Below are 288,358 nucleotides of genomic sequence, written 5' to 3' on the forward strand. Positions count from 1 at the left end.
AGTGAAGTGGAAAAAAATGGATATATTTTGGACATGGGGTCCATAGTGTTGCTCATGGATTGAATGTGGGAGAAGATGGAAAGAGAGGAACCAGCAAAAAATCTAACATTCTGGCTTGAGTAACAACTGGGTGGGTGCTAGCTAAGATGGAGAAGATAGACTATTTGCGGAGGGGGACTGTAGATACAGGGTATGGAAATCAAGAGTTCTGTTTTAGCTTATAAATATGTGACGTTAAGCATTAGACATTAAGCGTCTATGTGCAAATATCATATAGGCAGTTGGATATAGGATTTGGAGCTCAGTGAAGACATCAAGTCTGATGATAGACATTTGGGCGTCATTGGTATGTACATGGCACTTAATTAAAGCCTCAGGAAAGGATGTGATCTTACAGGGAACTGGTGTAGAGGGAGAAGAAAAGAGGGTTGAGATGTGAGCTCCAGCATGTAGAAGTCAAGAAGAAGAGAAGAAAACTGAGAGCACTAAACCAGAGAGGTCAACCAAGTTCTTGATCTAGAGCTTGGCATGTAACAGGGGACTGTCACAACCACTACTGTTGCCACTGTTTTATAAAGGAGCTAAAATATGTAAAATCCCTAATTTCACTTTTTCTTGTAGACATTATTTTTGATTATAGTGCCAGCATTTCATGCATGTTCTTTAGTTTTCCTGTTTGCCTTCACAGTTGAAGACACAGGCACTGGTTGACTTGAATGAGCTTCTAATTGAGCCTAAAGATTCGCTGTTTTCAGCACACCTAGTGATTTCCAAGTGTGTACCAATTATATTAACTTTATGAGAATTGTATTTCCTATCACTTGTATCAACACTTTCATATTTACATTTTCCACTCATTTTATAAACAAATAAGGACAAAATGCAGTAAAGTATTCAGGTAATTGCACAAATTGCTGTACAAAGGTGGTGGCTGCCAAAGTGGAACTAGTTGCAAGCAGCCAGTACCATAGTGTGATAGATTTAAATGTTTACTACTCAGCTGAGATACGAAAATGTGCATATAAAGGCAATTTTGCAGGGGCTTATGTATTACCTACAAATACATTTTTCTTCCAGAAGTCAAATATATGAAAGACAAGACCCACTTGTATTTGTTCACTACCAGGCAGACCAACTTTCTTTCACCTACCTCTCTAACCTCTTTCTTCACAGAAGCCAAGGATCAAGAAATATGACCCCCATTTGTAGCACTGGTGCTTTACTCTGTAATCAATAGCTCAAAATATCATTTAGTTGAATAGTCCTCTTGCTTAATAAGGAATTAGAGACTGGCTAACAAAAGACACCACAGATGGTAGGCAACAGACTCAAAGGGAGCCATGCCAGGCACTAATTACCAAGATGTATTTGGAGAGCGTTGGTACTTGCCTTAACCCACAAGAGAAAACTGCCGTTGCTTCAGGCTTCCTTCCATTTCCACATGGTTTGAGGTATGGTTTAAGATCAAATGCTTTCGCAATTGGCTTGGCTTTCCAAATATGAGGCCCATTTTAATTCTACAGAAGAATCCTTCTTATTACATAAGAGATTAAAGAATTTTAATTTCTCTAAGAACTCAATTCTCTCCTCCTTGACTTACTTGCCCTCCGCCCCCATCCAATAGATGTCCCCAAGCAGTGACTGCTTACTCATTAATCGTGTTCAGTCCATGCAGACTCTCTTTCGGAATATTTACGTGGGGGAAAAGAAGCCCACAAATTTACATCAGTGACCACGTTGTGTAGGCTGCTCACTCATTATGGTTATTCCATTTTGCAGATTTTGCTGGGTATTGCCATATTTATTGATGGATAGCTGGGGTGGGGAGATGATATCTTAATGGTTCAAAAACTTTTTAAAACTTTAAAATATGTTTCACATAAGTACATTATAAAGCATAATAATAAAGTGAGTATTTATGAACCACTCTCTGTTTAAGGAGAACTTTACCCGTGCTACTGAAGTTTCTTGAAATTTCCACTTATTCTTCCCCCTTCCTCCTATTTTCGTTAGCTGTATCCTTTTTACACTGTCAAAGAATATAATACTTTCATACTATTTTTTGCCCTATCCTCATCTTTTAACCTTAGTTCCACAGTTAAACATATTCAATGCTCAATCTACTTTTTATGCTGAAGCTTTCCCAATAATTTCTTATTTGTCTGAAGTTTATTTTCCAGCAGAATACTCAGGAAAGGTTCATGGAATCAATATCCCCGAATTCTTGCATATTCATAATTGTTTGGTGAGGCATTTATTCTGGAAAGATGGATATAAAATCCTTGGCTTATATTTTCTTCCTTGAACTACCTTTTAAACTGATCCATTGCTTTTTCCATAGGATGTTACTGTGGAGAAGTCTGATGTCAGTTTTATTTTCTGCCCTTCGTGTGTGACCTGGTCTTTTTGTTTGGATGTCCTAATAATTTTTCTCCTTTTTTTGGGAGCCTAGTAGTTTCATAGAACATATCTTGGTGTTAACTATCACGAGATAATTTTCTTGGGTACATGGTATGCCCTTTTTATACGAAAATTTAAGTTTTTTATTTCAGGCATGTTTTCTTAAATAATTATTAATTTTTTTCTGTTTTATTTGCTTTAGTTTTCTTTTTTGGGGGATTCAAATTATATGCATGTTTGAGATTTTTTTTGCCTGGCTTTTCTTTTTCTTAGATCTTTTTTATTACTTTCTCTATTTCCAAATGATTTTCTTCATATTTTCGTTTCTATTGTATATTTAGCTTTACAAGTTTCCATGAGGGTCTATCTTCTCTTGTCTTCCTTTCAGTTAATTTTTTCTAATTCTATCTGATATCCTATAATGTTTACATTTTATTCTCTTCTTGTCTAGCCATTTTATTTCTGACCTTATTTATTTCTATGTGTGCTCTTTTTTAAAAAAACCATGTTTTCTTGATTTCTTTTGGCTCACTTTGAAATATTAGATTATATTTTGCATCTGTTTTGAGCTAACATTTTGCGAGTTCTCGTTGTCTGTTGGGCTATGCCACAGTCCATTTTCATGTTTTTCTGGCAATCATTTGGTATGGAATTAGAGAGCATTTTCCTTTCATATTTAAGTGAGACAGGTTTTCTTGGGCTGTGAGGAGGTTTCTGAGGGCCGTGAGGATTATCCAAAGTAGCTTTCACAGCTTCATAGCTTTAAAGGCTCCCTCTTCTATTGTACCTGTGGGAGCTTTCTGTAAAGCAATTTCTCTGTCTCTTGGAGCAAAATCTTGTTCAAGAAGGCTTTCTGCCTCCAGCCTTCTTTTTTCTAGAGCTGTAAAGACCTTGTCTTCAAAAGAAGTGTTCTTCTCCATTGATACAGTATTTTGCTGCTCAGTACTGCCCGGGCTCTGCTTCCTCTGGGCTCTTCCTCACCATGCAGTATTGGGAACTTTTTTCACCATGACACCCAGGGGCCTGTCTTGCTCATATCATTTTTCTTTTTACTTCCAGCAAGTTTTCCTTGGGTGAGGCTCTGTCTTTCTAGGAGAGAACTTCTAGAAGAAGGTACATATAATAACTTTTGTCTTAAAGTCTCTCTCCCTTTTAAACTAATATTAATATAGCTAATAAACTAATATTAATACAGCTTTCTCTTGGTTAGTACTCACATGACATATATTATTCCATACTTTTATTTGAGCCTTTCTGTAGCCTTCTCTTTAGGTATTTATCTTGTGAATAGGATATTGTTTAATTTATTTTTTTGCAATCAGACACCTTCCGTTTGAAACTGGCATTTAACTTTATTCGCATCATTTTATTACTGATAATATCTAGACCTGTTTCAACTCCCTTACATAGAGTTTATGCATGTCCAGTTTCCACCTGGCCGTGCTGTTTCCCCCTCATTCCTCTCTCTCTGTTTTATTTTCCTTTTACAATATTCCCCCCTCCACAGGTTTGAACATATATACTATATTCTATTCTGTTTTTCTTGAAATATTTCCCTGCATATTTAACAATCCAACAAAGTCTAAAGTTCATTCGTACATCAAGCCTGCTCCAAAAATCAAGAAACCACACTCGCACACAGGACGCACCTGAGAACACGCCCAGTCTGGTTACTCATCTCCTGTCACATGCTAACATTGCCCACTATTCTTTTATTTTTGCTGTTAAAGTTGGACTTTATCTTCATATGTTTTTGTTACTATTATACCTGTTGAGATTTACATTTAAGTTTCCACTTTCTTCATTTCCCCTCCTTCTGGTAGACCTCCCTTCTCAGATCATTTTTGTTATGCAGCAACAGATAACTTATACAATGTTTTTGATCAGTTATGGAAATTATCGACCATTATTTCTTTAAAAATTTCTTCTACATTCTATCTGTCCTCTTTCTTTGGGACTCCAATTAAACATATCTTATACAGTCTTGATGTGTCCATTATGCCTGCTTTATATTTTTGATCATTGTATATCCAAACTGTACTCTGTAATGTCTACTTATCATCTATAATTTTCTCTCTTCAGCTGTATCTTATCTACTATATGACAAGAGATTTTCTCGTATTGAGGTACATGGGGCAACTACTCAGGTTCAAAACTGATTCCCCTTGAATTAAAGAAGCCTGACTTATGGCCTATCAAACACACGTTGTGCATTAACCGTTGAAGTAGAGCATGCACTCTCTGAAGATAAGAACGCAGAGTTCCTCTCCTACGCCCTATCTGTAATGGCCTGTATTAGTCCCTTTCCTGACAGCAGGGTCATGTTGACATGCTAATTTGCAACTGAATACTTTTTGAAACTTTGATGAATATGTATCCTGGGGTGTTTAACGTATGTTCTTTGTTCTAAAAAGATCTAAGACTGTACTGAAACCCACGCTTCTCCAGAACACTTTCTTCTTTTCTGGAAAAGGCTTTCCCAGATTATAATCTTCACTCTGGCTCAAGTAAAACTCACCTTATCTCTCTCATCTATAGAATGGTTACTGGTTATTTTGTGTTGACATATATAACTCATCTGTTAAGTTTTTAACTTCAGAAGTATACTATTTATCACTCAAAATTTTTTGTTTGTTTGTTTTTCAAATTTCCTAGGTCATTTTTGGTAGTCTCTTGTTCCTTGTTCATTTTTCATTCTAAATCTTAAAGCATTTTATACTCAGGTATTTATTTTATATTTACTATCTGATAATTCCAACTTCAGAAGTTCTTGGAGGTCTATTTTTTTCAATCTATTGACTCTTGCTCATAAAGGCTTGTTTCCTTGTGTGTTTGGTGGGTTTTGATTGTGAGCTCCTATGTGACTGAAATTACCCTGTGGAAATTCTGAGGGCCTAAGTTTTAGTTATTTTTTCTGCAGAGAAGACTTGAGTTTGTGTCTGCTGAAATCCAGGTGTTGCCAATCTTGGAAAGCTTTATCCCTTTAAGAGTCCTTGCTTAAAGTGAGAGTATCAGGTTTAGCTCCTTCACCTCGCCAAGGGCAAGATGCCAGATACCTTATCAGCATTGGTACAAGGAAAGTCCTCTTCCTCAGTGTGTGCTGCCTGGCATGCAAGAGTCAGCTCATCACTTTCCTTTTTTCCCTCCTCGTTCTTAAGGATGTCTTCTAAGCCTCGAAATGCTTTATAAAATATGCTTAAGTTAACCTATGATTTTGTTGCATTTCTTCAGAGTGCCTAATTCTGGTCCATCATACTGCTAGAAGTGGATGTTAGGATCACTCACTTTTCCCCAAAGAAAATAATTGTACATAGTGTCCAATAGAACATTGTACATAGTGTACACTCCTGCACATAGTGAAGCTGGGTACCTGGGGGTTACTGTAAATATTCAATAAGAACATGAGTATCCTTCAACTTTGTTGCAGAGACACAGATGAAAAGAAATTAATCTTGCTAATTTGCTGTTTTCTTGTTTAACCTGAGGGGTGACTCAAGGGTCACAAGGATTTATGAGCTTGTTTTACAGATGAAAAAGAGTGCCTTTAAAGAAATTATGGTCACCAGATAACCAGCCCCCAGCTGCCACCGGGCTCCAGAAGTCTGATTGCCCAAGCGCTTATCTGGAGTGAAAGAAACACAGATTTACCCTTTGTTTTTCTGAAACGCCTCCTCTGAAGCCCCTTAGCTCTGTAAAGACCCTGCTCTTCTTTCCCTAGGGCAAATTTGAGAGAACCTATCCTCCTGCCTTCTCACTTTGGCCAATTTGAATAAATCTTTCTCCATCTCCAAGCACCATGTCTCAGCGACTGACTTCTTGTGCATTGGGCACAGGAACTGGAGATTAAGAGGTTCAGTATTAACAGTACTTGAAATATGTAAAATTCATAGGGCAAAGCTATGATCTTTTCCATTAATAAACAAAGACCTTAATGTTAGGTCTTCAAAAAAAAAAAAAACCAACACATAAAACAGCTCATAACATTCTTTTATTTGTTCATCTCTTCTAGCATTCCTCCAGGGAGTTAATTTAAATTATAGTTTCAGTGTAGTTTATTTATTAAGTAAACTTTTTTTTGCTATTACATCTGAGCATAGTTCTTGAAAATCATCTATTTTTAAAATTCTTTTTGAAAATGCATTTTTAAATTCGTGAAGCAATAAAATATGACAGAAAATTTGGGAAAGACTACCTGTCACTCTGCCTCCTTAACTTTAAGCAGAGACACCACAGAGCGCAGGAGAGATGAGGTGTGTGCCCTAACGCAAGGACCACTAATCCCTGAACAGTTGCCACAGCAAGTGCAGGAGAGGACCCTTGAAGCCTGGCAGCAGAGAAACCTAGAAGGAAGCAGAGGAAAACCTTTTTATTTGATCCACAAGGACGAAAAATTTCTGTTTAAGAATGTCCATTACTGAACCCTGCCCCAGACCCACCAATCAGGACCCAAATTTTTGACACACTCTCTGAGTGACAAGTTCAAGAGAAGTTTTAGAACCTCTGGCCTGAGGGTTCCTACCAGTTTCCTAGCTGGGAGAAGAAGCTAGGCGTTGACCTCAGACTCCTGAGTGCTCCTGTTTGTTCTGATGAACTGTGCTCAAGTTAGTGGGGAGATGTTATGCAGTTCTCATCCCAAATTATGGGTTCAGTCATCCGCTTTTTTTTTTTTTGAGGAAGATTAGCCCTGAGCTAACATCCACTGCCAATCCTCTTCTTTTTGCTGAGGAAGACTGGCCCTGAGCTAACATCCGCGCCCATCTTCCTCTACTTTATATGTGGAATGCCTGCCACAGCGTGGCTTGAGCAGCAAAGCCTAGGTCCACACCCGGGATCCAAACCAGCAAACCCCGGGCTGCTGAAGCAGAGTGTGCAAACTTAACCGCTGCGCCACCGGGCCAGCCCCTCAGTCATCCTTAAAAACAGTGTGTGATACGTTATTAAGTAATATATGTTCCATGGAATCTTCATGTAACTGTCACTTTTAATTACAATATGCTAGTCTAACACGGGGAATAAATCATCATTTCTGCAGCCGTTTCTGAAGTTTTCTACATTTAAGCTATTTCCAGCTTTTGGCTATAATACATGATACTGTAATAAACCTTGGTGTGTGTAACATTTTTTTTCAGTTTTAGCACTATTTTTTTGCACTTAGATGCTTAGATTTGGAATAACTGGAAGGAAAGACATGAACACATTTAAGACTTGATGTGGATTGCCAAATTGCCTTCCAAAAGGTTACAACAGTTTAAGCTGCTGCCAGCAATGTGAGAATGTATTTCAGGGCACCCCAGCCAGCACTGGGCATTATCATTTATCTGCTGGGCAGTTAGTGTTCTTATTGGTGTTTAATTTTCAGTGGTTAGGTTCCACTGAGTCTGCTTAACTGTTCCTCACGGGGCTGAGCTGGTGAACAGGGAAGAGGTAGCACAGGGGGCCTCCTGCTCCTTTGGACGTCCTTCACAGAGTCTGACCAGCATCTGCTTCCTCCTGATCTCCCAAAGTGCCGGCCACTTCTCTTCTTTCGTCCTCTGCTTCCTCATTCGTAACATGAAAGGGTAGGGCCAACTGCCCCCAGGTCCCCTTTGGCTTCCATGTTTTGATTCACATCCTTTGGTGTGAATGTCACATTTCAAATCTGAGCCAAGGTCCTTGTTGGTCTGTCGGCAGCTTCAGGGCTCTGTCTGGCTACTATGCACATTATTTTCCTTTCTTTGGTATCCTTGGTAGAATGCATTTTAGATTTTCTTCCTCGTCTGCTCCCCCTCCCACGTTTGAAAATTCTTATTTAAAAAGAATGCAAATATGGTATATGAATATTTAAAATGAGATTTGCATTCAACAAATTACACATGATCACATAATTCCCAATGCGATTTTGCATCAGGGAAAAAGTGAGAATATGTATTTTATATTAAATGCATAGCATTTAAATACTTTAATACAAACAAACTGCTTTTGAATATTAATCTCTCCCCAAAAGACCTTGCCACGCACATTAAATATTTAAAACTTTTCAACATTACAAAGTTCTTGAACCCCTTGAACACTTCTACTTTTCTCTGTTATTTGTAAGCTTGGAAAATCTTGTTATTTTTCTATTCATTTACTGTGAACTTTGAATCTCTACTTGTGAGGTTTTCTCTGAACAGGAACAGCAGTGAATTAATAGGCCAAGAATCCCCGAGGGTGGAGAGTGTGGAACCCGTCATGCTAAATGCGGCAGTGAAGAGAGCTGGGTGTGTGTGAGGGGAAGGAAATTGTTTGGTGTAAGATATCCTGCCCAAGAGAGATAGAAACATAGACTCTTAGTGCTAGACATGACCTTGGAAGTCATCAGCCTGGACTGTCTGTCTAACGCAGGGTTCAGGTACCACATCTCCAGGTGGTTGGTCAGCCAGTCACTTCTTGAATACTTTCAGTGTTTCGGAGCACACTACCTTACAAACCAATCCTGTCTATTCTATAATTGGACAGCATTTGTTTTGGGAAAGTTTTTATTAACTCGAGTTCAATTCTACCTCTAAATGAGCCACTAATTTTAATTTATTCTCCTGGAGCAATTATGTGGAATTAGGTGATTCTCAAATTGATTTTGCATAAAATAATATTCTACAGGCATGTTTGCTGTTCTTAATTATGATTAAAAATAAGTTCCACAAAAAGGAATGACTTTCTAAGTATGTGTTGAGGGAATAGAACTCAAGAACAAGTTAGATGATTTTTTGGATTTGACACCAAAAGCAAAGATAACAAAAGCAAAAATAAACAAACAGGATTACGTCAAACTAAAAAGCTTCTGCATAGCAAAGGAAACCATCAACAAAATGAAAAGAAAGCATATAGAATGTGAGAAAATAGTTGCAAATCACATATCTGATAATGGGTTAATATCCAAAATATATAAAGAACTTTTACAAATTAATAGCAAAAATCCAACAATCCAATTAAAAAATAAGCAGAAGAACAGAATAGACATTTTTCCAGAGAAGACATACAAATGGCCAACAGGTACACAAAAAGATGCTTGACATCATTAATCATCAGGAAAATGCAAAACCACAATGATATATTACCTCACACCTGTTAGAATGGCTATCACCAGAAAGATAAGAGAGAAGTATTGGAGAGGATGTGGAGGAAAGGGAACCCTTGTGCACGGTTGTTGGAAATGTAAATTGGTGGAGCCACTATGGAAAACAGTATGAAGCTTCCTCAAAAAATTAAAGATAGGACTAGTATATGATCCGGCCACCCCACTACTGGGCATAAATCCAAAGGAAACGAAGGCACTATCTTGAAGAGATGTCTGCACCCCATGTTCATTGCAGCATTATTTATCACAATAGCCAACACATGGAAACAACCTAAGTGTCCTTGTACAGATAAATGGATAAAGAAAATGTGATATACACACACAGACACGCACACACTGGAATACTATTCAGCCATAAAAAAGAAGGAAAGCCTCCCATTTGTGACAACATGGATGGACATTGAAAGCATTGCCTTAAGTGAAATGTCAGACAATATTGTATGATCTCACTTATATGTGGACTCTAAAAAAAACAAACATATAGCTACAGAGAACAGAGATCGGTGGTTGCCAGAGGCAGGGGAATGGGAGGTGGGGGTAATGGGTCAAAAGGTACAAACTTCCAGTTCTAAGATACATAAGTCCCGGGGATGTAATGCTCAGCATGATTATAATTAACAATACTATATCGTGTCTTTGAAACTTGCTGAGAGAGTGGATCTTAAAAGTTCTCATCACAAGAAAAAAAAGTTGTAACCATGTGAGGTGATGGATGTTAACTAAACTTACTGTGGTGATTATCTCACAATGCAAACACACCAAATCGTGTTGTGCACCTTACACTAATACAACATTAAATGTCAATTACATCTCAAAAAACTGGGGAAAAAGCCATCAGAAGTCAATAAAGATATCTTTAAATCAGTGACCGCAATATACTAATAACCACCAATAGAACGTTAGCTATTTCCGGGCACAGTACTGTCTCATAAATAAATACCTAATTGGCTTATTTTTTTAAAAAAAAGAACAAATGAAAACTAATAATGATGATAACAACATGTGGGCTCTTGTCATCCGTACAACCATCTCTGAGGTATGTGTTATTATCCTAATTTTACATACGAGGAAACTGAGGCACAAAGAAGTTAAATAACTTTCCCAAGTCATTTCCACATAGCGAGTAAATGACAGAGATGATTTTAAACCCAATGCTTTGTGTTTTGATTTACTATGCTGTACTTAAGAGTGACCACATCATTGATCCTTCAAACCAAGACACTTCTGAGAGTGGAAGGGGGCGCAAATAATAGCTGCCTTGGACCACACCCCAGCTGTACTGCTCAGATTGACAGGCTGATAAGAGCATGTCGAAAGGTCTCAAGATCACCAGAGGGGCAGACCCACTTTTTCTGGGACCTGAATGTTCTGCAATTTTGAGGGCCCTTTTTCAGAAAAAGAACATGAAGCTAAGAAGGCATTAGTTATCCAAGTGAGCTTTTCTTTGTTTTGAATGAGAAAGAAATCATAACGATAGTGGAGCCTTGGGGATTCAGGTTCCTTTCTTCTGAGATCTATTTGCGAAATTAACCAGAAACCTTTAATCGCAACTTGGCATTCCCTCACCCTTGGAACATTCTTCAGCTTCCAGATTTCATAGGGATGGTGCAAATCAGGGGTCTTGGAGCTTAAGCTTCGTTAGGTTCATGGTAGGTCTGCCTCTGCTCACCATTTTAGGTCATAAGTCGAGTGCCTAGAATGTTTGTGGTGCTTACCATTTGCTAGGATAAAGCAGCATTTAAAATACACGTCAAAGGCCCACCACAAACATGTTAGAATGGCCACTTTAAGGTTCCCTGATCAGTAAGGCACATTCAGATCCTGGAGAACCTACAAGAACAGTTCCTGCTCAGGCAGGTGGTGGGGTGACTTGCTGTGAACGGGTTGGGCTACTGGTTCTCAGTGTTGGTATGGGTTCAGCACTAGCCAGTGTATTATTTTGACATGACCCTCTCTCTCCCGCTCCCTATTGATCTCTTTGACTCCCTCTCTTAGGTCAGAGATGGCTCCATAATCTTTGGTTCCCAGCCTTAGAGTACCTGTTTCTGTACAGAAAATGTTTGTGATTCTGCCAGTTCTGGTACCCCTCACGTCTAGGAATCTCATGGTGCCATATGCATCGGCTACATTCAATTACGACTAGTAGAGGATAAGAAAGGCAAGAGCTCCTTGTGAAATGGTCATTTATTTGTGGTTATGTCTGGATTTGATGCTTTCAGAGATGTAAATGATCTAATTGCAAATGTTCTCCTACTGTGCAATGCCAGCTCCATTCGCATTCCCTTCCTCTTCTGTGCTCTAGTCCACCCCCCCATCCCGTCCCACCCCCCCCACTGCCCCTTCATCTTCTAAGACAGCCAGTGCAAGTGTTTGGGTTAGGAAAGGGTTAAAACTCATTTCAGGTTTCTTTCTTTTTTAAATGTTTTTGGCGGTGAGGGCAGCGATGATGGCTACCCTGTCCTTCATGAATTTTTTCTCTGATCACCCCCGCCGGCCTCCTTGCAAAAATAAGTGTTAGAAACAGGAATCGAAAATGTTCCTCCTTGCTGTCCTAATTAAGGAGAGGAAGTCTGAAATCTGAAGCTAGTTACTGCCTGTCAGCCCAAGTGGCTCACTGTGTTCCTATTCGTCTTGTTTACATTTTACGTCCCCTGGGCAGAGGCCGGGTGGCCTTTATTACAGTACCCATCGTTCTGTCAGCGCCATCTAAATTAAGGCAAACGCTCTTCCCCAACGGTGCTTTGTGACCATGTCTGCCACGCCCAGACTGCTTAGCACTGACAGGCTTCAGTTAGCTGTGACACCACTAAGGTGGCCTGAACCCCAAATGACTGGGATGTGCTTGAGAAAATTCATTTTCTCATCCTGACATGGGCTGCAGAAGACACATGGAAGCTGTAAAATACAGCTTGGAAACGACTAGACTAATTTTAGAACCGTTTACACAGCTGCTCCCCTGAAAGGCTGACTTTCATTGTAATTCTTCCTCTAGGAGGGCCTGCCTTTTATTTAATTAAAAATGATTGGCAAGGCAGGCTTTGATACAGCAACGTCCGCAGCGAGACTGCAAGGCGAGCGGGGTTGCAGCAGCTCTCTGACATTCTGCCTTGTTGGGTGTCAGCTTATAATTAAAAGTTTGAGTGGCAGAACTCTGAGTACCCAGCAAAATGGTTTCGAGGCTCTTAATCATTTCCAGCCATCATCCTAGCAGATATGTGAGGCTGTGAGATTCGCCATGGAGGGAGACACTTGGCACTGCCTAAATGTTCCCTTTGAAAAATGCAGAAATAGGCAGCGCTCTGGGGTTTAGAACCCGGGAGAGGGAAATTCATGTCTGGAAACGCAATTGAAATCACCCCCGCTGGGTGGGGAGTTACATGCTGGAAGCAAGAGACAGAAGAAAAACACGGAGCCACGTATCCTGCGGAAAGACATCAGTCTTAGTTATGAAGTTAATTAGAAAAATAAAAGTGTTTTTCCCGTCTTGTTATTACTTATGCCATGATATTCATTTTATGGGAATGCTCTTTAGAAATATCTAGATTTTATTGAAAAAATGTTTTGAGATTTTTTCCATTTGTGCAAACTGATACAACAGTTCACTGAACTTTGGGAGTCATCAAATGCTCTTTTATTTTTTGACACCTGGGTGTCCAGAACTGAATTAATCACAATCATCACGTTTTTCTTTTTTGTTGCTGTTTTTTAAAGATTGGCACCTGAGCTAACATCTATTGCCAATCTTCCTTTTTTTTTTCTTTCTTTCTTCTCCGCAAAGCCCCCCAGTACATAGTTGTATATTCTAGCTGTGAGTGCTTCTGGTTGTGCTATGTGGGATGCCACCTCAGCATGGCCTGATGAGCGGTCCCATGTCCAAGCTCAGGATCCAAATGGGCAAAACCCCAGGCTACCGAAGCAGAGCGTGCGAACTTAACCACTCGGCCACGGGGCCGGCCCCCCAAATGGTTTTCTTATAAAGGCTATTTGTATGTCTGAAACTTCACACTTTGGAAGTGAGCGAGTTAGGAATTTCTGGGAAACTAACTAACTTAATTGTTAATCTTATTAGCAAATTACATAATTTGATAGTCACAAGTACTTTACATTAATAGACTCAAGGCTACTTGCAACTTACTTAAGATTGCTACGTTCAATACTACCATGCTTTAAAGATCAAGTCAAGGTTAACAATACAACTATCAACAAGGTTACAGTTAAATGTATGTGAAGTCTGTTTTAATGGATCAAAGTTAGGTTTGTGGACTTCGTTCCTCCTTGCTACCTATTATTGTTTAATACAGAGACTGATTAATTGATAAGGCTGAAACAATATAAACAGAGATTACATGTTCCAAGCGACAGTAGACCTATTGATGGTTTGGAGTCTTTGCATCCTTGTTTTCTAGGAGGAAATAGTGGCAAGCAAAGAGAAAACTGCCATTGTCTATTGCCATCACATTAACAAGTGGCTGAAATTTCGGCAAACTAAATTTGAAAGCCAAGTTCAGAAAATATTAAGCCATACTAATTTCCAACAACCTCAAATTGGCACATTTTTGAAACTGTCTGGTAATTCAAGCATGAGAGATAAAGGACAGATTTAAATGGAGTGCGTGTGGTATCTGGAGATGACTTTTTAACCCGCAAGTTCTCCGTTAATTAGCTCCCAGGAGGTGAATGGAGTTTTGTTCTTCTTCTAGGTTCAGCTTTAAGCAAAGTGAACCAGCAAAGTTAGCCACCCATGGGTGTTGAGACAGAGTGTTGCTTAAAATACCACTCCACCCCTCAAAAAAAAGAGAGAATATGTTACATGGGAGATAAACTAACTTTAGTTTATAGAATATACTTTAAAGATATTGTTTCTTATCATCTCCTTCTTAGAATCATCATTTGCTTTTTAGAATCATAAAGTTAAATAAAATATTTTCTTCTTAAGAAAAGACTGATGTGGCCTTTCAAAATACTGTTAAACTGGGGCTGGCCCCGTGGCCGAGTGGTTAAGTTCGCGCGCTCCGCTGCAGGCGGCCCAGTGTTTCCTTAGTTCGAATCCTGGGCGCGGACATGGCACTGCTCGTCAGACCACGCTGAGGCAGCGTCCCACATGCCACAACTAGAAGAACCCACAACGAAGAATACACAACTATGTACCGGGGGGGCTTTGGGGAGAAAAAGGAAAAAATAAAATCTTAAAAAAAAAAAATATACTGTTAAACTGAGAGTAAGGCCGAGTGACCAAGGCTGAAGAGATCGCTGGCGCGTTGACGGAGAGCCTCTCTGGGCTGTTGAACGACGTCCTTCCTCGTGTCCTTGTGCACGTCTGCGCTGTGCTGGCCGACCTCTCGCTGGGTGAGTTAGAAATGCTGGGAAAATAAAAAGCTGTTGAAGAAATTGCTCATCTTCTGCAGCGTGTGTATGAAAGAACAGATTGGGCTATAAAATGCTTGGCACAAAGTGATAAGGCTCTGTGCAGTCCCCCACTTTCTGCTTTCATTTTTTTCTTGACGCACAGTATGTGTTTTCAATTTAAGTTTTCTTTAATTCCATAAAAATAACACTCAAACTCTACTGGCACGAGTTAAGCCTGTTTTCTTCTTTCGGTTTTAATGACTCCACGCGTTAGGGTGTCCTCTTAAAGGAGGAGGGCTGTGGGCTCTAAGATCATTGTGGTAGCCTTGGTCTGTCAAGGAATTTATTCAAGAAGAATTTGTTAAGGTCTGACTATGTGCTATGGATCGTTTGCGGTTCTGGAACTAGGAGCGAATGAAGCGCGCTTCCTGCCTTGTTAGGGAACAGTGAGGCAGGGTGAGGCCTGCACATAGAGACAATGCTACAACGACAGACAGCAGAGGACAGTGCTAGGCCGAGGGGACCACTGAGGGCCCTGCATTCATGCCAGTGTCATCCCCGGAGAAGCCCCGTGAGGTAGGGACTATTTTTAGCTCCATTTTACAGCTGAGGAACCTGGAGCGCAGGAGGTTAAGCAACGTGTCCAGTGTCACACAACCAGCAAGCAGCTGACCCAGGCAGCCTGGCTCCGAGTTACTTCACTGCTGCTCAGGACGGTAACGCCTTCCCTTTGAAGGCCGTGATTCGCGGCGCCCCGACTGTGTCCCTGCTCCCCACCCGACCCGCGAGGAGCCTCCCTCCGCAAGGCCCGCAGAGGGGGCGGTTCCTGTACCGCCACGACTTCTCTCGTCTGGCCTGGCTTTTGGCAGGCCCCATCCCTGTTCCTTTCTCCTGATTTTGTGCCACAAGAACTGGTCTGGCAGATTCTAAGTACGGGCATTCACCTTCTTACAGCTTCCCTGTCGGGCAAAGGTAGATAACGCAGCCAGTAGTAAAAACCTCTCTTTGAGTGACAGGTTTGAGATTTCAGATCGTGTTGGAGCGCGTCGTTTTGGAGCGACTTGCAGATCCCAGACAATGACTGAAGTGAGTTATGTTTCTAACACGCCCGAGGGTATATAAACTATAAAAGGGAAACAATATGGTTATGCGGACTTAGATGTGGTTTTAAATCTAGGACTCTTTTTGGGTCTAGAAACATCCTTATATAAGAGAAGCAAAGATCCATTTATTCATTCAATATATATTAACGAGACACACATGTTGTTTCTCCTGGCTTTGAGCAATTTACTAGTTATTTTGGGGGAAATAAGACATGTATATATTAATTCAATAATAGAACAATTTAAAGAATTATCTTAGCAACTAAATGGAATAGACAGTGTTTCAAAAAGTTGCCTTGATACTGGTGGTAAGGTTTCTGATCATTGGCTTATAGAATGTTACAATGGAAAGGATCCTAGAAATAATTCTATTCACCATTTGTCAAACTTCAAGTCAGTTGGCTGCCACTTTTTCAAGATTCTTTTTTTAAAATATCTATGTAATTGGCACCTGTATATTATTTAGTTCATATTTTTCTTTAAAGCGACTTTCTGCTTTTATTTAAATAAATTACATTATACCAAAGATGAAAAACCAGTTTTATATGCCATAAATAAAAATGTATAAAATTGAACATAATAAAAACAAAACAATATTTTAATTCTAGCTAAAGATTTTGCCTTTGAAAGGCTCTGAACTGAAGGCCTGACCTCTCTTTGTTAGAAGAGGAGATTTACTGATGTTAGGGACGTGTCAAAAGCCATTGCAGCACCAAGCTGAGGCTTTCTCCTCGATCTTCTTAGAAAAGTTAAAAAGAGCACGGAAAAGGAAATAGCTTTCTTACTTTGCGATTCAGTATTATTTAATACTTTTTACCAACTCCTCTGCTGCTTCCACTAATATAGATCCCAAACTTTGGGACATTAACTTAGTTTAATCTGCTTAGATTTCAAAGTGGAAAACTTAGATTCAAAAGGATCAGTTATTGGGCAAGTCAGCTGGCCCCTGGGTCTCCTGACCCCCATCTCTTCCCTGCGCCCCCTGCAGGTGGGGTGCCTTTGGAAGGTAGCCTGTAGGGCGGGGCCCCCTGAGGCTCCTCTGTCTGGTTATGCTGATGCCTTTGGTAAAGGAGCAGTCCCTGAGCAGATTTGCTGTCCCCTTTACATACCTGTGTGCTTATTTCTGTATACTGATTTGTATTTAAACATAGTATACGTGGAATTTGCATTTTGAAGGTTCTTGAAATTAAGAGACTGAATTCAACTCAACTTCAGTAACTCAGTAATAATGGGAGTAGGAGGCCCTCATCCCAACTCCACTGCCCGCCATGAAGCGAAAGATGGCTGGAGTTTGCTACAACTCTGGGGACGATTTATTCAACCTTGTCACAGTCTACCTGCCTACACTTCCTAGCACAGTACCTCTTCTCGTGAGAGAACTTGAAGCAAATATTATGTTATGCTCTTTAAATTAAAGCTGAAGTAGGGTTTAACACCAAAGCGATACACCGGGGGAGGGGCTAAGGCGTGTTACCATTTGCTCTGAGACAAACTTCATAGCGTGTTTCTTAAGGTATTTTACACTTTACCCCTCACTATGGAAGAAAAGAAGCTACACAGGAGGCAGATTTAAAATCACATAAATGCTTTTGTTTTAGTTTGTTTTTCTGGAAATAAATATTATCCTGTTTGTGTCTTCTTGTTATTGCGACTTTTATTGTTCTTGCATTTGGTTCACTTATTCTGTTGATTCTGCAAACTAACTTTTAAAAGCATACATTTTATTTCTGTCCTTTTTTTTAGTGAATTTGAGGTTAATGTCAAATAAATAGTAGTCTGAAGGCTTTGAAAATGTTTGGCCTTTGTGTTAGTTTTATATTACTGCTATAAAATGTTAGCACAAACTTAGTGTGTTAAAACACCACAAATGTATTCTCTTCCATTTCAGAACTCAGGTCACACTGGCTAAAGCCAAGATGTCAGTGGGGCTGTCGTTCTTCGCGAGGCTGTTGGGGAGGCTGTTTCCTTGCTTTTACAGCTTCTGGAGACCACCTACATTCTTTGGCTCGTGGCCCTCCTCCATCTTCAAAGCTGGCCGTGGCTGGTCAAGTCTTTCCAATATCGCATTCCTCCAACGCTAATTCTTAGCCCTCTTCTTCTAGCTTTAAGGACCCTTGTGATTACATCGGGCCTGTCTGGATGATCCAGGACAATCGCTCTATCTTAAGGTCACTTGATTAGCAAAATTAATCGCATCTGTAACCTTAATTCACCTGTGCCATTTAATGTAGCATAGTTACAGTTTCAAGGATGTGGACATCTTTGAGGGGCCATTATTCGGCCTACTACTGTCTTTTCTTCAAAGCTCTGTCTTTACACTTTTAAAAATAAAAATAGATCTTGGACAAAATATTAATTGATTTTAAGACGATTATCAATTAATTCATTTTAAAATCAAATATACATCATTATATAAATTAACGTTTTCTGGATACAGTATATTTGCATTTTAAAGGTTTGATTCAATATGAAATCTTTGATCTTTCACAGTTAAGATGGTGTCATTAAGAATCTTTTCTGACTGATATTTGCTCTTAATCTTTTGTATGTTTTTGGTATTTGCTTGTGAAGTTGGAGAGAGATCGGTCAACTCTTTGGTAGATGGATTTTGTGAAGTGTGTTTGTGATGTGCTTTTCAATCCATTGGTCTTTCCTTCTCTCCCCTAGTCCATTCTCTCCACATCGTCCCTCTATTTCCTTTTACTTAAAGCTTTTCCTATAATTACTGACACAAATCAACCCCAACATTTCCAATAAAGGCCTCGGATCTTCATTTATGGAGGGAAGACTACATTCTACTTTGGATTAACTTTACATCTGGTCTGGCTTAATCTCAAAAGAGTCCCGGATTCTGAGATCATTCATTACCTCAACAGATATTACAATTTGGCATCTACTGTGTGTCAAAGTGCTTTCAAAGAAGCCAAAACCTGTTATGTATGGCCTCTGTTCTCAGTATTTTAGAGGCAAGATGAAGAAATTAAATCAGCATAAGAATAATGTATTAATACAGATTGATAAGACAGGAAATGTCACAGGCAGCACACGATCCATGATTAATTAGCAAATCAGTGGAACAGGAAATAAGTATAATGAGTTCTGAGAAGGGAGGACTCTCTTTGTGTTGTGTGTAGTCCACGCCCATATATTATGCATCACCATTTAATTAACTCCATCCAGCGTGCCCCCAAAGCCACGGCAATTCCCTACAGCATTGTTAACCTCTCGATGTAAAAAGAAAAATCTTGGTACCAGAAGCAAGTAAGGTTATAAAGCTCACGCTCCGATTTAGAAGAATTCTGACTATTTTCATGTATGTGGCGTTAATGGGATCATTTGCAGGAGGTGGTCAGCGTAAAGTACTCATAGTGAGTACTCAGCAAATATTTATTAAAATGAAACAATATTGACTCAGCTCTTATTTTTTCCAAGTTTATAAGTACTTTCCTAATTTTTGCTATATATTATTTTAATCTTTTCATGACTTCCATGTATTTATTTTGGGGGGATTTTCAAATTGTATGCATTACTCAATCTAAGGTCAGTGGTGGATTTAATTTACACAGTATTTTCTGCTCATTAATGAGTATTACAGAAAATTGAGCCTGATAGCATTTTAAGTAATATTTTCTGTTAAAGAATTACTTGGACCACTTTCATGCATCCCAAACCTTGATTTATATTTATCCATGGTATTGATATTGTTATGTCTGTATGGGATGGGTTCATTTGACTTTAATTACGTAAGTTTAGCACCACCCTAAGATATTTAAAATTATAGAAGACTACTTTGTAAAAAGGCTTTTTTGCCTTGGTAGTTCAGGATGAAGGGGCAGAGTTTTCAAACCATAAACTTTGTTCACTAGTGATTGTTTGCATCCAGACCTACTCTCCGGTAATCATGTTTTTCTTAGATGTGTATTGCTTTTGGAAGTTTTAATTGGACAGTTTTTGATATTGAAAAAGACTTTCTGTAGAGTAATCCAATCTCATTGTATGACACTAATTTCTTGCCTTCCTCACGCTGATATTTTCTTTCCATTATTTATAATTGCATTTTATAACAATGACACCTCAATTTTATTTTTGCATATGTAATCTCCGCATGATCCTCACAAGAATCTCGCTGAGATGCTGAAGTGAGAAAATTCAGAGAGCAACTTGTTGACTTACAGCCAGATCTTGTCAACAAGTGGGGGCCGATGAAATGGGGTTACAATCCCATTTTCTGTCTATTCAATGTTCCCTCCTTATCACAACATATCTCTGTTTGATCCTTCACTCCATTAGAGGAAACTCTTTTTCTCCATTATTCCCATCTCAGTAAGATTAAACTGCTTGGCCAACAGAATATGTTTTGGCTGGCAGCAGATAACTAGGAATTCTTCTGTCTTCCATCTCATATTATTATTAGCACCAAGTATCACTAAGTTAGAGACCACTTTATAGAGAGCATTTTCTCACATGCTTACGTGTATTGCAAAGGAAGAAAGCACAGGGCTAGGAGGAAGGTGAGTTGGCTGGTAGAGACTGGCTAGCTGCCCACCAAATTCCTTTTCCTCTTCCTGCTGGACTACACTTCCCAGGCTCCTTTGTGGTAGTTGGTGGTCAGGTGACTCAATGATAGCCAATGAGTGTGAATGGAATTGATGTGTGCCACTTCCAGGCTCGGCCGATTATAAACCTCCTACGTGTGTTCTTCCATAATCTCTCTCTTTCAGGCACAGGAGGTTGGCACCCAAAGTGAGTCTGGAAGCCATGGGTTGCTGATGGCAGAGACACAGTATGGAAGGAGCCTGGGTCCCTGCATCACTGCTTGGAAGAGAGTCCCCTACTGCTCTGGAACACTGGTATTGTAATTCACGCAAACAAGACATATTCTTTTCTTACATTGGAGTATTTGTTCATTTTGTTACAGCAGCTGAAATTAACTTGACTGATACACTTGGGTCTGCAAAGTTATTTCTCTGGGCCTCAGTTTCCTCCTTTATCAAATGAAGGAATCTGCTATACTGGCCCACATGCTCTCCCCTAAACACAGGGGTCGCTTGGGACTTCTGCACTTGGTGTCTCCTCTGCCTGAAGATTCTTTTCTCAGAAACTCATGTGACTGGCACCCCCCATCCTTGGTTCAGCCTAAATGAGACCTTATCAGTGAGGCCTCCTCACTGATAACACTGCCATTCTAAGTCTAACAACACTGCCCCTCCCCTCACTCTCTTCCTCTTGTCTTGCTCTAGTTTGCCTTCTAATACAAACACCAAACAATTGATCCATCTATTTATTTGGCACTTAGTAAAATATCTGTTGAAGAATTGTGTGAATAAATTGCTCTCCAAGGTACCAAACAGCTATAAAAGGTTATGTTCCCTAAATTTGAGAATTTATGATCTATGGGGAAAAATAAAACAGATTACAAAATAAATCTTAAATACACAAAAGACGGATAAACTTTGTCAACATTATACTGCCAAATATGTAAGGGAAGATAAGGATTCTGATAATTGTTGAGTACTTATTAAGTATCGTATACTAAAATTTTCAAAACATTATTTCATTTGATGACTCTACAAAGTGCGAGTTATTTTACCCTATTTGTAGAGGAGGAAACAGGTGAAGAGGGCTGGAGTAGAAGCTTCAGGACAGTAGAGTCACCTCCAGCGTACTGAGCACTGGATCTCTGGCATCTAGCAAAGCTTCTGACAAATAGCAAGAAGTAAAATTTTTTTGAAAAAATAGAAAATAGGCTAAATAACTTTTTCCACGGTGGGACAGTTGGGATTAGAACACATCCTCACCTGAACACAAAGTCTGTGCTTTTTCACTCTCTGAGCACAGCAGATATGTGGCACTCTGACCCCTTCCTGATTCTGGGCGGTTGCTTTTTCTGTTCCCTCTGGTGAAAGGCTGTTCCCTCAGTAATAACGTCTCTGAGTTTCTTCCACTTTGCAGGCCTCCGCCCAGCCATTACCCCAGCGGGAGGCTTTTCCTGCCGCTCCCTTGAAAGTAGCCTTCTCCAGCTGCTCTGTGTGCCACCTATTTGTTGCCTTCATTGCCTTTGTAGCACCTACCACTATGTAAAATTATCTTGTTTATTTGTTTGCTTTTTCACTATCTCTATCCTACTAGAATGTGAGCTCTGTGAACATAGTGCTTTCTCTGTCTCTACTCTGTCCACAGCGCCTGACACATAGTTGATGCTTGATAAATATTTGTTGAATAAATCAGTGAATTATTAGCAATTTTATCCATGTCGCCATTCTTTCTTCCCATGCTCACGGCAGACATTACTAATCAATCATGTCACTCTTTCCTGCTAAATCCAAACTTATACTCAGAAAATTTTGCAAAACAGCCTTCTAGGCACTTGGTACTCAAAATGTGACCTACTGACCAACAGCATCAAATCATCTGAGAACTTGTTAGGAATGCAAATCGTCAGGCCTTATCCAGAACTGCTGTCTCAGCATCTGCATTTTAACAAGATCCACACATGCTTCTTGTGCATTTCAAAGTGTGAGAAACATGACTCTAGGAATAGGATTGTACCAACCAATTAGTCTAGGCGAATACAGGGAGCCTCTTTACCACCTCTGTGTGTGCCTCTGCAGTCCTCACGCAGACCCAGAGCCCCAGCATTAGTATTATTACGTATTATCCAGAGTAATTAGGTCTGAGTGGAGTTAATGTGGAAATATCTCATAGAAAAGATGAGCTTCAAGTGTTTAAAAACAAAAAAAGGGATTTGGTTTGCTGAAAAGGTGGGGAGAAGTGTTCTGGGTCAAAGAAAACGGAGTAAGTACTTTTGGGATCAGCTAACCTTGGGGATAGATGAACTTCTGAGTGTAGAGTTGGAAGGATACTTGGTCCAGAGCAGTATCACCCCCAGTGAATGAAAGTGGGACGCAGAGAAATGAAAGCAGTGGCCGAGGAAATGGTGGAAGCGGCGCTGAAGCGGCACATGCGCAGAACAAGGCAAACAGGGTCCAGGTGCAAAATGAAGCTAGCAGCCAAAAGCGGGGGAAAAGACTTGCCAGGGGCGGTTGAATTTTGTAAGAAAATTATCAGTGTTCTTAGAGAAAATAGTTGTACTAGGTAGTGAGGACACAGGTCATAATGTGAGAAGTTGCAAAATTAAAGGCTTTAACAAAGAAGCAGCTGATGAAGAAATGCACCGTGGCCGCAGACGACTTACTCATCACGTTTACCGTTAAAGGAATCAGAGAAAGAAGAGCGTTTAGCCAGAAGGGTGATGGGTTCCAGAATCACCTCCTCAGACCTGGGCAACCAGAAACCCCACCCCAAGCCCTGTGTCTTAGAGGACCTGCCTGTGGCCTTCTTTAGTCAGGCCCTTCCCTGTTAGGGGGAGGATCCAGGAACCAAGGGGACATGCCCACCTGGAGTCTCTGGCCCTTTTTTAGAACATAGTCCCATAAGCCAGACTCCAGAAGTCCCTACCTAAATGACCCCAAGGTCACTTCCAGGGCCTGTGAAGTCCTCTTCCTCTGGTCCAAACTCTTGAGGGCAGGACTGCACCCCTAGTGTGCACGGCTCTAAGCCTGAGGGGTGTACAGTGGGGTGTTTTTGGCCTTGGGGTGGGGGTGGTCTGGACAGAGCTTGCAGTTGTCTTCTGGGTGTCGTCACACATGCCTGTGGGGCATATGGATAGAGGCGAGGATGAGAAGAGAGAGGCTAGGTCAAGGGGCAGGGGTGGCAGTTCCAACTGCATCATTGCCCGAGAGCTGGTGGTGGACTTAGGTGATATTGTCACCCAATTCTGTACTCCATGAATCCTTTTGTCCCCTTAGGGCAAAAGATGTCTTCATAACTTATGAATTTAATTAATTTTGCTTGAATCTTCAGTTAAGCAAGTTGAATAATACACAGCTGAATGCAATATATTTATTGATTCTTTGAACATTCAGAAGGCACCAATCTGGTACTTTCAATAAATATTTGCATTCCCAGTGCAGATGTGGGACTAATCGGAGTGCTATAGGGAAAATATAGATTAAACTCAGCCCCTATTTTTAATACCCTTCCAGTTGTAGAAGAGATCTTCTATTATGAGAGCCATTTCTAGTGTACTAAAATTAACCACCATGTGATTGTAGCATTTCCAGTGACAGACTTGTGTCTGGCGTCTGTTTGTCTTCTTGTTAATTCCACAACCTTTCCAATTGTTTGTCACGTTCACAAAGTTTAGTTGACGGTAACTATTGTTTGGATGAGGAATTCCTGGTGAGTCGTAACGGAGGCCACTTAGCAAGGTTTCAGTTCCATTGAGCAAGAACTTTGATAGTCAATCCACAAGGGTCTCTGGAGGCCAGAACTTGTTTCCTGAAGTGCTTTAGCCCTGACTGAGCTGGATTGTCAGGCAAGGGGGAATTTTGAGCTTCCTGCCTTGTTCTTTCCTGCGGCTCGCTCCGCCCCACACTGACTCCCTCTTAGGGCTCTTCTAGGCACTTTTTCGCGTTGCTGAGACCATTTGTTGACAAAAGAGTCATGATTTACTGGTGATACTCTGAGGCCTTGGGCTGAGGTAGGGCAGTAAGACCACAATTCATTCGTGTACTGTTTTTTGATTGGCATACAAATTAGTACCCATGGTGTTGTTTTCCATGTATCAACACTCTGAAGGGGGCGGGGCAGACATGATCCCCACCTCACTGATGGCACCTGAGGTCACAGTGTTAGGTGACGAGCAGCAGCTGAAATGCAGGATCTTCTAACTCCTGCTCCCGCACTTGTCCCCTGCACAGGTGGCACTTGGGCCCATTGCCTTGGCGTGAGGATAGGGAGAGCCTGCTGTGGAGGTCCCCCATGCTCTGTGCACCTTGAGAATCAGTGACTCTCACAGGCGTCCCTTCTTCATTCTGAGTTGTGATTTGGACCCCTGGTCACTCACTCTCCTGGCATTTCTGTGGGTGGTGCTTGCACATCATTCTCATTTTCTTTCACTGGCCAGCCTTTCAGGACTTGAGAGTATTGTCACTTGCTATTGTCCCTTGAAGAATACTTATATTTATATTACAGCAAAATATATAACAATAAATATAGAATTAATGTCGAGTGTGTGTGTGTGTGTGTGTGTGTGTGTGTTATAATATCTCGTGACTTGACATCTACTATCACCAGCTAGAATCCACATAAAAAGCTAGGTTGGGGTGATTTAGCCTAATTGTTTGATGGTTTACCAGAGTAGAGCAAATTGTATCAGTTTTTCCTTAGGTAAATAAATGGTTAGGGTTGAGGTGTTTGTCCAGCATGGTGCCTCTCATAAAATTGCCTCCTTACCCTTTGCCCTTTGGATTCAGGGCAATAACGTCCACGATGCCTGGGAAATGGGCCTGACACCACCACCACGGCTCCTGCTGCAGGTCCACAGGCCCAGTGACGGCTCCCGGCCAGCACCTGGGCTGAGGCCACACGCAGACCCCGGCGGCCTGCCCCTCAGCTGTCTCTCAGGGAACCATCTGTGGTTGTTGGCCCTGTGGCAATGCCACGGCATCTGGGGACACGTAGACACCAGAAGCTTCCAAGCCTCCGGCCCTTCTGCCTGAGGTGGGCTGCCAGCTCTCTGCGGGTCTTCCACTAATGCCTCCCTTCACAGCGTCTGAGGACCTCCTGTGGCCTGGACTTCACGCGAGGGTGCCCCTGCCCACACTGGAGTGGGCGCGGCTTCTCAGTTTCGTGGAGGAAGCTGGGCGGCCTTGAAGCTTGCTTTCAATAGCCCTGACTGGCTTGATGAGTGGGGATTATTAGGGATTTTCCAAGCAGCAAGCGTGAATTTACAAAAAACAAACCTCATAGATGGAATAATCTTGCCAAACTGCCTATGCTATGACATTGGGGCCTTGCTTTATTTTAAATTCCTTTACCACTGAGTGTGAGGGGCCTGGAATCACAGCGTCCCACGGGTCCCTCCCCGGACTAGGTGTGTGGTAGACTCTGCTGACCAGGACTTGCAGACGTTGAATTCTTCTCTAAAGCTGTTTGCGGGGTCTTGCAGCCAGAGTCAAGTCAAAGGGCATCTCAGGGAGAACAAAGTGATCTCCTGCCCTTCAGAGACGCGGCCTCTAGTTGTCTGCCCGAGCCGTCCAAGGGCTCTCAGCGACCTGAGGGCATTTGTCTCCCCAGCTCTGTCCTCGTTAGGCAGATGAGCATCAAACACGCACAGTGTGAGCACACGCACAGGTATACACACAGCCACCCTGCAGGCAGGCTCTTGTGAGGGTACAGCCCAGGTTGCTATTTATCATTCATCACAATGTATGAACTCTTTGTTATGAAATGCTCTGTCTCCAAAAACAGAAATTGCTTCTCTTTTAGAAAAACATCCTTGGCTGGATCCCTGGAAATTTAATTAAAATCCTGGTTGCTCTTTAAAAAAGTGTTATTGTGTTTCAGACAGCTTGGATGTACAACAGTGAGGCCAGGAACCAGAACGCCTTGCCGGTGGGAGGGGAAGGGCCTGTGAGGACAGATCTCAGGGCTGCCTGGCCAGCTAGCCTGACAGGTCTCAGGGGACAGCGCCTGGGAAGAAATCTGCCACTTAATGAGGGCCAGCCCCTCAACCTGAGTCCCCAGGTTTGAAGATAATTATTGGAAGCAGTCACAAAGTTTCTTCCATTTGTGCCCTTCACATTGTCTGGGCTGTTATAAACAAAAAGCTAAAAAGATTACCATTAACAAATTAGTTGATTCGTTTATATATTGTTATGGACTCAATGTCCCTTGAAAATCCATATGCTGAAGCCCTAATGCATAGCATGACGGTGTCTGGAGGTGGGACTTTTGGGAGGTGATTAGGCTCAGAGGCGGTCATGAGGGTGGGGCCCCCATAATAAGATTAGTGTCCTTGGAAGAAAAGGAAGAGACGCCAGAGCTTCCTGTCTCTGCCATGTGAGGACACAGCGAGCAGGAGGCCGTCTGCAAGCCAGGAGGAGAGCCCTCCCCAGGAGCCCACCCCGCTACGCCTTGGCCTCTGCCTTCCAGCCTCCAGCACTGAGAGAAATAAACGTCTGTTACTTAAGCCACTCAGTCTGTGGCGTTTGTGTGGTGTTTGCCTGATCTAAGAAAAATATTTCAGTTATTCATGACACTTATTTTATTTTTGTCTTCCTCACGGAAGTGTGAGCCACATGCGGGCAGGAGCCACCTCTGTCTTGCCCACCGCTGTGTCCCTGGTACCGAGTAGGGATGTGTGACTGGGAGGTGCGCAACAGAAACTTGTGGGATGGGTGTGGAGGCACATGGCATACTGGGCACGAAGGACATGAAAATGACTAATACGTACTATGTCCTCCCTGTTCTCATAGGCTGAAGGGGTGCTGAAGGCATTTGGACACTTTTGATTATTATAATACGAATTGCTATTTCTTGAGGAACATTATGTGCCAGGCACTTTTCAGATTTTAACTTTCAAAATAACTTGATAAGGGAGGTATTTTTCTTTTACAGACGAGGAAGCAGTATGAGGGAATTCCAATGGCTCATCCAAAGACACTTGGCCACTAGGTAGAGGTTCTTGTCTTTACGCTCGGTCTGCCTGTCTCCACTGTCTCTGCAGTGCCACCAGCTGTGAACGTTTGTGCTTTACTTTCTCTTTGTACTTCAAGGTCAAGCTTTTCTGATTTTCTTGATTGAGAACTAGAGGATATAGAAAAAATTTATATTTTAGTAGAGTTATTACATGAAAAGGTTTATATTTTAGTTGGTCACATGAGCTTTGTCTTCAAAATGCCTGCCAATGCTGGATTCTTCCTGAGTGACTGACAGAGGTGCTGAGTGTGGAGCAGTCCATGGTGGGGTCTGAGTGAGCCCCTCCCTCTGAGCTATTCTTGTCATCATGGGTGGGCTTGCAGGACATAGAGTGAGCCTGTGCTGACAGTACAGGAGGGGTGGGGTGGGCAGGCAGGCTGGCCATCTGAGGGTGGTGTGGCCATAGTGTCCTCTGATGCCTCTGAGGAGTGGCATGGGACAGCCCTCCACCACCTGGAATCAGGAGCCAAGCGTGGAGGAGCTGCTCCTGTGAGCCCCACACCTACCGTCTCAGGCCCTCACATTCATCTGAAGGGCACTGGTCATAGGAGGAGGGGGCCGGGCGGCAGCCTGGCTTCTGGCTGTGTGACCCTCTGCTAGACGATTCCAGGATCTGTCCCTCACTAAGAGGTCCTCTGGGACTGGAGTTGAGGCAGTTGCTGAAGCAAAGGATGGAGGGAGTTGGCAGATGACATGCTTGTTTACATGCCCTGAATTCCTGAGTGGTTCCCCGTGGAGAAGTGGAGAAGGAGAAGCCCATGATGCTGGGCTTCCAGTTCCTCGGGCTGATGGCTCACCCTCATGAGATTTGATTTGCTGACCAGGTACCGTTAAGCAGTAAGGTAGTGGAAGTTGGGAATTATGAGTTCTGACTTTAGGCTTGCTCCTGCGTAGGTGTCAGTGTGGCATAGAACTGGCTTCCTCAGAGAAGGTGTTCATGCATTTTGGCAGAGAAATCATAGACTGAAAGCTGGCCCTGCCTTCTCATTCTACAGACAAGAAAACAGAGGCCCAGAGAGGTTATGCGTATGTACCAAGGATTTCGGCTTTCTTTTGCCTTCAGCTTCAGCTTCCAAATCCATTCAGAACCATACAGATCCAGGCTTTGCGTCACACTGGTTAAATAGGGCCTTCCTCACGGCAGAGTGCAGCAAAGACACAGAGGCGCAGGTCAGCTTGAGCAGCCGTGTAGCTGGAGTCTGTATGCGGTGGTGCGTGGGATGCCTTCTCAGTTACTAGGGAGCTTAAAACAATTGCCTTGAACTGCAGTTACTCCTATGGGGTGGTGGGGGGGACTTGATCAGAATCACCCGAGGAGATTTTTCAAAACACTTGTGCAAACTCTGCTTCCTCACCCCACCAAAAGTGAATCCAAAATGGAAGAAGAGATGGCGGCGAGCATGGGTGTTTGTAATTCTGACGTGCCCACGCCTGACCCCTTGTGGTTCTATCTGACAATGGTATGCTCCTCGAGGGAGGATCTTGTCTTAAGTGTCATTGTGTTCTCCACAGCATCAGGTAGAGCGTCTAATTCACTAGATATTTGTTGAATGGATGGATGAAGCAGACAGCAGTGGAGAGACAAGAGAAAAATCTGGATAAAAAGGATTGGGTGTTGGGTTAGCAGGAGGCCTGGAGGCTGCTCCGTCGATCCCCGTTTGCTGAGTGTGCTTAAAGGTGCGCCCGGCTATCTTTGGCAATCTTGCCATTGACCTTCTGTCAATAAACATAAACACTGTTCTGCCCTTGACCTCAAGAGTTAAAACAATAAATAGCTTAATTGGCCGTCATTAAGTCCACTTTGAATTTATTATAGATAAATGTGGCCTTGGAAAGAATCACTCCCACGCTCAGCCCATGCGTTTTATCCCTGAGCCTCCCAATGGTGCGTGTGCAGTAAAACAAATAACCTCAGCCTCCCACCTCCACCCTCCCATCGAGAGCTCGTGTGCTACTGGGTCCAGGCAAACGGCCGTTTGCAAGGTTGGATGAGTAGTTCAGCCACACAGGCCCCATGTCATATGACAACATTCTTCATGGTAATATCATCCTTCTCATTACATTTGAATATAGATTGCCAGGGTGCAATGCTTCCAACCCCACACTCTATTCGTGAGCTGAGGGGTTCTTCAGACAAGGTGAAGTCCACTCGTGATCCCTAGAAATTATTGCCTATTTGTAAGACCAAACAAAGTCACAGCCATTGTCTCTAAGAACTTAATTTGCCAAAGCTCTTTTCTTCCTGTCCTTAATTACGTATGTATTTATAGACCTGAGCCGCCTGCCTGCTCAGTGCTCGTGTATGACTGTCTCTCTTATGTGCCACTTAATGGCTCAGGGCTCTTTTAGACTCTCTTTGCTTCAAACTTAACATTTAAATATCCGTACTCAGCTCAGCTTCTGAGTATTAAAACATTTTTTCTGCACTTCCTTGAAAAGCTGTGAACAAGCCTTTTATCTGGACCAAACAGTAGGGGTTTTACACAAGAACCGAGAACTCTGTGAGTAAATGTATGTATTTATGTGACTAAAGTGCATTATAAAAAGAAGCAATAAATCCAGTTTTCTATATAAAGGGAATCACATTTTCCATTTACCTCTGCACTGGGATTAATAACACGTGCAACAAACAGCTGATGGAATGATCCATTTGAAGTTTGTAAAGGCATCTTGGGAAGCTGGCTGGAGTAGCCTTTTTATTTACGCAAAAAGGGGTGCCTGTTAATTTTTTGATTCCGACCTGCTCTTGAGTGACTGTTTTAAAATGAGCCGAGAGCCTGCTACCTGCCCATTTCTGCATGGCTGAGCAAATTCACCCGTGAATCCAAGTTTCTCTTCATTTCCATCTCTATACGTCTTCAAATTACAAAGAATTCATTCCTGAGCTGGAGAGGTGCCAGAAGTTTCTCATCTAGCTGTCTGTGTGCTGCTTTTTCTTTCGCTTCTTTGAGGCTTTCTGATGCCTAGAGTGAGCTCCACGCAAAGGTTCCCAGCCTCACACTCGCCTGCCAGTCCCTACGGTCACAGAGAGCTCAGTGATTCCGAGGAACACCGTGTGCCGGCAGCCGAGTCACGGTCTCCCATCCCCTGCAGGTGTTCCAGAAACTTCAAAATGCGTCTGGTAATGTATTTGCTCCTCTGAATATGCCACTTTGGTGTGCATTTAATGCAATTGCTTATTATTTTTTTAAAAAAATGTCTCCTGAATAACATGCATGCTAAAAAAATGTAAAAGGGGGCTTGTAGAGCAGTATAAGCTTAATTATAGGTCTAGGTATGCGTGTGTGTGTTTTGTTAACATAGGCGTGTTTGCACAAATACGTATTATTTATGTACACATATGTCTGCACAGGCAGATTGCAATAAAGGAATCTCATAGAAAGCACTACTTTTTATGTACATCCAGGTTTTCTAATAGGATCTGTAAACACGTCACACAGCAGCAAGTAGAGGAAAAATACATTTTTCATTCGCATGCAAATGGCATGTTTTAGGCAGCTGTTTGAAAAACCCTCCTTTCTTGTTTAAAAAAGGTGCTTATGTGCATGTGCCTGGGGAGGGGATGTTGCGTTTGAAAATTTGGAGAGAAGAGTCATCTTGCTGCTGCTGCACAAGAATTTCTACCCCATGTTGTTACCTGCCTTCTTCAAACTCAGTAATCCCTGCGGGGAGAGACGCGGTTCTCCTCCAGGGACCGGGCCTCGGGCCGCGGTGTGCAGCAGCATCTTTGGTGTTCTGAGTCCTAGTGCTTGAATAGTAAGCGGAGGGGATACACCTGCTCTCTCCGGGTCCTGCTGGCTTTCCTGGCTTGCCCAGATCACAGTCACACTGTGCATTTAGGATGTGCCAGTGTTTGTTGAACTCTAGTAAAGCAGCGTGAGAGTCCGGGCTCATAAATCACATTATTTATTTGCCAGTGTTGGGTGCTAGATTCTAAAATTAAGAAATCACTTAGCAATTAATAATACATTCAGCATCCCTTGTCTCATTGGGTAAGATTTACAGTCTTGGGACCTGCTCTGCTAGTTATAGAGACGAATGATTTAAGGTTCAAACTTAATTGTTATTTCAAATCCTTAAGCTAGAAAGATGCTTGCAGTACTTTATTCGAAAGACTTATTTTGAAAAATGTGTATGAATATTTCTAACTGTGGTAATGAGCTAATTATAACTATAATGTGTTGTTTGTTTAAGATAAACAACTTGTTTTGAGTGTTGCTCATTTGTATAATAGAAATTTGCTTTATTGTCTTTATATTATAATAATTCTTCACTTTGCGTTATGTTCTCGTTTTGGAGAGAGCAATAATTACTAATTGTGAAGATGAGAAAATAACATAGCAACTCAGAATTCACAAAGAAAACGGGATGAACTGGCAGTTTTCTGAGAAATTGAATAAAATAGATTTTCACAAGTGGGTTTTCTAAGTGTCCAGTGGGTAATGACATTTGAAAATGGAACCTCTGAAATACAAAGTTGTTAGGTGTAACAGATAGGGTAGTTTTAATACCGTCACTATATTTAAGATGAGGTAGTAGATAGGTTGATTATTTTGTATCAGTTATTAATTGCTTTTGCTTCATGATATCGATTATAAAACAAACAGTTGATTTTGATTTTCTTTGAATTGGAGATGATTGAAACTTTGGTAAAATAGTTTACTGACTTGTAACAATAAAAATGTATATTCTTGAAAATCAGTGTGAAAACTACATTTACTTTTTAGCATTTGAGATCTAATATTTTATCACATATAGAGCTGTGTACTTACGGAAGATTATGTGTATTTTTAAAAATTACATAACTTTTACTGCTGGTTTTATCAACCATGTTCAATTCATAATTACTCAAAGTAGTATGGTAAAAATGCGTTTCAACATATATGAATGTTCCTTGAGGCGGCATGTTATATTAGGAGCCATTAAAAACCTGTGTATGCTATTAATGTTATACTCATGTACAGCTCTGTGTGTCAAGGATTTTAATTTTAGGTACTATTCATTTCCAATACTTAAATACACCTAAGATTGTGACCTATTTGAGCCGGAAGTTGGCCTTGAATGTGACTATCTTGATGAAAGTTTCAAATTGAATGTGTAGGATGCCGAAGATTTAGCAGGCCCTTGTTTTGGTGAGGAAGAGTGGCCCTGAGCTCACATCTGTTGCCAATCTTCCTCTTTTTTTTCTTTTTCTCCTAAAAGCCCCAGTAAATAGTCACATATTCTAGTTGCCATTTATTCTAGTTCTTCTTTGTGGAATGCCGCCACGGCATGGCTTGATGAGCGTTGTGTAGGTCTGTGCCCAGGATCCGAACAGGGGAACCCCAGGGCTGCCAAAACAGAAAGCGTGAACTTACCCCCTTGGCCACAGGGCCGGCCCCCAGCAGCACTTTTTTTGTATGAATTGCGGTAGGCGCTAATGCAAATATACAAATGTTAAGCTATGTAAAAACATTCATTGCATTCGACCACATTACAAAACACTTTCATCTTACTTTTGAAGTTGGTTATTTTCTTTGATGTCAGTTTCACAGGCATGAAAAGAGGTTTGATTTTTCTGAGCGTATATGGCATTGTGTGGTGGCAGGAAAACATTTAGTGCCATTTTGTAGGGAATATCATATGTACTAAATAGTGAGAGGAAAGAATGCCACATTGCCATCTGCCTCTAATTATGACTTCCTCTGGCTTGCAGATGTATTACAGACCAGGCTTTTACTTTGTGAAACGGCTTTATATTACCTGCAAAACCGAAAAGGATTGCAAAACACTTCCTCCACACAATAGTTTCCTCATTAAATGACTGAGATTTTCTTATGAAACTTCATTTTTTAAGGCTGACATGTAGAAAGAGGATATTAAAAATATAATTTGTAGACTGACCATGTGTCCACAGCTGAAAACGTTCATCCTGTAAGTAATCATGAACTGAGTATCGCTTTGCCAAGCCACCTCCCAGCCTCGAGCAAAAGGGCAGGTGAGGAGGGGAGGACTTGTCTGAAGAAGGAGATGTTGTTCCCACTATTTCATCATTAAAATTGTTTACCGAGGCACAGACACCTTCAAAATGATTTGAGAATTAGCTATTTTTTGTTCTACTTAGTTTCTAAATGACGCAATTCTTAGGGTTCGCCAGTGGAGAGGAGTGATCATTCTGGGAGGGAGCAGGGTGGGCTGGTCAAGGAAACTGGAGAAGGCGAGTTTTCAACCAAGTTCTGAAGAAGATGATTAGCAGGAACTGGTGGAAAGGAGAGGAGTAGGTGTTTTGGATAGATGGAAAACAGATGGAGAGAAGCATAACACAACAAGAGACAATAAGGCGAGGACGGTGCACGGGGAGGAGGAGCCGCACTGGGGTAACAGGAAGTGAAATTGAAAAAGATCACAGGGTTGGGTTTGAAATGTTTTTAATTAATCTTCATTAGCTTTATTACATCATGTGGAAAATTCTTGAGAAAGAGAACATTTCTTCTATTTTATTATACCCAACAACCTCTGTAGGCAGCATTTCAAACTCTAACCAATAACGTTAATATTTCTTGAGCATTTACTACTTACTATTATAATGATTCTTTCACTTTGCATTATATTCTTGCTTTTTGAGAGATCAAAAATTACCAATTGTTGTGAAGATGAGAAAATAACATGGCAACTCAGAATTCACGAAGAAAAGTAGGTTGAAGACCAGCCCTGAAGGCCTAGTGGTTAAGTTGGGTGTGCTCCACTTCAGCACCCTGGGTCAGTTCCCAGCATGGACCTGTCAGTGGCCGTGGTGTGGTGGCAGCTCACATTCACAACAAGGAAGATTGCCAGTTGTTGTTGGCTCAGGGCAAATCTTCCTCGGGGGGAAAAAAGTAGGTTGAACCAGCAGTTTTCTGAGAAATTAAATGAAATAGGTTTTCACAAGTGGGTTTTCTAAATGTACACTGGGCATTGATAGTTGCACAGGCACTGTGCTAGACACTTTGTGTGTTATCTCATTTAGACCTCACTTACTGTTAAAATCCTCATTCTACAGATGAAGACACTGAGGTACCAAGAAGTTACATGACTCGTGTAAGGTTGTACAAGGTCGGAAGTGGTGGAGCTGGGATTTCAACACAGAGTCTGGAGCCCAGCCTTCTAACCATTACATGACAAGGCCGCTTCAGCTTATCACTTCATGTCTAGCTGCAGGTCCAGGCTGGTATGACTAATTCTGGACTAGAAGTGTCATTTAGGTCTTCTGGGAATGGAAAAAGGATTGGACAGAAAAAGCCTTCAGACCACAGTGCAGATCTGACAATCTCATCCAATTCATGGCGACCTCCAGAGGGAAGGTTGCCTCGTATTGAAGGAGCCCCGCGACGGACAGAAATATCCAGGCCTAGCAGCCCTAACGTGCTCAGTCACTGACTGAGGTTTCCCAGGAAGGGCATGGCTGCGTCTTAAAGGTTGAGGCAGATCCTGAATGTTCTGGAGCTGGAGGTTGTCAGCTAATCGTGCTTTTTGCAGCTGAACAGCAAGTTCTTTCTTGAAGGGAGATGGCCTACCTCCTTGGCTGCCAAGGTGATATCTCTAATGTAACAGAGCAACTGAGGGTGAGGCAAACGAGGCCCCCAGGGTGAACAGTTGAAGGAGACACTCATTCTCAAGGTCCCGTGAGTGCAGGCTGGGCACCTGGGTGAGTGCCTCCTTCATGTTGCACCACAGGTGTTTGGCCCCTCTTTTCCTATTCCTCAGAATATCAAATTCAACACACTTAGAACTTTTCTCATCATCTTCTGCCCCCAAAATGCCCTTCTTTCAGTCTTCTCTCTCAGGAAGATCCAATAATTGCTTAATGGGTCCTTCCATTTCTAGCTTCTTTGCTCCCATCCAAGTTAGCCTCTTCACCGCCACAGCATCATCTGAGTTCAATGCCACTCTGATTTATAATTCCCCTGCTTAAAACTCTTCGTGGTTCCCTATAGCCTAGAAAATAAATTCCAAACTACTTTCTATGGCATAGAAAGACCTGTATGATCTGATTGTGCGGACAGTCTGAACCCAGGGCCGGAGGAATTTCAATACTACAGCCGAGGGATATAGGAAGTGTTGATTTTTGTGTAGAGCATAGGTTGCATTTAATTTTGGGATTGAGGGATTGGTAGGAATTTGTAGAGTGGAGAAGAAGTTACTCTGTGAGGAGGAAGCAGAATGAGGTGATTTGGGGATGATTAGACGGAATGCGCAATTTAGCTGAAATTTGGATAATATGTAGGAAGGTAACGGGAAAAATGCCTGGAAAAGTAAAGCAGAGTTGGTCAAAGAGCTGTAGCTATGGTGTCGGAGTTTTCCCCTGAAAGTTTTGGAGAGAGAAGTGGCATGATTGAAATGACCTCGTGTGGAGGGGGATGTGGCCACGGTGCAGAGCTGCGCTGCGCGGAGAGCGGCCACAGGGAGCTCAGTCAGAAGCCTGTGTTGCTACCACAGGAGGAGGAAACGAGACCTTGAATTAGGTGTGTAAAGAATGGAAAAGATAGGAGATTATATGAGGTAGGGGTGAATAGGATTTCAAGATTGACTAAAGGAAGGGGGTAGAAGGAAGAGAGTACTTAAAGGGGCTTAAACGTTTGAACTGGCTGCGAGAGGCTGGCCATGGGAACCGGAAATGGACAGGAGGAGGCGCTTCTTAAGGGCTCCTCGCGAGAGTCCAAGAACTGTCTGCACGTGAACCATCTATTTCCCCAAACGAGCGACATCCAAATCTTTCATTTTTCTCTCGTCTCACGCACGGCTTATTCAGCTCCTCAAGTTTTGCCTGATTTTTAATCCACTCTCATAATTCCTTGGACAAAAGATTGAGGCATGGAAGACAAAAGTTATGTTTATAGACACCAACCATTCTGACAGAATTTAGGTTCCTTTTTCTAAATTCAACTGTAAAAATACCTTTTTTGGATCCACACAATTTCTAACGGCTAGTCTGAGTGAATTATTATTATTATTATCGTATGATTATATTATCATACTTCATTTTTCAAGAAGATGTCTTGGCTTCATACAGACCCGGTCCCGGCCAGCAGCGCCTGGCGGGCCTGAGCCATCACACTGACGTTCTTTGCTCCTGGAGGAGATAAAAGAGCAAACGCTGTTATCAGAGATGCAGACATCTTCTCATAGAGAAGACCTGAAGCTCTGCCTTCCACTGCCCGACTAACAAGGACAGAGGTACTGGTTCAACATAAACAGAAAAGACACTAAATTTCTTTGCAAATAAAGATCCCTATAATATCGGGTTGTGATGTATAATCGAAAACCCAACTTCCACTGAAAGGGAAATAATGGCAGGGGCTTAATGCTAAATAAACTTTAGGTCTAGAAATGAATAGTAAGTTTTTTATGGATTTGCAATGCAATGTGAGGAGCCCAAAGCAAATGTTTCATCGCCCTTAAAACTGAACAACATAATGGTAAAATTTGCATATACTTCCAGGCTGACTTGTTTTACCGTATAGTCAGGACAATACTTGTAGTAATATTATGTTAGCATCCATGATGTACAAAGAAGTCACCTTTTAAGAGATGATCACATTAACCCTCACAGCCTATGAAGCAACTGCACACAGACTTGTGCCTGATGAGCCGTGAGCACCAAAGATAAGCTCTGGTAACGTGTTTGTTTTGCGACGATGATGCCGTGGATCTCATGCGCCATTTGTAACTAGGGCTGCCAGACACAGAAAGACAGGATTTGCGCCCTCTGACATCCAGAGTTTACAGCTGTCATGAGAAGATGAGTAGGAGGCTCCTTCCCAGCCCCAGACGGAGAAACAGGACAGTATGCTTTCCTGATCGCATTAAAACAAAGAAGCAAGAAGACGCTGAAACGTGAAGCAGAGGGGTCTGTCCATGTGGACTTGGGCGATTCTGTGCTTTGCCCTCAACCTCAGGGCAGCGATCTGTACTAGACAATATTAGATCTTCTTGACAGACCAATCGGGTTGGTGCTGTGGGTTATTACTAATTCTATAGATGAGAAAACTGTGGCTAGAGAGGCTCAGTAACTTGTCCAAAGTCACACAGCAGGAAAGTAGCAGAGGGGATTTGAACCCAGGGCCTGAACTCTTATATGCTGTGCTGGGTGCGACGGTGTGAGCAGAGCAGCGACTGGAGGGCTTTCCTACCCAGAAGGCTCTTCTCTCATGTTCTTCTTCCTATCTGCCTTGGGTCCTAGATATTTTCTGTATGCAGCAAGGAAATATAGCTGTAAACTCAGGAACCAGCACCAAACCTACTTTTTTGGCGGACTGATAATGCGTTGCTCACTGAGATTGAAGCTCCGTTGCTAACATGGTCTAGTGATGAATGTCTCTGCAGTGTGAGTCCACCTGCTCATCCTCACCGGACTCTGTCACCCTCAATGCGGTCAGTTGATATTTGGAATTGGGAGACTTTAGTTCTGCCTTCGATTTTGGTCCACATTGGACAATTCGAGCTGGCACTATATGGGAGAGAGCAAACTGCCACTGTGTGCTGCTGTATGACCACCCGCATGTCACGAACAGTACGTGGGCGTTCCAACTGTCCAGAGCTCGGGTGAAGGAGGAGTTAGGCTGAGAGGCCCCAGTAAGCTCTGTTTGTTAAGGGGACAGCTCCTCCTTAGCCTCCTTATTCGCCTCACTCTGAAGGCCTGATTTCCTCCGCTGTAAACTGGGTATTATGACAGCCAGTGCCTATAAAGAAGCATGGTGCAGTAGAATGAATAAAGCTTCAGAATCAGACACGCCTGGGTACAGATCCTCCCTCTGTCACTCTGGCAAGCCACTTTGCTATCTCTGAGGAATAGGGATAACGCTTTGTGTTGCTGTCAGGGTAAGGTGGTTCATGTGTCCTTCCTGGCATGGAACAATGTTGAATAATTGCATTTAGCACGTCCGGGGGAAGACAGAGGCAGATGTCTAAGTGCTTGAAGCACCTGACTCTGGACTCGAATCTGAGCTCTGTCGCTTATCAGCTGAGTGACTTTGGGAAGTTTAACTTCTTTGTGCTTAGTTTTCTTGTCTGTAAAATGGGAATGATAAAAGTTCCCTCCTCACCGTGTTGCGGGGGGACAGGACTCACCGTAAGGAGAGCGCGTAGTGCAGTGCCTGGCACGCAGCCAGCACGCTGGGAGGCGCAGCCCCGCCTCAGGAGATTCACTTCACTTCAGTCTTGTTTCTTTGCAGAGTGAGGAGCCGGGCAATTTACAGTACACATAAAGGCAGAGATTCCCAGTTTCTTAGTATCCAAGACCTTAAAATACTTATTTTAATCCAGTGTCCACTTAACCATTGATACTATGCCCCTGGTCTAATAGCTTCTCGTATAGTCTCTACTGACTGTGCATGAGGGTCGGGCTCCTTCACACCAGCTGTAGGGGGAGAGTCAGTTAGCACAGCCGCTTTCAGATGGCGGTTTGCAACACCCATCACCATTTTAAATGCATATCTCCTTTGACCTATTGATTTTACTTAAGAATTTTCCTACAGATGTATTCACATAATTGAGCAAAGACATGATGGACTTGTTGATTGCACCATTGTTTGTGATATTAGAAATCTATTAACAACTAAATGTACATCCAGAGAAAAATTCTTAAATGGTTTATGGCATATCCATGCAATGGAATACTGCACAGGAGATTTTAAACCTGTGAGAGTCACACAAGTGGATATGAAAAACTGTACAAAAGTACTTTTAGTTGAAAAAAAGCATTTTTCACAACAACCTCCATAGTATGAATGATTCTGTTTGTTAAAAAATAGATATGTATTTACATCTGTTTGCTTGTTTAATCATAGAAAAATTCTCAAAATATGTATAAGAAACTGTCAGCAGTGTTTACTGACGGGGCGTGGAGACGCGCACTGAGTGGCTTCCTTCAGCACCCACTGCACACGGGCTGTTGAAATTGCTTCACATGGTCACGGATTGCTTTTACAACTTAAAAAATGGTCAAGAAAAATTCCTTTCCTGCCCCTACCCCCAGATATTAGTTTTTAAACAGATTAGCCCTTGTGCAAATATAATCCTAAGATTTGGTGTGTATTTTTGAATTATTGAGCCAAGTGCCATCCTGAGTTAAAACGGAATGCGTGTCACCTCACTGCCGAAGCTTCAATTTGCTCCCAGGGAGCAGAAACCAAAATGACCGAGGAGACCTCCTAACATCAAGTCACAGGAGAGTCTTCAATCCTGTGGCAAAAACTGCTGTCGTCCCGAAGCTCACGCACTTCGAGCGGAAGCGTTGAATCCAGGTGCGCGAACGCGGGGCGGGACATTGAGTCGAGGCCTTCCCTCAGGACGCGGTGAACCGACCCCCGAGCGGGAACGTCACGCGGGGGCTTCTTTGACGTTAGGGTTCCCTGCATTTCTCCAGCCCCTTGCTCAGCCTTTGGCACAATGCCGTGTAAAAGTTACATTGCTTTTGAGTTTTGAGGGCAGAAGTAATTTGCATGTAGGGTTAATGGATTTCTTGCCCTTTGTGCTTTCAAAAGTGCTTACACACATGTTGTCTCATTTGATACTCACAAATGAGGTACTTAGCACAAGTTTTATAAAGCTCATTTTCGTGTAAGGACCTGAGATTTGGAGAGGGTAAGTGACACACTTAAGCAAGTCAGTGTGGAGCTGAACCCACGAGGAGCCTTGGTGACTGCTTGGCTGTCCTTGCCACTGGCAGCCAAGGGCACAGCCTCGTAGCAGAATCACTCCTACAGTTGTGAAGTGGTTTAATGTTTTCTTGGAATCACTTTTATTCTGGTTCAGGAAGACCCAGGAATGGCCAATTGGACTTTCTGCCCAGTGTGAACTATAAACATGCTCATTTAAATGGTTAAAATCCAGATAGACCCAGGGTCCCATCTTCCTTCACTCTACTCTTTACCAGCTACGTAGTCTTGGGCAAACTGCCCTCTCATCTCTAAAATGGGGATAATGATAGTGTTAATCTTCCAGGGCTCTTTTAAGAGTTTAAATAAAATAATTGATGAAAAGTGCTTGACAGAGCGCATGGAACCTATTTGTCGTTAGAGTCCTCAAGTCGGTTCTGGCGCCTGGCGCCCCTGTGCACAGTAGAGCAGAACGCTGCTCAGTCTTCTGCGCCGTCCTCTCGTCTTTCAAGCTCTATCAGACAACCCTCCGTTATTGTTCACAGGATTGTCATGGCTGATTTTTTCAGAAGCGGGTGGCCAGGTCCTTCTTCCTAGTCTGTCTCAGTCTGGAAGCTCCACTGAAACCTGTCCACCAGGAGCGATCCTGCTGGTGTTTGAAAAACCAGTGGCAGAGCTCTCAGCATCACAGCAACATGCAGCCACCACAGTATGACAACCGACAGAGGGTGCTGAGGTTCCCTGACTGGGAAATGAACCAAGACTGCAGTGGTGAGAGCGCCGGATCTTAATCACCAGACAGCTGGCCATGGAACATATAGCAAGGGTCAACAAACACCAGCTACAATAATAATTATTGATAATATTGTACACAAGGGGAGGCCAGGTCACTGCAGCAGGCATAGCTCTAAGAGAAGCCAGAGCTTTTGTCCACTTAGAGGTGACAGCCGGGACCTGCATCCCAGAGCGGCCACCAGTTTCTTTCTCTTTAAAGGAAACTTCCCTGGAACCACAAAGAACTAACTAAACGCAGGCAGAACAGTTGCTTGAAGGGTCACTGAGCCTCAGTGCAGGGGCTTGGGAACCTTTGACTCAAGAGACTGCCCCAGCGAGAGACAGGGCTCTCCAGTTTCCCAGGCTATGGTGAACAGGAAGGCGGGGGAGGAGAGAAGGGCTGCCCCCAGGGCTCGAAGCCTGGGCAGTCGCCTCCCGAAGAGTCCCCTGCCCAGGGAGCTTGTCTTCTGTCTCCTAAATTCCAGCTTCCCACCTTGGGTTTCGGGCGAAATCTGAAAAGCCAGTGCTCAGAATCCACCTAACGAGTGGTGAAGGGATCTGTTTACTATTTAGCTTAAAAGTGCTTTACTAATCCTTCTTTTGCATTTTTAAAATGTCTTTTTCTTTACTAAACAATTAATTCATGCATGCTGCAGAAAATATACAGACTCAAAACAGAGGAAATAAAAGTCCTTAGAAAGCAGCATTGTTCAACTTTACTTTGGTATGTAGTTTTTAATACTTTTATGAATAAATATATTTATTTTTATACAAACTGTGAAGCACTTACATACAGTTTATGACCTTTCAAATTCTAACAGTACATCATGTACATCTTTCCATGTCAGCAAATGTTTTTCTGTAACTTCATTTTTAATCGTTGCATAGTGTTCCCTAGGGGTGGACGTTTCATCATTTAACCAATCTTCTAATGTCGAACGCTTAGGGTGTTTTCTTCTTGCAAGAAAAACTCTCCTTGGGAAATCATTGTACAAATCCTAATTCTTTCTTTAAAATAAACTCTTAGAAGTGGAATTTCTAGATTAAAATGTAAATGCGCTTTTAAGGATTTGGTGTGAAATTGTCCTCCAGTTAAATTTTACCAATTTTATCCTTACTATTAGTAGAAGAGGGCAACTAGATCAATGAAAATTTAAGTACACATGACTGCTGTTCATTTACTGTAAAGGTGATACCTTTACAATAGCCAGTATTGCTACGCCAAGAATAAAGAGTACTTCTTGTTAATGCCAACTTCTATTTTTGTTTTCATACTCCAAACACAATATATCCACAAGATAGTGTGTTAATAGTACTTGAGAGGTTTGTAATAATATCGGTATAATATGATTAGCTTTTGATGGAATGTAATGGAAACTGTGGAAATACTTTGGAGCAGAAGTTACTGTGAGCACGCTTTCCCTGCAGCCTGCTATTCCCTCCACACACCCTGTTTAAGGTGTGACTATAGAACAGTCAAGGGCATGTACCCTCCCACAGTGTTATCGTCATGCCCGTTTTCTCTAGGGTGGAGAGTACCACTGTGTGTTCCCTTCTGCAGCATGCTAGGCTTCGCAGTAGAAACATTAACATTGGAAACTTTTCAGGAGAAATTACTCTTGATATCTGAATTAATGGTCTAATAAACTGAGTTAGTGTTTCATCTTGGCAAAGGATTAATTAGGGGAAGAGAAACTGACATTTATTTGGCTTCTTATTTGACAGACCTTGTATTATTACATTATTGCATTTAATACTCCCTATAAACCTATGCGCAGGTGTCATCGTGGTCATTTTGCAATGAAGGAACTGAAGGTCAGTCAAATAAAGCATCTTGCCTGAGGCCACACAGCTGCAAGCTGCGAAGGTGGGATCTGAACCTGGGTTCCTGCTGGAGGAGCCTGTGCTCTTTATACTGCTCCTCCTCAACAGTCATACAGCAAGGCTGGCTGTTTCTCTTCTACAATATTCCTTGTATGTATGAACACATTTTTACCCAGCTAAAGTGTAGGTTCCCTCGTAAAAATCAGTGTGTCAGGCAGACATAGAGACTGGATCCACTTTTTTTTTCTTTTTAAAGATTGGCACCTCAGCTAACATTTGTTGCCAATCTTCCTTTTTTCTTCTTCTTCCTCTCCCCAAAGCCATCCAGGACACAGTTGTATATTCCAGTTGCAGATCTTCTAGTTCTTGGATGTGGGACACCGCCCCAGCATGGCTTGATGAGCAGTGCCATGTCAGCACCCAGGATCCAAACCGGCAAAACCGTGTGCTGCCGAAGCGGAGCGCACGAACTTAACCACTCGGCCACAGGGCCGCCCCCTGGATCCACTTTTAAATGCTTTGTCAGTTAGGGTACTTTGTAGGCCAGAAACAGAATATCCACTATCTTGCTTGACCTTTTCTGAGACAGAGGGGTTCTGAGCTTTTTCAGAGGCTCAGAGACTCATTAGGGACCCAGGTTCTTTCCATCTTGCTGCTCTGCCATGTTCAGTGGTGGCTTATATTTGTCTTTTATAGTTGTGTGGTGACTTCAGGAGCTGCTAGGAGACCTTCATAAAATAATATCCCAAGGCAGGAAAATGGAGTGGCTCCTTCTCCCCCCTTTTTTTTAAGAGCAAGACAAATCATCCAGCCCCTTTACTCTTGTGCCTCATACCTCAGAATGGTGTCATGGGCTCTTCCTGAACCAAGCATGAGCATGGAGAATGGCTTAGGCCAATCGATTTAGCCCCCGGCTGCGGAGGATGAACCCTAAAACCAGAGTCAGGCTCTGTGGCAGGAGGAAGCAACCGAAAATGCTACCAACGCTGCTGTGGAGACATTGTGAGATTTTTTTTCCCTAAGTAATTGTATATATACTCTGAGATTCTTCATTGGGAGAAAAGTATACTGCTGCTTTTCTAGAAAGTTTTATTTTCGTATTAACACCATCCACAAATGAGCATATCATTTTTTCGGTGTGGTCCACCAAATCCTTCCCATTTGCATTCCTTTTCTCTAATAGAATTCTGAATTTTTATTCTTTACCCAAATGTTCAACTATTCTAACTCTTCTGCACTGAATCCTTCTTCATACAACTTCTAAGAACGAGGGAAAAGTAAAGTTTTAATGGAAAGTGAAGATGACTCCAATAGTACCTGTCTACTAGAGCTAACACAGTTTTCTTCTTCTTCTTTTTTTTTTTTAACAAAAAAAGAATGTTGTCTTATTGGTGAGCATTAAGTAGAAGAAACCTACATTTTCTATCATGAATAAATTCTCGGATTGTCTTTTATTTCAGCAAGTCATTATACCATCATGCTTGTATTAGCACAATTACAACAAAAAATGAAGTGAAGGGATGTCCACCAATTGCCAAAATAATTAGTTTAATAAAACAATTTGTTGATTCAAGGGGGAAAATTAAACATTTTTTTTTTTGATGAGGAAGATTGGCCTTGAGCTAACGTCTGTTGCCAATCCTCCTCTTTTTGCTTGAGAAAGATTGTTACTGAGCTAATATCTGTGCCAGGCTTCCTCCATTTTGTATATGGGATGCCACCACAACATGGCTTAATGAGTGGTGTGTAGGTCGGCATCCGGGATCCAAACCTGCAAACCCCAGGCTACTGAATTGGAGCGTGTGAACTTAATCACTACTCCACTGGGCTGGCCCCAGTTAGATAACTTTTTAAATTGAATTGGCTTATTAATTGAATTGAAACAATCAAGTCAACAAATGTTTATAAAGAACCTGCAATGTACTAATGTAGAATAAGTAATATATGCATAGAAAATCTTACAACTTAGTGGAGAAAAGAAGTAAATAACCAATAGAAAAAAAGCATCTATGATGAACTACTACATAAGATACAGCAAAGGTACATATAATTATAACAACAACACCAATAATGACTAATGCATTGAGCACTTATTATGGTCTAAAGTATGCTTTTACTATGCTTTATGTGTATTAGTTCATATAATTTTCACAACAACCTTACAAGATAAGTTTTTTTGATTAGCCCCATTTTACACATGAAAAAAAGGAGGTACTATGGAGAGATAAAGAGAGTCTCATGGGGCTGCAATTAGTTCTGCCTGAGCATGTGGGGGGTATGTGTTTAGGGGAAAAGATATGGAGAAAAGGTGATCTTCCAACTAGGGTTGAGGGACGTGGGTCAGAAAAAAGGCTTAGCAGTGGGAAAAAATGGCATCTGCTATGCATCTCTGAAAGACCTGTGCACGTCTGGTGTGGCTGAAATAGTGTGAGATGGGGAACAGGTGGAGGTGAAGACAAGGAAACTGTGGCCGGGTTGTCTGGGCTGTGTGTGTCCAGCTAAGGAGCCAGGGCTCTGTCTGCTGTTGTTCCACACTATTTAAGGTGTTTAAGAAGGCAAGTGACATCTTCATCATAAGAAGATGATTCTGCGACAGAACGGAGTAAAATAGATTGAGGTTAGAGAGGCAAAACAGAGAAGGAATGTAGAAAATTCTTGCAGTGATCTGAGACAGACAGTGAGCCCTGGACTGGGGAAGTGGGGAGGAGACGATGAGCAAGAAAGAGACCCACAGAGCTGGTGACTTCTCCATGAACAGCGATGCCGCTGATCAAAGTGTGAGAGAAATTGGAGGTTCCCAGGCAAAAACGTGAACCTTGACCAAAACAAATACCTTACACAAAATTTACCTCATATGGATCATAGATTTAAATGTACAATGCAAAACTATAAAAATTTTAGAGCAAAATATAGGAAAAAGTCTTTGAGACCCATAGCTAGGTGAAGAGTTCATCGACTTGACACCAAAAGCATGGTTCTTAAAAGAAAAAAGAGAGTAGATCCTAACATTCTTACCAAAATAAAAGGTAACTGTGAGGTGATGGATGTATTAATTAATTTGATTGTGGGAATCGTTTTACAATTTATACGTATATGAAACCATCACATTGTACACTTTAAATATATCACAATTTTATTTGTCAATTAACCTCAATAAAGCAGGAAAGAAAAGATATCATGGCAGTTCTCAAAACCTAAAGGTGTCATTAAACACACACACACACACATACGCACACCCAATAACTTGAAGGGGCTCCCTTTGGCAAAATTTGGGGCAATTCAAACATCAAAATAACATTAACGCTAAAGGATTATAACTCAAACAAAATTTTCAAAAGCCCATGGGTTCATAGTGATACTAAAAAGGAAGAGAGAGAAAGGAGGAAAGAGGGGTGAGGAAAGCTGTTATTCATAGAAGAATGCCAGCTAATCAAATGAAGAAGAAATGGTGGAATTAGATAATCACTATTTAAAAATTTCTGATAGATTAAGCAAAGATTATCAGTGGATGCTAAAATCATTTGGGGATTCAGGGCATTCTCTTAATCTTAATGTATCACCCCTCAAATGACTGAAATTCTTACAAAGGGGAAATGTACCTCTACCGTGGAGAGATCTGGAAGGCGCTCAACTTACACAATGTAGCACGGCTGATAGTGGGACAACCTGACATAATCTGTTTCCTCATGTGTAAATGGAATTCAACATCACCTACATAGTACTGTTGATGAGGATGTTAAATCAGAATACAATCAGAAGGAAATAATCCAGCAAGTCCAGAATCCATCCAAGTGTCTGGTATCTTTATAAAAGTCAATGTCATGAAAAACAGACAAACAAAAGGCAGTGGGACTGCTCTGGTTGTAAAGAGACTAAAGAGAAACAGCATCCAAATACATTATGTGAACGTGATTGAACTGATTCTCCTCCCCAGCCCTCACACAGTGCAAAGGCTGTAGAAGACATTTTATTATATTATTGAGGTAACATTGGTTTATAACATTATATAAATTTCAGGTGTACATCATTATATTTTGACTTCTGATTAGACTACATTGTGTTCACCACCAATAGTCTGGTTTTTATACACCACCATACATGTGTTGCTTTCCCTCTTTTACCCCCACCTACTCCCTTCCCTGTGGTAACCACCAATCTGTTCTCTGTATCTATGTGTGTGTTTATCTTCCACATACAAGTGAAGTCTTATGGTTTTAGGCTTTCTCTGTCTGACTTCTCTCACTTAGCACAATACCTTCAAGATCCATCCATGTTATCAGCAAATGGCAAGATTTCATCATTTTCATGGCTGAGTAGTATTCCATCATACATATACCACATCTTCTTTATGCAGTCATCCATTGATGGGCACTTAGGTTGCTTCCAGGTCTTGACTATTGTGAATAATGCTGCAATGAACACAGGGGAGCATATACCTTTTTGAATTAGTGTTTTCATGTTCTGTGGATAAATACCCAGAAGTGAAATAGCTGGATCATATGGTAGCTCTATTTTTCATTTTTTGAGGAATCACTATGCTGCACCAGTTTGCATTCCCACCAGCAGTGTACAAGGGTTCCCTTTCCTCCACATGCTCTTCAACACTTGTTTCTTGTCTTTTTAATTATAGCCATTCTGACATTGTGAGGTGATATTTCATCGTAGTTCTGATTTGCATTTCCCTAATAATCGGTGATGTTGAACATCTTTTCTTGTGCCTTTTGGTCATCTGTATATCTTCTTGGGAAAAATGTCTCTTCAGATCCTCCGTCCATTTTTTGATCAGGTAGTTTGTATTTTTTGCTGTTGAGTTGTATAAGTTCTTTATATAGTTTGGAGATTAACGCATTATTGGAGATACGATTTGCAAGTATCTTCTCTCAGTTGATAGGTTGTCTTTTTGTTTTGTTGATGGTTTCCTTTGCTGTGCAGAAGCTTTTTAGTCTGATGTAGTCCTGCTTGTTTATTTTTCCTTTTGTTTCCCTTGCCTGAGGAAACATATTCAAAAAGATATTGATAAGACTGATGTCAAAGAGTGAACTACCTATGTTTTCTTCTAGGAGTTCTATGATTTCAGGTCTTACATTCAAGGCTTTAATCCATTTTGAGTTCATGTAGGAGTTCTGTGATTTCAGGTCTTATATTCAAGGCTTTAATCCATTTTGAGTTCATGTTTGTGTATGGTGTAAGATAATGGCCTACTTTCATTCTGTTGCATGAGGCTGTCCAGTTTTCTCAACATCATTATTGAAGAGACTCTCCTTGCTCCATCGAATATCCTTCACTGCTTTGTCAAAAATTAGCTGTCCATAAATGTGAGGGTTTATTTCTGGGCTCTCAATTCTGTTCCATTGACCTTTGTGTCTGTTTTTGTGCCAGTACCATGCTGTTTTGATTATTATAGCTTTGTAGTATAATTTGAAGTCAGGGATTGTGATGCCTCCAGCTTTGTTCTTTTTTCTCAGGATTGCTTTGGCTATTCAAGGTCTTTTGTTGTTCCATACAAATTTGAGGATTCTTTGTTCTTTTTCCATGAAATATGCCATTGGGATTTTGATTGGATTGCCGTGAATCTGTAGATTGCTTTAGGAAGTATGGACATTTTAACTATGTTAATTCTTCCAATCCAAGATCATGGAATGTCTTTGCATTTCTTTGTGTCTTCTTTAATTCTTTCAATGTCTTGTAGTTTTTAGCGCATAGGTCTTTTACCTCCTCTGTCAAATTTACTCCTAGATATTTTATTCTTTTTGTTGCAATTGTATTTTTGATTGATTTCTCTTTCTTCTAGTTCATTGTTAGTGTATAGAAATGCAACTGATTTTTACAAGTTGATTTTGTATCCTGCAACTTTACTGTATTTATTTATTATTTATAATCATTTTTTGGTGGATTCTTTAGGGTTTTCTATATATAAAATTATGCCAATTGCACTATTAGTGACAGTTTTACTTCTTCCTTTCCAATTTGTGTTCCTTTTATTTTATTTATTTATTTATTTTTTTGCCTAATTGCTTTGGCTAGGACCTCCAATACTATGTTGAATAAAAATGGCCGGAGGGGGCCCGTTCTTAGAGGGATAGCTTTCAGTTTTTCACCATTGAGTGTGATGTTAACTGTGGGTGTGTTGTATATGGCCTTGATTATGTTGAAGTACTTTCCTTCTATATCCATTTTATTGAGAATTTTTATTATAAATGGATGCTGAATCTTAGCAAATGCTTTCTCGGCAGCTATTGGAATGATCATGTGATTTTTATTCTTCATTTTGTTAACGTGATGTATCACATTGGTTGATTTGTGGATGCTGAACCATCCTTGAGTTCTTGGAATAAATTCCACTTGATCATGGTGTATGATCCTTTTAATGAATCATTGTATTCAATTTGCTAATATTTTATTGAGGACTTTTGCCTCTATATTTATCACCAATATTGGCCTGTAATTTTCCTTTTTTGTGTTGTCCCTGTTTAGTTTTGGTATCAGGGTAATGTTTGCTTCATATAAGGAGTTAGAAAGTATCCCATCCTCTTCAATTTTTTGGGAGAGTTTGAGAAGGATAGGTATTAAATCTTCTTCGAATGTTTGGTAGAATTTTCCAGAGAAGCCCTCTGGTGCTGAACTTTTGTGTTTTGGGGAGGTTTGTGATTAGGTTTTGAAAGAGATTGTTTCAATCTCTTTACTTGTGATTGGTCTTTTCAGATTCTCTACTTCTTCTTCATTCAGTTTTGGGAGGTTGTGTGATTCTAAGAATTTATCCATTTCTTCTAGGTTATCCAATTTGTTGGCATATAGCCTTTCACAGTATTCTCTTATAATAATCCTTTGTATTTTTGTGCTATCCATTGTAATTTCTCCTTTTCCATTTCTAATTTTATTTATTTGAGCCTTATCTCTTTTTTTCTGAATGAGTCTAGCTAAGGGTTTGCCAATTTTATCTTTTCAAAGAACCAGCTCTTCATTTAGTTGATTTTTTCTATTGTTTTTTTCAGCTCTATTTCATTAGATACATGAAATACTGCTCTTATTTTTATTATTTCCTTCCTTCTACCGACTTTTAGCTTCACTTGTTTTTCTTTTTCTAGTTCCTTTAGGTGTAATGTTAGATTGTTTATTTCAAAGTTTTCTTGTTTCTTGAGGTAGGCCTGTGTTGCTATATACTTCCTTCTTAGTACCGATTTTGCTGCATCCCATAGATTTTGGTATGTTGTGTTTTCATTTTCATTTGTCTCCAGGTGTTTTTTGATTTCTCCTTTGATTTTTTCATTGATCTGATAGTTGTTTAGTAACATGTTGTCCAGTCTCCACATATTTGTGACTTTTCCAGCTCTCTTCTCATAGTTGATCTGGTTTTATACCATTGTGGTCAGAAAAGATGCTTGATATGATTTCAGTCTTCTTAAATTTATTAAGACTTGTTTCATTTCCCAAGATATGGTCTATCTTTGAGAATGTTTCATGTGCACTTGAGAAGAAGGTGTATTTTGCTGCTTTTGAATGGAATGTTCTATATATACCTATTAAATCCATTTGGTCTAGTATTTCACTTAAGGCCAATGTTTCTGTATTGACTCTCTGTCTGATCTGTCCGATGATGTAAGTGGGGTATTCAATCCTCTACTATTATTATGCTGCTGTCAATTTCTCCCTTTAGGTCTGTTAATAGTTGCTTTATATACTATGGTGGTCTTATGTTAGGTGCATATGTATTAATAAATGTTATGTCTTCTCAGTGGATTGTCCCCTTTATATTTATATAATTTCCACCTTTACCTCTTGTTATCCTTTTTGGTTTGAAGTCTATTCTGTGTGTTATAAGTATGACTATATCCACTTTCTTTTGGTTGCCATTTGCTTGGAGTATCATCTTCTATCTCTTCACTTTGAACCTGTGTTTGTCTTTAGAGCTGGGATGGGTCTCCTGGAGACAGCATTTTGTTGGTTCATGTTTCTTAATCTATTCAGCCACTCTATGACTTTTGATTGGTAAATTCAATCCATTTACATTTATGTTGATTATTGATATATGAAGGCTTGACACTCCCATTTTATTTTTTGTTTTCTGTTTGCTCTATATTTCCATTGTTTCTGTCTGCAATTTCAGTTTGGTGGTTTTTTGTGATGTGTTTCTCAGTTTCTTCTTTTTTTATGTTTTGTGACTCTGCTCAGAATTTTTGTTTTGTGGTTACCATGAGGTTTGTACAAAAGATCTCATAGATGAGCTAGTCCTTTTTCCTGCTGATAGCATCTTATCTTGATTTGCCTATGCAGTTTCCATCCTTTCTCTCGTATCCTTCTATATTTTTGTTGTAACAAATTACACCTTTTTGTATTGTGAGTTTTGTTACCAATTTGAAGTAGTCATAGTTATTTTTAATACTTTCTTTTCCTTAGCTTTTATAATTGTTTACTAACTTATTCTGATACAGAGTTGCAATTTTCTGATTCTGTCTGTCTATCATCTTGCTTAAATCCTTGTATATCTTCACCTTTTCAGGTAGAAGAGTTCTTTTCAAGATTCCTTGCAAGGTAGGTCTAGTGGTGATGAACTTCCTCAATTTTGTTTGGGAAAGACTTTATTTTTCCTTTGTATTTGAATGATAACTTTTCTGGATAGAGTATTCTTGGCTGACAGTTTTTATCTTTCAATATTTGAACATATCATTCTATTGTTTCCTAGCCTTTAGTTTCTGCTGAGAAATCCACTGATAGCTTAATGGGGATTCCTTTGTAGGTTATTGGGTTTTTTTTTTTTTTTTGTCTCTGGTCACCCTTAATATTTGTTCTTTGTCATTGACTTTTGATAGTTTTAACATGATGTGTCCTAGAGAAAGTCTTTTTGCATTGAGCTAATTAGGTGTTCAATTAGCTTCATGTACTTGTATATTCAATTCCTTCTCCAGGTTTGGGAATTTCTCAGTTATTATTTCTTTAAATAAGCTGTTTGCTCCCTTCTCTCTCTCTTCTCCTTTTGGCGTACCCATTATCCTTATGTTGCTTTTCTTAGTTGAGTTAGATATTTCTCATATAACTTCTCTCTTTTTAAAAAAAATCTTAATTCTCTCTCCTCTTCCACCTGAATCACTTCTAGATTTCTATCTTTGAGCTCACTAATTCTCTCTTCCATATGGTCTGCTCTATTTCCAATGCTTTCTACTTTATTCTTCATCTCATTTACTGAGTTTTTCAGCTTCAGAATTTCTATTTGACTCTTTTTTAGAGTTTTAATCTCTTTGGTGAAGTGCTCTTTCTGTTAATAATTTTATTCCTGAGCAATTTGAGCTATCCTTCTGAGTTTTCTTGTAGCTTGTTGAATTTCTTCATGACAGCTATTTTGAATTGTCTGTCAGTTAGATTGCAATCTTCCATGACTTCCTTTCTGGAGAATTGTCATTTTCTTTCTGTGATTCTGTGTTACTGTAGTTTTTCATGGCGCTTGTTGAGTTGTTACTCTGCTGGCATTTGTGGTAGCAAACACGTTTCTTATTTGGATAAGGTTTTGTGTACACTGATTCTGAGCTGCTTCTGGTTGTATTTGAGAGCCTGTTCTTTCCACCTTCCACTGTGTCTGCCAGTGGTGTCATCAGTGCCCTCCTTGTGCTGCTTGTGCCTCTGAGGTTTCTGGTACCTTGCTGCTTATGGTGTTGCTGCAGTCTTGGGCATTGTCACTAGGGTCAATGGGCTGCTGAGCACCCCTGCTGCTTCCAGAGTCACCTGGGTCACAGGTTCTTTTGCTGTGGCAGGGGAGAGGGAGAGTAAGATGGGAGCCCAGTCACAGACCCCTCCTTTGTGTCCATGTTTGTTGGGTCTTCAGGCACTGCTGTCACAGGTGGGAGGGACAATGTTGCGGGTATCACTGCAGCTGAGGGTAACCCGGGTCATGGGCTCTGCTGTTGCTGTTACCAGGCTCTCCATGGGCTTCCCATGGCCTCAGGTACTGCTGCAAGCTGCACTGCCTCTGCTGCTGATTTTCTGGGCATGCTGACACTACCACTCCCAGGAGCACTGGGTTTGTGGGTGTTACCACTGCTGATGGGTGGGACAGGGTTGTGGGTGACACTGCCACTGCCATGGGGGGAGGGTTGCCCTGGGTTGCAGCACTGCCAGGTTTTCTGGAGCCCCTGTTCTCAGGCACCACAGCAGTTCCTAGAACCTCAGGTCACAGGCCCTGACACTGCTGCTGGAGGCCCGGCGTCTTGGATGCAGCCTTCACTGATGAAATGGCTAGTATCAGAGGTTCCACCAATGGGAAGGAGAGGGGCTAGGCTGTGGGCTCTGCTGTGGTTCTTGGAGTCTCTGGTCTTGGGCACCACAATGATTCCTGGAGCCTCAGGTTGTGGAGCCACCCACCACTGCTGGCGGAGGGGAGGAGCTGAGTCAGGAGTGCTTGCCGTTCCTAGAGCCTCTCGTCTCAGGTGCCAGTGCAATTCCTGGAACCTTGGGTCATAGGCATTGCCACTGCTGCTGGGGCTACTGGGGTCTTGGATGCAGCCCCCACTGATAGGAGGGTCGAGGTTGAAGGTACCATCCCCAAGGAAGGGAGAGGGGTTTGAGTCGCAGATCCTGTTGTGGTTCCTGGAGCCTCCTGTTGCAAGTGCCATGGCAGTTCTTGATGCCTCCAGGATCATTTGCTGCCTGCGTTCCTTGGACCTCAGTTTGCAATGTCACTGCAGTGCCTGGGGCCTCTGGTCTTGGGAGCTGCAACTGCTGCTCCCTGGGTTCCACCATCTCCATGAAGTCCAGTCTGCCCACTTCAAATGTACGGATGCACGGACCTCTCCGGTGTGCTGTGTATGGAGTTCTTTGTTGATCTATGGCTGTCCCACTGGTTGTAACTTAGAGGAGAGGGAAAAAGGGAACGACTCACTCTGCCATTATGCTGACCTAACCTCACTGTAGAAGACATTTTAGAGAAAACGGGAAATTTAAATATGGACTGTATATACATATAATGTTATTGAATTAATGTGATTTTTCTGAGCTGGGATATTGTATGAGGCAATGTAAGAGAGCACTCTTATTCTTAGGAGATACATGCTGAAGCATTCAAGGGGACAGAGTCTAATATCTACAATGTACTCTCAAATAACTAAATTTTTTATGGACTTACAATCTGATACAATTGGTTTAGATATTTAATTTATGGGTTACTAATTTGGACTTTTTTCATTTCTCAAAGTTATGACAGCTCATTTAAAATCCCTTTATGATATTTCTAACTCTGTCTCCCATTTCATCAGCTTTTTGGTTTCCTTTCACCTTCATACCTTCTCAGCAAGGATGAAGCAAATGCCTGGATTTGTATTTCTCCTGTGTCCTTCAGATTTCTCTCCCCACATTGCAGTCAGCAAGTGTAGGTTAGCTTATAAGCCTGCACGATCCTTACCATTTTATTAGATTCTAGGGACAATTTTGCAAGAGGCATTTAGGTCTTTTCCTGGTTTCCAGCCAGCCTTTGTTTGAAAATGAATCTGGCTCATTAGTTTCCTAGAGAATAATCATTTTGAAAAGAGAAAAGTCAGCGACTTTTATGTCACCACTTCCAACCACTTTTGCTAAATTCTTTGATAATAGAAGATATATGTGAAGAATTGACATGTTTTTTTAATCAAGATTTGGCTCCCCCATTTTCCGTAAAACGCCTTGCTTTTGTATGGCAGCTGGCGTCAGCTGCATTGTGTAGTGTCTTCCAGACAGACCTTCACCAAATCCTGATGAGGTTGGCAGGACAGGGGCTGCGGTCCTTTTCCTGATGGGGAGGTGGTGGCTGGAGAGAAGCTGTGTCACACAGGTAATTCACGCATGAGTGATGGGAACAGGGTCTGGGCCTCCTGGTTCTTTGACTGGGGTTTTTTCTCGTTTATACGCTTCTTCTTGGCAATGTCCAAAACCTGTGCTCCTAGCCACTCCTGCAGTGGGATTTCCTTCAGTCAAAATTGTTGACTGAGAATCTGCTGTATGCCCAGGCCAGGACTGGGTGTCAGGGACAGAGACAAATAGTTTATGATCTCTGGCCTCAAAGTGCTATTGTGTGGCAAAAAGAACTAGACATTAGATATAACATATATTATAGAAATTAGATATTTTATTAGATATAGGAGATTAGATATTATAGAAAAGGAGGATAGAGAAGGCACCTTTGTGGTCTCCAGGATACTATTTTTGTAATTCTCTGGAGTTTTCTAGAGAGGATCTGCTATTTCTTTGAACACGGAGTGTTTCTGCTACTACTGGAAATTGTGGAGAACCATGCATTCCTCTGATTCTAGAATCAAGCACAGGCCTGGAGAAGTGCCAAAAGAACAGATATCACATTATATCTCACACTAACTTCTCCTTCGCTGTTGTCTTTCTTTGCACATCTACAAAATGGAGGGAGCCAAATGTGTCACCAGTGGACGGGGTCCCTGAGGAGCAGAGAGTGGCAGAGGAGCCTCCCTGTAAATCCTTAGAGTAGGAGGATGAGATTAGACCTGCTGAAAGAAACTTGATCCTTATCAGGTCTCAGGTACGTGGAATTGTGTTTTAGGTAGTAGGATTTGATCCTGGATGAGTCAAATCATGAATGATATTTTAAAGGCATCTTCCTTACTATCAACTGTTGGTTGATGTAAATTCATTTTCATCATAACTGGGTTGATGTTTGTCTAGCATGTACCTGTCCAGCAGGACCAGTTGTTACAATATTGAAATACTTCCATATCACATGGTAATAACCACTGCTCCATGAGAACCCTCACCTCCACTCTCCCAGCATCTTCTTCAGGACTGGCTCTACCATCCCCGCCTCCGACATCTGGCAATCAAAGGATTAATGCTTGGCACAGCAAGGAAACTGGTTGTTATATATTTTGAATATCTTCCTTTCCTTAATTATTATCGTAGTTCTTAATTTCATGCCAATCAATCACACAATTCTTCCTCTAAAATGTTCCTATACCTTAGAACTTGGCAAACTGCCTATTAAAACTATTTCAAAATCATGACATCAAGTGAAAACTCACAGTTTTAGTAGTTTTCTAGTTAAAATAGTAAAAGTAAATGTGTACAGATAGTGTTCATATTCCTGAATGCTTGATGGAGAAGCTGACTCTCTTTGGAGTATAGAGACCGTCAGTCAAGAGGAAAATTAAGATGGAATTAAGCACGATGTAGCCTTGCATACTAGAGGTGCTCCATATACGTTGGTAAATCATCCTGTAGGGAATGAGGCTGTTCCACGTGGAGGAGAGAGTTGGTCAGCGGGCATAGGCATGGTGCCAAAGTGTTTTGTTATAATGTCAGCCTTCCCTTGTTACTGATTTCTCTTGGCTCCGTCTTTGCCAACAGAACTCCATGTAGTGACCTCCCAGGAGTTGGCCTTAGCTATTCCCAGTGATGCTCTCTCTTAGACCATGGCCTGAAACCCATTTAATGTCTTCCAGACCTAGACTTTCCCTGTCTTCTGGTTTCATCAAATACAGCCCCAAGTCTTTCTGAGATCAACACTTTCCTAATGCCAGTTCCCCCGGTTCCTAGCTCATGTTCAGTTAAACATGTTTTTTCTTAAGTGTAGGTAAGGTTAAACTCATTAAATTATTTTATAGTCCAAGTGAAAATATTTCTATCCAAGTCACCATGAGAATATATTTCTGTATACGATTTCATTTATCTACTATTTACACATAGCAGCTGCACATTTTTAGTGCTAGGATGTTAGATTGCCTTTCAGAGTCAGGAAAATGAAATCACAGCTGGCATGAGCTGTGCAGAATGGCTGTCTTGACTGTATTTTCTCTTTCTCTTTCACTATGATGAATGTCATACCAGTAGCCAGTCAAAAGCATGTTCACCTGAAATGGTTCTTTTTCCAAACAAGAAACGTGACTCTGAGTGCTGTACATCAGTTGCCAAGCTAATAAGATAATCCTCTTTTCATTTCAGAGTCTATCATCTTAAAACTCAAGTCTTCTTTTCTCTTTGCAACAGTTGCTGGATAAAGATTCTCTTATTGTAATCCTATCAAAACGTATTTGCTTTTGCAGTTCACCTTGATAATAGTATTTATCTTTCTAAGCACCTAGAAAGAAGAGTGATAAAAGACAGATCTATTTAAAATTTCAGGAAAAAACAGGCACAGAGAAAGAGTAGATATGTTAAATGAGTAGCAACTTATAGCTTAAAAATGAATAGCTTAGAAAATGGAATCGCTTGGAAATGAATAGCAACTAAAATCCATAGCAGGAAAGAACAATCATTAATTCATGAATTAGGCTTCTATTAGCCTTGGATGGGGAAAGATAGTAATTTTCCAGTTGAAACGCTCTGTATTGATCACGTGTCAACACAGAAAATGTTGACTAAGTTGAATTTCCTGATGCTGAGCGGGTTACCAACCGTCCCCCGTGGCATTCTAACACGTCACCCTTTATTGGCACTAATGGTTTTGAAGTTGCTAACACTCTTTCAAAAAATAAACAAATAACTCACTCCGACAGGAGTGTGCAAGCAGAGCCATAATTAATGGATCGACCGTGCTCAGAACAGTTGCTGGTACTCAGTCTTTTAGTTGATAGAGATACTGTGCTTTCTTCTCTTCGTTTTGTATGGGAGCAATGAAAACTCCTGCTGACTTCTGACACTCTTGCTTTGAGTGAGGGGACCTTTCTCTCTTGTTTTAGAAGAGCCAAATAGTAGCAAAGTTTAGTTCTCTATTACTGAAATGATCATCCTGTATTGATCCAATCAATTGCTTCTTTATAGACAATTGCTTCTTTATTGGTAAATTGACTTCACTTCTGTTTCCCACTCTTAGGCACTGACATGTGACTTGACAGGCATGTAGAGAGATTCCTGAAATGTGTCATGTTCTGCTCTTGAGGTTTTTGGTGACTAAATTAAACAGAGAATGGCATTGCAAGAGCTTATGGCTTGATTTAAGGGTGTTTAGGATCTAGATTCCCTTGACTAAAAAGTAAATACATTTTATAGGGCAATTTAGGGCAAAATGTCCAAGTTAAGCTCACCATTTTGAAATAAAATATTTATGAAACAAGTTTTATATATTCCTTTTCTGAGCTGAGCCTAAAATTCCGTAACGCTGGTGTTTCTTATAGAAGTTTGTGAGGGCTCTTTCCAGAGCTGACATTGAATCGCTCACCTGCAGTGTTTCACACTAAGTTGTTGGCTGTTGGGACAGAGGCACTCTCATTTCTCTTTACATCACACAGGGACACTTTCGATCCTAGCAACTGCTGAGGCTTAAATGTGGAAGAGATGTGATTTTTCTTTTGAGAAGGAATGATGCTGGGTAGCTGTAGTTTCCCGTTTTTGAAATGGAAACCCTGCAGAGATTTGATCTAATGCGTATTAAAATTGCACACGTGGGTTTCTTTATCCCACTTGGACGCCATGCTAGTGTGGCAGCGAGAGCCCCCGTGCAGTCTCTGTGCTTCTTGGCCTGCAGGCCTCAGCAGAGCTGGCTGCTGGAGAGTCGACAGCTCAGAAATGAGTAAAGCAAGTGGGCCTGCGATGTCAGTGGCATATGAAGCCACACAGGACCATTTGCTCCTCCCCAGGTGCTCTCTTCTTGGCCTCCTGGTGATCTCATCTCCGGCCTTGTCCAATTCCTCCTCTCCATTGGCTACTTCCCTTTGGATGGGGCTTCAGAATTGAGTTAATCCCACTCCTCGGTTCACTGGACACTCTCAACAATCCATGCAGGTCCCTTCCTTGTTGTATGAGTTTGTTTCCTCTTAATCTGTCATCACCACACTCATCCTCCCTCTCCAAGACATATGCTCAAATGTGTCTGGTGTGAGGACAATGAGTGTGGTCCATTATGGAATATGCAGTCTGTGTGCATGTTTAACTTCGCATGTGTTGTAGTGCTGTAGCTCTCATTCTTTCTTGCCTTCTCCCCTCAATACGTTTGGAATGCCTATCCATGTGTGTGCAGCTACTTCATTGCTTCTAACTCGGCATAGGTTTTATGGTACGGATCCACCACACTTTACTTATCCATTCTCCTGGAGCTCCTACTCACCTCAGCGGCCTCCACCATTTCTCCACACCCTGAATCCTAGTCACGTTGACCTCTTCACACTCCTCTAAAGCGGCAGAAGTCTTTGCATCTCTTGTTTGACCCCCATGCTCACCACCTAGATAGCACCTATTATTGTACATCCTTTATATTTCTCCTTAAATGTAATTTAATTCAAGAAGTTTTCCTGATCGCCCCTCCAGAGTATGCTTGGGCTCCTGTTCTATGCTCACTGTATTCAGTTCTTCCAAAATTGAAACAAGATGGCACTTTATCATAATGCTCTACTAGCTGATAAGCTCCCAAGGGCCTAGATCATGTCTGCTTTGCTCACTTGAATGCTTAACTTCTCAGTAACTAGTTCAATGTCTAGAACATGTTAGATACTCTATAAAAATGTTGTGGATTGAATGAATAAATGCATGCATGAAATCAAGACATGACCACTGAATCCAAGAATCTTAATGCTCCCAATGACACAACCAGTTATGAATAGCATCCTCATTTTATTGGCAACCGAAGCTCAGAAAGATAAAACAAATTGTTGAAGTTACATGCATATGAGTCACGTAGACAGGTTTCAAACACATATATCTTTGACTGTATATGGTGGTATTTTAGATTCAGAAGTCTTTTGGGACCAGTCCATGACTTTTTCTCACTGACGGTTTTGCTATTATCAATACTCTCCTAACTCCTGATATCTAGCCCACTTTTTCTGGAACTTCTGGGAAGATGGCACATTAGTTCATCAGGACATCTCTATTGAGCTCTTATCGCTTTCCAAGTACTGTCCTACAAGCTGAGAAGACAGTGATGGAGGTAACAAGCAAAATCTCTGTCACAGTGGAGCTTACATTCTCGTGGGAGAGATAATGAACAAGCAGACATATAGCTTCAGGTGGTGTCAAGGGGCTTGAGAGAGATCTTGTGGTGGTAGTGGATAATTTAGACTGGTTGTTCAGAACATCTGAATGGACAAGAATGAGAAGGAGCCAGTCACAGAAAAATCCAGGGCAACAAAGTTCCGGGCAGAAGGCAGAGCGAGTATGAGAGCTGAGAGGGGAGAACAAGCTTGGTGTTTTGAGGAACGAGTAGGAGACCCCTGAGGTGGCAGCTTGGTGAAGGAGGAGATGGGGTAGATGGTGTCTTAGTCCATCCAGGCTGCCATAAATAAATACCACAGACTAAGTAGCTTATAAATAGCAGAAATTTGTTGCTTACGGTTCTGCAGGCTAGAAGTCCAAGATCAGGGTGCCAGCATGGTTGGGTTCTGGTGAGGACCCTCTTCCAGGTTGCAGACTGCCAACTTCTCAATGCATCCTCACAAGACAGAAGGGGTGAGAGAGCTCTTTTAGGCCTCTTATATAAGGGCACTAATCCCATTCATGAGGGCAGAGCCCTCATGACCTAATTACCTCCCAAAGGTCTCAATTCCTTACACCATCACCTTGGGGGTTAAGATTTCAATGTATGAATTTTGAGGGGGACACAAACATTCGAACTATGGCAGATAGATAGGCAGATGACACATCACGTGGGGCCTTATAGGCCATGACGGGAACATTGTGAGTGTGTCAGGAAGTCACTGGAAGGTTTTGAGCCAGGGAGTTATGTGTTCTGACTTATGTTGTAAAAAAATCACTTTGACTGATTACAGGGGCAAAAAGAGTGGAAGAAGAGAGACCAGTTAGGAGCCTATTGCTCTAGCCCAAGGTGGAGGCTGCAGGGATGGTGAGAAGCAGCCAGATCTGAAGTATATTTCAGAGTATATGAAATAAGATTTGCTAATGCGTTGAACGTGTGTACGGAGGAAGAGGGGAGACTGAGGCGGGGGATGTGAGAGAAAAGAAGGAATCAAGATGGGTTGACTACAGGTAACGATGGAGCCATTGACTGAGATGGGAAAGACTCAGAATGGAGCAGGTTTCAAAAAGCCAGGAGCTCTATCTTGGACATGCTTGGTTTCAGATATCTGCTAGACGTCAGGGGCCTTGTTAAGTGGGATGCAACCCAGGGCTTGGAGGAAAGGCTAGCCTTGAGATATAAACGTGAGAGCTGTATATAGATAGTTCTAAAGCCCGGCCCCAGGGAGTAAGGGGAGCCAGAGAGGGAAGAGAAGAGGGCGAAGGATGGGACTCCAGAGGAGGAGCAGCCAGCAAGGACTGAGAAGAAGTGGCCAGTGAGGCAGGAGGGGAACGAGAGAGAGAAAGTGCTCAAGGAGAGTGGTCAGCTGTGCTGGAAGCTGCTGAAGGGACGCTGGTCACTGGATTTGGCAAAAACCCGGCTCATCAGCGACTTTCCCAAGTCATCTCTCCCAGTGTGGCTCCAAAGAAAAGGCACATGCCTTTTGTTCATTGTCTGCATTTTTATGAATCCAGGTCTGCTTTACAGCCATCAGAGGATCCTATTACTTAAAGCGACTTTCCAGCAGGGCGTCCTTTTACAAGTCGAATATTCTGTGGTATGTAAATTATCACCTCCCTAATTTCTGTAAGAGTCGTGATTCATGAAGAGGTGTTTTTTCTTTCTTTTCTTTTTTCTTTCTCAAGTGAAATTCTCATTCCTTTACCTGATCCGCTTAACCGCTTGAAGTGCTTAAAGTCTTTAACGTTGGTTTCTGAAAAATGACCATCTACTCAGCTAATGAAGCTTCTGTCCAGTTTGTTTAAGGACAGTGCTACTGAGTCTGATATGATATTAGTAAGCTAATGAGTCTGACAGTAATATGAGCAATAACTTACTGAGCATTCGCCATATGCCAGGCATTGTTCTAACTGCTTCACATTTATTTACGCATTCACACCTCACAGCAGCCTAAGTGTTGTCATTGCTCCACTTTAGGGATGAGGAAACTGAGGTACAGAGAGGACACGCAAATGCCAAAGTTCGGGCTTCTAGTAAGTGGAGGGCCTGCACCCCAGAGCCCGAGCTTTCTGACCACCAACATAGACTGTCTTCCCTGGTCACTCTTCACCGAGTGTTCTCCAGGGGTGGGCACTGGTGACAGGCAGGGGTGACAGGCTTTGGCACCCTAAGAACTTTCTATTGTCCCCAGCTTCTGCTTACCAGGGCTTTCCCAGATAGCTTTGTGAACTGAGAATGTGCATATTGCATCTATGGATTTCCAAAAAGCTTTTCTAAAGACAATTGATAGGTGTGAAAAGAACTTTAATATCAGGTTGGCGGAGACAACATTAATCTCTAGTTCAAGTTAATGAGATGAGAACTTGCATAATGTAAGTGCCTGCCAGGGGCCCTGAGAAGCTGCCATTGTGATTGCTGTTTTATTTAGAGATTGTAAATATTGACAAATTGAGATTAAATTTCCCAGCTTCCCTTTTCTGTCAGCAATAAGGGCACTGAAGATCTGGTTAAAATTAATTATTTGATTTGCATGCATTTTGTTAATCACTCATTCCCTACAAACTTGAATATTTTCTCATCTTGTAGAATAAAATAAAAAAATTTGAAGATGATAGGACTAGAAGAGATAAAGTTATAATAGTGTTTGCGTATTCAAAAGTAAAAGCAATGCTTTGGCCTCTTCGGTGTTTAATTTTGGAAATTGAAGAGAAATGTCTTCTTCCCTACATAAAATAGGTGATGAAGAAGGAAAACAAAGAAGAGGTTTTTTGGTTTGTTTGTAAAAATACCTTCTATTCTATTTTGCTACTTACTCTGAGTCTTTCTAAAAAAGAAGAGTCTCAGTGGTTGGCATGGCTATATTCGCTGTGAAACTCTGCGCAATAATTCAGTGCTGAATCTCATGCCCCAAGACAGAGGTCCGCAGTAAATCCACATCATCTGATATCCTCACACGCCTACCACTTAGTCAGTGGAGCAACTCTTTGAAGTCATAAAAACATCAAACAACTATGCTATGAACTTCTTGTGTTTTATTGCTTTTTTATTTTTGTCTTCAGATTTCTGGGAAACTATAGCGAAAAATGCTATTGCTTTGCAGTTTCCACAAGATAGTAGTGAGGGAGTGGGGTTTGTGTGGGAAAGGGGATGGGATCAACCCATATTGGATGCCTCCCAGGTTCCAGGACTGCTACACACTTTAAATATATCATCTAATTTAATCCCCCCAACAACCCTGCAAGGTGGGTATAATCATTCCTAGTTTACCAGTAACGTAACGAGCACTGAACTCAACCAGAAAGCTTCGGACGTGCATTTCTGCTGATCTCCAGTCTTACAGCAGCCTGGAGCTTAGTGGGACCTGGGAAGAATGGCTTGTGCACCTGGCTCTTACTGAGTGTGTTGCTGAAAAGTTTCTTTTATGCCTGCTGTTTTTGTTATGATTTTTCCTTTTTGTAGGGTAGAAGAGATTAGCTCCGCCACAAGACCCTTCTCCAATTGTGGTAATTTGAATATGCAAATCCACCCTTTCTGTCAGGCGTCCTTGAGGAGAACAGGACATTTAGGAGAAAATGATCACACAGCACAGGAGAGCTCACTCTTGTTTACTCAGGAGCCTTACGTTCAAGATGCCACATTCTCTCAACCAGGAGACAAGTGCACTTGAACCCTGAAATAGCCAAGTTTAAAAAACGGCAAGTAAAATTTCTCAAAGGCTAAGAGAGCACGTAGTTCATAGACTATTTCTAATTGTGTTAACCAAAACACATGCCAGTTTTTGTTGTTGTCAGCCAATTAAAAGTTCTAGTCTTCCAGGAAGAATGTGTGTGTTGATTTCTGAACATGGAAATGGGACATGCGGACTAACGAAGGATTTTGTCTAGTTTGTGACAGTCATCATATGCACTTTAGTATCTAAAATAATAAGTAAACAGAAAAACCTTCACCTTTCCTGAGAGAACAGACCTCAGAGATTGTTGGAACAGGGATCAGTAGCGCACGTCAATAGTAGTAACATGGTCACTGTGGGAAGTAGCCCTCCTCGCCTTCACAACATCATTTGAGAGGGTCTTACTATATTTCATGGTCGTAAGTGCCGGTAGAAATGTGGTATTCTAGTAAGCAAATGTGTTCCTCTCTCTGCCTTCTATTTCGTGCTTTAACAAAACCACACTTTTTATAGACATCTGACTGGTAGAGCGGGAAGGCAGACACACTAGGCTGCAAAGACCTTGTTCCTGGTTTGGCCTGAACTTCACTACTTACCAGCTGCAGGATCTTGGACAGTCGAATCTCTGCAAGGCTTAAATTTCTCATCAATAGAACGGAGACAAGACTGTTGTGAAGGTTAAATGAAACGGTGCACCTCCAGCGTCGGCACACAGAACCCCTCAGCGAAGGTTAGCTATCTGGTTATCAACGTGGTCATCACATTGTTCTGTTTCATCCTCACGCGTCTTTGCATCTGTGTTTCCTCTGCATCTTCTCCCACTTGGTCTCCTCTCTGGGGAACTCCTTTCCACTTTCCCAAACCCTGGCTGGAATGTCAGTTCCTCTAGGAAGCCTTTTCTCACCTCTAGCCCAGAGACAAGCATGTGCTCCTCTTCAGTGCTCCTTCTTGACTTTGTGCTTGATTTTGCTGTGGCATCGTCCTGCCATGAAGGCTGTTCATGGAGTCCATCTCCTCTCCTCGTCTTGACTGTGATCACTATGAGGAACGGTTCTTTCTCACTCATCCTTGCGTTGCCAGCGCCCCAGTGCTTTACCTGGTAGACAGTGGGTGATCGTGGACAATTACTCAGCTGAATTTCTAACAGACACAGCCTGTGCAGCACCTGGTGTAAAGGAGTCCGGGGACTGTGACTCTGAGAATCGAGGCTGGTTCACAACAGGCATTCCTCTCTCAACCTGCTGCATCAAATTGAGCTCTGTTTCCATAGTCCAAAAAAAACCATCCAATCTGAAATTGTAGTTCAAGTCATGTTAGTGTGACATCGTACAAAGTGCAGCTTAAAAAAATGACCTGCACAAGAGGCTGACTAGGTCCTCTGTGATAACAGAAGAGGCTTACAGCAAACCTTATTGATGTGGTTTTGCAAGTCCTAGTTCAAGTGTTGGCCTCCATGCTGCCCATATTCCTAGCTGTGGTTTAACCCTCACCAGGGGCTTACATGCAACTGCCTCACAGCTTTGATTTGCACTTATGATTTTTATATTCCCAGTAAGCTCTAGGACAAACTTTTATGAATACAGAGAGTGTCCTCTTATCTCTTACCAGCAGATGGATGGAGTACATTTGTGGTTGGGTTGGAGTTCAAGTATTAAAATGATGCTCTAATTTGAAATGATATAAAACTATCCAGTAAAACTCTTTTGTCTTAATCTTATCATATTGAACATATTTATATTTGAGCCAGCTTTCTACTCTTTGATTATATGATTTTAAATGGAAAACAACAACAAAAAAAACCCTTAAAATAATAAATTGACCAGCTCTCTCGAATCGGTCTGGGGCTGTATTCTTGAGGCTGCAATGCGTGTTCCACGAGAAACTTTAAAATTAGGGCTTTTGTTGTGATGATAGTTTGACAATGAACTTAAGTATCTTCTGGACCATCCTCTAAGTGAACTCAGGGCTTACATTCCTGCTCGTTTTGGTGCCAAATGACGCCAACTTTTCCTCCGGGCTGCGGAGGAAGACCAGAAGCTGGCCACATGACATCCCCACACACGGAGGAACGGGCCGGCTCAGCCCAAGGAACGTGGGCCTTAGCAGTCAGCACCACATGCACAAATCACCAAAGGGGATTTGGCTTTGCAAAAGCACATAAATTAGTCACATTAAAGTAATGCTACTAATTGGATTTTATTGGTTTTGTAGTTTTATTTGCATTTAATTTGAAAATTTGTTCTGGTTTGATAGTTGCTTGAAAGAACAATAAGGGTAAGGGGTTTAGTTTTGCATTTATACATATTTAAACAACATTATAATTTTTAAAACTAATGCAATATTGTGTCTTGAGGGTTTTTTCCTTTCAATTCTTTGAAAGCAAACCATATAATTAGTCCATTTTGAGAAATGTTACCATGGGTCCTGTTTGTGGTGGTGATTTTTCTGGGAGAGTTTGTCGATGACCTAAGAGCCCCTTGTATGGCATACTGCCTGTCATGGGTGCTCAACAAACCCTTGCCAGCCTGAGGAGAGCCCTGGGCTCCCTGCCATTCTGCCATCTGTTCATTGGGCAACTGGGAGCAAGTCTGTGACTCGGTTTCCTTATCTAACCGAATTGGTGCTTGGATTTAAGGATCTCTTTTGCTCCTTTTATCTCTGAAATTTGAGTCTACAAATCCGGCAGATTTTTTGCCATTTATTTGCCTTTCCTCTAGGCCCCTCAGCCTGACCCATAAAATTGGATTTTTCTTCAACCCTTAGACATCACTGACAACACTGCCATGTTTGAGTTTATTCAATTAATTTTCTTGAAACATGAACTCACCTTTCTTATTGGAAGTTGTAAAGTCTCCTTTTTTTTCCTCGAAAGAAAAGAAATATACAAAGACAGCACTTAACCCAGACCTTTGGGCATATAGACCAGTATATCCCTTTTGAAAGGACTTTATTTTTTATTTATTTATTTTTTTGAGGAAGATCAGCCCTGAGCTAACCTGCCAATCCTCCTCTTTTTGCTGAGGAAGAGTGGCCCTGAGCTAACATCAGTGCCCATCTTCCTGTACTTTATATGTGGGACGCCTGCCACAGCATGGCGTGCCAAGCGGTGCCATGTCTGCATCTGGGATCCAAACTGGTGAACCCCGGACCGAAGTGGAACGTGAGCACTTAACCGCTGCGCCACCAGGCCAGCCCCTTGAGAGGACTTTAAAATCTCCAACAAAGGCTGTTGGACAGAATGCCAGGTAGTGTTAACTCTGTGCTCCCTCCCTCTGGTCCCAGCCCATTGGTTCTCATCATTGGTGTGGAATCTCTGCAGCACCATGACAGACCTGTGGCCTGGCCCACAGCCCTGCACACCTCGCGCTGGGCTTTGGGAGCTGGGACGACTCAGCGATGGGCGGCACAGCTGTGGCGCATTAGGATAGACCTTGCACTTGGTGAATGGGGAGCCAGTTTGAGCAATCTTAATGCAGCCTCAGATTATTAGCTTCCTTATTCTTTCTGGGGAGGGACTGCAGAGCCGAGGGAAAACAAGAAGGAGAAAGAAGGATCACTTTCCTCACGGAGCGGAGCGGGCTGCCTCCGAAGTGGTCCACCAGCCCAAGTCAGAGGCCCAGCTCAGCTGTCAGGAGTTCCAAAGAAGTGGCCCATTTAAGAAAATTCATCTCTAATGTAGGATGAATTCAGGCTATTGTGTGCTGGGTGGCAGATTGGAAAAGGGAAATGTAATCTTATAATAACTTTTTGGTTGATGGACTGCAGGTGAACTCAGGTTTGATTTGAAGCAAAAAACCATGCCATGAAGAAAAATGTTTATAGTTGCCATTTGGTTTAAAGAGCCCTGGAGCTCCCATCTTTATTATGAAATATAGTCTTAGACAAAAATATTTAGCTGCGCTTCTGTAAATTAAAATCTAGTTTCTCCTTAGGCTTATGATTTGAAGTCAAGTTTCTGAGTCAGGTGAGATAATTAAAAGGAAACTAGAAGCAGAGGATGATAGATGTGGCCCGCGGCCTTGGCAGACAGAGGAGCCCCAGAGATTGTTCTGCTGAGCACAGACTGTAGATCCATCATCAGGACAGCAAACACGTTCCTTGAAGAAAGAGGAAGAAAAGAAAGAGAAGTGACACAGAAGCCTCGTGTCACAGGGAAGCAAAGGAAGATTCTTATAGGGACGTTCCGCTTAAAGAGCTGCCTCTTATTGTCCTTAGAGTTGCTTGAGTTCATTTAATAAGCAACACTGAGTTCAAAGATAGCTCTGCCCTCCAACGCTCACAGCACGCGGTGCTGCTCTTGGCGCCACGAGACAGCCGGCTGTGATGGGAATGACGTCATCAGCGCCTGGCAGAAGCTGGGCAGCGCGCGGAGGGACTGGGTGGGAAAGAACCTAGAGCTGGGAGAGTCAAACTCTAGGTAACTACTGCTCGCTCAGTGCTCTCTGATGGTATAAATTGTACTGACGTGGTGGAGCCTGAAGTAGTGTGTAAGATGGATGGTGCCATAATAAGGGGAAAAGTTGAAAAACATCTATTTTTATACATTGAAAAATTGAGGCAGTGATAGTTTAAGAATAAATGTAAATATTTTACAGCACAACCCTGCTAGAAGCAATAGAAAGTCAGATAATAGTTCTAGCTGATTATTCCTATCAGCTTGTACATGGCTGCCAAGGGTAATTTTGTTCTTATTTCCTTCTTCTCTCCACCCTGCAGAAAAAGAAGAAATTAGTCAGATTCATGTACTTAAAATTGATGCTTGTTAATTTGCTGACCTCAATTTTATGAGTTGAAGAGCTGTTGAAGCAGGCCCCACATTCCCTGAACGCATTGGGTTTCCGGGTAGTCTTTCCATACAAATGGTACTCTGTATTTTCTGGGGTTCTTCCGTGTGGGAGTAATTCTTTTCTATTTCACATGTATTAGTAATATAGGTTTAATTTCACGCAGGCTTTCTTGTTTCTAAATGGTTTTTCATAACTTCCTTGGGCTGAATTCTGAGCTCCTTTGCACCCTCAACCTAGTAAGAGAGGAGCTGGGGTATTGCCCGCAGCCTCTGCTTGGCCTCTTTGTGTGTCTGCAAGGGGCCTGAGAGCTGCGCCTGGTCTCTTGAGCTGCCCAGGAAACACACCCTTTGTTCTTAGTTTTGGCAGTTCCTCTTTTCCCCCTCCGGCTCTGTTCCTGAAGCTTAGATGAGGATGAAGACATTGGTGGTAGAATCCAGCAAAGCTAAGTGAGCAGGTCTCCCAGCCCTTCTCACCCCAAGTAAGAGCCAGTGTAGGAAGTGAGAGTTCAACCAGCAGCCCGGTCACACCAATTCAAACCAAGGACACAGAGACCAGGGATCTGACGGCCATCAAGGGCTCTAGAATGTGGTCAATAGTGCTTTGCTCTCGATAGTCTGTAGAGCATGACGGTTATAAAAATTAATCAATATGATCCTCTTTCTAACTAAAATCTTATGCAAAACCTCAACCCGAGCCTTCTGTCCCCTCCCCTATGTAGTCTCATTCCTTCGGGGGTGGGTAAGAGACGTTCTCACGTGCAAGTGCTCATTTAAAGAATGAATTTTGTGGCTTAAATTTTTTTTAAATCACTGTGCTAGAACAATAATATTCCAGAAGTCTTAGAATTGTGCACCCCATTTAGTAAAAATGTTTTTGAGTATACTTACGCTATAAGTATATTTGTTTGTTTTATACATATAGCACTTTGCCAATATATTATGTGCATTTAAAAGTGGACAAAAACTGGTTAAATTATTTAAAAATCCGTTAAGTAGAAGCTGTAATATTTTCTCCCTGTACGCCAGTGGGTTATATTGCGTACCCGCTATGGTGCGTGCCCCGCAGTTTGGAGACCGTTCCTAGAGTCACATTGATGGTGGCTGAAACGAATGTAATGGCAGCCTCAAAATCTTGGCAACTTAACATCATAAACGTTTCTTCCTGAGAGTGTTCCTGTCCAGCGTCAGTGGGTGCAGGGCCCCGGCCCCGGGGTCAGAGACCTGGTCTCTTCATTCGTGTGGTTCTGTCATTTCCCAGGAGCTGGTCTTCCTTCACACGCTGCTGGAGGCTGGGAAACCAGCCAGCGCAGTGAATCCGGGAGAGGGTTTTATGTCACTTCCTCCCCTGTTTCATGGTGGGAACTCAGCCACGTGCCACACCTTGGGAAAGCTGTGACAGGCACTCAGCTGTGAGGTCAGGAGGAAAACAGGGTTTGGTGACTGTCTACAACGCTTCTGCCATCAGAACGACTGCTACAAGGGTCGGCCCGTGGCCGAGTGGTTAAGTTTTCACACTCTGCTTTGGCGGCCCAGGGTTTCTACGGTTCGGGTCCTGGATGAGGAAATGGCACTGCTCATCAAGCCATGCTGAGGCGGTGTCCCACATAGTAAAACCAGAGGGACATACAACTAGAATATACAACTATGTACTGGGGGGCTTTGGGGAGAAGAAGAAGAAGAAAAAAAGATTGGCAACAGTTGTTAGCTCAGGGCCAATCTTTGGGGAAAAAAAAAAAAGAATGAATGCGCCATTGAAGGGGGGATTTTCTTCTGCTCCCTGGACTTGAAGTCTTAGCTTTACTTTGTTGAATGAGGCATTTAGAAAGGCAGGTGTGCACCTGTTTTTCAGTTAGAGATTATGTTCGGCTCATTGTAACAAAACCCCCTCTAGAGCGGCTAAGTAAGAAGGGTTTTACCTTTCTCACGCCATGAGAAGTGTGGGGTAGGCAGCTGTCAAGCGCCCAGGCTCTGTCCAGCTCCCTTCTCAGTGCTCTCATCTCCGGATTGATGCTCATTGTCCCCAGGTGTCTGGTCTTTCTCTAGGCATCTTGTTTATTTTCAAACAAAACAAAGGATGGAAAGCAAAAAATCAAGATGCAAATGCCAGTTGAGTCTGTCCCATTTAGCAAGTCCCCCAGGGACCCCTTCTGGGAGACTCTGCTCATATTTCCTTGGCCATATCTGTATCCCAAGACCATCCTACTCAACCATTGCTGCAAGGGAGTCTGGGAAGCTGATTATTTTAAGCTGGGCATATTGCCAACCCTGAACAAATTAGGGGTTCTATTACTTAGAAAGAAGAGAAAAATTACTACCTGCAGCCATCTGATAATTCAAATATCTCAGTCTCTGCATAAGTCCAGCGTGGTGAAAGGAGGCTGGTTTGCTATCAAGCTGAGTATATACCAAGGCATACGTTATGCTTTTCCAATTCTTTGAGCTCAAATTGGCTGCTGAGATCTCTTATAAGTGGTGCTATAAATTAAGCCATGTGTTCTTTGAGGTTAAAATTCTTTACATGTGTATTTCCTCTTAGTTAATTATAATATAAACGTTTTGAAACGCATTTTCTGGTAAACAGGAGTGCAGCATTTAAAGCTCAGTCTTGTATTGTTTACCAGATGCTCCTGGGGTGACTGACATGACGGAGAGCATCAGGGACACACGAGCTATTCATTTCTGGATTTCCTGGTGTCGATCCCTGCACCAATCCAGTTCTTCAGGAAGCGTGTGCTTGGCATTAGCTTATTTCCCACAGACGTGTCTTCTTTTTTCACATTTAAATAATACACAAGAGTGAAGACGAAATGAAGACACTTGCACAAACCTGTGACCTTGTTGCTGGGAGGCATTGTTTGATGCGACTTGGTGGCGGGGGACGTGCGTCTCTCCTGAAAAGCTGAGAACGCACTCCTTTGGGAGCTACGTGACCTTCCTCCCAGTTTTTTTCTTTGTCTTGGCTGCTAGGAAACTCAGAGCCAATTTTAGTGCTCATATGAATAATGTCTTATTTCACATTCCTGATAAAATTATTCCCTTTTTGCTCTAAACAGCTTCTGATATCTTTTTCTTAATCTCACTTTTAACTGTGTGCTGTTGTATATGGATTTTTATCATAAGCTGCCTTTTGAAATATAGAGTAGAAATGACAAATAAATAAATTAATGAGGAAAATAAATGAGGAAAATCCAAATTGTTTATTAATATCTCATTCCATCAAAACCATTTCCTTGGGAAGGGAGTAATTTAGGCTGTCAGATTTATCTTAAAGTCTTTGGATTGTGGAATGGCATTTTCACTTTGGAAGTACATAAATGAGCTACATTCTTCAATCTGTTCATCTTTTTGCATTTTAATTAGAGTTCCAGTCTTGATAGGGGTTGGCATGAATGGGCAATTACCACCAAGACGAATGGTGATGATGTTTATTATTATGATGTTTTTTCTTTTATTTGAACTTCCGGAGGGAAGCAGCATTTATCTCAGTCATTGAATTTGGAAAATTTAAATTGTTAATAATAAAATTAAAATTTAATAATTTAAATTTAAGTTTTCCCCTTCTTTCAAAATAGTAAATTTTAAATGTGACAGGCAGTAAGTAAGTTATGCTTGAGGTGATACAACACTGGCGTTAATGGGGAACATAACTGGAAAAAAATAAGCACCACGTAGGAGAAGAGCTCATGCCGCTCTCCTGGAATACACGTCCCTCTTATAGATGTCACTGGAGATGACACTCCTGCCCAGTTGGCTTCCAGGATCTGTGTGGGGGTGGCCCAGGCCCAGCTTGGGGTGGTTTGGAGCTTCATTGAGTGGGCTGGATTGTCCGTAGACTTGCACTTGAGGTCCTTCATTGGAACAGGGTGGGTTTGGGGATGGGAACAGAAGGGGCAGGGAGGCCAGGGGCTGGGGTCTGGAGCTAGGACTCTCCTCACGTCTCTATGTTCAAGCACCAAAGACTCCAGGAAGTTGAGAAGTCTACATTTTAACCTTCTAGCCTCAGGTTCTCTCAAAGAACCTAAAGGGCAAAGCTGACAGGGATTGTGAGCTGGGAACCTCTTGAGGGTAGATGGTGATGGGCTGAGGAAGAGCTCTAGGAACTCCATCTAGACTCTTGCCTTGGGCCATGAGAATTTTAGGGGCAGGCCTACCTAACATCTTCCTACTCTTCCTAGGTTCTACTGTACAAAGTTCAAACTCCTTCATGTGGTCTTCAAGGTCCTACACCATCTGGCCCCCAACCTCTTTGACACTCTTGCTTCATCTTTTGATGTACCCTGTGTCTCATACTTGTCTTCTTTCAATGTGCTACTTTCCCTAAATAGCACTGCCTGCCATCTATTCCCCAAGACAGAAAGGTAGAGTCATGCTTCCCAGTTCTGGCTCCCGCACCTCTCATTTCCGGTCCTTCCTCTTCTCACTTCTTCATGGCCACCCGTTTGGTGCAGGTTACCATCATTTCCATGTGAATTACTGCAGTAGCTTGGCCTCCCCACGTCTACTCTGACCCCATCCAATACCTACTCTACTCTGTGGCCAGAGTAATCTCTTTGAAACTGACGTTGAATCAGGTCACTCCTTGCTTGAAAGTCTGCAATGGCTACTATGGATAAATACCAAAGTGTGGCCCTCAGGCTCCATCTGGTCTGACCCTGCCTACCAGTCCAGTCTCCCATTATTCCACTCTGCTCCTCACTCTCTACACCCCAGCCACCCTGTCCTTCTCACAGTTGCTTGCCCAGGGCTCCACCCTTCAGCTGCCTGTTCAACTGTCACTTCTTCAGAGAAGAAATAAGTAGGTTCCCTTGGCACATGCCCTCAGAGCGCATGTTGCACTTCTCACTATTTGGGAGTGTGTGCCCATTTGTGTGAGTACTTCATGGATCTCCCTCTCTGGCTAGACTGCACTGCGTCCGATAGGTCAAGGGCTGCACTTGTCAGCATTTACTCACCATTGTAACCCCGGGGCCTGGCACATCGTACATGCTCAAACATGTTTGTTGAATGGATGAATGAATAAATGGGTGAATGACTATCTCAATGTGCTTTCCCACAAGGGAGCAGGATGAAAGGAAAATAACAATGAGTTGTTAATCCTTACTGTTTATTCTGTGCCAGACACTGTTCTAGATGCTTCACATGTATTGACTCAATATGCACGACATATCTACAAAGTATGATCTATTGTTATCCCCAATTTTACAAATGAGGAAACTGAGGCATGAAAAGGCAAAGTACCTACTCTTTTAGTGCAGGCTGCACGTAGTGCCTTCCTCCCAAAGAGAACAGTTTGGCGAAATGGAAAAAGAGAGTGCCTGCACAGTGGAGAAACCTGACGAACACCACCTCAGCCAGGTGAACAAGGTCGACGCCCACAGTCGTCAGCGTCAATGTCATGTTGATAGTACAGAATGTACTGTCATATGATGACATAATGTGCTGAAAATGGTGCTTTACCTCTGTGATCCTCCTCCCCCAAACACAAGACTAATCCTGAGGAAAACGTCAGCCGAACCCCAACTGAGGGACATTCTACAAAATACCTGATTAGTCCTCCTCAAAACTGTCAAGGTCATTAAAAACAAGGGAAATCTGAGAAACTGTAGCAGCTAAGAGGAGCTTCAGGAGGCATAAAGACTAAACGTAGCGTGGCATCCTGGATGGGATCCTGGAGCGGAACTAGGACATGAGGGAAAAACAAAGGCAATCAGAGTAAAGTACGCGCTTTCGTTTTCAGTCCCTGTGTGAGACAGATCAGAGGGCACAGAGGTGAGGCAAATGGGTACGATGCTGACATGCCTCTGTTATCTGGTAACAAGGAATTCCATGCGGTTAATAAGCATAATAAGTTCTGAGTGCCCATTGTTGGCAGAGCATCATCATAGACAAGTGGATGTGATATTATTCAAACCATCGTTCATCTGGAGCCAATTACTGTCTTCTTCACTTATGCAGTGAGTGGACAAAGCTTCTGCTCTACAAAGGGAGTTGGTGAGCCGTGCGAAGGACACAGGCTTTGGGATTCTGGCTCCACTGACCGGCTGTGGGAACTTGGACTAGCTAGCTAATCTCTGCATCGCACTTTGTGCCTCTGTGTGTTGTGTTGATTCTTATTTGCAGTAGCATTCACGACAATGCTTATGAAGGCTCCTAACCCAGTTCCTGGTACAAAAGAAGCACTTAGGACACTGTCATTGTTTTGAATCTTGGCAGTACATATCCCTTTAGCCATAAAGTGGTCTGTTTGTGTTTCAAGACCAAACTTCCCAGTTGTATGTTATTCTCAGGGTGGACATCAATTTCACATGATTTCTGTTTAAAGCTCTAGAAATGGAAAGACTGATTGTTCCTGTACAGGAGGCACAGTACGCATTTAGTTGTATTAGTTGAGAATGGGTGGCAATTAGAGAATTTTATCAAATTTATTATCAGTAATTACAAAATATAGCTTGAACTATTATTATTGAAACTTTAAAGGAAAATCATGTTATTGATAGCATGCTTATTAACTCAGTGGGAATGACACTTAATTAAAAAACAGTGGGGGGCTGCCTTTGGGTTTTCCATACAATGTGTAGCAGAAATTTTGCTGCAATGCAGAAATGTAATAAATGCTTCTCATTTAATCTGGGAGCTCTGTAACTCCACAGTGCTTACTTATGTGATAAATGATTATCATTGATCTCTCATAAGTTATTACTGCTGTCTGTTTAAAAAGAGACCCCTCTCACTTTACTATAGTGTATTTGAAAGGCTGTAGGGGGAAATATTGGAAATCATTGCTTCCTGGTTGCCATCTTCATAAACCTATAAAACAACTCACAATTTTTTTCATTTCATTTTGACTGAATAAACTTTAGTCTAGTGAGATGGTTCTGTTTTATTATCAGGCAAATCTACAATAAAATTCACGGGAAATAAGCTGAGATTACCAGAGAATAGATTCATAAGAGAAATTTTGGAGCCTGTGAATTTGAAGTACATTCTGGGACTGAAAATTAGTAATAACTGAGATTAGAATTGGTTGTGGATATGTCTATATATAAGCCAGAGGAATGGACAGAAATTCAGACAGCAAAAATTAATTTCAGACGGCCTATGTCATTTCCCCCAGTGAGACAAGAATATTCTTATCCATCTGACAATAGAATGGAAGCTAGAAATATGTTTTTTCCTCTCTTGTTATCCGGGAACACACCAGCAGAGTTCACAAATATTTTTCTAGCAATGCCTGTTGGAATTTCCCTTCTCCAGTGCTAGTTTCATCTCCACGTCCCACATTCTTTGCAGTGTTGGCATATTAGTCCTTGTTTCTAGACTCTCCTCTCTCCTTGTTACTTCTAGCCTGGACTCTGGTGGGAGAGGCCTCTCCCTGCCATCTTCACCTCCTAGCCCACAAATATTCCAGTCTACCCGGCCCGTCCGTGTGGCCACATCAGTCTCCCCAAAGCTTCCCTCTGCACACGTCACCCCTCTTCTTCTCTCCAAACATGCCGGGACACTTTAGTTCCCACAACATCTTCAGAACAGACTTCCTCTTGGTGACACAGCCCTACTCTCCCTTTTCTACCTGCTTCACATGGCCCTCCATGTCTTACCCTAATGGGGCTGCTCTTGTTTCCAGAATGTGCGTGCCCTTTTCTTTCCTGCCTCTGGGCCTTTGCCCTCCTGCTCCCTCAGCCTGGAGCACCTTCTTCCTTACCCTGTCTCCATTTGCTAATGTCCTGTCCATCGGTAAACACAGCTGCAGGTGCCAACCCATCCCATGTTCAACAATAACAAAACTTTCTTCACTTTAATTAGAAAATCACAATACCAACACTACTGATGATTTGGAAATAGAGAAGAAAAAAATTACAACAAAGTCTATGATGTAATTATTAATATTCCCATTTTAAATTTTAAGATAATTGTGGATTCTCATGTGGTTCTAAGAAATGATATGGAGAGATTCCAAAAGCTCTTCACCCAGTATCCCCCAAAGGTGACATCTTGCATTACTGTAGTTCAATATCACAACCAGGAAATTGACATTGCCACAATCCACTGACCTTATTCAAATTTCACCAGTTTTACACGCATTCATTTGCACCTGTGTACTGTGTGTGTATGTTTGTATATGTTTGTGCACCTGTGTGCATTCAGTTCTGTGCAATGTTATCACATGTATAGATTGGGGTGACCACTGTCCCAGTCAAGACACAGAATAATTCTGTCATAAGGATCCCTGGAGTTGCCCTTCCATAGCCACAGCCACCTCCCTTCCCTGTCCCTCTCTAACCTCTGGAACCACTACTCTGCTCTCCAGCCCTATAATTTTGTCATTTCAAGAATGTTATACAAACAGAATTATGCAGTAAGTAGAAACCTTTAACAGAAATTTTCCAGTTGTTTGCTGGGGAGCTTTGTGATGTAAGTGCCCTCTCTGTCTTCCTCATGTCATCTTCAAGATAGTCTATGCTGCTCCTGTTTACAACTGAGGCCAGGCAGAGAGAATATGTGATGGAATGCAAGTTCCTGGCGGATGTTTTAGACAGAGCTTTGACTTTCAAAGACCACAGATTTGGTGGATATTTGAGCCCATCATACCTAGATTTTTGAGGGGCAAGAAGGGCACAAGTGACATTGCATTAGTCAATATTTGACATGGAGCACATCCTGGCTATACCACTCCCTAGCTGTGTAACCTCAGTTTCCTCATCTGTAAAAAAGGGGATGATAATAGTGTCAACTTCATAGGCTTGGGTTGAGGATGATATATATACATTGCACATGTTTTCTTGCACATTAAGTATTAAAAGTAGTATCTCCTCAGGTTTAGATTTATTTAACAAAAATTTATACAGCATCTTCTCTATGCCAGGAAGTGCCAGAGTCAACACAATGGTGAGCAAGGCTAGACAGACCTCTGTGAGATGTCTACTTTTAGTCAAGTAGGGTGTGTTTTCAGATAACATACAAAGAGCAGGACTAGAGCATAATCTAGTCTGATCTACTTTTCTACAGAAGTGGAGATTTTTAGTAAAATCATACTTCTCCTGGTGAAGGTCTTTTTTTATAAGTTAAAAGTATCCCTCCTTCCTTACCTTTTAGCAATCCTTTCCGTGTTGTTAACTAAGGAAGATGGCAGCCTCTTGCTCTTAGGTACTAGAGAACAGGAAGTAGTTCTGCATCACACCTTTAGCCGTGTAGTCCACAGCTTTCCTGGGCCGTTTCTCTGGAAGCACGCCACTCAAAGATCAGCACTCGGTGAGCTAGATGCTCATTCATGTCTTTGTTTACAAATTCTCAGGGAAAAGTAAAATTCAGAGTAATGATGAAAAACATATGCAAACTTAATAAGGATTAGCGTAATAAACACCTGTTGGTGTCTTTCTCATTTTAAATTTTGCATATTATCAATCAGTGCTTAATCTTTTCTGTTTTGCTAACTTATGTACCAGGTAGCTGCCACCTTCTGTTGCCTGTTCCCTTCTCCTGTTTGATCAAAGCTATTAATTATCACCTACTTTTTAGAAGAAAAGTGTTAATTGCTTCTTTGATTCTTAGCTCCTTCATCTGTAAATTAGAACTAAAATCTAACTTGCTTACCCCTCAGGGTTATTCTAGGGAACAGATGAGGTACAGTGTGTGAAAGAATTGGTAAGTAGCAAAGGACTTGCAAATGTGAGTTACTATGAGCGCGGTATAGAGGAATGAGCACAAACTTGGAGCCAGACAGTCCTGGGTTCAAATCCCAGCTCAGGCACCTTGTGCTGGCTGTGTGACCTGGAGCAAGAAACTCTACCCTTAGCCTCAGTTTCCTGACATGTCAAACAAGACTGCCGTTACATACATATATGTCTTCCTTAAGGTTGTGCTCTGGATGCTCTCTGTGCCTCCTTCCTCCCTGCCCCGATCCCTTCTCTGCTTTCCTCTGAGCCCTGGGTATCTGATCCCTGTGAATGCATCATCCAGGCTCCCTTGCCAGTTGGCTACCAGTTGAGATTGGCCAGTGGAAGGCACGGGCAGACCAGGTGGTGATAGGAAAGAGAGGCGGGACACTTCTTTCCTCTCTCTGGCTTCTGTGCTTAGTCTCTGGCAAGGAATGTGTCCCTCCTTGAACTGAGCGTCCTGGACAGCCCCTCGCTGACAGTTCCAGTTCTCACCGGACTCCAGGAACACTATCCTTTCCTGGGGGGTGGTGACAGCTCTCTACTGCTGCTAATCTCTGGGTGCCTTGCCACTTCTTATTGGTTCTGTTGATGAAAATAATCCATAACCAAACTGTAAATGAAAATTGGGGTGAGTCTATTCTGAGCTAGATCTGAAGACTAGCTTAGCCTGGCGTCTTCCTTCCCCAAGGAAGGAGGGGCACAAAAGAAGTGGGATGTACAGAGCGGTTATATACCATCAGAAAGCATGTATCACATAGGATTCAAATGTCCCTTCTACAATAGTCACGAGACTGCTCTGTCGGGACAGCGACTGATGGACACAGCAGGTAGTAGGTCTGCTGTCTCGGTGGACACAACAGCGTGGCAGGTCTGTTGTCTTGAGCTGGGTGGTCACAGGTGAGCTGGGTGGTCAAAGGTGAGCACAGCAATCAGTTCCTAGCCTAGGAAGAGATGCTTATCATTAAGGAAATGCCAATGTGGGGGAAGTGGCATCTTCATCTTAAGGCCATTTGTTCTTGTCTTTGGGACACGGCCAGTGCTTAAAGCAGATATACAATGCATGCTCAACAGCCACATCAGGCCCTTTTGGAAAAACAAGGTCAGGCCAAATTAGGTTTACACCAAATGGCTTCCTCATGTACCCCAATATATCCTATTGCTTGCCATCTGTGTCAGTTCCCTTAACTGTATGTACCTCTGTACCCTTCGTGAAGGCCTGTTTCTTTGAGCCACCCGTGCTGATTATTATTCTTGCTGAGATCCCAACTGGTACAGGTGGGAAGGGGTCAAATTTAAACCTAAGTGAACATTATTTAGTCTTGGATCTGGCACAAATGGCTCTCATTTGTCTCCGATGTTTTGCTCTATTTTTGTGCAGAGAGTAACTTCCTCTTATTCCTCACGGTTTACATCAAATCGGCTCTTTTACGCTAAACACACAAAAACAGAGTGAGTTTGATCACCCAACACAGAGATTCTGCTGTCACAGATCCTCCTCTGCCAGCCCTTCCAACCAATTCATAGACTCTCATCCTCACCCCCAGTTAATGATCACCAACTGTAATTTTTTGTGCTAGGTGCTAAAGATCGTGTGCTGGTTAGCCTAGCTTCTCCTGGAGTTTTTACAGCCTGCTTTTCAGTTGAGAAAATGTTGTTGTTGCTGTTAAGATTCAGGCTCAGAACTGGAAGCTACCTGAGCCTCCCTTCTGTGCATGATCCCGGCAGCATGCATGGCAGACGGGCACCCGGTCCCTCCACGCTCTAGGAATTAAGGAATATGATTTGGAGAAAAAGAAACCCATCCTCTTCCCCATGATATCCAGACGTGGATTGTGATGCTGCCATTTGAAGACCTCTCTGGTTAGATTTTTCTTCTTCTAAGTAATTGAATGAATACGATTAATTTTATGAATATCCTTTTGTACTCGCAAATCATTTTTTTATTATATAATATCCAGGAGAGGAAAGACTAGCGAGTAATGAAGTTGGGTGATGAGAGGCAAAGAATATGACGGCTGACTTTCAGTGTCTAGTTTGAACCTGTTTCTTGCCTTTGGATGCTTAGACCGCTGGGACTTTAGAGAAGGAAGGAGCCTTACTGACCACAGTCAATTCCTCCGACTTACAGACAAGGCAATGGGGATCAAAGTTAGGAACAGACTTGCTCACTCAGAAAGATGTTATTTCTAGGGTTCAGGGATAGTGAATTCAACAGCGTAATCTAAGTGTTGCTATTGACCTCAGAACCTTGAGTACAGAAAGATGTTCCCATTTCCACAGATTATTTTGGAAAGAAAATCAGAAGCTTGAGAACACTGATCCACATGACCCTCTGCTTAAAATTAAGAAGAAAATTTTGAAGAAGAAGAAAATTAAGAAAATCCTGATGTGTGTGTGTTTGCTGTCTTTGATTTTGTTTTTCACTGACAAGCTCTGAGAAGCATACCCTTTGGTTTTCAGTTTCCCCTACATTTGTATGTGTGCATTCTTTTATTCTTTTCTTTTTTTTAAATATTGCTTTCTTTGACCTATCCATGGCATTTGCTTGTGTGAAAAATTACAAATTTAATTTAAAAAAAGAAGAGAAAGATTCATACTGGCACGAGGTCTAGGTCATACGAGATTCTCAGGAGAAAACAAACCAGATTCAGACCTGAAAAAGAATAATTGGCTCCGGGGGCCGGCCCAGTGGCGCAGCAGTTAAGTTTGCATGTTCCACCGCGGCAGTCCGGGCTTCACTGGTTGGGATCCCGGGTGCAGACATGACACCGCTTGGCAAGCCATGCTGTGGCAGGCGTCCCACGTATAAAGTAGAGGAATATGGGCACGGATGTTAGCTCAGGGCCAGCCTTCCCTCAGAAAAAAGAGGAGGATTGGCAGATGTTAGCTCAGGGATAATCTTCCTCAAAAATAAATGAGTAAATAAATAAAATTAAAAAAAAATAAAAAGCTTAAAAAATATTGCTCCAAATTTCTTAGAAAATCCTTCAAAAATGAAATTAATAAATATTTAAACATCTCCTAAAATAACTCTGTCAACTTCATTAGGTGTTCAATTTAATATGTATGAAAATTTCATTCTATTGGAAAATATTTGAAGGGGACATCTTCTCTTTTTACAGGTCCCCAAGTATGCATGATAATTGCCAAGAAATCAGTGACATTCTAAATTAAATGAGTTTTTGAGCCAAATCATTTTCAAAGTAAAATTGTAAATTAACAATTTTCATTTTCCAACAGAGAAAACTATATTTAATGTGTGACATGGGTGGATTATGGTATTATTTATGTGCTGTGGACTGAGGTCTCCATGAGTATCAAAGTACATAGGATCTTTGAGGGTCCTAAAACCTGTCCAGGGGATGACAGGGGAAGTAGAAGAAACATTTCAGTTTGCTAGAATGAGGTTTTCTACCAGTGCCCCACCAACGTTACAAGAGTAACAGCACTAAAATGGAAGGGGCTTGTGGTCACTGTTTCTGGTAACAGTATATTAGTTACCTATGGCTGTGTAACACATTGCCACACATTTAGCAGTTTAAAAGAACACATTCATCATCTCACAATTTTTGTGAGGCAAGAGTCAAGGTGTCACTTAAATAGGTCGTCTGCTTAGGGTCTCACAGGCTTCAGAGAAGCTGACAGGACAGAGGCCCCGCCTTCTTGCCCGCTGTCCACTGAGGCTGCTCTTGGCTCTTAGAGGCTGCCCACCCTTCCTGGAGGTTCCTGCACTCCTTGCTGTGCTGGCTGGCGCAGTGCAGCTGCTTGCTTTATCAAGACAGCAAGGAGAGTCTCTAGAGTAAGTCTGACAGCGAGACCGTCTTCCATGCCATCATGCAGCTATGCGAACGGCATCCTGTCACCTTTGTCACATCCTGTAATTTAGAAGCAAATCATAAGCCCCTTCCATACTCAAGGGGGGCCGATTATACAAAGTGTGCACACCAGGAGGTGGGGATCCTGGGGAACCACCTTAGAGTCTGTCCAGCACACAGAGAATGCTGACAATCTATGCATTAGCATGAATTGAGTCAGCTCTTTGGTTTAGACATTTAGAACAATTCTGTGGAGAAGGTCATGGAATAAACCTGACAATGACCGTGATTCTATGAAAAGTTTATATGTCCTCCTTTCAGTGGCCTTTTCTGTCTTCCTGGGACTCCAGTAGATGGCTTGCTAGTATCCCTGGTTAGTGTTCCCCCAGAGAGTGACATACCCAAACTGGCCTTTCTTGGCAGCAGTCCGTACAGAGGACTGGCCCCATTCCCACCGTTAAAAATTACCTTACCTTGTTCTATCTCCTTGGGTCCCTATGTGCAATTGGGAAAATGTTCTCATAAAGCAACACAGAATCAGGAATTCAGAGTTGATAATGATCTTCTACGTTGTCCAATACCGATTGCATTTCTATGCTAACGAGGCAACACTGTCAGACAGGGTGGTAGGAATCATGGGGATTTTAGTCACTGAGGCAAGCCCACCTGGAAGACGTTTGGGCACATTATGACAAATGCAGGCCTAGAAAATTACACTTACAGAACAGCTGGCTTGTGCTCATGGGAGCAGGAACTCTGGCCAAAAAAAAAAGACTATATTCTAGCAATCATCTGAAGCTGATTGATGAGTGCTTATTCTTATGCCTTTGGCAGATTTACTGACTGCAGCCTTCTTTCAACTTGTACCTTCTAGATTTTTGTGCCTATCCTTTAGATTTGACATGTCTTGCACAGTTTACTTGGTGTCTACCTCTGGTCTCCCCATAACTCTGTTTTCCTTTCTGGATAAGTTTTCTGTGTGTCACCCGCACTCTCCTGGCATGTGACCCCAGCCCAACTCCAATTTTGATGCAGCCATCCCCTCTAGGCTCTGAAGGTTGCAGTGACTTTACCTCAATATGCAACCCCATGCAGGAAACACGGACTGCAGGGTTAAGACAGCATTGCTAGCTGCTGAAACAAAATTTCAGGAGCCGAACACCATAAGAATTTATTTCTTATTGGCACAACAGGATAATGCAGGTGTTCCTGGTCAGGCAGCTCTCCCATAGATGCAGTGATGCTGGGACCCAGGCTCCTTCTGTCTTGTGGCTCTGCCATCTTTAATACAGCTTCCTCCATCACTATGTTTATCTGCATCAAGCCATGGAAAGGGAAAGATTATGGAAGACTGTGCATAGACGGTTTGATGGGCTGAGCTTGGGGTAATACCCATCACTTTTCCATTTCATGGGCCACACATAAACATGAGGGAGACTGACAAATGTCATCTATGGGACCAGGGAGAAGGGGAAAATTTAGCTAGCAGTTTCTGCCACATGGAGCCTTTTGGCAGCCATGAACCTATGCCCACATGTGTGTCTGAAAAACTTAGTGGGCAGCATCTTCGAGGAAAAGGACAATAGCCAGTGATTTATTTATTGAACATTTATGCAGAACTTAAATATGTTTCAGATACTGCTCTAAGTGATTTTCAAATAATAACCCATTTAATTCTTATACAACCCTACGGAGAGGGTCCTATTATTATCCTCATTTCCAGATGGAAAACTGAGGCACAGAGTAGTTAAGTAGGTTGCTTAAGGTTATAGCACCAGTGAGTGGCAGGAGTGAGGATGTGAGCCCGGGCATCCCGGCTTCAGAATCTGCCTCCCACCGCTACGCTGCACAAACTCTCTGACTTCATGAGCACCGTGACTCTTTCATCAGAGCAAAATCTTTTTATTGGTAAAGAAATTGGGTATTTTAGCATAGTTCCCTATACTGAAGGAAGTATTTTTCCCATCTTATAGATAATGCAATACAGTCCACGGAAGTTGAGGAACCTCCCCAAATCACCCAACCAGAACAGTAAATTGCAGTGTCTCTGTGGAAAGGATTCCCCCGTGAATTGAACTTGATATTTCTCATGGCCACATCTGGTTTTTGTTGATGGAGCTTTGAGTGGGCTCCCCTGTGAGAGCATTTTCGTGCTACTTTCACAGGCAAAAATGTGAATATTTCATCTGAAGCAAAGGAATCATTTAATCCAAGAAGGGCAGGGCAGGACTATGAATCAACTTCAGATGTTGCCACCTTTTTGTCACAAGGTCTTCAGTGTGGCATGAATGAACAGCACACATACCAAGAATGTTTCTGTATCAGGTGATGCCAGCATCCACCGGTATCGGGAATGCAGTAAGCTTTAGAAAAGCCTTTGCGTGACTCGAGTGTACTTATTGTTGAAAAATAGTATGTAGAGCTATTGACTGACCCTCACACCTCTCTGTGAGTCAAGCTTATAAGACTATTAAGGAATATTCCACCGCTGGTCATCTGACCTTTACACTGCATGTAACGTGGCCTCTATGAACAATACCTAAAGACCTGTCTTTTAAAATTTTACCTGGAATTTTCAGTTTTTGTCAGATTCATCATAGGACAATGACATCTTTAAAAACATAAAGCAAAACATTTGGGACAGTATCTCTGCTTTAACATTTTAATTACATTTATGAAATAATTCTATAATGTTAGCTGTTCTCGTTTTTGACTTGTTGAGTGTCTTGGTCTGTTCAGGCTGCTAGAATGAAATGCCATAGACTGGGTGGCTTATAAAAAACAGAAACTCATTTCTCACAGTTCTGGAGGCTGGAAGTCTGAGCTCGAGGCTCTGGCAGGTTCGGTATCAGGCGAGAGCCTGCTTCCTGGTGCATAGATGGCCATCTTCTCGCTGTGTCCTCACATGGTGGAAGAGGAGAGAGAGCTCTCTGGAGTCTCCTTTATAAGGGCACTAATCCCATCCGTGAGGGCTCCGCCCTCGTGACCTAATCAGCTCCCCAAAGTCCCACCTCCTCAGACCTCACACTGGGGTTAGGCCTCAACACATGAGTTCTGGGGGGACACAAACCTTCAGACCATAGCTTGACCTTCTAATTTCAGATCCAAGACCATACACCTGATCTCTTTGGGTTAAGTTGAGAGCTTGTTAGTGCCTGTTTTATAAATTACATGATTCCAACATCGACAACAAATGACCCTGCTTTAAGGGGTCTATTTTTTTTTATCTCTAATGCTCTCAATATAAAAGTACAATGAATCTCTTTAAAAAAAGGTATTTGTTAAACTTGCAAGATCTTTGAAAGAAAATTTTAAGAGCAAAACAAATGGGCAAAGGATTTTTGTCATTCCAACATAACCCTTTATATTTCTGTGTATCTCCCTTTCACCTTTATACACACCAAAAATCACAATATTTTCAGAGTACTTTGAAATTTGGAGGTTAATTTCACAAACATCATTTCTTTTAATATATTCACCACAATTCTGGAAAGTGAATTTTTATAATCCTCAGTTCACACATAAACAGACAGAGGCCCGACAACGCCCAGGGACTTGTCTATGTCCCAGAGCACGCACGGGGCAGCTGGAGGCCCGGTTTTTCACACTGATGCAGCATCTGGATTTTCCAGCCTCTTCTTGCCAGCGGAGGGTTAATGTGGATATTTTCACTGAAATGCGGTCAGTTGAGTCAGGAGGAGGAAGGGTCTTCCTCAGGTTCCTGGAATCTGCTGAGCACTCCATCCTCTTTGTAAGGCACTTCGTCGTCATAGTAACCTTTTGGAGTCAATGTTACTACTGTTCTTTTTATAGATGAAAACCCCTGAAATTTAGAAAGATTGCATGACTTATCCAAGGATTCATTGCTAATAGCAGTAACTTCAGAATTCAAAGCTCTGTTCATTTAGATCAAAATTCTATGCTTTTTCTGCATTTCTTCCAAAATAAAACTTCTGTTCTAAATAGTCCGTGTGTGCTTGGCCCTACCTGTACTGAGTTAAACAGCAGGTCTTAGGTAACTAGGCTCTGTCCTGGCTCAGAGCTTAACCAATACTTGAGCGAGGACAAATTAGTCCCCAGCACGGCCCGGGGTCGAGGTTGTGTGTGCATTGTTTGGTCAGTGGGTACGTTTCTGCTCAGGCCACATCCTCTACACTCACATCTGAGCCGACCTGGCGGTGTGCTCCACTGCTCCCAGGCAGGACCACACCCTTTTCTATTTGGGACCGATGCTCTTGACGGTGTTTCATACTTGACTGTGTATACGTATTTGTTTGTAGTCCTCTTTAATAAGAAGTAATTTGAGGATGTCTTTATAGAATGGTGACTGATTTTCATGTGAAAAGCTGTTATTTGCTTCCAACGATGAGAACCTAAAACAGGACCAAGGGCCTGTTTGTAACTCAGCTTCCGTCAAACAATTACCATTTCTCTGATGCATTGAAACAACGCCTTCCTTTCCTTAGGAACTCAAACTAACATCTGAGTAACTATATACATTTGCATTCGTATATCCATAAAAAGGATTTTCCTTAGTGAAGAATGGGTATGAAATCAAGGAACATTTGTTCTTCCTGGGGTTCTGCTTAGTGAGAATGTTGGATTTTTATTTACATTTGTATGCATGACCTATTGTTGAAAAAGTGAATCCTAAGTTAGTTCTGTCAACACTCTGGCCTTGAAGAAGCAAAATTAAAGAAGAAATGAATTATCTACTTTTGTGTTAATTTCCTCTTTTTAGAGAACTGTATTTGAAAACAGCTTGGAAAAATATATTTTGTGTGATGGCATATTGTAAGCCCTTTTACCATGAGACTTTATGACTTGACCGTGTCCCAGCTTCTCAGTCCTGTGTCGCACACAGTTTCTTTTTCCCTGTATTATCTACACATATCTTTACTGTCAAGCTGCCAAATGATCCCCTTTCCTGCCATCTGGCCCACTGCTCTTCCCCCCAGCCTGAAGTAGACTTGCCAAATTCCTGCGTGGAGGCTGAGCCTGCTCAGCAGCCCCGGGACAACAGGCTGCCAATTGTCGGGGTAATTGCTGTGAAGACCAGCAGGAGAAATGCCCTGTGGACCCAGCCCTAAGGAGCACAGGGAGCCAGCAGCAGGGAGTGGGGACACACTCTCACTCCACTTGAAGCAACTGCCAACAGGCGGGCCTTGAACAAATGTTAGTTGAGAACTTACAGTCCCTACCAGACCTGCACCCAGGGCTGTCCTATGTCTGTGTCACAGACGTTGGGAGGACTCAATATGGGATGTGGCGTATTGCCCATTTTGCTAATGAATATATCATACCATATTGTATCGTATATCATAAGATGTGTTGCCTAAAGCTCCACATCCAGAGATGAGCAGGGCCAGGATCGAAACCCAGGTCTTCTGACTGAGCACCCTAAAGTTATTTTTTTTTAAATGGTAGGATATAAATTAAGTGTTTTTAAATAGACCTTATCTTTTAGAGCAGTTTTAGGTTCACAGCAAAATTGAACGGACAGTACAGCTTCCCCTGCCTCTGCCTACACACATATAGCCTTCCCTGCTATCAGCAGCCTACCAAGTGAGACGTGTGTTACAACTGATCAACCTACACTGACACACCGTTATCTCCCAGAGTCCATAGCGTACATTAGCGTTTATGCTTGGTGTTGTACGTTCTATGGGTTTTGACAAATGTATAATGAGAAGTACCCACCATTACGGTATCACACAGAATAGTTTCACTGTAAATTTTTAAAAGAGGAACGAGAAAGAAGATCTTCTGACTCCAAGTCTAGTGTCGATACCATTGACTACCACTGCCCAGCGACCCCAGGGGTGGGAAAGGATGGCCCCGAGATGAGCAGTTGTGGATGGACTGCCCTAGAGAGCCTGTGTGCAAAGGTCTGTGGGTCATGCTCTGGGCTTGTCACAAACCTCTAGCCACTTCCAGTGCTTAAATAGTACTATATGTAAGATATGATCACCCACGTGTCCATAATGCTAAATCATTATATAGCTTCCATAGAGACACCAAGGAGAAAAGCCTGGAATGGGAAGGAAAGAGTTCCACACAGGGGCAGCATATGTGGGGTCCTGAGTGCAGGCTGTGAGTGAAAGGGCTTGAGTGTCTTTGACTCCCACACTGAGAGACGTCAGGCATGTCGCCCCGTGGCCCTGCACCTCAGTGTTTTCATCTGTGAAATGAGAATGATGGTCCCCAGCTGTATCAGTTCCTGGGGCTGCCGACAAAGGACCACAGACTGGGTGGCTTAAAGCAACAGGAATGTCGTCTCTCACAGTTTGGAGGCTGGAAATCTGAAATCGAGGCGCCGGCAGGGCCCTCCGCTCTGGAACCTGTAGGAGAGAGCCTTTCTTTGCCTTTCCCTGGCTTTTGGTGGTTTGATGGAAATCTTCGGCGTTTCTTGACTTGCTACTGTAGGACTTCAGATTTTGGCTTTGTCGTCACATGGGGTCCTCTCCTCACATAGTTACGTCTCTTTTCTTCTCCTCTTCGTATAAAAATATGAGTGATGTTGGATTAGGGCCCACCCTAATTCAGTGTAACTTCATTTCAACTTGATTACATCTTCAAAGTCCTTATTTCCAAGTAAGGTCACCTTCATAGGTTCTAGGGGTTAAGACTTCAACATATTTTGGGGGAGGGGTACGTAATTCAACCCATAATACTACTTCATAGATTTGACGTGATGAAACAATATGCACACAACACATACTCAGGCAGACACTCAGCAAGTGTTTCCATCATCATCGTCAAATCCATCCATTTGATCAGCAAATACATGTTGAATGCTCATAAAGTGCCAGACACTCTACCAGATAAGATAAGATGATAAATAAAACAGATGGAGTCTCTGACTTCATCTTAGAGTCTACTTAATGTAGAGATCAATCAAATAATCATTTTACTACATGTGAAGAAGAGACACATGATGCCATGGGAAAGAATAACCCAGCCTTGTAGAGGATGGCAAGGAGTAAATCTGCTATCACCCCATAGGTGCCAAAAGTAGACATGAGACTTATGGGATCAGAGCAAACAGCTGATTACTTATGGCATATTAAGCAGCACAAGCATCAGCAGAGTTCCAGGAGGTGACATGCTGGGTGAGATGGATGCTGTACACCCAGTAGATTTGTGCAGCAGCTGAGAAACCCAAGGTCAAAGCCTCAACACTTTTTATAGCAAGCAGTAAGGAACCTGCTTTTTGTCTGGAGGGACACACTACCTCACCTCTCAAGATTGCCAGCTGCACAAACAACCCTGAGAAGGGGGCTGGGTGGAAGAGTGCACAAGGTTGTACACTGCAATCTTGACCCAGTCAACGAGACACATAGGAGCACAAGAGGCCCGGAAGGACTGCTTCCCAACAGGGACCAGATCTCATCTGGGGATTATAGGAAGGCTTCTGTAAGGAAATTGTATTTAATACAGGATCAAAAAAATTTAGCAGGGATCAGCCAGGCAAAGGGGAATGTGGGAGAGAAGGTCCTATATGCAGAGAGGAGAGAATGAGCAATGTCAGGGTGGGACACCTGGATGTCTAGGGAGGCTGAAGGGCATCGAATGAAGAGCTAGGGTGGACAATGAAATTGGAGAGGTGGGCAGGGACAGACCACACAGGACCTGGTAGGCCATATTAAGGATTTGATCTGTATACTAGGATCGATGGGAAACCACTGGAGGGCTTTAAGCAGTGAAGATGGAACTGTTTATTAGAATAATAAAATTACTCTTTAGAATTTTGGCAATCAAGAAGAATTTTCCACCTGTAATTATGACTACAAATAAGGCAATGAAGTGGCTTACATCATTTGCAATAGAGCCCATGTTTGCTTCGAGAAATTTCTGATTGGCCAAGAGAGTAGAAGAAATTCTCTTCAAAAATTGTTGAAACATAGTAAATCTTTCAATTACGTTAAAATTGAAAATTATTGTTTGAATAAATTCTCCTTACAAGTTAGATATATGGTTTTGATAAATATATTACTAACCAAAGTCCTATTTTTCTTCCAAATCAGCTGAACACCTTCCTATATGCAAAGCACTGTGATAGACTCTACTGAAATTATTTAGACATCCCATACACTTGGGTTTTAATTATATATTAAGTCATGAATTTGTTTGCTTTTATGGAACAAATTGTTTGTGACGACATATTAGAATATGTTCTGCTGCCCTTTGAGTGCATACAATGGAATCTGCTCCTGTTGTACCTCTTTGTTGTTGCTAAGGGAAATAAAAAGAAAGGATTAGCATCCTCCTTCAGCCTGCCTAGTCTTCGGTTGGTTTGAGTAACTCGAGGCATGGAGTAATCACTTCCCTTGCATTTTGCGGAGTCCTCACTGGTCAGGCCTGTGTAGAGTCTAACTATGTTATAATTATGTTTCCTCCACTTGAACAACTGATTGTCACAGTTCCCTGAAATGGAGGATAAATATTTGGCTCAATTTTGTTTTTTAGTTTGCAGTCTTAGTCAAAAACCTATGACTGTCAATGGAACTGATCACGGCTCGATCTATTTCCTGAGGTTCCCAAGGATTGTTCAGAGGTGAGAACTCCTTGCTGTTGGTAGCCCTACGGGAACATGGGGTCTTGTATTCTTCACAGCAGGGGTCCATGGCCCCAAGGGCTGTCAGTGGATGGCTGTGTTGTTTTGATATTGATGATGGTAAATGCAAGGGGAGCAGATGGTCACCTAGAGGCCATGCGCTGAGGGGGAGGACTTCTACTTTATTTTATTTTTGGACTATATTGCCAAAGGATGGCCAAAACCCAACGATACTGACTTTCTCACATCCCATTGAGTCTTTTTATAGTCTTAATAATTTGATCATTGCAATTGATTTTTCAAGTTACAGATGTAGTGCAGCCTGAGAGGGTCATATAATTGATATTTATAAGCCTTTGATATGTATTTCCATAACTGATACAGATTGTCTTGATAGTTTAAGTGGTCATGTATTTGTCATCATTATTCTTGTCAAAATGATTTCTGTGGAAATATTTCTGTGAAAATACAAGCTTCAGCCACATTTGAACTGTTTTGGCTATGGTATTGCATATATTAACCATCAGACTTAGGCAGTCACACCCATACATCAGCTCTTGAGAAAGAAAAGTTTTGCTTTTGGAAAAAACCACTGAAGTCACCATCTCAGTGTCACATAGCCAATGGTGAGTGTGAAGAAGGCACTCGTAGCATTTGGTATGCAATGCTTATGAAGCCATGACTCACGTGGTCCAGAGCAGTGCTACCTTTAAAGATTTGGGGCCCAAATAAAATCTTTCTTTGTATCTCTCCCTTTTAAAGAAATTCAAGTACTTGTCCCCACAAATTCTCAGGGTTCTTTCTCTTCTTCAGTAGCCTGGATGTTCTGATAGCTTCCTGCCCCTCTATCCCAGAAGAATCTCCTTTCTCATCTATGCTGATTCGTCTTTCTCATTCAAATCCTCTTCCTTTAATTGCAGTCTCCTGCATGATAGCTCATATCATATTTCTCTCCTCATCACAAACACTCCATGGACACTTGTTATTGTTCTTCTCACAAGAGCAGAGCAAGAGTTGGGCAGGGGAAGCCAAACAATAGAGAAGAAGGCTGTGAAACTCTACGTCTGATAATTATCTCCAAGATAAGTAGGAACAAGCGTTTTCTTCAAAATTCAAACCAGTCAATTCTTACCGTGCTCTACAGGAATATTGGAGCAGGAGGCGTCGTAGACATCAGAGGGGAAGTTGACGCTCTCATAGGTTAAGTGACTCATGCAGGCTTGCACATTTATTCACCTGCAGACCCAGGACTAGAACCCAAGCCTCTTGATCTTCACTCTTACTATAACCATGCAAATAGTTATTTGAAGAGTTTTTAGTTTTGCGCAAGCACACTAGACTTGAAGGTTTTATGTATGTGAGTATAGATACCTGGCCAAACTTTGGCATGATTTAGGAATCATAAGGACCTCTGATACTGACCATGGGTGGAGCAATGTTACTGTGGACACATCCTTTCATGCACGTTATCTCATGAGTCCTCACAATAACCCTGTAATCTAAACTGACAGACACCAATAGCATTATTTCACTGACAAAAAAATTGAGGGTCAGAGATGCCACATGACCTGCTTCTGGTCACATTGCTGGGGGAGTGGTTGAGCCACAATTCCCAGATCTCTTGACTTTTGGTCTAATTTTCTGCCATTCTGCCATATTCTATCTACAGATACACACACACACATCTACAGTCATAGTGTACAATGGCTAGAACTTTGCAAGATCTTGGTGTCTCCTTCTGGTAGAAAAGCCAACCTCACTACCTCTAGGAGGAAATAAACCAATGACTCTTACAAAGGAAATTTCTTTATCCTTAAAGAACTGGATATGAAGAAATGAATGACCTCATTTCAAATAAGGAAAATCTTCATCCTCTTTTAATCTGCTTAAATTGCTTCCACCTTTCCTTCTAGCACTGCTTGCAGATGGTTAAAATTCTCTGCGGAAAGGAATCTGAGTGATCATATTCCTCTTTCTTTTTTTTTTTTTTCCAGCTGTCTCACCCTGAGCTCGAAGCAGTGAGATCATCTTTTGGTTCCTTTCATTGGTGTTATTCAGGTTAGCAGAAAATTCTGCCTCCTTCATCTGTCAGGAGCTTCACTCTTTTGCTTTCTTTGAAATCTGACCTCTGAATAAGGCTGTGACATCCAGAAAATGGTAGCTGAGTTGATTTATTTCAGATTGTTGCTATGGTGATTCCCCACTAACAGAGACAAAAAAATGAAGAAGAGAAAAAAGTATGTTGAAGCGAATGGTGGAGAAGCTGGTCAGACCAAGGAAAAGGTGTGCAGGCTGTTGGGGCATTTACGGCTCATCTGCTCAGGGGCAGAGCCTGTGTTCTCCCGGGCTTGCTCTGAATTCATCCATAGTGATTGCAATCAATCATTTGCATTTGAGAAGAAGCAATGAAATGTTTCTGTTACATGGGTACAAAGTGTATCATAAGTAGCCTTAAAAATTCCCAAAGGTTTTGGGCTGGCCCCGTGGCCGAGTGGTTAAGTCTGTGCGCTCCGCTGCAGGTGGCCCAGTGTTTCGTTGGTTCGAATCCTGGGCACGGACATGGCACTGCTCATCAAACCACACTGAGGTAGCGTCCCACATGCTACAACTAGAAGGACCCTCAACGAAGAATATACAACTATGTACTGGGGGGCTTTGGGGAGAGAAAGAGGAAAAAATAAAATCTTAAAAAAAAAAAAATTCCCGAAGGTTTTTTCTCTAGGAACAGGAAAAGTGAATATAAATTGTAAAAATAATTTTTGTGACAGAAAGCATTTTGATTCTTGAAATAGTTATCAAGGTTATACTTTATTAACTATGTTTTTTGAAATTATAGGAGAAAGACTTATCTAGAGAAAAAGTGGATGAATCAATCCATTTTATGCATTTGTTCATTTATTCATTCATTTTTTCCAACTTCCCCTCCATTCTATCACTCAACAAATATTTATTGATCCTTTGTACCAGGCTCCAGATATATATCAATAAATTCAATAAATATTAATAAATTTAACAGATCTTTTTCGGGCATTAACTACTTGCAAGACAACACACAGGTCAATGTGGGATGCATAGCTGAGTAGAGTCTGTCCTCAACGTGATTATTACCTGGGGTGGGTTACAGGGTGGAGAGTGTAGATGCACGACCACCGCGATGCAGAATGTAATCATCAGAGCCATTGCATGCTATTTCTCCTTCAAGGAAGGCCACATGAAGGAGAAGATTAAGAGTAGGAGAAAGAGCAAGAGCATGAGTAAGAGGAAGAGAAATTAAGGGAAAGTAGGCTCTTGCCAGGTCTGTGGAGGTGGGATGGAGGAAAGCAGAATATGAGGGAGACACACGCTACCGTGATTGGAAAGGCTCGATTACATTGGCCTCCTCTCGCCTTGGAGATTGATGACGTTTGTAGAAACCGTCTTCACTATTCACTTACGTTATTGGCCTTTGGAAGGCAGGAGCTCAACTTGACATGGCAGTAGCTCCAGCTTGAAGATACGGCCAATGGATGCTACTGGTTTGGGTGGAGGTGGGGCCGGGAAGTCTTTGGAAATAAACATTTGGAGTTGCTCAAAATCAGAGTGTGAAAAAAAAGAGGAGGCAGTGTCAACGCAATAGAATGGAATACAAAGCAGGGCAGGGTGGCTCCTGTCACACCCCCAGCCACTATTTTCTGGGTCTTCCTCCCCTCCTAAGGCTTTAGACTGCAGCCACGTTAAAGAACTAAGAGAGGCAAGTTCCACGCCTTCACTTCGTGACACAGCTTTCCCTTAACCCTACCCCACGCAGGACTGGTGCCGCAGATGGTGAGGGGCGGCAAGCGAGAGACAAGCTCCGAACACGCTCTGACACTCACTCTGTATCTAACCTTGGACGAGCCCTGTGTCTCCTCAGGTCTCTAGATTTCTCATCTGTTAGGACAAAACGACCTCTCAGCAAAAACATTCCATAAGGGCGTGATATCAGAATCACAAAGGTCTGTAATGGGTTCAAATATACTTTCAGGTGCCTAAGTAAAAGCCTCAGACATAAGGAAAACATGTTAACTCTCACTTCATTCATTCATCAGCTGTGTCATTCTCACTGAGAACTTTGTGATTCCATCACATTTTTTGGCCGAGATTAAATAGTCAGGGGCTGTCAGGTGGGCTCTGCTCCCAAAGACTGAATTATTATTGAAAATATACTTTGAAAAGAATTATCATAATTAAAATCAATATCAGTTATTAAAATAAATGAGCAAAGTCTGTATCCTTGTTTTTCACACAGTTTTTCAGCATTTATGAATTAAGTAACATTCCTCATTCGATGCTAGGATGCAGCCTTGAGAAAATTTTATTCATTTTTCAAGTTTGTGTAGTTTCTCTTTTATATGTCAATGTAGAATTTATGCTAATTTTTACTGGAGTCGAGTGCTCACGGCACAATGAGGCTGCGTTTGAGCCCCTTTCCTGCAGGGTGGGAGGTAGGCTGGAGGGCTCGTTTAGTGGTCGGAGGCGTGAGTCCTTCCTTTGCTCCTGGAATGCGAACTGGATTTAGAATACCTATTAATGCAAAAAGACTATCATTTGCAGCAGGTTGTAAAGCCTATGATCTTTACAAAAAGATCAAAGCTGAAACTACAAAAAGCTGAAGGCTAGCACTTCACTTTTCAATCCTGACCTTGGCTCCTCCCTGTCCTCATGGGATCTCCAGACAGAACAACAGGTTAGGCCTGGATTTCGTGGACATATCCTCCTCCTCAGAACTTCAAACCCTTGTTAGGGGACTGAGCCTGACCTAGATCCTGAAACCTCCTAGGGCCTCACGTTGTGACCTTGGACAACTCTCAGCCAAACCTTCAGCAACTTTTCTTTTGGTGGAGGTTAGATCTGGGGTGGTGGTGAGGGTTACGGAGAGAGAAGTAACATAATAAATAATGTTATGAAATAATTACTGTGATTGAATTTTTTTTATCATCTGTCTTGGTTTATTCCAGGATAAACAATATACATATCCTGTGTGCTGTCTTCTTTACACAATTTTTTTTTTTTTTTGGTGAGAATGATTGACTTTGAGCTAACACCTATTGCCAATCTTCCTCTTTTTGCTTGAGGAAGATTGTCCCTGAGCTACCATCTGTGGCAATCTTCCTCTATTTTATGTGGGATGCCACCACAGCATGGCTTGATGAGTGATGTGCTGGTCTATGCCTGGGATCCAAACTTGTGAACCCCAGGCTGCCAAACTGGAGCACACGAACTTAACCACCACACCACCGGGCCAGCTTCTTTTCTACATAATTTTCCCATCTGAATCTCTCTCTCTGAAACTCGTTAAAATGGGCACGACATGAGGTTTCTAAGGATGCTCACTATAGTGAGAGAACTGTAGAATTACACAATCTATTCATGCCAGCGGTTCTCATAATGTCGCCCCCAAGCCAGCAGCATCAACAGCACCTGAGAACGTGCTCAAAGGCAGAGTCTTGGGCCCCAGTCCAAACCTACACAATCAGAATCTCTGGGGTTGAGACCCTTATCGGGGTCTCTGCTTTTCCAAGCGTTCCAGGTGATTCAGACAGGTACAAGCTACAGCTTGAGAACCACTAATTAATAGCATTCTATACACGCTGATATGTTCATTTGCTGAACAAAAATTGAGTGGCACCTAACTTTAGGAAGATTAGATTACTTGACTATAGTCTTATATTTACTTTATTCTTCAATTACTGTTCTTGTTTCTTATGGGTTCTGTGAATTTTATAACTAACTAATCTTAAAACTAATGTTTTCCTATTTATTTTTGGCTGCTAGAAAGCTCACAGTCAAATTTGAGGCCTTGTGAAGATCTTATGGTCTCTTTTTATTTTCTACCCTTATTTTCCCTTTGCCCCAATTTCCCCACGCAATTATGTTAGCATGTTGAATATTTTGAAAGATCAGCTATTAAATAAACACACTTGCTCATTGGCATGAGTAATAAACGGATATTCCCAATACGATTTCCTGGTGTATGTTCTTAATTTGTTTATTTTATGCACAGTGAAAACTTCATTTGGGATATTTTTGAAAGAATTTGTAAGACGTGGACTTAAATAGCCGCACCTGATTTATCTGGCGGCTCCCCCATACTGACATCTTTCTAGTGTAAAGTGATCCATTAACTAAACACCTTGAAACCGAGAAGAGCTGCTCACCTCTGACAGGCACCATCTTTGCTAATGGTGGTGAAATTTGTCATCAAGGTTCTCTTGCCATCAAAGTCATTCCTTTTGACATTGTAAAATCACCTCTACCTAATGGCTTTATTAACACATTGAGAGCCAAATGTGATTATAAAAGAGAGATTTTTCTTACAAGATTAAGATGGATAATGTCAAAGGTTAAGTAAAATTTCGGCTGTCAGGAAAATTCAAACGCACAGCACCCACTCCTTCAGACGGCTCTGACACATTGTGGCAGCAATGCCATAATTTACAAAGTCAAGGTGGATGTCAACCACACAGTCTGGGCCACCAAAGCCCTGCTTTCTTTGACCTGTGAACGACACCTCTGGCAGTGCCTTATTGTGTCAGATCGGTGCAGCAAACACAAATATTGAGGGAAGAGGCACCCTCCTGTACGGTTTGCAATGAAGCTGTGAGCCCACTAAATAATTAAAATAAACAAATGAAGACTAATCTGCTTACTTTTAATTTTTACCCAATGCATGTTAGTTAATAATTTACAAGGCAAAAATGAGGAGAAGATCAAAATGACTTCTCTTCCAGCTCCCACATGGGCGCAACTATGCAGAGATTCTGCCTCGTTGATTACTCGATTACTCGTTTGTAGCAGAGCTAACCCCAGAGGAGACAGTGCTCACTGCGGACCAGGCTTTAATAAAAGGAGCGCGGGCTCTGGAGGTCTCTTCTATTTCCATATAACCCCAAGACCATTTGTCTGGAGCTCTTTTTGAATTATTCATACCAACAGTGGCTCTTTCAGATATTGGATGCGAACAGCTTCCATAGTATCATTTCACAGGCAGCACCTTTTTTTTGCTGGCATTTTGAAAATAGAACTTTTTCCTATTCACGGTTGCTGTCAGGTGCTTCTGGGTGGGCTTGTATTAGCAAAACATTAAAAGGCTGTTTGGGTCTAATTCTAAGACGTCTCCAGGTAAAACAGAAGAGAACGGAGAACTGTAGTGGGAATGGAATATTCCTGAGAAAGCGTTCTTCATTGACTCAGCTTTTGAAAATCTCAGCACGGCCTCCTGGCGTAAGCCTTGTTTAGGAGACTAGAGTAACATTTATTCTCATTCACTGCAATCTGAACTCAAGTAAAGTGGATTGAAGGGATTTACTCTGCTGATCCTTCTGTTCTTAGGCCTCATTTGACACCAAGCTTTGAGTCTGTTTGCAGCCTCCAGTAGAAAACCCAGCCTCTGCAGGAGGCCTCACAGGACAGGCAGACACCTCCCCTGAGTCCCGTCTCCCACCCCTCCACTCCCTTTCTATCCCAGCCATTCCAAGTCCTTGAAGTTCTCCATCCACCGGGAAGATCCTCTGTCTCTTTTCCTTGCACCTGTCACATCTGCCTGGAATGCCAGCACGCCCCGCCCACCGACATCCCATTCTCCCCACTCTTCCAGCCACTTCCTCATCCTTCAAACTGCAGTCAGTGCACATCTCCTCCTCCCCAGGACTGGCTGTTACTGCCTGGGTTGGAGAGTTTTCCCAGAAACAAACCCTGAGCCAAGGATTTGAGTGCAAGTAGTTCTTTTGGGAAGTGATTCCCAGAAGTCCTGGTAGGAAAGTGGGTAAGTGGGAGAGGTAAGCAAGGGAAGCCGATGCAAGGCACATAAGCAGTTGACTGCGGGCGGCTGAGGCTGGAACCTGCTGGGGAACTCTGGGAGCCAGTGCGGAGTTAGGCCACACGGGGAGGGGCAAGCTGGAGCATATCCTCCAGTTACCCTCCATCATGGGCTAAGGGCTGCCCCGGAGGCGCAGGATCCCGGCCAGCTCCGGCCTGTGCAAGGACGTGGAAAGCATGTCCGTGGAGAGCTGAGATGTGTTCAGCAGGACACATGAGCACGTACTGGAGCAGTGGGGGCGAGGGGACGTGTGTTGGGCACCATAGCATATGTTGCATGCTCTGCCATCCCCCCAACACACAAACGTACACTCACGCACACACACACACACTCAGTGCTGTGCTTCTGTATGTTGGGAGTAGGAAACTGCTTCTTACTCACATCTGTGTCCTCCGTGGCCTCTTGTGGTGACCAGGACACAGGAACTACACAGTGAGCACTTGTTGCGGCAAGTGTGGAGTGAGCGAGGACTCTGTTCGGCAGGCCCAGCCTGAGTTTTGATTTCGGATGTCTCCTCGTAAGCACTCTCTGCCCATCAGTAAGGCACCTTCCTCTCCTTCCTTAGTTCTTTTCGTGGTTCAGAGAGAGTCACGTCATTGTCCCAGTGACTATCCTGGTGCTTTTCTATTTCTACCTTTAGAGAAATCTTGCAGCTGGCTCCAGCCGCTGCTCTTCGACGTGCCTACTCCATCAGGCCTTTTCAAATGAGGTGGTAAAGTGTTGGGGAGTGGAATGGTGCTGGGCTTTTAGTCCCTGTGTAGCCTTCCACCTTCCTCCTCTGACACACTGAAATTGGATGACAGATGCCCCCAGAGACTTGCTCTTGGTAAGGAGCACAACCTCTGTTCCACCGGGAAGTTTGCTCAAATCCGAGGCAATGGGGAGGGCCCCTTCCCTTGAAACAGTCATCTTAGCCTGGCGGTGTGGGCAGCCCACACCCATCCTCCACACGTGCCTTCCCTGAGTGCCAGCCCGCTGTGTGCTTTGGGGCAGGAGTCTCCTGCCAGGGGGTCTTGGATCAGCCTCTGGGCCTGTGCCTTCTAGTTTGGTCTGGCTGGCTCAGCTCCATCCTCAAAACTGCTGTAGCCACCCACTCGTGTTCCCTTAGAGCGCGTCCCCCCACCGTGACATCCACCCTGCCTTTGTCTCCCCACCCTCCGCCTACTGTTCCTGCTGCTCTCCTGCCGGCCCCCTCTTCCCCAGTCCTCTGAGGAGCCATAGCCCTGAGCAAACTCGGTCAAGTCCCTTCCAAAGGAATAGTAAACAGGGGCCGACCCTACAGCCTAGTGATTAAGTTCGTGGCTCCATTAGGCATCCTGGGTTCCGTTGCCAGCATGGACCTACACCACTTGGTGGTGGCCATGCTGTGGCAGCGACCCGGGTACAAAATAGAGGGAGACTGGCACAGATGTTAGCTCAGACGAGTCTTCCTCAGTTGAAAAAAAACCCCATATATATATATATATATATATATATTTATATATATATATGTAAAACAGAGGGAGGGGTGGCCAGTGGCGCAGCGTTTACGTTTGCACGTTCTGCTTCAGTGGCCCAGGGTTCACTGCTTTGGATCTCGGCTGCAGACACGGCACTGCCTGGCAAGCCATGCTGTGGCTGGCATCCCACATATAAAGTAGAGGAAGATGGGCACGGATGTTAGCTCAGGCCCAGTCTTCCTCAGCAAAAATAGAAAGATTGGCAGCAGATGTTAGCTCAGGGCCAGTCTTCCTCAGCAAAAATAGAAGGATTGGCAGCAGATGTTAGCTCAGGGCTAATCTTCCTTTAAAAAAAAACCAATAAAACAGAGGGAGTCAGACCAGATGATTTTTAAGACTCCTTCCAAACCTCAGATTCAGACTCTGTGACCTGAGGGCCTTCTTGTGCCCCTCCCAGCCAGAGGCACAACGTCCCTGTCTGAGTCCACACTCACTTTGGTGAGCTCCAAGGGTACGAGCCCTCTGGTGCATACAGGGGTGGGCATCGCAAGGATCCCTGCCTCCGGGCCCCCCACCTGCTTAGGGAAGGGTCACCTGCTGGTCTTACTGGCAGAAGAGGGTGAAGAACTGGTCCTGGAGGTTGTTCAGTCACGACGTCTGTGAAATCAGGTCACGTGGGCTTCAGTGGGGTTTTTGTTGCGCTAGGAAGTAAATGCTGAGCCGAAAAAAGCTGCTAATTCTGACCACCTGAGGCTGCGGTCTCCCTGCTCTGAGGATCCCAGTCTCCACACTCGGGTTCTCTCCAGGTCCTCTGTGTTGAGAGGGCGTCGCCCGCGGCTCTTCAGGACGCCCTCTAACACGGGTTACCACGTGCTTGGATTGGGGGAGAGCATGGGTTCTTAAGGGCAGACTGAAGACCTGGGATTGAGCACTAAGCCAGCCGTTCACCACGTGTGTGATTTCCAGCCCTCTGAACCTCGATTTCCCCACCTGTAACATGGAGTAACACCCGCTTTTCAGTATTATATTAGAACTAATTCCACAAACAATTGTTGAGTACTTACTAAGCCCAGGTTATCGTGTTAAGCTTGAGGGGAGGAGCACAAAGAAAAATTAGACACAATCTTTGTTCCCAGTCCCAATTCACATTCTAGTAAGGAAGACAGAAATACAAAGAAATAATACACCATGGTCTGATAAATGCAACAATGGATCAAGTGATTAATAATTTGCTTGCAAACAGCATATGGAAGTTTCAATAAGATTTATTTTTCTCCTCCTATCTGAGAAGAAAGAAACCCATTGCAAGGAGGTGAGGCAAGGCAGTACGCCAGAGGCTACCCGCCTATGGAGAGCTGTCAGGGCCATTTTATGCAAAGGCAAATGACACTCATACCTCATACCTGAAGGAATGATCTGGAACCCCATAATAGTAAGTCATATTAATAACCTTGAGTCATTATGAAAGGGTTAAATAATGTTTAAGAGTCAGGGAAGTATACAGTATATTTTACAAAGTTTTCTATCTCAAAACACTAAAAATATTTTTACGTTTTAATTTTTTAAGAGAATGTTTGACACATCTCTCTTCCTCCATCCCCCACTTTGCGAATGTGAATTTCTTTTTCAGTTTGGTGTCCCCAGTGCCTGCCACAGTTCTGGGCACAAGACAAGTAATCAGGAAATATTAGTTGGACTAGTGAGTGAAGCAAAGAGTGACTGAGTGAAGGCATCGGGGTGGATACCTGGAAATTAAGTTGGGCAATCCACTAAACAGTAATGTAGAAAGAAGACCACACCGGGAGGGCACAGGGCTGGGAGCTGGCTTGGGCTCTGCCAGTTTTTAGCTGAATAAATATTGTAAGTCATTTGCTCACAAAGAGCCACGTGGTTTAATCAGATGTAAAATAGGATGTCTATTCTTGCTTTTTCCCAAGACTATTGTGTAGGTCAGATACAGTAATGTTTTGATGGAGCTATGAAAATTATGTAGATAGAATTAGATATAAACTTTAAGGGAGAAATAAAATGAAAATCTTACCATGCATCTCTTAATATAAGAAAATTTTCTGCAGATGATCTCTTAATTAACTTTCTTTTAATTAGCTCCTTAAATAACTGAAACTCTCCATTCTGTCTATAAAGTATTCTAATGGATGCCCACAGCACAGTGAAGGTTCATGGTTATTTTACCTATAAATGTCTGCTACAGCCAGTTGAATTGTATGCTTGTCAAGAACGCTGATTACTATATTTACTTGTTCCAGTTCATTCCTTTTTTTTTCTTTAATAAGCTTTTTTTTTTTTTTTTTCTCCCCAAAGCCCCCTGGTACATAGTTGTATATTCTTCGTTGTGGGTTCTTCTAGTTGTGGTATGTGGGACGCTGCCTCAGCGTGGCTTGATGAGCAGTGCCATGTCTGCGCCCAGGACTCGAACCAACGAAACACTGGGCTCCCTGCAGCGGAGTGGAGTGCGCAAACTTAACCACTCGGCCATGGGGCCAGCCCCTTCCAGTTCATTCTTTTATTCAACAAATATTTGTTGATCATCTACTTTGTGCTATCGGTTTAGGTATGGTGGTGACCAATGTTCATTGTATTCCAGTTATATTTGCTTTTATATATGTAATTTAGTTAAATATTCCATAAAATAACTAATAAAAAATAAATTCAAAGGGAAAATTGCTGATTTTTATGAAAATCAATCTAAAAGTTATAGTGGGTGTCTATCCCTTATGACTACACACGATCTTTTAAATTCCTTCACTGTATCGAAAGTTTCCATTACTCTTGTGACTAGGATCTACCAACCAGACACCACTGTACCTAGTGGGCCCGGGGCAGGGGCTGGAGCGCCTGCTCTGTGTGTGGTTCTGGGGTTGGCTGCAGGAGATCGGCTCCATGATGTAATTTCTGAATGTTTAGTTTGAGCTTCCCTCTGCATCTCCTTCCTCCCCAAGGGCTGGTCCAGGGGCTTGGCTCATCTGTGTCTTTGAGCAGGGCTCTTCTAACCTCAAAGATGCCCTTCAGGTCTAATACCTCTGGCAGCTCCAGGCAAAGTCTCTTGCTTTCTAGTTGAAACTCTCTCTGATGTTACTGTGAGGCTAGGGCCCCTCTAGCTGTGGGGTCAGTTAGCATTGTAGTCACGGCTATCTGGTGTCATAGCGTAACCAGTCGTCATGTTCAACACGCACTGTCCTCTAATTCTCGCACAGATTTCTTTTCTTATCTCCTCACATCTTCTCCGTCTTTTGTTCCTTCCTCCCTCTCTGTCCCTTCTCTCGTTTCCCCCTTTCTCCTTCTCTTCCATTTTACTTTCTCCTTCATATTTGTACCTCCCCACCGCCTTTCGGTCTCTCCAGCCCTCCCTGTTTCCACTCTTCCTTCTTCCAGGCCAGTGAGACTGAGAGCCTGGTAAGGAATGAAGCAGAAATGCCCTCACTGAGCGCCGTGTGCAGTTTCTGCAGTGATCTCTGCTAAGCGATGCTTCTGGCTGGTCTTCAAGGAGGGGCAGCAGCCAATCTGTCCTTTCTTCTTGCCAAACACTCAGGTGACGTAGAGCCCACCTGTAGACCTGAGACCTCTACAGAAGACGACAGGTACTGTTTCTGAAAGGTGAACACCCTCTTCCCGTCATCTTCATGGTGTCACAGAAGAAAAGAGTTGAATATGGGAAATTTTTAAACAAGATAGTTTTTATCTCAACTTTTTCTTTTTAAAGATTGGCACCTGAGCTAACAACTGTTGCGTATCTTTTTTCTTCTTCTCAAAATATACAGCACATAGCGTACATTCTAGTTGTGAGTGGCCCTGGTTGTGCCACGTGGGACACCGCCTCAGCGTGGCCTGATGAGCGGTGCCATGTCTGCGCCCAGGATCTGAACCAGCGAAACCCTGGGCTGCCCCAGGGGAGTGCGCGAACTTAACCACTCGGTCATGGGCCGGCCTTTTATGTTGGCCTTTATCTTGACTTTTGACATGAGAAAACTAATATGGATGATGCATTTCCAGTCACTCAGGCTAATTTTAATATGCCAATTTTAATTTGCCTTTTTAAAGGATTAATGTAGAAACTGAATGTCATAAGTCCTTAAAAATATACAAATCATTTGAAATTCTAGAAAACAGTTAATATTTGAGACAAAATAAAATGATCCTTAACTTGTAGGTTTTTAAAGTTATATTTACTACTCATTTAACCAAACTAACAACAGTGTAGGCACCAGGCTGGCACTCAGTGAACTTTTACTAAATGACCGCAGATTGTCTGTGAGCTGGTGAAATTTGGCTTTTCAGGCTGGTGTTAAAATTACCCAACCTATTTTGAAAATTGAACCATAGCCATAACATATACTGAAAGGAATGCCAGAGACACTGAGCACACGCCATCTCGTTTCTATATATATATATACACATATTTAACATTCTTTATGCATTTTAAAGCCTCCTGATTTTACCTAATTCCCTATATGTTTTCATCAAACATTTCTTAAGCTCTGCTATGTGCTAGATCTTAGAGATAAGGGAAATCTAAAAACTGGATTCTGTTCTGGAGGAGCTCCCAATTGTATTGGGAAGATTGAATGTGTTTATAGAGGTGAGTGCGGCGGAGGTGTGAAGAGCAGGATTTCCTGAAGGAAGTGGGCATGATGGGGGCCCAGGGCATGGAGGGCTCCATACTGAAACAGAAGTGTGAAAGCCAGTGCCACAGTCAATGGAAAGATACAGAGGCTTTGAGCCCATCCAGGGACCAGGAGCCTACCAAGACTCGCCTCCCCACCCGGCAGCCAGAAGGCAGCCAGCCAGTGGCAGTTTTCTGTTTTAAGTCTTTACAACCTACACTGGACTATTTTTACCAATGGACTTGGTGTTTCAAAGCAGCAGATAATCCAAAAGTCAGTAATATTTGGTTTTGTCCTGTGCTGCTCCATCCTTTCAGTGGCAGGATTACCTTCCAAGTGTGTTTTGCCTGGTGTAATGTTGAATTCAGTTTACATTCCCTGAGTGCACAAGGGTTGAACAGTTGGCGAGAGAGGGAGGAAACTGAAGATCACAAAAGAGGGAGACGGATTGTCGCCCAGGGGAGCTGACACAGGATTTGGGATTTGTCACACATCATTTGCTCTGCGGACAGCCCCCTCACAGGTCATTACAATCAACTGTGGTATGGTCAACTGAGCAGTCATTTTACAAGTTGTGGTAGTCTGCTCAAAATAAACGTGTTTGTTAAGTGGCTCCCTTTAAAATTCTTGAGTATAAAGTTTCTACCTCTTGCCTCTTTCTTTTTTTTTTTTTTAAAGATTTTATTTTTTCCTTTTTCTCCCCAAAGCCCCCCGGTACATAGTTGTGTATTCTTCGTTGTGGGTTCTTCTAGTTGTGGCATGTGGGATGCCGCCTCAGCGTGGTCTGACGAGCAGTGCCATGTCCGCGCCCAGGATTCGAACCAACGAAACACTGGGCCACCTGCAGCGGAGCGCGCGAACTTAACCACTCGGCCACGGGGCCAGCCCTACCTCTTGCCTCTTTCTTGCATATGCTTATTTCTGGTGACTGTCTCTATCTTTTGCAGTAAAAACAAATATTTAATAATGTCTCTGCTCAGAGGGAGCCTTAGGCAACATCGTTGAGTAAGCAAACATTTATCTTTTGTACAATGTGAGGAATGAACTCATTCTAGCATATTCGCAGGTATGAGGTGAACCATGGAGGCATTCTCTGAAAGATTTTTTGCATAGGCGCTACGTTGATATGGTCTTAGTTTAAATATATGTCTATGGGCATAGATACTGCTAGAGACATATATATGCTAAAAGGGAGCAATTCCCCTCGCCCTGTCTACCATCGACGTGATCCGCGTGGCCCCACACACATAACCACGGTTATTAAGTTCCTGTGGGTCCTTCTGATTCTAACCAATTACTCACAAGAAGTCTTGCATGTTCGGGGAAGTGAAGCTTCTTAGTGAGCTCATGAGCATTCCCTCCTTGGTGGTGTTACCTAAAGTCTGGTCTCTGAACTCGGTGCCAATCCAAACAACTAGAACAGAGTTTTGGGTGAAAAGAAAAAAATGCTTCATTTTCTTTGGCAGGCAGAGGGAACATGCAGCAGGCTAGCACCTTAGGAACTGCTGGCTCTCCGTCAAGAAGTGGGTAAGGGGTTCTAAAGGTTGCGAGGAATGCGGCTGCTTGTAGGGACGGGAGCCTGTGGCCTTGCTGGCGGGCGCTTTCCCACCAGCCTGCGTTTGGCCTTGGGAGGCTGCCTGCAGACAGGAGGGCGGTGAGACGAGGGAACCCCCGGGGCGGGTGTCCCTGGGAGTCAGCTTCCGTGGTGGATGGTGGATTCTGGGGCCAGGAAGCTTGTTTGCTGATGCCGAGGTTTCTCTTCAGTGACGTGCAGACCTCTTTGTTGCAAGATGTTATCCAGAGTCCCCGGGACCAGGGTTACTTTTATGTCCTAAGGGAGGGGGAGCGTAAGCAGAGGAACACGAGGAAGGAAAGATTATATGTGCTTTGCGTTTCCAGCCTCGGTTGCTGGGAATGTCTTACTTCAGAGAAGGAAGACGTTGCTAGTCAGGCTGTTATTTAACCTGTACACTTCTAATTTCAGATTAAACAGCCCATAACAGTGGTTGTCTGGAAGGGAAGTTTCAGGAGCTCTCAGAGCCCAAATCTGACCTGAGTTTTGGAGAGCTGCTGGTTTCATAATCAGTACAGAACAAGTTACAGCTGTTTATAGGGGTTCTTAGGATCCACAGATCACAGAATTCAGGGATCTGAATTCAGAATAAAAATACATTTTCATTGTTACTAACCTCTGTCTGAAATTAAATACTTTAATTCAGTTTGAATTATGAATGTAGGCAAACTATAGTAGAATTGGCAGTGACTTTGTCACTGAGGAAATCACAGCTACATCCATATCACATTACAGCCACTGCAAACATTCCAAAACACCATTTATACTCATCATTATGTCGAAATGATGAAGTTATTAGACCCACTGCTAGTGTTCTAAAATTGTACCCGAGATTTGTTTTAATTAAGCATGGGAAAATGTGCAGACACGGAAATGGCTGTCATAAAGGAATAAGTTCCTACTCACAGGTTTCTAGAAATGGAAGGCATGCCAGGAAGGGGAGAGGGGAGCGCATGGCCCAGAGCCTCTCTCAGGGCTTTCAAGGGAAGGAATGGGTGAGGCAGCGTGGGTGCACTGAGTAAGTTTGGCTCAGATAGTGTGAATAGTTTTGGCAGGCTCTGGGCTATGAGGTGGCCCTGGTTACCCTGTACCTGGCCCTGGGATGATTTCGGGTAGAAGGAATATTGGCTGTGTGTGAGAATTCGATAAAGCAGGAGTTTGGGTGTGGGTTCTGGATTGGTTGGTTTGTACATCAAGTTGTGCTTGCCGGGGAGTCATTTGCAGTCCTAGGAATGAACTAGCCCTGGGAGGGTGGTGCCTCTAGGACCCAGGCCCCAATGCCGGAGTATGAAAAGGCAGACCATAAATATACTCAATGCAGCTAGATATCTAGGATTTAGTGCTACCCAATCACAGTTGTGTTTTTAAAAATATTTTAATTACTGTATTTCAATCTAATAGGATTCCTTTGTAACCCTGTGTACTTTATTTTCTGTATTTATGAACACTGCTCTCAGAAGGAGACCGTGGTCCCCAGTGGACCGCCAAATGGCCCATGGCTCAAAGGTGTGAAGTTCTGAAGAGAGACCCAGTTTCCTGCCTTACTAACTCTCCTGCATTTTCTGTTTTCTTTCTTGCGCACTTACGTTTAACCAAACTTAGGACCAGAACAAGTTGCTGTAAGGGATGCTGCCCCTGCCCCACCACCAACATGCATGCCTTCTCCTGTTCTCAGCCCTGCTGCACCCAAGCTTGTGCTAAGTAGAGGAGATGTTCACTATGGCCATGATTTATTGAGCACTTACCACGTGCCTGACACAATTCTGTGCATTTTTTATGTCTTATCTCATTTGATCCTCATAACAGTTCTATGAAGTAGATGTGGTTATCACCTTCATCTTACAGACGAGGAGATTGAGGCATAGAGTGCCCGTAACCTGCCCAGGGTCACACACGGGTGGCAGAGCCCTCCTGGAGTTGGGCATGTGGCTCCAGGGCCCCCTCCTGAGGCTGCATGCACTGTGTTTGAGATCTGAGCACCTCTGGGACTCAGGCTCTAGGTGGTGTGCCAGGAGAGAGCCTCGGCTCTCAGTGAGATCCACAGTGATCCACTGTCTGAACTTTCGAAGCTTGGAAGCCAACCTGAGCGCCAGTCTGGGAGTACCACATCCTTGGGTCCAGAAGGTGCTAGCTCTGTGAAAAATATTGAAGGCAATTTAGGACAAAACCCTGGAAATGAATTCAAGATGTGATTGGGCTATGTTTGTGGTTAAATTAATTGCAAGTTAAATTCATCTGAGTGGTGACTTCTTTGACACTTACTCTATGTAACTTCAAGGGGCCATAAAACCCCAAAGTAACTGACCCACGTCAAAAGCTTGTTCCTAGTTGCTCTGCCAGAGCCATGATCCCTACTGGCTTTTTTGCTACGAAGAAACCTACGTCTCAGGCTAGACTTATTGCTTCCTCACTGCCCTGCCTTTCATAGTATTGGCTACGTACAAACCAGATGTCCATAAAGCAGGGAGTGGCAATATCTTCTTTGCTACTGAAATTGAAGTATGTTGTCATTGTTTTAAAAAGTATAAGGGAAAAATAAGCCTATATCCTCGCAGTCAAGCTTTGCTTTATTGTATAAGGCTACTATAATTAGGGTTAGGTTCAGCTATATGATATGGAAAACCCAAAATAACAGTGCATTAAATACAAAAGAGGCTTATTTTTCTCTAGTCATTCAAGAGAGGTCTTGGAAGGTATGCCATAATTAGTCATCTTCCATATCTTGGTTTCACTATCCTTACATTTGGGACTTGACCTCATGGTCTAATGTCTCTACTAGAGCACCAGCAATAACATCTTTATTCCAGGGAGCTGGATGGAGAAAGAGAAAGAAGAGCACAAAGAGTGTCTGCTGGTAGTGTTTTAAAAGAAGTCTATTGCCACACAATACTTATGTTTACATCTTATTGAGCAAAATTAGGCACAAGGTCACCTCTATGCAAGGTAAACTGAGAAATATACCAAAGTAAAAGTTAGGGATTCTGAAGCTATGAAAGAAGGGGCAGTGGATGTGGGCATGCAATTAGCAGCCTTTGCTGCACATGCTATTTGGATGCCTTAATTATGACTGAAGCACCGCTGGGGCCACACACTCTAAGCTCAATTGCCTTATGCGGACATTGGATGTTACATCTGCAAGCCCAGATGGATAGTGCAATGACAGCACATATCACATGGTGTTAAGGTGTTAGCTGCTCAGCTGGCACATTGTGCTAACAAACTCTCAACTCAGAGGCTGCCTTCCAGGGTGGTGACCTGAGGGGCTGTGATTCGGTGGGAGGTTTGGGGGATGGCAGGACTTTTGCGGTTCTCCTTCAGCTTATAGCACACAGGCAACTGCATATTCTGTCGGAACATAAAGCTGTTTCTGCATGTTCAGTTGTAACAGAAAGTATACTGAAACAAGCCTCATTCAGGGGAGGCTGGGCTATTGTTAAATTTTGTTAAAGTACATTTTGTAAAACATAACATCTATTTTTTTTAAAGTAAATGTATACGCGTCTTTGAAAGTCTTTGGAATCTTGCAAGTGTATCATACATTCATTTGAGTCACTGGCTCATTTTCCCACTTTTCTGATTGGCAAAGAAATAATTTTATTGATTTTTTTCTCCAGCACTGGAAATCATAACAGCACCATGCAATGCAGGAAGCAGTTGCTAAGCAACCATTTTCAGTGTTAAAAAAAATCCAAACAAATCTTTCTTTTAGATGTCTGCAGCATGTGAAAAATTAAATAACTCTCCACCCAACTTTAAATGAACCATACAACTTACAAAAATGACGTCATCCTTTTCTGTTTTCTAGTCTTGTGACTTTCATCAACAATGCCACAATCTTCAAAGATGCAGTTTTAGATCTGGGTCAAGCTAACTGTGGAACATGACAAATGCTGTTAGAATTCCTGCTCCACTCTCCATTGTGGCTTTGCCAACTTGACGTCCATCGACGCGAGGATTCGTTCTTGTCATCTGTTTTCGATGTCCTTTGAGTTAAAGTGATGTTAGCACAAGTCTTGGGTGCTTCAGAAAAGTAGATTCTTCGTGGACCCAGGATTATATTTCAGCTTTTAACACTAGCTCCCCCACTTCCCAAAATAAGTGAAGTGATTCGATATGAGAGAATTCGTTCAGGAATTTGGAAATACTAGCCTTCCCAGCACCAAGTGCCACAACCTAATCGGGGGCAGTTATATATATGTTTCTAAGACCTGCTGCCGTGTGAAGGCTGGAGGAGTTTCTGAGCGTTACAGGGACTTCATGCAAAGGGGGTATTGAATGGCTCCGTCTAACCAGGCTATAGTTGATTTCAACACCCAGGGAGGCTCAGAATTCTTCCTGGAGGAAAGGTGGAAGAATATTTTGGTATCCAAAGTGTGCTCCCATGGCATGGCTTCCTGGAGGCATTGGGAGCGGCCCCTGGCAAGCGGGGGCAGATCCTGGTGCTAAGGGGTTTGTGTCTAATACATGTGGAAATGCTGGGCGTGATGGAGACTCGTCCCTAACAACCCCACATAGTTAAATTCCGTAGGAGGCGATCCCAGTGTGTCCCAGTCTGGCTGGTGGTCTCGAACATACAGGGGGCCTTGGGTCAAACTGGAAATTGGCCAAGTTAGTCTTTGGCCCCTATTTATTTCCTCTGATGTGGCACATTTTCAAGGGTCCTCGACATTCTAGTCTCTTGTCATCTAAACCTAGGAATCCATGGATTCACCTAGTAAGGAATGCTCATATTTCTGCAGCCCTTTATTCACAGCCTTTGTGTCGATTGCTTCCCGCTGCACCCTATCGACAAAGCAAGCCCGATACTTTGTTTAGGTTTTCCAATAAGGAAAACAGGTCCCCTGCTTGGCGGAGTTGAAATTGGCACCTGGAACTTTCCACTTTCAGTTTAAGGCTCTTGCTACAAAGTTGCAATTCACCGCTTCTCTGTCTTGTGTCTCTTTTTCAGTGGGCTCTGCTAAGCGCTTGATTAACTAATACATTAAAATAAATTGAGTTGAGTTCTTACTGGGTCATCTTCGCTTAAAGTGTTGTCCTTTACAGGAACATTTGAATTTCAATCTTGGAATATAATGCCATACTTTAAAAAAAGCCAATAAGGTGAGTATTTCAGGTGTCATGTACTGTTTATAAGACGGAAGATGATATTTTTAGGCAGAATTCTTGAATTAATTAATTAATAGGCCAATATTAATTGAGTTTCTACAATATAACGGGTCCTGGCACAGTAAGAGGAAACAAAACAGACGTGGTCCCTACTCTCATGGTCTTAGGTCCCAGGCAGCTGGTTTGTGTTCACAAAGTAGACGTATTTTTCTGTAACTAAGGCTGCCTGTGGTGTGAAGGCCCCGGGCAAGATTATTGGATCCTGGCCAAGACAGAGGAAGAAGAGGAGCAATCCAAGAGAGAAAACTTTACCGCACGGGCTTCCAAACGATTCTGGGGTTACTATTCTTCTCAGAGAAGTTTTGTGTCACCCGGATGGGCTGGAGGGGGCAGGAAGGGTAAAGAAGATTAGTGGATACTGGCAGTAAATTCCCCGGGCAGGGGGAGGGGACTGGCCTTTCATTATTTTCTCACTCCAGGAGTGTGCGTGACCTGGGGGAGGAGGATGCAGGGCGCGGCTAGAGGGCGCTGTTGAGGGCGCCGGCTGTGAGACCAGCGAGTCCTGCGTGGAGGCCCGTTTGCAGACGTGATTGACCGTTTTGGATCCCTGCCTTTCTCATCTCCTTTCGCTGTGTACTATGCACCTGAGTGGGGAGGCCGCAGAGAGAAGGACTCCAGTAAGAGTGAACTTGAAGAAGCTTCTTGAAGGAAGTCCTTCTAAAACAGGAACCTGCAAAGAGCAGAGACTCCTATAGCATAGTCCTCCTAGAGTATGCATACTGTCTAAATCTTGCAAGTGGTTTGCAAAATTACTAGTGATCAACAGTTTTAAAACCTTTGTCAGTTATACTTGTAATTTTTATATTAATACAAAAACATTTAATATAATTTTTTATATTAAAATCTCAGTGACATATAATCATGGTTCCCCTGTACCACAACCACCACTGTGAAGTGATCTGAGAAATGTTTTCACATTAGACACTGGTTTTACAAAGTCATCATATTTTGAGCAGGCCTGTAAGTGACTGACTTTCTCACTGCCTGCGGGGGTGTTTGTTTCATCCCTGAGATTAGTAATGATTAGTAATTACATGTCCACCTCCCATCGTCGTATGAAACAGGTTATTTCCAACACTGAAGACGAGTGCTGGTCTAACTGAGTTTGATTTGTCTTCACTGAATACTCCATAACATCTATTCCCTTTGGTTACTGCTCTTTAAATAAAATATTTTGAAGCCATAATTTAAAAACAAAAAACACCTCCAAAACTTAGTTTAACAGAGCCAGTGGGTCCAAACAGCTGAAGTCACTCATGCGTGGTGATTGTTTCCACCGCCAGGCCTGCCAGCTCCACCAGCGATCCCAGTGATGATGCAGGGATCATGGTGTCATGTCTGCCACACACATATCGCATGTCTCAGGACTCGGTGACACTGCACTGGTCTCTTTCTACGCATTATCTCACTGAATCCTCATTTTGACACTATCGGGAGACACTTTCGGTATTCCTTTCTTATAGTTGAGAAAACCAAGGCTCAGTTGGCGAAGTAACTTATCAAAGAACAAATCTTTTGGAAACAAATGTTGAAGGCGACCCTAAGTGACCCCAAAGCCCACGTCCTTCATCACGCCGTAGCTCTAGCAAGAGGCCAGAATAAACGCAGGAATAAAGAGGGGCATTTGGGAGCTTTGTCCTGTTGCCCACCCCCCTAAGAATCCCTGACTCTAGCTTAGATTACTTGGGCTCAATTGTACTCCTTGAACTTGAGGGTTCTTTTTGGGTCAGATTCTGGAGGTGTGCAGAGGCAGCACTGAGAGGGGAAAAGAACAATCCCCAGGAGTTTGGCCATCTTCAAGTGGCCTTCCTGCGTGGTTTAGGAGGACCAGATGTGAAAACCCTGACCCGTTTGTGACCATCCAACCTCCACACCTCAGCCACTCACCATTCCAGTTCAGTACCTACAAATAGACTGTTTTCCACCCCTTTCTAGAACATGTATTCTTGAGACTCAATCCCAGAAGGAAGGTTACTTTCTCCCAGTGAGTGGTTACAAACCTTTCCTGATGTCCAAATAACTTCAGTCATCTGATAAACTCTGTGACCTCCCTCCTTGGAAAAATTTGCACAGCATCCCTTCACAAGATTCATTATTTACAATGCTGGGCCTCCAGAGCCATCCCGCTTCCCCTGGAGGGTCAAGGAGGCCAAGTCAGGAAGAAATATTCAGGTATGTTCAGTGTCATAGATCAATGTTTTTTTCAAGATTAAAAAGTAAGTTAGAAAGGAAGAGATAAAGAGAGGAAGGAAGGAGGAAAGAAGGAAGCAATGAGAAATCAAATAGTATGGGCTCTCTCCTTTTTTCCAGGTAGAATGGTCACTTACATAAACAACTTTTGAGGATTGTCTAATTGGGCCTGCCCTAAAGACTGGGAGGGACACGAACATTCAATTTTGGGCAGTTTGTTATTTTAAAATGAGACTGCAGACAATGAGCCCTTAATGAACATTTCTTTTACACATTTTGATGGATTAAACAAAAATTTAATAAGAAGAAACTCTTCAGAAGATGAAAAGCCGGACCTGTCTTCTGACTCTCGGGCTAATCTTCCTTCACTCTCCCAGCTTGCTCCTTGCTGTTTCAGCCTGACTGTGATGGTCTGAGTCAGAGGTTGCCCCAGCTGGGGAAGGCAAGGGAGGCGCTGAACCTCAGCTCCTCAGACGTTCTGTGCCTGGCGTCAGTCTGGCCCGAAAGACCCAGCTGTGGATTCCTCCTCAGCCCAAGTTAAAAAAAAGAGCAGTGAAGGTGAAGTCAGGTGTCACGTTGGTATCATCTAATATTAGCTTTCCATTCCAGTTAATTAAGGTGCAGTGTTTTCCTCAGTCATTCTCCTAGCGTGATTGTATTAAACGATGTTTCTGATCTCTCCTTATGCTTCTGGAAAGTCTTGCCTCCTTTTTCTTTGTTAGCCATTTAGTAATCAGCCAGTTCTTTAAAGAAAAAAAACTCTATAGATCAAACATCCAGAATTTATCTGTGTTTAAAGTCATTATTCTTGGAAATCAGTAGTTGAACAAATATGGACCATGATTAGTCTCACTAGTAATTAAAGAAGTATCATAAAACCAGCAATGAGGTACCATTCCACATTCCTCCCGGCGGAATTAGCCAACGTCTCTCTCTATCTATCTATCTAAATCTACATCTACCTGTGCGTATCCATGCATCTTTGTGCTTTTCAGTTTGTTTGCATACATAAATGTGTCTGTGTGTGTATATATGTCTCCAAGAGTAGATGACTGGTTTAATAAATCATGGCACATCCCCATACTGGAATAGTCATTAAAAATGATAGCTATGAATGTTGGCATCATGGAAAAGTGTGTGATTTAAATCCAAATGAAAATCGTATAAATGCTATGATTCAACCATGAATATATGTATATTCATATGTAAAAATAAGCTGTATATATAATATGGATATATATATATATATATATATATATATATATATATATATATAGGTCCTATAGGCATTTGTGCACCAGAGACACTGGACACTGTCCTTATCCAGACAGACCATTAGACAACTGGTTCTCAAACTTTAGTGTCTATCGGCACCATCTAGGGGGCTTGTTAAACACGGATTCCTGGACTCCATCCCAAGGATTCTGGTGTGTATGTCTAAAAAGCTCCCAAGTGATGCTGATGGCACAGGTTCGAGAATCACGGCTCAAGCATCACTGCTTGAGGCGAGTGGTTCTCAGCATTGGCTGCACATTAGATCACTTGAGGGGAGCTTTTAAAACATTCTGATGCCTTTATCCCACTCCACACAACTAAATTAGAACATCTGGGACTGTCCCAGAACTCAGCGGGTTGTTGACGTTCCGCAGGTGATTCTTACGTGCAGCGAAGGTTGAGGGCCATTGCTTTCAGACCAGTGGTTCTCAGACGCGGTCGTGCATCAGAGTCACCTGGAAGGCTTGTTAAAACACAGATGATTGGGGCCATCCCCAGAGTTTCTGCAGTAGGTCTGTAGCTGGCAGGAGAATTGGCATTTCTAAAAAGTTTCCACGTGATGCTGATGCTGCTGGTCCAGGTACCATCCATTGAGAGACACTGCTTCAAGGGTTAGACTGTCATGATCAGTGCCGGCAGACTGAAACGGAACACTTACACTGGCATCACCACAAAGTGCAACATTTTTGGAAAATACTGTAGCAATATATGTTAAGACTCATAAACACCTTCATGCCTGTTGATCTGGTAATTCCACTTTAGGGAATCTATTCTAAGAAAATAAACTAAATATGGAAAACAGCTAAACTTGATGGTCACAGAACTGATTTTTATAATGGTCAAATATTATCTAGCTACAAATGTCCAGGAGCGAATGATTGGTTTAATAAATCATGGCGCATCCCCATAATGGAACAGTCATTAAAAATGATAGCTCTGAAAGTTGGCAGCATAGAAAAGTGTTGTGATTTAAATCCTCTTAAAAAATGTGTAAATGATATGATGATAACCATGAAAAAGTACACATAGGAAGAAAATATCAGAAGGAAATAAACCAAAATAATAAATGTCATGTCAAGATGATGGGATTTTTTTTCTTTCTTTCATTTCCAAATTTTCTATGACTGTGTTTATCAATTTTATAACTATAATTATAATTATATGTCTATATAACATATATGTATATTTGGCATCAAATTACTCATTACCACTTCTCTTCATACTAATATGGTTTTATCTTGGTTTGAAGTAAAATTTCTAAGACTTCCGCATTTGCCTGCAGATCCCAATCGCAAGTTTTCCCGAGTGGCAGCACATTCTCTCTCTCCTACAGCTTCTGTTCAGATCTTTTCCGAGTGATGTTAATTACCTCAGAGGTGACACAGAAAGAGCTTAAAGTTTCCTATTAGGCAGAGAGCCGCCAAAGAAAGAGGCGGGGGCATGTTGACGTTTCCTTTTTATAATGAATGATAAGGCATTCGAATGAAGCTCATCTCTGTTCACTATGCCTGCGGTGTCTAAAGGATTTGTAAGAAACTCCAGTTATACTCTTTGGCTCTGTGCTGGTTCACCAGAGGAGTTGAGAGTTATTTTTCTAAGTCACCACATGAGACAATAGAACACAGATCAACTCCCATGACTGGGAATCTTTCAGGAGTCTGCTCACTGTAGTTAGACCTAAGACTTCGATGGCTTGGGGCAATCTCACTTTGCAGACCTTCTGAAGACTAGATTATCTGCCATAAACATCGTGCGATCCTTAGGAGCACACTGCGAGCAGCCCCTGGGATGGCACGCAGAACTTAAATCCGCAAAAATGAGTATATTTGCATTTAGTCTTTAAGCATTCCTTAATGGTCACTTCTTTTTTTAAAAAAAATTGTACCAGCCATTTTTTATAGTTTCTTTTCTAAGCATTTGACATCAACACAGGGATCAGAAATGAGATCCCCTCGGACTCAGGGTGATTTTATATCTTTAACCAAAGTGTTTTCTGTATTCTTGGAGGGCATATTTTCTATTATTATTATTACTTATACTAGAAACATATTTAAATTTGTAAACAAATTTTACCCATTCTTTGTTGACTGTTGTTCCTTTCGTTCCACTCTTACTTTCCAGGATAATTTCTCTTCCTGCTGTGGCACGTCCCTTCTCTCAGATATCTGTGAGAATAATTCTCTCTTATGAACCACAGATAGTGTTATCTCTACCACTCTAGTAAATTAGGGTGAAGAATTCCAGATTTTCCCACCATACTTGGGAGATATTCTCCATTGTCTTTTGCAGTTCTTGTTGCTGACAAGTTTGCTGCCCACTGATTGTCATCTTTTGTAATCTTTGTGATTGTAATCTTTCTTTTCCTTCTGTAGCTCTTTTTCCAAATTGACATTCTGCAACGTTACTGCAGTAGGTATGGATGTGAAGTTAATTTTATTTACTCGGCTTGTGTGTTACATGTTCTTTTCAATCTGATGACTCATATTTTTCTCCAATTATGGAAACTTCTTAGCAATTATCCCCTTCTGAAAGTTCTATTAGACATTATCTTGACACTTCTCAATAAGCCCTCTATATATCTGAATTCTTTTTTATAATTTTCATCCCCTTATATCTCTCTGCTGTATTATATGAAATTCCTCAGTTCTCACCTCTAATTCATTAATGCTTTCATTGCATTTCTTTTTTATTCCACTCGGCGACTGAGTTTTTTAATTTCAATGACCGTATTTTTCACTTATAAAATTTTTAATTGCTCTTTTTTTAACCTTTCAGGTCTGGTTTTATATGCTCTTGTTTTCATTTCATAAGCTCCTATTCTTGTTTTATGGTTGCTATCTTCTCCTTATTTCTTTAAAGATTTTAAACAACAAAATAATTTTCTGATTGCTCAAATATTTCTCTTTCCTTGAGGGTAAAGCCTCCTTTGGTTATAGTTTATCCCTGAGTTTCGTGGTTAAAGACAGCTTTAAAAATTATTCTTTATTCAGAAAAAGGAAATATTTCCAATGCACATATAAGCACAGAGATTAGTGCAAACACCCATATATCCACCCCAGAAAAAAATGTAAAATTTTATCATAAATATTTCAGATCATTTTAAAGTAATAATTATTATAGATGCCTAAAATTTATGTTTAATATATGCTTAAAATACATGTCTTATTTATCCTCGATTTCCTTCTCCTACCTTATAAAGGTTGACCTCTAGCCTAAAATTGTGGGTTATATTACTTATCCATACTTACCCATATTTGTGCACATATGTTACACAATGTATATGATGATATTTAATATTGTTTGATATTTCTCAAAATTTAGAAAAATACTATGTGATGCTCTTTTGCAAGGTCCCATTTTTCATCTTAGCCATGTTTTTGAGATCTATGTTGATGCATATAAGGCACACATTCTTGTACATATCTCCCCATGACTGTGTTTGGGAATCTCTCAAGAGAATATACTCAAAGTAGAATGCCTAGATCCGGAGCGGGGGTCGTCGTCAACCTTGCTCTATTAGTGCCAAGCTGCTCTCCAACTCATTGTACCAATTTATACTCCCTCCAACAGCAGTATAGGAGAATTCCCATTTCTGTACATCGTCATTGATAATTTTATTGCTGATTTTACTCTTTAAATTCACCTTAACGAGGTATAATTTATATACAATAAAATTTTCTAATTTTAATGTACAATTCAATGAGTTTTAGTAATTGTATATAGTCCACCACAGTTAAGATGGAGAACATTTCCATCATCCCCCAAAGTTCCTTCTTGCCCATTTTTGATCAATCCTCTTTCATAACCCTGCTCCCTGGAAACCACTAGTCTGCTTTCAATTGTTAGTTTTCTTTTGTCTAGAATTTTCCTTAGCATAATGTTTTTGAGTTTTATCCAGTCGGTATCAGTAGTTTGTCTCTTTTTATGTTGAGTAGTATTCCATATAAATATTCTACATATTGATGGCACATTGATGGAAATTTGAGTTGGGTCCAGGTTGGGGCTGTTATGAATAGAGCTCCTATTCACCTGCAAATCTTTGTGTGGACTGGGTAAACACCTAGGATTAGAATTTCTGAGTTGTGTGGTAAGTCTATATTTAACTGTGTAAGAAACTGCCTGTTTTTCCAAAGTGGCTGCCTGCTGTCAACGTATAAGCGGTCCAGTTGCTCTGTACCTTCACCAACACTTCGAACCGTCGGTCTTCATAATTTTAGTCATTTAAGTCAGTGTGTGTGTCTCCCTAACGACCGGTGATGTTGAACATCTTTTTCTGCACTCACTCGCCATTCATGTAAGCTCTTTGGTGAAGTTTCTTTTCCTTTTTTTTTTTTTTGCCCATTTTAAACCAAATTGCTTGAATTTTTGGCACTCAGTTGCAAGAATTCTTTATATATTCTGAATAAAAGTCTTCAATAAGATATGTATTTTGCAAATATTTTCTCCCAGTCTTTGGATTGCCTTTTTATTTCTTTGCATGTCTTTTAAAAACTAAAGTTGTCTTTAATTTTTCTATTTTTAATTTTTTATTGTTTTTATATTTACTATTTTGATTTTCATTGTCTACTTTGTTTTTTAAATATTTTTCCTTTAAAAATTGATATGTCCATTTTAGAAGAATATTGATATAGAATTAATGTGTAAAATGATCCAATATTTAATCAGTAAATTTCTAACTTATTTTACTCCACTTAACAATGGTGTATATTTATTTAAAAATAACACTAAATTTGAAATGTCCCATAGATCTTGGAGATGTAACTAGGATTTGAAACTCTTTAGCAATAGTCCTATATTCTAGAGTAGTGTTGCCTGGTAAAAATATAATGCCAGCCATATATGTGAATACACGAGTAATTTAAAATTTACTAGTAAGTATATTAAACACTTAAACAGGCGAAATTAGTTTTAGTAATACATTTTATTTAACCTAAATATATCCAAAAATGCTACCATTTCAACATATAATCAATATGGAATTAATGAAATATTTCAAATTCTTTCTTTCATACACTGTTTCAGTTTAAAATTTTACAATGTGGCACTAGCCACATTTCAAGTGCTCAATAGTCACATGTGGCTGGAAGTGTACCATATTGGCCAGGAAAGGCAAAACTTATCTCAGTTGAATAATCTCGTATGGTGTACACAATACTGAACAAAGTGTTGATAAAATATTCGAGATTCAACTGTGTAGACAGGAGAATATCAAGTTCCGCTTTGAAGGTTTCTTGGGAATACCATTGAGTAGTTCATTAAAGCCCTATTTGTTGGTTACATCCTAGAAAGTGGATGTAGGTCTCAAAAATCCTGTTAGTGACAGGGGTGCTTTTACCATTAAACAAAAAGTAGTGGGCAGGCTTTGGGTTGGAAACAGCACACCCAAGTTTCTTTCTCCAGGCATGGGAATTACTAAGTTAGCAATGCTCTTGTTCAATGACTCATATCCATGAGGTTCCTTCTTAATGGTCTTCACTCATTTAATTATCACAAAATTCCTACACTATCTAAGAATCTGGGCGTGTCCCCTTCTTTCCTCCCTCTGTTCAACAATGCGCACGTCCTGGTTTACTGTGTTACTGCGTGCTAATTAGAATGCCTGATGAGAGAGAACGACTACAATACCAAGTGCTGGCGAGGAGGTGGAGCCACCGGAACTCTGCTACACTGCTGGTGGAAAACAGAAAATGGCACTCCGGAAAACAGTGTGGCAGTTTCTTATGAAGTTAAAGTCAAACATATATTGACCACATGACCCAGCAATCCCAGGCCTCGGTATTTACTGAAGTGAATGAAAACTCAAATTCGCACAAACCAGGGATTGCCAGGAACTAGAGGTGGGGGAGGCAATGACTATGAAGAAGCACAGGAGAGTTTCTTGAGGTGAGAGAACTCTTCTTTATCTTGATTGCATTCGTGGTTACACAATTGTAGGCATTTGCCAAACTCATAAAGCCATACGTGAAAAAGAGTGACTTTTGATTTAGATGTTGCTAAGAAAAAATCTGTTGTGTAACTATTAAATGCTAGGACCACAAGAGGAGCGAAGGTAAGAGCATATGAAGATGATATGATACCAGTTCACACAAGTAATGGGATTTGACCTGGAAACCAATATTGCTTCAATTTAGTTCAACTCAATCAGTGTGTACTGAGCGCCTACCCTGTGTCGGGCGCTGTGCTTTGCCCAGGGAAAGGTAGTCAGTAAGACACAGCTGCTGACTTCAAGAAGCAATGTTCTTTTCTGTGAAACATATGCAGGCATATAATGCACACTTTTATAATTTGCTTTCCTTCAAAGTGGAGCAAATTCAGTTCTCATCGTGTTTGGGGCTTTAAAGCCAATGCAAGGACGCTGTTGAGAAGGGACACCAGGCAGCAGCAGCTTTTGAAGCATTTCTTCCTTTCTGCCCCCTCTTAGGTTTGAGATGTCAGTACCCTCAGAGGGAATTCCTTGGGAGGTGGGTGACACAAAGTGAGAGTATCCTGCAGTAGTAGTCAGAAAAGGACCATCGTGGGGCAAGGGTGTGCTAAGATATATCACACGTTTCCAGGGCTGATGTTTCCATACAAGCTTTGACTTGACTGACAGCCACTTAATCTTGGGTGAATGACTTGTTACCTAGTAATGAAACCACTCATTCTGATGACTGAAGCCAGTGCAGTCCTGCCATCAGCCCAGAAATGGGATTCCTGGTGGGGATGCAGTAGGAGTCCTGGTACAAGTGAATATTCAGAGAGCGACAAAAACATTAACATCTTAGAGTACAACTCCCTCTGTGTGGCTTAAGGTCATATACGTGTGCTTTATATCAGTACCATTTGCCTTTATCTGCCCCTCACGTTACACTCCTGCATCATATGCTGTCTCACCTTTTCACCGTATTCTGCTGAGATGGAAGGGAGCAGGCCTGCTAGACACAGGTAGGCAATAGCTCCTCTGTTTGCGTAGCACTTAATAGCTACAGAGCACTTTAATCCTCAGAACAGCTCCGTACAGTAGTGAAGGGCAAGGTTGTTCTCTCAGTCGTAGAAGGAAACAGGAGTCCAGAGGTGTTGTAAGTCGCCCAACAGGAAAGGGTGGAAGATTTCTCAAGTCTGAGTCTTCTGATCCCCAGCCCAGCGGACTTTCCCCTCCCTCACGATGTCTCATCGCTAATTGTGCTGGCTTTTGGTTTAAGAGGCTATTCGTGGCGACATAGGGTTTTTTTTTTGTAAATAGTATTCTGGAGGACAGGAGACAGGTCCTATAGTGCCCACTCTGTCTCTAGCACAATGACATGAATATGAGTTACACAAAACTGGTGTTAAATGAAGGAATTATGTCACTTTCCTTCTTTGATCCAAACATGATATCACACTTGCCTTCGTGTCCCTTGGCTTGCTAATGTACAGCTCAGACGGAAAGAGACTCAGAACCGAGGGCAGCTGCCTGGTCTGCACTTAAGAGGCTGTTCTGGAGCAGTGATTTTGAACTCTTTCACATGGTCAGAGGCTCCCACGGGGACATCTACTTCCAAATGCAGTGCCCCTGGAAGTAAGGAATCTAACACATTGGTAAGTGGTTGGTGTGCTTGCTGCAATACTGACCTTACCAATTTAAGTAATACTTACTATGATGTAGTTACCACGGGCAAATGGAAAAGCCCGTGCAGGCTTCTACTACTATCTCACTGGAATCTATGCCTGTTCTGAAAAGTATCATACTTTTATCTTCTTGGATTAAAATATCTACTGTAGGTGTGGGACGGAAAGATCTGAGATATTTGGCCAGTATCAGCTGTTAATGAGTTAGTATTAATTATGCAAGTAGTTATTGTACACTTCTATGAAGACAGACTGTGACAATAACTATAAAAATAACTACCATTTATTAAGTATTTACTGAAGATCATCCTTTTTTAACATGTTATTTTCTTTATTCCCATAACATCCCTATGAGGAGTTTTGGATGAGGGATGAGACTTAGAGGTTAAATAACGTGTCCAACTAAAAAGTGCAAGAGCCAGGATTCCAACCCAGGTCTTTCTTAACCAGGACTCTGTGAGCAGGACACAGCCCTTTCACTCAAGTAAAGCATACAACGGACCCCGAGAAAAGGCCGAGTCAGTGGAGAAATAGCAATTCATGGCAGATGTGATGGGAGCTGCAAGAGGAGAGTGAGCAAATGTGCTTTGAGATTTGAGAAGAAGCAAAATTCTCACCTGGTTAAAGGGGCTAAGGGCAGAAGAGGCTTCTCGGAGGACATGACATCTGAGGAGGGCTTGGGGGGGAAAGGAAGGGCTATTGTGGCAGGCAGGGATGTTTATCAGCAGCTATAAACACGCTTAATGGAAACACTGATTCTGCATTTTCAACAGAGAACACCACATGCAAATCTGGCTCTTTCTTTCTTTAAAGATTGGCCCTGAGCTGACATCTGTTGCCAGTCTTTTATTTTTCTTCTTCTTCTCCCCAGAGCCCCCCAGTGCACAGTTGTATATCCTAGTTGTGGGTCCTTCTAGTTCTACCATGTGGGACGCTGCCTCGGCATGGCGTGATGAGCGGTGCTAGGTCTGCGCCCAGGATCCGAACCAGCGAACCCCCCGGCCGCTGAAGCAGAGCACGCGAACTTAAGCACTTGGCCACAGGGCCGGCCCTGCAGATTCTGGCTCTTGACGTTTTATTTGAAATCCTTTTTTGACCCATAGGACAAAACTCGGAGCGCTCTCTCTCCAATCTCTCTCTCTCTCTCTTTCTGTCTCTCTCTCTCTCTCACACAGACGCACAATCCTAGTGATTGTATGATTTTAAAAATTCTCCTCCTCAGAATGTTCTCTCAGATCACTAAGTACACTTCTCTCGGGATACTCTCTCAGGAGAAGTACTTAAAGGCAAAGTGACATGATGTCTGCCACTAAAAAATGATTCAACAAATAAAGAGTATTTATACTATATATATATATATATATAATACATTAAATATAGACCATTCTTAAAGAAGAGTAGAGTAAACTAGAGTAGATATATGTATGGATAGATAGATAGATAGATAAATGAATGGAGGGAGAGAGACAGAGAGAGAAGAAAACTGTGAAACATGTTAACAATTAGGAAATATAGGTTCTAAGTGAAGTGTATGTGAGTGGGTGTTCATTATGCTATAGTTTAAATTTTCTGTGTTCAAAATTTTCCATAAAATGTGGGGAGGAAACATGGAAGATAAAGAAATGGAAAAGAAGTAAATTAAAACCAACCCAGCCTGATATAGCTCTATTAACACACTGTAACCATTGGATGCATTTCCTTCCAGTCTTTTTTCTAGATATTTTTTTATTTACATACTTTTGTCACCGTTTTATTTATGTAATTTTGTCATCAAGCTCTGTAACCTGCTGTTTTTCACTTAGCACTGTGACCCGAGCATTTTCTCACATCAATAAAATCCCTCAATGAAGAAAACTTCTCCTGGATCAAGACCTACTTACAATCAATCCTGTTCTCTCCTCTCCCCGTCATAGCTGAGCTTCTTCAGGAGGAGTCTCCATCTCCTCGACTCCATTCACTTTTCCACCCACTTAGACCCAGCATCGTCTCCACTTCAGACAACTTGCCTAGGCAATGGAAGCCACCACTAAGTCCAGTGGACACGATTCAGTCCTCATCTGACAATCTTCTCAACTTTTCCCCTTGAGATTTCCTGTCTCCTTGGCTTTCATGACACCTCTCTCTCCTGCTGCCTTTCCTGCCTTCGTTAGAGCCTTCTCGGCAGTGTCACAGGCCTCTCTTCCTCCCCTTTCTTAAATACTGTTGTCCCTCAGTTCCCTGTCCTTGCTCTGTGGTTCTCCTCTCTCTGACATTCCCCCTGGGCAGGAGGTCTCGTTGGCTCACGTTGTTTTAACCTCCACCCATGTTCTGATGACTTCTGAAGCTACCTCTTTCTCTCTGAACTCTCACTTGAACTTCAGTCTCAGTATCCCATGTTTGACTGGGAAATCCATCTAGGATTTCCAGTCATCTCAGATGCAACACACCATCTCCTTCTTGGCTTCCTCAATCCGCCTGGACACTCTTGCTTCCCTAGGTTGTCTATCACAGTGAATGGCACCATCTTCTACCCAGAGTCCTGAGCTGGAAGTCAAGAGTCCTAGAATCCTCCCGCATGCAATAAAAACCAAGCCCTGTTTACTTTCTCTTTCCCATGTCTTGAACGTGTCTAACCGTCTCTGTTTGCGTGGTCGCTGCCCTGGTTCAGGCCCTCATCAGCTCTGTTCTGGATTCTCGCACAATCTCCAAACTGATCTCTTACTCCTGCCTTGTTCAACCTTCACGTGGCTGCTAGAGTTAGCCATTTGGTAGGAATTTGACCATGTTATTCTCTTAAAATCCCTTGAAGTGTCCTTTTCATACTTTATACAGCTTATCCTTCCACTAAGAAGTCTTTCTTGACTGCCTTCCCTGCCTCTGACCACTGCACTTAGAAGTGCCACTCCCATCTTGTGCCCCTCCCATCTATACCCTGCACTGTCATAGAGCTTTCTCCCTAGGTGATTTCATTCAGGCCTAAGGTTTAAACACCGCATACTTGCCAATGACTTCCATGTTTGTTTCTCTAGATCAGTGCTCTCTCCTGAGCTTCAGATTCTTATAGCCAACTGTCAGGGTTAGCTAGGCTATGTTGCGGTAACAAATAAATGCTGAAATCTCAAAAACACAAACAAAAACAACAGGGTTTTCTGATTCCCAACTCAGTCCAGTGATTGTTAAGTGGCTCTCCTCCAAGAGATAACTCAGAGATCCAACCTTATTAAACTCTCATCATACATGTAAGAGGAAGTGTGGAAGATCATGTAAGACTTGTGATTGCCATTTTTGAAAGCAGTGCCTTATCATGTCTAGCCTCATTCTATTAGCCAGAACTCAGTCACATGGCCCCAAGCTAAGTGCATGGGAGGCTGGGAAACGTAGTCTTTCTGCATACCCAGAAAGAGAAAATTGAAGATTTGCTGAATACATGATTTCTCTTGCTATGCTAATTGCTTATTTTAGATCTCTATTTCAATGTCTAATTGGCTTCTCAATCTTTTTCAATTGAGGTAACATTGGTTTATAACATCGTATACACTTCAGGTGTACATCATTATATTTCAACTTTTGTATACACTACATCTTGTTCACCGCCAAAAGTCTAGTTTCCATCTGTCACCATTCAAATGTTCCCCTTTACTCTTTTTGCCCTCCCCCGACTCCCATCCCCTCTGGTAACCACTGATCTGTTCTCTGTATCTGTCTGTTTTTTTTTTAGTCTTCCACATATGAGTGGAATCAGACAGTATTTGGCTTTCTCCGTCTGACTTATGTTACTTAACATAATACCCTCAAAGTCCATCCGTGTAGTCACAGATGGCAAGATTTCATCCTTTTATAGTTGAGTAGCTCTCTGTTCTATGTATATACCACATTTTCTTTATCCATTCATTCATCAATGGACACAGGTTGTTTCCAAGTCTTGGCTGTTGTAAAAAAATGCTCCAATGAACATAATGGTGCATATATCTTTTCACTGCTGATAAGCCTCACTCCCCACAGGATCACACACACGGTCAGCATAGTCCTGGTCTGGGCACACTTCCCAACCCCCTGGAGCGTACCCCAACGTCCCACTGCAGAGGCCCCCACCTCTCTGCCAATGCCCCCCACAGTTCGCCTGCTCCTCACACAGGCCCTGCCCCACAGAGGTGGACACACTTGCCTGCCTGGAGAGGATCAAGGCACCCAGTCAATGCAAGCGACAAGCAGCCTGAGGGCTTGCTGTTGGGTGGGGCCGGTCCTGAGGGTGGGCTGCCTGCCTTGGCTGAACTAGATTAACTCTGCACTCTAGTGGGTTTGGCAGACCCCTGGGCTAACAGGCCAGGGCAAGAACTTCAATGGCATCTGCCAGGGGTCTGTGTCAGCACGCCTGGACTAGGTGACAGCAATGTCTACCACCAATGCTCAGTCTCCAGAGAGGTCTCTCTTCTCACCGAGATGCCCCCAGAGCCAACCAGGTGAGTCTCTTTTCACCAAAGGACTGTCAGCCTTCTCTCTCGTGATTTTAGGTTGCTGTCTGAGACAGGTGAGTTTATTCGTGGGACCTTTAAGACCCGGGTCTTTTCCGCTTTTGGCCGATAGCTTTTCTAGCGGTATGCCCACTGCAGTTAATAGCCAGCGAAGCCAGATAATAAGACCCTCGTCTCATCTGGGCTGAGTCCGAAGGATGCTTATAGCAGTATCGGCCCCTGCTCAGGACCTCACTCCTCCAGGAAGGGCTGCGTACCTTAGGGTGGCTCCTGCCTGGCCAGCTGAGAAACTCCGCTGCTCATGAAGGTGGCTTTTTTTTCTCTCCAGAAGGAATTTCTGCCTCTTCTGCCTTAGTCAGGACTGTCCTTTATTGTGGGGGTTCTTTTTATCCAGTTTTCAGTTTTCTATCCGGGGTAATTTTTCCAAAAACAGTTGTAACCTGGTTGTGTTCGTGGGAGGAGATGAGTTCAGAGTCTGCCTACGCTGCCATCTTGATGAGATCTCTCTAGATCTTTTCAAATTAGTGTTTTCATATTCTTCAGATAAATGCTTAGAAGTAGAAAGGCTGAATAATATTGTATTCTATTTTTAATTTTTTTGAGAAAGTTCCATACTGTTTTCCATAGTGGCTGCACCAGTTTACATTCTTACCAGCAGTGTGTGAAGATTCCCTTTTCTCCACATTCTTGTCACCATTTGTTATTGCTTGTCTTTTTTTTTTTTTAATTTTTGAAAATTTTTTCCTTTTTCTCCCCAAAGCCCCTGGTACATAGTTGTGTATTTTTTTTTAGTTGTGGCATTTGGGACGCTGCCTCAGCATGGCCTGACGGGCAGTGCCATGTCCGTGCCCAGGATTCGAACCAGCGAAACCCTGGGCTGTCAAAGCAGAGTGCACGAACTTAACCACTTGGCCATGGGGCCGGCCCCTTCTTTTTTTTTTTTAAGCATTGGCCCTAGGCTAACATCTGTTGCCAATCTTCTTCTTTTTTTTTTATTTCTTCTTCTCCCCAAAGCCCCCCGGTACATAATTGTACATTCTAGTTGTAGGTGCCTCTGGCTGTACTATGTGGGATGCTGCCTTAGCGTGGCCTGATGAGGGGTGGCATGTCCACGCCCAGGATCTGAACTGGCAAAACCCTGGGCCACTGAATCAGAGCAGTCGAACTTAACCACTCAGCCATGGGGCCAGCTTCCATCTTCTTGATGATAGTCATTCTTGTAGATGTGAGGTGATAGCTCATTGTGGTTTTGATTTGCATTTCCCTAATAATTACTGATGTTGAACATCTTTTCATGTGCCTGTTGGCCATCTGTATATCTTCTATAGAAAAATGTCTCTTCAGATCTTCTGCCCATTTTTTAATTGAGTTATTTGTTTTTTTGTTGTTGAGTTGTGTGAATTCTTTATATATTTTGTATGTTAATCCCTTACTGGACATATAACTTGAAAATATCTCCTCTCAATCATTAGGTTGTCTTTTTGTTTTGTTGATCATTTTCTTTGTTGTGCAGAAGCTTTTTAGTTTGGTGTAGTCCCATTTGTTTACTTTTTCTTTTATTTCCCTTGCCTAAGGAGGTATATCCAAAAATATACCCCTAAGATCAATATCAAAGTGCAAACTGCCTGTGTTTTCTACTAGGAATTTTATGGTTTCAGGTCTTACATTCAAGCCTTTAGTCCATTTTGAGTTAATTTTTGTGTTTGGTGTAAGGTAGTGGCATACTTTCATTCTTTTGCATGTGGCTGTTCAGGTTTCCCAACACCACCTATTGAAAAGACTTTTCTGGGCCCAGCCCAGTGGCGCAGCGGTTAAGTTTGCACATTCCACTTCTCAGAGGCCCCGGGTTTGCCGGTTCGGATCCCAGGTTTGGACATGGCACCGCTTGGCACGCTATGCTGTGGCAGGCGTCCCACATATAAAGTAGAGAAAGATGGGCATGGATGTGAGCTCAGGGCCAGGCTTCCTCAGGAAAAAGAGGAGGACTGGCAGTAGTTAGCTCAGTGCTAATCTCCCTCAAAAAGAAAAAAATGAAAAGACTTTCCTTTCTCCACTGTATGTTTTTGGCTCCATTGTCAAAGATTAGCTGTCCATAGATGTGTGAGTTTATTTCTGGGCTCTCGATTCTGTTCCATTGATCTGTGTGTCTGTTTTTGTGCCAGAACCATGCTGTTTGAATTACTATAGCTTTGTAGTATATTTTGAAGTCAGGGATTGTGATGCCTCCAACTTTGTTCTTTTTTCTCAGGATTTCTTTGGCTATTCAAGATCTTTTGTTGTTCCATACAAATTTTAGGGTTTTTTGTTCTATTTCCATGAAAAATGTCATTGGGATTCTGATTGGAATTGCATTGAATCTGCAGACTGCTTTAGGTAATATGGACATTTTAACTATGTTGATTCTTCTAATCCATGAGCGTGAAATATCTTTTGACTTCTTTGTGGTTTCTTTAATTTCTTTCAACAATGTTTTAGAGTTTTCAGCTTATAGGCCTTTCACCTCCTTGGTTAAATTCATTCCTAGGTATGATATTCTTTTTGTTGTGATTGTAAATGGGATTATATTCTTGATTACTCTTTCTGCTAGTTTGTTGTTAGTGTATGTTGATTTTGTACTCTGCAACTTTATTTCATTAATTTATTATTTCTAATAATTTTTTGGTGGATTCTTTAGGGTCTTCTATATATAAAATCATATTATTCGCAAGTAGTGACAGTTTTACTTCTTTCTTTCCAATTTCTATCCTTTTTATTTCTTTTTCTTGCCTGATTGCTCTGGCTAGGATTTCCACCTATTTTCAATACGAGTGGTGAGAGTGGGCATTCTTGTTCTTGTTCTTAGAGAATTACCTTTCAGCTTTTCACCTTTCGTGTATGATATTAGCTGTGGGTTTGTCATATGTGGCCTTTATTATGTTGAGGTACTTTCCTTCTATACCCATTTTATTGAGAGTTTTTATCATAAATGGATGCTGTATCATGTCAAATGCTTTCTCTGCTTCTGTTGAGCTGATCATATGATTTTTATTCTTCATTTTGTTAATGTAGTTTATTACATTGATTGGTTTGTGGATGTTGAACCATTTTGCATTCCTGGAATAAATCCCACTTCATCATGGTGTATGATCCTTTTAATGTATTATTGTATTGGATTTGCTAATATTTTGTTGAGGATTTTTGCATCTATGTTCATCAGTGACATTGGCCTGTAATTTTCTTTGTTTGTGTTGTCCCTATCTGGTTTTGGTATCAGGATGATGTTGGCCTTGTAAAATGAGTTAGGAAGCATCCCCCTCTCTTTTTTGGAAGAGTTTGAGAAGGATAGGTATCAAATCTCCTTTGGATGTTTGGTAGAGTTCACCAGAGAAGCCATCTGGTCCTGGACTTTCATTTTTGGAGAAGTTTTTGACTACTGTTTCAATCTCTTTACCAGCGACCAGTCTATTCAGATTCTCTATTTCTTCTTGATTCAGTTTTGTGAGGTTTTATGATTCTAAGATTTTATGCATTTCTTCCAGGTTAACCAATTTGCTGGCATATAGCTTTTCATAGTATTCTCTATAATCCTTTGTATTTCTGTGGTATTCATTGTAATTTTTCCTCTTTTATTTCTGATTTTATTTATTTGAGCCTTCTCTCTTTTTTTCTTAGTGAATCTTGCTAAAGGTTTGTAGTTTTGTTTATCTTTTCAAAGAACCAACTCTTAGTTTCATTGATATTTTCCATTGTCTTTGTAGTTTCTATTTCATTTATCTCTGCTCTGATTTTTATTATTTCCTTCCTTCTACTGACTTTGGGCTTCATTTGTTCTTCTTTTTATAGTTCCTTTAGGTATAATGTTAGATTGTTCATTTGAGACTTTTTTTTGTTTCTTGAGTTAGACCTGTATTGCTATAAACTTCCCTCTTAGAATTGCTTTGGTTGCATCCCATAGATTTTGGTGTGTTGTTTTCATTTTCATTTGTCTCCAGGTATTTTTTTATTTCTCCTTTGATTTCTTCATTGATCCAATAGTTGTTGAGTAGCAAGCTTTTTAGTCTCCACATTTTTGTGACTTTTCCAGCTTTCTTCTTGTAGTTGATAACATTTCAAACCATACTCTAGTTTCATATGATTGTGATCAGAAAAGATGCTGGATATGATTTCAATCTTCTTAAATTTATTGAGACTTGTTTTGTTTCCCAACATATGGTCTATCTTTGAAAATGTTCCATCTGCACTTGAGAAGAAGGTGTATTTTACTGCTTTTGAATGGAATGTTCTATATATATCTACTAAGTCCATCTGGTCTAACGTTCATTTAAGGCTGATGTTTCCTTGTTGACTCTCTGTCCAGATGATCTATCCATTGATGTAACTGGGGTATTAACGTCCTCTAGTATTATTGTGTTGCTGTCAATTTCTCTCTTTAGGTCTGTTAAAAGTTGCTTTATGTACTTTGGTGCTCCTATTTTAGGTGCACATATATTAATAAATGTTATGTCTTTCTTGATGGATTGTTCCCTTTATCATTAGATAATATTCATCTTTGTCTCTTGTTATCTTTTTTGACTTGAAGTCTCTTTTGTCTTATATAAGTATAGCTACACCATAAGCTCTCTTTTGGTTGCCATTTGCCTGGACTATCATCTTCCATCCCTTCACTCTGAGCCTTTGTTTATCTTTAGAGCTGAGATGGGTACCCTGGAGGCAGCATATTATTGGGTCTTGTCTTTTAGTCCATCTAGCTACTCTGTGCCTTTTGATTGGTAAATTCAACCCATTTACATTTAGGGTGATTATTGATATCTAAGGACTTAATACTGCCATTTTATCTTTTGTTTTCTGGTTGCTCTATATTTTCATTTTTTCTTTTTCCTTGTATTTCTGCCTGCCATTTCAGTTTGGTAGTTTTCTGTGATGTTTTTCTCAGTTTCTTCTTTTTTTGAAGAAGAAGAAGAAGATTAGCCCTGAGCTAACACCTGCTGCCAATCCTCCTCTTTTTGCTGAGGAAGACTGGGCCTGAGGTAACATCCATGCTCATCTTCCTCTACTTTATATGTGGGATGCCTGCCACAGGATGGCTTGCCAAGTGGTACCATGTCCACACCTGGGATCTGAACTGGTGAACCCTGGGCCACAGAAGCAGAACGTGTGAACTTAACTGCTGCAACATTCGGCCGGCCCCCTCCTCTTTTTTCATTTTTTGTGTCTCTGCTGTGAATTATTGTTTTGTGGTTGCCATGAGGTTTGTATAAAAGGTTCATAGATAAGATAGTCCTTTTCCTGCTGATAGCATCTTATCTTCATTTGCCTATGAAGGTTCCATCCTTTTCCTCTTCCTCTTCTATGTTTTTCTTGTTGCAAATGATCACTTTTTGTATTGTGAGTTCATTACCAAGTTGAAGTGGTTCCAGTTATTTTTAATGCTTTATTCCTATTAACTTTTATGTTATAATTAAGTGTTTAGTAATCTATTGTGATATAGAGTTGCAGTTTTCTGATTTTGTGTGTCTATTTATCATCTTGCTTAAAACTTTGTATACCTCTGTATTTTCGTTTCAAGGTAGGAGGGCTCCTTTCAATATTTCTTGTAAGACAGATCTAGCGGCAATGAACTCCCTCAGCTTTTGCTTTTCTGGGAAAGCCGTTATTTCTCCTTCATATCTGAATGATAATTTTGCTGGATAGAGTATTCTTGGCTGACAGTTTTTATCTGTTAATATTCTGAACATATCATTCCACTTTCTCTCTTGGCTGATAGCGTTTCTACTGAGAAATCTGCTGATAGCCTACTGGGGGTTCTCTTGTAGGTGCATTTTTTTCCTCTGGCTGCCTTTAATATTCTTTCTTTGTTGTTGACTTTTGACTGTTTTATTATCATGTGTCTTGGAGAAGGTCTCTCTGTGTTGCGATAATTGAGTGTTTTATTAGCTTCATGAGTTTGTATATCCAGTTGTTTCCCAAGGTTTAGGAAATTCTCAGCTGTTATTTCTTTAAATAAACTCTCTGTTTCCTTCTCTATCTCTCTTCCTTCTGTGATACCCACTATCCTTATGTTGCCCTTTCTAATGGATTTGCATAATTCTCATAGAATTTCTACATTTAAAAAAAATCGTGGTTCTCTCTCCTCTCCTTCTTGCATCATTTCTAGGTTTATATGTCTGAGCTCACTAATTCTCTCTTCCATATGGTCTGCTCTATTTCCAATGCTTTCTACTTTATTCTTCATCTCATTTATTGAGTTCTTCAGCTCAATAATTTCTGTTTACTTCTTTTTTAGAGTTTCAATATCTTTGGTAAAGTATTCTTTCTGTGCATTGTTGTTATTCCTGAGCTAATTGAATGACCTTTCTGAGTTTTCTTGTAGCTCATTGAGTTTCTTTCTTTCTTTTTTTTATTGAGTTTATGATAGTTTACAATCTTGTGAAATTTCAGTTGTACGTTATTGTTTGTCAGTTGTGTTGTAGGTGCACCGCTTCACCCTTTGTGCCCACCCCCACCCCCCTTTCCCCTGGTAGCCACTAATCTGTTCTCTTTGTCTACATGTTTAAGTTCCTCATATGACTGGAGTCATACAGAGATTGTCCTTCCCTATCTGGCTTATTTCACTTAACACAATTCCCTCGAGGTCCATCCATGTTGTTGTGAATGGGATGATTTTATTCTTTTTTATGGCTGAGTAGTATTCCATCGTGTATATATATATATACACCATATCTTCTTTATCCAATCATCAGTTGATGGACACTTAGGTTGCTTCCACGTCTTGGCTATTGTAAATAATGCTGCAGTGAACATTGGGGTGCATGACACTTTTGGAATTGCTGACTTCAAGCTCTTTGGATAGATACCCAGTAGTGGAATGGCTGGGTCATATGGTATTTCTGTTTTTAATTTTTTGAGAAATCTTCCTACTGTTTTCCATAGTGGCCGCACCAGTTTGCATTCCCACCAGTAGTGTATGAAGGATAATTTTTCTCCACAACCTCTCCAACATTTGTACTTTTTGTTTTGATTATTTTTGCCATTCTAATGGGAGTAAGGTGATATCTTAGTGCAGTTTTGATTTGCATTCCAAGATGATCAGTGATGATGAATATATTTTCCTATTGGCCATCCGTCTATCTTCTTTGGAGAAATGTCTGTTCATGTCTTCTGCCCATTTTTTGATCGGGTTGTTTGATTTTTTGTTGTTGAGTTGTGTGAGTTCTTTATATAGTATGGAGATTAACCCTTTGTCCGATATAAGACTTGCAAATATTTTTTCCCAATTAGTGGGTTGTTTTTTTGTTTCAATCCTGTTTTCCCTTGCCTTGAAGAAGCTCTTTAGTCTGATGAAGTCCCATTTGTTGATTCTTTCTATTGTTTCCCTTGACTGAGAAGACATGGTGTCTGAAAAGATCCTTTTAATACTGATGCCAAAGAGTGTACTGCCTATATTTTCTTCTAGAAGCCTTATGGTTTCAGGTCTTACCTTTAGGTCTTTGATCCATTTTGAGTTTATTTTTGTGAATGGTAAAAAAGAATTGTCAATTTTCATTCTTTTACACGTGGCTTTCCAGTTTTCCCAGCACCATTTGTTGAAAAGACTTTCTTTTCTCCATTGTATGCTTTCAGCTCCTTTGTCGAAGATTAGCTGTCCATAGATGTGTGGTTTTATTTCTGGGCTTTCAATTCTGTTTCATTGATCTGTGCACCTGTTGTTGGACCAGTACCATGCTGTTTTGATTACTGTAGCTTTGTAGTATGTTTTGAAGTCAGGATTGTGATGCCTCCCGTTTTGTTCTTTTTTCTCAGGATTGCTTTAGCGATTCGGGGTCTTTTGTTGCCCCATATGAATTTTAGGATTCTTTGTTCTATTTCTGTAAAGAATGTCATTGGGATTCTGATTGGGGTTGCATTGAATCTGGAGATTGCTTTAGGTAGTACGGACATTTTAACTATGTTTATTGTTCCAATCCATGTACATGGAATGTCTTTCCATCTCTTTATGTCGTCATCCATTTCTTTCAGGAAAGCCTTGTAGTTTTCATTGTATAGGTCTGTCACTTCCTTAGTTAAATTCACCCTGAGGTATTTTATTCTTTTTGTTGCAATTGTGAATGGTATTGTGTTCTTGAGTTGTTTTTCTGTTAGTTCGTTATTAGAGTATAGCAATGCTACTGATTTATGTATGTTGATTTTATGCCCTGCAACTTTGCTGTAGTTGTTATTTTTAAAAGTTTTCCAGTGGATTCTTTGGGGTTTTCTCTATATAAGATCATGTCATCTGCAAACAGTGAGAGTTTCACTTCTCCCCTCCCTATTTGGATTCCTTTTATTCCTTTCTCTTGCCTAATTGCTCTGGCCAAAACCTCCAGTACTATGTTGAATAAGAGAGGTGATAGAGGGCATCTTTGTCTCATTCTTGTTTTCAGGGGGATGGTGCTCAGTTTTTGCCCATTGAGTATGATGTGGGCTGTGGGCTTGTCATATATGGCCTTTATTATGTTGAGGTAATTTCCTTCTATGCCCATTTTGTTAAGAGTTTTTATCATAAATGGCTGTTGGATCTTGTCGAATGCTTTCTCTGCATCTATTGAGATGATCATGTGGTTTTTATGCCTCAATTTGTTGATGTGGTGTATCACGTTGATTGATTTGTGGATGTTGAACCATCCCTGTGTCCCTGGTATGAATCCCACTTGATCATGATGTATGATCCTTTTGATGTATTGCTGAATTTGAGTTGCCAAAATTTTGTTGAGGACTTTTGCATCTATGTTCATCAGCCATATTGGCCTGTAGTTCTCCTTTTTTGTGCTGTCCTTGTTAGGCTTTGGGATCAGCTTGATGTTGGCCTCGTAGAATGTGTTAGGAAGTGTTCCATCCTCCCTAATTTTTTGGAATAGCTTGAAAAGTATAGGTATTAAATCCTCTTTGAAAGTTTGGTAGAATTCTCCAGGAAAGCCATCTGGTCCTGGGGTTTTATTCTTTGGGATGCTTTTGATTGCTGTTTCAATCTCTTTCCTTGTGATTGGTCTGTTCAGATTGTCTGCTTCTTCTTGATTTAGCTTTGGGAGGTTGTAAGAGTCTAAGAATTTATCCATTTCCTCTAGGTTATCCATTTTGTTGGCATATAGTTTTTCATAGTATTCTCTTATAATCTATTGTATTTCTGCAGAGTCTGTTGTTATTTCTCCTCTTTCATTTTTGATTTTGTTTATTTGAGCTTTCTCTCATTGTTTCTTTGTAAGTCTGGCTAGGGGGTTTTCAATTTTATTTATCTTCTCAAAGAACCAGCTCTTTGTTTCATGGATCCTTTCTACTGCCTTTTTGTTTCAACAGCATTTGTTTCTGCTCTGATTTTTATTATTTCTCTCCTTCTGCTGACTTTGGGCTTTGTTTGTTCTTCTTTCTCTAATTCAGTTAGGTGTAATTTGAGATTGCTTATTTGGGATTTTTCTTGTTTGTTAAGTTGTGTCTGTATTGCAATGAATTTCCCTCTTAATACAGCTTTTGCTGTATCCCATAGGAGTTAGTATGGCATGTTATCATTTTCATTTGTCTCCAGAAATTTTTTGATTTCTTCTTTAATTTCTTCAATGATCCATTGCTTGTTCAATAGCGTATCATTTAGTCTCCACATCTTTGTCCTTGTGTCAGCTTTTTTCTTGTAATTAATTTCTAGCTTTAAAGCACTATGATCGGAGAAGATGCTTGTTATTATTTCAATTTTTTAAAATTTATTGAGACTTGCCTTGTTTCCCAACATATGGTCTATCCTTGAGAATGTTCCATGTGCACCTGAGAAGAATGTGTATTCTGCTGGTTTTGGATGGAATGTTCTATGCATGTCTATTAAGTGCAAATGTTTTAGCTTTTCGTTTAATTCCAATGCTTCCTTGTTGATTTTCTATGTGGATGATCTGTCCAATGATGTGAGTGGGGTGTTGATGCCCCCTACTATTATTGTGTTATTTTTGATATCTTCTTTTAGGTTTGTTAATAGTTGCTGTGTGAACTTTAGTGCTCCTGTATTGGGTGCATAGATATTTATAAGCATTATTTCTTCTTGATGTAGTGTCCCTTTGATCCTTATATACTGACCCGCTATTTCTCTCTTTACCTGCCTTATCTTGAAATCTACTTTGTCTAAGTATTGTGACACCTGCTTTCTTTTGTTTGCCATTAGCTTGGAATATCATCTTCCACCCCTTCATTCTGAGCCTGTATTTGTCATTGGAGCTGAGGTGTGTTTCCTGGAGGCAACAGATTGTTGGATCTTGTTCTTTAATCCATCTTGCCACTCTGTGTCTTTTTATCAGAGAGTTCAGTCCGTTTACATTGAGGGTGATTATTGATGCATGAGGGCTTAATGCTGTCACTCTGTCACTCATTTTCCAGTTTTCCTGCATTTCCTTTGTTTCTCGTCCTATGCATTTTGGCCTACCCATTCACTTCTGCAGTTTTGTATGCTGGGTTTCTTAGCTTTTTCTTTATTTACTTTTTGTGTCTCTGTTCTGTTTTTCAGTTTAGTGGCTACCCTGAAGTTTGTATTCAGAATCTCGTGCATAACATAATCCATTTTCTGGTGCCCTTAGCCTAAACAGATTCAGTCCCTTTCCTCTTCCACTCCTAAGGTACTATTTTCATCTCTTATTCCAACTCGTGTTGTGAGTTTGTGGTTAGAGTGATAAGATCGTCTTTGCCTTGGTGGTTTCCTTCCCTTTATCCTAATGCTATAGTTGAATATTTGCTATCCTATTCTGATTCTATTTGTCTCCTTACTCTGTGATTTGTGACCCCTTTCTCCCTTTTTTTCTTTTTTCAGGTATGAGGGCCTTTTTGAGGATTGCTTGTGTGTGTGTGGGTCTCATGGCTACAAAGTCCCTTAGCTTTTGTTTGGGAAAGATTTAATTTCTCCCTCATATCTGAAGGATGTTTTTGCTGGATAGAGTATTCTTGGCTGAAGATTTTTATCTTTTAAAGTTTTGAATATGTTGTTCCATTCTCTCCTAGCTTGTAAGGTTTCTGCAGAGAAATCTGCTGAAAGTCTGATAGGAGTTCCTTTGTAGGTTATTTTCTTCTGCCTTGCTGCCCTGAGTATTCTTTCTTGTCTTTCACTTTTGCCAGTTTTACTACTATGTGCCTTGCAGTAGTTCTTTTTACATTGACAAATCTAGGAGATCTGAAACTTTCCTCAACACACATTTCTCTCTCATTCCCTAGATTTGGGAATTTCTCTGCTATTATTTCTTTGAGCACACTTTCTGCTCCATTCTCCTTTCTTCACCTTCTTGCATACCTATAATTCTTGTGTTGCATTTCCTCATTGAGTTGGCTATTTCTTGGAGATTTTCTTCCCTTATTTTTAGTCTTAGTTCTCTCCCTTCCTCTCTCTGGAGCCATTCAACCTGTCTATCTTCGATTATGCTGATTTGCTCCTCTATGATGTCTACACAGGCATTCAGGGAATCCATATTATGTTTTATTTCTTCCATTGTATTTTTCATCTCTAGTACTTCTGATTGATTCTTCTTTATAATTTCGATCTCTTTTGCGAAGTAACTCCAGAACCCGTTGACTTGTTTCTCTATGTTTTCCTTTACTTCATTGAGTTTTTTGATGACAGCTATTCTGAATTCATTGTCATTTAGTTTACTTATTCCTGAGTCCTCAGGACATAATTCTGGGTGCTTGTTTTCCCTCTGGTCTGGAGTTTTTATGAATTGTTTGATGCTAGAACAGTTTTTCTACATAATGGAAATATTCAGTTGCAGTTACAGCCTGTCACCACTAAATGGGAGTCAAGAGCTGCATATTCTGAGTCCTCTGCCTTCAGCCGAGATGGTGTGGCACAGCATGGGTTGGGGTGGGGCACTTTCTGCTGCACACAGACCCAGTTCGCTGATCAGCTCTTGCTATCTGGTCTCCTGGGATCTTGGCTTGATGAGGTCACCCCTCACAAAAGCTTTTGCCCTGTTAGAGGGCTTCCCTCTAAGCTGCAAGGGCGCTAGGGGGTCCTGGACGATCCCCCCAATGCACGGCCCCTCCCCCGCTCCTTCCCTCATGGAGCCTCCTGGGGCAGCAATCCCAGTCTTTAGTGGGGGGAGTGAAGTTCTCTCTTACCCTGTCCCAGCTCCTCTGAGGGGGGCTCCAACCTCTCTGCCCTCCATCATTTGGCTGCTGTGACTCTCCGAGGATTCCTGTGCTATTAGGATATTTTCTTTTGGAATATGGTTGCTCCTTTTTGTTGTCTGTTGGAGGGAGAGAGTCCCAGGCAAGCTCACTCCACCATGACACTGACATCACTCTCCTCATTGAGTTTCTTCATGATAGCTATTTTGAATTCTTTATCAGTCAGATCACAACCTTTGATGACTGTATGTTGGGTTCCTGAAGAATTGTTATTTTCATTTGTGGTGCTGTGTTATCACAGCTTTTCATGGTGCTTGCTGAGTTTTTCCTCTGTCAGTGTATTTGTCATAGCAAGCACTTTTCTTACTTAGATATAACTTTATTTGTTTTGAGTCAAACTAGTCAACTGATTGGAGATTAGAGGCCATTCTTTTGTTTTTCAATAAGTGGTGCTACAGTGCTGGCTTTTGGTTTCTCTTACCTGAACAGCTAGAGGATTCCTTCATGCTGCCATGATGATGGTGTCCTGACTTCTCAATCTTAACATGCAAAAACAGAAATTTTTATTCTGACCCTCTCAACTTGTATCTCCCCTGGTTAAACATCTTTGTAAATGACACTACTGTTCATCTAGTTGCTTAATCAAAGTATCTAACAGTAACTCTTGATTTTTCTTCATCTCCAAATCCACTATCACATGCCATCAGTCCTACCTCCAAAATATTTCTCAAATCTATATACTTGGTGTCTAGCCCTGCGCCTGTCCAAGTCAAGCCTCCACCATTTCCTGCCCAGATGACTGTGATAGTTTCCTGCTTTCTCTCTTGCTTCTCTACCAGCCAGTTGCCCACACAGACTCCAGAATGGTTTTTGTAAATACAAAAGTGAGTCATGTCCCACCCTTGCTTAAAATGTTTTGGTGGTTTTCCATTAAACTTTTAATGAAATACAAACTTTATCATGTTCCACAAAAGCACATGATTCACTCCTGCCTACCTCTCCAATTTCACCTTATATCATTCTCCTCCTAACTCACTACACTCAGCCTACTCTAACCTTCTTCATATTCCTCAAACAAGACACGCTTGTTCCTACTTTGTGTCTTTTGAATCTGTGCATCCCTGCAGCCAAAATGCTCTGTCTCCAGATATTTCTGTGGTTGGTTCCTTCATATTATTTCAGTTTCAGCCTAAATGTCACCTCCTCAGAGAAGCCTTCCTGATTACTTGATCTTTGGTAGCCCCTAGGTCATTTTCTCTACCCTGATACCTCATTATAGCTCCTCTCAATATCTGAAGTTTTCTCATTTAGGTATTTATTTGCTTGTTTGTTGGTTGGTGCTCCATTCCTCCATTAGAATGTGGGCTTTAGAAGAACAGTAACTTTCGTTTGTTTACTGTAAACTGCTATGTTCCTAAAACCTTGAATAGTGCCCGACACACCGGCTCAGTAAATATCCATTGAGTGAATTAGTAATACCTGTAATTATTTTTGCATACTTCTTTACATGTTTACTTTTATTACATTCCATGGTTCTTGAGGGCTTAGCCAATTATTTTATTTACTTTTTAACTTAGGTATACATATTTTGAATGAATTTTAAGACTGATCTGATATATTGACCCAGGTTCTGATGCAAAGAATAGAATCTACTCTAGCTAATATAAATAGAAGGGAGCGTATTGTACGGTAATAAAAGTTTACTGAATTCAAAAGGATTGCACAAATAGACTCTGGATGAGTTTGCAAGAACATATCAAAACTCCTACTGTGGAATCACGTCACCAAAGGAACCACTACTTTTTGTAGTTCCTTGTCAAATTCTGAAGCTTCCACTTCAGCTGCTATTTTCAAAATCATCACCCCATAGCCACAAGTAGGAAGCAGCCAAGGTCAGTAAACTTGTATGATCTCTAACTCTGTGCCCCACCACTGTCAGCTCCAGAGGCACACCAGGCCTGATACAATCCACAACAGAAAGATGGATGCTCTGAATCTTGACTCTTGGTACTCAGAAGACTGGTTACAGGACATTGGGACCTCTGCTAGAGCTGCCACAAGAAAAACAAACTCCTCCACAACCGTGCTGACTAGCGGAAGCAATAGAAACAAGCCTTTTCTTGAATGCCCCTTCCATATCTCACAGAAATGCATTCTGATTGGTGGAAGCTAAATCATACTTGGAACCCTAACTGCAAGGAAGTTTCAGAAAAATGGCTTTAAGCTTTCCAGTGTCTGTAGTATAGGAGGGCATTCTAGAAGAAGGTTGGAAAGGATCCCGAGTGCTGATCTACTATATCCACATAACCTATGGCTGTTGGACAGTTGTTGTGTTAGTTATCTACTGCTGCATAACAAATTACCCCAAAACTTAGCAGCTTAAAACAATAAATATTTATTATCTCATAGTTTTTCAGGATCAGGAATTCAGGAGTGGCTTACCTGGATCCTTCTGGTCCACCATTTCTGACAAGACTGTGGTCAAGATGTTAGTTGAGACTGCAGTCATCCAAGGCTTGACTAGGTCTGGATAGTACGTCTCCACACAGGCTGCTCCCAGATTGTTTGCAGGACCTCAGCTCCTTGCTGACTTGTGGCAGGAGTCCTCTGTTTCTTACCATGTGCACCTCTCCCTGGAGCTGCTTGATTGTCCTTACAACATGATAGCTGGCTTGTTCTATAGCAAGTGTTCCAAGACGGGAAACCAGGAGAAGGCCACAAGCATTTTAGCACCTGGGCTTGGAAGACACATATCATCACTTCTGCCATATTCTATTTGTTAGAAGGAATCCACTCGGTCCATTCCATTTTTAAGGGGCAGGGAATTAAGTTCCACCTTTTGAAGAGAAGAGTATCACAAAATTTGGGGACATATTTAAAAATCACCCCAGTTACCTTTATTCATCAAGAGTTGGCAGGGCAAGGGGATAGTTGGGATGGAAATAATGTTACAGTGAAGGTTGATCAGTGGGGGCTGAACTTTGGGGGTCTGGAGTAGATCTGATGGATCTAGGTCAGCCCTAAGCAATTGTATATTCCCAGCACCTGGCACCATGTCAACACTGCAATACATGGTACATACTGTGAATGTGGAATGAATAAAGGAAGGAAGGAAGGACTGATTGAACAGGCAGATGATGGCTGGACAAGCGAATCCCAACTTTTAGGATCCCAAACCATAATTAAACCAATCCTTCAAATGTGGTGGTTCAATGGTCACTCTGGTTGCATTTGCTGAGTTGCTTCTTTAACAATAAGACAGCTCATTTCAAAGTTCACAAAACCCAAACACTGTGGAAAGCTAGGTTGAAACCCTCATGTATCTGTTGGTCAGGATTTGTAATCAGCAAATAAAAGCTACAGTCCAGAGCAGGCCAATAGCCCCACATGCTCTCGATATTATTAAGGAGACAGTCACTGCTTTTGAGCAGCAAAAGAATGTGCTCACCCTCTCAGCTCAGCAAATTCAGATGGGAGGAAAGATAACGGTTGCTGTTCTATCTTACTCTCTTTTTTCGCCAGCCTGAATCACTTGCTATTTTTGAAAAGTTGCTTCTTGTCTAGCAAGATGCAGTTAATGACAGAGCAGCAAATTTCTCACTCATCAGTCTGAACTAGCAGGTCTAAACCAGCACAGCACTTTTGAACTTGCTGTTGGTGAAAGAAAATGGAATCTCAGATTGGTCATCTTTGAAAGGCTTTCTTGAATCACATGACTAGTTTTCTGAAGAGTGAAAAACAAGGCTCAGGGTGACAACATCCCATTGCTCAGAGTCCTGAGAAATCCATTGAGCTCCTGTTCCCCCACAGGCTCAGCTGGGCTAGGACAGCGGGCTATCCGGCCAAGAGACCGAAGAAACGACCCAGAGACTGGGGAGGAGACACATAGGTTTATTGGGACTTACTTGCAGGGAGCGTGTCCAGTGGCAGCCAGCTGGACAGAAGTATGAGTCCGCCCGCAACCGCCCCCTGGGAGAAGCATGCTTAAGTAGGCAGAGGAACAAAGGCTGCATGCTTGCCAATGGGCTGTCCCTGGTACGACCAGGGTTCCCAGGAACAGTAGCTCACATGGAGGGGCTCTGTGTCCCTGTATGGTGCGCTATTCTTCTCGTGGGATAAGGGAGGATTCCGGCTGGCCAGGCCCAGATCGTTACAAATCCGGGTAGCCCGGCCGCCTGCCCAAAAGGGAGCCAGAAGGACACATGATTGCAATGGGCCTGGGGGTTTCGCTGAGTGAGCAAGGCCCAAGCCTTACAGCTCCCTTTCAAAATGTTGGCTTTCGGCATCCAGTCTTGTGACTTCCCTCGAAGTTTCTGTTTTGAAGACGCTGGCTTAGACATGCTGTTATAACAATAATTTTGTGTATGTGTGAGGAAGATTGTCACTGAGCTAGCATTTGTGCCCAGTTTCCTCTATTTTATGTGGGACGCCACCACAGTGCCACAGTGTGGCTTGACGAGCAGTGCTGGGTCCTTGCCCATCTTTCGAACCTGTGAACCCCCGGCCACCAAAGTAGAGCACGTGAACTTAACCACTACACCACCGGGCTGGCCCCAACAGAGTAATTTTTAGAATCTGGCAAACTTAGTCTGCAGTTCAATAAAGGCAATTTGCAGCAATTTATTTTATTCAGCATACATTTATTGAACTCTTATTAGACACTTGGTATGCTAAGCCCCGGGGATACAAGAAAGGTGTGACAAGAAAGAAATGGTCCCTGCCTCCATGGCTGTTGAGGTCCAGCTTTTTACTCCTGACTGAAAACTCGATATCAAATTCAAGTACAACCTGACCTTTTGACCCCTAGTTAGTCTTGCCCAGTTAGAACTGGAAAGTGACTGACTGCGATGGACCTTTCAGAGAGAAAACAGAGGGGCCTACTGTCTGATACCGCTTCACTCTCCCTGTTGCTGTTTTCGACCTCCTGAACAAGCACGATGACACTGACTGGTGTGCCCCTTCAAATGAACCTGGCTCGGCCACAAGGCGGGGACCTCAGCAGGGGAGAGGCTTCCTTCCAGCGCGTCCTTCCCTGCTCAGCCCGGCGGCCACCACGGGCGACGCTGTGAACTGTGTGCGTCCGTAAGATTAGTTACAAGTTTTCGTGTCACAAATGGCAGAAACCCAAACGCAGCGCCGTCCCCAGGAGCTGTCATCCGGGAAGCTCAGGCGATGGCACGGGGACCTGGCCTCCGCTTGCCTTCCTCCGGCCGCGAGCATCTCGGAGTCCCCGCCCACTCCCCCACGGCCACGGCCACGAGCGAGCCGCAGCTCGGAAGCCCGCCGCTCTGATTGGTCGCATGCTCACTTCGACCCAATCACTGTGGCCGGTGGGTGGGATATGCCGACTGGTTTAAACCAATCAGAGCTCTCCACTGGAGCTGGCCCGGACCATTCCCGCTCGAGCTCGGACTGCGGTCGAGGGACAGAGGGTTTAAAGAAAATTGGGCGCTGTTAGGAAAAGGCGGGGCTGTGGAGGGCGCTGGCGTTGTCTTTGGGGCTCTCAGCCTTCCCTTCTTTTCTTTTTTAAAATAGACTTTTATCTTTTAGAACAGGTCTAGATTTACAGAAAAACCGGGGAGATAGCACGTAGTGTTCCCATATACTCCACACCAGAGTCCCCTATTATTAGCACCTTAGGGCATATGGCACATTCATTAGTTAAAGAACTAATATGGACATGTTATTTTAATAATAAGGTCCGTACTTTATCCAGATTTTCTCATCTTTACCTAGTAGCCTTCTTTTGTTCCTGGATCCGATTCAGGATACTACAGAATTACAAGCAGTCCTCACGTCTTCTGAGGCTCCTCTCGGCTGTGGTGATTTCTGACTTTCCTTGATATCCCCCTCCTTCACCTTGTGACTTAAAATTGTGTTACCTTTATCAAATCAGTGTGTCCTGCTCATAGTAGGAGTGGAAGACATTACTTGTTGGATAGTTGAATTAATAAAAGCTGACTTTTATACTCTCAGTCCTTTTAATGGTTTTAGAGATTTTCCCTCTAGGGAGATTTACATGTTAAACTGGAATTTGATTTAAGCTGGAGGGGATGAGGCTCTAAGCATGAAATTACAGGTTTACTTGGGGAAGTGGTGGTAATGGGATGGGAGGAGGAAGAATTTAGCCGTTGGGGACTTCATTCTGCAGAGGCCAGTGTATGTGAAGTCTCATGTCATGGGTAGACCTTTGACATAACAGAGAATAAGGTTCAGAAGATAGCGACGGTGGTGGGATGCTGGCAGGGAAAATTACTAGTCAGAGAAATAATAGCTGCTGCAGGGAACTTGCTTTGTCCTGTCACAGGACAGGCGCATTTGGAAAAGGAGGCTGGGCTCCAGCGGATGATAAATGGTGACTTTTATTTACCTATTTACTTTCATGTTTCACATAGCCCCTGAGGCTGAGAAGGGCACATATATATATATTTTTTAGCCTGGTTTAGCTATCTGTAATTAACAAATCAATATTTAGCCCTTCACAGTTTGTTAACAGTTGGCTGTAACCTTTAGCCCGGGAACGTCTAAGACCAGGATTGTTCTAGTAAATTCTGGCTCTTTTCATCGATTTATGCTGCACATACTTCATCCTCTGAGTATCTGAAAATACTCAATCTTTGTCAAGGGATGAACCTTTAATTGCAGAATTTCAGGCATCAGACGCTGTGGCTAGAGCATGGAGGGCAGATAGAGTGCTCCTGAAATGTGGCTGCAAGTCCCTAGGTCCCACCCTGTGGGTGACCAGAGCTGGGAACTGGGGTCAGGGTTAGCACCCTGCCCAGCTGCAATGAGTGGGAGAAAGCCTCTCCTTTCCCGAGCGAGACTCTTCCGTGTTTGAGCCAGGGGCCTTGCATTTCTCCCGGCGTGTGACTGAGGAAAACAGTCGCCTGTCTCCCTGCTCTGCCCTGCATATGCACGTGTTCGGTTCAGTCAGCACTTCCTGAGCACCCACTTCTGCCAGGCTGGGTGAGGCTCTGGGCACGGAGGTAGCACTGACTTCCCGGGCTGGCCGTCGCGTCTGGGATGCCTACACAGGGACAAGTCCTTCTGTCAGGAGGCCCATCGGAGAGTGCATTCTCCTCTGGTGACAAGGACAAGTAAGGACAGAGTGAAGCCGGGAGAGGAGGGGTGAGTCCTGACTGAGAAGAACTGCTCCAGGAGAAGCTGGAAGTTCAGCAGTGGCTTGTTGGATTTTAAGGAAAAAACAAAGAAAGGGAAAGTCCTTCCTAACAGGAAGACTAGCGATGAGGTGCATGACCTGGTGAGGCTGTAGCCTGAGGACACAGAGGAGGAAGAAGGGAGATAATTGTGGGCAATCTCTTGGGGTTGGTTGGGATCCAGCACTGAAGTCAGGTAGACCTGGGTCCCGGTTCTGGCCTCACTGTTTACCAGCAATGTGACCTTGGACAATTTGCTTCACTTTTCTGTGCCTCGTCTTCTCATCTGTGAAACGGGGATAATAATAGTAGCTAACGTGTAGACTTGATGTCGGGATTAAAAGAGATATCTAGGGGGACGTTCTTGGAAAAGTTCATGAACATAACGATAGCTCGCTCAAAGAATGTCCTTTTATGGTTAGAACATCACCAGACGTCGTACCAAACGAACCTCCACGTTTCAGTGCTCAAAACAGTAGAACTGTTTCTCACCGTCCTATGGGGATGTTGCTGCTCTTCAATTCAATGGCATCATCGTCCCCTGGGATGGCAGAACCCTTGACTGTTAGTCAGCAGACAGGTGGGGAAAAATGCAACTCTTCTTAACCTTTCCCCAGGCCTGAAAGCGGCACGTGTCACCTGGAGAGAATAGAGCGCCTGGCCCTACCTGGCTGGCCGCTGCTTCCCGGAGCAACTCTGCTCAGAGGAGGAGTGTGGATTCTGGTGTTCAGTTAGCTGCCCTTGCCTCTGTTAGTTAAGAAGATGATGAGGAAGAGGAGGAGGAGGAGGCTGGGATCTGATCATGGAGCATCTTGCTTCTAGATTGAAGATCTAGATTTTGCCCCAAGACATAATGTTCTGGGAAGACAGCAATGATCCCCGCATAGGCACCACCTGCAATTCATTGCTGTTTCCTGTGTTCTCCGGGGTGATACTTCCCGAGGCCCAGGGAGAAACAGTCATCTCATTTTCCCTGTCATCATGGAAGTGAAGTGGGTGACAGGATTTATAGCTTATATAAGGCTTTTGAGTTGGTTGATGAGTGAGTTCATGCAGAGGGTTAGCCAAGTAGCCCTCCAAGGTGAAAAATACTGACACTGCAGCTTTGTCTCTGTTTTTGTCTGAGGGGCTCCAGAGCACTTTGCAAGGATTGACAGCACCCTCCTGAGGCAGCTGGTGTCGTGGCTGTGTTAACAGGGAGATGTCATTTCTGTTACAAGTCAGTATAGGACGTTCTAAAAACACCCTAGCCAGGGTTAAAACTCTACTTAGGAGACGGGCGGCTCGACACAGCTCTGTTGTCCGTTCTCCCTGTTAGGGACTATACAGACGTCTATATTTTATTGTTAGGATGACTTTCTTGCCTGTATCTCAGGTACATCTCTCTGTTCAGGAGACCAGTGGAGCCATGGAAACCCTTTCAGACATTTTAGCAGAAAATCATTTCCCTTAGGAAGCTGACATTTCCTGCCCAGAGAAGTGACGCTGTCCTCTGAGTCCAGGGGGTGAGAGCGAAATCTTCCTGCTAAACTCAGGTCACAGGTGAATTTCTGCAAAAAGCGTTGGGGGGCGGGGGTGCTGTCCAAGGTGTCTTGGTAGATGCTCTTGTTTGGGAAAATCAGAATTTTGGCTCCTTGAGGCACACCCTCCCTGTGATCGCTCTCTTTTTTATTTTTTATTTATTTATTTATTTTTGTGCGAGGAAGATTGACTGTGAGCTAACATCTGTGTCAATCTTCCTCTACTTTGTATGTGGGATGCTGCCACAGCATGGCTTGATGGGTGATGCCTAGCTCCACGGCAAGGATCTGAACCTAGGAACCCCGGCCCGCCAAAGCAGAGCATGCGAACTTAACCACTACCCCACCAAGCCGGCCCCTCTTTTCTATTTTTATTAGTAATAATTACATGCTTTGGAGATAAGCAAGTCTCCTTTATAATCCCGGCATTGCCACTCTCATCAAGGGCAACTTTGGAGTGGGGAAGAGTTTCTCTGTTATTCATGAAGTACAAAACCTTTATTCTGGTGCTGTAGATCCACTCCTTCTGACTCTGAGGTGGATATTTGCATGCAAGACATTTATGGGAGAGTGCTGTCATGAATCACCATACGAGGGAGCGAAGGAAATGGCACTGGGTGGAGGGAGAAGTTGAACTGTGCAGCAGCCGCAGCAAAGATCTCAGCCAGTCCCATTGGGAAATCTGGAGCTAGAATGGCCCATCAGTGTTGTCCGGAGTTGAGGTAAGAGCCTGGCTCTTGTATCCTTGCACTGACCAGCCATTGGATCTGGACTGCCTATGGGAGGAGCCATAGCTTTGAGCAAGGAAGCCCTCTTCAGCCAAGAGAAATTCCTGGGAGAGATTCTGCTATGCCCCTCCAGTGGCCAACACCTCCAGCATCTGGGGGAAGGGGTGTCTTGGCCTTGAAGGGCAACATGGACAGTGTACCACAGCATCTACTATAGTTCACTGCTTGCACACTCAGATCCACTATTTTCAGATATTAAGTTCACTCTATTTGGGAACAGGTCCTCAAGAATGCTGGTAGCCTCTTGCCAGGGGTCGGACTTACAAGAGGAAGTTTAGAAGATGAATCTCAGCCTCCGTGCTGCAGCTTGTCCCAGGGCCACACTGAGGCTCATCATTTCTTTCCTCTACTACCCATCCCTCACCCTCAGTTAGCACTTTTGCAGGTCAAAGTGGCTTATCTTCTGGAGCTACCCAGACCCTCATCCATGAAGGGTCTGAATCCCTGGACACCTGGTCCCTTCTCGGTCTGTTACTGCTACATTTGACCTTCAAAATTGGGTAGGAGAGTACCAAAAGACAGCCTGGGAGACATCTGGTCAGAGGGAAATATTCCCTCTCTGCAAGCCAGGACCTGTAGATCCGATGTGTCTAGAGTTGTGAAGATGGGAGACACAACTTCCCCAAGTAGGTCACTAGGAGTGATGGTAATGGGGCCACCTCTACTTCCGCCCCCTTGGTTCCAGATCCATGTATTCTGATATAGCAGCAGATAGTCCTTGAAAGGTGTCATCTCAAAGCTGACACCTCAGTTAGCCTTTCAAAAGTCAGCTGAGTCCAGCAGTTTCTGGGTTGTGCAGTGACCGGAGCACTAGATCTCATGCTCATGTGCCCACTGCTATACCTTCTTTGATCTAAAGTGGGTTCTTTGGTTCAATGTGATATGTTATATGTGATCCCATATTGGTGGACCAAAAATTCTGTAAGCCCCTGGATAATAGTGCAGGCAGAGACCCTATGGGTAGAGAGAGCAAATCTATACCCAGAACACATATCAATTCCAGTCAAGATCAATCACTATCCTTCTTAAGTAGAAAGGGTTCAATGTAATCAACCTGCCATTAAGGCGGGGTTTGGTCTTTTCAAGGGATGGAAACATATGGGGGATCATTGGTCTTTTTTACTGGCAGATGGGACATTTGTTATCAGTGAAAGCTAGGTAAGACTCGGTGCAAGGAACCCCATGCTGTTGCGTCAATGTGTACCCTCCACATCCCTGCCGCTATGGCTACTGTGTTCATATGGCCATTGTGCCAAAACTGGTATGACCAATGACAGAGTCTGGCTGTCATCAAGTGCCTGAGTCATTCTGTCTACTTGGTTGCCAAGGTGTATCTATCTCTAGAGTCCTCAAAATGTCTTGCTATTTCTCTTTCCTCAGTGTATAGTTACTTGAGTAAATGGTGGTAGATTCTTTTGAGGAAGGACTGAGGAATATTATCGCATAAACTTGCCATGGTGTTTCAGGATCTTTTCTCCTGGTAACTCAGCCTCTCCTTCAGTCAATGGGCTATAGGTTTGAAAATTGGCTCAGATGTGAAAATTGTGCAAGGGGTAATTATTTTATTTTCAGTTTTATTGAAGAATTACCCTGGACCTCCTAATAATCCATCTTTAGTTTCTTTTGATTATATAGATCATGCAATACCCTGGTGGGCTGCCCATCTATCTTGCCCCTGGTGTTCTATTAACCGTTTCCATAACTCTCTGTAGATTAAGCACTCCTGGTAGCCAACTTTCTATTTACTATGATAATTGTACCCACCTTGTTTCTGATGGGTAAGTGCCACCACCTGGCCTCTATTATTTTGAGATCCAGTCAGGTTATTGCTGGGAGCCCAATTCTATAAAAACATCTCCTACCGTTAGCCTTAGATTGCAAAGGATATCCATTATTAAGCTTCTCAGTGATGTTGGTGTCCCTACCAGCAGCACATTCCTTATCATTGGGGACACAGAGTGTCCTCTGATCCCTCTGAGTCCACTGAATATAGTTGACTGATTGGTCTTCCAGCCTTAGATAGTATATTCATTCTAGTATGCCATTTCTCGGCCCTTTGATCTTTCCTTCCATCTTCTGCCATACCAATTAGGGCATGACTTAGTATGAGCCACGCAAGCTTCCAAGAGCCATCCTACCAGCATGTTCGCATTTCCTGAAGTCCTTGGCAGGGTTTTAAATCCTGTATCACTGGAGTGTGTTCCCATATCTATAAATTCTCCCTTAATCAATGGTTTTCTGCTCCTGGAGCCAGCACTCTTAGGACACAGTCCTGTGCATCCTCTCCTGACTCCTGCTGGTACACACTGCTGGTACACAGATCCTTTATCTCCTCCAGAGTATTGTGCCTTTCTTCTCTTAGGAGGCCAGCACTTCCTCAGCTGGTTATGTTATAGATTGACTGTAGTTACTTGTCTTCTGTTCAAGAGGGGAGATGGGAGTAGACTCTGAGGAAACACACGTTGTCTTTCAAGTCAAAATTCTCCATAGTATTTTCGTTAAGCAGTGGGGATAGCTTTCAACAGGGAGGAGTGGGTCTCTTCTGTAATCCCAAATGGTTCGGTTGGATCAAGGCTTTCAAGGTTCAAGTATGTTAAACCAGATGGCCCTATCCCAAGTCTCAGGGTCTCATTCCTTCCCAAAGTGGACCTTAATTTTTCAGAGCAGGCTTGCTAGGGTAGTGAATTTAGCCTTCTCCACTATCCTCGGGATTAAGTCCCCAGCTCGGTCCTCAGGTTATTCTGGCCTCTTCCTCCCCGCTCCCAACCACCCAGAGAGGAGAGTCTTTTATATTCTGCCAAGGAGGCCCTCTGAATTTTTCACTTCTCCTTAAATTATTAGTCAGTCACCCTCAGTCTTTCATTGTCCTCCAATTGATAACACTCAAGAAGAGCCATTCAATTCACTTATTCTTATTAGTTAATGATTGCTCTTCCAGGAGCTCTCAAACACCTGATATATTGCATCTGCTAGAGCATTCCCTTCTTTCCAGTTCACCATTGGTAAACATTTTAACGATCACACTGCTAAAACTTGCTAGGGACTGTCCAATCTTCCCCTACCACCAGTGATGGAATCATCATTGCAGCTGGCTAGCAGATGCCTGTCTCCAGAATCCCATCTTAGAGAATCCTTGGCTGGGTTACTTCTGCATCAACTATCTGAGCTCAGATGCTCTGGAAACAACTCTGAGATAGAGGCCCTTGTGTAGGAAATTTATCTGGGTATGCTTTTGGGAATAGTGCCCCCGAAGGACTCATGGCAACAGGATTGGGCAGAAGGGAGAGGCGGAATGGTGAAAAAGTTGGAACAGAGGCTTCAGCTGATCCCACTGAGAACTCTGGAGTGCTGGTGTCTCATCGGAAATGTCTTAAATTGATGCAAAGGAACTAGGCCTTAGTATCCCTACTCTGACTAGTTGTTGGATATTGACAGCTCCCGGGGAGGGTGTGTGATCTCAGTGAAGGCAATTCCTTTCAGCCAAAGGAAGCTCCAACTCTGGGCCATCAGCAGCCAACACTCCTGGCCTCAGGAGAATGAGTGCCTTGGTCCTGAAAGAGCATCCTGGGAATGTAGACAGCATCCACCACACTTAGTATAGGTCAGCGTAAGTCTCCTAGTGGGGACTGAGACACACAAGCTGTCGCCCCCACAGTGCAAATTAGCTCAAGACTCATAACTCAAAGGTCTATCAGATCATCTCTCCAGAGGAAAAGAGAAAATTAATCTTTATTTTTGGTCATGGGTTCTTAGTAGCAGAAAGACAAGATTCCAACTATTTTCTCAGTAATTCACCTTGTTGCTTGTGAAGTCCACAGTAAAGTGCCTGGCAGATGATAAACGCTCAATAATGACAATGAGGGTAGTAATAACAAACCTTTGTTAAGTGCTGACCGTGTGCCAGCACTGTTCTAAGTTCTTCCCACATATGAATACTTTTACTCCACAAATAACCCTACGTGACATGGTGATATAATCCTAAAGCACGGAAAGATAAGTAGCTTTCTTAAATGCACACAGCTAAGTGGTAGAGCTATGGTTTGAACCCGGGCCGAATTTCAGAGACTGTGTTCACAATCACTGCATTATTTTACTCCAATTGTTAGTAAATGGTAGCTATGATTTTTATTGTATCTTCAAATAAGTCCCTGACGTACAGTAATGTTATAAGAAAGGGCTTTGTTGGAATTTACATTTAGATCTACATTTTGATGAAAGGAGCCCATTTTAAAAGGAGAAATCCGAGGTCTTTTGTGTCTTCCTTTAGGAATGTGGTTCTCAAAATTGGCTGTATAATGGAATCACCTGGCTGACTTTTAAAACTCCTAGCACTCAGGCCACGTGCCAGAACAATTTAACTAGCGTCTCTGGGAGTGAGACCAGACATCAGTAGCTTTGGGCAGCTCTCTGGGTGATTACAACAGGCCGCCCTACCTGAGAACCGCTGCCCCAGCGCTCCATCTGCCTCTCTGGCCACCAGCAGGGCTGTGCCCTTGGCCTTCTTCCCTCGCCAGTGTCTCCCCAAGGGAGCACCTTCGTCGTCCACACTTGTGATGGTTCATGTGTCTTTCTAAGGTCTCAGACTTGAACCTGCACTACACTCATGAAGTAGGGACAATTGCTAATTCACATTTTTTCAGAGGCTGTTAAGATGCTGGAGAGGTTAAGTAACTTACCCAGGGTCACACAGCTGGCAAGTCGTAGAGCTAAGATCCAAACCCAGGCATTCTGGTTCTGGGGGCCATGTGACTGACCGTTATACTACGTCACTACTTACTGGACATCTCCACCCATTGCTCAATTCTTACGTGCCACCTAAACCTTTTAACCTCCCCCACCTCCAGCCTTCTCTTATGCCCTATCCTCTAAAGAGGAAAACAAATGTTGCCCATTGTTTGTCTTCATTAAAGGCACCTAAAATTCAAGATTCATCTACGATGCCTCCCTTTCTGTTGGCACTTGCATGTAAGCGACCTATTAGAATGTTAGGCAGAAACTAGAAGGTGTGCAGCAGAGTCTACTGCAGTGGGAGTGTGGGTGTGGGAAGTCCAGTGAGATCCATGGAGCTGGTGAAGGGTAGGTGAATGCTAAAATCCTATTGGTTCTGTCTCCTCAGAATCTCCCGCATCTGTCATTTCTCCATTGCCACTACCACTGCCCTGGTTCAAACGACTATCGCTCTCTCCTAAACTATGGCCCTTGTTTTCTAACTCTTCTATCCACCTTTGACCCAAATAAAGCTGGTTGAAACACAGGTCTGGGCATGGCATCTGAGCCCACCCTGGAATAGCTGGTGAGAGGTACATTCTCAAATGTGAGAATGATTTTCATTAAATATTAGAATATTTAGAAAATGAACTGACTTGATCCAACAAGTTTTCTCCTGGAGGAATAGGAAGTATGCAAGTACAATCCCAGTCATAGCTTTTAGGCCATAGGATCCAGAACAAGAGGCATGAACTCAGTTGTCTGCAGGGACTGGGCAGGGAATACAGGTAACTGTGGGGTGAGGGAGGGGGGCGGCTGAGGCAACCTGGAGAGTTTCTCCCCTATGCAAAGGGAGGAGCTACTCTCTACTGAGCACATTGTTACCTTGTGGGACTGTGGGCCTGGTATGGCCAGCTTTTTCCCATTTCTCTCCAGAAGCCAGAAATTCAAATTGAATATGATGTCTCCTGGCCTTTAAATGTTGGAAGCCAAATCAAATCTTTTGCTAGCATAGTACAGCAAACAAACCACACCCGTGGGCTGATGTGTTCTGTTCACGCTGGCTCTCTAGTTGAACTGTAAATTCCCTAAGGCCTTGAATTTTAAAAGTAGGTCCTATAAATCCTAAGGAAAAGTGCTCTCCAACAATCTCTGAAATGAGCTTGATCCTATTAAACAGAGAATATGTGGCAGAGGTGGGGACGTTTCCTCAATGGTTATAGGGTAACTAGATGGACTTTGAGATTTTAACTACGTAACAAGGCCTGTGTACTTCGCCACACCAGCATTTCTTCACAGGGGCACGTTTCTCTGATTCTAAACTACTGGGAAGGGGAAAGGAGAAAATAGTGGGATCCAACTTTACCGAGCATCTAGTATATACAAAACATGCTGTGACATATGGCGAATATGGTGATAATTCTCCCTGTTGCCTTAGAAACGTAGTTGGGTGAGCGCTTACTTTCCCTGGACACATTTCCCCTAAAAGTGAAAGGTTGGTATGATGATCTTAAAACAATGATGAAAAGCTATTAGCTTTGCCGTTAAGATATCAGTCGTTAGAATAAGAGATATATGGAAAAGGTAATTGTGGTTGAAGTTTTTTCCCTTGAAAAAAAAAAGGAAGTTCAAAGAAATAAGAGTAACTTAGAAATTAAATAACTAATAAGGAGATAAACTCAAGATTCAAACACAACTCCATTTAATACTAAAACCTGTGTCCTGTCCATTGCACTCCATCATTTCTCCACTTTTAATGAAAGGAATTTAAAAGTTGGATGATACTTTCTGAAATCAGTGATCTAAAGCATATTATACATGGAAAATCATGAGGTCTTGGAGGCGTAGCTCCTGGGTACCTTCTACTACTTTCTAATGCAGAGAAGAGCAAATGGGGCAATCACCCCAGAACTCTCCCTTTGATGAGCAGATAAACCAAGCAAAACATGCATTCTCCTCTTTTCTCTGGAAAGAGAAGTGGACCACATTCCCTCGCCTCCTGTGCAGATGAGCATGGCACTATGACTGGCTACTGACCAATGGGATTTGAGCTGAAGAGAAGTGTACCATTTCTGGGCCAAAAAAACATAAAGATGTGGCCGTGGTCCATGCATGTTCTTTTTCCCTTTATGTGAGCTAGATGTAAATGATGGCAATTAGGACCTGGGAACTGATGGCAGAGCCACAGGCCACAAGATGGAAGTAACCCAGGCCACTGAATTACCTCATGAAAGAAAGTCACTCACCAACCCAGAACCCTCACATTGGCCTATGTCAGCAGTAAGTAAACTTCCACTGTGTAGACCTCATACCCTTTGAGATCTGTCACAACAACTGATATTACCCTAATATAGAAATTGGTATCATGAAGTGAGTACTTCCATGTAAGAACCTGAAATATGTGGCTCTACATTTGCTCAGGCAGTAAGGAAACATATTTCAAGTTGGAAAGTTAGAAACTCAGTGGCGGGACATTTGGTAATGGTTTTTCTTGCTTCAATACACAAGATATTCAAGCAAAACTTGGCTATTTTGAGATTTAAAATGGAAGGGAGGATGGAGAATCCAGAAATTTGGGGCTTCACTGGACTTGCAAAGCCAACTCTTTCTGAATTTAAGCAAGAAAAAGTAGACTAAAGAAAATATTGAACAGTAAAAGCTCCCACAATTTTCGTAGTTGATCAGAGGGTGTTTCAGCTGGTGACTTTCCCTTCTTCTGGGTGTCTGCCTCCGTATCTCTGGCACAGTCAGAGGGAGGCTTAGACCCTTTAGTAAATACTCATGTGGACTCAGTAGTCCAAGAAATATGGAATACTTAGCATTATTTCTGGATTCAGGTGTCCAAAGTACTTTCCATTATTGCAGTAGGTTTAACTGTTGTGTATTCAGATAGTGTGTAAGCAGAATAATGGCCCCCAAAGTTCCCACATCTTAATCTCTGGAACCTGTGACGTTCTTACCTTACATAACAGAAGGGACTTTGTATATGTCATTAAGTTAAGGACACTGAGATCAGGAGATTATCTAGGTGGGCCTTAAATATGATAACAAGGTCCTTAAAAGAGTCATAGAAGATGATGACCAAAGCAGAGAGTTGGAGTCAGAGGAAGATGTGAAGATGTTACACTGTTGGCTTTGACCTTGGAGGAAGGGACTGCGAGCCCAGAACCGCAGATGGCCTCTGCAAGCTGGAAAATGCAAGGAAACGGATGCTCCCCTGGAGAAGAGCCTCCAGAAGGAACGCAGCCCTGCAACACCTTGACTTTAGTCGAGTGAGACCCGTTCTATCCTTCTGACCTCCAGAGCTGTAAAATAATAAATGTGTGTTGTTTTAAGCCATTCCATTTGTGGCAATTTGTTAGAGCAGCAATAGGAACAGGTGGTGACGGTGAAGAGCACAGCTGGCAAGAAGAGAGCTTTTCCCTCTCTTGATTAAACAGGCTCTGAGGGCGTCACTCAGCATGTTCAGTGGGAGCTGGAGGGAGGGACGAAGGCCTTTCAGAGAGGGCTAACGCTTCAAACAGTCGTGTGGGGAGCAGTCCCGGGCCCATCACGCCGGGCCACAATGTCTGCAATGAGAGCCTTGATCTCTTCCAGATAGAGACTGAGTGTCCTCAAAGTAGCTCAATTTCAGCTGAGGAAAAAGGACACCAAGATCCTTGAAGGGCAGCGTAATGGAGTGGCTAAGGGCACATTTCCTTCCAATTTTCTGGGTTCGAGCCAGTTCCCAGCGGTGTGACTTTGAGCAGGATATTTAACCTCTCCGAGCCTCAGTTTTCCAGCTGACAAAGGGCAATGACTGTGGGATCTTCATGCAATTGTGGTGAGGGGTAGATCACTGTATATGTGAAGCACTTAGAACAATGCCTGGCGCATAGGAAGTGTTCCCTGAGTGCAAGCTGGGGCTACTACCTGCTACCTACAGGGTAAATGAAAGGCATTGAGACTCATAGCTGGTTATTTGCACAGCCAGGGCTAGTATTCAGATGTCTTGTCTCCTGGTTCAGGGACTTTTTTTCCCCAGTAGAGAGTGCCCTCCTGAAACAGCTGGGAGAGGAGAAGCAGTTAACCACGCTCTGGTGGTATGATGGGGGTATGGCATCAGAGAGGAAGTGGAGCGGTCTGGGTTAGCCTGCTCCCTGGATTTCTTCATGAATCAGTTGGCCTTCTTTGGTTGCAATCACAGAAACTGCTTGGCTAACAAGTGAAAGGGAGCTGATTGGCAGGATTGTGATGGTAGGGCTCTCAGGATTGATGGGAAGCTGGAGACCAGGTATGCAGGAGTCCCAGCCATGGTCCTCCAGCAAGATGGGCCAGGTTAGGGTGTGACCACTAAATGAATCTTATTCCTTTTTTTTTTTTTTAAAGATTTTATTTTTTTCCTTTTTCTCTCCACAGGCCCCCAGTACATAGTTGTATATTCTTCGTTGTGGGTCCTTCTAGTTGTGGCATGTGGGAAGCTGCCTCAGCATGGTTTGATGAGCAGTGCCATGTCCGCACCCAGGATTCGAACCAACAAAACACTGGGCCTCGTGCAGCGGAGCACGCGAACTTAACCACTTGGCCACGGGGCCAGCCCCTGAATCTTATTCTTTTGTCCTTGTATTCCTTGCTCAAGATTCAAAGTCCTGGAAGAGAACATCTAAATCATTGCCCTCTAGCCACATGCCTTTCCCTGGCTTTACTGGGGCAGAGAGGAAAAGACCTGACCTCTGGCCTCCCCTTCATATCAAGACTACGCCACATCTTTACTGACTTCCAAAAACCTCATGGACAGATGAAGGGAGAAAGCTGAAAGAGGGGATCCTACCTAAGCTGAATTGAGTTAAGAAATCAGTGTGCTGGTGAGGGAGGTGGTTAAAGAAGGAAATGTAGGGAGTTCTGTGTTCAGACTGTAGAATCTGAGCGTGGAGAGAAAGATAAGCGTAAGAAAGAGGTGGAGAAGGAAGTGAAATAAAAGCTAAGAGGAATTCGTGAGTAATCACAAGGAGGCCTTGAAACTCACCTGGTTGGGGTATGAAATGAGAGAGGTAGGGAAGATACGTTTATGCAGGAAGAAAAGGCACTAGTGTAGAAACTAATCACACTTGACAGCTGTGTGAGGACCTGTGCTTGTTGTGTATATACACATGCACAAGTCAAAATTAACTGTCACCTGAGTTAGTAGTTCCACATCCCACAGAAACCGCTCTGCAATTCTTTTGAAAAGTGAAGACTTGGATTTTATATAGTAGTATGATTTAGAAAAATCCAATCAAAGGTATTTTGTGAATAATTAAGCTTGTTAATAGGGAAAAATAGGATCTAGAAGAAAATCATCATTAAAATATGATTCTATGATGTACTTAATGCCAGTGCATTTATCTAAGCATGCCTGGGTGATTCTTTGTGGATGTGTGTGTGGGCGTGTGTGTGTGAAAAGCATTTGTTTTGGAATAAGTTCAATAGGAGACCAAGTCTGCTGAGGTTTGGAAGTATAAAATGCCTTTTATTAACAACAAAATTATTGGGCCGGCCCAGGTGGCATAATGGTTAAGTTCTGTGTGTTCCATTTCAGTGGCCCGTGTTTGGTTCCTGGGACCTACGCCACTCATCAGTGGCCATGCTGGCAGCACCTCACATACAAAAAGAAGAAGATTGCCAACAGGGTGAATCTTCCTCAACAGGAAAAAAAAACTGTTGACAATGGTTCTTAAACTGATTTTTTTTACTCTTCTCCATCTGTGAGTGAATGAGTCAATTATGGTCTAGGTTGGAAAGCAGGACCACCATGGACCTTGCTCTCACGGGGCTTCCAGTTCAGTTGACTCGCTGGGCAAGTCTATTTTTCCAAAGCATAGAATGCGAGAGCATGAGATACGCTACACTGGAAGCTGGGAGATGCACGTTCTATCTCAGTCCCCTCTAATTAGTGTGTGACCTTGGGCAAGTCACTTCACTTCCAAGATCCTATTGACTCATAGGTTACCTGAAAATGTATGTAAAATTTGTGTGTAAGTTCTTGTTCGTATTTTCTAGAGGAGCATGCCTATAGCTTCGTTAGCCTGTCAAAGATCCATTTGCAACTTGAAAGACTCTAAAATGCTAGTGGTTAAAAATTATTCTCATCTATAAAATCTAGCTTTCCTTTTGGAATGTTCCAAAACAAGAACAGTCGCCAGTCTGAGAGCTAGGAGGGAAGGTAAAATCATTTGATGGATCAACACCATCTTCTCAACATGAAAACTAAGGGCCAGAGGGTTTATCCAAACAGAAGCAAATGGAAATATGAAGCCGAGATCTAACAGCAGCTTCCTCAGTTTCTGTTCCCTGGGGGAGCTCCCCTCCACTTGTCTCTGTTTCCCAGATGCCTCCTGGAGATCCGTCCACAACTCTTCTGACAGAGTCTGACTTGGTTCTCTCTCGAAGCAGATGAGGATGAAATGCTGGCTGTCCCTTCGTGGGTCCTCTTGATCCTGTTGGCCCTCCCTAATATGCACCCCAACTGCATCACAGAGCACAGGGACGCTCTGTGATGGCGAGCTGAGCAACTGTAAATGCCCAGTCTCCACCCTCGATCCAGGGCTGTGTAAGCCACGCTAGAGCATAATCGTGCAGATCCCTGCGTGTGCCCCTTGGAAAAGAAGGGAGCAGCCTCAATCAGCTTTCTTTTTAGCTCAATGGTCACAGCTGAGCCTACAAACAAGTAACAGATTCTTTTTAATAAGGTACAATGGGTTTTTAATTAACACATATTTATAATTGCTTTTTTGATCCATGCCTGATAGCTGTTAGTGGATCTAGCATTCTAGGAAATGTGTCATGAACTAAATCCCTTTCTACTGGCTGTTTATTCTTACCCAGAAATTAAATAACTTCAGATAACTTGTGAAGACTTTTCCTCCTTTGTTGAAGACAATGATTCCGAGCATCACTGGCCAAGGCGAAGAGGAGACTCTGCTCCCTTTCCGCTGGTCACCTAGCACGGGGCTGTGTACTGACGGGACTCAGGGCGCTGGTGTGAGCAGGTCAACAACAGTTATGGAGCGTGTGGTATGTAGAGAGATTGTACCCACTTTGATGACAAGGAAACTGCGGCTCTGTGAGATGAGGCTACTTAAGTTCACAGGGGTGATGATGGATGGACATTCCGGATCTTGGGTTTTTTGGTTTAGTGTGTGCTTCTGTCACAACAGAGCCCCAAACATCACTCCCGACCCCCACTCATTTGCCCAGCAGTCTCCCCGTTACCACCTTCCTCCCCTAAGAGGTCTGAAATGTCTGCCATTAAAAGTAACTTACGCATCAGACTCCAAAGGTCGCATCATGTCTCCACAAGGCCACTGTTAAGTGCAAGTGGTAGCTGAAGAGAGAAGGACAGTGTGTGAGGGGGCTGCTGGACCCTTGTCATGTGTGCATGAGGGAGGCAGAGACAGAGAGGGAGAGAAAGGCTAAATCCTGTTTGAGAGAGAGAGAGGCATCTCTGAGCATGGGGCCATCAGAATGAGCACCACTCTCCAAATGGGCATAAGAGGGTGGTATTCCAGGTGTGTGAGAACTCAGTCCTTGCATGTGTGTTAAGGGCTGTTTTCCACAGGCCTAAAAAGGCTGTGTTCCTGTGTGTGGAAGGGCTTTGTCCCTGTGCAGCTAGAGAATGAGGCCGCGGGACGGAGAGGATTGAATTCTTGTGTGTATACCCGGGTTAGCTCTCCCTGGCTGGCAGAGGGCTGTGGTTCTGTGTGAGAGAAAACCAGGCCCCAGTAGGCATGAGAAGGCAGAGACCTGTGTATGAAAGACTAGAACCCATTCATGAGGGAGTGTTACAGTTATCTGTTGTTGGGTAACAAACTTGTTAAGACTACTGTCATGAAACAATGACCCCCTTATTACATCTCACAGCCGTGTGGGTCAGAAATGTGCACAGGACATAGCTGGATGGCTCATCTCTGCTCCTCCATGACTGCAGCCTCAGCTGAGATGGCTCAAATGACTAGAGGACTAGAACGGCTCAACGGGAGCCTCCCAGTCCTGTGTTCCTTGCTTCTCTAGATCGCATTTGCTGAGGCTAGAATGTTCAAGAGGGCTTCTTCACTCCCATGTTTGGCACCTGGGCTCAGATGGCTGGAATAGTTGAAGCTGACCAGTCACCTCTCCAAGTGGCCAGCTAGAGCTTCTTATGGGGTGTCTGGCTTCCCACAGAGCCACTGTTTCAAAAGAAAGGAGGTGGAAGCTGTGTTTCTCAAGGGCCTAGTTGAGAAAACGGCACAGTGTCGCTTCTGCCATGTTCTCTTGGTTAAACCAGTCACAGAGCCTGCCGAGATTCAAGGGGAGGGACAATTCTATATTTCAATGGGAAGAATGTCAGAAAATTTGTGGCCATCTTCAATCTACTGTAATGATTTGAGCCTCTGTGTGCGTAACGGGGCTGTGTCCTCAGATATGTGAGAAGGCAGGATCTGTGTGTGTGGAGGGGAGGGAGTTCCTGTTGGGTGGACCCCAGAGATAGGTGACCATAGTGGATGTGTGCTGGAGGTGGGAGAATCTGATGGAACAGGGAGGTTTCTGATTGGGACTGAATTAATGCCACACCTGTGCATTCTGCATATTAGTAACTGCACCTGTCCCCTCTTTTCTTGGGTGGCAAACTGATGTTCTGAAGGGTGGCAGGCCAGGCACGTCCTACTGTGTATCTTAGACTGAGAATTGCCAGGTGGCAGGTCTTCCTTAGCTTGGGCCAACTTGGGCCGACTCCCCTGGTCTCACACGTTTTTTTCCAGGTTGACAAGCAGCAAATATTTCTGCACCATACAGTGTGTCTCTAGGAGAAGTTTGGCCAACTATTAGGTTAGAAGGAACAGTCTTCAAGACTGCCCTCACCTCTGACACCAACTGCAAGTTCAGGGGTTCCCCAAACCACCCTTGGTTTCAATAATTTGCTAGAAGGACTCACAGAACTCACTGAAAGCTATTATACTTATGGTTTATTACAGGGAACGCATACACACTGAAATCAGCCAAGGGAAGAAGCAGCATGCAAGGCAGAGACAGGGGTGTGCCAAATACAGAGCCCTCACTGTCCTCTCCCTGTGGAGTCAGACCACATTACTTTCCCGGCACCAATGCATGGCAACGCACACAGACCACTGCCAACCAGGAAAGCTGCTCCAAGCCTCGGTGTTCAGAGTTTTTACTGGAGCTCCATTTCGTTGGCATGATTGAGTCATTTCCCATGTAGTTGATCTCAGTCTCCAGGTCAAATAATATTGTGTGACCCAAAGCCTCCACCCTAGTCACACAGATGGTCTTTCTAGGGTGGTCAGCCCCTGCCCTTATTCATACTGTTTACTGGTAACAGTAACTGTTTCTTATTAACAGTAGTATTAACAGTATTATTACTATTTGGCCAGCTCAAGGACCACAACCAAACAAAGATTACCCTGTAGGAGCTGAGGGCAAAGGCTAGACCTCTTCTTCAGTAAGGTTAAATTCTTTACTGCACAATCTCTTAGAAAGAAGACAACCAGAACTGTGGATGGGTTTCCTGCAAGTGAATACTCTGAGTGGCATCCAAGAATTAGGAGGATATGTTTCTTTGCAGCATGTGAATTCTGGCAACTTCAAGGTTTCTGCTTCCAAACTGTACAATGTCTCAGGTTTCCTTCTTTTTTATCCCGTGTTCTCTGTAGCTCGCTCCCCAAAACTGGGCACTGCCGTTCCTTTGTTAGAAGCATTACGAAAATGAATGGGATGGACAGTGCCTCAACTGATCCCTGCCACAAGATTTTTCTTCTTTCCTTTATTTTCTTTATTCCCTTCTTCTGGACTCAGATGGGAGGTTGCCCTGTGCCAGTCCCTCCACCTTGAAATTCCATTCCCCTCCTGCTCCTCTGCATCCTTGATCTTCAGTTACTCTCATTTTCAGTTTCATTCTCCCACGTCAGTGGAACGTGCTCAAACCCACCAACTGTCTGTCCAATCACTATTTTCTGTCTTTTGGTACATTCCTTTTTTTTTTAAAGATTGGCACCTGAGCTAACAACTGTTGCCAATCTTCTTTTTTTATTTTCTGCTTTTTTCTCCCCAAATCCCCCCAACACATAGTTGTGTATTTTCAGTTGTGGGTCCTTCTAGTTGTGGTATATGGGACGCTGCCTCAACCTGGCCTGACAAGTGGTGCCATGTCTGTGCCCGGGATCCAAATCAGCAAAACCTCCAGCTGCTGAAGTGGAGCGCACGAACTTAACCACTCGGCCACATGGCCAGCCCCACGGTAATTCCATTTTTAAACTAAGCCATTTCCTACTTTTCCTTTTTTTCTAATTCTCTCCACTGATAGAGTCATTGCACTGATAGAATGATTGCAACAGGCATTTATGTGGGGTCATGTAGTTTACCAAACACTATTGCACGCCATAGTGAGACCACTTGTTTTTGTGTAGCTAGTAGCTCTTTCCCTTTCTTTAAGTAACAACACCCTAATTTTGTAGGACAATATCTTCCCCATTTGGGACTAACAATCTTACTGGGATTGTCAATCAAGATACCCACCTTGTTCTTGCCAAGGGGTTGTTGTGTGATCCTGGCCAGTCGGTCATGTGCTCTCTCCCTGAAACAAGAATCTTGGCTGAGTGATCCAAGATTGAAAGTGGTTAGCAAGCATTCATCCCTGAGGCTGATGGAGCAGATGGACCATTATATTCTGCCACCCATGTCCTCTGACTCTGCCTTGATTCATGTCCTTTCCCAACACCTAGTTCTTCAGCTTTTCTTTTCTTTTATTTTGAGGAAGATTAGCCCTGAGCTAACATCCACCACCAAACCTCCTCTTTTTGCTGAAGAAGATTGGCCCTGAGATAACATTCGCACCCATCTTCTTCCATTTTTTATACATAGGACACCGCCTCGGCATGGCTTGATGAGCAGCACATAGGTACATGCCTGGGATCCAGACCGGTGAACCCTGGGCTGCCAAAGCGGAGCGCACAATGCCACTGGCCCGGCCCCCCTTCAGCTTTTTTTAAAATTCTATGAGCTACTCCATTTTGTTTTGATAAATTCTTCCTTTTCTCCTAAGTTAGCCTGTCAGTTTCTACTGCTAGTAACCAAAGAACCCCAACAACATCTTTTACCTGACCCTCCATTCACCTTGTAAAGTACAGGGAAGAGAGGAACTGATACTGACTGGATAAATTTTCTAGTTTAGCTAGTTTAAGTAAGTTTAAATTCACACAGGTTGTGCACCTTGTCAAAAGTCCCGCACAGTTTAATCACTTGCAACTGTCTCGAATATCCGCGTTTGCCTGCTCCACTCTCTGCTCCCCTCTCAATTCTTGAACACCAGAAATTTCATTTCTCTAGCTTCCTCTCCTCTAAGATCCCAAGATATCATTATTCAAAGGCCAACGTCATAATAGACTTCTACTAAACTCTAGAATTACTGTGGAAACCTTCTGAGCCCAGCAGTCCATTCCACATGCAATACCAGAAGCAGGCATATTTCACACTGAGTCTATTTACATGCTCTATTTTGTAACTCCCTTTTGCTTTCTGCCATAGACCTAAACAGTTAATTTCATAGATAATATTCTATGATTTTCTTCATATTTCAGAACCTTACTTCAAAACCCAAGTGGTTACAACATTTGACTGTGTGTAGGCGTGAAAAACTGTGAAGGCTTTATTGTTTTATTTTCCATCAACTTTTTTGATATTAATAAAATATGAACGTTAAAAGCTATGGAATTTCAAAATGAAAAGCTATGGGGAAATTCAAGATACCATAAAATGATCAAAGAGAAAAATAAATGTTCAGTATACTGTATTGAAAAAAAAAGAGATGGCTTGGAAAATCACTTGACTGTTGCCTTGATGGGTTGAGAACCACTGCTGCTCTGGTGTCGTGGGGATAAGCAGGCATACGGGAGTCATCGCAGAAGTTGTAAATAAGGTTTCTGATCATTCATCAGAAGCTGATAAGAAGGGGAGTTCAGCATTCGGGGAATACAGGAAACAAGGCTAAGAAGTTGTTTTTGAAAAGATCTATCTTTTTGGGAAAATTTGTAGCAGTTATTATAAATCTAGCTCCATCTGGCTGGTGTTGGGAGGGGTAATAACTAACTTCCTCCCGAACCTTTGGGGCACTTGGAAATTGCCCTGACGTTTCCAGTGTGTGTCCCCAGCTGAACAAGCTGAAAAACAAATGCAGCCAGATCTTCTGACTTCATTTGTGTACAGGCTAAGAAAGCAAACGTGAGATAGTTTGGAGGCAATTAGGGCTGTGGTGCAGAGCACCATTTTAAAATTTACCCTTTAGCACAGTTGTGACAAGATAATGAATGCGCATTTGCTAGCGTGGGAGTGGAGCAACTTAGAAGGGAGGAAAAATGAGCTCACTGAGTCTTCATGGACCATCAAATCCAGAGAACTTTCACTGTGAAAGGGCCCTTTGTTGATGCTTCTGGGGAGCTCCTGACAGATGATAGAAAAGGGCCCAGACTATTCCTCAAGGAAAAGCCAGAACAACTGTACCACGCTCAGACTTTACTCCCAACCTCACTCTGCCCAGCTAGTCCTGCTGAAATGCTTTGTGGTTTCTAAGCTGCTCTACACTCCACCGTGAGAGGGACCAGGTCGATAGTCACCTACTCCAGCTCATCAGCCTTCAGGGCCTCAAATCGTCCTGTCCACACTCGGCCCACTCACAGTGGTCTCTGCCACACTGTTGGCCCCTCTTGCTGTCCTCTGAGGGGGGGCGGCCAGGTGCAAACCTAAGCCTCTTCCTCTCAGCCCCTTGCATTCCTGAGAGTTTTCAGCCTCCTTCTCAGGCACTTGTGCACAGGGCAGAATTCTTGGCCAATCGGCTGGAATCTACTTAATCCCTAACAATCCTCATTTTGCAAAGGAGAGTTCTCTTTCTCTAATTTTTTATTTGTAGGAGGTTCTTGGATTAACCCAACACTGTCACTGTCTATAGTGGATTGCATAGTGGCCCCTCAAAAGATATGCCCAAGTCCTAACCCTGTGAACGTGACCTTATTTGGAAAAAGTCTTTACAGATATAGTTAAGGATCTGGAGATTTCCTGAGATGAGACCATCCTGGATTAGGGAGGACCCTAAGTCCAATGACAGGGGTCTTTGTAAGACACAGACGTGAGGAGCAGAAATACAGAAAGAAGGCCACTTGAAGACAGAGGCAGAGACTGAAATTATGCAGACACAAGGCAAGAAACACCTGGCTGCATCCCAAGTTGGAAGAGGCAAGGGAGGATTCTTCCCTGGAGCCATCAGAGGGAGTGTGACCCTTCTGACACCTTGATTTTGGCCTTCTGGTGTGAGAGAACTGTGAGGGAATAAATTTCTGTTGTGTTAAGACACCAAGTTTATGGTAATTCACTATGGCAGCCGTAGGAAGCTGATAAACTGTCTTTGCTGTAGCCGGAGATGGGTTTGGATGGAACTGCTCAATACTAACCTAGATTTGTACCACGATAGCTGTGGGCTGGGCCCTGAGGGTTGGGCCTTGGGGTGGTGACCCAGCAACAGGTCATATAGTGAAGACTAGTGAGTTCCCACTCTGAGCTTGAGGGAGATGAACCCACCTGCCCCTTGGGGAGATTGTATTCTAGCTGTCAGCACAAGGACGAAACACGTATTTTTAAAAATGTCATCCTATTACGTCGTGAATCATCTGAACCGCGAAGACAGACACAAGGCACACCAAAGTAAACTGACAAAGCTAAGGAAAAGTGAGGCCAGAGCTCAGATGGAGGAGCAGTGTGCTGGGCGGGAGGGGCTCCATGGTCTTGTGGAAGCAGTGCCAGACCAAGAGGGGGCCTGTGGGCACAGTCTGCCCGGTGCAGACAGCAAGTCTGTAGGGACTTTAAAATGATAATGAAACCAACCAAAAATCAGCCTGCTTTTTTTTTTTTTTTTTTTTTTTTTTGAGGAAGTTTAGCCGGAGCTAACTACTGCCAGTCCTCTTCTTTTTGCTGAGGAAGCCTGGCCCTGAGCTAACATCCGTGCCCATCTTCCTCTACTTTATATGTGGGACGCCTACCACAGCATGGCCTGCCAAGCGGTGCCATGTCTGCACCTGGGATCCGGGCCGGTGAACCCCGGGCCACTGAGAAGCGGAACGCGCGAACTTTCACATTTTTATTATTTAGCCTTTAGTACACATTAATTTAATTAATTCAAGCTATGCAGTTGACCCCTGATGGGCAGAGTCAACCACACGTGCTTGTCTTGAGAGTCAGCGTCTAAGGTTAGGGATTGGTTGAGCTCACTCTGGGCACAGTTCATGTCTCCAACACCTGGTACTACACTTTCCTGTGTGTGAGTAGTAGCTTGATAAGAAGCAGCGATAGCACATGGGTTCCGAAGACAAAGAAACAACTTGAGTTACTTTAATTCTGTCACTCTATGCAACCACGTTGAATTTTTGTGACTGAGTTTTAAAACACTGAAATCTAGTGAAAATTGCAAGGTGTACTGTTTTTGTTTGGTGAGTATAAATTTTATTTCACACATGAAATATTTTACTGAATTTGAATATTTTTAAAATTAAAATGAATTATTTTTAAATTATTAATTGCTTAAAAACTGAAGAACGACTCAAGAAAATATGATTATGACTGATTAGCCAGTGGTTATTTCTGAAAATAAATTTTACTATATTGGGTGAGGTATTGGAAAATGATCTGCTCTGGACGTCAAATATGCGAGCATGAGGAAGGACACCATTGTGTGGATGAAGAGAGACAGATGCAGAATTTGAGGAATGCTGGGTTTTAAGTTCGTTCCTCCAAATTTGAATCTGTTGCTTACAATTATCCTAGTCAATCTGAACATTATTTTATAAAAAAATTTTACAGCAAAGAAGGAGGTTATGTAGATAATTAGGGTGACCATATGTCATGTTTTGTCTTGACCCCTCGAGTCTAAGCCAGTCTAAGGCCATCATAGATAGTGGAGCTCCCTTCTCTCTCCAAAGTGTCCCCATTGGTCATCCTTTAGATGAGGGGCAAGTTGTGCCCACATAGAACAAAGCTTAGAATCTGAACTATTGTTTATAGTTCTATGTATATGGACACTAAGGATCATCTATTAATAAGAATGGCAATTGATAACTTTACTGTCAACTATGAATTATAAATATTGAATAACTAGAGAATAGAGAAGCGAAATTATGAGTCCATTTAAAAGGCAATAAATTGTAACTCTTTTCATTGACAAGACTTGCAGATGAGTAGTTTAGAAGGAAACCACTGGTGTGGATCATCAAGTTTCTATTTCTTTGCTTAACAGTTTTGCAAGGAAAGAGTGGTGACACACAATCTAGACAGAAGAGAGGTTTTAGAGGGAAAGTGGAAAGTTGTCAGAGCTGAGTCAGATCAGGCAGAATGGAAGGTGTTGAAGGAGGCAAAGAGGTTTTTGTGGTAGGCCACATGGGTAAAGGCAGCTGGAGTTCAGAAGGGTGTCTGACTGTAAAGATTTATAGAGAATAAATCTATAAGCCAAATTCAAAATGAAGAGCATAATCTGCATTAGATAGCAGATAAGAGTGGGACGACATAAGCCATAAGATAATTTTTCCCCCAGGGTAGTTGTGAGTGAGACCGGCATAGCTGTGCATGGTCCTCCATGTTCTTTGCCTTAGGGTGTGCCCTTTCTTGGAGCAGGAACAACCATTCCAGCTCATCCACTGACCAATTCAAGTTGTGTTTTAAAAGGCAGTACAGTATAGTGATTTCAAGTACTAACTTTGGAAGCAGAGAACCTGGGTTCAAATCCCAGCATTATCACTCTCTACTTGTGTGATCCTGGCCAAGTCAGTCTCTGTATTTCCTTCTCATTTGTAAAATCTGGGTCATGACAGTGCTTACCCTGCAGGGTGGTCGTGAAGATGGAATGAGGGAAATGTTTAGTATTTAGAATGGAACGTGGCTCATGATAAGCACTACCTAACAGTTAGCTATTGTTATTTAAAGCTCAGTTCGTGACATCATTTCCTCTTGGGAGCACTTCCTGACTCTGCTTCCAGGCCAACCCAGGGCATCCTCCCCTAAGGCCCTGTACACAGCCTGCCCTATGCTGTAACTATTTATTTTATTTTCCCACTCAGCTTAAACTCCTTCTACTAAAGATCAGGTCTTGTAGAGTCCTACATCCCCCTGCCCAGCAGAATTCTTCATAATAGTAGGTGCTCAATAAATATTTATTGAATGGATGGAAGAATGAATGCTGGCAAGTCACCTCTCCAAGTCTCAGTCTTTGAAAGAGATTTCTTAGGGAGTCTTACTTTCTTAGGGAGAAACTAAGCCAACTTTAGTGGTAGAGGGCTCTGGAAAGAAGTTCGCTCCTCAACCCTGAAATCTGGCATTTGCTCTCTATACACGACCAGACCAGACGTGCGAACCTGGCTGTCACCACATACAACCTACTTGTGAAGACCTGTAGATGGTTTTCAACTTGAACCTTCTTGAGCATTTTTGGCCTCTTATTGGAAACTCCTAAGTTGGCTTCTGTGATCCTATGTTCTCCTCCTACTTCACTGGCTACAGACTTTCAATCTACTCTGCGGGCTTGTGTTCTTCAACTCATCCCTTAAATGCTCATGGTCCTCAGAGCTATCTTTGTTTGTTAATTCTCACTCGATACACTTTCCCTAGGAAATCTCATCCTTCTTATTACTACCTGCTGATTCCCAGATCTCTATCTCTATCCTGGCCCATCCCTTGAGTTGCAGACCTGCCTTTTGGACATATCCACCTAGACTTTAAATTCAACATGATCAAAGCACAAAGCTGGACCTATCATCACCTCTATCCCCACTTCAACCTGTTTGTTCACTGTCAATGATGTCTCAATTTCTCCACGTGGCCAAGGACAGGTTGCTGACAACGGTTTTCCCCTACTCATTCACATATATCATAACTTCTTTCTGGCTCCCAGTCTTACGGAAGGGACCCTTTCCAACTTACCACCAGGTCCTGGGCATGCACAAGTGTAAAAACCCAGTTTCTCTGTGAGCTGCAGGATGTCAACTCTGGCTCATAACTATGGCTATTGGTTCCTTCTTTGTTTCTGGCAGCTGGAGGTTTTCCTTTCTTAGTTTTGAGAAACTATGGCTATGTATCTACCATTTTTTAAAAAAGTTTACCCAGCAAGTCCATGGGTTTGGAGCCAGAGCAGATATTGCTACCCCTTCAGTCCCACACTGAAGGGAAGTCTACTGTTAAAAAGATAATTTCAAAAGAAGATAAATAACTTTCATGCCAATCTACAAATAAACATAGGTTAGCGATTTTATTTAACTCATTAATGAGAAAACTGGCAAAGATGTTATACTGGCTAAAAGAAGTCGAAAAACAGACACATTTATAAAAAAGGAACATTGAAATGAATGTGCAAATAGAGGTAAAGCTAACTTTTTCCATAATGGAGAGAGAAGTCAGTTAAACTTCTGCTGGGCAGGACAGAGTTTGCATGTCTGCAGGCAAGGGTTATTTTGTGTTGTTATCAGTTACCTACAATTTACAGAGTTGTGAAATAGCTCAAAGGCAGTGAACAGCTGGACCAGAGAACTCAGAGGATGTGCTGGACTTAGACAATGCACAGTTCTGCACTAAAGCACATCTTCCCCTCACTATGCTGGAATTATTTGTTTCATGTTTGTTTCAAGTTTCTCTCGGAAATAGGGGTTGTGTTCAAGTCATCGTTGCACACCCAGGGCCTACAATGACTTACATTACCTGGAATCAACTTGCTAACTGCAGACGTAATGAATGAATGTTGTGCCCCTTATAGAAACTGGAGTATTTTCCCCCTCCTTTCCTTTAAGAGAGAGAAAGAAAAAATATATATATACACATTTATGTCATACATGTGACTCAGAAAAGAAACCAGGAAGCTTCTGTCCTCCCCTCGACTCTCACTAACTCCAGGCATTTGATGGCCTTGCTACTGATTACACAGTGTCCCCGTGTCATTGATGCATCCCGTTGTCGTAGGTGAACACCAAATAAAAGATCCTTCTTTTTAAATTATCTATCAAACGGGTCTAATTCTTAAGGCATATTTGCCAAAGTATCTTTCTTTTGATAAATCATGCTAGTTCTCCTTCTGGAATACATGTAAAGAAAATTCCCAATTACTTTCTCTTCAGATGCTTTTGCATCTAAATTGCTTAAGCGCTGCTGCCTCTTGGGTCCTGCCTTATCAGGGGTCTCTGGGGCCTTGCCAGCAACACCTTGCAAGAAGAGTTCTTTAGTAAACACCCGGCCCCCTCACCGCTGTTCCCTGCAGGATCCTCGTTAGTCAGTAACCCACTTCAAGCTGGAAAGATTTCCACTGTGCTGCCCTTTGTCTCTCCCAATGCTTAACTTCCTGTTCGGCAGGACATTCTTCTGCAGTCTGCAGTCAGTTTCTTGACTGGCATACATGTATTTTTTTTTCTTCAAGATAAATGAGTGCATAAATGCACCCAGTCCATTTCCCATTAATGGTGTGTTCAGTGTGGCCATACAATAAAATGTCAGAGGGGCATTTATCAAAACATCCATAAAGTTATCTTTAAAACAAGGTAAAGTGACTTAAGAACAATAGAAGTCAATAGCTTGACTGAGGATATGCCAATTCGAACTGCAAATTCAATGTAGTCACTGAAATAATAGTTCCCATTTTACCAATTCAAGAGCTTGATTATCTCTTCTTTTTGCCCAACAAATTTGGGTTGAATCAGTAATCTAAACTGGAATAGATCACTTAATAAAAAAGTTTGGAATATTTCAAAACTCTTTAAAATCTCATAGATAACGCTGAGTCAGAAATTTTCATCCCTGCCTGCACATTTCCATCATCTGGGAAGGTTTTAAAACATGAGCATGGGAAACAAAACGAAAAGACAACCTAACAATTGGGAGAAGATGTTTGCAAATCTTATATCAGATATGGGGTTAATATCCAAAATATGCAAAGAACTCATACAGCTCAACAACAAAAAAACCAAAAACCCAATTAAAAAATGGGTAAAAGATATGAGCAGAGATTTCCCCAAAGAAGATACACAGATGGCCAACAGGCACATGAAAAGATGTTCAACATCATTAACTATCAGGAAAATGCAAATCAAAACGACAGCGAGATATCACCTTACTCTGGTCAGAATGGCTATAATTAATAAGACAAGAAAGAACAAGTGTTGGAGAGGATGTGGAGAGAAGGGAACCCTCATACACCACTGGTGGACGTGTAAACTGGTGTAGCCACTATGGAAAACAGTATGGAGTTTCCTCAGAAAATTAAGAATAGATCTACCATACGATCCAGCCATTCCACTGCTGGATATTTATCCAAAGAACTTGAAAACACAAATGCATAAAGATATATGCACCCCTATGTTCATGGCAGCATTATTCACAATAGCCAAGACTTGGAAGCAACCTGGGTGCCCATCAAGGGAGGAATGGATAAAGAAGATGCGGTATGTATACACAATGGACTACCACTCAGCCGTAAGAAATGATGAAATGTGGCCATTTGTGAGAACGTGGATGGACCTTGAAGGTATTCTGCTGAGTGAAATAAGTCAGAGGGAGAAGGTCAAATACTGTATGGTCTCACCCATAAGTATAAGAGAAAAACAACGACAAACAAACACATAGAGACAGAGTTTGGATTAGTGGTCACCAGAGGGGAAGGGGGAAGGGAGGAGGGCAAAAGGGGTGATTATGCACACGTGTGTGGTGATGGATTGTGATTAGTCTTTGGGTGGTGAACATGATGTAATCTACACAGAATTCGAAATATATTACAATGTACACCTGAGAGTTATATAATGTTATAATTCAATGTTACTGTAATAAAATAAATAAAAGGTAAAAATAAATAAATAATAAACATGAAAAAAATAAAATAAAATAAAACATGAGCATGGGGCTGGCCTGGTGATATAGTGAAGTTTGCGTGCTCCAAATTGGCCAGGGGTTCATCTGTTCGGATACTGGCATGGACATACACACCACTGATCAAGCCATGCTGTGGCAGCATCCCACATACAAAGTAGAGGAAGATTGGCATAGATGTTAGCTTAGGGGCAATCTTCCTCAAGCAAAAAACAAAAACAAAACACGAGGATGAACTGATCCCACCCACAGATATTCTGTTTTAATAATTTTGAGATAAGGCCTGGGAATAGAGAATTTTCATGGGCTCCCCAGGTAATTTTAATGTCCAACCAGGGTTGAAAACCTCTCGAAATTTTGCTCTGTAGAACTCATAAATAACGTTAAATTGTAATCTCTTATTATTGGATGACTGGGTTGTCATCTAGATTTCAAGGTGGTCCATCGAGACATTCTTCTTTAGAAAAATAACAAGACATCTTTTATGTTTGCTGAGCATTTATGACACACTTGGCTGGATTTAATCATGGTGGCCCAAGAGTTCATGAGATGCATAATTTCTGTCATTAAGAATCAGGAGCATGGATTCCCAACTCAGTCTTTCTTACTTAGGAACGATGGTCTTGAATTTGCATATTACTGAAAACAGGATTCAACTTGCAGGGTTCCAGTAAATCAAGAGAGAGTTACTTCTAAGCAAGATATCTTCCTTCCTGTACACATCCTGTCTGCCCTGCAGAGAGCGTCCTTCTCCTCAGTTCCCACTGCCAGAACACGCTTGTCCTCTGCTCCTTTCTGCCTGCTCCACATCACAGCCTCTTCCCTCCATTCCTTCACTTACCTGGCCAGCTCCTTTGTTTCCCAGGTCCCAGCTGAGGGATTACCTTCTGTCATCAGCCTTCCCCAACTGCTCCCCCAGGTTCTGCATCCCCTGTGTGCTCTGAGAGCCTGTCTGTGGAGGCATCCCCCTGTGTCACACTGGTCTCTTTTCTAACCTGGATCTCCCGCCAGAAACCTCCTTGATGACAGGGCCCGTGTTCTCTTCACTGTTGCAGCATTGGTGGTGGTTGCTGTTCTAAGGACTTTATATAACCTGTCCACGAAAGACCCACAAACAACCCTATGTGGCAGTTATTGCTCTTATGCCCATTTTAGAGCATGACAAAATAAGGCAAAAATACAAGTTAATTAACTTGAATATTCCAGGTGACACAGCCAGCAAGAGGAGTTTCTGGGATTTGAACCCAGACAGTCAGGCTCCATAGTCTGACTTCTTAATAAATATGCTGAATGAACAAGTATAAATGAGTGAATATAAAGTCGTAGGGGCCTAGGGGCATGGCAAGTGTGGCTCCCACTTAGGTGTGCTCTAAGTGATTGTGCTGAAATATCGGGATAGTGATAAACACATTTTCCCAAAAGAGAAATGTGTGTGTGTGTGTGCATGTGCGTGTGTGTGTGTAAGAAAGAGAAAGAGAGAAAGAACGTGTTGTCAGAAGTTCAAAGACACAAGAAAGACAAAATTATGAAAAGCCAGTCAACGATATGTTTGGGATGGACTCCGGTCAAGTCAGAAATGTGGAAGTGGAAATATGGTCTCATAAGCTTTTTGAACCAGCCTGTCTTTGTCTTTTAAAAAGGAGGAAAAAGGCAAGAAGTAGTGTCAGAATCTACCTGTGGTTTAACTGGACCATTTGAAACTCCCAAGGTGACCTGGCATGGGGAAGAGGATTTGAGAGTTAATAAGCCTCAGAAGCTTTTATATTGTCAATGGGGTAAAGATAAAGCAGGCAGAATTCTCTATTTCAAACCTATTAAGGGGCTGTGTGGATTAAACCTTTCTATTAGTTTTCTATTGGTGCCGTAATAAATTATTATAAGCTTAGTGGCTTAAAACAATAGAAATTTATTGTCCTCCAGACCTGATGGTCAGAAGGCTGAAATGGGTCTCACGGGGCTCAAATCAAGTGTATGGAAGGCTGCAGTTTTTCTGGAGGAGAATCTCCTTCTGTCTTTTAGAGGCTGCCTGCATTCCTGGGCTCCTGGCTCCTTCCTCCATCTTCAAAGCCAGCAGCGTAGCATCATCAAATCTCTCTCTCTTATTCTGACTCTCTTGCCTCCTTCTTATGAAGACCCTTGTGATTACATTAGGCCCACCTGGATAATCTAAAATAATCTCTCCATCTCAAGATACTTAACTTAATCATATCTGCAATATCCCTTCTGCCGTGTAAGGAAACATATTCACAGGTTCCAGGAACATCTTTGGCATTATTTTGTCTACTATGACCATTAATAATCTCTAAGAAAAACATGTCTAGCCAAAGGACACCCGTATGTTGTGTCTGGTTGAGGATACTATAGAAAATAAAACCAAAGACTCAGAATATTTTTTTTCAAACTTAGAATTTAAAAGGAAACGACTCTTTTTTTTTTTTAAGATTTTATTTTTCTTTTTTTCTCCCAAAGCCCCTCGGTACATAGTTGGGGGTCCTTCTAGTTGTGCCACGTGGGATGTCGCCTCAGCATGGCTTGATGGGTGGTGCCACGTCCGCACCCATAATTCGAACTGGCGAAAGCCTGGGCTGCCGAAGCAGAGCGCGCAAACTTAACCACTCGGCCTCGGGGCCAGACCTGGAAATGACTCTTTACAAGAATTGTGTTGCAGGAAGGATGGAAGGGAGTCTTCCTCAGCCAGAAGCTTGGGACAACCACATGTAATTCCATACACATCAGAAGCACTGGCCTTCGGTCCATGAGACCGGCAGAGGGCCCTCTCTGAGCAGTGACCTGTGGTCAGAAGGGAGGACGACCTCTTGATACCCAGGAGAGACAAGACCATTTGACACTCAGCAGAGGACGTGAAGGTGAATTTTGTAGTCATAAATTAGCAAACTTCAAAAAGCTTATTTGAAAAGAGAGCCAATTCCACATCTTTCAAAAAGATCACAATGTTTTTCCAATAAAACATTAAAGCTCTCTCCTTTGCTAGAGATTTTACTGTGCTCCTTCTAACTATATTGACTCACATTCCTGTCTTAGTAATAGGGAGGGGCTGGTCTCATTAGGAGATACATGGGAGCTGGCTCTCATTTCTATATTGAGAAACGACTTCTGGTCTAGACTAAAAAGACTTCTTCTTAACTTTCATTCCACGGCCAAGTCTGCAATCTTCCCCTGCGGTCAGTCCCCTCGGGCGAGGCCCTGGATGAGTGGAGGAGAAAGTCTAGGTAAATGGATGCTTTCCTCTGCACTCAGCGATGTCTCTGGAGAAGTTTGGCAGCTTTCTCTCTGCTCTTTACATTTTTGAAATTTTTCCTGTCGGGGCGTGAGTGAAACCTAACGGGTAAGAGGCGAGTCCGTAGTAGGTTTGTTTCCTCTCTTCCTGCATCTCAGACTTCCATGACACGAGGTCACCGACAATTCCTTTTTCATTCTCACATTGCCAGACTTTAAGAGGCAGTCTTTGTAGCAGGTTAAAAGTGGAAGTAAGTTTATAGGATGGAAGTCAATGCGCACTTCTCCATGGTCTCTGTTATGGACTAAATTTTACCCCCTCTCCAAAAAAAATTTGTATATTGAAGCCCTAACCCCCAATGTGACTGTATTTGGAGATGGGACCTTTAAAGAGGTGATTAAGGTTAAACGAGGTCGTAAAGGTGGAGCCCTAATCCAATAGGACTGGTCCTGACGAGAAGAGGAAGAGATACGTGGGAGGTGTGCACACAGAAAAGGGCATGTGAGGCCATAGCAAGAAGGCAGGCATCCACAAGCCAAGCCAAGAGGAGATGCCGCGGGAGAAACCTATCCTGGCATGTTGATCTTGGACTTCCAGCTTACAGAACTGTGAGAAAATTAATTTTTATTGGTTAAGCCACCCAGCCCATGGTATTTTGTTATGGCAGCCCTAGAAAACTAATATAATCTCTTCGTTCCAGTCATGGGGACAGGAAACGATGCAAATAGTGGTTGCCCCATTGGCCTGGGTCCTGATGTCAGCACAGCAAATAGACAGCAGCCCAACAGTGGATCCGTGATGAATGCAGAATGTGAGCAAACAGAACTGCGTGGTTTGAGAACACTGAGATTTGGGGGCTGAATATCCTGGCTGCTGACTACGGTTGCTGTTGTTATCTTTATCTTAAATATTAGAAAGCAAAGTTAATAGTTCAGGTGACTTGCCCAAGGTCTTCTGTGCCCTGAACTAAAGCTTCCATTACTCTACCGTGTGGCTTCCACACCAGCTGTCATTTACAGGTTTGGTTTGTAGGGGAGGAAAAAAAACACTTTTCCCTCTACTCCTCTCAGGTTCCCAGGCTGGAGCCCTGCATGTTAGACCCACAAAGAAAGGTCAACAAAAGAAGAACAAACAGAAGTTGATTAACATGCGCATCACACACACAGCGGAGTACTCAGTGATGGGTAACTCAGAGGGGTGTTAGAACCTGGGCTTACAGTAGCATTTTAACAAAAGAACAATAAAATTTTAGAGAAGTGACAAGACAAATGAAAAGAACTTTGTGTTTCTAGAAGAGCAGATTGTGGGAGGGTAAATATCTAGGGGCACTAACTGTGGACAAGGGCTAATCTTAGGAAGACGTGTTATGTAGATTCCTCTGGTGGTCTCGGAGCCATAAGGGCCTAGAATTGTCTCTGGGAGTTGACTTCTGTCCTTCCTGGTAGAGAGGGGAGGGGAGGAACCTTTACAGATTTACGTCTTGCTTTTAGGCAAATAGCTGGAGGGCAGAGAGCTTTTCTTGTACCTGCTGTATCTCAACTGCTTTCAGCTCAAAATAATCACTAGGCCAAAGCAGCATGTTCTGCAACCCTTTGGGGTCTTCCAGAATTTGAGAAACCTGATGATATAAAGGAAAAACCTGTTATGGAGAGCATAATAGTCAGGTCGCCAGCATTTGAAAGGTAACTTGGAATAAGACAAAAGCAGAAAGCAGGTAAATTAGGAAGTCAGAAAAAAACCATAAAAACAAAAACACCTGGGTTTTGTTTTTGTTCTTTTTCAAATTCAAACAGAAGTTACGTTATTTATGGTCCTGGGGTTAGAACAGGCCTGGGTTCCAGTTGCCCACACTTCGGTGTGATCTTAGACAAGTGCTTAACCTCTCAGAGTTTTAGTTTCTTCCTCTTTAAAATTGTGAAGGTTAACATAGCCTCAGAGGCTTGTGGGGAGAATACAGTTCTATAATAACCGTGTTGTCCTGAGTGTTTTCCTGCAGAGAGTGTGGTCATTACAAATTAGGACAGCTTTCTTTCCCTAAGTACAGGCAGACACCAGGGCTTCCAGGGGCACGTCCTGTCCTGCTCCACACCTCAGACTCCGCGGAGGCTTTGTCTGTAGACTGCCTGTCAGCTCCCTGCCCGGGCCAAACGCTTCCAAGCAGCCAAAGCCCCTGCCCAGCCAGTCCCTCAAACCAGAGCAAAGCAGCTTCTACAGGAAGTTCCAACCCCATCTGCTCCTCGCTCGGGGCGTATCCCAGAGCCAGCCTCTCTGCCAGGGAGCGACTCTGTCGCCCAAGAAACAATTGAAAATGAAAGAAAGAAAGAATTTTAGAAGTGGACACAAAGTAGAAGACACACAAGAGTGACTAAGCACACAGTGGCTTAAAAGAAATAAGAGGCAAAAGAGAGGAAAATGCTTAAAATCAAGAAGAAATGAAGAAAGAGGAAAAAGAGATTTGAGAGAATACGACAAATACTGATGACAAGCAAGGAAGACTCAACATGCTCAGTCCCCAAGGAAGAAAACTGAAGTAACAGAACCAGATAACAAAACTGTAATCCACGAGGAAAACGTTCCTGAAATAAAATGCCTTGAAACTACATATTGAAAGGCCCCAGTGTACCGGAGCCTATCAACCCAGAATGAGAAACACCAGGACGCAGTCTAGTCACCTCTTTCATCCACGTGGAAAAGGGAAAACAGCCACTGGATATTTAGACAAGAAGAATACGTGACTTACTCTATCAGAGACCACAGGGACGTGTGCGAAGGATACAGGAGCCAATGTGAAGAGCTTGCACTGCCCCAAACTGAACAGTGTGAGTTTTAATAAAAGAAAAACAATAATACCTAGAAATATCTAATATTTAATAAAAAAATCAAATTTGCTTACATTCATGAATGTAAAAAAAATAATTGGCCACCTTTGCAGGTTGACAGAGAACTACCTCATTTGGAAACTGCTGAAAGAAAGTAGTTAAAATTTATACAGCCTCTTCTATGTGAATGTACTAGTGGGCAGGCAAAGCGTAAATAAAGGAAAGTTTTCATAAAATTATTTCATATGATAAATCCAATAAAACTGTATAATTAGCACATGACCCTTTTGCAGCCCTCCCTAAATTAACAGTTGTAGGCACTGAGCTTCAACGGTTACTGTCATCAGAGACGGAGAGGCCACGAGGTGGCTAGGAGCCCCCCAAGGGGGTACACGCCCCAGCCATCACCTTGCCAAGGGTCCAGCCAGGATCCAAACGAGCCTCCGGACCCAGCTGCACGGCGGACTCCGCTAGGAGCCACAGATCAGTAAGATACAGACTGCGAACTCGACAGGTCAACTGGCCTAGGTTTTTCAACAAACATATTTTAAGGGAAAGAAAGAGATGGAGAGGGAATCTGTAAAGGAAATTTAAGGACACATCAAATTTTTTTAAAATGGGAGACACAAAATCCCGGCAAGGATGCAGAGAAACAGGCTAACTCCTGTATTGCTGTGGGAATGTAAACTAATACAGTCACTCTGGAAAATGGTTTAACACTTTCTTCTAAAATTAAAATGCACTAATCATATGATCCAGAAATTGCATTCCATGCCGTTTATCCCCCCAAAATAAAAAGTTAGGTTTATACAAACATCTGTACACAATTGTTCATACAGCTTTACTCACAATAGCCAGAAAGTGGAAACAATCTAAATGTTCCTCAGTGGGTGACTGGTTAAACAAACTGTGACATCCTTACTGTGGAATACTACTCAACAATAAAAAGGAACGATGCTATTAATACACACAACATGACTGGACCACAAGGAAATTATGTGAAAAATACCCTCAAAAGGTTATACACTATATGGATCCATTCTTGAATATTCTTGGAAGAAATCGTAGAGATGGGACACAGATTAATAGCTGCCAAGGGTTAGTATTTGGGAGAGCAGGAGGTGTTGTGGCTATAAAGGGGTAGCATGAAGGAGCCTCATGGTGACGTAACAGTTCTGTCTCTTGATTGTGACAGTGGTTACACAAAGCTACATACGTGAAAAAATTGGATAGCACTATAAACACACACACACAAATGAGTGAATATATAACTGATCAAATTCAAATAAGCTCTGTGAATTGCATCAGTGTCAATGTCACGGTGTATAATAGCTATGCAAAATGCTAATGTTGGGGTTGAGAGAGTGAAGGGGGTATGGAACCACCCTGTACATTTCTTGCAGATTTCTGTGAATCTATAATTATTTCAAAAAAAGTTTTTAAAATAGGCAAGGTTAAACAATAGTAGTTAAGGATGCACAACGGGTGAGAAAACTCAGTGAAATGTAAGGAGCAGTTACGGGCCGGCCCCGTGGCCGAGTGGTTAAGTCTGCGCACTCTGCTGCAGGCGGCCCAGTGTTTCGTTGGTTCGAATCCTGGGCGCGGACATGGCACCACTCATCAGGCCATGTTGAGGTGGCGTCCCACATGCCACAACTAGAAGGACCCACAACTAAGAATATACAGCTATGTACCGGGGGGCTTTGGGGAGAAAAATGAAAAAAAAAAAAAAAAAAGAAGCGGTTACCACATAAGTTGTACTAGCAGGGAGCTGTCACCAGGAGGCAGCGTGTGAAGGGGCTTCTGACATGTTTGGTGAGGTTCTGTTTCTTGACTGAGAAGATAGTTTTTATAGTAATTCACCAAACTGTACACTTTTGTGAGTGCTGTGTGTGTGGTGTGCATTCTCCAGATTCGCTGTGAGAGAGGCGGAGGTGAGCGGGCCGTGTGAGCACGCACTGTAGATTGCCTTCAGCTCACACCAGACAGCTGTGAGACAGAGGCTTCCGGAGCTGAACTGGCTCAACTGTCTTCGGTTTACGTCTCTGAATTAACAGCGAAAACCTCCAAATAACCCAGGTTTAAGGAGTAGGATACACTCTGAATTGTTAAAATTAGACTATTTTGATGGCAGGGAACATAGACAATGCCATGCTTCACCTTGAGAAGGCATGTTTTAAAGATATCAGGAAATCTGTAGGTTTGGCTGTGGTGAATTATAATCTAATGAATTTGCAATTATCATAAATTATTAAGCCTCCACAAAATTGTAGCTAGCTGGATTCCAAGGTCTCCTAAAGCTTATAACCACTTATTTTGATATGTTCGAGTCTTTCTCACATAAGGTGAACATCTTTGTTATTTTGTGTGTGGGATGGGGGTGGGTGTGAAATAGCAGGACTCTTCCTTAAGGGAACATCCTATAATGCATTCAGCCTCGTTCAATGAGCTTGCATCTTGGTAAATGCTGGAATCTATTATAAAGGCCTGTAAATGTGGCAGAGTGGACCTAATGGCTGTCTCCACACCTTCACACCTCAAAGCCGCTGATGGCAGGAAGTGGCCAGGTCCAGAATGGACTCTAAACGAATGCCAGCTGAATGGCGCCTATTGTGTGCATCAGGTTTTTTTTTTTTTTTTAAGATTCTGGCTAGCAGCATTCCTCAAAAAGGATTCTGCCAGATTTCCACATGGCAAAGGAGAAACATTTACCTAAAGGGCATGGTATAAATGTTTTAGCTAAGAAGGAATGCGGGCTGACACTGGGGCTGAGTGGTTAGGTTTGTGCGCTCCACTTCGGTGGCCCAGGGTTTCGCCGATTCCAATCCTGGGCGTGGACATGGCACTGTTTATCAGGCCACGCTGAGGCGGCATCCCACAGAGCACACCAGAGGCACTCACAACTGGAATATACACCTATGTACTTGGGGACTTTGGGGGAAAGGAAAAAAAAAGATGGGCAACAGATGTTAGCTCAGGTGTCAATCTTTCAAAAACAACACAAAAGAAGGAATGCATTTTCAGAAGAGCTTTCCAATACAAGTGAGAACACGGATGGTATAGCAAGTGTGTAAGCAGTCTACGAACATAGTTGTTGGAGAATTCAGAAGGAAATCCTCAGTCTGAAGATTGCACAGATATGGAGAGTGATGGTTTCATATTGACCAGAGAAGCGTAAGTGAAAGCAAGGCAATTTGACACGATAGTGAAAGGGAGGCATCATCCGGTCAGCAGGCTGGGGGCAAGGAGCTTCAGTGGGCTGGGCGGAGGAGTCAGGAGCCCTCATGAGTTTAGCAATCCTGAAGAGTACGACACCATTCCACGATTTGTTCCAGTAATTTCTTGTTCTCTCTCCTTCTTCATCCTCCACCTTTAGAAAACCGCCCATTTTTCCCCTTATTTCCACTTGGTTTTTAGATAACGCTTTTGTCACTGTATCTTGAGTACATAGAGATTACATGTCTAAATGATGTAATAGTAGTTTTAATAACAGAGAGCTCAACGGAGGTTTAATTTCCTGTTTGGGACTTCAGTGTTCTTTTTGAACACTCTGCTATAGATTTCTGCAGGAAAAATGTCAATTCTGACATACTTTGGTTTAGAGTAAAGTACTTTTATCAAGGTTGTTCACCTACTTGTCATGAAGCAATTTGGGCAATCACTAAAACCATGAAGTGTAATGGTACAAATCCAATGGGGGATTTCATATATGAACAGAATAAAGTCATCTCATTGGGAATTTCTTGTTGATTTTGAAAAGTGATGCACTGTTTATATAAATCTAATATTTTCCCTTCCATATGGGTTTCTCCACTCATGAAAATGACCCTTGGTTTAGAATGGAGAAATCTACAGGAGAAGGAAGGACTTATTCTTCTGCATGATCTGCCTTTGGTGTTACTAGACATATGTGGCACTCAATTGTTGTTAATAGATTGCAACATGCAGGGGTAAATATGTGTTGTTATTTGTAGTGGTGGACACACTGTCTTTTGTTGTCTTGTCTGCCTGCCTTGTCTCTGTCTCCCTCAATAAACATCATTCTTATTGAATAAGCCCCTAATCCATGCCTTGAAACTTTACATGTCAACTTTGGTGGCATTTCCATCACCTGTTCCACATTCTGCGCACAGGCACACCATTCTAGTTGGGCAGTAGGAGTAATTACCCACCATGAGTACGTGAATCCACTCACTTTCTTTTCTTGGCTCTCTTAGGATATCATCTTTCAAGCTCTATTCTCATACACACAAGAGTCGGGCTTATTTGACTTATTTGCATTCTGTCCTGAATGTCAAAATGTTTAAACCAGTTTTTGAATAAAGACAGTCTTTCACCACTTCTTGACTACTTAAAACTCATCTTTCGGCCTCTGCTCATGTTGGCCCTTTCAAGTTGCAGGGTGGCAGGGCCATGTCTACTCATCTTTTCCCCACCCCGGTTGTATCCTCGTGTCTCGCACGGTGCCTAACACATAGGGTTACATAAAGGAAAGTTTGCTGGCGTGTGGTGACTTTTTCTCATGTGCTTTCTCAAGTTCCATTTTCAATTTCACGCTTCCTGTGTTGTGGCCTCCATTCAACCTCTGAACGTCTCTTTTTTCTTTTAATGAATATTTATTGAATATTCCTCAATACTCAGGTTATTGTTGTGTGCCCAGAATTACGCTGAATGCTAAAATTTCTCGTACTTGATGTCCCCTTGAGTTCATAATCCAAACTCAGAAAGCTCAGCATCCACTGGGTTTGGTGGGCAATCAGATGTAGAAGTGAGTTTTCCCTTCCCTATTAGAGTGATGCCCACTTCATTCCATCTCATATGGACAGACACCTGGGGATTCCCCCTTCCTACTCCACACCAGTGAATGCCATAGGAGAAACATACATAAAGCCCTATGGCATCAAAAAGAAGAATGCTACCATTATAAGTACAAAATGTTTTTTACTTTATCCAGTAGTAATAGAAATCATACTATTTACACACTTCTCAGCAATCTTAATCTAAAAAATACATGGTATTCACTTTCTGTCTTGATTAAGGTAGTGCTTATCCAACACGCCACCGAGCAATGTTGAAGGCAGAAAATAGTGAGCGTGTATATTACTGTTGGGGAGTGTTGACAGAAATAGCCATATGCAAACCTAAACTTTATTTGAGGGCTCCTGTTTTCAGTTTAAAATTAATCCAAACCTTGGACTTTATTTTAAAATCAAACATTTGCTATCCTTGGAGTGAAACTGACATCCTGGGAAGACAGGCCCTGGTCTCAGGCTCCGTGTCCCCCTGGCCTGTTGCTGGCATGCCCTAGTTTCCCCAGTCTGGAAGCAGGGTGTCCATGTCTGCAAGACACTTAGGCTCAATGAAAAAAATTCCACCCCGAACACTTAGGCTGTATCGAGGAAAATAAAATACTGCTCCTGTGGGCAACCTAATGGCGGTAGGTGCATAGACACATACGGCTGGAGGCCTTCGGGGAGTAAAATTTGTTTCAAACAGAGAAACATCTGGGAAGGATTCAAGAGGAGGCTACATTCCAGGCGGTAAGAATCTTTCCTTCTGTGGTCAGTGAAGAGAGAGACCCGGATCTATGTGTTAGTTTCCTGTGTCTTCCTCCCACATCTAGTCTGTGATCGCCACGCCTCACATCTTCTGATAATCTCATCCTTTGAATTCTTTTATTTGCTGCAAGTTAAGAAACAACAAAATTAAGCTTGTTTAAGAACTGTTTTCTAAAGAAGGCTCTAAATGAAGACTTCACAGGTGAGGTGGGTGGGTTTGGGGGCTGTGAGGGGTATTTAGGACTCAGCGGACCTAATATCCAGGTATGGAGACATGTACCAATGTACAGAGTTTTCTGAGAGACCCTTTCGAGATAATTGAGGTGCTGTGGTATTATTTGATGATAACATATACACTACAATGCCCTATTATTCTTTTGTTTCTGGAAATTCTCTTATCAATGTTTTATTTCAACTCATGACTAACACAGTCCAAGTTTTTGAGCACCTGATCTTAACCCAAGGTTTTCATGAAACGTTGATATTCCAAGAGGATTACAAGGAGAAGGGATGGGACGACCAGGGAAAGGGGCTGGAGGGACAGACAGGCAGGTCACACAGAACCTCAAGTGAGGTCCTCCAGGCCCAGAGGCTCAGACTCTAACTGCTAGGTGAGGAGAAGCGAGAAGAATTTCCAGCAGGTGACTGACCTAATGATGAGGCTGCCATTTTAGGTTGTTCATCTGGCAGGTCATAAATCCTCAGCTAAGGACAGTGGAAACAGAGAGGGTATGCTCTGAAGACAATTAGGAAACAGAATTGATGGAACCAGGTGGTTAATAGGAAATGGGATTAGAGTGAGACAGGAGAAGGCATCTAGTTGCACACCCCTGTTTTGGAGGGTCTGGAGACAGATGATAATAAAATTTTAATAATAATGAAAATAACATGCTATTGAGCAGCTACTATGTGCCTGGTGCAAGATGAATGATTTCCATGAATTTTTAACCATCAAGCCTCATGGCAATCCTTGGAATTTGATCCAGTTAGTGTCCCATTCTAAAGATGGTGAAGCTGAGGCTCAGAGGGTTTCCCAGCCCAAGATCACACAGCTAGAAGGAGCAGAGCTGGCACCACGGGAACGACAAGACAAGTGAGACATAACTGCTGTCCTCAGTAGGACAGGCACTTGAGGAATCTCCTTATGGACGGCCAGCGCTTCATTGCACACAAAACACTTTTGAATAAGTTATTTTCGTTGATCCTCACATAACACAGTTAGTGCATTGTCGTCATCATTTTACGAATGATGACACTGAGATCTAGAGAGAGGGAGCCAGTTGTCAAAGATCACACAGTGGGTACACGACACGTCTGGTTCAGATGAGAAAGCTGAGAACTTCGCAGAGCACAGCGACCTCTTTACAAGGACCATTGGTGAGATGCTGCTGGTGCTCACGCTGGTGCACGCTCCCCGTCCTTCGTGGGAAAACAGCAGAGAGGATAAAGTTTAGATTCTGGAATCAGACTGCTTAGATTGGTGTCCCATTTCTCCTATAAGACTTTGGTCAATTCACTTAATCTCTCTGAGTCTTTTTTTTTTTTTTTCTTATCCAGGTAATGAGAATAATCATTGCATCTTTTGCTATTTTTATGGGGCTGCAGTCATAATTTTTAAAGTATAATTTATATAAAGTGCCTGGCATCTAGGAAAATTCAATAAACATTAGTGTCATAAGAGTAGTTCAAAGAAACAACACACAATTAGCTGTGGAAGGAAATATTAAAATATGCAAAATCGCATTTGAGATGAACTTTTAAGGATTTCAGAAGGTATAGAAGGAGCAATACTTGGATTGGGGGATTAAGGGTCTTTTTAATCCTGAAGATTATTTTTGTTTGGGCTGGTAGTAGGGTTTACAGGTAGAAGAGTTAAGTTATTGGAGATGTACTTAAAGAAAAGCAATTAGGCAACCTGTGGGAACGGTCCCGTGAGAGTCAGTCAGGTGCTGAGCACGGGTAGAGGGAACTGAAAGGAAGAGGTGGACAGGCCTGAGGGGCTGCAGAGCACATGAGGAGAGCCCTTCCCAGCACACGTGTGGGTTGCTTCCCCATATCACTTGGTGAGTACTTAAGAAATGCAAACTCAGATTTCAACTGGACTAAGCAAGAAATCTCCCCTGAACAGCATTTGCTCCACTACAGTGAAATGCACTCTAGGATCAGTATAAACAATCTGAGGGTTGCGTGTTGTTCTGATGGCCTGCAATTTGTTTTCGTCCTTTGGCACGGGAAGCCTGGAGCTGGTGTACAGACTCCCTTATCCTCCTTTGCTATTCTGTCTGCATTCTGGGAGGTGTTTATTTGCTGGCTTCTGTGCTTATGTGTATGTGTGTTTTCAGCATGAAGCATGGTATCTAAGATGTTTTTTCCAGAATGCAGAAATATACAAAACGCAAAAATACCTCTAGTGGTTATACTTAGTATTTTAGTCTCAGTTGGGTTTTCATTGTCCTGCTCTTAGGCTGAATTAGCTTTGAGAGAGTAACAACTTGAAAATTATTATTGATGGTGTTTTAATTTCTCATATCCTAGATTTAATAGAAGTGGTTAGATTTTTTTGTAATGAGCTGGGTAGTCATTCTATAACGATAACTTTAGAATGTCTGTAATCCAAAGCTAGCGAAAGTTCTTGAGACCAGGCATAATCTTAGGCAAAGGAGAGGGGGCCTTAAAGGTATTTTTCAATGTAACATTGGGCTGGCTCTCCTGTCTGACAGTCTGGACCCCCTGGGGCTGTCCAGTGCAGCTGCGTGGAGCTGTGGCTGCTTATTCAGATGAGGGGCGGGGCTGACTTGTAGGATCTGCTTGTAGGTGTCCCCTTCCAGAATGGGGACCCTTCCACTCACCTACTCCAGGAGAGTCTCAGGGATTGAAATCATCTCAGACCCGAGCTGATCAACGACTTAAAGTCATAATGGGTTTTTACTTAATGTGTCTCTATTTGGTATCTGTTCCAGTGAACTCAGGGGTTTGGCTTTCTCAGGTCCTAACGCCTATGAACATAGCCCGGTTCAAACAAGAATAAAGAGTGAGCTATCACAGTGATCCCAATTGTCACATCTTATGTCTGTAAGTTTCACTATGTATGAGGCAGCAAATAATAATGCCACGAGAACTTGCTTAGTAAAGCCCAGGACCACCTTACCCAGTGATTGTTGCCATAAAATCACGGCCCCTCTACATCTCGTAGGACACTCAGAGCATCCTTAAAGCACTAAAAACAGGCAAATCTCTTTTTTATCCTTGGTGAGGAAGGTTGGCCCTGAGCTAACATTTGTTGCCCATCTTCCTCTTTTTGCTTGAGGAAGATTGCTGCTGAGCTAACATCTGTGCCAATCCTCCTCTATCTTGCATGTGGGACGCTGCCACAGCATGGCTTGATGAGTGGTATGTAGGGCCGTGCCAGGATCTGAACCCAGGAACCCCTCGCTGCCAAAGCAGAGGGCACAAACCCAACCACCATGCCGCAGGGCCGGCCCCCAGGCAAATCTCTTTTTAAGTCTACTACCTCGTATGGGCCTCGTGTGCCCATAATTTACCTGAACGAATCCTTTAAATGAGCCATTGATGTCCTATTAGCCATTTTCTTTCCTCCCAAAGAAATTCATATTCAACTGCAAGGTAACTTCCCTGTGTGAAATTTACAGGTCTGTCAACCATAAAAAACATTAATGCATAATACATAAACAGAATGTGTGCTTTTTTTTGGCAAAAGAATAAAGAAAGGAGTTTAGTCTGCTTTCCAAAGGGAGAAAACATGAACCTTGCATTTCTATTTTTGATGCCTTTTTGCCTTTAAATATATGACATGACTGTTAAGGCCCATATTCACAGCAGGGGTAGGAGGGAAATGGCAGTAAATTGTAAAGCACATTTACATTATAACAAGGCCCAGGGAAGCATTGTAATTCACACAGTTATTTCAAGACTTTGGACTCCCTCCAATTTAATTTTCTGAAGTTGGGCTGTGCAGCTGGGTCATTCCCGGCCTAATCTGGGAAATATATCTTCTACCGTTGTGGATTAGAATGCCAGCTTCCCAGGTGTCACCAAGGAGCATCATTTACAGCCTCTGAGGTCTGAGGACAAAGCATCAGGCTCACTTTATGTGGACACAGCATCCTAGCTAGCTTCATAAATTCTGTTGCAAAGAGCAGTAATCAATATTTCATGTTTAATGATGCAGAGCTAAAATTAGTATAGATTTTATGTCTTCTACTTTTCCAAATTATGCAAACATTAGTAATCCCTTTTTTAGTGCCCCTATTACACTTCCATTAAAAAACGGGCAGTGGGGTCGGGGGGACAGAGTGGGGAGGCCCAGTGATGTTTAGTTGAATGACGGAATAGTCAAAAGTGTCAAAAGTAATTTTGGCTTTTAACTTCTGTTAAATAGTTACCCTTAGGTTAACATGAAATTATTTCCAACGCAAAAAATGATGTATGAAAGTGGCACAGGTTTTGTCACCCACAGCTACACAGTGAAGTAAATGGCAGATTGTTTCCACATTTTAAGTGACCGTAAATGTGCTGGGATGTGCTGGGAATCAAACGGCCAGGGTGTATGTCAGGAAAGCTAAAAGGCTGCTGTTTAGACACAAGCACACTTTAGAGCAAAAGCCATTTTGAATGGAATTCTGATTTTAAACTTGTCTAAAGCACGTACCTTGCTTACGGAGACAGCAGAAGGGGCGGGGCCAGAAAGAAACAAGAACAGTGCTTTATTATTGGGCAACTTAAGGGCCTGACTAGGTGGCCACAGAGATGAGCTTGTCTAACCTCTTAGCTGTATTCTCCTGTTGTGACAGGAGAAAAACCTGCAGGACTAAGGTGGGAGGAGGAAGCCAGTTACAAAAGAACAAAATCCAGCACCCACCATCCAGTCTGACAGTTCACATCCAAGTGGCTTCCGAATGACTCTCACGGCCGCGGGAGGCGTGGGCTTTGGCATGTGGTCAAGCAGTTATTCTCCCAACATACAGCCTCCCTTCCACAGCCACGCATAACGCAGATTTCACTCGGAGAAACAGGATTAAGGAATATGGAATACTACATGTCTGGGTTGTACTTGAGCAATTCAACTTGTGCTTTGCAGAGGGGCTTAGCCGAAATTTCAAAAAAAACAGTTAAATAGAGCATGGTAGCAATTGTCTCCTTATCGGGTGAGTCAAGCTGAGCCAGAAAATTGGGGTTAGGGCCTTGAGTTAGGACGACTCCTGTAGAGATGAGCCATCAAATAGACACGTTCCTCTGTTAACTAACATGATTAATTAATATCATTACTTAAATGTGTGGGATCATAGAAAAGGACTTTTACGGACAGGGCAAACAAAAGCAAACAGGATCCTTGAGGTGTGTCAGCCAGAGTCCAGGGAGAAGAGAGATGACTCGCGTAAAAGGGTGATGGAAAGAGTCTAATGAAGTGACTATACAGATTGGGGCAGGATGCAGGGAAACACTGGGATGGCGAGCATCTGAGGCTACCACTAGCTGGAAGGGGCAAGAGGAGGGGGGAGAAGGCAAGGCCTTGGAGGGGCGAGAAAAGGGAGCAGTTATGGTAATGTGGCAAGAACTACCACTGTGGGAGAGGCCACCCTGTGGGAGCTGTGGCCTTCAGGTGCACCAGCCTGTGCTCCAGGAAGAGAGGAAGCAAGGAGAAGCAGTCCTCCACTGCCCTCTACAGCTGCCAGCACCCCCCACAGCTCACACCCTGTCCAGAGCCACATAACAAAGACACCTGGTGGAAAAGTCTAAAGAATGAGCTTCCCAGAGCACAGAGGAGAGCGGAAAAGAATATAAACGGGCAGGCACTGGTCAAGGGGTGCGCTGTTTCAGTTACGCAAGAAGAGTACCTTCTGGAGATCTAACGTACCACAAGGCAACACAGTTAACAGTCCCGCAGCGAACACCTGACATCTGCTAGGAGGGTAGATCTTAGACCTTCCCACCACCACACACACAAAAGAAAACAGTAATTATGTGAGGTGAGGGTATGCTAATTAGCTTGATTGTGGCGATTATTTCACAAGGTATGCATATATCAAGTGTACACCTTAAATAAATACAATCTTTGTCAATTATACCTCAATGAAGCTGACAAAATATAATGTTAAATAAAAAAGAAAGTTACAGAATGATTAAAAAAAAAGCCTATCTGGAGGGGCAGAGAAGCATCAGCAGAGGACAAACAACTTGTTGGGATTTGGGGGCCATTAGCTACCGAGGTTTCTTTTCATCTCAGTCAGATCAATATATTCAATTCATTTATTCAGCAGCTATTTATCGAGCACCCCTAAATGCCTGATTTGGGGAATAGGTAGGCACCTCAGGGTAAATAAGTCACCATCCCTGACCTCGAGGAGCTTGGTGGGGTGTCAGGTAGTGAGGTAATGCTAAAACAGGGGTCACCACAGCTTGCTGGGGAAGCAGCACGGGCTACCCAACCCTCCTGGGAGTTTGGCAAGCCCGCATGGAGGAGGGGAGAGTTGGGGGCTTCCCGAAGGAAGAATTGGAGGGGGCCGGAAAGACGGTTGGGGGCACACTGTCCTCGAACGTCCAGTAAGAGAGCATGTGAGTTCCAGGACTGCGAGCAGTGTCACGTGCCCAGGCCTGGGGGCCGGGACGCGTGAGGTGGGCGGGGTGTGCGAGGTGGGCCGGGCACGGGCGCCCCGATCTGGCTGAGTCGGGAACCCACCGACAGCTCCGGAGGGGGGGGCGCTGCATTCTGTCAGGAAACGACATGGCTGGGTGCGAAATCGGACCAGGAGCTCCAGGGGGCGAAAGCAATGATGGGAAAGGCCCATCTGTGACGCTTTAATGGCAAATCAAAACGTTCTCAAACAATGAAATTCTGAGTGAAGCTCTCTTGAGCCTGCTGACTTAGCTATCTCCGGAAAACCAGGGCATGGTTTGGAACTTGCAGGCCAGTTGAATTGAAGTGTTTTTGTATAGTTGGCTTAAGTAACCAAATGATGAAATCAGTCCTCCAAATTGTCAGCAGAGCAGCTGTTCAGAAAGCTCTTGTTAGTCGTTGACCTTATGTGTAATAGGATTTCCTAGAGCGTGGATAGACTGAATAAAGAACTGCCTGGCAGGGCTCCCCCTACAAGCGCCTCCCCTGAGAGAGCCCAAGAAAAGAGAGGCTGGCCCAGGGTGCGGGAGCCCTTTCCTCCCTGCCTCCCAAATTACCAGGAGAAAGAGAGCAGGAAAGCACGCCGCAGGCACGTCCTGGAGAGGAGAAGTGGCGGGACTGCCGGCAGCTCGGACTCCCTCCTCATCGTCATGCAGGGGGTGAAAAAGGAAAAGTTTACAGCCCAATAGTCCTCCTCTGGTATTCAAGCCTAACCAAGGATTCTCATCCAGCCTATTCCTTTCTGCATGAAAGCAGCTTCAAGTCTGACCTTTTGTATGACCTGCATTTATTACTTATGGCACTGGAGCTGGGACGGGATATGAGGAAGGATTGGGTGGGAGGGTTGGGGGAGAATAGATCGATGTAGAGACTTATTCTTAGAATGAGGAAGCAGCATCTGCAGTGCTAAAGAGTAAGCTTCATCTTGAAAATAAAATGCCATGTATAAGACTGGAAAGGATGCGCTCTCCCGCTCTCTCTCTATCATCTATCTATCATCTATCTCTATCATCTATCAATTTATCTATCATCTATCTGCCTATCTGTCATCTCTATCGTCCTACCCATTTATCACATATACTCTGCTTATATAGTACTTGCTTCCACTTACTGAGGAAAGCCTACATGTAAGAGAGTTAAAATAAAAATAAAGAAGTTTGCATATCGTGTAGTGAAAGAGGGGCAAAGAATTGTACTCATAGCCTGAAAAGAATCATCCTGGCAACTGAATATTTAATTTAGCTTAAGCTTCTGGCAGCCAAGGTGGAATCAACAACCTCTGTAAGACTTCTAAGTTGCTCTTGTTGATGAAAAGAAGTGCACTATTACTATATCAAAAGGGGGAAATATCCCCTAGTGCTAAATCCGAAAATTTCATTCTTTTATATAAGAGAAAATCTGTAGCAAAATTTACAGTGTCTTAGACAGCAATTTTGCAGAAGATGCAGACACGTTCTTCATGTGAGGTTCCTTATACCAACGTTGGCTATCAAAGCAGCAGCCTCTCATAAAAAGGAACTGAAGATCATGACCCACTTCATCCACTGGTCCTCTGAATAAGACATTTTTTTTAAGTCACTGCTGAAATGAAACAACAACAGCACCGTTGTGCTCAGGGACTCAGCCAAGTTTGTCACCAGCAAAATCCTCTATATCCTGAAACTCTCCTCTAAGCCGTTCTTTGCTCTTCTTACTCTAACAACAAGTTAGCTGTCCCCAGAACAGCGAGACGGGGCTCAGGTAGAACAAAATCACTAAGGGAGCCTTCAGGGAAGTCGAGGAGACGGAGGATCTTGCTGCTGACAGGCTGTGAGTTCCAGAGGGCTCCGTGGGAAGGGCGGAGGGATGCAGAAGAGGGGGGCGATGGGGTCCAATTCTGGGGTGTACAGTGCAGTGTGGAGTTAAAGAGATGGGGTAACGCGGCTGACCTGGGAGCCTGGGATGGCTGGTGTGTGAGAAGCACGCGGAGACTGGTTCTGACGGTCTTTGAGGGACGAATGAGTAGTTAGCTGTAGCTGGGCTGCCTCTTGGCGCTTCAGCAGTTGGCAGTGATGAGGCAATTAGTAGGAACACAGGAGTGGTGGTCTTCTGAGGACCAGAGTTCTGTGATCTTCCTTAAATCCCACTGTGACTAACAAGACGGGACAGGTAGTCTCCCCAGGGACCTGGGCCAACTTCTGTCGCATCCCCGAAGCAGCCACTGTGGTGGGGGATGAGATCTCAGAGACTGTGCACGCCTGCCATTCAGGAAAGGAGTGTGTGCGCTGTTTGTGTGTATGTGTGTGTGAGCACTGGGGCTCAGGGAAGAGTTACCGGGAGTCACCAAGAGATGAGAGAGGCAGCTGCTGACCAGCTGTGCCCGCGCACGCTGGCTAGCGCCCCCACCCAGAAGCCAGCACACACAATGTAGTCGACAGAGGAAACGGGAAGAGGTGAGTGGATTCACAGCAACATATCTCCACTCTGGAAAAATAACAGGAAGCATTATCTTTAGTGATGAAAAAAATCATGCAATTTGAGTGGCAGTGTTTTGTTCTAATTTGATCAAGGATCAAATTGTATTCTATGTTTAAGCACTTATCCATTGCAAAGTCCAGCATTCTTAAGATGCATTGTCTCAATTTTGCTAATAATTGTCCTCGAATATGGGGTCAGTTTATAAGACACTTCTTTTCTTTTCCACAGGAAGAAATGAAAAGATTGCAGAATCCTTTAAAAAAAGTTAATGAAATGATGGAAAATAATGATGGAAAATATTTACTTGAAAAGTAAGTAAAAAATACTAAAGGAAATTAAATTATTTGCGAGGTCGAAAAGCTTGCTTGAAAATAAACACTACCTGGCAAGGCAAAATGAATAAATAAATTTAACAGTTTCTTATGATATTGTTGTGATCAGGACCCAGAAATTTGGCTCATGTGAGACATAGATAGATTTATGACGAGTTGAGCTATGATACACAAGCTGTACTGATTGACAAGATGAACAGTGACATGAGGCCTGGAAACGTCTCTGGTGGGGTGTCCAACAGCTTGAAATTTAACCCTGCCCTGTCTTTGGCTTTGAATCAGCAATGTCTATAGAAGGCAATCAAAACTGCAAGAACCATAAGGGTTACACTAAAACTAATAGAATGAACATTCAGAATAGAACTGCAGAATGGAACAAAACTTAGCTGGAAAAAAGAGCAAAGAAGAAAGAGATAAAATTGAACAGAGATAAAAGTAAAGTCTTCCATTTAGGTTTTTTAAAAATTGTGCAATTAGAGCATGTGAGAGAGAGATTCTGATTTTTATTTGTGGATGAATGCTTGGAGGTTTCATCTGATGTTAACATGAGATCATGGTTTTATATGGCTTCTGAAAACATTGCCACGGTATTAGACTGACTAGTAGGCGTGCATTGTCAAGACAGAAGAAAAAGTTCACTGTCATTTATTGAGCGTTTACAATGTCCTCTGTATTAGCGAGTGTTCACAGATAATTCTGATTACAGCCTGCTGACGTAGGCATCATCGTTTCCATTTTACACACAAGGACAGCAGCTCAGAGCTCTCAGCACTTGTCTGAGTACTCAACTAAGACTGGTAAGGATGAGAATCAAAGCCGGGCTGGGATGCCCCCAGCTCTCAACCGCTCACTAAGTCCTGATGTCAAGCCCATGTGGGTGTCACACTTGGCTCTGGGCACCACGTCTAAAAAGCACGTGGACATTCCCAAGAGCCTCAGAGGAGGTCAATGAAAATTGTTAAGATTCTGGAACTGTGTGAAACTACTACAAAGAGCTGAGGATGTCTTGCTTAGAGAAAAGAAATCTCAGAGGGAACCAAACAGCTATCCTAAAACATTTGAAGGAATTTTCCTATAAAAGAGGGCTGAATTTCTCTTCTTGTTCTAAAAAGCAGAGCAAAGATCAGTGAGCAGGGGTTATGGAGAAACAGCTCTGTGACTCAGAAAAAGGTTGACTTTTGTAAAAAGTCAGTCTGTCCAACAGAGTGGACTTCTTGTTAAGGAATGAGCTGACAGATACTGGAGGTGTCCAAGAAGAGTGTGAATGACCATCCATCTGAGACGCTGTTGAAAACATTCCTGAAATGGAAAACTTTGGATTTGATTCCTCTTTATGCCTTTTCCTAGCTTTGTGAGTCTGGACAATTACTTAAACACCCCGTGCCCCAGTTTCCCCATCTTTAATGATAATGATGATAACACTGGCTTGACGGTCTAATCGGGAGCATTAAATGAGACCCCCGTGGTAGTGCGGTGCCTTCAAGGGCAGCTCCTTCCACTTGCCTCTGGCTGGAGGTTTGGCTAGATAGCCCCTCAGGTTCATTCCATCTCCGTGATTCTAAGACTCTGCCATGTCACCACGTGAAGGACAGTTTCAGCCCTTTGACCAAATGAAGTTTCTGGGTTAGCTCTGGATTTAATTTATCTTCGTTATGTCTGTTCTCATCAACATGAATAAATAAGAATCAAATAGTTCAGCTTCCCCCCCCATCACCATCACTGTAGCTTTATGTAAACAATAGTAACTAGGGTTTTTGCCTGATACTAGAAGGATTTTCCTTCTATGGAGATGAGTGTTATAATATTAGATCAGTGGCTCTTCACTCTGGCTGCACTTAGAATCACTCAGGGAGTTTAATAAGAATGCCCCAGCGGGAGCCCCCTCCCCAAACAAATTGAATCGGAATCTGGGGGTGAGGTCCTGGAATCAGTATTCTTGAAAGCTCCCTTCGTGTGGTTCTAATGAGGAAGTGGGGCTGAGAACCAGCAGTCACTGCATTTTAGATTCCTTTCGGTTATTCAGTAATCTCCTGCAGCTGAATTCTCCGAGGACACGCTCTCTGTGATGTTCAGCCCATTTATTTATTAAATTGGGCTATGCTGGTGTTTCACTATTGATTTTAATGTAAGAAGTGAACTTCAGAAGTCTTTCCTGCTAACTGACCACAACTCTACGTCAAAACTCTCGCCGAGACCCACGTGTCTCTTTCCCGGCTCTCTGCTCTCAGGAAGATATGTGAAGAACCATGGCATGTGCGTGGGCTCCTGCCTCCCTTCCCTCCCCCTGTTGTTTCCTTCCGGTTATCCAGAGGCCTGGGAGTGCTGAAAGCTTCTGGAAGTGCCAGTGTGCTTTGTATGCTTGTTTTCCCAACGGTGATTGAGGAACTCCAGGGATGGGAATTGGAGCCTTCCCACAGAGCCCACAGGCCTGTGGGGTAAGCTTCCCTCTCTTGCTTGTCCAGGACAGAGGGAAAACAAACAGTGGCTGCCAGTCCCAACAACTAGACCCGCTGGCCTGGCATTCTGGAGATTTCCCTGGTCTGCTTCAGGCAGGGCTGTGTCCTTGAAAGCTTTCAAATTTGATTGAAAAATTGGTGCACTCTGAGTGAGCAGATCAGGCATTTCATCATAGCCGTAGCTGACTTAAGCGCTGATGTAAATTATCTCAGGTACTTGAAATGACCCCCAGGCTAGAGAGAGTGGTGTCATAGCAGGTGATGGGTTGTCCCCACTCGGAACATTACATTTATTCTGAGCGCTCAGCAGGGTGTGGAGGTGGACAGTCAGTGTGGAGGCAGGGGGGGCGGCGACCCCATTCTACTTGAGACCTTCTGCAGAGCCTTCCGAGCACGTCTGCACACACGCACGTGCACACACTCACACACTCAGTGAAGCTTGGCCTGTGCTCACACACAGAGAAGGGCAGTTAGTAAGGCCAAGAGTTAGGAGGCTGTGTAGGACTATTATTTTTGAGAATCACTTGCTGACCTGAGTAAGAGCTTAGGCTGATTGCTGTTTTTTGCATGTATTGAATCAGGCTGGGTCTCTGGTGGGAAATGTGTGATTGCAAGTCTCATGTTCCCTGGACATAGAATCACTCTATCACCCACACGAGTTTTAGGTAGGGGAGGGGAACGAGTATCGGGGTTTTAGGTGGGGGAGGGAGAGCGTTGCTGGGGATGTAGGTGGGGGAGGGAGAGCGTTGCTGGGGATGTAGGTGGGGGAGGGAGAGCGTTGCTGGGGATGTAGGTGGGGGAGGGGGAGCGTGTATTGGGGTTTCAGGTGGGGGAAGGGAGCATGTGGACTTGCTGGTTGGAACCTTCCCACCGGTTGTTGGGCCTTGAAAACTGAATTTCTTTTCCCTTGACTTTCTGGGCATTCTGGTTAGTTTTCGTCTTCAGCCTGCATTTGGCCATGTGTGGCTGAATCTTGAGGTCAGCACCCTTTCCTCCTGGGTAAGACAGCTCAGTCACCTGCTAAGGAGGGAGAGGAAGACCTGGTTTGCCTTGAACAATGGTTGATTATGCTGAGTATGCGCAGCTGCAATCAGCAAAGCCTATCTCAAAGTTTTTTGCCCTAGGGAAGACTTTTTAACCTCTTGGTTCTCGGTTTCGGAATTATAAAAATTAGACTGACCCTTGGTTGGGCCTTCTGTGTTTCCCCTTTAGTAACCTGCATCACGTTTCTAATTACTTGGTTAATATCCGTCCGCTCCTAGACTGGAGGACCATAACGACAGGGACCACATCTAGTGCTTTCATCATTGTACCCCCCATTTATATCTGTAAATGAGCGAATCAGGATGAATTAACAATGGACCCCAAATACCAACGGCACAGAACAAACAAGAGTGTTTTTTCCCCTGCCCCCTCAACATCCTAGCTGGGCAAACACAAAGCTATCTTGGGCTGATGGCACCACCTAGTGGCCATGTACGAATTAGCTCATCTACCATGTTTCCCCCCACGATCTTGGTTATTCCTTTCTAAAGAGGAGAAAATACATTTATTATCCTGATGATGCCTCTGGCACAATTCTTTTCGTTTTATTTACTATCACCTTAATCCTGGTCCTCATTATCTGGCCAATTTGATACCCTTCTAAATATTTTCCTTCATTCTCCTTGCTTGCTCTCACCATAAACCATCCTTAAACATCCCATTCACATTTTCCTGCTCCAAATGCTTTATGTTTTCCTGTAGCCATGTTTTTCACACTGTAGATCACAATCCATTGGTGGTTTATTAAATCAATTTTATGGGTCAATATTGGCCTTTTAAAGAAAGCTGAAATATAGTAAAAAATATCAGAGTACATCACATGCATTTGGGAAATAGCGTTTCTTGAAACTTTGTGTTACACACACACATGCACACCCTTACCACATGCATGTGTATTGGATTGGGATGTCAAATTCTTTATGTATGAGAACCATAGTAAGCAGGATTAAGTTTAATAAGTCTGATATTAAATTCCTCCAAGCTGTACTGTGTGGTGGTGAGACGAGTTTTTCTTCTTCTTTTTTTAAAGATTGGCACCTGAGCTAACATCTGTTGCCAATCTTCTTTTTTTCTTCTTCTTCTTTTTCTCACCAAAGCCCCCCACTACATAGCTTATGTTCTACTTGTGGGTCCTTCTGGTTGTGGCATGTGGGATGCCGCCTCAGCGTGGCCTGACGAGCGGTGCCATGTCCGCGCCCAGGATCCGAACTGGCGAAACCCTGGGCCGCCAAAGCGGAGTGCGTGAACTTAACCACTCTGCCACGGGGCGGCCTCCGAGACTTGAGTTTTAATGTGGTTTCTGCTGAGTTGAAGATAATCTCTCTGAGCTTCAGATTTCTCAGCTGTACAATGTAATTGATAGAGGCTACAGTGAGTATTAAATAAGATAATATGTGTACAATGTCTCTGATAGTGTTTTGTACACATTATGTGGTCCGTAACTATTACTTTTCTGCTTTCCAAACTTATTTCCTTTTTCACTCCTTCTTTTATGCTCTGTTTCCACCAAATTGCTCTCTTTATTGTCTAAAAACAGCCTGAGTTTTTCACCTCTACTCCTTCGTTTTGATATCTTCCTCATACGTATAACCTTTCACATCTCAATTTCCCTAATTCCTTTCCATTCTTCAAAACCCAGAGCAGTCCCACCTTCTCCGTGAGGCCCTCCTTGACGCCCGTAGTGCCCAGTGATCGTCTTATGAGCTTGTTAGGAGCAGCGACCATGTCCCTCTAGTCCTCTGCCATTCCCCAGGACAGAGAGTCATTCTTGTTCGTGTTGGGAGCTCTGACAACGCTTACAGGATGAGAGGAGGAATGGTTCAATGGCGCCAGCACCACCGGGGATGGAGGAGATCCTCTCCACAGCTTTCTGGTTGGACAGGCCATGGGATTCATAACACTCTCTTTATGCCCGCACCCCCTGATGTGGTCCAATAGTCTGCTTTCCTCTTCACTTAAAGGAAATCATTTTCATGCCTTGGATATGAATGTTGAGCTGAGTGGTAGAAATCAAAGGAACAGCAAAGGTAAAAGGCAAAACAGTATTTTTCTATGGTATGGTTATTATTCATCATCAATCAATAGGAACTTTCAGAACTCTGTTAACAAATTAAAATGATAAAATTGAGTATATATCTGCTTTTTTCAAATACATATAAATTGGCAGTATGATTGATATAAATGTTAACTTTCTGACGAGCTATATTGAGACATTGTTTCTGTTTGTAGTCACCAGCTGGCCATGGATGTGGAGAATAACATTGAAAAATGTCACCTCAATCTACAGCCCTTGGAATCAAAGGTGAAAATGTAAGTTATCTCAAAGTTTACATTAAAGCATTAGTTTTGCAGTTCTTGTTTTATTATTTCTGAACTACTCTGGAATTGGCGGTGCAGGAATTACCCATTGTTTATTTCACGTTTGTGTGTCACACAGCACTCCCCCCCCCGCCGTCCTCAGCAGCAGCCAAGCTGTGTCAGGCCCACAGCACCATCTACTGGATAGTGTCAGGAATTACTCGACTGTCATCACGGCGGTTCTTGGGTTTCCCCTTTCGGAGTACTGTTCAACTTCCAGGAGAGTTTTCCACTGTCTTTCATCTTAGTAACTTGGTTAATTCCACGTTGAAACAACTTGGTTATTTCCATCTCATCCATTCCTTCATCACACACACACACGTGCACACACACGCACCCTGTCAATCCCCTTTCTTCTTTCTTCCTATTTCCATTCCAGCTCTCATCCAAATATTTTGGAAAAATATCTTTTCTCACTTCCTATCCTTTTATTGTATTTTATTTACTTATTTATTTTTTTAAAGATTGGCATCTGAGCTAACATCTGTTGCCAATCTTCTTTTTCTTCTTCTTCTTCTTCTTCTCCCCAAAGCCCCCAGTGTATAGTTGTAGATTCTAGCTATAGGTCTCTCTGGTTGTGCTATGTGGGACGCCGCCTCAGCCTGGCTTGATTAGGTCCACACCCAGGATCTGAACTGGAGAGACTCTGGGCCACCGAAGTGGAGCGCACAGGAACTTACCCACTTGGCTGTGGGGCCTGCCCCTATCCTTTTATTTTTTATTCTCTCTTACTAAGGCGAAGTCTGAGTGTCCTTCCGCCACGATAAATGACTATTGCATAAAAATAGTGCTAAAAACACTGCAATATTAACAAAAATAAAACTAAGATCCAAGCCCATTTTTAGGTAGAGAAGGGGCCTATCTATCATAAGCACCTTCGACGCAATTTTAAGCTGCTCATGCCTGCTCTCTGTAATCCTTTCCCATTCTGAGTCTCCTTCAGGAGTACATATAAGAATTGCTAGTGAGGGTGTATATAACACACACACTCACCTTAACACTCGGAGAAGCAGGTATCTAAGAAATGAAATATGTCTGAGCTTGGCCAGGATCAGTGATCATTTGCAGAAAGCCCCAAACGGAATCTTTTAGAAAAGAAGCCAACCTGACGAAGGGAGCCTTGGGTACAACTTTGAAGAGCAATACGCCGCTGCTGGCTGTGGAATTGAGGCAGAAATGGTGCAGATGTATAATATGCTGCTGGATAGAGCACATATTAATGCATAGCACTGTGAATCCACGTTAACCTCGGTTATCGGTGAAAAGCTTGCCTCTGAGCGAGCGCATAGGGCTCCCTCTCAAGGTGAAGGTCACACACGGCTTCCGCCCCAGTGGGTCCCTGCTGGTAGGCTGTGCCCACTTACTCAATGAGTAGTGAATAGTTCTGTGTGAGCAGTGCGCCAGCCTCGCTACAAGATGCTCATTTCCCAACACAGGCTGCCTTCTCCTTAGGACTTTTTCTCATTAAGATAACATCCTTTTAAATGAAAAATCACTGGGAAGGAAAGTTGGTTGTGTGAAAAATTCGAGTGTTTAATTTGAATGCTGAAATGAGATGAGGAAACCTCCCTGGACTTCTTTAGTTTGCATCGTCTCTAATACGTGGAGGCAGAGAGTTCGGTGCCATGAGGAGGAGCAGGCAAAGAAACTCAGTGCCTGAGACCTCAGCCAGCTCAGAGTCCAGGACTTGCTGTGTAGCTGGTTTGAGGGGGAGTCTCGGCTCAGGGAGGTGCAGATGGAGTGGCTTTATCTCTTCTAATAACTCCAACCCCATTTCCACGCACTGGAGGAGGATGAGGGGGAGAAAACTTAATCTTGCCCAGTAATGGAATTTGAGTCCCATCGGGGAATTTACTCCGTTCCATGCCTCCTGTCTAACCTGGTTATTAAGTTCTTAACTCTCATGGCAGGCTGACTGTCTCCCCTCCACACACATTAGGCCTTTTCTGCAGCTGTGCAGCCGCTCCTCCGCTTCCCTCTCCTCTTGCTGCTCTCCTGTCTCCCCGCCTTCCTCTTCCCCTCCTTGGTGTCACCTCTCCCATCCCTCCTGAGCTAAACACCAAGGCTGCTCCAGTTTCCTGTGGATGGTGAACACCCGCACTCCCCGAGGGTGGTTTCCTTTACAATAGCTCTACGGGCTGGGATCCTACAGGAAGGGTCCTTGGTCTCCCCTGAGCCCCCCACCAGTGGTGTAGGCGCCACACCCCTCATCGTGTCCCTTGCTCTATGGGGCTGCCCCTCACCTCCCCGCCCCGGCCGACTTTGGCATCCTCAACAGGGAGGGTCTTGGCATACCCCCACCCCCTTCCCCAAGAGGCATTCTTTAGGCCTGCAGAGCACTGGGGGTGAAAGATGGGGCCCTGTCCACGGACCCAGAGTCCCTGTCAAACTCTGCAGGCCTTCTCTTGAGGTCTTCTGGCTTCTGTTGGTGGGAGCAACCTGAACATCTACCTTCCCCTGGGGGCTACAGAGAAGTGAGGGTTATTACACCGTAAAATCTGCTTTTCTGGAGACTCTCCTCCCACTCCCTGATGAGGAGGACAGAGAAATAGGTGCCCACGGAGGTCTTCTGGAGAGTCCAGCCCCTGCAGGCCCTGAGGGGCAATGGGCCTTGGCGGGCCATCTCTGAACGGAAGTCAGGCAGGATGAGGATGGTAGTGAGGTGTGGAGCGCCTCCACCCCTCCCTGTGCTAGTGGGAACCCCGGGTGGGCAGGATGGGGCAGGAAAGGGTCTCAGCTGCTTCCTCACCCTCAGGACAACATGAAAAAGAAGGAATTTAGTAAGGAAGCCCACACCTGTAAGTGGCAGTGCAGCACATGGGTGGGAAGGAGCAGGCCTGCGGCAAGCGCCAGTGGGGTGGGATTTACAGGAGCTGTCAGGAGGGCTCCCTGCCTGCTCACAGAGGGGACCGTCAGCAGCTACTGTGGCCTTGTAGACCTGGAGGATCAAATGACCGTGTCAAATAGGCCAAAGAGATCAAGACTGCACAGCTGCCGATCAGGAGTCATTTTGGGAGGTGAAAGGCAGGTTTTCTGCAGAGGAAGCCAAGGCAAGCCTCTCAATTCAGAGGCAGCTGGGAGCCGGCGGGCAGGCTCTGGCGGCTCAGGACTAAGGCCGAGCGCCCTCGAGGGCCGAGGGCGGGCGTGGCGGGTGGAGCCCACCGTCGGAGGAGGCCCGCTGCGAGGACCAAGGACGCCGCTCACCCCACGGCCACTGCTGGCCTCGTCGGGGCCACACACGCTCACACGCTGTAGTCACATCTAAAACGCGTCTTCACAGCACGAACCATCGAGCGGGATGTTGCTCACTGGCTGTGTCCGTCCTGCTCCTTATGTCTCAGCAAGGTGTTTATTTCGTGATGGAGCAACGTGGAGATGTATTGAATACAAATCATCTGTTAAAAGCCTGCTCGCTAAATATGTTCAATTCTTCTCCTCATCTTTTATATGATTTAGTGATGAAACATTTAGATTCCCTGAAGGAGCGAGACAGACAGACACACTCTGGAGAAAGAAGACAATGCCCAAAGAATTTCAAAGATACTTCTCAATAAAGCCTGGTTAAATTGCATTTGTTTGAGAGTAACGCCTATCAGTCTTAGTCAAAAGTTTAATTAAAAGAAGATATGAGAGGAGAGTGGCTGAGAGAACAGACTCTGGAGATAGTGCAACCTAGTTTCGAATCCCAGCCCTGCTTGCAGCCTGCTGTGTGACCTCGGGAACCCTGCATCCCCGTCTGGGCTTCGGTCGCACTCTTCTGTAAAATGAGAACACTAACCATGTCTTAAAGGATGTACTGAGCTTTCAATGACAAAATCCAAGAAAAATATTTAGCCTAATGTATCTTTCTATGCAACTGTACTTTATCCAAGCATAATTTTATACAAATTGGGCTAAAAGTACATTGCCAGTAGAGATCCTCAGGAATCCAGTATATCTATCAGTGTATACAATTTGCACGTTATTTAAAAATACTTGAAAGTGTTTGATTTTTTCCCTGTTTTTATTGAAGTATAGTTGATGTACAATATTGCGTTAGTTTCAGGTGTACAGCCTAGTGATTCGACATTTCTATGGGTTACGAAGTGATCACCACGATAAGTCCAGTAACCACCTGTCACAGTACAAAGTTATAACAAATATTGTTGACTCTATTCCCTATGCTGTACATTACATCCCCATGACTTATTTATTTTATAACTGGAAGTTTATACGTCTTAATCCCTTTTACCTATTTCACCAACCCCCCACCCACGTCCTCTCTGGTGACTACCAGCTTGTTCTCTGCATCTGTGAGTTTGTTTCTGTTTTGCATTGTTTGTTCACTTGTTTTGTTTTTTAGATTCCACATATAAGTAAAGTCATACAGTATTTCTCTTTCTCTGTCTGACTTATTTCACTGAGCATAATACCCTCTAGGTTCATCCACGTTGTCGCAAATGGAACATTTCATTCTTTTTTGTGGCTGAGTAGTATTCCATTCTGTATACATATATATATACACCACATCTTCTTTATTCATTTATCCATTGATGGACACTTAGGTTGCTTCTGAGTCTTGGCTATTGTGAATAATGCTACAATGAATACAGAGGTGCATATGGCCTTTTGAATTAGTATTTTCGTTTTCTTTGAATATATTCTCAAAAGTAGGATTGTGGATCATGTGGTAGTTATATTTTTAATTTTCTGAGGAATTTCCATACTGTCTTTCACAGTGGCTGCACCAATTTTACATTCCTACCAACAGTGCACAAGGGTTCCTTTTTCTCCACGTCCCCGCCAAGGCTTATTTTTTGTCTTTTTGATGATAGCCATTCTGACAGGCATGAGGTGATATCTCATTGTGATTTTGACTATCTAGGACATCTGTTTGTCAAGTTTGGGGCTAAGTGACTTAGATAGCTCATCCTTGACTCTTTGCAAGAATTACAAAGCAGTCATTGTTATTCCCATTTTGCAGATAAGCAAAACATAGGCCAGTAAGTTTAGTGTTCTGCCCAAGGCTGCACTAACGACAAGCAAAATGGAGCAAGACTCTATATCACTCTAGACACACTTAGTTTCTGGGGGTTTCGGTTCAAGACTGACGTAGGAAGATCCTGAACTCACCTCCTCCCACAGACACACTGAATCTATAGCTACATATGGAACAATTTCCTCTGAATAAAGCCTAAAAACTGGCAGAGCGACCCCTTCAAGTGGACAAACTAGAGGGGAACCACGTGGAAGTGGGCAGGAAAGGCTGAGAGCAACCTCCTCCCCGTGTGGGGACCCATGGTCAGAGGGAACACTCCCTGAGGGTTTCGGTCTCACATTGGCACCCCAACTTTTAGGACTGGCACCTGAGAGATGAGCCCCCTAAACACCCAGCTTTGAAAACTGATGAGGCTGTGTCCTCACCCTGGGGTGGGGCTGTGGCCCCTGACGCCCGGCTCTTGGAGGGCCTGCGCTGACACCGCCCCAGCACCAGACCTCAGGGAAGGAGACTCCAGCCTGACCGCAAAGCTTCGGGCGCAGGACCAGGCCTGCTGGGGTGCTCTCCTGGCACAGAGGCTGGTGGGTGCCGTCTACCTGCTCTCCTGCCTTGCTAAAGCCAGTGGGCACCATCTTTCTTTTTCTTCCTTTTCTTTTTTTTCTTCCTCTTTCTTCTTCCCTTTTTTCAGCAGGTGACATCTTTGAACTGCCCACTTCCTCGCTCCAACTGGCAGGTGACTTCTTTGCACTCTCCCCCACTGCACTCTCCCACTGCTGTGCTCCAGTGCACCGGTACCTCCTGGAGGGGAGCGTCCACACAGCTGGTGCCCTCATTTGTACAGCTGCCACCCAGGGGACATGGCTCTGGAGGCCAAGGGGCTGGTGTTCCTGGGTCCCTTGAGACTGTAACAGAGAGACTTTTCTAGGTGGACTGCAACCCCAAGGCACTGCACAGATGGCAGACTGTCCACGCCCCAGTCTTTCTGAGAAAGAGGCCAACTTGCTGGTCCAGGAGCTTTGACCTGAGGGGCAGGCTTCAGGTTTGGCCCACTTGTGGGGGCCATGCAGGGGGTGTCAGGGGAGGAGGCCGGTGGACGCAGTCTTTGTGTCCTCCCTCTGCCTCACTCCAGTTCACTGCTCTCTTCTAGGAAGGTGCTTATACGCTTGCCTGGAGCCCCGATTTTTGCAACTGCCACCCAAGGGACATCTCCAGATCAGCTGACTATGGTGGACAGCAGGGCTTATGCTTGTGGTCCCACAAGACAGTATTTATGTGCACTCTTTAAAAGCTGCTGCCTGAGGGTCTGGCTTCCAATCAGCCTGAATCTAGGTGCTGAGTGAGATCCCCCACTTTGGGACACTGACAGGTCTTGGCCAATGTCCAAATTGCCAAAATTCCCATCTGTGAGGCACTTGGGGGTTCTTGACAGACAAGGTGGTCATAGGTGTTGGTGAAGAAACCTTCAGAAAGATCGAGGAGAGCATAAGTCCATGGTGCTTAGGAAGTACCCACACTGAAAGTAGGGAGCTGAGGTCAGAAGTTACAAACTGGGCAGAAATGTTGGAGATGAAAAACACAATGGATGAGATAAAGAAAAATCTGGAGTCCTTAAATAACAGAGCTGATATTATGGAGGATAGAATTAGCAATCTAGAGGACAGGAATACAGAAAGGCTTCAGATGGAGGAGGAGAGAGAACTAAGACTAAAAAGAAATGGAGAAATTCTCCAAGAAATGTCTGACTCAATTAGGAAATGCAACATAAGGACTGTACTATTCCAGAGGAAGAAGAGAGAGAGAAAGGAGCAGAGAGCTTGTTTGAAGAAATAATAGGTGAAAACTTCCCAAACCTGAGAAGGAGCTTGAAGTACATGTAAATGAAGCCAATAGAACTCCTAATTACATCAATGTAAAAAGACCTTCTCCAAGGCATATATTAGTAAAGCTGGTAAAAGTCAATGACAAAGAAAAAATATTAAGGGCAGCAAGACAGAAGAAAATAACCTACAAAGGAACCCCTCTCAGGCTTTCAGTGGATTTCTCAGCAGAAACTTTATAGGCTAAGAGACAGTGGAATGATATATTCAAAATTCTGAAGACAAAAATTTTCAGCCAAGAATACTGTATCCAGCAAAACTATCCTTCAGATACAATGTAGAAATAAAAACTTTCCGAGATAAACAAAAACTGAGGAAGTTCCTTGCCACAAGAACCCCACCATGAGATTTGATCAAGAAGGCCCTCATACCTGAAAAAAAAGGAGAACGTATTTACAAAGCCTTGAGCAAGGAGATAAATAGGCAGACAGAAATCAGAAAATTGCAACTCTCTATCAGAACAGATTAGCAAACACTTAATTATAACTCTAAAGATAAAGGGAAGGAAAACGTTAAAAATAAATATAATCACTTCATTTTAATTACAAATTCACAACACATAATGGAATAAGTTGTGACAACAATGACTTAGAAGGGGAAGAGGTAAGGGATGAAAACTGCTCAGACTAAGGGAATAAGAGGCTATCAGAGAATGGACTATCTCATCCATGACATCTTTTATACAAACCTCATGGTAACCACTGAACAAAAAATCAGAACAGGGATAGAAGTGACAAATAAAGAGAAAACTGAGAAAACCATCATAGACAGCCACCAAACTGAATTGGTAGTCTGAAATACACAGGACAAGAAACAAGGGAAATAAAAACAACTGGAAACAAGCAATAAAATGGCAGCATTAAGCCCTCATATATCAATAATCACTCTAATGTAAATGCATTGAATTCCTCAATCAAAAGACACGGTGTGACCAGATGGATTAAAAAGCAAGACCCAACAATTTTTCTGCCTTCAGGAAACACATCTCAGCTCTAAAGACAAACACAGGCTTAGAGTGAAGGGATGGAAGACAATACTCCAAGCTAATGGCAGACAAAAGAAATCACGTATTGCAATACTTATATCAGACAAAGTCACCTTCAAGATAAAAAAGACAATGAGAGACAAAGAGGGGTGGTATATAGTGATAAAAGGGACATTCCACCAAGAGGACATAACACTTATAGAAATATATGGATCTAACATAGGAGCACCAAAGTACGTAAAGCAACTATTAACTGACCTAAAAGGAGACATTACTAGCAACATAATAACAGTAGGGGACCTTAACACCCATTGTCATCAGTGGATCAACCAGACAGGAAGTCAACAAAGAAATAGTGAAACTAAATGGAAAAACTAGACTAGATGGATTTAATAGATATATAGAGAACACTCCATCAAAAATCAGCAGAATACACATTCTTCTCAAGTGCACATGGGACATTCTCAAAGATAGACCACATGTTGGGAAACAAGGCAAGCCTCAATAAATTTATGAAGATTGAAATCATATCAAGCATCTTTTCCAACCATAATGCTATGAAACTAGAAATCAACTACAAGAAAAAGCTGGGAAAGTGACAAACATGTGGAGACTAAACAAGATGCTACTGAACAACCAATGGATCAATATAGATATTAAAGGATAAATCAAAGAATATCTGAAGACAAATGAAAATACCACTGTACCAACTCTTATGGGATGCAACAAAAGTGGTCCTAAGAGGGAAATTCATAGCAATACAGGTACACCTTAACAAAAAAGAAAAATCTCAAATAAGCAATCTTAAACGACACCTAACAGAACTAGAAAATGAAGAACAAACAAAGCCCAAACTCAGCAGAAGGAGAGAAATAATAAGAATCAAAACAGAAATAAATGAAATAGAAACCAACAGTAGAAAGGATCAATGAAACTAAGAGCTGATTATTTGAGAAGATAAGCAAAATTGACAAACCCTTAGCCAGACTCACTAAGAAAAGAAGAGAGAAGCCTCAAATAAATAAAATTAGAAATGAAAGAGGAGAAATTACAACATATACCACAGAAATACAAAGGATTATAAGAGAACACTATGAAAAATTATATGCCAACAAATCAGACAATCTAGAAGAAATGGATAAATACTTAGACGCATACAACCTCCCAAAACAGAACCAAGGAGAAATAGAGAATCTGTGCAGACCAATTACGAGTAAAGCGATTGAAACAGTAGTCAAAAACCTCCCCAAAAATAAAAGTCCAGGACCAGATGGCTTCTCTGGAGAATTCTACCAAACATTCAAAGAAGATTTAGTACCTAGCCTCCTCAAACTATTCCAAAAAATTGAAGGAGATGGAATACTTCCTAACACATTTTATGAGGCCAACATCACCCTGATCCCAAAGCCAGACAGGGACAACACAAAGAAGGAAAACTACAGGCCAGTATTGCTGATGAACATGGATGCAAAAGTCCTCAACAAAATATTGGTAAACTGAATGCAGCAATACATTAAAAGGATCATATACCATGATCAAGTGTGATTTATATCAGGGACACAGGGGTGGTTCAACATCCACCAATCAATCAATCAATGTATGTCTCACACCACATTAACAAAATGTGGAATAAAAAGCACATGATCATCTCAATAGACACTGAGACAGCATTTGACAAGATCCAACATCCATTTATGATACAAACTCTCAATAAATGGGTATAGAAGGAAAGTACCTCAATGTAGTAAAGGCCATATATGACAAACCCACAGCCAACATGGTACTCAATGGGGGAAAACTGAAAGCCATCCTTCTGAGAACAGGAAGAAGACAAGAGTGCCCATTCTTACCACTCTTATTCAACACAGTACTGGAGGTTTTGGCCAAAGCAATTAGGCAAGAAAAAGAAAAAAAGAATCCAAACAGGCAATGAAGAAGTGAAACTCTCACTGTTTGCAGATGACATGAGTTTATACATAGAAAACCATAAAGACTCCATCAGAAAACTACTAGAAATAATTAATAACTAGAGCAAAGTTGCAGGGTAAAACACCAATTTACAAAAATCAGTTGCATTTCTGTACTCTAATAATGAACTAACAAAAAGAGAACTCAAGAATACAATCCCATTTGCAATTGCAACAAAGAATAAAATATCTAGGAATAAATTTAACCAAGGAGATGAAAGCCCTATACAATGAAAACTATAAGACATTATCGAAAGAAATTGATGATGACATAAAAAAATGGAAGAATATTCCATGCACACGGATTGGAAGAATAAACATAGTTAAAATGTCCATAGTACCCAAAGCAATCTAGAGATTCAACGCAACCCCAATCATAATCCCAATGGCATTCTTCACGGAAATAGAACAAAGAATCCTAAAATCCATTTAGGGCAACAAAAGACCCTGAATAGCTAAAGCAATCCTGAGAAAAAAGAACAAAGCTGGAGGCATCACAATTCCTGACTTCAAAATATACTACAAAGCTACAGTAATCAAAACAGCATGGTACTGGTACAAAAACAGGCACACAAATCAATCGAACAGAATTGAAAGCCGAGAAATAAAATTGCACGTATATGGACAGCTAATCTTTGACAAAGAGCTAAGAACACACCATGGAGAAAGGAAAGTCTCCTCAATAAATGGTGTTGGGAAAACTGGACAGCCACATGCAAAAGAATGAAAGTAGACCATTATCTTTCACTGTGCACAAAAATTAACTCAAAGTGGATTAAAGACTTGAAGATAAGATGTGAAACCACAAAACACCTAGAAGAAAATATAGGCAATACACTCTTTGACATTGGGCTTAGAAGGATCTTTTTGAATACTGTATCTACTCAGGCAGGGGAAACAAAAGAAAAAATAAACAAATGGGACTTCATCAGATTAAAGAGCTTCTGCAAGCAAAGGAAACCATGAACAAAATGAAAAGACAACCCACCAACTGGGAGAAAATACTTGCAAATCATATATCTGACAAGGGGTTAATCTCCAAAATATATAAAGAACTCATACAATCAACAACAAAAAAACAAACAACCTGATCAAAAAATGGGCAGAGGATATGAACAGACGTTTTTCCAAAGAAGATATACAGATGACCAATAGGCACATGAAAAGTTGTTCAACATTACTAATCATCAGGGAAATGCAAATCAAAACTATAATGAGATATCACCTTACGCCTATTAAAATGGCTATAATCATCAAGACGAAAAACAACAAATGTTGGAGAAGTTGTAGAGAGAAGGGAACCCTCATACACTGCTGGTGGGAATGCAAACTGGTGCAGCCACTATGGAAAACAGTATGGAGATTCCTCAAAAAATTAAAAATAGAACTACCATATGATCCAGCCATCCCACTACTGGGTATCTATCCAAAGAACTTGAAATCAACAATTCAAAGAGACTTATGTATCCCTGTGTTCACTGCAGCACTATTCACAATAGCCAAGAAGTGGAAGTAATCCAAATGCCCGTTGAATGATTAATGGATAAAGAAGATGTAGTATATACATACACACACACACACACACACACACACACACACACACACACACAATGGAATACTACTCAGCCATAAAAAAGGACAAAACCGTCCCATTTGCAACAACATGGATGGAACTTGAGGGTGTTATGTTAAGTGAAATAAGCCAGACAGAGAAAGACTAACACTCTATGATTTCACTCATGTGGAAGATAAACAAACACATGGACAAAGAAAACAGATTAGTGGTTACCAGAGGGGAAGGGGTTGGTGGGGTGAGCATAAGAGGTAAAGGGGCACATTTATATGGTGACTGATAATAATGTACAACTGAAATTTCTTCGACATAGGTTTTATTGTTTATGACATCAATAAAATAAATAAATAAAAATAAAAAGAGATTACATTGGAACACCTAACAGACAAACGCAGGGGCTAACGTGCCTCTAGCACAGCTAGACCCCGGTGGTCGAGCAAAGTCATTAGACATCTCTGTCCTCCTGGTTCTGTCAGCTCCGCCCTCCACGTTATTGCTTCATTCTTGCAGGGGCTCTCCCAACGTTGTGGCAAAGTGGCCACAGGCAGCCGTAGGCCTCCCTTCTACCAGCGGTAACTCTCCAGGGGAAAGTCTCCAGGAGTCTCTCATCCGCCTGGCGTGAGCCCCGTGTGCATCCCGGAGCCGTCACTGCCCCCTGGTTGGCCAGCCTGGCCCTCGAGCTGCTCCATAGCGGAGGGATAGGTCTGCCCCAGCTGAAGCTCATGCATTGAGGGCTGGGGGTCCTTAAAGGGAAATGGATGCTGGAACAAAAAGGAAAAATTACTGTTGGGCAGGGAAAATCTACCGCTATGATAATCACAGTGCCTTCCTCAAGCCCGCTTGTGGCGAGAACTGAGTGAGAGAATACACACAAAAAGAGCCATATGTAATTAGCCCTTGTCTCCCAGGGCACTCAGGCTTGTGTCCTCTTGATGGCGTCCTCTTTTTCCCATCATCAATTTCAGCCTACTTGGGTAACAATGTGTTTTGAAATTTTAAAAATTATTTAGTTGCATTTAAGAATTAGTAATTTTCACATAAAAATCCGGATTTCTGATGGTTCTCGAAAAGTTGAAAGGTCTGGCAACAATCAACGGTGCCCATATGGGGTCCCCCTCACAAGGAGCGGTTCAGCTCAGTCTGCCCACAGCTTGGCCCCGGGTGATGTCTGGGATCCTCTTCCCGCCTGGTACCCTCTCTTCAGTGCCTTTCCTCTTCCGCCCTACCAATCTAAACCCCATCCATCCTTCAAGGCTCCAGCACCAGGACTCCCTTCAACCTTCTCTCAGCACCCAGCTCTCACAGAGCTCTCTCTTCCAGTCTCCATGGAAGGATGTCCAGTGACAAGCAGGACCACACAGACTGTGAGTCTCCAAGTGGTTCCAAGTGCAGAGGGAGCCACCTGCACTGTAAAACAGACAGGGATACACAGAGAAAGGGCAGAGGCAGGCCACCGGGCCATCCCTGAGGTGAGAGAAGATAAACAGGAATTGACCTGGCAGAAAAAATTATTGAAAAATGTTTGTCATCTATTTTCAAATAAAATTCTACACTTTGTTTATAATTCAAAATATAGGAACACGCAAAATGTGCTCTCTCATTGAAACCAGCCTTTAAAGAGTAATATTGACAGCATTACATAGTTTCAGAAGTAAAAATGTCAAGGTAGCTGTGTTCAGGGTTCCCTCTGCAGCCGCAGAGACTCGTGAGCAGGAACCGCAATAAAGCTGGGGCAAGAAGGCTGACACGATGATTTCCCAAGACCTGGGGGGAGGTGCTTCTACATTTTGTTTTAATTTCCTCTTAGAGTAGAACAGCATTTGGAGATAGTGTTCTGAGAGCTAGTGTTGGAGTAGTTTACTCTGTGAAGGTCCGGTCAGTGCGGTCAAAGAGCAGTGAATAGTGTGTGATGTCGACACTTCTCTGATACAGAGAGTGATAATAACAGGCTCCATTGTTAATAAGAGCTATGTAGCAGGTTAGGGTAATAGTCTCATCTGCCAGTCACGTCTGGGCTCTCGTTTTTAACCCCTGATGCTTGTGCAGCCTGTCATGCAGGTGTTAAAGCTGTAATTATGAACAAGTAACACATGGGAAATATTTATATACTGTTTCAAAAAAGAATAAAATAATAGTGTAATATGCTTTCAACTAAGTAAAATTGTTTCCATCTATGTGGACAACGATAGTAAGGTAAATATTAAAAAATTAAAATAGCTTGTTTATTAAGGAAGTGAGTGGGCTTATAGGTGAATTTAACATACATCTTAAAGATATTTAATAGTATCACATTCTCTTGTCAATTAAAAAAGAAAAGAATATCCATCCACTTGGAAGAAAAGCATGTTGCCTTCTGAATCTCTGATTTAAGGAAAACTGGCACGTCACCTTCCAGAGCCCGTGGAACTAGGAGGGGGAGGGGGCCCTTGCAGACCTCAGCTCGGTTTTCCCCATTGTGGTGTGGTTCTTTAAAAGTGTCACACCGCCCCCTGGTGTTCAACAAGCTAAAATGTAATATCCCAAACAGCCACTGCGTTTTCTTCCTATATTTTTTGAACAATTAAGGCAATTAAAGAGAGAGACAGAGAGAGAGGAATACCTCGACGTCTTATAAACTTGTGGGTATTCCATGGGTCTTCAGTATTTTCTATTTTTTAAATCACCTTTAAAATGCCACACGTTTTTCAGCCCTTGATGGGCAGGTTTGCAGACTGGGTCCTCCGCCCTACAGCGGCAGCACCTGTCAGCAAGGTACTGGGAGACACGCTTTAGGTGATGTGGAAATGGCTAACAGCTTCTAAAAGTTTGATACTTCCTTAATAAAATGGGTCCTGAGAGAAGCGACAGCGCCCTCAAACTCAGGTGTGTAATTTTACAGGCACTTCTTTGAGAGTCTGTTAAAATCTTTAAACCAAAGAAAAATAAATAAAGATGCATTTTGACCAGGCATTGCATATAAAACAGTGACCACACATAACCCAAGGTAGGGTCAGATCCTACTTTAAAAAGGCCTGGAGTGTAGGAATAATTTGGAGGGCCTCTAAAAAAAAGCCTGAAAAATATCTACTTTTGCAATTTTTTACAAACGGTGAAGAACCCTTTGCAGGGTCTTGGAAGGGCTCCTGAAGCTTGTCTCATAGCTCCAGGGAAATCGGCCTCTGCTAAGGAGGTGCTGTTCCAGTGCAGCTTCTGGACTTTTCCTTGAGCGTTATAATTCACAGAGCCCTAGTATATGAGGGAACACGTACAAATTCAATAATGTGGTCGAATTTTTGTGCGCTTTATATCCTCTGACTGTTGAGAATCGATGATCTTCGAACCATTCTAGCCAAATGAAAATAAATCAGGTTGTTTATACAGAAACAACTTTAACGACGTTGGTTGTATGTGGAGGAATGATGAGGACCAGATGCTTCCCGGAGTCTAGAGGAGGTGGAGATGGAGTTAGTGCGGCTGTTTTAAACTGTTTAACAGGCGGAGTCCTGACGGTTGGCCGACCTCCAGGGGAGCACAGGTTGTGTTCACGGAGCACCGTGAAAACCTAGGTGTCAGTCTGAAAGATCGGGAGCCAGGCCAAGTGAGAAAAAGTGACTTCGCTCTCACAAAGACGAGGCTCTATTATCCGAAGCAGGGGGTGACTGTTTGCATACGAAGCCCAGGCGGCGAAAAGCCTCCTGGGTGCATCTCAGGCGCCCCTCGTCAGGGCTGCTGTAACTTCCTGACGTTTGGTCTGCCCGGCCCCTGTCCCTGCTTGTTTATCGCACCTTCCCTGCTTCCTTCCCAGTGCGTGGGATGCACGGGGCCGAGCCCTGTCCCCCGGCCCGGCCTGCGTCGCCTCCCCCAGGGCTGCGTGGCGCGCCGCCTGGCCGCAGGGAGAGGGCAGCCTGTGTGCTGTTCCCTCCTGGAGAGAGGCCGGGCGACGGGAAGATGCTGCGTCCCATAGATGAAGTACATTTCCATGCGCAAACTAGTTTCCTTTCGGTGCCCTTTTCTGCCTAAGTTGACTCTGTAGGCTGCTTCAGCTCAGCTGAGTCTGTGACAGTCACCAGTGAGGCAGACGGTCAGGTCCTCCGACCTCCCGCGGGCCCCGCGTCCCCCCCTGCGGGCTCCCTGCCCCCGGCGGGTCCGCGGGCCCTGCGCCGTCCCGCGCCGGCGGGCAGTGGCGGTGGCGGTGGCGGTGGCGGGCGGCGGGAGGGTCAGTGTGCTGGCTTTCTGTTGCAGCATTCAGCGCGCGTGGCGCGAGCGCCTGCAGCGGCAGGAGCCCCCGGAGAAGAGGAGCCCGTCGCCGCCCTCCGTGTCCTCGGACAAGCTGAGCAGCTCCGCCAGCATGCACACCTTCTCGGACGGCAGCACGCCCGTGAGTGCCGCGCTTCCTTTCCGCGGGCCGCCGGGGCCCACGCCCGGGCGCGGGGCTTTGGCTCCGGGAGAGATGTGGGGTGCGAGCAGGTGGTCTGTGGGCGGAGGGCTAAGTTGCTTATTTGCTTTATGTGAATCTGGGGAGGGTTTTGTCGTCTGAAAGTAACGACACGATTCATAAACACAAAGTGACCTGTATCATGCCTGAGGGAACTGACTGCGTTTGAGATCAACCTAAACTACTCATTTGTGTGTTGGCATTCCTCTACTACTGAGAATATTTTTACTTTTCTTTGTAACAGCATGTTCCTGTTAGCATGGGCCTCTGGTAGCGTTTTGTGGTGCTAATATGATAGCGGAATAGCTGGGTTATGAGAATTATAAAGAGAACGTTCACAGGAAGAATTAAAAGGGGTCACAGCACAGGGGTTGCAGCCCAGATGCCTACAGGGGCCAGGTAAGTAACCCAGGTGGCTGATGAGTTGAGACTGGCTGACTAAAGGGCACGGCCTCACCCCAAGGGCAGCCAAATGGCTCCTGGAAGTATGTTGCCATGTGGGGATGCAGGACAGACGTTGCCTAAGGTCATTTTCTTTCCTCAGGAGATGCCAGACGTCCAGGTTTTTGAATGGTGGGCAACCAGTAAGAAAATTTAAAATGTAAATAGACCACGCTTACAGACCACGATTGTCCTGGGGGCCACCATTTAAGAACTCTGCGGTCTAAGGAATGAAGGAATTCGATCAAAGTGTTTGTTTATTTACTTAAAAATATGCCAAATGTGGCAGGCCATAAATGATCAGGCAACTGTAGTGCGGAGTTTTGTGGCTTGAGTCCTTGCGGTCATTTATGACATCCCTGGGGTGCTGAAAGCGGTCAGGAGGAGGGGGCAGCTATGCAAGTGCATTGCTTTCAAAAAGTCTTCCTTGACCGCTTGGCAGTCATGTTTATTCAGCTGTAAAACGTTGCAAGCCAAACAGCCAAAATAACCTATTCACATTGAGATCAAGCAAAGGTTACTTTGAAGGTTTTTTTAAATTAATATTTTGTTGAGGTCGTATTGGCTTGTAACTGTGCAAATTTCAGGTGTAGTCATTATATATCAGTTTCTGTATAGACCGCATCGTGCTCACCCCCAACAGTCTCGTTTTTATCCATCACCATCTATATGTGCCCCTTTATCCCTCTGGCCCTCCCCCACCCCTTGCCACTCTGGTAACCACCGCTGTTCTCCTTATCCGTGTATTTCTTTATCTTCCACATATGAGTGAAATCATATGCTTGCTGTCTGTCTTTCTCTGACTTATTTCGCTTAGCTTAATACCCTCAAGGTCCATCCATGTTGTCACAAATGGCAGGATTTTGTATTTTTCTGGCTGAGTAGTATTCCATTGTATGTATGTACCACATCTTCTTTATCCTTTCAGCAACCGGTGGGCACTGGGGTTGTTTGCACGTCTTCAGATTATTGTGTTGCATATTCTTTAATAAACAGTTTTATCTAGTTATGGAATCCAAAGAGAAAGCAGTAAGTTGAGTTTATAGCTGAGCAAATAACCATGGCAGAAGATCTATTTTAGCTGACAGTAGAAATTGAATGCTTTGTGAATCTGTGCTTTTTAAAGAATTTTTTGGGCGAATGAATTATCTTAACTGGACTCTCTCACTAGAGGGCGCTGATGAACCACATTGGAAAATGTCTTGCGTTTAGTAAAGTTTGTATTGAACTCGTGATTTGTAAGTGAAAAATAATGTGAAAATTGAGTGTTTAGGATGCCTTCACTGTGAATGCCAATAGAAAAGTGGAAATTAAGTGACGTCGAAGATTTGATTGGAATGATGGTGGCTGCATATGAGAAGCCATTCTGCCAGGAGGTGAAGGTGCGGATTGACCGCCTTTGTACCTTCTCACAGCCCGCATTCCGACACCGAGGCCAGCGAGGTGTAATGATTTTAGTGGTTTAGTTAACCTTGTGTCTTTACTGAAATTCTGAAAGAATCTGTCTTTGCTTTATGTCTACGCGGGCACACGACTTGGATTCCAGCGCTTCGCGTGTTTTGTGCATAAGCACTTTCTTGCCCCCTCGTGGGTCGTCACGTTTCTTTGTCTCTCTGCGCAGCTTTGCTAACAGTCGACCGTGTGTGACTTGGCCTGGCCCCAGGCCCCCTTTGGCTTCTCGGTCGAGGAGGTTTCCCCCTCAGGTCGCCGCAGCAGTGGTTCCCGGCAGGCGTGTCGGGTCGACCCGCTCCTGCCTCAGCTCTGTGCTCCTGGGGCCAGGACGGCTCTGTCCCACGGGGGACGTCGGCCTCGCTCCTGGCTGCCTGTAAACAGTGAGAATCAAATCTGATTTTCAGAAACATTGGAATTAGCCTCAGAAAGAAGCAGAATCTGCCCAGAATACCGACACGGTTATTGATTATAACAGCTTTGATATTGATGATGCCTGTGGTGTGACAAGAATGTACAAACTAAAACATGAAATTTATAAGATGTCGGGACATTCCTAAGTCTCTAGTTTGTCAGGCAGATAAAATATTCAGGTCATAATGTTTTAAACCCGTATGCTTAGTTTGGAGCTGGTGTGATTGGCTGGGGTGGTTTTCTCTCCCCCAGCATCGCTCTGCTGCGACCTCCTTCATGGAGAGTCGTTCTCATATCTTGTTGCTGGTCGCCGCCTGATGAAGGACAGCGACTGCTCTGCCGTGACCACCTGCCAGGCCCGAGGGGTTGACACCCGCTCTCAGGAGGCCCCGGACAGGAAGACTTGGTTTGCCTCTCTCTGATGAGTAGACTTCAAGTTTACAGAGGGGATGTGATGACCCCGGCCCACCTGGCCAAGCCTGTCATAGAGATGACTTCCTCTAACAAGCAGTGAGTCCATTTGGAGCCTCAGGGTTGAAAGCCTTTGGTCCAAGTCAAATGCTCTCCCTGGGAGAGGTGTCTCCCTGATTGTCTGGGCCCCGACTCCTTCTAGAACCCTCCAGCTTGCTGAACCTCAGCCCTCTCTCTCTGGGCTCCATCTATGGCTGCTGCTGCCTAGACCATTGTCTGTCTTCTCGACTCTCATCAGCTGCCTGTCTCGTCCCAAGTCCCCGCCTTCCTATACTAACCTCTAACGCAGCCTCAGCGGAGGCCAGTTTGCCCTTGCCTGACCCGTGGGCCTTGCCAATGCTCCCCTGCTGTCCTCCCCACGTCTCCAATAACTGAAACTACTGCCCACACTAGCTGCTTGCCCCAGGCACGTGCCCCCTGGGAAGCCCGCAGCCTGATCTGAGTGAGTCTGTGCTGAGCTGAGAATGATGCTTCTGCACGTTTCTGCTCTGACGGTTTTGGCTAAGCATAACGGTTAATATAGTTCTCACAATATTTCTGCTCTAAAATGTGTAATGACCACAATGTTTCAGTATGACTCTCAGATCTGTCATCTCCATGAGTGCGGAGCACTGCACGTGCGCGAGGCCTTTGCTAGTGCTTTCCGGGCAACGTCTCATTTAATCCTCTCAATGACCACGTGAAGGAGGGACTGGTACAATCTCCATTTTACAAATGATGAAAATGAGACTTAAAGAGATAACTAACTTGCCCTGGGTTACACACTGGGCTGGAGCCCACATGCTTTGCTATTCTATTAGACTGCGCCACTTGAAAATAAGGCTGCGTTTAGACACGGTCAAGCGGTGGGAGAGACAATCAGTTAATGCATTTCTAAGACTACTTCACAATTTGGTGTGTATAAACAGTGAATGAAATAATTGAAAAAAAGAACCCTCATTTGATTTTATAAATTGCCTCATTCAGTGCTCTTTGATTAAAACCTCAAACCTCAGCTGCTCGGTGCCAAATTAAAGAGCAACAGGAGGGAAAATAATATTAAGTTATGCGAGCAATTTGCATAATAAGTGCCCTTACACCACAATGGATCATGTGGTAACAGAAAAATTTGTTTTAGAAATAGCAATTTTGAATAGCAAGTGTTACTGGCAAATGGAGCTTGTGGGTATCAAAGTGAGAAAAAAGAGTAACTTTTTTTTTTAACCATAAAAATACTAGTTATTGCACGGAGGAAAACAGTGGAAAATGCTTTGTGTATTTTCTATTAATCAATTTCATATGACCAAATACTTATTCCTGTACTTCCCAGCTCCAAGAAATTTATAATTTGTCTAATAGGATATCGTAGAAAGACGCTAGAGAATGGTATGTTCTAGATGACTAGATTGATAGCCCTTCACAGATCGTTAGCACGCCCCTGCAGATAAACCCAGAAGTCTTTGGGACTGTTCGCTGTTTGGAGACATTTTCAATTCCATTTGGTGTGAATTGATTCCATCTGCCTGGATCTTCCTTGCTTTCCATGCCCACTTTCTCCCATTGGTTCCCGTTTTCTTGTGGTTGGCCTGGAGGGGGCAGTGTGACTCCTAGAATGAGGCCCTGCCCCGGTGAGAGGACCTGACAAATTGTGAGTCTAAGACAATGCTTGAAGCCATCCTTCTTCTGCAGATCGGAACCCCCCTCAGAGATGCAGCGGTGTCTCTGGGAGGAGTAAATGGCAGCACATGTGTAAAATGCAGCACGGGGCCTGGGCCCGAAGCCTCTCGGTAAATGTTAGTGGATTCTGAATCTGCTCTTGAAAACTCTCCATGCTTTCAAAATGCTGTGGAAAACTTGTGAAGAACAGAGCTGGAATTTCTAACTTGATTCCCCTTGTGGGGCACAGTGTCTGTTTCTGGTTCACCAAATGAATCCATGAGAATCAAACTGTGTCCTAGAATATATATATATCACAAATATATATCTATATTCAGAATATATGTATATGCTGAGATTGGAGCTGTACATTACAAAAGTAATAAATCCAGCATTTATTTTAGTTGCTCCTTTTAGTGACTAATTTTCAATGTCCAAGGGTAAAACCAGGTGCAAGTCATTTTGCTTCTCAATGAGTCAGCCTCTTCTGAGGGACCAAACCAACATAGGTAGTCAAAGCAAGCCTAGATCATTCTCCTCCCTTCCAGACCTGAGGAAGAGGAAATGGCAGGAGCAGCGCAGTGGGGAGAACAGGGCTGCCCCGCCTCACCTCTCAGGCAGGTCCCTGCAGAGAGCGCCAGGCCAGCAGCTGCACAACCCACCACTGGGCTTGGCTTCAGTCCTGGTCAGGAAGAGTTCCAGTTCTGAGCAGGTTTGAGAGGAGTGGTCTGGCCAGCTAAAGACCCCCTTACCTCAGTTGTTCTGAGGAGAAGGTCTTGGAGCCCTCACATTTATGGGGCTGCTTCAGTGGTCCTGACTTTTAGCAAGAGTAGCTGGATAGTCAGCAACAAGCTGCCAGGTGACTCACCAAACCTTCCCACATTCCCACCCAAAGCCAGCACTTCTCCTGCCTGCAAACACGGCATGTGCGCCTCCCCTCACCTGCTCCATCACCCTCAAGTGTTACTGCCCTTTGTGAGATTTACAACCTCCAGGCTTTAAATACATCGGGAAGTGTCCAGGGAGTGAGGGCAGGAAGTCTTCTCGTGAAGCGGCACTTGTTTTTGGAGGGAACTCAGGCTCTAAGAGAGGGTTTCTTGGGAGCCCTTCTGATGCAGTCTTGAGAGCTGTGAAATTATAGAGAATGTAAGCCTTGTGCTACTTAATAACTAAATAACCTAGATGTTCCAGGTCAGGGACGAGTTACAGTGTGACACCCATCTACTGGCATACGTCTAGGTCACGGGAGTTCTAGTGTTTCAGCACCCAAACTCCATCGTGCATCCAGCCTCTCAGACACTAAATAGCACCAGTTCTTTCTTAGTCTATTTCTCTCAAATTTTGGGTCAGAGAATGTAGTAATCATAGGTGAAAAGAGAAGACTTCTTGATATTTACATAGAAGTAGATATATTTCTCTTTTCTCCAAACCAGGGTCTGAGAGAACAAATGCTTTCTTTTCCAAAGTTTAGGAAATTATATTATATAATATATAATCATATATGACAGTTTGAATGAATATATTTTTGTATAAAAATATTATCATAAAGATACCACAAACACTCTCCTTTTTACATCTTTAAATAATATGCAATATTGACAACTTGTTGTTTGATCACTGAGTCATTCATCCATAGTAATATAACGAATCTTCCTGAGAAGTCTCAAAGCTGTTGACCTATGAGCATAGATGCAAAACCCTGTTGATAAAGAGAGTTGAGAAAGAAGCTCTTCTCTTTGCAGTTTACCTGAAATCCAGTCTCAGCAGTTGTCCGCACAGAGATCCATCCTTATTCTATAGCTTAGGTGAGATAAAGTGTGAAATCCTAGCTTAGATCCAGAGTGCACCCTCTGTTACAAAATCCAGTTTCGTTATTACCAGTCAGCGCTTCACTTACTGGATGAGTACAGAAGATGCCTTACAATTCAAGGAGAAATTGGAGGTGGTGGAACTGGAGTGAGGTCTACTATTGTATTCCTTTTTTGCTGGAAAGCTGATTGGCCTAAGGCTCTTTAGGACTTTCCTTTTGTACATAAGACATATTTGGGATGGGGGTAGTGGTTCATATCCTTGGCCTAGGCCTACATCATTTGTTCACCCATTCCACAAATATCTGAGTGCCTACTGTCTGCTGAGCCTTTGCCAAGCACTGGAGATACAATGATCACCCAAACACACACAACCTCTGCCCTTGCAGAATTTACGTAATTCTCCAGTCATGGTTGGCAGTTCTTGTAACAGATGCACTGATAACTTATAGGAGATACTCAATAACATTTCATTGATTAATTGTATAGAAGGTTTAGGCATTATTATTAACAAAAATATGACTGCTGAAATATCTAGAGCAGAATTTCCCAGAATGTGGTACATGGAACGTCAGTCTCAGGATATTGATAGATGTTAATGGGGGGAAGGGTGACATAAGCCAGTTTATTTATTTCGGGACTTCTTAGAACCTTGCTAAGCTAATATACATTTTGAATTTGCTGGAGGGGTGGTCACTGTTTTCCAAACTTCTTTGGCCATGAAAACCAATAAGAGTCACACCCTATTGGACTGTTGATCCGTGGGACACTTTGGGAAACACTATTCAAGAGTTACTAGTAGTTGAAAAAGAACTCCAAGAGCTGGAGTTTCTCTCTAAGTGTCTCAATAATAAAATTAATGAGTTGAACAATGCATTTTGGAAACTTCCAATGAAATTTTTACACATGACATCTTTTTATAGGCCTCTATCTTAGAGCTGTGTTGTGTAAATGCAAATTTTATTATTAGTTCACATATAAAACTTGTCACGTTAATAGGCTAGTAGGATTTAAATAAAAGCCCAATTCTAATCAACAACATAACAGTGTTGGAAGACAGAGTTTTAGAGGAAGTCAATAAATCATTCGTTTTCTCATCTTGATTTAGGAACTTACTTTGAAAGGCAAGAGATTTAGGCAGAGAGATAGCAAAAATCTCAACTTTACTTCCTGTCAAAGCTGGATTCGAGGGTGTAACTCTAATTTGTGGCACCTTTGGGCTTCCTTCTACTAAACGTTGGATTTAAGAAAACCTACCAATCACAGGAAGCACTAGAAACTGCTGGCCTGACCCACAGACCTTGTGCAGGGAGCCAGGTCCCATGGAAGAATGGAGGGAGAATGACCCTGGGCTGCGCAGTTCCTTTGTCTAATTCTCCAATTAGGGTAAGTCCTCCCCCTTCATGGAGAGGATTGAAGGATAGAAGTCAGAGGCTGGAGTGTTTAGGAGAGTGCTTCCTCACGGGAACTTGAGGAGACGGGAAGAAGGGAGCCCCAACATTAGATGCTTCATTTAGCAACAGTTTGGCCTTTTATCATATCATAAATAATTTTTACTTATTTTAATCTTATATGATGGTATACATTGTAATATATTAATTGCAGTGTTTTCCAGATAAGAACTATTTTGGAAACTTTTAAGCAGGTCTATGGCATCAGAATGTCTGGGAAGAGGCCTGGGATTCCATATTTAAAAAAATGTCCCAGGTCGTCCTCCTCCTCATCAAAGTGTGGAAGACACTAAGTTATAGAAATTGCAAAAAAAAAAAAAAAAACCCAACTTTACTTAGGAAACTGACATGACCAGAACATCCAGGTGATCAATATTTTTTCCAATTTTCATTTTGATATTTTAACATTGCATAGATATGCCTTGAGGAGGTACTGGAGCCAATTTTTCCTGATCTGATACCAAACAATCACTGTTGTTTTCATAGAATGTGCTCCCTGGCGTTGGTTGCGTAGAAAGTTCTGTTTCCCCTTCCTCAGATTTATGGTTCATTCTCAAAAATATGGCAGAGTGCTGTGGTCTTCAAGGAAGTGCTCTGTTGTTTGATCTATTTTGGTTTCTGTTAAAAGGGGATGCATTCCAAAAGCACTGATTAGATTAGCTTCAAGTTATTCTTCAGTTTTCCTGTGAGGGTTATTAAGTTCACATGAAAGGGGTTAGATGATTTAACTGTTAGCCAACAGGAATGTCAACTACGACTGAAATCCTAAATTATGATGTGTGACTACATAGTCTAGGAGAAGAAAAGAAATATGTTACACAGAATGGAAATGGGCATTTCTCAGTTTTACACATTCTTTAAAATAATATCTAAGTATACTGTCTATTACCAGTTACATGTAGAGATTAGTTATAGTATAGTTAAAATTTTAATTGTTGCTTTATTCAGAGCTGAAAAGCATCTAAAAATAATGATTAAATAAAGTTTCCTAAAAACATTTGAAAACAAGCTCAAATTCTTTCAGAGATGATGTAAGGTATTTTTATGTCTACAAAACATTTTTTAAATTCCATTAAATAAAATGTTATTAGGAGTTGAAGACAGTTGCCTTAATTTTTATTTTGCAATCTTCATAGATTTATTTTTAAAAGAATAAATTTTTTTTAACTTGCTAAAAATTCTGAGAGATGTTTTAGAAGTCGATTCTATGTCTCTGCAGTTCCTCTGGTTACCATAAGAGCTCTGTGAGGGACGCTCCTTCTTCATTATATTCACCATGAGTTAATTACAATTATTCATTTCCTGAAGCAGCAACACAAGCTGATCTTTACTTAAACAGAGATTCTGCTTCACATATGAGCAATAAATTGATTTTCTATCCATGGCACTGTACTGATAGGGTTAACTACCTTGATTGAAGACCACGCTACTTAATGCAAGTCGATTTTCAAGAAAATCACTGTGCCAAGCACTTCACTGGAAGGACTTCATCTACATACAGCAGCAACTGTGACCTGCTTTAGAGATGACATCATTGGGTGTCATGTGGCTCTTTATATGTTTCAGCCTCAGAAAGAGATAATCTGTGAAAGCTACAAGAGCCTGATTTCTGTGTGATGATCTTCAGCAGTCGGACACGGGGGCTTGAGTGAGGCATAGCTGTTTATGTGATGTGTGCAGTGCCTTGTGGAATTCTCAGCTTTATTTCATTTTGTAATTTTTTGTCAAAAAGTAGATGCAATTATGGAATGAAGTTAATTGGCTGCTTTGGACTAATGGGAGCTTGTTTTCTGCATTAAGATCAAGAACTTTTCTGGGATCCTCTGTTCTCTGAGTAGCCTTGTATTCTAGGTGTGTTTTTTCAATTTGAAGAACACTGACAAAATCAGCAAATTTCATCTTCCAAAGAGCTCTCCCTCTTTTTTGTCAATACTTGAAGATTTCTGCTCCAAAATCTTCTTTGAGCTGCCTGAGCATTGTGCTTGGTAACTGACGGGCAAAGCGTCTCCTGTGTAGTATGTGTTACAGAAATTCTTCAAATAACTTTATTTGCTAACGGAGACGGTCGTTTATGGATTTCTTTCAAAGCCAGCTCAAATAAACAACTCGTTCCTTTCAAATGGGCAAGGGAAACTCTTCAGCACCATGGAGAGGTCCGGGCAGCGTGCGACGACGTGGGACTATGACCAGGGCAAGCAATCAGATACTGTGAGTTTTCCAAACGTCTATTATCTGTCTTAGGTGTATCATACTTTTACGTATGGAAAGAGGAAACTCCAAAGCCTAATCAAGCCAGGCTAAATTTAAACGATAAAAAGTGATGGCCTTTGTTACATTTCAAATTCAGGATTAGCCATTCAAAATTATTATATTAGAAAGTGTTAATATATTAACTTGAAAAATTGCTTTCTCATTGCATCAGTTGGCATGTGAATTTTTGATGCTTTGAATTCTGAGAATCTAAGTTTTTGTTCTCATTCACCACAAATTAATTTCATTGCAGCTGGACAAAACAATTGCTTTGAAAATAGAATTTTTATAGACACATTGAAATAGTTCCAAATGTACAGTTTGTTGCCCTTCATAAACACAAAGCTTTCTTTGAAAAGTAGTTTCTGATTTGTGAGGACGGTTTTAAACTTTGCTTGCAGATCATGCTTTCAGTTACCGAAAGAGCAAACGTCTGGGCTTTCTAATGTTGGGACACACAGGGAATATTTGATGACTTATGAAATTTTAAATTGACTGGCATAAAATATGTACAGTAAGAGCCTGTAGTAAATGGAAAGGACAGGTCCTTTTATAAAATGATGATATATGGGCCACCGAAGAGGTACTTTTAGGCATCATTGAAAATATTTAATTAGTTTCAAAGTAGTCCAATTTAATGATTCAAACCAGAAATTTAAAAAATGGTTTATTCAGAAACATCTTTTAACAGCCTCCTTAAAACTGCCAAAGGTGTAGTTCTTTGATATTATGACATCACACAGCCAATGAAGAAACGATACTTGAAATTGCTACCAAGAATGACCCCAATAGAAATTTTGATTAACTATTCAAATGTGTCTAAGAGAACATAGTATCATAAAAAAGTAATTTAACAAATAATTATCTTTTCTCAGGCCAGTTAAGTGAGGTTTGGAACATTTATTTATGCTTAACCATTTGTTTTAAAGTCTAATACAACTATCATTTAATATTATTGTGATGTGGAATTTATTTCTCTCAGTAGTTCTCATATGTAAAAACCAGTAGTGAATGTAATTTACTTAGCTAAATCCCTAATTCAAATATAACTAATTCTTTCTGTTATAGATAATTTCCAAGTGAATTTGCTGTTGCTTCTTAATTCTTAGTAATTTGGCATTTGATTTTTGGATAAATGGCACATATTTTGGCAGTGTATGGAGGGCAGAATTTTCGAGGATGTGGCAATTTTATATTAAAGAGATCTTGTTATGCATTTCTGCCAGCTTTGCTTAATAGATTCATTGATGATTTCTTTAATTGATGTCAATATCTAAGAGAACTCAGTTTTTGAAAAGAAAGACAGATTCATGATTCTAGTTCTTTTAGTTTCGTTTCCCCAAATTTGATAATTCTGCTTTGATTTTCGCAAATGGATAAGTATTGGCTTTCACACATTGTTGAGTGCACTTCTGTGATTTTAAACCTTTGATTATTCTTTTATGATAAACTGTATCCATCCCTGCTGGTGGTGGACTTTGGATAAATCATTCTGGTTGATTAGACAACATTCTAATTTAGAGGTTTGAGGCTCATGTCATAAGGAACATCTACTTTATGTTCTGAAATGGGGGGAAATGTACCTGATTTAGAAATTTATTCTCTCACAACCTGTGTCTCTCAAGGGTGTGATTCATTTATGATATTGTTAGAAGTGTCACATTTTCTATTTCTTGCTTTTTTGTGCACATTTTAGTGATGTATTTATAACAACAGCTATCTAACATATACATTTTGTAATTCAGATACGGTTGTCTATGTATTTATTTAGCCAAACTTTGTTGCTATGTGACAAACCACAAACACATTTTGGCTTCTGGACAGCCTTTCAATCATTGTTAAAATAACATAAATCATTTCAACAAAAAGAAACTGTCCAGAGCTGTTTAGACTGTGAGCTATTCACAGTCTATTTCTTTTTCTTTCTTTCTTTCTTTTTTTTTAATAACATTCTGGTGGTAGCAGATGTGTGTGAACAATCTTAAATTTAGTTGAGTGACATTTTGCTTTTCTTGCCAAACTCAAAATATGCTCATGGATCTCTTTTTCGTGGTCCACCCACCCTTGAAAAGGCTTTATAACCTTTGGCTACAAAAGATTTAGGGGCATATTTAGTTAGTGAAAAACACCCTAGTTTAGGATGATTTGCAGAGTGGCTGAACATAGAGGGAGCCGATTAACAGGTGCAGTTCTTACTGCTGATTTCAACCTTTTTTGGCACCAAGAGATAAGTTGATTTTGGAAATAACTCTTTCCAAGGTACTCACACATCCCTTTCTGTTGCATGAGTCTCCATCACAGCTTCCAGCCAGAAGCAGCTCTTCCAGCTACAGTCTCAACAGGACCAGTTTCAGTAGGGGAGAATCTGAAAGTGGAATGTGATTCAGGAAGGTCCCAAAGGGTAGCTTCTTAGAGGGAAATGGGGCTCTCTGGGATTATTTCAGTGAGGCAGGGGCCTGATTGTTGTCAAATGGACTCTAGGCTTGCTTTAGTGTGTTTCAGGCATTATGGGCAGGACTCAGATGACATCTGAGTGCCCAAGGGCAATTCTCCAGGTTCCCAGAGAGTCACCCTGGGTTGATACTTCTGCATGGAACTTTCTATCATGTGATTTTTGTCTTCAGTTATCATGTTTTACTGTTAGTGTTCCCTCCCTCTCCCAATTGTGCTCACAAGGGACCTTCCTACTTTATAGTACATGTTGGACCTAAGTAGATATGAACTCACTGATTTAAGATTTATATTAAATATTACTAGAAACTGTGGAGTGTTCTGAACTGTTTCAGAAAACTGAAAAGAGCTTTGGGACTTTCCAAGAAAGATATCCAGATAGCTGAAAGATTAGAGATATCCTCCAAAGAGAAGTGTCTGGTTACCCTACTTTTCTCGTCTTAACTAGTCTTAAATCCTGGTCCCTCTAAATGAATTTGGTTCCCTCCCATAAGTGAGCTCAAGCCGGAACATGTAAAACACCTACACACACCCAGGCATTGGGATGAATTCAGGCCATTTCCGTCTTGCCTAATTTATCCTGTGCTCCTAGTTCTCTTCTTACTTGGATCTTTGACATCATCTCATCTGGGCTTCTGCACTTGACACATTACAGGACACAGCGCCTGACTCCTTTGATAAGACCCATCTTGATGGAAAACCCATTTTGATTGCAACCTCTGCAATGATCTCAGCAAATGCTTCTCCAGGATGCTGTTTTGGTGCTTTATCTCTGACCCCTGAGCACCACAGTGGCTGGAAAGAAACATCTCTTAACCTAGGGGTTTCGTTTTGGGTGCACTGGAACTGATGGAACTGTACCGGGCAGATCATTGTGTTGATGTGATGGTGTTGGCATGGTGCTGACATGTCCTTTGACTATCTGTTATTTATTAAATATCTTTCAATTTTAAGAACTGGTCAAACATAGACTCAGCCCAATGATTTGAGGATAGTTAGAAGAGTATCAAGCTTCAGTGCCTAGAGCCAAGTCCTACAAATTTATCCATATTTGTTTTTTTCTTAGCAGATTGGCCCTGAGCTAACATCTGTTGGCAATATCCCTCTTTGTTTTTCTCCCCAAAGCCCCAGTACATAGTTGTTTATCTAGTTGTAGGTCATTCTAGTTCCCCTACGTGGGACACCACCTCCGCATGGCTTGATGAATGGTGCATAGGTCCACACCCAGGTTCCACACCAGTGAACCCCAGGCCGCTGAAGAGGAGTGTGCAAACTTAACCACTCAGCCGCTGAGCTGGCCCCAAATTTACCCATATTTAACTTTTGTTGGGATTACTGGAAATATAAATACAGGCATTGTATCTGGACTTCAGTATGATTCTGAAGATTTTTTTCTGATATCTCTGTGGGGAAAATAAAGAACTGTGGATGGAACAGTAATAGCAATTGGCACATTTTTGCCTGGTTAAATAGCTTTACCAAAATAGTGTTAACTAATGAAGCAGAGCTGGCCTGGAGGGAAGTCTCTAGTGGTGTGTAATAGGTTCCTGTTGTAAGCATTATTTTTATCAATGATCTTAAATAAAATCTTTTTCCTACCTCTCATTTCATTGTTGATGAAATTTCATTCAGGAAAGGAGAAACAACTTACTTAAGATCAGCTAGCTGGTCAGCTGCAGAGGTGGAGCTAGAAACCAGATTCTTCTGACCCTCAAGCAAGAGGATTTCTATTGCGATATGTGCTCACCAAGGAACTCCAGTGCTGAGCAATCAGTGGAAGTTTGCGGAGAAATTTTTAAATTTAAAATAAAAACAACTTTTTAAACTTTAGAGCTGTCATTCAATGGTATAAGCTTTCTCATAAAGCAGAGAGCTTCTCATCACCAGAAATGTGCACGCACAGACTGGATGGGCGACATCAGAGATGCTGTGCAAGGGGACTCTATATTGTGTGTGTGTGCATGTGTGTGTGTGTGTGTAGCTGTTGGACTAGATGATCTCTAAGTTATCTTTCAACTTGAACATGGAGAGCCGACGTTAGTACAATGTTGTCTCATTAAAAAGAGAAAACAAGAATAATTTCTTCATTCAACATTTATTAGGTACATGCTCAAAGCACTGTGTGTCTCTAAGACCTGACATGATTACCCAAGTCTGACTGAGCCCCCTGAGAAACCACCTATTTGAGAAGAAGTAAGAAAGGAGGAGATTGAGAATGAGTTAAAATAAAGAGGATGGAAAAAGAAACCCCAGGAGGGAGAGTAAGATGCACCACTTGGATCTGTTTGAGAAGGGAAAATTAGGTTAAAGGGAAAAAAAGCAGAACCAAAATTATAATTTATCTCTTCATTATCTCTAGCATGGAGATACTTCAATGCATGAAAAAGAAACAAAAATTTAGAATTTATTGATCTCTAATAAATTCTATGATTCTAGTCAGGATTATCAAATCTCTAATGAGCTTTTGCCTGTATCCTTTCAACCTGTGTAGCTGTAGCTGCATAATCTACCCTTAGAGATTCTATCCCAGTTGCCGTCTGTCCTTGTCCTAATTGGGAAAAATTCTGAAGCTGTAGACCGTCAATTCAAGGACTCAACATTGTCAGCCTTGCTGCTGGCCTTGCTCTGAATTGGCATCTTTCCTTGATTAACTGGATTTTTCCCATACATGGTATTTTTAGGCTATGCTGTAACAAATATATCCAAAGTAGAATAGCGCAAGCACAGTAGAAATTTATTCTTGATTAGGTATCAGTACGGGACTGATGGGCAGGTCAATGGGATGACCCTCCTTCATACAGGCATTCAGAGAACCCAGGAGGTTGTAGGCTCTGCAATCTTCAATGTGTGGTTTCCAAAACACCCTAGAATCAAAACCTAAAGCAAACCAGAAAGGGAAAAGGAAATGGAGAGGCAGACATGGAAGGTTGTAATGGACCAGGTCTGTCCAAAAGAGACACACATCCCTCAACTCACGTTCTTTTTACTGAACTCGGTCATATACCATACCTAACTGCAAGGAGACTGGGAAATATAATCCCACAGGATACATAAAAATAAGGCAAGAAAATGGATTTCAGATCACGTAGTACTTTCTGCCTTACCTGGACTTCTGTTCCACCTGGGAGGAATTCTTCCAAACCAGTGTTTCCTGCTGCTACAAGCATGGCACTCGCTGCCAGGTCTGCTCGGTGCTACCTTCTCTACAGCCTTGGCCACTGCATATTTCAGTCCTGCAGGGTGCAAACTACAGAACCTAACCCAGTTAATTTTAGCTGAAAATGAATTTATTAGAAGGATATCAGCTATCTTACTGAATTGACAGAAAGGCTGGATAATCAGGCTCATCAGGCTCAGAAAACAAGGAGGCACGAAGGGAAATTGGCCAGCCAGAAGCCCAGGAAAGGCACATGGAAGGGGCAACATTGCTGGAGTGCTGCAGGCCTCAGGGACATCGGAGGCAGCGGTCACAAGGGGTCTAAAATGTGCCTGCTGCTCTGAGACACTGCCTGCAGACTCAGAGTCCTGGGCAGGGCGCCCAGTTGACTGGTGCAGATCATGTGTCTAAGGCCATATTGTTTGGATCCGGGGAAGGGAAGTTACTTCTGTAGCCGGGGGTAGAATTCTATTCCTTGCTGTGACTGCCATAAATAACAGTGGAGTCAGTAATGACAGGACAGGGGCTCAGATGCACCAGAAAAAAAGAAGGGAATCCACAGTGCCTGCTGCCGTAAGACACTCTAGGGCTGTGTTAGGTCTACTGATGGCCCAGGCCAATTCTCACTGCTTCCAGTTGGCCACACCCCTCGACTGTGCCTTACTGCTGTGACTAGACCATGCCTGTTTTCCCTCCTAAGATGCGTTCTGATCACTTTCACCAGTTTATTACCCTAATCCACCCAGCATCCTGTGTGAGACTCACTCTGGCTCTTTTTCATGCTAGCCGAACTTTTCAGGTCCTAGTCCCACAACACTTGGCATTGTTTCGAGAACTAAATTCAGACCTGGGACCTATGTGATCAGTCTGCATGGCCATCACCCAGACATTTGACCCATCTCCTCTGGGATTTTCTTATCTGTAAAATGAATGAGTTGGCTCAATTCCCATTAGTCTCAAAGGGACGCCGAGAGCTTAACAAGATGGTCCTTCAAGATGTTTGGAACACAGGGTGGCATTATCACATTATTATTTTCACAAGCTGTTCACCTGAAGGGAGAAAATAAAGAGTGGAAATTTAATGCCAGAGAGGTTTATGGCACTTTGTCAATTCGACATTAGCTTTGAGGGCTTTTGGAATTTTGCCTGAAATTTTCAGTACAAAGCAGCTAAAAGCTGTGTTTTTCTGGGCTTCTGATATTCCCGTCCCGAGGGACAGCATTAAGCATTTGTGAGGGATGAACTGTGCCAGACCCATTTCCCAATGTCCCAGCAACAGACACAAAGAAGCAGTGCACACTCTGTCAATTGCTGCTTATACCCACATTTCACACTTGGAACAGCACCTCTGACTTGTGCCAGAAGCAAAGGGCGGGAGAGGAATGATCCACATACGCATGTGAAGGAAGCTCCCTGTCTGACGTGCGGGCCCCTTATGGCTGGGCAGCTTCAATTGGAGCGGTCAGATGGACCCTACTGAAGGTCACAGAGCCTTTTTGAGTCCTTTCAAAATCACCCACACCACAGTACTCTTTGAAAGAGAGCTACTGGTTATGCAAACGTCACATTTGCCACCTAAACCCAAGATAGGCTAATTAGAAGTAGGGAGGAGAAGTGTATGCTTTTGGAACTTCATTTTAATGATTTTGGAAGGAAGAGAAAGGCAGGAAAACTTGTTGGGATCCAGGAAAGCATTTATTCATGTGTTTGAAGTTTAAGCTATGTGATCATAATTACACACAAAAGTTCTAAGTGGTTTGCTTTATTTAGACCAGAATTGTTTTCAAATACCTAGGCTTCCACATATGTGCCTAAAACTCATATTTATGTATATTTTAAAAATAATAATATGCCATTCCTATATTCGAGTAAAAGGTGTTGATAGAAATTGTTCAGTGTAAAGTACAGCTTTGAACCTGCTTACTCTTAGTAAATACATTTTACGTCTTCAGAAAGACCAACAAGCCTGAGCTTTGTCAGTGGAAGGGAGCGACTTGCACTTTAAAACAAAGTTCAGTGCCCGCTAGTTTACCCAAAACTGTTAGGAAATGAGGCTTCTCTAGCGGTTAAGATCTGGTGCTCTCACGGCCGCGCCCAGGTCCATTTCCCAGTCAGGGAACCACACCGCCTCTCCGTGCTCGGTTGTCACACTGTGGTGGCTGCATGTTACTGAGGTGCTGGAAGCTCTGCCTCTGGCATTTCAAATAGCAGCAGGGTCACCCGTGGTGGACAGGTTCCAGCAGAGCTTCCAGACTAGACAGAAGAGGAAGAAGAGCCTGGCCACCCTCTCTGAAAAATTGGCCGTGAAAACCCTATAAATAGCAGCAGAGCACGTCTGATACCGCACTGGAAGGTGAGAGGATGGCGCAGAGAGACCGCGCAGGGCTCCGCTCTGCTGTGCACGGGGGCACTGAGAGTCGGAGTCAACTCAAAGGCACCACCAAGAATATCAATGAAATTACCAATAATGGCAGGTTACCTTTGTTTCCAGTCAACATATTTTAAAGGACAAAGTTTTTAAATCACATTATAAAATTCTGTCTCATTTTATAGCAATGCTTATTCATTTCTAATTCTAATACGTATGTATGCTCGTTTAAAAAGTATAGACAAGGTTTAAAAAATATTTCTCAGTCAATCTAATAGACAGAGACCACCATTGTTAATATTTTGGTGAGTTTTCTTAGAATTATATGTATACACTAGAGATTATATATATATATATATATATCCCTTAATATTTCCAATATTTTGAATTTTGCTTTTTATTTATTTATTTGGTGAGGCAGATCATCCTTGAACTAACATCTGTTGCCAATCTTCCTTTTGTTTATATGTGGGACGCCTCCACAGTATGGCTTGATGAGCGGTATGTGGGTCCGCGCCTGGTATCCAAACCTGTGAACCCCGGGCTGCTGAAGTGGAGCGTGTGAACTTAACCACTCTGCCACTGGGCCAGCCCCTTGAATTTTGCTTTTTAAACTCAATGTTTTAATTTATATGTCATTAAAATTCCTTAAAATCTGATAGTTTAATATGAATGTTTGTATAATATTAAATCATATAGATATATGAGCAATAATTAATTGAACCATGCCACTTTTCATATCAACAGCATCAACATTGGGGGTGTTTATGTAATTTCACATTTCTATTTCCTTACAAGAGATTACCCTAAGCAGAATAAAATTTTTATAAAACTTTGTAAGGATCTTGCTACATATCATCACATTTCTAGAACTGTTCTGTCAATACCATTAGTTTGATAGACTGAAATATCTGGCTTTGTTTTTGCCTGTTGTTTTAATGAAGTTTCATTGTCTTTCTCAATTATTTGTATAAACTCCTTAAATATTATGTACACTAGTCTTTTGCCTTCATATTTGTGGGAAGTATTTTCTCAAGTTATATGTTTATTTATGTTTATGCTGTTTCAATCTATAGAATTTTAAATAATTATTTTTATAAAAGAAAATCTATTTAGTATCTCTTTTTATCTATGTATGTTTCTAGCATTTTTTTATGTTTTCAACTTTAACATTTGGCTTAAGTTCATTTGAAATTTTGGCATAGGTAGGAAGAGAAGCAAGAGTCTTATTTTATTCCAAGCAATTAACCCATTACCTGAGCACCATTTACCCACTAATCCTTTCTTCTCCACTGGTTAATGACACGTTTGTCACATGTTAAAAATCTATCTATTAGAATCTCCTGAAATATTTTCCTGGTTACATCTGTTAATTTGTTATCATACTGTTTTAAATATTATATTGTTTTATAGATTTTAATGTCTGGTGGAGAAATTCTCCCCTTCATTTCATGTTCTTAGTCATACACATTCCAGATAAACTTTAAAATTATGTAGTTGACTTCCAAAAGAAACTTTTGGCGACTTTTATTGGAATTGTACCAAATATACAAACTGATACGATAAAAATTGATGTCTTTACAAATTTGTTTTTCCTATCTAGGAATATAGCGTATATAGATAGATATGGGTATGGATATAGATACAGATATTAGGGAAGATTTGAAATTTCATTATATACATTTACTACTTTTTTTTAACAAGTTCATTTTTTAACAAGTTGATATTTTTTTAACATGCTGTAACCATCTGTCACTCAGTAAGTCTAAAAATCGGCTATATTGAAACTAACTTTTTAAAAAAATGATTTTATTCAGGTCATATTGGCTTACAACATTGTGTAAATTTCAGCTGTACATCACTCTGTTTAAGTTTCTGTATAGACTGCATCATGCTCACCACCCACAGTACAGTTTCCATCTGTCACCATACATATCCGCCCCTTTACCCCTTTCGTCCTACCCCACCCCTTCTTCTCTGGTAACCACTAATCTGTTCTTATCTATGTGTTTGTTTATTTTCCACATATGAGGGAAACCATATGGTATTCATCTTTCTCTGTCTGACTTACTTTGTTTAACATGATACCTTCAAGGTCCATCCAAGTCATCACAAAGGGCACAACTTTATCTTTTTTATGGCTGAGTAGCATTCCATTGTATATATATACACCAGAATTTCTTTATTCATTAATCTGTTGATGGGCACTTAGGTTGCTTCCACATCTTGGCTATTGTGAATAATGCTGCAGTGAAAATAGAAGTGCATGGATCTTTGTGAATTATTAACTTCGTGTTCTTTGGATAGATACCCAGGAGTGGAATAGCCAGATCACAAGGTTTTTCTATTTTTAATTTTTTTAGAAACCTCCATACTGTTTTCCATAATGGCTGTACTAGTTTGCATTCTCACCAGCAGTGTATGAGGGTTCCTTTTCTCCACATCCTCTCTAACACCTTGTATTTCTTGTCTTGTTAATTATAGCCATTCTGACAGGTGTGGGGTGATATCTCATTGCAGTTTTGATTTACATTTCCCTAATGATTAGTGATGTTGAACATCTTTTCTTGTGCATGTTGGCCATCTGTATATTTTCTTTGGAAAAATGTCTGCTCACATCCTCTGCCCATTTTTTGATAGAGTTGTTCATTTTTTTGTTGTTGAGGTGTGTGAGTTTTTATATATTTTGGAAATTAACCTCTTGTTGGACATAAGATTTGCAAATATTTTCTCCCAGTTTGTGGGTTGTCTTTTCATTTTGTTCATGGTTTCCTTTGCTGTGCATGAGCTTTTTAGTCTGATGTAGTCCCACTTGTTTATTTTTTCTTTTGTTTCCCTGGTCGTAGACATGGTATACGAAAAGATACTGCTAAGACTGATGTCAAAGAGTATACTGCCTCTATTTTCTTCTAAGAGTTTTATGGTTTCAGGTGTTAAATTCAAGCCTTCAGTCCATTTTGAGTTAATATTTGTATATGGTGTAACATAATGGTCTACTTTCATTCTTTTGCATGTGGCTGTCCAGTTTTCCCAACACCATTTATTGAAGAGACTTTCTTTTCTCCATTGTACATTCTTGCCTCCTTTGTCAAAGATTAGCTGTCTATAGATGTGTGGTTTTATTTCTGGGCTCTCAATTCTCTTCCATTGATCTGTGTGTCTTGTTTTTCTGCCAGTACCATGCTATTTTGATAAGTATAGCTTTGTAGTATATTTTGAAGTTAGGGATCGTGATGCCTCCAGTTTTATTCTTTTTTTCTCAGGATTGCTTTAGCTATTTGGAGTCTTTCATCGTTCCATATGAATTTTGGGATTCTTTGTGCTATTTCCATGAAGAGTGTCATTGAGATTCTGATTGGGATTGCCTTGAATCTGCAGATTGCTTTAGGTCATATGGACATTTTAACTATGTTTATTCCTCTGATTCATGAGCATGGAATGTCTTTCCATTTCTTTATGTCTTCTTCAATTTCTTTCAAGAATGGCTTATAGTTTTCAGCGTATAGGTCTTTCTCCTCCTTGGTTAAATTTATTCCCAGGTGCTTTATTCTTATCTTGCAATTGTAAATGGGCTTGTATTCTTGATTTCTCTTTCTGCTAGTTTGTTGTTAGTGTATAGAAATTTAACTGATTTTTGTATGTTGTTTGTACCCTGCAACTTACTTTATTTGTTAATTATTACTGTAGTTTTTGGTGGATTCTTTAGGGTTTTCTGTATATAGAATCATGTCACCTACAAATACTGACAGTTTTATTTCTTCCTTTCCAATTTTGATCCCTTTTATTTCTTTTTCTTGCCTAATTGCTCTGTCTAAAACTTCCAATACTATGTTGAATAAGAGGGACGAAAGTGGACACCCTTGTCTTGTTCCTGTTCTCAAAGCAATGGCTTTCAGTTTTTCACTAAGTATGATATTGGCTGTGGGTTTGTCATATATGGCCTTTCTTATGTTGAGGTACTTTCCTTCTACGTCTGTTTTTTTGTCGAGAGTTTTTTTTTTTTTTTTTTTATGGAAGGTTAGCCCTGAGCTAACATCTGCCACCAATCCTCCTCTATTTTGCTGAGGAAGACTGGCTCTGAGCTAACATCCATGACTATCTTCCTCTACTTTATATGTGGGATGCCTGCCACGGTGTGGCCCGACAAGTGGTATGTAGGTCGCATCCAGGATCTGAACCGGCAAACCCCAGGCCACTGAAGCAGAACGTGCGAACTTAACCACTGCACCACCAGGCTGGCCCTTGTTGAGGGTTTTTATCATAAATGAATGCTGTATCTTGTCAAATGCTTTCTCTGCATCTATTGAGATGATCATGTGATTTGTATTCTTCATTTTATTAATGTGGTGTATCACGTTGATAGATTTGCAGATGTTGAACCATCTCTGCATCCCTGGAATAAATCCCACTTGATTGTTGTATATGATCCTTTTAAAGTATTGTTATATTTGATTTGCTAATATTTTTTTGAGGATTTTTGCATCTACATTCATCAGCAATATTAGCCTGTAATTTTCCTTTTTGTTGTTGTCCTTGTCTGGTTTGGTATCAGGGTAATGCCCTCGTGGAATGAGTTAGGAAGCATCCCATCCTCTTCAGTTTTTCAGAATAATTTGGAAAGGATAGATATTAAATCTTCGAGTATTTGGTAGAATTCACCAGAGAAGCTGTCTGGTCCTGCACTTTCGTTTTCTGAGAGGTTTTTGATTACTGTTTCAATCTCCTTACTGGTGATTGGTCTATTCAGATTCTCTATTTCTTCTTGGTTCAGTTTTGGGAGGTTGTATGAGTCTAAGAATTTATCCACTTCTTCCAGGTTATCCAATTTGTTGGCATATAGGTTTCCATAGTATTCTCGTATAATCCTTTGTGTTTCTGTGGTGTCCATTGTAATTTCTCTTCTTTCATTTCTCATTTTATTTATTTGAGTCTTCTCTCTTTTTTCTTAGTGAGTATGGCTAATGGTTTGTCAATTTTGTTTACTTCCTCAAAGAACCAGCTCTTAGTTTCATTCATCCCTTCTGTTTTTACTCTCTATTCTGTTTATTTCTGCTCTGATTTATATTATTTCCTTCCTTCTGCTGACTTGGGCTTTGTTCTTCTTTTCTAGTTCTTTTAGGTATAGAGTAAACGTCTTTATTTGAGATTTTTCTTGTTTCTCGTGGTAAGCCTCTGTTACTGTAAATTTCCATCTTAGAACTGCTTTTGCTGCATCCTGTATGAGTTGATATGTTATGGTTTTATTTTCATTTGTCTCCAGGTATTTTTTGATTTCTTCATTGATCCAATGGTTGTTCAGTAGCATGTTGTTTAGTCTCCACATATTTGTCACTTTACCAGCTTTTTTGTTTTAGTTGATTTCTAGTTTCAAAGCACTGGGGTCAGTGCTTTGATATGCTTGATATGATTTCTATCTTCTTAAATTTATTGAGGCTTGCCTTGTTTCCCAACATATGGCCTATCTTCAAGAATGTTCCGTGTGCACTTGAGAAGAATGTGTATTCTGCTGGTTTTGGATGGAATGTTTTTTATATATCTATTAAGTCCATCTGGTCTAGCATTTCATTTAAGTCTACTGTTCCCTTGTTGACTTTCTGTCTGGATGATCTATCCATTGATATAAGTGGGATGTTGAAGTCCCCTACTGTTATTGTGTTGCTGTCAATTTCTCCCTTTAGGTCTGCTAATAGTTGCTCTATATACTTTGGTGCTCCTGTGTTAGATGCACATATGTTACTAAGTGTTGTGTCTTCTTGGTGGAATGTTCCTTTTATTATTATATAATGCTCATCTTTACCTCTTGTTATCTTTTTTATCTTGAAGTCTGTTTTGTCTGATATAATTATGGCTATACCCACTTCCTTTTGCTTGCCATTTGCTTGAAGTATCATCTTCCATCCTTTCATTCTGAGCCTATATTTGTCTTTGGAGCTGAGGAGTGCTTCCTGAAGGCAGCATATTGTTGGGTCTAGTTTATTTTTTCTCCTGCTTTTATCTCCCCAAATCCCTCCCAGTACATAGTTGTGTATTTTAGTTGTGTGTCCTTCTAGTTGTGGCATGTGGGACGCCACCTCAACGTGGCCTGATGAGCAGTGCCATGTCCGCGCCTAGGATCCAAACCAGTGAAACCCTGGGCTACCAAAGTGGAGTGTGCCAAATTAACCACTCGGCCACAAGGCTGGCCCTGGGTTTTGTTTTTTAATCCATCCAGCCACTCTGTGTCTTTTGATTGGTGAGTTCAATTCATTTACATTTAGAGTGATTATTGATATATGAGGGCTTAATACTGCCATTTTCTCTTTTGTTTTCCCAGTTGTTCTATATTTCCATTGTTTCTTTTTCCTTGTGTTTCTGTCTGACATTTCAGTTTGGTGGTTTTCTGTGATTTTTTTTCTATTTTCTCTTTATTTATGATTTGTGACTCTGTGCTGATTTTTTCTTTTGTGGTTATCATGAAGTTTGTTTAAGAGATCTTGTAGATGAGATAGTCCATCTGATAGCCTCTTATCTCCATTAGCCTATGCAGGTTCTGTCCCTTTCCTCTTCCCCTTCTATGTTTTTGTTGTCACAAATTATTCTTTTTTGTGTTGTGAGTTTGTGACCAAATTATAGTGGTTATACTTATTTTTGATGCTTTCTTTCCCTTTATCTTTTATGTTATAACTAGGTGTTTACTAACTTATTCTGACAAGAAAGTGCAATTTTCTGATTCTGTCTGTCTATTTATCTCCTTGCTCAAGATTTTGTAAACTTTGCCTTTTTGTTTTTGGTAGGAGGGCTCCTTTCAACATTTCTTGTAAGGCAGGTCTAGTGGCAATGAGCTCTCTCAGCTTTTGTTTGTCTCTGAAAGCCTTTATTTCTCAGTCATATATGAAGGATAATTTCACTGGATAGAATGTTCTTGGCTGATAGTTTTTGTCTTTCAGTATTTTGAATAGATCATTCCACTCTCTCCTGGCCCGTAGAATTTCTGCTGAGAAATCTGCTGAAAGCCTGATGGGGATTCCTTTGTAGGTTATTTTCTTCTGCCTTGCTGCCGTTAATATTTTCCCTTTGTCATAAACTTTTTGACAGTTTTAATAGTATATGCCTTGGAGAAGGCCTTTTTGCATTGACATAGTTAGGAGTTCTATTGGCTTCATGTCCTTGTAGTCCAGTTTCTTCCCCAGGTTTGGGAAGTCCTTAGCTGTTATTTCTTTGAACAAGCCCTCTGCTCTTTTCTCCCTCTCTTCTTCCTGTGGGATACCCATTATCTTTACGTTGCTTTTCCTAATTGAGTTGGATATTTCTCGAAGAAATTCTTTACTTTTTAAAAATCTTAGTTCTCTCTCTCCCTCCACCTGAAGCATTTCTAGGTTTCTATCCTCAAGCTCACTAATTCCTCCGTATGGTCTGCTCTATTTTTAATGATTTCTACATTACTTTTTCATCTCATTAATTGTGTTCTTCATCTCCAGAATTTCTGTCTGGTTTTTTCTTTTAGAGTTTCAATCTCTTTGATGAAGTACTCCTTCTGTTCATTAATTTTATTCCTGAGCTCATTGAACTGTCTTTCTGATTCTTCTTTTAACTTGTTGAGTTTCTTTACAACAGCTATTTTGAATCTCTATCAATTAGATTGTAATCTGTGACTTTCAGTTTGGTTTCTGGATAGTTGTCATTGTCTTTCTGTTCTGTGTGTTACTGTAGTTCTGCATACTGTTTGATGAATTGATCCACTGCTGACACATTTGTGGTAGTAATCACCTTTCTTATTTGAGTATGGCTGTGGTTACTTTGGTTCTCAGCTGCTTCTGGTTGCATTTGAGAGCCTGCACTTTCCACCCTCCACTGCCTCTGCCAGGGGCATCGTCAGTGCCCTCCTTGTGTCTTTTGTGCCTCTGAGGTTGCTGGCACCTTGCTGCTTATGATGTTGCTTAAGTCTCAGGTGTTGCCACCAGGGTCACCAGGCTGTAAGCACTTCTACTCCTTCTGGGGTCACCTGGGTCCTGTGTTTTTCCACTGGCTCTCTGCAGACTCTCCACGGGCTTGGATGCTGCTACCCAATACACCACCTGCACTGCTGCCCCATGCACCACCTGTGCTGTCCTTACTGGGGCATGGGGCATGAGGAAATTGTATGCAGTCCCTGCTATTGGTGGAGCTGGTGTTGGGAGTGCTGCCACTGGGGGATGGGTCACTGGTTCTGCTGTAGTTCCTGAAGCCTGTGGTCACAGGTCCTACCTGCCATCACTGGTAAGGGGGAGCAGGAGCTAAGCAGGGAGAGGTTTTTGTTACTGCTCACTGTGCAGCCTCTGGTCTCTGGTGCTAGCTGGAGTGTTTTGAAAACTCAGATCAGGATGCCCCACCCCAGCTTGGAAAATCTGAGCTTTGTATATTATCCCCACTATTGGAAAGACCTGGCCACTGCTGAGGGAATGGGTGGGGGTGCCCATGCTGGAATCTGCTGGGAGATGGGCAGGGAGTGAGCCACACCTGCCTTCTTGCCCTGGCTGCCACTGCTCAAAGATGAGTGTGCTGGGGCCACTGGGAGGTGGGTAGAGAGCAAGCCATGCCTGTTTTCTCATAGGCTTGTGGGCCAGTGTGAGGATCTACACCCTGGATCGTTGTTCCAGGGGAGGAGGATGGGGCTGTCCCCTAGTTGCAGTGCCTCCTGGGGGTCCAATCCACCCACCTTTGGATGTATAGATGCCTGGATCCCTTAGGCATCCTGTTGTGCTGTGTAGGGAATCCTCTGTTTGTCAGTGGCTGTCTGGTTGGTTGTAACTTAGAGGAAAGAGAGAAAGAGAACTCACTCCACCATGATGCTGACATCACTCCCCTGCTTTTCTTATTAAGATTATTCCTGTTAGAAATAGGCTCCTTCCTTCCTTTCTCCATCTCTAAATGGTTATCACTAGAATATAGAATGCAATGACTTTTTGTACATTGATTTCTATCTGTTTACCTTATTGAAGTCTCTTACTAGTACTTAAGAGGTTTTTAGTTGATTCTTTGGTGTTTCTAAGCATGTAATTTTCTCATCTTCAAATAATAATAAATGTGCCTCCTCCTTTCCAATAGTCTTATTATACTGACGAGAAAATCCAACCCAAACAATGTGGGTTGTCTTATTATTTTAACTTGATGTAATGAATTATATTCTGGAAATTAAACATTCTTACATTGTGATATAATCACTGTTCGGTTTTAAGGGTAGTTTTTTAATAAGTTGTTTGTTATTTCTATATTATGGTATTTTATTTAAGTTTTTACATCTCTGCTTATAAAACAAAATTCATCTGTAGCTTGTGATGTTTCGCAAATTTTCAGTCAGGGCTATGCCAGCTTCATAAACTGAATCAGGAAGCTTCTCAGAGTCCCTCTGGTCTCTGATGTGTATACCACATAGGAATTACACGTTCCTTAAAAATCTCAAAACTCCTCTTTTTTTTTTTATTTTTGAGGAAGATTAGCCCTGAGCTAACATGTGCTGCCAATCCTCCTCTTTTTGCTGAGGAAGACTGGCCCTGAGCTAACATCATGCCCATCTTCCTCTACTTTATATGTGGGACACCTACCACAGCATGGCTCGCCAAGTGGTGCCATGTCCTCACCTGGGATCCGAACCGGCAAACCCTGGGCTGCGGAAGCTGAATGTGCGAACTTAACAGCTGTGCCACTGGGCGAAAACTCTTCTCAATAAAACTGCTCATACGTGAAGTCTTTTCTTATAAACATTTTTAAAATAACATTTTTATTTTTTCATTGGTGATTGGATATTCAAGCTTTCTACATTATCATAAGCTAACCCTGGTGCTTATTTTCCAAGATATATCAGCAAATACTTTGAGATTAATTAGCATATTATTAAGGTTATTTTTATTTCAAAAATTTCTCTGTATGTTCTTTTATTACTTTTCATACTTCTAATTTTAATTTAATTTTTCTTTTTATAACAGCCAGCCATTGTATTAATCAATTCTGTTGTGTTTTCTATTTAATGCATTTCAATGTTTATATTTAATGTTTACTTTGCCTGTTAAGTTTATTTTATTGTTCCATTTATTATTTCTTCAGTTTAATGCATAACTCATTTATTTTAATGAATTAATATTTTAACAAGAAAATTAAAGTTTTGAATTTGCTTCTAATTCAGTTTTGTCCTCAATCTAATAGGCAGTATCCTCATTTTATTGTCTTCTCAAGATTTTCTAATTGCATATTTTTCCTTTGATTCAACTACTATTTAGAAAGCATTTAAAAATTTTTATATAGAGAGAAGTACAAAAATTGTAAACATTAAAAAATCATTTCTTGTTTTGTTAAATTGAGGCCATAAAGTATAGCCTTGATAATTTTTATTTTGAGGTTTTTGTTTAGGGATTGTTTTTTGGTTTCATACACAAATATGATTAATTTGTGCCAGCATTCCACGAATGCCTGAAAAGAAGCTGTGATCTGTATTTTTAGGGCACAAAGAGTTATTATATTAATTAACACATTATTCATATTCTCTACCCCTTTTTTGTTCTTGTCTTTCCCTATAAATTACTCTCAACATTTCTGAGTTGTTTTGTTTTAAGTGATCGTTTAATAAGCAATCTGTAGTTGAATTTTGTTTTAAACAGAAAAAATGTCTTTTTCTTTAATCCAGGGCTCATTGTAATGACTGTAATAACAAGCAATTATTGAATTTTAGCTTCTCTTGCCTTGTTTTCTGCTTTATGTTTCTTATACTTCTTTGCTGTTTCTTTTGCTTTCTTTCTCTTACAAGAATGAACAATATTTTGTTCTATGTATCTTCTCACATGAATTGAAATGTACACAGTCAATTTTTATTCTGTTGGTGGTTATTATATATCTAAATTAAAAAATAAAAACTGAAATTGCACCTTTGATTTATCCCTCTACAGTAATGAATGACTGTTCACTCATTTAATAAATATCTATTGAGGGCCTACTCCTCGCTGGGTCCTGACCCAGCCTGGGGAATGCAACAGAAACCAAGATGGACTTTAATTTTTAATTTTTCTCTTTAATTTTTATCCTCTCTCCTTATCCTCTCCCAAACTCCTCAGTCTTTATTAATATAATTTGGGCCTTGGAACCCAGATTGCTGTTTCTTTATGTTTTTTTTATACTTTAAAACTTGTCCTTCAAGAACTATCTTTTGACCTTTACAGTTTTGTGACCTTTTAACAATTCTTACTTAGATTTCATATATATTTTATAGTTTTATTTATTTTTCACTCTTGTTTACACTAGTTTCCCCATTCTCATTTTTATTTTTATTCTACTCTAATTTTTTTTTTAAGATTGGCACCTGAGCTAACAACCGTTGTCAATCTTTGTTTTTTGTTTTTATTTTTTTCTAATTGCTCTTTCTCCCAAAATCCCCCCAGCATGTAGTTGTATATTTTAGTTGTGGGTCCCTCCAGTTGTGACATGTGGGACCCGCCTCAACATGGCCTGATGAGTGGTGCCATGTCTGCGCCCAGGATCCGAACCGGCGAAACCCTGGGCCACCGAAGCGGAGCGCTCGAACTTAACTACTCAGCCACAGGGCCAGCCCCTATTCTACTCTAATTTTTTGAGACAGGCAAAAAGATTCTTTATTTACTTGAATATCAGAGAATGTCTTTTGCAGCTTTTGTGCATGAATTCTAGCCTAATTAGACTTCCAGTTTAAAATGATGCCTAGCTAGTGTCCCCTCATGGAATTGCATGTCACTTTTCATAAGAATAGTTAGGAAGTCACAGTAAAAGATGAAAATGCACATCAACATTGAAAACCAGGGCCGATTGACAACTTTTTCCTAGGATCATAGAGGAATCTCACAAACAGCATCAGTGAAGCTGGACAACCTTGAGGGCTGACACGTTTCAGCTCACAAACAAAGCAGCCTCAATATGTGAATTGTCAAGCAAGGCAGGGAGTGGTCCTTCTGTGGGGAGGGTGCTCCTATTCAGTGGTCAGAGTACTGTTACAGCCTACCCCCTACACATGCACATACCGCTCCACCTTTCTGTAATCCTACTGGTAGCCTGTTTCTCCCTCAGGCTTCCCTATGTCAGCAAACCGCCTCTGAGATGGTCAAGAGAGAGCCCTGGAAGTCATCCTTGATTCCTTCCTTTCCTTACCACCGTCCCATCTTTCCCAGCCACATCTCATCCACCAGCAAGTCTTGTTGAGTCTACCTTCAAAAACATCCCTTAAACATGTAACTCTTTTTCATCACCACTGCCCGCACCCTGGCCTAAGCCACCGTCATCTCACTGGATCACCACTCTAGCCTCCGTTGCCGAGTGCCCTGCCTGCCCCCTCCCAATCTGCACAAAGCAGCCAGTCCAGACTTATTAAAACCGAAATTGCGTCACGCCATACCCTTACTTCAGTAGCATCCAATTGCACCTTAAGTAGAGTCCAAACTCCTTACCATGACCTATAAAGTCCTACATGGTCTGGTCATTGTCTCTGCATACAGCTTCAGACATACCGGCCTTCCATCCGTTCCCCAAGCACACGAAGCTCTTTTCTGTTTGTTCGTGCCTTAGGGCTTTAACATACCACATTCCTTCTGTCTACAGGTTCTTCCTCCTCCTCTTCGCCTGTGAAGCTCCCCCTTATCATTTGAGTGTTAGCTTAAATGGCAGCTCCTCATAGAAGTCCTCCTCAGCTACCATTGCTCTCTCCTACTGCACCCTATTCTTTCTCCTGCATACGGTTTATCACAATTTGTTGTTATTTGATTAATTTATTTTACATGTTTATTGCTTGTCTTCCCTGTTAAAGCTCTATCTGGGCAGAGATCGTGCCTAGTTTCATTTCTCTGTATGCTCAGGGCCCGCCAAATAGTTGATGCTCAATAAACATTTCTTGAAGGAATGAACCGAAAGATTCATCAGATGCTCAACTCTCAGAAAACCACAGGAGAGCAAGTAAATGCTGCTGGCATATTTCAATTTGGAAACATTTCTCCAAAATAAACGGTAAGAGAGGGCTCCCTCCACTCGGCAGCCTTCACACACAAGGCTGCAGTCTTTTTTATGCTCCACTGGAGTAAAGTACCAGAGGCCCCACCAGTGGGGGTAAGAAAAGATCCTGCCACCATCCAACAAAGCCACTTTAAACAATTGCCTCCTAACACCACATATGGGCCTTGAGCTGTGCTTCTCAAATTAATGTTTCACCCACAGACCCAAGAAGAAGACAGCTGGCTTTGCCAGCGGGGGACTAGGTGATTTAGAATAATCTTTCCACTGAGGACAGCTGAAAAAGGTGGGTCACAAATAATGCAACATCAAGCATTTGTAAAAAAAGGAATACGGAAGACTTTACCGTACTAATGTGCAGTATCTCCTGCTTATATTGTTGACAGAACAAAAGATATATATATACACACGCACATATATACACACACACAGACACACACATATATACACACACACACATATATATATATACACACACACACACACCCATATCGTATGCTGCCTTTTGCATAAGAACAATAGAAGGCAGGTGGTAATAAATAAATATCTGTACTGAATGTTTTGATTTGCCAAAGAGAAATGAAAATATAAACCTAATAAACTAACAAAATAAACAGAAATGTTTATCTCTATGTGGACAGAGGGAACATGGTGGAGTGCACAGTGATGAAAACGAGACCTCTCTGCATATTTCTTGTTTTAAAGTTTGAACTTGGGATGATGTAAATATATTCAGAGAACAAAATCAAATAAAAAAGAAAATTACACCATGTCTAAAAGTAGAAAATTAGTGGAAACACATGAATCTAATTGTATGTGTCATAATTACACAGAGAAAAGAATGATCTCAAGTGCCTGCCGGACATATTGTTTTGACTCTCTTTAAAGGAACATTATCTGAGGACATATAAAGCTGCAAAGAAATCTTAAACTGCACTCATTATTGATGTCGGTGTTGTTATATCAGGACTATTTTACCGCTACAATGACTAGAGTTCATCACTCTAAACATGGACAACTGATATGAAAGAATTAAGCATATATTCTATTTTCCCAGTAGGAGCTGTATTTTGGGGCAACCAAATGAACCTACCAATAAGGGAAATTTATTCTTTACAAAATTTCAAGCAAGAAATATGGGAAGAAGTATATAATTAGGAAATCATAATTTTGCAACCCAAATGAAATAATGGATTCAGTCAATGATCACGAATGGATGAAGCCACAAAATGGAAGGATGATGGGAAGTCATGCTAAGGAGGCACGAGGCTGTCGTTACCTGAACCCAAGGACTGAGCAATTCCAGCATCAGTAAGATTGTGTCCTTTTGATGTAATTCAACCCAGATTTCACATCACCACCCATGACATCCCTGTGAAAATAGTAATATCCAAATCTAATCATGTCTTTGTGGCTAACTTCCATTTACAGGAAAATAGCAGCATGAGAAAGCCAACAGAAAAGTTGTGAATGAGTGATACCTGTCAGAGAGCTCCCTGGGGTTCTTTACTAAATCAATGCAATGAGGCACACCTGAAATCTATGTAATGTTATAAACGAATGTTACTTCAATAAAAAACAATGAAAGAAAAAGTAAAATCAGATTTCTGTGCTTAGGTGAAAATTGATAGATTAAAGCTACTAAAGGATAAAAACTAAGATATGACATGTTATATGACAAGCAATTACTTGAGAAATGTTAACCAGCCACCTGCAAGCATCGCACAGTGTGGTAGGTCCTCTAAAGGATGCAGGAGTGCAAGAGACACAGGTTTTGCCCTTATGGATAATAAATTCAAGAGAGTATAATAAAGTCATAGACGGAGAAAACAAATGGAATAAAAAATGATATTATTTTAAAAAGAAGAAAGAGGGATCTACTCTAGATTAAAAGAGGCCTGAAGGACACGACAACCAACTGCAATATACAGGCCTTCATAGTCCTGACTCAAACACACCGCCTGAGGCCATCAGAAAGTTTTGAGCGTTGATAGGTGTTAGATGACACCAAAGCACTATTATTACTTTCCTTAGGTGTAATGATGACATTATGGTTAGACCGTAATTATTTAAGAAAACCTCCATGTTATTTCAGAGATGCATATTGAAATTCTAGGGTTGAAATGAGCTGATGTCTGGGATTCATGGTAAAATAGTTCAAAAACGGAGAGAAGGGGAGAGGAAGGAAGGCAAAGGGAGAGAAGAGGGTGGGAGAGAGAGAAAGATACGAATTATCTGTTAAATCTGCAGATAGATACGTGGGGGGTTATTGCAATATTCTCTATTATTGTGTTTCATGTTTTTCATAAAAATAAGTAAGAACACTGAATTTATAACCTGGTGGATTTATAACGCAGAGTCTTGGCTAATTGGCTAGTCAACTGAGACAAATATTTATCCCTTATTTTGTGTTATATGTCTCCTTTGTGTCTACCAGTTATTCAATATAAAGACATCAGGACTCTGATGCTTTAAGGAGGACATCAAATAACTATCAAGAGGGGGAGGAATTACTTTGCCAAAATCTAGAAATGGCGCTGGAACCCAGAGCTGGAACTCAGCATTCAGTGTAGGACACACCTCCTAGGAATGTCGTGAGTTCCAACGGGTTAGCATTTACTCAGTGCTTTCAGCCACGCATGGTGCATGTGTAAGTGCTAGTCAACTAACCAAGACAGTCCTTTAATGTAGTACTGGGTGCTCTACAACAATCTCCATATTTTCAGTTTTGTTTTATTTTCAATTTATTTGCTTATTGGTATATCATTATACAGTGTACAGGGATTTCTAGATATTGGCTCACATTTCAGTTTGACTTTGTTTTAGGCCATCGTAGGATGTATATAGGGTCTCTATTCTAAGAGCACCAACCTTCCTGGGGCCGTGCAGATTTTCTCATCCTGTCCATAGCTTCCCTCTTTTATCCTTTCTGGAGTTGATTGCCAGTAAAGGAGCATCTTCTCAATGACCATCTCATCTGATGTTCATCTCAACACCGTATAATGATGTCCATAATCAACATCCCTTTGTATGGATTGAAAAAAATAGCTGTTAAGCAATCTTTCATCAGGACCACCTGATAACCAATAATTAAAATATTTTATCCTATGTTTTTGGTTGTTTTGGGATTTTGTAGACATGACCTGTGTTAAATGGCTGGAGTTTCCAGATAAGCTCCCACAAATTCTAGTATTATGTTTGAAGTTCCTTCCTTGTTTGACCATTTGCTATGACCTCTTTAATAGAAAGAATGACCTCAGATCCATTGCTCAGCCATGTTCCCCAGGTAGAGATGGGTACCAAATTAAAAGGGAAAGCATCTATTCTCAAAAAGCCCAGTCAGACCATGCAAGAACATCCAGAGGCCTCTGTGAACTATCTAGAGAACCGAATCTGCTCCATTCATTCACCTTGATGGCTCCCAGTGCTCGTATAGCGGCAAGAAGGTGGTAGAGAGGTGAGAAGGTGATATTGAAGTCACAGTTTGGATTCTTGCTCTGGCCTTCACCTGTTCCAATCTGAGGTCTGAAACTACAGTGCAATTCTGATAGGTCATTGTTGACAATGCCAAGTAGCAGGCTGTCTGGAAGAATTATCAATGAGGCACACAGCAGGTGGTTAGTGCAAAACGGATCTCAGGCAAATGAGAGCTGCGTGTCTCTCTCCCTCTACACCTCCCTTCCTCTCTTTGTTGTCCTGAATGTCAAATTAGCCCCTGAACTTTCTTGAAAGCCTCGTAGTCTCAGGATGTCTTTCAGACAATTTGACTCAATAGTTATTGGATAGAAAATAATTCTTTCTCTGTCTCTCTCTCTCTTTCTCTCTCTCTCTCTGTAGGAGAGAGGGAGGTGAGAGGGAAATAGAGAGAAACTTCTTTCAGATAATTATTTTCTTTATAGGATAATTAAGGTAACACAGGGGACTTCCAAGCACCAAGGTGCACAGGGGCCTGGCCCAGTGGCACAGTGGTTGAGTTCACACGTTCAGATCCTGGGTGCGGACCTGGACCTAGGTACTGCTTGGCAAGCCATGCTGTGGTAGGCGTCCCACATATAAAGTAGAGGAAGATGGGCACGGATGTTAGCTCAGTGCCAGTCTTCCTCAGCAAAAAGAGGAGGATTGGCAGCAGATGTGAGCTCAGGCTAATCTTCCTAAAAAAAAAAAAAAAAAGGAACCAAGGTGCACAAAGATTGGAATTAGTTTCATGCTTAGAAATCAAAGTCAGAAACTACAGGACAAGATGATTGTAGATCCATCCTGACTCCCAAGCCAGGACTCTAGGTCCCATGTCTCTGGAGCTGTGTGATCATCCATCTTGAATGGATCACCTGGTGCTGGACAACGTGGACAAGTTAGTAAGCCACTCTAGGGCTCAGTGCCCACGTTTATACGATGAAGAAGGTGGATTCGTTGCTCATTAGGATCTTGGGAAGTGCTTCTCTGTGGCTTCGTGTACTGGGGCAAGTAGCATGCTTCTAAAACCCCCCAACCCTTGTTTCAGTGGCACATGATAAATGTGCATTACCTTTATCTTACTACCAGGAGAGGGTCTCTAGTTCCATCTCTGCATCAACAGTGAATGACAAATACTGATATCATCAATTTGACTTGGGGTTCTCAATGAGCTCTCACAAGCTGGAATTGCTAATGAGATGCTTTTAAAATACTCCCCTTTGTGTGCTGAAACAACTTTGGAAATTGTAACTTGATAATATATAGGTATTTATTTATAGCCTACCTTTTGGCTGAGATTTGAGATGACATTTTTCTTTCAACAGAACTCTCAAGTGGCACACCATGATTTATAATTGTATTTGTCTGCATATGCTGCAGAAAGTTGAAAAATTATTCAAATCCTGCCAAAATGTATTTACCGTTATTTTTTCTGTTAGCAAGATTTCCACCTTAGAAACATTTTGAAGTCTTCATATAGAATCAAGATTGGACTTTTCAGAGAAAAAAGTGAATGAGAGAGACTCAGACAAGCCTGAAGGAGGTTTTAGAGTCTGAAACTACAATGGAAAGTGGAGGGTAGAGACAGCCCAGCGACTCGCACTGCCCAGTTGCACACTGCCGTTGCACACCGTGTCCTCCTGGGCCACACGAATTAGGAACACTCTCACTCAGCATCTGAGAACGCATCAGAACCAGACCATTGCCTGAGGGAGAAAGGTGGGTTTCTCCCCCTTCTCTTGCCTTATCAGTGTCCTTTTGACAGCTGACCTGAATTCAGGCGCAGAGCTAGAAATAGCATGTATCCTATTGCACATTTCTACTACGCTGATGATTCCAGGTAGAAGTCTCAGCCCACACGAGAGAGTCCGGTAAGGAAGTTTACAGCTGTCCCAGAATTGGTCTCCTCATTCACTTGCACTCCTGATTTCAAAACAGCTAAGACTCGCCCATTTTAACGTCTCAGCGCTTTCGGCTCTCCTGCCCCCTCGCAGCCTTCTTGGGCTCCTCCCACCTTAGCGTCAGCCTCCAGCGGGATCCTCTCCGCCCCTGCCGAGGAAACACCTGCGAATCCTTCCTCAGGGCAGGCAGGGCCCTCCTCCGGTTCTCCCGGCTCAGCCTCTGGGGAAGAGCACCCCAGCCCCAGCCGGGCAGGCAGCGCGCGCTTTATGGGTGTCTGCTGCCCTCGCCACGTCCGGGTGACGGCTGTCCAGGCGGTCTCCCTCCAGACGGCGGACGTGGCTGGTGTTGACCATTGCATGTCTCTGGAGATGTTTGGACATAAAGATATCTCATGAAATGATCTGAATTGAATTCACTATTATTTAATCCTTCTCAATATGTAATTAATGTTCCTGCACATGTTAATGACCAGGGAAAACATCGCTAAGGGAAATGAGGGTTAAAGCGAAGCGGCAACAACAAGCGTCGAGTCCTCGGGGGTTATCTACGTCCGCTTTCCAGGTTGCACAGTTACGTTTCATGGCCTCAACCTGATTTCCAATAAATCAATAACGTCTCTCGCGAGAGAGGAGGAAAGGAGGAAACAGTACTGGGGGAGGAGGGCAGGACTCGGGCCTGCGGCTTTAGGGCATTACCACTCTCACTTTTAAGGGAGGTGGAGTCACTTGCTCAGCCCATCACAGTCAGGAAGGGCTAGAACAGGAAATCTGAGCTCAGGGCATCACGCAGCACTCACGTCCTGCACAACAGTGACTTTAAAATGTTAAAGAAGAAAAGAAAAATGTGCAGATACACCACTGCCAAAGAAAGCCCAGTTGTCTTTTTTTTAAAAGATTTTATTTTTTTTCCTTTTTTCTCCCCAAAGCCCCCCCCCCCCCCCATACATAGTTGTATATTCTTCGTTGTGGGTCCTTCTAGTTGTGGCACGTGGGACGCTGCCGCAGCGTGGTTTGATGAGTGGTGCCATGTCGGCGCCCAGGATTCTAACTTGTGAAACCCTGGGCCGCCTGCAGCGGAGCGCTCCAACTTAGCCACTCGGCGGAGGGGCCAGCCCCGCAGCTTTCTTTCATAAGTTTGCTTCCATATTCCAGAGGCCACAAACACACTATAAATTCTAACAGGGAGGGACTCGTCATTTCCAGTCACCTAGCTTTCACGCTAAGGCCTTCCACCCTCCCGTACCCAGAATCATCTTTCCCCAAGTCACTGCCCCTCGCCCTCTCACTTCCCCCAGGGCTTTGCTCAAGTGTCGCATCCTCAGCCAGACCTTCCTGTGCTCGCTTTGCACGTTAGCCGCCCTGCCCCTCCCCCTCGCTCTCCTCCTGCTGCGCGGCTTTTACTCGGAGCCTCCCGCTGAGACATTGTTTCCTTGTCAGGCCGGTCTTCTGCTCGCTGGAGTGCGAGCTCCGTGAGGACGGGGACTTTTTCTGGTTTGTTCACCGATGTGCCCCCAGTATCCGGAAGAGGGGCTGCCACAGGCGCCTGGCAGAGTCCCGGTACGTATTTCTTGAACGGATGAACGCACAGAAGAGGTGATTCTACAGCTGGCTTAACTGACTCAGAATTAGTGCTACTCACACTTCCTCGATGACTGGAAAATTGGGGGTCATTTTTTTCCCAATTTACTTTCCTACAGTCCAGAATTGTCCTGTCTCTGCGCACCCTACCACTTCCCAAACTATGTCTTACAATTCCTTTTCTCGTTTGCCGCAGGCAACTTTTATCACAAGTCACCGCGCAGACCTAGACGTGTTAATACTAGTTGCAAAGTTTCTTGCAGCAAATCACGTGTGTCACTCACGGGCTCCCCAGTGTCTTAATGATACTACTGCATACAATTCAGCACACAGTTTAGAGATTAAAAAAACTTTTATTGCCAAGATTTGTCCCCGAGGTATAACTTTACTACTCGAATAGCTGATGCTGGGACCATTAATTAAGTTAGATGCAGAGGGAATAATAAAAGAAATGGGTGCTCTCTTTGCTCGCAGAGCTCCCAGTCCCAGCCCCGTGGATCAGGTGCACCTGAAGCTCCGCTTGACGCTCAAAGCCAGGACTGCAGAGGCCTCCACGGAAAGCAACACTGACTTGTTTGTGAAGGACCAATAACATTGAAAGGCAAGCACCGGAAATAGTGAAGGGGCCTAAAAGCATAGGAAATAAAATCTAAAAAGTAAACATCTGTCTTTTAAAATAAACCTGGTTGGCCCATGCCACATCTTTTCTGGAATGAAGCCAGATGGGCATTTTGTTACAGTTAATTTTGAAGGCTTTTTCATTTTTACCCCCGGTTCACCTACTGCAGCTGTCACTGCATCTCAGTAAATGCCATCACCAGCATTTACCGGATGCGTTAGCCAGAAACCCCGGAGTCTTGGCCTCTCTCTGCTACATCCAAGCACCAAAGCTTATTGTCTTTTTTCCCCCATTTAAAAAAATCGACTTGGCCAGTACCCTAAGGAAACCCTGGATTACTGCAATAACCTTTAATTTGGTCTTCTCCCACTGTTGAGTTGAATTGCGTTCCCCTAGAAGATGCTGCAGCCCTCACTTCCAGTGCCTGTGAATGTGAACTTATTTGGAGTAGGACCTTTGAGGATGATCAAGTGAAGATGAATTAATCAGACTGGGCCCTAATCCAACATGAGTGGTGTCCTCATAGAAATCAGACATCTGCGCTCAGAGACACGCACGCATGCTGGGAGAGTGCCGTGTGCACGTGAAGACAGAGATCTGGGTGATGCACCTACAAGCCGAGGGAATGCCGTGAGTGGGTGGCCAGCAACAGCCAGAAGCCAGGAGAGAGGCAGGGAACAGCCTCTTCCTCACAGCCTCAGAAGGAGCCAACCCTGCTGCACTTTGATCTCCTGCTTCCAGCCTCCAGAGCTGGGAGACAACCAATTTCTGTTGTTTAAGCCCCCGGTCTATGGTACTTTGTTATGGCAGCCTCATGAAACTAAATCGCCCATCTGCTCTGCTGTTATTATCTCAAACTCTACTTAAATTTGTAAAAATTATGCAAGCAGTATATTCTCCTTATAAAAACTGGAACGGTTAATTGTGATACGTAGCATTTATAGAAAGCTTCTTTCCATGTGCCAGACACTAAGTGCTTTACATGGGATCGTATCATTTAGTCTCACGTCAGCCCTGTTATCATCTTCATTGTACGGATGAGGAAACTGAGGCACAGTAACTTGCCCGTGGTCACAGGGCTGTGGTATGAGCTGGGATGCAAAACCACATCATGTGGATCCAGAGTGCAAGAGCTCAAACACCACGGTGTGGCCCTTCAATTACCACCTCCAAACGTGGTGCCTGCCCCGAGCCCCTGGAGGTGACCGCTGGTGGCTTTATTGTGTTGTGTGCTGCATTTATGAGTGTGTACAGGTGTGTGCATGTATGCGTCTCTATAGAAAGTATGCAGGCTTAAAACTCCCTAAAAGGATCATACGTATCTTTCTGTAACTTGCTTTTTCTCAATTAATTTATCTTAAATATTCACCCATTTTAACACGCATATACATACCTTTGCTTAATAATCCACTGTGTGTGTGTTTTTAACACTGTGTTGCTTTATCTCATGAGCACTTAGATTTGTGTGCGCTCACGAAGGCAAGAGTTTTCCTTGTCCTCAGAATGCCTCCCAGACAGTGGCAGAGGCGGGAAGACACGGCCCTGCCAGCGGGATGGGGCTTGGGTGGTGGAGGCTGAGGAGAGGTGGGTGGTAGCCACTGGTTCCTTCAACATCACTTTCTGTTGAGAGGAAGAATGTGGGCCTGGACCCCCATATTTGGGATTCACATCCCACTAGGTTTCACTGGTTGAATCAATTAACTTCTCTGAGTTTTATTTGTTACTTTTATCTAGAAAAGAAGACATAATGCTTCCTGTCCTTCCTTGTCTTAAGATTTTCTGTGAGACAAAAATAAAGTATAAAAATAGTTGGTAAACACAATTATTGTTATGGTTAGTGTTGCCTCCACACTGTTTCCAGGTGCTAGATATGGGAAATGTTGCTTGGTAGCTTTGAAATACCAGCCACTCTGTGGGATGACTTTTACTACCTTTATGGAATTGTTGTAAGAATTAAATGAGGTGATGCATGTGAAAAGACCGCGGGACGGTGTCTGGAAGAAGGCAGGTCTGGTGAAATTTAGATTTCCTCTCTTCTGTCTCTCTCTCTTTTTTCATACATTCACTGCATGAGTGTCCTCACCACCTCCCTTTTCATTGGAAGTTCTAGGGTTGACCTTCTCATGATACAAATTCTAAAAGATTTATAACGAGGCAAGCCTTCTAACAGAGAGAGCATTAAATTGTTATTTAATTTTAAAACACGTGGTTTAGTGGCTCCGTCGATTTTGCAGACGAGATTGTGTGGCTGACTCGTGTGTGGACTTTGCTCTCTCAGCACCGTCACGTTCACCTGCACAGAAGACACGCCCGTGTTTCCCTGGTCCGGGTAGCCCTTGTCTCTGGTGGTCCTAGCTTCAGCAGGGACTGCTGCACCCTTAGCCCATACGAACACGGCCTGTCTGAGCCTGCGCCATGCTGCTCTGAGTAGTGGAATCGACAGCAGCCCCCGCCTCTGTTCTCTCGAGTTAAGAAAAGGATACAGATGGCTCTCTGCATATAACAGAAAATTAAGGCAAGAGAGCCAAATTTGAAGAGATACCCATCAAACCATGGTGATGGCTCTGCATAGGGATTTACTCCATCAGGAAGAGAGAACTGGAGGCCAGCCCCGTGGCTCATTCATAAGTCTGCATGCTCTGCTTCAGCAGCCCGGGTTCATGGATCCAGATCTCAGGCACAGACCTGCTCTGCCCATCAACCATGCTCCGGTGGCCACCCACATACAAAATAGAGGAAGATTGGCACAGATATTAGCTCAGAGCTAATCTTCCTCAAGTGGAAAAGAAGAGGAAGCTTGGCAATAGATGCTAGATCAGGGCAAATCTTCCTCAGCAAACAAAAAGAAAAAAAAATTTTAAAACAAAAAGAAGAGAGAACTGTGTGTTTCTCATTTGCCTGGCTCTGCAGCTGTTATCCTGACATCTTTGTCAGTGTTCCTGCTGCCATTGCATTTTTCTCATAATCTGTGCCATGTGAGTCCTTTCTGGGTCTCTAAGTGGGTCACTCCCGTTGTGGGGTGAAGGCTCCTCACAGTGACCCCTAATTGTCTGCAGACTGCTCCTGATCTACCATAATGTATTTCTGGTGCCCACAAATGACCACAGGGTGGTCCTTCCCCTTGGGTATCTTTGGGGGCTACCTTTTGGGGAGTAGACTCCCATACTTTGAACCTCAAAGAAAGTTTAAACATAGGCTCACGGGCTCAGATGACAATTGCAAACTCATGGGCGAGGGTAGGAGAGCTATAAATCGCCTGATCTAGGTTCCTCATCCCTTTGAAGGAAGATCTTGGGGCCCGGGGGTCAGAAGCAGGGACTTCAGAAGGCGCCTCTGGGGTGTTCTCTCCTCTTCTGTAGCACCTCACATTTGCCTCCTTTTTCTGCACTTTCGTCTCCATATCCTTTCCCCTCCTAAAAAAGCTGCGTTTTCACCCAACACCTCAGTAGGCTCCAGACTCTGAGGAGACTCACACACTTTGAGGAACGCTGGCCGCATAAGAAAGCCCAGTTCTTCAGCCTGGGGCCGGTGGACCTCCTGCCTTTCCTGGCCCGTGCCCCCTGCAGCTTCCTCTCTGCTCATCTCCTGCACCCCTTCACTCTACCCTCAACTCCAGGCAGTGGTCATTTGGCCCAAAATGAACTCTTAACATTTTTCAAACACATGGAGTTACATCAAACTTCAGGTCCTTTGCACTGACTCCACTGGTCTGTTCTCCTCTTCAAAAGCCTTACAAAGTCCAACTTACCCTGAGAGCACCAGTTAAGAGCCTCTTGTCGCGTGATGTCCCCATGTCCCCTCCCTGGCCTGCGCCCTCCGCTTTCTTCCTCCTCAGGTCACACTGCCCCACCTCTCCCTCTGCCGGTCACCGCTGTACTCTGCTGACACTTCTCCTGTTGTCCTTGTCACACTACGGGAAGCCCAGCGCACCCCCTCCTGGAAGTGCGTGCTGCTCCCTGAGACGCACTCTCTTTCTCGAATGTTCATGCGCATCCTCTTAACCTGCCTTTCGGCACTTGTTAGGTACCTTCTATCTTGAAATTGCTGACAGCACTTGCTATGTGTCAGGCCCTATTCTGAGCACCTGGTGTAAATTAACTCAAGCCTCGCGTCAACCTTTGGAAGTAGGTGTTACTGTTTCCCCTCGATTTACAGATGAGGAAATGCAACAGAGAGAGGCTGAGGGACTCTGACGTCACACCACCACTAAGGGGCTACAGTCAGTCTGGCTCCGAGGCCTTACTCTGCGTGGCCTCTCTCTATGCTTTGTATTTTTTGTAGTTATTTGTGTTCTTGTCTTCTGACTTTTTTTCCTATCATCTTTGCATCTCTTTGGCTTCTAACACATGGTTGGCACTCCAAACACTGGAGAAATGGACTTATGTGGTGATGATTTCTTTAAGGAGGTCCTTGAATTCTAAATTTGGGGAACCCTTCGGAAAAAACTTCCAATATATTTGGGAGTGGAATTTCCAGTGATGGTAAAGGCCAAAGCATGAATCCTTTTTGGCAGTTGGTTTTTCATGATTTTTCTTCTCCTGTGTACCTTTCCAAGCAGTTTTCATTTTCATTTGTTTTACATTTTCTTAAGATATGTTCACACTTATATTTTAAACGATGGAAAGAAAAAGATCACTTGCGAATGCCAACTGGGAAGAGTGTTTGTTTTAAACAATGCTGTTCCGGTGCACCAGCTGCTGTTGCTATGCCTGCATATTGGTTGCTAGGGAGAGTGAGAGGAATTAAGCTTGTGATGTCAAGATGACAAGTTGCTTCAACCTCACATTTTATTGGCTGGGATTTTTCTGGGATGAGGAATCCTCAACCTCAAGCAATTGGAAAGGTACTTGTTTTTAACTTACAGAAATAACTCAAACTACAGAGAGAATTGTTATAATCTAGTTGTTTTCCAAGGGTGGAAGGAATATGGTAGTTAATACAGATTCAGAATTCGGACAAGAGTTTTACAAGCTTACGTCCGCCAAAAGGATGATACACACCATTACAGAAGGCTAATACCACGTTGTGAAGTGAGAAAAGAGCTGCGTTTAAAATCAGGATAACTTATGTGTCCAGAAAAGAATTCGTTTAGATTTATCAGTTGCCATATCAACACAGATAAAGAAACTTCACCATTTTGGAGATTGTCCCACCGGGAGTGCAATTTGTAGATTCCTGTTTATACAGGAATATTTGTGTGCACATATCATGATTTTGCCTGTATTTTACATACCTACTCATTCAACAGGAATTCCTTAAGCACTGACTAGTGCATGTAAAACCTTGTCCGAAGCATGACGGCAGGGTGGCCCCCTTTCCCAGTTTGAGTACTGTCACAGGACAGTTTAGTACTGAAGGTCTCGTGTCCTGGGAAACCCCTAAGTCCCGAGCCAGCAGAGACAATTGGTCACCATACAAGGGGAAACAAAATAAGACTAAAGCAGTCCCCAAAAACTTTCATCATGGCTGGAAAACAAGTTGAATACCCAAATAAATAACCAAAGAACGCAAATAATAAAAGCTTGCATTTATTGAAGGCTTGTGAGGTACATTCTATTTTTATCCCCATTTTAAAGATGGGCAAACTGAGTCACAGTAAGGGGAAGTAGCCTATTTAGGGCAGGAGCCAGAATTTAGACCCAGGAAGTTTGGATTTGGAGCATGTACTACATGAAGAGGCAGGAGTGCCAGGGACGCAGCACCGAGCATCTGGACGACTATACTTTGGCTCTGAAAAGTGAGCAGGATTAAGAGAGCCAGGAAGAAGAGTGTCATAAAAAACAGGAAACGCACAGCCATGGTCTGGGGGAAAGAGCAGGCCACAGCTTCTCTCTCCAGAGACGGAGGAGGTAGCCTTGGGGAGGAGGACAGAGTCCCGTCTCTGCCAGCGCACACGCTGAATGCGAAGGCGGAGAGAAAGAATGACAGAAAGACGCAGCTTGCCCTGCAGAGCTTTAACTCTCAGTCAAAGAAAAGGTCCCCGGCAGGGGCTGAGGCTGGAAGAGGGCAGCGGAGGTTTGCAAGCTCCTTTCTGGGGCTGTTTTCGGAAGGCCACAGGTGTCCTACAAGAGGATTCCTGAGCAGTAGGAAGGAGTCGAAATTGGTTACTGATAACTTTTAATTCTAACATAGCCATATTATAAAAAATTCTGGAAAGCAGAAAAAAAAAGAGAGAAATCCTCCATAAAACCCAGTATAATTTTAGGTCTTCATCTTATGTTTGTTTCTTACACACTAAGAGTCATGGTAAACCTGTATATCTGAATCCTGCATTTGATTTTTACTTGATTTATTATCGTAAGTATTTCCCATGTTATTGCATAGTCTTTATAACCATCATTTTAACAACCAGATAATATTCTGTCCTGGGTATATTCCACAATTCCCTTAACCATTCTACTTTGCTGATATTCAAGTTTCCAATGTTTTCCTTTCATAAATGAAGCTAGAACGTCTTCAAGCTTGTGTTTTTCCCACAGTCTAACTCTTTGTCATGTGGATTTTATATCTTGTCTTTCTTTAGCTGCCATGTGGCTATAAGGCAACAAGATTCATTTTTCACACAAACATACACATGCTAATATATCTAAGGATGTGTCGTCTCCTTTAAAGAAGCAAAAAGTGCCTGGAGAAGTATTTACTTATTTCACGGGCATTGCTAACTATTATGAGTTTTGGATTTGTTTCCTTCTTTGTAATTCCTTCAGATAGAGCCTGGGTCACCTGGAAGAGTTAGTTGTGTTTTGTCTATAGCCTTAATTCCTTCTTCAGCCACGTCATGCCCTGCTTTAGAGACTTGGTGCTGAATAACCTGGGCTGGATCCGAACCCTCGTCACTACCCAGAAGAATTCACTTCAGAAACTCCCACCTCTGCCTCGCAGCTTCTGACAACGGTCCATCCTCCTGTGTGTCTCTCTCCTACGCTCATTCCTCCATGGCTGTTGCTCTTTGAGCTCTCGTTTAGACCTCTGGTTCCTTGACTCATCTTGTTTCTTCCAGACTTCACACCAGCTCCTGACGTCAGCGTTTCTCTCCCGTGCCCATCACTTCGCCCTCTTGCAGCACCCTTCTCTCCTTCCGCATCTGTCTGCTGACCCTGTGCGCTGATTCTGTTTCCTGGATCCATCCATCTGGGTGCCTTCTCCACTCCCACACCTGACCGAGAGCCCTGCTGGGGTTGGGTAGCAAAGGGACACCTTACAAATGGGATCTCCCATCAAGCTGCGTCCTCAGGGCTGCTCAGTAATCCTTCCATTCCAGGGCCACCCCTGGTTCCTCTCTCCCTCAGCTCCTGGCTCTGGAACAACTCTTTTGCTTGACGACGTAGAGAAAACAAAGGCTGTCAAATGTGAACTTCCTGACCTTTCTGCTCTACACCTGCAAATTTGTCTTTATTTAAACCCTGCCTTTCTTCCTTCTTTCCTTTCTGAGAGGAAGCATTGCTGCCATCCTGTCCAGTGCTAACCCTTCCCCCTTCCACTGACGCCACCCATTCCAGACTCCTCTGAGATTGTGTGCCATCAATAATAGGTTCTCTTCCATTTCCATGGGCTCCTTCCTTCAGCATGGAGATACTTTAAGACTCTCCCATTTTAAAGGTGAGAGGAGTACAGATTTGCATTAAGTGCCTACTGTATGTTGGTTACTTGAGAACGTATTATCTCATTTAATTCTCATAAAAATTTTATGAGTTAGGTGTTATTATCCCCATTTTTCAGATAATAAAACCAAGACTCAGAAAGGTTAAGTTAACTAATGTTTTAGGTTAGTAAACTGGCTTGGTCTAATGGTGAAACCATGCATGCTACCTCCATTAGCCCACTCTTTCCCTTCACAACCTTGTTTGTTAATCAAGTAAAAAATTGTTCACTTAAATTCCACTTCAATGTGGTTTACTAGTGAGCTGTTTACATGGGAACTATTGAAAACATATCTACACACTGACTATACAATCAATAGCTTCTTAACCAAATTAGAGCACACTTTACTAGTCAGCGGTACAGAAAGAAACTCCCTTGACCACTTGTTTCTTTAACTATCCACTTGTGGGTTTTACTCACCACCTGAAGCAACCGTTTCCAGAGGAAAGGTAAAACACGTATGACTAGTACTAGTTAGTGGTATGCTGGTGAAGGTTTAACAACTGCTCTCTGAATACGAGTCCTTGATTAGTAGTGTTGCCAATTTCTATGGTGTAAGTACTCCCACCATGCGGAGTATTTAATAATGGCTATTTTAATAACTGTCTTGGAAAATTCCTAAAACTTTAGCAACCAGAAGCCTATCTGAGTTGGTCCCAGCACACTTCGAATTAGCTAACAGTTGTTGAGTGCTTACCAAGTGTTGTACCCCTCTAAGTGCTCGATGCGTTGTCTCAGTCAATCTGACAGGACATTGTGTCCATTCTACACATGTGGAAACCGAAAGATGAAGTAAATTTTCCAAGGACGTGCCGTAAGTGTGGAAGCTGGGATTGTACTGGACATCTAAAAATGCTATCTCCCTTTATGAAAAAACCTGCAAATACCTCACTGTAACAGCCTTATTTTTTTTAACAACTTAGAAGGATCTGGTTTGAATTTTATCATATAACTTATAACAAATGTATATTTGAAGTAAATGTGTACATTTCTACCTGAGTGGAATTAAGTAGCAGGACGGTGGGAGTCTGTTCTCTGTGTTTGGTAGACCTGATATTAGCTGAGGGCTCAGCGTGGAGCACAACCCACAAGGAATGCTGAAAGAACGCAGCATAATGATTCTTATCCCTCCATTAAAATTCTCTAAAACCTCTGTAAGATATGTAAATGGATTTAAGATAATTAAATATTTTATATTTACATCTCTTGACAAAGTAATACCACTCCTGGGAATTTATCTTTAGGATCTAATTCAAAAGGGGGAAGAAAAAAAGCACTAGGCAAGAAAATGTTTATTGAAGTGCTAGCTGCATAAGTAGAGAAATAAAACATAAATAAATATCCAAGAATAGTGGAACAGTTAAATTACAGTACATTTCTTCAAAAGATAAGAAGTTCATTTAGCAAGAAGGAAAATTGAAGCAGATACAAAAGTTCTTCCGTGAGTCGATCATGTAACACAGGGGGCCACGTGACAGAGTGGCTGAAAGTACTCGCTTTGGATCTGGACCTACCGGAACTCAGTTCCAGGTCTTTCGACTTGCCACGCACCCTGGAGCAAGCTGGAGCAAGTTGTTTAACTTTCCGGAGTCTCAGTCTCCCCTCCGCAGTGAGGCCAGTGCTCCCAAAGCCTTTGTGGGGACTCAATGAGAAGGCGTGGACAGCGCCGAGGACAGCCCTGGCACACTCATGTGTCACCTGTGCACGTGGGCAGGGGCCGGCGGAGAACATGGACAAAGCAAAGTAACCGATGCTTTCGGGCAGGGAGGTTGTGGATTAGCTGCTTTACGTTTTTCAAAAATTATGTGACATATGATAAACTACTACTCATGAAAAAAGAAAATCTCTTTTAAAATATCCTACGAATTCAGCTTCCCTCGAATCTGGACTTTTCTTCAGTTCAAACAAGCGAGCTCACTCAGTCTGTGCCCCATGATTCCTCTCAGGCAGCTCACGAGCATGGCTGACGCTTCTGTGCTTCCTGCTGCTCACGAACCGTTGAGATTGCCACCACTCCCCGGTTCACCCAATTTCCACCAAAAAGATGTGGAATTAGATTCGCTTTCATGCTGCAAGGATACACGTAGAGTCACGCTCATCTGACAATGATGCTGATGTTGCCGCGTCCTTTGGATTCCTGCTCGCATGCAGCGGGTATCTTGTAACCTTCCAGGCTATCAGATCACACACTACTGCTTCTCTTCCTCCTCGTCATCTTCCTCTCATCAGACTGAAATGGGTACACGTGAAATAAAGGGGCCTGCCTCTTCCCTGGACCTGCAAACAACTTGGAATGTTTCAACACCAAACCTTAGTTGAAATAAATAGATAGATAAATAAATAAATAAATAAAAATCTTATTTAGGTGGACAGCTTGTTGGATCCACAGTGCAATATTTGGATCACGATTTTACTCAAAGCAAGATTGTTGGGTCATTATGATAGAGTTCCATGTAGCAAGAATCGATAATAACTACCTTGGTATAAATTATTTTCTTTCTTGGGGACCTCAAGACTCAGAGAAATTTTTAGAGAGAATAGGCTTCTGAGTCTTCAACTCAAGCAGAAATCAAATCCAGAGCTGAGGGTAAGTGTCAGGCTTGTCGCCTCCTGCTCAATGAGAGAGCCGCGCTGGAGGCACGCCCGGCCCGCTCCGCTTCCGTGTATCTGTGGGGGCGTTTTATTCAACCAAGGAAGTCTTTTTGCCTAACCAGGGCAACTACTGATGAGAATAAAATTGATAGGAGATGAACAGTTAACAGCTGCAGATACATGGGAACAAGAAATAAAAGAGCCGTAGTCAAACTGAAGAATATTGCTGCAGTATATTATATTTGACATTTACTGCTGTGTCTAATAATGCATCCTCACTTCTCTCCAGCAGCCATGTTACTCCATTACTTTAAATTTTGGAAGCTTTTGTTTTTGAAAAATGACAAAAATCTCAGTTCTCCACTCCTCATTAGGGTGCATATTTAATTGTGTCTCTCTGTTCATTATATTTGAATGTTGCCATTCAGCCAGAGGAGTGCTGGCAAAAATCATGTAAATGGCTATGTCTGGCTTTTCCGAGGTATTTAAAATTCTATCGTTGTTTCCATAAGCCACAGACAGTGGGTTATTTTTCACGGACAGACAGTGTGTTCTTCTCTTGGGGTTTTATGGACAGACTGTAGAAAATGATAACACAATGAATGGCGTGCCAGCTCGACTCTATCAAGGACTTGAATCAGCTGCTTCAGACAGAAACTCAACGTGGCGGAGCGCGCTTCAAATAGCTTCGCAGGTTCAGGCTGGAACACAAAATTTCAGCATCTTCTGTGATTAACTCTCATGAAAGATTGATGCCATTTTTCACAACAAATTAGGGCTCAGGTGAGGGAGATTCCGGAAAATGTGTGTTCAGGTGGCGACCTGAATAAAATCAGTAAGATCTGCGTGCCCAAATTAAAATAGAGGTGTGAGCCGTCTTCAGAATGGTGACGGGTTGGCTTATGGAGGAAGGGACAGCGAAAGGGGATCCCCCGCTTGGCGACTCATGGTCCTTTCCATGTTACACGAGAGTTTTTATGATTTTCTAACACCATACATATTCACTAAAGCTCGTTCCAGCCTCTCCTTCCCTGAAGCGAAGTCTCTTCACTGTAATTGTTCAAAAATAAGTTCTTCTGAGGTTAATTTAGAATTAACCCTAACTTAATCATAGTCGTTAGAGATTCCATTTTATTGTTTCTTTTTAAACCTGTTGTGGAAAAGTAGTCTAAATAAAGTGATTTCTTAAAACTGTCTCTAAGGAGTGTGAAGAAATGTCTATTTGTAGTTAATGATCCAGAAAATCAAGAACTACCCCCAGTTTGCCAGTAAAGAATATTTTTTTATCAGTTTGAAATTCTTTTTAATGGAAAAAAATTCACATGGAATTAATTTTTATGCATAGCCTTTAAAGCAAACTTAAATCCCCGGTTACTCAGGTGTGACGTGATGTCTAGATCTCTTTTCTAGTTCTATTTCTTCTGAGAAGCCTAAGTTTATATGTCGATTCTCTTTATCCAAAGCTATTATAGCCGCACTTTTATAATTATTTGTAATTAACTGCTATTAATTATATTATAATATATTATAATTATGTTATATATTATATAATATTAATTTTATATTTAATATTACTTAATTAAAATTAATTTAAAATAATATTAATTATATAATATTAATGTTATATGTTAAATATATAGTTATAATATATATTGTATTAACTATTATAATTATTAGTATTTAATTACCAAATTCATTATTCAATAAATTATAATAATGTTACATAACACACACCAAAACAGTTTGTTTTAAAGCAGTGAAAAATTTCAACATTACATCCTACGTTTCCCATTTAATATTTTTCTAATCATTGTGATTGATAAACTTGTAAAGAAATGATATTGTGCAGTACACAGAGAAAAAGCATCATATTTTTATCTAAAAAATAAAAGAGGAAAATGCAGCTGCAAATACTCATAAAGTATAACATTCTTCATGATAAATCTATTTTATTCCCTCTTCTATTTATGTCTCATCCACACTTGGAAGGAAATAAGGTGGTTTATCATTAGGGTGACCATATAATTTATCATCTGAACTTTTGGGAGTGAAAGGTTTTAGTATTCATCACACTGGGGCAACAGGCATAAACTGGCACTATCCCGGGAAAGCTGCAACCTACAGCCTCCCTGTTTACCAAGAAGCTCAAATACGATAAAACCACTACCCAGGCAACATAATACAACAGGAAAAAGAAAGAATAAGGAGGAAGAGGTAGAGAAAGACCATTCAGGAATGCCTGCCTGACTTTGGTCTGTCCAGACACAACATGTATCACTTAGCAGGTTGAGAGTTGGGGTCCTCCTGCCTCACTATTTGCTAAATCATTAAGGATACTGCAGCGGTCAGGGGAGGCTAACCGCTGTGATGAATCCGCAGTATCAGTGGCAGAAGACGATCAGTGTTTGTTTCTCACTCCCGTCGCAGTTCAGTGTAAATTGGTGAGCAAGTGATAATTGGTGGCCTTGGCTTACCAGCCTAGGCAGACAGAGGCTCTCTTCTCTTGAACTTGGGACAAGTGAGGCAGCCTTGGGTGTAAACATTCAGACAAAAAGATGGGAGGAGAAAGAGGGTGTGGAAGATCTCATGGAACTTTTGTCCTATGGCAATTCTGAAAGCAACATGCATCACTTCCTCCCACATTCCATGGCCAAAACTCAATTGCATGACCCCACCTAACTTCAAGGAAGACAGGGGACTGTGGTCTGAGCTGTTGACCAGGAGGAAGTAGAAATGGGGTTTGGTGAACACATAGCAATCTCTACTATTCTCCACCATTTTTGTTGCCAAGTATTCATTGTGCTCTTCCTCCTATACATAGAGTAAGGAAATCTCATAGAGTTCCTGCGTGGAGCTCCAACTCTAGAATCTGGGGGACATGCCCAGTTCTCTTTATCAACTTCAGATGTGGCTCCTTATGATCTGCTGACCTATGAATTAGAAAGGCAAATTTTCACCTCCCAACCCTCTTCCTCCATATATTCAGCAAACCATGGCGGAAGAGGGATAAACGCTATTTTCCCACATTTTCTTTAGGGAAAACAGATAATAGTTGACTAGAAAGCATTTTTTTCTTAACTTTGCATTTGCAGAAGCTTGCATTATTCTTTAGCTTCAATCACAAATGTCATCTCCTTTCCTTTTCGGTGTGATTCCTTTCGAGAAATCGCCAAAGTGTTTGCAGCATAGTAAGGACACGTTGAATCTGTTTGCTCTCCTGTGGCTCAGATTGGTAACTCTGCAGGACTTCGTGAGACCCTCTACAGCCCTCATTACTTAAAGCGTATAATGGAGTTAACAAGGAAAAGAGCTTCTTTATCAGTGATTATAAGGATTATGGAAGAAGATTTATGAGCTCTAAAAAAGTTGAGCAAATTACTTCTGAACCAAGATACACAGGAAAAGAGGAAATAGTATAAAAGCGGAGTTATTTGGTTTCCTGGTGTTCAAATTACTCTTAACTGGCTCATATCTTTCTATGTCTCCCTAAACGTGGGTCCTTTCCATTTGTTTGCTTTTAAGTTTAGCACCTAGGAAGCACAATGATATCACTTCATTTTGTTGTTACCACTGTAGAGAACTAGGAAAATGTGTGAAAGTCTGATAATATTTATTGAAGATTTTAAATCCTGAAATAAGAATAGAAGAATTGCAAATAAGCAGTTTTCTTTTTAAGGTTTTTACTTCAAAATAACCTTAGGCTTACAGAGGAGCTGCACCCATAGTACACCCTTCACCCAGTTTCTTCTGGTGTTAACATCCAACAGAACTATGGTGCAATTTCCAAAAGTAAGAAATTAATTTAGTATAATGCTATTAACCAAACCACTGGCTTTATTTGGATCTCGTCATTCTTTCCACTAACGTCCATTTTTTGTACCAGCATCTGATCTAGGATCCTATATTGCATTTTATTGTCATGTCTCCTTAGTCCCCGCCAGTCTGTCTATTACTCATTATTTCCTTGGCTTCCATCACCTTAACTCTTGTGAAGAACATTTTCAGATATTTTGTAGAATGTCCCACAGATTTATTTTCTCTGAGGTTTTCTTATGGTTAGACTAGGGCTAGGGAATTTGGGGAAGGATAGCACAGAGGTAAAGTGCCTGCCTCACTGAATCGAATAGGGAGCACCTCAATCTGACTAACCCCTAGTGGCGCTGCCCTTGATCACTCGATCACCTGACGGGTAAGCGGTGCTGTCAGCCTTCTCCACTGTGAAGGTACTACTTTTCTCTTTGTCGTTAATAAACATTTGGGAGAGATACTTTGGGTCAGTGTTTGTGTTTTATTTCCTACTGCAGGCGCCTGCTTTCCCCCAGGTTCTGGGTAGTTCATGCCTGCAGCCTCAGCACTCTGATGAGTAAGAGAAAATTTGTGAACTTGCTGTTTATTCAGGAATTTTGTCGCATTTGAGAGCTTTGCTGTTTCCACCCCTCAGCAGAAACCAGAAATCCAATATTTGAGGTTTTCTCTTAATATTAACAGTTTTTGTTAGTTAGTTGTTAGAGTGGTCTATACTCCAGCATCCATTCCATTCTAGAAGATAAATCTTCGTCAAATTTTATCATTCCACGTCTCCTCCCAATGACTGGTTTTGGAATAGGATGTGACTCCCTTTTGGCCAAGGAGAGAAAGTGTGCTATGATTCTCCTAAGGAAAACGTCCTTGCGCCTAATAAAGAAATAAATAAAAAGTAGTTCATCCTCTTCTACCTCTGGATATGACTATTTCTGGATATATTGCCTGAAACTATGACTACCACCTTGCTTCCATTATGAAAATGAAGCCAACGCAGAAGATAGTAGAACAAGAAAGTGGAAAGAACCTGGATCCTTACTGGCAGTTTTCAGCTGCTGTTCCAACCACCCATGGCACTGAGCCTGTCTGTGGATTTCTACTTAGATGCAACAGTATATTTCCCTATTGTTTAAGCTCAATTTGATCCTTGGTTTTTCAATTACTTAGCTTGTAACTGTTGTCTCCACTTTAAATGAAAATGATTTTTGTGCAAAATACTAAAATTTATTTATCTGTTCTACTGTTCATGAGTATTCAGCTTGTTTCCAGTTTTTAGCTTTTGGGAACAGTGCTGCTGTGCATATTCCAATACATGTCTTTTGGTAAATATGTCCATGTTTCTTCCATCTGTGTACCTAAGAATGAAACTGCTCAGTTACAAACTTTGTGCATGTTCAGCTTTGATAGAGACTACGTAATACTTTTCTAAAGGGGTTATGTCTATTTATACTCTTATAAGAAATATGTGAGAATTACAGTTGCTCCACATCTTTGTCAACACTTGGTGTTATCAGACTTTTCATTTAGGCATCCTGATCCATGTGTACTTGTAGTAGCATCATGTTGTGACTAATGATATTTATTTACATATTAATATTTATATTCATATCCATTCTTTATCAATTTCTATATATTGCATCACTTTAGAATCATAGCTTGTGCAATTGTTGGTAACCACCACAAGACAGTTAATATTCAGGCAAACTAAAGTTTTTTTTACTGTACTTGGAAGTAAAGTGGTGAAAGGGAGAGATATTAAGCTTAAGTGTACACTGTCCAATGAGTAAGTCTGGTCCATTTCTGCAGGTAGAGTTGTTTTGTAAAGTGAAGTAGCAAGAAAAAACAAAAGGCAGAAACTGCTTCAGTGTGTAATGTGACAAATGAAACATACTCACCAAGTGGAGAGACAGGAAAAGGGCGCGATGGAAAGATGTCTTCATCAAGTCACTTATCCTTTTGGACTCACCTGTGGAGTAAAGTATGGACTTAAAGGATTTCTATATTCTTTTTTCCCTTGTCTGTAACATTCTATAGTTATTTATTTTCTCCTCAAAAATTTTCTTTGTGGGGCCGGTCTGGTGGCGCAGCTGTTAAGTGCACACGTTCTGCTTTGGCAGCTCAGGGTTCCCCAGTTTGGATCCCGGGTGCAGACCTACACAGCGCTTGGCAAGCCATGCTGTGGCAGGCATCCCACATATAAAGTAGAGGAAGACGGGCATGGATGTTAGCTCAGGGCCAGTCTTCCTCAGCAAGAAGAGGAGGATTGGTGGCAGATGTTAGCTCAGGGCTCATCTTCCTCAAAAAAAATTCTTTTCTTTGCATTCTTTTAATCCAAATATTGATTATCATACACAAAAAACCCTGAGACGAAGTGTGGGGTCAGGAGGGTTCCTGGAAACTCAAATCGTTGCCTGTGACCCCTGGAGAACAGGGGCCTTGCTGGGCAGTGGTGACACGGACGCTTCCTCGGAGAAAAGGGTTCATTTCTTCCGCTGCTGAAACTCATACTTGGGAAGCATAGTAGTAAAGGTCGACGTTCCACAAGTTGGGACACGAAGAGCTTGGTTGTTGGTTTCAAGAGGAGAGAGAGCTAGCGGTGAGACAGACAAATAGCTAGTGGGGCCTCAAGACCGCCGACAACAGCGTGTCTACACGTAGCAACCTAAACCCCTGCTACAACTGTCTGCAAGTCTGCCTGTTTATTTGGATCCTAGATTGTGGCTGAGAACAGGGCCAGATCGTTTGTCCAGTAAATACGTTAAAGTTCTTTTAAACGTCAGCGGGGACAACTTCTTGGGCAGTGGTGTTAGTATTTAAAGTTTGTTTATATAAGCAGTTGTCTTCTCTGACATTAATGCCTCATTTTCCATTTGCTTTGAAATCTGTGTGAAAACATCCATGCACGTGATGGTTTCTAGTTTTCAAGTGTAATTAATGATAAAAGCATTTCCTTCTCTTTTATAATCATGGTTTACTCTTCATTTGAACCTGTCAGACAATACTTAATGTTGGCCATTAAGTGTTTCAGCGTATTACAGGTCTGCTCTGTTGATGCGCTAACAGCATCCCCCTGTGACATGGATAATGGGATGTGCGTTTACTCGGCACCCTGGTTCTGGCGGTTCACCTCTGACGGTCAATCTAATGTGGGCTCAGAGCCTCTTGGAATTTTGTACTCAAGGGCCATTTATTTGGGGCATGTGGTGGTGAGTCCTGGTTTTTCTTTAGAAATAGTGCAATCTTGGCTGGTCGAATCATGGCCATTCCTACCTGTGAAGTGCATTTTTGTTTCTAGAATACTTCCTTAATTTCTATAATTTTCAAAAATGTGCAGAGGGCAGCATCAAATGAGTGTGCCCCATGGAGTATCATAGACGTGCGTCTGATGCCAGCTCCCTTATCTACCAACCACATAGCCTTTCAAAATTCATTTAATCTCTCTCTCTGCCATCTGAAAAATAAAGACAATGGCATTTACCTGGAAGGGTTTTTGCCAATTTAGATATAGTAAATTTAAAGTACCTGGCACAAAGTGAGCTCTTCATTCTCAGCGGTCATTTTAATCATGAGAAGCAGCCCTCGTCCTCACGCACGTGTCGTGTCCTTGGTGACAAAACCCTCCGTGTCTCTGTAGGGATGTGATAAATAGCTGGGCCTCCGAGCAGTAAAGAGTGATGAAACTACAGAGACGATGGAACATAAAGATGTGTTTTCCTTCTTTTATGAAGTGGATTCTGTTAAGATAAATACTTAAGTATAAAGAAATTATGCCAACGATTTCTTCTTTCAGGCAAGAATTGAAGTAGAAAAAAGTGAATTTTTATTTTTAAAAAACTATTCTTTTAGTAGCTTTTAATTTCCTTTTAAAAGAAGTTATCCTATTTGGAGAAGATAAAGTCTACTCAGATAAAATTAAAAAGACATCTTTGTGATTTGTAGACAATGGCATGCGTCCTGAACATCGTTATCACATAATAAAGATTTTAGAATTTCTTTTAAGTATCCTCTTATAGTGGTGTGGCTTTGACATTATACTTAGTAACTCTTTTTGACACCAGGGAAATATATCAGTGAGCTTTTTCTAAGTAGGATTTTGGTCAGAGATTATATTTGCTTGTTTTGTTTAGGTCCTTTTTATCCGTATGGAGAATGTTGTTCCAGGCTACATCTTTTCCAATAGTTCCTAACACTTTGCTCAGGCAGAAGACGCCACAGTTGTGTAGCATTTGGGGCAGAATTAGAAGACTAGATTTGAACGATGAGTTAATAGAACCTAAGACCGGCTTTGCAACCCTGAGTAGGAGACACTGGGGCTCCTGAATTGGCTAATTCGTATTGAACACCCACTATGGCGGACATTGTTTAGGTGCTTCAGCAACATTAGTCAACAAAACAGACAAAGCTCTCTCCAGAGCCCATACTCTGGGGCGGGGGCCATCCGTCACCCTGCAGAGAGAAGAGTGTGAAGCCAGAACTATTGGGTGGGAGCAGGTGCTCACATCTTAACATGGTCCCTCCGTCTCTGACTTCTCAAAGTTTACTGGAAGCCATGGGATCCCAAGTCCATTTTGCTGCCTCTGTCTTATAACCAGCTCTGTTGTCAGAGTCCAACGGAGCAATCCCCCACCCCATGTCCCACACAGAGCGCTGAGTGTCACTGACAGCCACAAGGTCCACCGATGAGACTGAGCCTGTGTCCAAGTGAAAAAAAACGTTCAGGGAAAGGTCAGGCCATGCACCAGCTGAGCTCACTCCTCCATAGGGCCCGCTAGACAATCCAGCCCTGAGCCGGGTTTGTCCGCTTTGCCCGGCAGAAGAATTACCTGGGATGCACGCAAAGCTGGCTGAGTCGGGGCAGGAGTCTACTTTCAACAGCACCCTCCTCCAGCTCTCTGCCCAGTAGTGGTGGTGCAGGGTGTCTTACACTTAGGGCTCTGCCTAAGTATTTCCTGAGGTCAGGGAGTGACAGTTCCCTTGTGGTAAGATGATTGTGATTGAACAGAAATGAGGTTCTGGAACTCTGTACTGAATGTACAATTTAGGAATACCAGGAACTTCTATCTGTGACTCCCGGCACCTCAGTGATCGCGAGTTCATGTGGCCACTTCCCGTTTGTCGCCGACTGCTCCAGCTGTGACTACTCTGTTGAAAGGGCAACATTCTCACCAGTGGAGGGCTGGGAAGCCATACTATATATGATTAGTTTGACCCCACACTCAAAGGATTAGCATTACAATTATTTTATTTATTAATATATTGTCATATTTTTAAGGCTGGAAATTATATATCCATTCTATCATTCTTTATGGAAAAAGGGTCACTCTCGTATGACTCTGGGGGTTGCAAAAGTTATATTTAAAAAAATAATCTATTTATTTGAATAGATAATTCATCAACATAATACAAAATTCAAAAGAAATGAAAGGACACATACATGAATAGTGATTTGCACCCCATCTTTATTTCTCAGCTCTTCATCTCCCCTGAATGACAATTCTTGACAGTTTCTTGTGAATTGATTTAGATATATTTACGTATATATGACTGCATTCTATACATATTATTTGCATTTCGGTTTTTTCATTTATTTGTTTTTTTATTAACGATGAACCTTGATGATTGGTTCATGTACACATATATATCTACCTCTCTTTTTTTAATAGTTGCACAGTGTTCTCTCTATGGATTTGCCATAATTTGTTTTACCAGGCTCTTATTGATGGACATTTGGGTTGTCTGCCGTCTTTTGCTATTTAAGCAATGCTAGAATAAATATTCTTTTAAATACATCTTTGCACACTGTGGAGATAAACAAAGACCAACCAAATGAGAAAAGCAAGGGCTCTTTATTCAGCTGGCCGGAGCAAGGGAGTCAGCCACTCTCACTAGCATTTTGGCAGAGACGCAAAGGCAGGCAGAGGAGTGCGAAGGCTTTGCAGTAGAAAAAAGGGAGGCTTCAGGTGTGCCTTGACTGGAGGCTGCTGACATGGGGAAGGAGAAGGGGCCTAATTAGAGGCGGGGCATCCTACGGGATGGGTATTTGCCTTTTTCTGATGGGTGTTAAGTGGGAAGTGGGGGCAAAAATTAGAGAAACTGTCAGTTATTAATCAAGTCCTAGACACTTTGAGCTAATTATTACAGAAGTTATTGTTTGGCTTCCTGTATTATTACTAGAGATAGCTGTCTGGCTTCCCGCAAGTCTGACTTCCAGCAGGCTGGCTTCTTGGGCTGTTTATTGTAGATAAGAGGTTGATTTCCTGCGCACGTTGCTGCAGGCTGTGGGGCAGAAGGCTAGTTCGATATATGGTCCAACCATTGTCCATTTGTATAGTAAGCCTCTCAACATATATGTGAATACATCTTCAAGACAAACTCCTAAAAGTGAAATTTGAGTCAAAGATATATGTCATTTAATTTATATACATTTTATCAGATTGCTTTCCATAAATTTTGATGAATTTATAGTCCTCCACCTGTGTGGGGATATAACAGGGTGTAACACCAAACTTTTCATCTTTTCCAGTCTGATAGGTAAAAAATAGTATCTCGGTGTAGTTGAATTTGTACCAGAGGTGGAGAATTTTTTGTATATGTGTTAAATCATGTTTTTCTTCTCTATGAATTGTCTATTCATGTCCCTGGTATTAGCATATTTTTAAATTCTCCCAGGCCAGGGAAGGTATTGATAAGAGAGCAAATCTCTGGAACTTGGAATTATCACCTTGAATATTCAACCTAGAATCAGTACAGGACAAGAGATCTATTCTCTTAGCAAATTTCAAGTACACAATACAGTACTGTGAACTATCATCCCCGTGCTGTACCTTAGATCCCCAGAACTTATTCATCTTATAATTCAAAGTTTGTACCCTTTGACCAACTTCTCCCCGTTCCCCCACCCCACCCCCTGGCAACCACCAATCTGCTCTCTGTTTCTATGAGTTTGATTGTTTTTAGATTCCATGTATAAGTGAGAACATACAGTATTTGTCTTTCTCTGTCTGACTTATCTCACTTAGCATAATGTCCTCAAGGTCCATCCATGTTGTTGCAAATGGCAGGATTTCCTTCTTTTTTATGGCTTAAAAATATTCCATTGTGTATAGTAGAGATGTCTCCCACATTTTATTTATTCATTTATCCATCAACAGACATTTAGGTTGTTTCCAAGGCCGTGGGCTTTGGGTTTGGACAGCCAAGCCTGTATTCCCAGCTCAGCCACTCACTACCATGGGGCAATGCGAACATTCCTCATCTTCCTCTTCCTCACTGGTTCAGTAGAAATACTAATACCTATTCAGAAGTTCTTGGGGGGGTTTCTAGCACAGCACCTGAAATGTTTTATGTGCCCAGTAATTGTTGGTTCAGGCTCTCCTCTTGGCCATCTAGAGGACTGTCTAGTCATCTGGAAATCTAGGCAGTGCTGAGATTATTCGCAAAGATTTCCAGTCAAGCCTTCATTAACATGAGTCACAGACCCTAAAGCTTTCTAAGTTGGCAGAATTTCTTTAATTAAAGAGTCCTAGTACTACCGTGGGGAGGCGGGTGGGGAATGGGAGCCATGGTGGATGTGTGTGGTGTAATTTTGTTGCAAATGCAAATTAGTTTTCCTGTCATTTGCTAGCAAGCCTGCTGTTTATAATAACTGTTCCTAATGAATCAGGCTGATATTTTGTTCATACATTTTCCCTTGAGGTTTTAATATTGCTGCTTCTATGTTTTATGGTTTCATGTTGTGGAAGGAGACTCTAGCGGAAGTATAATCCTGTTTTAAAGCCTCTGTAGAAATGAGAGAAAAAAACAAAGAAAGCAAGTTAGTGGTCAGAAAGAGTTCCAAGAAAGACAGGGGTGTTCCTCCAGCCAGGCCTGGGAAGTGTGTGGGGAAGATGAAGGGTGGTCCAGAGAGTGTCTGTCAACGAAGTGGCTGAGCAGAATTAAAATTTTAGCCAAGACTCTTGGGCTTGGTGAGGTGGAAAACGTGGGTGACCTGAACTGAATGAGTTCTGTACAAGTCAGTGAATAGTTACTGATACCTACTACGTCCCAGAGCCTTTAGAAGCTCTAGTGTGTATAAAGGATAGCCATTAGTCACAGACGCCTATTTGAATCTAAATTACTTAAAATTAAACAAAATTGAAAAGTTCAGTTCCTCCGTTGCATTAACCACATCTCAAGTTCTCAGGCCAAAAAACATGTGGCTGGTTGCAACTGTGTTGGAAAGCAAAGAACATTTCATTCATTACAGAAAGTTCCATTGAGCGGTGGTGCCCTAAAGGTATATAGATGGCCAAGGCGTGATTCCAGCTCTAGAGGAATTTATAGTCTCGGAAGGCAGATGAACATGTCAAGAAATAAGTTACTTACAGGGTTATGATAGCAGTATGTCAACGTACAGTTGCGGGGGCTAGGGTTAGGGTGAGCAGGCTTAAGAGAGACGGTGGTCGTATACAGGAGGGTGAAGGAGCAGCAGCTGTTTAGAAAAGGCTTCATAGAGGATAGAGAAATGACATGAGTCTTAAAGGTGAGTGAGTTTTCCCCAGGTGGGCCACAGGGCAGGAGAGCATTATAAGCAGAAGGAGTAGAAGAGAAAATCAAGGAAGGGTGAAGCAGCGTGGAGCGTTCCGGCCAATGCCCATGGTTTAGTATGGCAGGAGGCGCAGCAGAACCAAGCCCAGGGTGGTGGGTAGAGCCGGACCGGGAGGGTTTGGGCCCACACCAAGGGGTCAGGACTTTGTCTTCTGGGCAGTGAGAAAATAATGAAGTGTTTTAAAAGGAAAGTGAAGCATGTGATCAGATTTATGTGAATAGGAATGGGAAAAGCTTGGAGTTTGTTGGCAAAGCGTTGATGTTTTGAGTGCTGCACATTTCTCTGTGTCTTTCATCAAGTTATTGACCTCTTCTGAGTGTCATTTCCTCATGTGTAAAACGAGACTTATCTCCCCCTTACAGGGATGACCTGAGGATGGACTAATGGGACGTAGGTAAAGCAGCCAGCACAGTCCCTGGTACATAGGAAGTGTCCAACAAATTTTAGGTCCTTTTCTTTTGGCCTTATTCTTGCAAAGGAAACAAAATGAGTGAGGCCCGGCTGTGCCCTCAGAGACACATTAACGTCTTAATTAACTAATATCCCTAAATGTTGAATGGGAGTGGGAATGTGTGAGTGAGTGGGACAAGGACACAAGTAACTATGGTACATACACACACACGCACGCACTCTCTCTCTCTCTCTCTCTCTCTCTCTGTCTCCTGTCCAAGGAGGTATTCTAAGCTGCAGGGGGCACTGGCATCAGGTAACCTGTGTGTGTAGCGCATGTTTGTTGGAGGTTAGTCTTCAGTGAGGGAACAGGCAGGCTGGAAAGAGGAGAACTGATGGAACCAAGGAGAAGGTAACGTTGCGGTGGAGAAAGGAGATGGAGGTGGTCCCCAGTGCAGTCATGAGGCAGAGGGAGGTGAAGCCTGCAGGGAGACGCCTGCTGGCCTTCCCCTCTCCAGAGCCTGGCCTGGGGGCTTCTCGGCTGGGAGGGGCCTGAAGGAAGTGCAGGGCTGGGGGCTCTGCGTGAGGGTTGCAAGTCTGGGATACAGAGCACTGACTGCAGAGTCAGCTGGATTTCCTATTTGTTTATATAAAAACCTTCTGTACTCCGATTCTCTACCAGATCCTACTTCTTTTCTATGACCATCATCTCCCTTCTATTTTTTCCCCCAACGTTTCCTGTTTTCTCTTAAAAGTTGAAAATTGCATTTAGATAGTGCGTTAGAACTCTGGTTCTGGTTGTATATCTATTAGGAGTGTTTCCCATTTGAAGACCGTCAACTCCCACATGCCAGTGGAAGGAAAAGTGAGGACACAAGCACCCTAATTATTATTATTATTTTTTTAAGATTTTATTTTTTTCCTTTTTCTCCCCAAAGCCCCCCGGTACGTAGTTGTATATTCTTAGTTGTGGGTCCCTCCAGTTGTGGCATGTGGGACGCCGCCTCAACATGGCCTGATGAGCAGTGCCATGTCCGTGCCCAGGATTCGAACCCACGAAACACTGGGCCACCTGCAGCGGAGCGCGTGAACCCAACCACTGGGTCATGGGGCTGGCCCACAAGCACCCTAATTATTAGCAACAGACCCTTTGACTAGAGTTCTATCAAACCAGGAGTGATGGCAATGGTTATGTCCTATGGATTGAAAGCTCTGAGTAGATTTGTTTATTTCTGATTAATAAAACATTGGAAAATTAATTGCCAATAATTTTGATGCATAAAATCTTTCCAAATACCTGGCCTATGGAGGGGAGTTAAAAGGGACATTGGGAGGTAAACAAACTGGGAGTCATGGCCTGTAGCAGGACTATTGTGATATACGGCAGGATAAAACCAGCCACTCATCTTTTCTTTAAGACTGTTGAAAGACAATCACAGTTTTCTACATTTTCTCCTGATTTTTGGAGTAGACCATTATCAATGTATGCATAGATCAAGAATGCCTTTTTAAAATTTCTGTGTCTTCTTTAGATATGTAATTGGAGAGATGGCATGCCGTAAGATTGCGCACTGGTCTGGAAATCATTTGTCATGAGGAATGTGGGGAGAATGGCAGGTAACTCCATGGTCAGTAGACACGAGAGCTCCTGTAGTCCTAGGATCCCAGAGCTGGATTTTCTTCAAGTCAAATTAGTTATTCGTTTCTGTTTCTTCTTTTGGTGCAACTGAGATATTTTAATAAATATTCAACTTGAACATTCCACTTAAAATTTTTAATCTTCGTAGATTTATAGTATTGCAATTCCACTGTCAAAATGACCGATACTGATCCGTATTTTAAGGTAATCGTATATGATTATTTTTCAGTGCACCGTTATCAATCAACGCCCTGACAGCCCATAAAGTGTTATAGCTCATAAACAACCAGTAAATACTCAGTTTTCAAGGTACAGCAGCAGAACCATAAATTAAATTGATTATATAACTATAAAATAATTAGTCCAGTATTTCCAGACAACTTTGAGGACTCCTCTGCCACAGATAAGTATTTGAAAAGGAACTGGTACTTGTTAAGTCGATCTTGTTTCACACACTGTACTTGAGTTTTTCTTTTTTACCTTATGTCCCAACATCTCCTGTCTTCTCCTGTCCTCGAGATGAGTTCATTTCCTCCTCTGGCTTCCGTAATCTCCTCTATGCTGAGAGTTTCTAAATTTCTATCTCCTACCCAGACATCTCTTTCACTACGCAGATCCACACGCCGCAGTGCCCATTGGACATGGCTTGGATGGGATCTCCCCTTATAAGCAGATCTGGAGACAAGGCTTTGAGTGCAGGTAGTTAATTTGGGAGGGTATCCCCAGAAAGCTCCATCAGGGGAGTGAGGAAGTGACACAGGAGTTAAGGATTGGTCATGAAGCAAGCAGAATAACGCTTGTGTGCAGCTGGGGTTCTGTCCTGATGGGGAACTCTGGGAGACAGTATAGAAGACGCCTTCGATTCATCCTTCCCCAGGAGGATGAGGGAGCTACGGTGTGTCCTTCAACTCCCTCTGTCATTGCCTGAAGGCTGCTTCTGAGCGTAAGGCCCCATCGCATTGGTTTGGATGCCCCTGCGTAGGGGGAGAGGAAACTCTCGGGCGGAGAGTCACAGGTGCGTGCACGGGGAGTGTGGGCAGCCCACTGCAGTGTCTAGGACTGCCAACAGACATCTCACACAGATTCGTCAGGCTCTGAGTATCCAAACCTGGCTCCCCAAACCTGTTTTTCTCCACACCCTGAGGAATGTGATACAATCCCCTTCTTGATCCAGCAGGAACAGATCCCCTCCTTCTCAGAAACCGAATCTTGCCAGTTTCACCTTCTGAATAGATCCTGACTTGGCCCACTTTTTGCTCTTGACACTGGGGGCTGCATTACTTTTGACCCTCATTATTTTCCCCACACTTTTCTCGGTTAGCCTCCTGACCGGTCCCTCTGGCGGTCACGTCTATCTATCAGCCTTCCTCCTTCCCAAGGGGAGAGTTCCACTCTGCTTAGAGTCATTATTGGTGGCCCAGGGTGAAGTTTGAGCTCCCTGGTGCTGCATGCAAGGCCCTTCACGCTACTGCCATTCTCAGCCCCGCCTCTTGAGCACCCAGGCCACAGAGCTGCTGCAGCCTAGGGTCTTTGCACAGGCCCTACCCAGTCACGCTCATCCTCAAGGCATCCCCCTGGGGCCCTCTCCTCACTCTCACCTGCCTGTGGCCGCACCTGCTCACACTCTAGTGTTGTTGACTACTTATTTGTCCATCTCCTTAACCAGCTCTAAGTGCCCCAAGGCAGAGGCTCTGATTAGTCTCAGTCTCTAGTACCTAGCACAGTACCTGCTCATACTAATAAATAGTTCCCAAATTAATTAATTTGCCAAAATTATCTCCTTTACTCCTCAAAGCAGTCCCGTAAGATCACATGATTATCTCTACTTCACAGAAAAAAACGTTGAGGTCAGATGGGTTGAACACCTTGCTCAAGATTGCAGAGCTAGTAAATGATCACATCAAGATTTGAACTCAAATCTGCCTCCAAAGTCCATGTTCTTTCCATTAAATCGTGTTAATTTTTACCATTGTAAAGCACTAAACATCTATTTCACCGTTTATGTACTTAAAGAAAATAACCCGAATTTTTTCTTTTTCCAGAAATGAATGTGTTCACAGGTAGCTTCTTCTGGAACGACGTACCCAGGCGTCAGTTGTAAGGGCCTGAGGGTTCAGAGTGGAGCTCGCCAGGGGTGTCCTGAGACCTTGTCGTGGAGCTTTTATGTGTGAGGGCTGGATCCTGCAAATGAATTTCCATGGTTAGGTTGTGAGGCCTCTGAGCTTGTGGAATTTAGGTGGCGTGGGTCTGTTCGGCAGTCAGGAGTCTGTATGTGAGGGCCTAGGTGGTGGGTATAGTGAGGAGATTCAGAAATACAAGCAGTGAATTTTCATGCCTCACTGACTGTGGAAGTGAAATGATTATCCATCAGTTACAAAGCAGTTACGTGGATCTGTTTCTGGGTTTTTACTCCCTATTTATGTATCCAAGTCTTCTGCAAGAGCAGCTTAAACACCACAGTCCGGGCTTGGTGGTCAGCATCAGTTTCAGTGTATGTTGGAAATACAGCGTGATCGTTGGGTTTAGAAATGAATAAAAACAAAAAGAAGGGATGGTACTGAAAGAATGTAACTTTTGAAATAAAGAATATACCTTGGAAATTATAAGGAATAATTTCCCAGGATAAATTAGGTCAGCCTCACAGGTGTATTTTTTTATCTTATTTTTTATGACCTTTTTTTTATTGAGGCATAATTGACACATAACATTATATTAGTTTCAGATGTGCAACCTAATGATTCGATATTTGTAAATATTGTGAAATAATCACCACAATAAATCTAGTTACCATCTGTCACTATACATAGCTATGAATTTTTTTTCTTGTGATGAGAACTTTTAACATTTCCTCTCTCAGCAACTTTGAAATATGCAGTACAGTATTGTTAACTATACAGTCACCATGCTGTACAGTACATCTCCATGACTTATTTATTTTATAACTGGAAGCTCCTGTCTTTTGACTCCTTTCACCCATTTCGCCCATCCCCCACACCTCCTCTCTTCCGGCAACCACCAATCTGTTCTCTGTATCTATGAGTGTGGTTTTCTGTTTGTTTGTTTTATTTTTTTTGAGAATCCAAGTGAAATCATACAGTATGTGTCTTTCTGTGTCCTACTTATTTCACTTAGCATAATTCCCTCAAGGTCCATCCATGTTGTTTCAAATGGCAAGATTCCATTCTTTTTCATGGCTGAGTAATATTCTATTGTGTATATATCCCACATCTTCTTTATCTATTCATCCATTGGTGGGCACTTAGGTAGTTTTTATATCTTAGCTGTTGTAAATAATGCTGCAGTGAACATGGAGGAGCAGGTATATTTTCAAATCAGTGTTTTCATTTTCTTCAGATAAATACCCAGAAGTGGGATAGCTGGATCATATGGTAGCTCTATTTTTAAACTTTTGAGGAACCTCCATACTGTTTTCCATAGCGGCTGCACCAATTTTCGTTCCCACCAACAGTGAATAAGGGTTCCTTTTTCTCCACATCCTCTCCAACCCTTGTTATTTCCCGTCTTTTTGGTGATAGCCATTCTGACAGATGTGAGGTGATATCTCACTGTGATTTTGATCTGCATTTCCCTGATGATTAGTGATGTTGGGCATCTTTTCATGTGCCTGTAGGCCACCTGCATGTATTCTTCAGAAAGATGTCTGTTCAGTTCCTCTACTCATTTTTTACTTGAATTGTATGAGTTATTTTATATTCTGGAAATCAACCCCTTATCAGATATAAGATTTGCAAATATTTTCTTCCATTCAATAGACATTTCATTTTGCAGATGAGTTTCTTTGCTGTGCAGAAGCTTTTTAGTCTGATGTGGTCCCACTTGTTTAATTTTGCTTTTGTTGCCTTTGCGTTTGGAGTCAGATCCAAAAATTCGTTGTCACAGGAGTAGTGGAACTTAAAATAAAATACAAGCTTGCTTACTTACAAAAGTTATTAAATTGACTATAAATCCAAAGTTGCAAAAGTATGTTTTATTTACATTCATTTAAACTCTGGTCAGTTGGATTCCTGGTGAAAAATATAAGAAAACAATAAAATATGAAAAGTGCTTGGAAAATTCAAGCGTTGTATGAGAACTTATAGGAGGAAATAAAAAAGAAAGTGAATGTAAAACACTTAACACAGTACATGAAATATAGTAAACAATCAATAAATATTTGCTACAATAATCATTAATATTGTAAGAAAACACAATTCCTGAATGAAACCTATTCTGTGATGCTGCTATTGGTCAATGTCCAGCTATTAGCAGTTGCACACGCACGCGCACCACTGGCTCTTCCTAAGAGACTGAATTGAAACTCGTCATTTACCAAATGCTCACAAATTCCATCCTCAAAGAACATGACAGATATGAGTGACAAACAGACCTTATCAAAGACCATTCTTGCACACATGGGCCTTCTTACAATACCTGCTTCAAAGGGATTTGCTCAAATTCAACCTTTTGGTTAAATTTTTGTATTGTCTGAGGTCACCAAAATGCAATAGGATCCCTTTTCCATTAACTCTGTCTGTAAATAAGTATTTTATATTAAACTGGAGACGAAAAGCACTATTACTCATGGTATTTCTCAAGTAAACATTGAAATTTAGGAGGTAATTAATGAGTCTAGTTCTCATGAGCTGGATCTATGGCCCAAATGCTTAATTCTGAATTTCCAGAATAAATGATATCCTTCCAGTTGAGGCAGAAAAGGTAATTAACGGAATAGAAGGCAAGTGTTAAAAACATACCTACAAGTTTTGAAACGTGCACTGAATAGCTTGCTCAAGCACATTGCTGAAGATCATGTTCTGTGGAGAAAATTACATACATTAGGTACTCCTAAACTTTTAAAGTCATAAGAGGTATATCATTCAAAAATCAACTTCATGACGTGGAAATATTGCTTGATACTATCTGCTCATTCTAAATCGGGCTTCCAGATCATCTGAAAGTGTGAAGAAGTTGTGGGTGAGACAGTGCCACCAGCTGACTTGGCACATAGTGCAGAGGGGGGGCGAGTGAAAGGTGACCTACGAAGATCACTGCTCTACCAGAGACGACTGTATATTGGGTTGGATGTGGCACCCCCAGGCCTTCAGCCTTGCCCCAGGACCAGTGCTGGCCAATCCTGCTCTGTCTTTTTTTATTTTTATTTTTTATAGCTGAGGTTTTTTAAATTAGATGCAATATTTTTTTTCTTTTTGGTATACACTTCTATGAGTTTTAACGCATGCATAGATTCAGGTAACCGCCACCACAACGAGGATGCGTAACAGTCCCATCACCCCTCACAGTTCCCTCATGCTCCTCTTCGTGCTTTCCCACAACCCCTAACCCCTGGTAACCACTCATCTGTTCTCCATCCCTATGCCTTCTCTGGAATGTCACACGTGTGGAATTGTTCAATGTGTAACCTTGTGAGACTGGCTTCTTTTACTTAGCATAACGCTTTTGAGAGTCACTAATGTTGTTGTGTGTTGTTCCTTTATATTGCTGAGTAGAATTCCGTTGTATGAATGTACCTCTTTTTGTTTAGCTATTCTCCCATTGAAGGGCATTTGAATTATTTCCAGTTTTTCACTATTATGTGTAATGCTGCTATAAACATTCATGGGCAGGTTTTTTTTTTTTTTTTTTTGTCGTTGTCAATGTAAGTTTTTATTTCTGTTGGGTAAATTACGAAAGGTGGTATTGCTGAACCAAACGGCATATGTTCAGGTTTACAAGAACCAGCCAAATCATTTTCCAGAGTGGCTGTGCCATTTCGCATTCCACCAGCACTGTATGAGAGAACCGGCCACTCCACATCCTCGTCAGCATTTGAAATGGTCAGTTGTTTCTCTTTTAGCCATTCTCATAGCTTCCCTGTCCTCTAATCATCAAAGTTCTGTTCTCTGTACTATCAGGAACCAACAGCGGGAGCCCAAATTGTTCTGTCAGAAAATCTTGGGACACATTCTTTAATTTAAAATATGGACCTCGTTTCAATCCAAAGAAGCATGTGGTAGCATGAGATACTGTTAAGCATTGTAAAATCACTACCATCTCCATCCTATGACAACTAGAGTGCCTTCTCATTGCTGGTATTTAAACACGCCCTACCATTAGCTGGATGAGCGCTCATTTTTGTTTACAGTGGGCCTAGCTGAAGTACTTAAACTGGAAAATGTCAAAGAACACTCAACAAAATTTACCTATCTTTTGCTCTTATCTTCATTATTGCTGTGATGCAGCATCATCGTTTCCTTCCTAGAAACCCTCTTTCAACAATGTTTGTTGAGCTCTGTCTTTGTACCAGCTACTTTTCTCGGTGCCAGGGACACAACAGTGGACAAAACAGACACAAATCCTTATCTTCACAATGCTACAATTTTGCAGTGGGTCAGGCAATGGAAAATAAGTAATTGAAACAGGTAATTTTTAAATGCAAAGTGCTATAAAAAATAAATCAGGGAGGGGCTGGCCCCGTGGCTGAGTGGTTAAGTTCGCGCTCCGCTGCAGGCAGCCCAGTGTTTCGTTAGTTCCAATCCTGGGCGCGGACATGGCACTGCTCATCAAACCATGCTGAGGCAGCATCCCACATGCCACAACTAGAAGGACCCACAACAAAGAATATACAACCATGTACCAGGGGGCTTTGGGGAGAAAAAGAAAAAAAATAATAATAAAATAAAATAAAATAAATCAGGGAGAGAGTTTACAGTCTTAAATAGAGAGGATGGGGAAAGCTTTGGTGAGAAGGTGATGTGGAGTAAAAACTTGACGACATGAGGACATGAGGGTGAATCCTGCAGATACCTCTGTAACCATGTTGCAGTCACAAGAAACATGGGCATAGGCTTTGAGGCAGGAACATGCAAGACATGATCAAAGAGGAGCAAAGATCCAGGGTGGCTGTGGAGAGAGCAAGCAGGAAGATGGTGCAAGATGAGGTCGGAGAGGTAAGGTGGATTGTTGTATAGGACCTTGTAAGCCGCTATCATGACTTTTGCTTCTACTCAAGATGGGAAACCACTGGAAGGTTTTGGGAAGGGAAGTGATGTGATGGACTTACTCTGTTTTCTATGGAGAGCATAGATTTGGGGCCAAGAGTGTAAACAGAAAGACAGGTTTAGAGGCTATTGCTGTAATCCAGGCAAGAGATGATGGTGGCTCGGACCAAGGTCACAGCCAATGGCGACAAGAATCCAGCAAGCTTAAGGAACACTTTTTATCTGAACATCCTTATAATATATTGGATACTATTGCAATTTTCAAGGTAAAGATGACTCATTTAAACATGCTTGAATATTACCGATATTTGGGTTTCAGCAAGTACGAAGGCTGTGCTTGAATAATCTGCATCGTGCATATTGCTATTCCAAGCCAAAGAAGCTACACCTGTCGTAAAACCTTGACTCCACGTGTACTCTGGACAAGGTGGCATTTAAGGTTTATAGCTGAAGTGTAGTGACTCAGGCAGACGGCAATATCCATCCCCGGCACTGAGGATACTTTTCCTAATATTTTGTAGCTGATTATGGAGATATTGGCAGATTCCATACCCGTTCACAGGCAGCCAGATGAAACAATCAAATGCAGCTCAATCGAGGTTGTCATCTCTTCTGTGTGTGCCTATTACATCAAAAAGAATTATTATATTATGAGTCCTTTCCAGAAACTCCAAAGGCCACGGACATATTTAAAATGATGAAAACTGTGTACCAAGTGAAATGTGGTTAGAGGAAAGGCCCCGTGGTCTTTACTCAGACGGCAGCACTGTGCGCTAGATCACATCTTTTTCGGATATTTTGGTGAAGAAAGAAACTCCTTGTTTCCACATGAGCGAGCGCTGGTGTTAGTTTCTGACAACAGGCTTGAAAGAAATCTGGTCCGAGGTCACAAGCATCACTTCCTTCTTCAGAGCCACTTTTTCAAGAAGTTTCCTCAAGAACTAGGAACAGAATATGAAGTTTTTCTCCATACATGGAAACTCTCTGGCTTTCTACTAAACATCTTGAAATGTGAAACTGCATTTCAGGCGGCAGTTTCATTTATCTGATGTAAGAACAAAGTCCCCTTCAGCAATAGTTTGATAGGAAGGCATGCATTCATATGCTGACTAATAATGAGTGCTTAAGCCCATGGTATTCAAATTGGAAGTCCACAAAGATTTTCCAAGGAGTATAATGGCATAGATGGATTTTAATGGACAAAAATTCCCAGAATTTCAACTTCCTCTTAAACTTTTCTCTAGAACTGATTTGCCTGAGAACACACTTCACATTATTGCTATCAAAAATTGTAATATATTTGTACTGTTGTTTTTTTAAGAAGATTATCCCTGAGCTAACATCTGCCGCCAACTCTCCTCTTTTTGCTGAGGAAGCCTGGCCCTGAGTTACCATCCGTGCCCGTCTTCCTCTACTTCATATGTGGGACGCCTGCCACAGGATGGCCTGACAAGCGGTGCCATGTCCACACCCAGGATCTGAACTGGCGAACCCCGGGCCGCCAAAGTGGACTGTGTGAACTTAATCGCTGCATCACTGGGATAGCCCCTATATTTGTATTGTTTTAATAATTTATGTACCACTAATAATTATGATGGTAAAAGTAGAATAAATTTTGAATACTTAAAGCCTTACAGTCATAGGAAATAAATTATAAAAATGCATTCGCATTTTAAGCAGAGAAATAAGATTGAGTAATCAGTAAAAAGACTTTCAAGCATAAAATTTACATTGAATTCAGATAAAGGTCTATAGGTGAAATAAAATGTGCGATTCCTCATCTGCACACTCCTGTGGCCCCCGCTTCTCTAGATCTGTTAGCACTTTTACCATAATTACTTTCACCTCTGACGCTGAGCATTCCGACCTCGGGCCATCTCTGAATCTCTCTCTGCTGGTTGTTTCTTCTCTGCACCATGAGTCACCTTTTCTCACCTTTTAATGCACACTAGAATTTTTATTAGGAAGAACATTTTGTGTAAGAGATCAACAGAGACTGAAGAAAATAATATTTATCTCCACAAAAAGGCACACTGCTTTTTCTGTCAGGCCAGTGGAGTGGGGACGCAGTGCGTCTGAACTGTGTTTGGACAGATTTGGGGCTGCTGTGCGCCTGTAGTTGATTTGGTTCATCACCACTAGCTTCGAATATTTCAAGGGCAAAATCCACACTTTCCTTTCAACAGGATCTGGTATCAGAGCACTGAAAAGATTCTAGAAAGCTTCCTGTGCTTTGGAGCGCAACTGCTGAATTTTAGCAATCTGGATGGTATCTCCCTGCTTATAGTTCACTTGGCCAGGTTTCGAGTCGCTGAGGAGCTTTCTTCACTATGCAGCCCTGTCCCTGCTTTCTGCACCACAGGAGATGTCTTCCTGCCGGGTTGCCTCTTCCTCTGCTTTTCGTGTCACTGCCTTATCCTCCATGAAGACTGGGAACGCCCTGGAAGAGTTTCTCTTGCCAGCTATTAATCTTTGGTTGTTGAAAGTTTAGAGTGCCTCTGCTGTCCTTCTCTCAGCTCTCTTCCTCTGCCCCCATCACTCTCCACCTTTTAAAGAGGGTTTATATTTGTGAGAGTCTCTATGCACCTCAAAGATAAATCTTTCTCAGCTTTCCTTCTCTAGTCCCTTGTTTGGGGCATATTACTCCCCATTCTCAGTGAAGACCTGTGAGTGAAAGCTGGTGGGTAGGTGCATATTCACAGAGTTGACTGGCTTCCTGGGAATATCAGCCATCATGCCGTCCCACATACAGCTGCTCCATATTTGTTTAATGGTTGGTTGGCTTTCAGTTCTTACCCTTCCCTATGGGAGGAGCCACTGATCTCTTCTCTCCCAGAAAAGCCTTGTCACTTTTTGGAATTTAGTTTATTTAGGCATCTTTATAGCCTGTCTGATTTTTTTTCTAGCTTATTTTATTGTTTTTTATTTATTTAATTTTTTCTTGTTAAGATGGGGGCAATGGTCTGTTGTGATTTTCTATATCTAAACCAGAAGTCCTATACAAATATGTATTAAAACTGATGATTGTGGATATCAAATCATTCACTATTTAGATTCCATTAGTTTTATTAAAAGTCATGTTTCAACTTGACTTTTTAAAAGATTAACATGTACAATATGCCAAGAATCATATCCTTCAGAGCTATTTAAACTTATATTGAAAAATTTTAGATGTCAACTTAAAAATGTAAGGTAATACATAGTTTTTAATATTCTTTTGGGAATGCA

The 288,358-nt window shown here is 42.4% G+C and overlaps 1 protein-coding gene across 1 annotated transcript; it reads left to right on the forward strand.

Moving 5' to 3' along the window:
- The first annotated feature begins 30,142 nt into the window (after window positions 1-30,142).
- IQCJ (IQ motif containing J) lies at window positions 30,143-229,260 on the forward strand. The gene is made up of 5 exons (XM_044770961.2): window positions 30,143-30,610; window positions 193,306-193,388; window positions 199,139-199,219; window positions 214,869-215,004; window positions 229,064-229,260. Exons 1-5 carry the CDS (start codon window positions 30,449-30,451, stop codon window positions 229,094-229,096), a joined length of 495 nt encoding a protein of 164 aa, XP_044626896.2. The 5' UTR covers window positions 30,143-30,448; the 3' UTR covers window positions 229,097-229,260.
- Window positions 229,261-288,358: the final 59,098 nt, after the last annotated feature.

Source organism: Equus asinus, chromosome 5 (genome assembly GCF_041296235.1).
Source record: "Equus asinus isolate D_3611 breed Donkey chromosome 5, EquAss-T2T_v2, whole genome shotgun sequence".
In the NCBI taxonomy this organism is placed as follows: domain Eukaryota; kingdom Metazoa; phylum Chordata; class Mammalia; order Perissodactyla; family Equidae; genus Equus; species Equus asinus.

Excerpts from the sequence above, each read along its gene's own strand:
- IQCJ (XM_044770961.2), top strand. The coding sequence starts at position 30,449 with ATGCCTAGAGTGAGCTCCACGCAAAGGTTCCCAGCCTCACACTCGCCT. Across the intron at positions 193,389-199,138 it reads GGAAAATATTTACTTGAAAA|TCACCAGCTGGCCATGGATG; the intron begins GTAAGTAAAAAA and ends TTCTGTTTGTAG. Across the intron at positions 199,220-214,868 it reads TTGGAATCAAAGGTGAAAAT|CATTCAGCGCGCGTGGCGCG; the intron begins GTAAGTTATCTC and ends TTTCTGTTGCAG.